Source organism: Orcinus orca, chromosome 2, assembly GCF_937001465.1.
Source record: "Orcinus orca chromosome 2, mOrcOrc1.1, whole genome shotgun sequence".
NCBI classification, from domain to species: domain Eukaryota; kingdom Metazoa; phylum Chordata; class Mammalia; order Artiodactyla; family Delphinidae; genus Orcinus; species Orcinus orca.
In genome coordinates this window covers 161,584,988-161,873,345 of record NC_064560.1, presented here as the reverse complement: position 1 = coordinate 161,873,345, position 288,358 = coordinate 161,584,988, and the positions used below count along the sequence as shown (strand labels likewise).

The 288,358-nt window shown below is 43.1% G+C and overlaps 1 protein-coding gene and 1 pseudogene across 2 annotated transcripts; one reads left to right on the top strand and one right to left on the bottom strand.

The window, feature by feature from the left end:
- Positions 1-57,497: 57,497 nt before the first annotated feature.
- PRKCH (protein kinase C eta) lies at positions 57,498-281,456 on the bottom strand. 2 transcript variants are annotated; one of them, XM_004262103.4, is made up of 14 exons: positions 279,734-281,233; positions 209,298-209,361; positions 160,298-160,448; positions 155,452-155,486; positions 151,997-152,085; positions 150,332-150,461; positions 147,723-147,850; positions 144,662-144,805; positions 144,307-144,480; positions 120,940-121,094; positions 79,712-79,850; positions 78,870-79,058; positions 60,201-60,344; positions 57,498-58,788 (listed from the first exon to the last, which is right to left on the bottom strand). In XM_004262103.4, the coding sequence occupies exons 1-14, from the start codon at positions 280,094-280,096 to the stop codon at positions 58,642-58,644; spliced, it is 2,052 nt and encodes a 683-aa protein (XP_004262151.1). In that variant the 5' UTR covers positions 280,097-281,233; the 3' UTR covers positions 57,498-58,641. The 2 variants fall into 2 exon arrangements, with proteins under 2 accessions (XP_004262151.1, XP_033277159.1); XM_033421268.2 differs by lacking the exons at positions 57,498-58,788; positions 60,201-60,344 and adding an exon at positions 66,010-67,702 and having other exon boundaries at positions 279,734-281,456.
- On the top strand, positions 111,328-112,368 carry LOC105747744 (60S ribosomal protein L12-like; annotated as a pseudogene).
- Positions 281,457-288,358: the final 6,902 nt, after the last annotated feature.

Genomic DNA, 288,358 nt, shown 5'->3' with positions numbered 1-288,358 from the left:
CCAGCGAACAAGCTTGAGCAAGCCTGCTAGATAGTGAATGACCACATGGCCAAGTCAACCCTGTCAGCCCTGTTGGAGTTAGCTGACAACCAGTTACTTCCTCAGGTGCAGAGCTCCTTAGCTGACCTGTAGCTGACCGTGGATGCATGAAAGAAACAAGTAAAGACTGGAAGAATGTACAGCTGATCCACCCTAAATTGCTGATTTGCAGAATCATGACTTAAGTAAACAGTTGCTGTTTTAATCCATTAAGTTTTGGGATGGTTTGTCCCATAGAAATAGTTAACCAACACACCATCCAAAATGTTCAGATGTTTGAAGAGTCTAAGGAGCTTCCAGTCAATCAACATGGCTCTACAAATTTATGCTTTGATACAATTTTGGTGCTTTAAACTCATAGTAATAAGAGAAGCAACAGAAAATAAAAACTGTAACGCTGGCTCATGGATGAACATCTCTGCAACCAGAAATCTACATTGCTCCCAGAATGAAAGCAGGGAGAGGTCGCTGGGAGCTTGGTGTCTGCAGAGTAAAGGGAGTTAAAGAGTTCCACCTGAAGCAGGGAATAAAAGCCAGTTTACTGCTTGAAGCCAGGAGCTGGTGGGGGTAGATAATGCCCTCACTTTTGCCAGCTCATGAAAGGAGGCTTATACATACTTGCTAAGTATTATCACTCAGGTATCTCCCCCCACCCCGCCTCCCCTACTGACTTTGCTAAAACCAATGGTCAGTTCTCAGTCCTCATTTTACTAAGCGGACTTTGGTAGGGGTGATCCCCTTAGACTGGTTTCACTCCTACTTCACTGGCCACTTCTCTGTTTCCTTTCTAAAGGTTTCCCTCTTCTTCCCAAACTCTTAATATTGGAGGATGTTTAGATTCAGTCCTTGGTCCTGTTCTCTGTCCATATTCACTCCTTTGTGATTTTATCAGGGCTCGTGGCTTTAAATGTCATCCAAATTCTGACCCCTTCCAGTTTAACTCTCTAGCTCAGATCTCTCTCCAAACTCCAGGCGCAGATATCTAACAGCCTACTTAATATCTCCATTTGGGTGTCTAACAGAAATCTCAAACTCAGATGAACTCCTGATTTTCCCTGCCCCAACATCTGCCCAACCCTCAATCTTCCCCATCTCAGGTGATAGTAACTCCATCCTTTGGTTCCTGAGGCCCCCAAACCTTGATACAACCATTTTCTCATCTCTCTCAACAAATGTACCAGGAAATAATTTTGGATTTACTTTCATCATTTAACTAGAATCTGATCATTTGGGATCATAGCTTTTGGAAAGCCTGAGCCTGGGGGAATGAGAGGACTTGGACCCAGTCTCATGAATGGAAAATGAGTAAAGCTACCTGCTGGCTCAGTGCCCAGATCTCATGTGTTCAAATCTCTCCAAAAGACGGGGGCCCCATCTGTTTCCAGGCCCAGGTGAGGCAACTGCAAAACTACTATTGGAAGGAGGTGGGAAAGAGAAAAAAAGTAAAACTCGCTTTAAATAAAATTTGGAAAGCTTGCAAACCAAAATTCTAAATCCCACCTCAAAAATCTAATGTTAATAGTCAGTCAACAAATTACTTACTCCAAATAAAATTATTTTATAGAATAGTCTGAAAAATATTTTTAAAATAAGCACTTTTCGAGTATTCAAAGCAATAAAATGGACTGGCTTCTTTTTTTAAAGAGCAAGATGAGAAACACAAGTAGGCAGAAATGAAATAAGATTATGTGAACATGAAAATAAACAATTTGAAATCTTGGAACTGAAAATTATAATAATTTGAATTAAAAATTCAAAGATAGGATAAACACTAGACTGAACACAATTACATAGATAATTAATGGAAGTGGAAAACAGCACTGAGGAATCTACCCCTACATATCCAAAGACAGAGATAAAAAAAATACAAAAAAGGACAAGGAACATAGTTTGAATAGCTCCAACCCGTGGTAAATAGGAGTTCTGAAGACGGCAATAAGGGAAGCAAGATTTGAAGAGATAGATAGTAGAGACTTTTCCATGACTGAAAATAGAGTAGAGTCCTCACACCAAAGGAGTGCTTTAAGATGGACAGCTAAAAAACGCATGCCTACCAGACAGATTGAAGTAAAGCTGCACAGCACTAACATTAAACAGAAGAGCTCAGAAATTTCCAGAGAGGAAATATATATTATCTTATCTAGAAAGAAGTGACAACTGCATTGACAGATTTCTTATCAACAAGAACAGAGTCAAAAACCCCACTAAAAGAAATATTAAAGGATGGTATTCACAAAGAAAAGTCAGCCCAAGTCATGAAATATAAGAAATCAGGGTAAAATAGAAATTGACTACATTTATCAGTAAGTTTAATTAATTATTGACCATAAGGGCACACATATTAAGCTTTTTTGGGGGGGGTATTTAAAAGGGGTAAAATTCAAGCTCTACACTGCAAAACTAAGATAGAAGGAAAGGAATACCATGCTCAGTCTATGAGGGCTATGCAATAGTAAAGAGAAGGATAGAAATTCTGAATAACTTTAGCCTTTGTTAGAAGAGTTTAGGGTTAACTATGTGTGTTTAAAAAATTAAAGGGAATCACCAAAATCAACAAATAAATTTGTATTTATTAAAATTTATTAAAATAAAATTTTAATTTATTAAAATTTAAAAGTATATGGAAACCTTATTAGTAGAGTAGAAGACAGAAAAGGAGAAATTTACAAAGCTAAAAAAATTATGGTAAGGAGAAAACCCAAAATAACAGGGCAGAAGTTCAAATATATTGCAATAAAATATGTATCTACTAACATGGTTATCACAGTAGATTTTTTTTAAAAATCCAGCTATATGCCTCCTATAGGAGACATAATTAAAACAACACTAAAAGAGAAAGTGTGACTATAAAGGAATTAAAAAGGTGTACCATGTAATAATAATAAAAAGAAACCTGGCACATTAACATTATATCAGACTAAATAGAATTTAAGACAAAAACACTACATAATCATAGAAGGGACAATCCACCAAAATGTAGCATTCGTGAACCTGCAGGTACCTAACAGCATATCTCTGAAAACTACAAAGCCTAAGTGAGAGAATTAGAAGCAGAAATCAACAAGTCAACAACCATAGTATAGATTACTGAGACCAAGTAAGGTGAAAACTTCGAAAGAATTTTAAAAGTTTGAACAACAAATCTACAAGACATGCAGGAAAAAGTCTTTATTCCCAACAGCATATATTTACATAATCTTACCTCCTATGAAAATCACAAAGGACGTCTCAACAAATGTAAAGGGATATGATAGAGGCCATGTTCTCTGACAATAGTGCAATTAAATTTGAAATCAACAATGAAAAGAAGTTTAAAACAATAATAACTATAACATCTGTTTGGAAACTAGTAAAGCAATCTTCTAAATAACTCACGGGTTAAAGAGGAATTCACAATTGAAATGATAAAATATTTAAGAAGTAAATGACAACAGAAGTACCTCACATCACAATGACAACAAAAGTACCTCGAGAGCTCATCCAAAAAAAAAAGTGCTGTTTTGGATATTTTGGGAATAACTGGAAAAATGCGAATAAGGTCTATAGATTAGATAATACTACCGTATTAAATTTCTTGATTTTGCTAATTATACTGCGTTGTGAATGAACGTCTTTGTTCTTAAGAAATATGCACTAAAATATTTAGGGATTCAGGCATATGAAACATTCTCAAATGCATCAGATGATGACGATAATGGTGATGGTGGTGGTGATATCCAGAGAGAAATAACAAAATGTTATCCCAGAAATGGTGAATCTGGGTGAAGCGCATACAAGAGTTTTTTTTTTAACACTATTTTTGTAATTTTTTTTAAGCTTGAAAATTATTTCAGTTAAACAAAGAAAAAAACCTGTAAGATGCAGTTAACGCCAAAGGAGACTTTATCTTTAAATCTAAATAGCTGTGTCTTTTAAGAGGGATAGTGATTTTCCAGACATGATTTCCCTTCTGAGGGTTCTCTGTTTCACTGATTGCATAAAACAAAAAACCTGTTGTGTGAGAAAACTGCGTGTTCTGCACATGAGCAAAGTAGACCACGATGCCTGTTGTATATGAAACAGCATCTCAGGGTTGGCGGCACCATTCGTCAGGAATTGCCTTGGGGATAAACATAGACTAGTGACTAAACAGTGATGTCACACAATTGTTTTAAATAAATAAGCCAGAAAGGCAACTTGTGCCACGTTCCAACTAGGTCATCAGATTTATTTAAGAAGTTTTGACCCTAGGATTTCTCTCAGCCTTTTATAATACTTTGTGTTCCTCTTTCCACATAATTCAAAACAGTGGAACCCAATCTCCTTTTAAATGTTTCCTGAGAAATCTGCCTCTTAACTTCAGAAGAGCGCTGAAGTGTCAACACTGCTGAGAGATTGTTTCCAGATGCTCAGCATTCGTAGAAAGGTCTTCTGAAGGAGGATAAGAGCAGGAATATGTGAAACACGTTGGGGCTCCCGAGGAGTAAGCATGAGGGTGGACAGAGGAGGAAGGAGAAGAGGGAAGAGAAGGTCAACGCGTGGTTTTGAGAGGAGGCTTAAGGATGGTTTGGGAAAGTCTACCAGCCCCTACATGTTCACAAGGTCTCTCTGTCGCCAGATAAAACTTTTTGGTGAACAAGGAGAAAGTTCTAGACTGAGGGCCTCGGGTACTCCCATGGTGGAGAGTACTTGGCAGAGATGAAAGAGGAGAATGCAGGTTCTAGATGCGTGGTGTCACTATTTACTCAGTCAGTAGATTATGGTGGATCTGATAGAGTAGGCCATCTGGATGGTTTGGGCACATTACTCGTTTTGCAGCAGATTCACTTTGGGGGCATTGTCTGGGACACTGCTCTCTCTGGTCCATTGGACTCATGGTCTTGGCTCTGCTTTATCTGACAAAGTCATAGCGACCTTTGGGTCAACGGCACTCACAGCATCTCGACAGCCAGAAGGAGACTAGCAAATGCTGCCACCTCTAACAGACAGCCCAGTTTAGGTTTTCTACGAATTCTCTATCTGTTCCTTTTATGTCAGACTCTGTCTGTTTTAATTAAAATTACTTCAGAAGGCAGAACATGGGACCAGTCCCAGAAGTGCACATTTTATGACTGGCGAGTGTCGAGGGTCAGGAGCAACTTGCAGATTTCTAAGCTGTGCCTAAGTATCATCGTGTCTTGGAAGATGACCACACTATGGGGGTTTCAGCCCTGGCTCCGATTTCACCTGACCACACGCCTATAGCAGCCGTTCACTACAGAAAACCTTTCCAGACTGGATGGGCTAAGCTGAGAATTCCTAATCTCCCAGACATACGTGTGAGGACCTTGTCTAAACACTGCTCCCTGACAATTATTATCTTTGAAGAAAAAAAGAAGAAAAATATGACTGGATGAAAATAAATATCTCATAGGAACAATCAGTGAGCTTTCTGGTGGAATTTTTCAGGGCCATAGAAAGTTAGTGCTAGAAGATGGCAGTGTTCAACATTTATAAAGATGCTCCAAATGCTAAAAAATAAGAATTATAATAATAGAGCCTGTCTCTACCCCTCCCCCCACCAAAGGGTTTCACTGAACACCAGTTGAAAACCTCCAGCTTAAGAAAATGAGGCCCAGGGCTTCCCTGGAGGCGCAATAGTTAAGAACCCGCCTGCCAATGCAGGGGACACGGGTTTGAACCCTGGTCCGGGATGCCGTGGAGCACCTAAGCCCGTGGAGCACCTAAGCACCTAAGCACCACTGCTGAGCCTGTGCTCTTGAGCCCGCAAGCCACAACTACTGAGCCCGCGTGCCTAGAGCCCATGCTCTGCAGCAAGAGAAGCCACCTCAATGAGAAGCCCGCGCGCCACAACAAAGAGTAGCCCCTGATCGCCACAACTAGAGAAAGCCCGCGCGCAGCAACGAAGACCCAATGCAGCCAAAAATAAATTAATTGGTAAAAAGAAAAGAAAATCAGCCCCAGAGAAATTGAAAGCCATACCCCAGGCAGGCCAGCTAATTGGTGACAGCACTGGGACCAGAGCCCTTTCACCCACAGAAGCATTTAGTCATTGCCTAGAAGTCAGTGCATCATGAAAAATAGATGGCAGAGACCAGTCTCTGCCCCCAGTAATTTTCAGTGTGAGATAGGCACTGTCAGAGTTAGCACACACACAAAAGTATTTTCTTCAAGCCCTCCAAATACGGGCAGGCAGGCTAAAGTCTTTGAGGCATTTATATTAATATGCAACAGACTATGCCTCCAGGAACTCATATGATTTCTCCTCCACCCCAGCGTGAGGCCCAGGCCATAAAGACAGTAGAGCAAGAAAGAAAACAAAGCAGAGATGCAGGGTATGTGCATCCTTGGGAACCCATGGATGAATCCCACAGCAGTGCCAGGTGTTTCCACTCTGGCCATGACTTAAATTAGCCATGCCATCACATAGTTTGGCAAGGATTTTGCTTCTTTGTTTTCGGTTTGTTTTTTTCCAGGGGGAATAGGGAGAAAGGATAAGAAAACACTACTTCACATAATAGCATGGTTATATTAATATACTATTTTAAAACTTGTCACAGTTCACCCACATACTACAAATTAAATGTTTCATAATAACTCTATGAGAGCATAAGAGCAGCATTCTCTTTATTCTACAAAGAAGGAAAGAGGAGAAGGAGGTCATGTGGTTTGCCCAAGGCCACTTCATCGGTTGGTGACAGATGGGATGACCAGTGACTGAGGGAGGAACACGCCTTTCTAGACTGGGTTCAGACTCTGCCCTTCAGTAAACATGTCACAGACACAAACCGAGGGACTGTTCTAATTTGGAGGAACGGAACAGAGAAGACATTCCAATGGTGCATGAATCAGAAAGAAAAAAAATAGAAAGATAATAGCAGACATCATAGAATTCCCTCTGACCTGTGTGTTCTTCAGAATTGTTTGTAGATGATTTATATCCAAATGTAGATTTGCATTTGGTGGATAAGGTCTGGCACCGGAGATGTTTATATCTTTCAGAACCTCTATTAGCTAGTTGAAACTACCTTTTCCTATGAAGAGTTTTAGATCAATTTAATTCACCCCTGAAGTAAGACTGAAGAAACTGTGAGGAAATGAAGGGTGGACTTTGAAAGGAAAGATCTGTAGCAGTGCCAAAGCAAGCCCCAGGAGTGAGGGACTAATCTGGCAGCTGTCAGGACAGATCAGCTCATGGAGTGAGAAGTGGGTTGATGGGAGGGAGCTCTGGCTGCAAGGACAAAGCTGGACATGTAGGTCCAATTTTTCAAGCTGCTTCTCTTCCGCCGGGAACCCCCCCAAAACCCCACATGCCTTGTCACCTCTTCTGATGGAGGTAGAATGCTACCTCTGGCCACAAGAGTCATCTCTAATTTCTGGGGCCTGAAACATCCAGGCTCACAAGTCCTGAAATACCACAGGTTTTTCAGCGGCTTGTCTGAGCTCTCCTGGAATTCCTTTAAAATGCAGAAGGATGAGTCACCCTGGGTTCATATCTGCATGGAAGGCTGGGGAAAGGCCCAGACACAGGGTGCCAACACCGCAAAATTTGTAAAGCAAATCTAGTGAATAAGCAACTACTTTTCAGATCCTCAAGACCTGTTGAGGATTAAGATGTCTTTCTGGCAACCCAGGGGGTGTTCATGTGCCTGTTCCAACTTTACCAGGAGCTTCAGGAAATGGTAAGGTGGGACAGCCAGCAAGAAAGCTAGCATCATTCACGAAGGATGGGCATGGTTTTCAAAAAAGGAATCACTTTCCCCTCAAAGAGAATTTCTGACCACCCTAGAAGGTGATCCTGGGAACTTCTGAATCTTAGAATAAACATGAACATCAAAGAACAAATGTCTGGGGAACACACATTCTTTCTTTCTCTTTCTAAGTGACCCATATTATATGCCCCCAACAATATTCCCAAGGAGCACATCTGCCTGGGGTGTAGGGAACTGGAAAGCTGTCCTTGGTGTGGCAGCTGACTAGTCCACTGACCTTGGGCTAATCATTTAATTTGGGATTGGGAATTCACAGTCAAAGCCATGATTACTGTGATCCAACAGAAGTGAGCCTGCCTGGGCATGGGAACCCAAGGGTTCTAATTTTAAGGATTTACTCCTTGGGAGTGGAGGCAAAAGGCTCATGGAAATAAAGCAGCCCATATTTGAATGCCTTAGCAGTGAGTTTTAGGAGGACTCCCACACCTTTCAACAAGCCCTCTAGGCTTTTCAGTGGGCCTGGGGAGGCATCACACACTTGGGCTCAGAGGCTAAGAAGCGGGACTTGGGCAGTTCATTAGACTCTTCATGGGAGAGTTGGAAGAGATGTGAGTGACGACGTTTTTGCTCACCATTGTCTCACCAGACCAATCTTCTGGAAACACAAATTTAATGTTCTCATCGCTGCTTAAAATGGGTTTCCATTGTTCTAAAATAAAAGCCAGACTCCTCAATACTCTATACACATCCCCACCTGTCCCAGTCCCTGTCTACCTCTCCTGATCCCTGCTTTCTTCATTCCCTTTGATCCAGACACAAGGACTTTATTTCAGTGCCTTCAATGCTCAGGCTCTAATCTCAAGCACTTCCTTACCCCTCTTTACTTTTTAATTTCTATTTTTCTTTCGGTGTTCCGCTCAAATGTCACTTCCTCTGAGAAGCCCTCCCTGAATCCTCCCCTCCCCACCCCCATTAGATCAGATGAAAGTGCTTGTATGTTCTCGCAGAGCATCCTATTCTTTCCCTTTAGGGCCTTTATCACAGTCGATAATTATATACTTACTTGTTTACTTATTGGATCGATTCCAGTCTCTCCCACTAGATTATAAGCAGTGTCTATTCACCACTGTATCTCTAATGCCTACACAACGCCTTGAACATAGCAGACACACAATACAGTGATCTCATTAGGATGAAGGTGATGTGAAGTAGAAGACAGTGACATTCCTATAGAAATGCAGAGCTCTGCTCTGATCCACACCTGCAGACCTTATTGGGCAATGGCCACCAGCACCCCAGCTAGCCAAACAAATACTTTTGGAGGAGTGTTAACACCTGTGAGTAAAACAAATCCATTCTTTTCATCAGTTTTGGCTGTTCAAGAACACGGGGAATTCGAGAAGAGTGGAAATCTCAAACTACCCTGCTCACTTTCCTGGATGGTAGACCTGGTTTGAACACATTCCACCAGCTGCCCCATCTCTGGGGATGGGGGCAACAGGGCAGAGTGAGGGAATCTGTGTGTAGGGACTCTGGCCCAACAGTGGGATCCAACACAAGCAGATACTTAAAAATATGCTGACAGTGGGGGTTATGTCTCTTCAATGCACTGGAGGCAAAACCCCTTGTTTTAAAAACAAAGCATTCATACACAGACAAGATTGTCCCTGAGTCAATAGTCCTGACCCTTTCTCAGTCTGCCGATGAGGCCCTGGGTGAGGCTTATCAGACGGATGGGCCGAGGCCCTGCCACTTAGAGGTTACCGTCTCCGTACACCCAACTGATGTTGGTCAAGCACAGACTGGGTATAGTAAGAGCTTGGGAGACAATAGGAGATGAAGAACATTGAAGGCTACTACTGACAGATCAGTGTACATAGACAAGAACAGAGTGTAATTCCAAGGTCACACAAAAACAAGGGGGTAGACTCTGCTCCCGGGCAGTGAATGTCCTCTACATCAGGGATGAGATCCCTGTGAGCTGAGATCATTCAGGAAGTCTTCCTGGAGAAGGTAAGTTTGAGGTTTCAAGAAAAACAAAATTGGATTGGCAGGGAGAACTGAGCTGTGAAAAGCTGGGTCCACAGTTACGAGGCTGCCTGGAGCTAAGAGTCTGTTCGAGCTGTGATTTGAGATGCCTCCCATCAACTGTTTTGGGAAAAATAAATCCCTTTGTAGCATCTATAATAAACTGCCCAACATCGATGTGATGAGGTGAAGTTTTGTTTTTCTTTTCAATTGGATGTTGGGATGTAAAGCAGTTCCTCTCTGATTCTCTCACTAACCCAGGATCCCAAGTAAGAGTCACTTTGTTCCACCAGCTGAATCAGCCTTCTCCCCTCCCCTAAATTTTATAACTAGGACTGTGCACTTTTGCTTACTGTTGGTTACCTCTCCTGTTGTCTGAATCATTCTCCATGGAAACATTTAAGTCCCGAATTTTAAGCAGCTGTGTCCACTTAGCTCCTGTTTACCTAAGCAAAAATGTAAGAATAAAAGGCACAGGGCATACCACAGCAGCCATTACTTTCCACAAGGAATCAGAAATTGGAAGTGAAGCTAAAACATCTTCAGCTATAATAGCATCTCTTTTAAGGTAAGCCATTTCCCCAGGGAGAGTTTGCTGCTCTGAGCAAAGGCAGGACAATAAAAGAACAAGGATGTCTTTCTAAGGCTGCAAACAGAGCGGCTGACACCTTGAAGTTGGTTTGCTTTTGACGGCTTTAAAAGCCAGGACAGCAAAGTGCCCACATTACATTTTCTATAAGCTGGCCAAACATCTCTCTCTCTTTTTTTTTTTTTTTTACTGCATAAGCCCCCTAATATGTGTAGAGAACAGGCAGGGAAGGATGTCCTGTGAGATCACGTTTCTGTTTCAGCAGGTGTCACTGAAGCCTGTCTTCCCCTGAGCAATTTTCTGCACTTCTCTTCCATTTTCCCCTGTCGGGCCCACTCTGGAAGTCACCGGTCTGTGTCCTCACCGCCCATAGTTTCTGCACCTTTCTTTTCAAAGGCAAATGAAAATAGTGTTAGATGGTACAATTGGGCAATTGCAGAGACTTACCCTCCTCCCATTTCCCCTGAAGTATTTGGTAGTTAGACCTTGGAACTGGTTCCAGCAGCAATGGGGTTAGAGCTACTGCCAAAGCTAAAGCCAAATTGGATTTTATTTAGGAGGTAGTCTCTTGTCATTTTCATCTCCAGATAGAAGACTTCTCTGTTTCCCCAGAAGATAAAATCATAGAATAGCAGTAACAAGGTGGGTGATTCTGCCAACAGGTGGGTGAGGTCTTTGGTTGAGGGAGGGGGTAGAGGTGGGTACTGGTTCTCCTTGTAAGCGTGGCCATCATCTCCTGCAAGCAGAGCTTGGAGGAATTTCATCCACCTGTTGTGGTTTTCCCAGGTGGGAGCAGCGGATGACTGGGACTCTAATAATGACCGCTATCAGCCGACTTTGGGTGGGGTCTCTCAAACTTTAACCCATATGCAAATCATCTCAAAATCTCTTTAAAACGCAGATCTCCTAGTGGGTCTGGGACAGAGCCTGCATTTCTACCAAGCTCCTGGTGACGTCGATGCCACTGGTGCCATGCACACTTTGAGTAGCAAGAGCTTAGGTTTTTATTTACTGCCTTCCTACCCCCTGCTGGGCTATGTTATTTTATCAAAACTATGCGGTAGGAGTGAAGGCCAATTATAGCCTCCTGAATCATCCATTGCTAGAGCTGTTTCTTGCAGTACATTCAAAAGGGCACTCCCAGGAGTTCCCCATTGTACAAGAAGCCCACTTGCACCAGATACTTCTGGGCAGGCAGGCCACCGTGCAAAGCTGCTTTGGTTCTTGTTGGTCACTACCAGGCAGCGGCTGGATGCTGCTGGAGCGGGAAGTTTTATGTGATAGTGGTTGATGGTGCTGACTCTGAAGGGGGTGGGGACTTCTTTGCTGCGGCAGCTTCAGCTCCCTCTAGCTGCACCCCCTCCCCAAGCTCACGGAAAGGATGAGTGGAAGCTGGGAGAGAAGCATCAGGCGAAGTTCTGCAGACCTGGGGGTGTTATTTTTCACTTTCTCTGCTTCAGGACATCCCACGCATTTTATAAATATTTATGGGACAGCTTCCCTCTTGAGAGCGCCCAAGTGTGGAGGGTCAGTGGGGAGGACGGTTGAAGAAGGAAAGGAGGGTGCTCGTGGTGCAGGAGGATGGGCAGGTGGGGGGAAACCCTGAGGGCTTGTTTCAGGCCAGTCTCCTCACCGGCAAGAGGAGGAGATGGACTAGACTGTTAAACCAGGGGTCTGTGATTTACGCCAGTAACTCCCTGCAGTTGTAAGCAATGTTTGATGGGTGTGTAAATTTTTCTAGGGCGAGAGCTCCTAGATTTCAACACTCTCTCAGGGTTCACAAAACGTCCATCAGCACCTTTGCAATCGGGATCATCTTCTAGTCCCTCCCAGAGTGGATATGTGGAGCGCTGGGCTTCTAGAAGCGGCGAATATCAAGTTCAGGCCACGGGATTAGAAGGGACAAGGCAGCCACTCAGAACCATTTTCAAGAGGCGGAAGGGGGTCAGCTATCAACAGCAGAGGGAAGGCTGAGCGGCAGCCAATTCAAGTGACTCCACTAAACCGAGCTGGGAGCTGAATCCGGACTAGAACCCAGGCTGACACATAGAACAGATCTGCACTGCGGAAAAGTCCCTTCAGTCAGCCCGTCGTTTCGGAAGGGCAAGACATTTGTGACCACAGCGCCAGGAGCCCAGCTGGTTATTTCTAGCTCGCTGAATGTCAAAAATCCAGGCCGCTTCTCACAGCAGCCTCCACTTGTCAGACCAAATCAAGGCATCAGAGCGTCAAGCAGGCGAATCAGCTGCCTCCAGCGCAGGCCTAGCGGCGCCCGCGCGCTGCCCCTGACCCTGTCCGCGCGCAGCCCCTCCCCGCGCCCCGCCCACCTGCAGCCCCGCGTCCCGCCTGTGCCGCCGCTGGGGTTTTCTCAGCGTGGAGCCTCTCGGCAGTCTGCGTTGGCCAAGTGTGCCCACAGGAGGTGGTCTCCCACGGCCTTTGACCTCAGCGTCGGACTGCACACTCTCCCTTCTCTCTGGTTGTATTTTTTATTTTTTGTCCCTCCCACCTGCACTTGCTTTTCTCCTCAACACAACTCCCATCTCCCAGTTGCTCTCTAGATCCAAATCAATGAGCTGGTTTGTGTCTGCAGAATCCAGTTTTACAGCAACACAGCAAACGCCAATCCTGAGTGTCGGCTGTCGGTTTCCCTTCTCAATTTCCTTTCATTGAAATATTAGCACAACTGCTGGCTAGGTTTTGGACACAGCAGGCTAACCTCGACCCTCAGGGAACCGGCAGTCTCCTGGGGGAAGAGAAGGTGATGTTTAAAACTGTGATATGAGAGTATATATAAGTCCATGCCATGGAAAGTAGATAGCTAGTGGGAAACAGCCACATAGCTGATCTCCCTAGATCAGCTCAGTGCTTTGGGACCACCTAGAGGGGTGGGATAGGGAGGGTGGGAGGGAGATGCAAGAGGGAGGAGATATGGGGATATATGTATATGTATAGCTGATTCACTTTGTTATACAGCAGAAACTAACACACCACTGTAAAGCAATTATACTCCAATAAAGATGTTAAAAAAATAAATAAAAATAAATAAAAAATAAAAAAAACAAGCCAACAAAAAACGCGGTCCCGATGGTCTCGGGACCGGGAATGAGCATCGCACGCAGAGAAAACAGGCAGAGTGTACGACTTGAGACTTGTAAGGGTGGCTGTATATGTAAAGAGGTGGGAGCCAGTACCGTGTGATGAGCGAGAGAGGAGCTAGGAAAGGACTCTGAGTCAGAGAAAAGAGTGTAGAATTTATCCTGACAATACAGGCCTTTGCAGGGTTTTTCGGTGGTTTCATTTTGCTTTGGAGGGTTTTAACCAGGGAGTCATCCATCAGATTTGCTTTCTTAAATGGGAGGGGAGGCAGAACTCCTCTAAGTCCCAGAATAGAGGCAGCAGCATCTTTAAAGATTGTAACATATTCCAGAGCAGGGGCCATGTTCTCCCACGTGGGGCTCAAATTACCCATTTTCTTCTGATTACGCCCACCACTGCCCTGTTGCTTTATTCCTATCCCTAGCCCCACTCTGACTGATTTGGCCTTCTGCATCCCACTGGCTCTTGCCTAGCCTTTAGGTAAGATGTTAGGTTGACTCTACTTCAAGCCACCACCATGTTTTCAGCATTCACTGATTCAATGAATATAAGTGGTGGCTCTGTGCCAGATGCTGTGCTAGTCACCGCGGGCATACAGAAGGGTAGATTCATATCTTTCTTGATCTCAAAGAGCTTAGAATTTGTCCAGTGGTTCCCAAATTTGCTCATGCATCAGAATCATTAAAATACAGCTGATTGAACATCACCTGGACTGACTAAATTGGAATCTTTGGGGGTAAGTGCCAGGGAGCCATATTCTGGAAACTCTCCCCCAGGTAATACTGCTAAGTAGTCAGAACCACTGATCCTTAGAGGAATGCGGAACTGGAATTTCTCTAGTGGCCATTCCTCTGCATGGCTGATGGGGAGAAAAAACCCGGAGTCTGGCTGTTGGCCACAAGACAGAAATCATCAGAGGAAGACAGGCAAAGCTCAGTCTAACTGGGCTGTAAGTCTGGGACCTGCTCACGTGACTTCAATGAAGCAGGAGGGACAGTGGGGATGGATGAATGGAAGGGTAGAGTAGAATGTATTGGGATGGTGGGCTGGGCTATGCCTGCCTAGAGTGGATAGTGCCTCCTTCTTGACCTAAATGGTATAAATCATCCATTAGAAAGCAGGAGACTAGCTCTCTGGCTTGTTGACTCCTTTTCAGGACCACCTTGATTATCATGGTCAAGAGCTAGGGATGATTGCACCCGGTAGTTTCCAATGGTGTCTGTGTTGAACAACTAATAGAAAAGAAACATCAAGTACATTGTACACAAACCCATAAATCTCCACCAGTTAAGTCTGAGTATTGGGGCAAGCTGAAGCAAAGGGAGGCTGTTAACTCACTGTTCCCAGAAATATCCCCCATATGCTTCTGGCTGCCCTCTGAGGGATTCCAGGAAGAGGTGATCCTGTCTGATCATGCCTGGAATCTCACACCCTGGAGGATGGATCTTCATGGGGTTTGAGAGGATTAAATTTCCAGTTCTACTTTTCACCTCTTGGTGAAGACTGTTCTGAGACATCTAATAGTTAAGTATTTATTTGTTGAGAGTTAATTATGGCCCAGGCACCGAGAAGCCTCAAACATGAAAATATGTACAACCCACTTGGGAAGATAGGACATAATTGTATATAAAAGTAAATATAAGGTTTAAATATTTCCAGACCACAGGAGAAGAACTGATTTTGTTGTTGTTTGAAGTTCTGTATCCCGACCACTAATCCACACAGGATGTATTTGAGAGCAATGTATTTTGGGTGATATACAGGCATGTAAGGCATAGTCTTTGCCCTCAGGAAGCTCACAGTCCAATAGGGAAGATAGGACATGTCAGTATAAACTGTAATAGAAAATAGTATAGGCTGGGACAAGTGAGTGATTCCGTGTCAGCTTTGGCATCAGTAGGGCCTGTTCTGAAATTTTTTTTTTGATACCTCTTTATTGGAGTATAACTGCTTCACAATACTGTATTAGTTTGTGTTGTACAACAAAGTGAATCAGCCATATGCATAAATACATCCCCATATCCCCTCCTTCTTGAGCCTCCCTCCCACCCTCACTATCCCACCCCTCTAGGTCATTGAAAAGCACGAGCTGATCTCCCTGTGCTATGCGGCTGCTTCCCACTAGCTATCTATTTTACATTTGGTAGTGTATATATGTCCATGCTACTCTCACTTTGCCCCAGCTTCCCCCCCACCCCCGTGTCCTCAAGTCCATTCTCTATGTCTACGTCTTTATTCCTGTCCTGCCACTAGGTTCATCAGTACCATTTTTTTTCAATGTGTATATCATTTTATTTTTTTAAATTTATTTTTACATTGTTGGAGATTTTATTTTAATCTGAAGACAAACTGAAGTCATATTTTCAGCATTTTAAAATCGGATTAAATAATAATAATTTTGTTATTCCATGTAGCTTCCATGCAAAATAGTGTATATGTCCCCATGTATGTATATATGTGTGTTTTTGTGTCTATATCTATATCTATATCTATGTATATATATATATCCTACTGGTTCTATTTCCCTGTAGAACTCTAACCAGTACAGATTTTGGTATCCTTATATCTTTTTGTTTGTTTGTTTGTTTGTTTTAACATCTTTATTGGAGTATAATTGCTTTACAATGGTGTGTTAGTTTCTGCTTTATAACAAAGTGAATCAGTTATACATATACATATGTTCCCATATCTCTTCCCTCTTGCGTCTCCCTCCCTCCCACCCTCCCTATCCCACCCCTCCAGGCGGTCACAAAGCACCAAGCTGATCTCCCTGTGCTATGCGGCTGCTGCCCACTAGCTATCTATTTTACATTTGGTAGTGTATATATGTCCATGCCACTCTCTCATTTTGTCCCAGCTTACCCTTCCCCCTCTCCATATCCTCAAGTCCATGCTCTTTAGGTTTGTGTAGGTTTGTGTCTTTATTTGGTTTGTGTAGGTTTGTGTCTTTATTCCCGTCTTACCCCTAGGTACTTCATGACCTTTTTTTTTTTTTCTTAGATTCCATATATATGTGTTAGCATATGGTATTTGTCCTTCTCTTTCTGACTTAATTCACTCTGTATGACAGACTCTAGGTCCATCCACCTCACTACAAATAACTCAATTTTGTTTCTTTTTATGGCTGAGTAATATTCCATTGTATATATGTGCCACATCTTCTTTATCCATTCATCTGTTGATGGACACTTAGGTTGCTTCCATGTCCTGCCTATTGTAAATAGAGCTGCAATGAACATTTTGGTACATGACTCTTTTTGAATTATTGTTTGCTCCGGGTATATGCCCAGTAGTGGGATTGCTGTGTCATATGGTAGTTCTATTTGTAGTTTTTTAAGGAACCTCCATCCTGTTCTCCATAGTGGCTGTATCAATTTACATTCCCACCAACAGTGCAAGAGTGTTCCCTTTTCTCCACACCCTCTCCAGCATTTATTGTTTCTAGATTTTTTGATGATGGCCATTCTGACTGGTGTGAGATGATGTCTCATTGTATTTTTTTTTTTTTTGTGGTACACGGGCCTCCCACTGTTGTGGCCTCTCCCGTTGTGGAGCACAGGCTCCGGACGCGCAGGCCCAGCGGCCATGGCTCATGGGCCTAGCTGCTCCGCGGCATGTGGGATCCTCCCGGACCGGGACATGAACCTGTGTCCCCTGCATCGGCAGGCGGACTCTCAACCACTGTGCCACCAGGGAAGCCCTCTCATTGTAGTTTTGATTTGCATTTCTCTAGTAATTAGTGATGTTGAGCATCTTTTCATGTGCTTCTTGGCCATCTGTATGTCTTCCTTGGTGAAATGTCTGTTTAGGTCTTCTGTCCATTTTTTAATTGGTTCGTTTGTGTTTTAGATATTGAGCTCCATGAGCTGTTTGTATATTTTGGAGATTAATCCTTTGTCTGTTGTTTCATTTGCAAATATTTTCTCTCATTCTTAGGGTTGTCTTTTTGTCTTGTTTATGGTTTCCTTTGCTGTGCAAAAGCTTTTAAGTTTAATTAAGTCCCATTTGTTTATTTTTGCTTTTATTTCCATTTCTGTAGGAGGTGGGTCAAAAAAGATCTTGCTGTGGTTTATGTCAGAGTGTTTTTCCTATGTTTTCCTCTAAAAGTTTTATAGTGTCTGGTCTTACATTTCAGTCTTTAATTCATTTGAGATTTATTTTTGTGTATGTTGTTAGGTAGTGTTCTAATTTCATTTTTTTACATATAGCTGTCCAGTTTTCCCAGCACCACTTATTGAAGAGGCTGTCTTTTCTCCATTGTATGTTTTTGCCTCCTTTGTTGTAAATTAGGTGCCCATATGTGCATGAGTTTATCTCTGGGTATTCAATCCTGTACGATTGATCTATATTTCTGTTTCTGTGCCAGTACCATACTGTCTTGATTACTGTAGCTTTGTAGTATAGTTTGAAGTCAGGGAGCCTGATTCCTCCAACTCTGTTTTTCTTTCTCAAGATTGCTTTGGCTGTTCGGGGTCTTTTGTGCTTCCATACAAATTGTAAAAAATTTTTTTCTAATTCTATGAAGAATGCCATTGATAGTTCGATAGGGATTGCATTGAATCTGTAGATTGCTTTGAGTAGTATAGTCATTTTCACAATATTGATTCTTCCAATCCAAGAACATGGTATATTTCTCCATCTGTTTATGTCATCTTTGATTTCTTTCATCAGTGTTTGTTTTATAGTTTTCTGAGTGCAAGTCTTTCACCTCCTTAGGCAGGTTTATTCCTAGGTATTTTATTCTTTTTGTTGCAATGGTAAGTGGGAGTGTTTCCTTAATTTCTCTTTCTGATTTTTTGTTGTTGGTGTATAGGAATGCCAGAGATTTCTGTGCATTAATTTTGTATCCTGCAACCTTACCAAATTCATTGATTAGTTCTACTAGTTTTCTGATGGCATTTTTAGAATTTTCTATGTATAGTATCATGTCATTGGCAGTGACAGTTTTACTTCTTTTCCGATTTGTATTCCTTTTATTTCTTTTTCTTCTCTGATTGCTGTGGCTAGGACTTCCAAAACTATGTTGAATAAGAGTGGTGAGAGTGGACATCCTTGTCTTGTTCCTGATCTTAGTGGAAATGCTTTCAGTTTTTCACCATTGAGAATGATGTTGGCTGTGGGTTTGTCATATATGGCCTTTATTATGTTGAGGTAGTTTCCCTCTATGCCCATTTTCTGGAGAGTTTTTATCATAAATGGGTGTTGAATTTTGTCAAAAGCTTTTTCTGCATCTATTGAGATGATCATATGGTTTTTATTCCTTCATTTGTTAATATGGTATATCACATTGATTGATTTGCATATATTGAAGAATCCTTGCATCCTGGGATAAATCCCACTTGATCGTGGTGTATGTTCCTTTTAATATGTTGTTGGATTCTGTTTGCTAGTATTTTGTTCAGGATTTTTGCATCTGTGTTCATCAGTGATATAGGTCTATAATTTTCTTTTTTTGTGGTAACTTTTTCTGGTTTTGGTATCAGGGTGATGGTGGCTTCATAGAATGAATTTGGGAGTGTACCTCCCTCTGCAATTTTTTGGAAGAGTTTGAGGACTGGTCTTACCTATTCTCTAAATGTTTGATAGAATTCGCCTGTGAAGCCATGTGGTCCTGGACTTTTGTTTGTTGGAAGATTTTTAATTACAGTTTCAATTTCATTACTTGTGATAGGTCTGTTTCTATTTTCTAATTCTTCCTGGTTCAGTCTTGGAAAATTGTACCTTTCCAAGAGTTTGTCCGTTTCTTCATGGTTGTCCATTTTATTGGCATAGAGTTGTTTGTAGTAGCCTCTTATAATCCTTTGTATTTCTGTGGTGTCAGTTGTTATTTCTCCTTTTTCATTTCTAATTTTATTGATTTGTGTCCTCTCCCTTTTTTTCTTGATGAGTCTGGCTAAGGGTTTATCAATTTTGTTTATCTTCTCAAAGAACCAGCTTTGCTACTGTTTTCTTTGTTTCTATTTCATTTATTTCTGCTCTGATCTTTATGATTTCTTTCCTTTGAAATATCTTTTTCCTACACCCTAGACATCTTTCAGAAGACAGTTCTGGTGACTTTGGGATTCATCTTAGAGTCTTATCTGTGTCAATAATGTGAACTTTTCATTACAGTTTGCACTTAGTTCTCTCAATTATTTCCCAGAGATACTTGTGATTTAAAATGACAGAAACCAAGAGGTTCAAGCCTAGAAAGGTGGGTGAAAAGTGATTTCCACCTGGAGAAAGTCATGGCATTTCTGTGCAGAGCCATGTGCCCTGATCCTTGCTTGAAAGCTGGAGGAGTTGACTCAGAAGAGGCAGGTGGGAGCAGAGGCCGCTTAATGTCTCCCTGGGAGGAGGTGAGGAGTCTGGCTCCTGGTTAAAAACCTGTGGGTGATTTGTGTGATTTCTCAGGCCTGACCATCAGCAATTACAAAGGCTTTGCCTGCAGGCCTGCAGGCAGCTTCCCGTGCTTTGGTGCATAGCCCGAGAGGTGCAGTTAAGGACCCAGGCCCCACTCGCTGGTCATGCGCTTCGCATATTTACATTCCTAGCTCAGAAGCGCCTTCATTCCTAGGTTTCTATGACTGAGGCCTTGGGCAGAGGTCCTCTTCAGGTGCTGTCTCTCCTGAGGCCTCCTTACGGTGGGGAGGAGGAGGAAACTGTGAAGACTCTTCTCCTCCTCTGACTCACTTCTTTTCCACACCTAGCCCTTCCCCTCCCCCCACCCAACTTTAGGATCCATAAAACTGCCTTTTTCTCAGGGGCTCCCTCAACAGAGAGATGACCCCCACATCTATGCTGGTCCACCCGACCTTGGGCCGGTGTTCAGTTCCATGAGGGAAAATGGAACAGGGAGATGTGTACTTTCTCCAGTTGTAGAACTTTCATTTATGCCATCACAGTGAGTGAGTAAAAGCTTGTTGCTTTAATTGGCTACATGGACCCCTGACAGCATAGCCCGCTCGCTCTTTCCCACCTGAGCTCCCAACACGGGGACCCCTCCAGCTCCCTCCCTTCTGGGAGCACACAGTCAAAGCATGGCCCCATTTCTGTTGGAGGCTATGATCTCTCCTACATGTGTTTCTATTTCATTTCTAGATTGGATTTCTCTGTCTCTCTCACAGTTAATTGACCAAGGACAAGACAAAACTCAGGATTGCCATGAGGGCTAGGCAGGGAGTCAGCAGAAAAGAGAAGAATAATGAAGCAGGCATTGGCCAGATCAGGACTTACAGACGTGAGAACAACCCAACCTCAGAGACTAACTTCTTCCTGTCTACACTTCTGAAGAGGAACCTAAAAGTCCAAGAGGTGAGTGACCTGGCCAGGGCCACCCAATCAGAACCCAGGTTCTGATTATTTCCAGGTTTCCTTCTTGATCTTCTTTCTGCTTCCTACTACAGGTTCTGGGCAAGACTGTGCCCCTGGTTCCCAGGACCACCACAACTGGGGAAGAAGAGACTAGAGCAGGGTTCTCAAATTAGAGTGCTTAGAATCCCCTGGAGGGCTGGTTAAAACACAGATTGCCAGCCCTTCCCCCAGGGTTTCTAATTCAGTAGGCCTGTGGTGGGGTCTGAGAATTTGCATTTCTAACAAGTGTCCGGGTGTAGCTGATGAGAACCACTGGACCAGCCTATATATGACCAAAAAGCAGCAGAGAAAGAAAGAATGGAAGCTGAGTAAAGGAAAGTAGGAAGAAGGAAAGGAGTAGGAGTGACATGGTTTATTAGGGCAAGAAATGAGGTCCACGGAATGGTTTTGGGAGGTTTGTTTTTCTCTTCCTCGTCCATCCTGACTTCAGGCTTATCTAGAAGTTTTCACAGTATCCTTTAAATCCCTCCCCTGACTGCTGAGGGAACCTGGCCCACAGGTGAGGTAACCTAAGCCTCCACTTAGATTATTAGATTTCCTAGAGCTGGAGCTAAAAAGCCCTGAGCTGGCTGCTCTCCCAACATGCCTCACGGCTTATTCCCTGTTCAGGTAGCTACAGGCTGCACAGCTACCTGCCTCCCCTGAAGCCCGAGGGCTCATGTCCCAAAGGCCATGAGAATGAAGAGTCTTGGAAGGTGGTTGCGGACAACTCAGTCACCTCTCTCTGGCTTCCGTGGTGCGCTCACATGAGCCCTGGCGGATCAAGGCTGCTGACTCTCAGAGAAAGGTAAGGAGGTGCATACATGGCAAGGAGATGGGTGGAGGGATTAAATAAACTCCACAGCCGCGTTGCCTCAGCTCATCTTTCAAGTTCTTCTGAATCATCAGGGAACATGGACTTGCTTTCTTAATCCTTGGATCTGAATGTGGGTCACTGAGGTCTCAACCTGTGTTTGAATGTAATAGCATGGAGAAGAGCCAGATATATACGCAGGAAAAAAGAATTAGCTCTCATGTGTGTGTGAAAACCCAGGAGCGACCCTCCTCTCCAAATCTGTTCACTGTTTGCCGAGCTCCACAGGGCTGTGGGAAAAATAAGGCACAAATGTTATGTCCAGTGGCCCAAAGCTGTGCCGGGGTAGCAGTAACCTCAGGAGGAGGCCAGAGATTGGCCAAGGCAAAGGCAGAGAGCAGGAACCCTCCACTTGGGGTAGAGGCACGAGAGGGCCCAGGGTGGTGACAGTGGGAGCTGTGCCCCCCCCACTTTTCCTAAGCCCTGTCCAGCTGCTTAGTGACCCACAGAGTTCCAACCAACAAGCTTCTGGGAGCTTCGCAGACCCTGGCTGGCTCTGTAGTTAAGAGACTGATAACACATTGAGGCAAAAGCACACCATGCCACTCAGAATGCAGAGACGTCTACGTAGCTTCTGTGTTGTGATGAACTCTAGAAGAGAGAATCAGAAACCTGGGATAGATTTTCTACAGCAAAAGCCTGAGAATGTTTTCAAAAGACTCAGGTAGGGGCTTCCCTGGTGGCGCAGTGGTTGAGAGTCCGCCTGCCGATGCAGGGGATGCGGGTTCGTGCCCCGGTTCGGGAAGATCCCACATGCCGCAGAGCGGCTGGCCCCGTGAGCCATGGCCGCTGAGCCTGCGCGTCCGGAGCCTGTGCTCCGCAACGCGAGAGGCCACAACAGTGAGAGGCCTGCGTACCGCAAAAAAAAAAAAAAAAAAAAAAAAAAAAAAGACTCAGGTAGGGTCTGGGGCTGTGAGTTTCCTCATGTCATCCCTATTCCTCCAGTTTTAGGAATGGGGAGCTGCCATGGAGACCCCCTTTCAGTCCCTTCCAGAAAAGCCCGTGTGTGCCTGGTGGGTGTTTCTCTTCCTGGAGAGGAGATGGGTGAGGCCCTGGATAAGCTTCCTGAAACCACAGGAAAAGAGGAGGCTGCTGATTCACCACCAGCAGCTTCCTGGAATTGCAGTGTCAGGCTGCAAATGAGCGATATTTTTCCAAGGTGATCCAGAGCTGTTACAACATTCCTGCTCTATCCCCATCAGACCTTCCTGTAAGTCAAACCAGAAAGCTACCCAAACCACACATTCATGAGCAGTCAAGGACATGAGATTCCAGACACACTGTTTCCAACATGCCTTAATATCCCTCTTGAGACCTGGTCTAATCAACCCCATGCCTCTGGACTTTCTTAGCGGGGCCATGCAGTTGTCTGGCTGGCCCTGGAGTCATGTGGAAGTCCCTGTGTGGTTCCAGGTCATCCAGGAAGTGCAGGACTGGCCTGATTCCCAAAATGGGACTGTCAGCTGAGTAAAGAGCAGGGCCTTGCACTGGCTCTTCCTAGCCTTTCACAAAGATCCATTCTCTGTCTGGTCCTGCCCAGCTCTCCAGCTTGTCTGAATAGAAAGCCGCCATGTCTCATGCTGGATCAGTCTTGGCCTTTCCTCAGAAGTAAGAACTGGTGTGGAAGTGCCCCTGCTTGACCCTGGTGTCTGTTCCTCCCATAAGAGAGATAGAAAAGAGAATCCGAGTCTCTCTCCTGCTTTTGGAAGGTCCTGGCTCCTATTTGGGATGAAATCCCTATGGGTGCAGCTGGGGAGGTGCAGAGAGGGGCGAGGAGAAATTCTGGGCTTCTCACATTCTGCCTCTGAGACAGATTGCAGTGGGAAACAAAAAAGAAAGCTCCTTAGTTCCACTTCACTTATCCCTTCCTCGGCAAGTGGAGAGCTAACGAGAGTGGAGGTGTCTGGGGAATAAGACAGATGGAGCCGAGAACTAGGCCCTGCTCTTAGGAGCAGTGACTGAACTCCACACCTCCTCTAGGATGAGCTGGAACCTGATTCTTCCTCCTCCCCTCCCCCTCCCCCTCCCCTCCCCCTCCCCCTCCCCTCCCCTCCCCCCCCTCCCCCCTCCCTCCTCCCTCCTCCCTCCTCCTCGACTGATGCTTATGGAGCCTTTAGATGGGGAAATGCTGACTGAGCTAAATGTCTCTGCATTTTTTAAAAAATAAATTTATTGACTGATTGATTTTTGGCTGCATTGGGTCTTCGTTGCTTCCCACGGGCTTTTCTCTAGTTGTGGCGAGCGGGGGCTACTCTTTGTTGCGGTGCGAGGGCTTCTCACTGCGGTGGCTTCTCTTGTTGCAGAGCACAGGCTCTAGGCGCGCAGGCTTCAGTAGTTGTGGCTTGAGGGCTCTAGAGCGCAGGCTCAGTAGTTGTGGCGCATGGGCTTAGTTGCTCCGCGGCATGTGGGATCTTCCCAGACCAGGGATCAAACCCGTGTCCCCTGCGTTGGCAGGCGAATTCTCTACCACTGCGCCACTAGGGAAGCCCCTAAAATCTCTGCTTTTAAACCTAATTCCTCCGTTATGCTAAATGTAACTATAATTTGTATGGAGAGGTAAGAGTTTAAGTCGTCCTTTTTAAAAATCCTTGTCACAGTCATATGAAGTGGGTATTGTTGCTGCTTAATCAATGAAGGGAGCGAGGTTCGGGAGAGTTTAACAACTGGCCCAGGGAGAATGCAGGGTCAAGTTTCACATCCATGTCTCCTGACTCAAAGTCCATATTCTTCAAGATCCATAGTATAGACTCAGCAGTTACTGTTGGCAGCCCCTTGGAGTCCAGGAGACAGCTCTGAGCCTCAGAAAGTCAGTCCCTAGAATCACACTCGGGGTCTGTCAAATGATAAAACGAAAACAGTCTAGTAACGTGTTTGATGTGCTTTGTTCAAGGGAGAAACATCCATAGATTGGAGGAGGACAGTGCCCCAAGCGCTCCTCTTGAGGGATTTTGGGCAAGAGGGAGTTCTTTAGTGCGTTAGAAGAGGCAACGCTGAAGCAAGGCATGGTTGGCTAGGAGGTCAGGGACTTCCTTATAAGGCTAATGGATCCTATTTTTCTAGGCTCAGGTGAGCTAGCTACAGCTGAGTTGGAGGATTCTGATTGGTGTAGTTAGGTTTCCTTGACAGGTGTTTCCCATAAGTGCTGGCTGACTTAGGTTTAGATTTGTGATGTGGGCTGGCCCCCGGGGGCAGCCTCCATTTGGGGGGGTCCTGATACATGAATTAACTTTATTAGGGCCCCAACATTCTGAGAAGATACAGACCAAGCAGAAAATTCTGCTGTGCCTGTGGCTCTGTCTCGGTGTCGGTCTGCAAGAAGCACATGTGGTTGTGATATTGTGATTTATAATAAGAAATATATATTTGGTCTTGGATCCTATTCCTGGCACAGAGCTCCTAAGACCCTTGGGATTTCCTATGATGAGAGTGATAAAGATGTCTTGTTATATTAATGAAGCGAATTTGGAAAGCACCTAAGGATGGGGTTGGTTGCCAGTAGAGCCATCATGTGATTAGAGGGCTGGAACTTCCAGTCCCACCCCTCCCTCTGCACCCCTCCCTCTGCACTGAGAGGAGAGGGGCTGGAGATTAAGTTCAATAACCGAAGGCAATGATGTAATCGACCATGCTTATGTAATAATGCCTCCATAAAAACCCAAAAGGACTGGGTTCAGAGAGCTTCCAGGTTGGTGAACACCCAGAGATTTGGGCAGATTAGTGTGCTCTGAGAAGCATGGAAGCTCCGTGCCCTTTCTCCATACCTTGCCCTAGTACCTCTTCCAGCTGGCTGTTCCTGAGTTACATTCTTTTGTAGTAAACTGGTAATCTAGTAAGTAGATGTTTCTCTGAGTTCTGTAAGCTGCGCTAGCAAATTAATTGAACCCCAGGAGGAGGTTATGGGAACCTCCTATAATCTATAAGTGGTTGGTCAGAAGCACAGGTGATAATCTGAGTTGTAGGACTTAACCTGAGGGATCTGCCACTATCTCCAGGTAGATGTCTGAATTGAGTTGAATTATAAGACACAGCTGGAGTCAGGGACTTGCTGGTTGTGGGGAACTTACCCTTCCCACCCCGCCTCACTGAATTGGTGACCAGAATCTTAGTGGTCCTCACAGGGCTCGCCCCAGTGCTGTAACACAGGACGAACAGAATGAACAGAGCAGCATGTCTTAACCTCTCAGGATAAGTTGCCAAAGCTTTCTTTTTTTCTTTTAAAGAAAACTTTTTTAAAATTAATTAATTAATTTATTTTTATTTTTGGCTGTGTTGGGTCTTCGTTTCTGTGCGAGGGCTTTCTCTAGTTGTGACAAGCGGGGGCCACTCTTCATCGCGGTGCACGGGCCTCTCACTATCGCGGCCTCTCTTGTTGTGGAGCACAGGCTCCAGACGCGCTGGCTCAGTAGCTGTGGCTGACGGGCCTAGTTGCTCCACGGCATGTGGGATCCTCCCAGACCAGGGCTCGAACCAGTGTCCCCTGCATTAGCAGGCAGATTCTCAACCACTGCGCCACGAGGGAAGCCCTTAAAGAAAACTTTTAATTTGAGAAGTATTGGGTAACTTAAAAGGTTATTGTCTATTGATCATTTTCCTATATACCATTGAGATATAATTGACATATGACATTGTATTAGTTTCAGGTGTACAACATAAAGAGTTGACACACGTGTGTATTGTAAAGTGATCACCACAATAAGTTAAGATCTGTCACCTCACATAGTTACAATTTTTCTCTTATGAGGAGAATTTTTATAATTTACTCCTGGCAACTTTTTTTTTTTTTTTTCGGTATGCGGGCCTCTCACTGTTGTGGCCTCACCCGCTGCGGAGCACAGGCTCCAGATGCGCAGGCTCAGCAGCCATGACTCAGGGGCCCAGCCGCTCCGCGGCATGTGGGATCTTCCCGGACCAGGGCACAAACCTGTGTCCCCTGCATCGGCAGGCGGACTCTCAACCACTGTGCCACCAGGGAAGCCCTACTCCTAGCAGCTTTTAAATATACAATACACTATGGTTTACTATAGTCACCATGCTGCATCCTCAGAATTTATTTATCTTATAACTGGAAGTTTGTACCTTTTCACTCTCTTCACCCATTTCACTGCCACTCCCCCATCTGTTCCCTGTATCTGTGAGTTGTTTTTTTTTAAGATTACACATATATTTGAGATCATACAGAATTTGTCTTTCTCTGGCTTATTTCACTTTGTATAACACCCTCTAGGTCCATCCATGTTGTTTCATATTGCAGAATTTCCTTCTTTTTATGACTGAATAATATTCCCTCCTCATATGTGTATGCCACATCTCCATTCATCCACCTAATAGTGGACTATTAGGTTAAATTCATGTCTTGGCTATTGTAATAATGCTGCAATGAATTGACATGGAATGTATATATTTTTCAAGTTAGTAACTTTGTTTCTTTTGGATAAATACCCAGAAGTGGAATTGCAGGATCACATACGGTAGTTCTGTTTTTAACTTTTTTAAGGAATCTCCATAATGTTTCCATAGTGGCTGCACCAATTTACATTCCCACCAACAGTGCACAAAGGTTCTCTTTTCTTCACATCCTTGCCAACACTTGTTTCCTCTTGTTTTTATAATAGCCATTCTAATGGATGTGAGGTGATATCTTACTGTGTTGTGTGTTTTTTTACCACTTATTTTAATTGAAGTATAGTTAATTTACAATGTGTTAGTTTCAGCTGTGCAGCAAAGTGATTCATTTACATAATGTATATATAAATGAATATATATACATATTCTTTTTGAGATTCTTTTCCACTATAGGCTATTATAAGATATTGAGTATAGTTCCCTGTGCTATATAGTAGGTCCTTGTTGTTGTACTGTGTATATGTTAATCCCAAACACCTAATTTATCTCCTGCCCTGCCCCGGGCTATCCCCTTTGTTAACCATAAGTTTGTTTTCTATGTCTGTGAGTATTTCTGTTTTGTAAAGTTCATTTGTATAATTTTTTTAGAGTCCACATATAAGTGATATCATATGATATTTGTCTTTCTCTGACTTACTTCACTCAATGTGGTAATCTCTAGGCCCATCAATGTTGCTGAATAGCATTATTTCATTCTTTTTTATGGCTGATTAATATTCTATTGTGTGTATATGTGTGTGTGTGTGTATATATATATATATATATATATATATACACATCACATCTTCTTTATTCATTTATCTGTCAATGGACATTTAGGTTGCTTCTACATCTTGGCTATTGTAAATAGTACTGCTATGAACATAGGAGTGCATATATCTTTTTGAATTATAGTTTTGTCCAGATATATATACCCAGGAGTGGGATTGCTGAATCATAAGGTAACTCTTATTAATATTTTAAGGAACCTCCATACATTTCTCCATAGTGGCTGCACCAATTTACATTCCTACCAATAGTGTAGGAGTGTTCCCTTTTCTCCACACCCTCTCTAGCATTTGTTATTTGTAGACTTTTAAATGATGGCCATTCTGAATGGTGTGAGGTGATACCTCATTGTAGTTTTGATTTGCATTTCTCTAATAATTAGCCATATTGAGCATCTTTTCATGTGTCTATTGGCCATCTATATGTCTTCTTTGGAGAAATGACTATTTAGGTCTTCTGCCCATTTTTTGATTGGGTTGTTTGGGTTTTTTTGATATTAAACAGTATGAGCTGTATATTTTGGAAATTAATCCATTGTCAGTAGCATCATTTGCAAATATTTTCTGCCATTCTGTAGGTTGTCTTTTTATTTGGTTTATGGTTTCCTTTGCTGTGCAAAAGCTTCTACGTTTAATTTAATTTTTGTTTTTAATTCCATTACTCTAGGAGACTGATCCAAAAAGATACTGCTGCGATTCATGTCAAAAGAGTGTTCTGCCTATGTTTTGCTCTAGGAGTTTTACAGTATCCGGTCTTATATTTAGGTCTTTAGTACATTTTGAGTTTATATTTGTATATGGTGTTAGAGAATGTTCTAATTTCCTTCTTTTACATGTAGCTGCACCACTTATTGAAGAGACTGTCTTTTCTCCACATCCTTGCCAACATTCTCTTGTCTTTTTGATAATAGCCATTGTAAGGGGTGTGAGGTGTATCTCACTGTGGTTTTGATTTGCATTTCCCTGATTAAGGCTATTGAGCAACTTTTTAATGTACTTGTTGGCCATTTGTATGTATTCTTTGGGAAAAAGTCTATTCAGATCCTCTGCCCATTTTTCAGTTAGACATTTTTCGTGTGCTATGGAGTGGTATGAGTTTTTATATTTTGGATATTAACTTCTTATCAGATATATGATTTGCAAATGTCTTCTCCCATTCTGTAGGTTGCCTTTTCACTTTGTTGATGATTTCCTTTGCTATTCAGAACTTTTAGTTTGATGTAGTCCCACTTGTTTGTTTTCACTTGTATTGCCTTTGTTTTTGGTTGTCAAATAAAAAGAAATTATTGCCAATACTTATGTAAAGGAGATTGCTACCTTCGTCTCCTTCTAGGAGTTCTGTGGTTTCAGGTTTTATGTTGAAGTCTTTAATCCATTTTGAATAGATTTTTGTGTATGGTGAAGATAGGGATCCAGTTTCATTCTTTTGCATGTGGCTGTCCAGGTTCCCAACACCATTTATTGCAGAGACAGACCTTTTTCCATTGTATGTTCTTGACTCCTTTATAGTAAATTAACTGACCATATATGCACTCTCTATTGTGGTCCATTGACCTGTGTGTCTGTTTTTGTGCCAATACTACACTTTAAAAAATATATATATTTATTGGAGTATAATTGTTTTACAATGCTGTGTTAGTTTCTGCTGTACAATAAACAAAGTGAATCAGCTATATGTATACATATATCCCCATATGTCCTCCCTCTTGAGCCTCCCTCACACCCTCACTATCCCACCCCTCTAGGTCATCACAAAGTATCAAGCTGATCTCCCTGTGTTATTCAGCAGCTTCCCACTAGCTATCTATTTTCCATTTGGTAGTGTATACATGTCAATGCTACTCTCTCACTTCATCCCAGCTTCCCCATCCCCCACCCCGTGTCCTCAAGTCCGTTCTGTATGTCTGCGTCTTTATTCCTGCCCTGCCACTAGGTTCATCAGTACCATTTTTTAAAATTCCATATATGTGAGTTAGCGTACAGTATTTGTTTTTCTCTTTCTGACTTCACTCTGTATGACAGACTCTAGGTCCATCCACCTCACTACAAATAACTCAATTTCGTTCCTTTTTATGGCTGCGTAAGAATTCCATTGTATATATGTGCCACATCTTCTTTATCCATTCATCTGTCAATGGACATTTAGGTTGTTTTCATGTCCTGGCTATTGTAAATAGTGCTGCAGTGAAAATTGTGGTACATGTATCTTTTTGAATTATGGTTTTCTCAGGGTATATGCCCAGTAGTGGGATTGCTGGGTCATATGGTAGTTCTATTTTTACTTGTTTAAGGAACCTCCATACTGTTCTCCACAGTGGCTGTATCAATTTACATTCCCACCAACAGTGCAAGAGGGTTCCCTTTTCTCCATACCCTCTCCAACATTTATTGTTTGTAGATTCTTGATGATGAACATTCTGCCTAGTGTGAGATGATACCTCACTGTAGTTTTGATTTGCATTCCTCTAATGATTAGTGATGTTGAGTGTCTTTTCATGCGTTTGTTGGCAATATCTATGTCTTCTTCAGAGAAATGTCTGTTTAGGTCTTCTGCCCATTTTTGGATTGGGTTGTTTGTTTTTTTGACATTGAGCTGTATGAGCTGCTTGTATTTTTTGGAGATTAATCCTTTGTCAGTTGCTTCGTTTGCAAATATTCTCTCCCATTCAGAGGGTTGTCTTTTCGTCTTGTTTATGGTTTCCTTTGCTGTGCAAAAGCTTTTAAGTTTCGTTAGGTCCCATTTGTTTATTTTATTTCCATTACTCTAGGAGGTGGGTCAAAAAAGTTCTTGCTGTGATTTATGTCATAGAGTGTTCTACCTATGTTTTCCTCTAAGAGTGTTATAGTGTCTGGCCTTACATTTAGGTATTTGATCCATTTTTAGTTTATTTTTGTGTATGGTGTTAGAAAGTATTCTAATTTCATTCTTTTACACGTAGCTGTCTTGTTTTCCCAGCACCACTTATTGAAGAGGTTTTCTTTTCTCCATTGTATATTCTTGCCTCCTTTGTCAAAGATAAGGTGACCATAGGTGTGTGGGTTCATCTCTGGGCTTTCTATCCTGTTCCACTGACCTATATTTCTGTTTTTCTGCCAGTACCATACTATCTTCACTCCTGTAGCTTTGTAGTATAGCCTGAAGCCAGGGAGCCTGATTCCTCCAACTCCATTTTTCTTTCTCAAGATTGCTTTGGCTATTCAGGGTCTTTTGTGTTTCCATACAAATTGTAAACTTTTTTGTTCTAGTTCTGTGAAAAATGCCATTGGTAATTTGATAGAGATTGCATTGAATCTGTGGATTGCTTTGGGTAGTATAGTCATTTTCACAATGTTGATTCTTCAATCCAAGAACATCTTATATCTTTCCATCTGTTTGTGTCATCTTTGATTTCCTTCATCAGTGTTGTATAGTTTGTGGAGCACAGGTCTTTTGCTTCCTTCAGTAGATTTATTTCTAGGTATTTTATTCTTCTTGTTGCAATGGTAAATGGGAGTGTTTCCTTAATTTCTCTTTCAGATTTTTCATCATTAGTGTATAGGAATGCAAGAGATTTCTGTGCATTAATTTTGTATCATGCTACTTTACCAAATTCATTGATTAGCTCTAGTAGTATTCTGGTGGCATCTTTAGGATTGTCTATGTATGGTATCATGTCATCTGCAAACAGTGACAGTTTTACTTCTTCTTTTCCAATTTGGATTCCTTTTATTTCTTTTTCTTCTCTGATTGCTGTGGCTAAAACTATGTTGAATAATAGTGGTGAGAGTGGGCACCCTTGTCTTGTTCCTGATCTTAGAGTAACTGCTTTCAGTTTTTCACCATTGAGAATGATGTTGGCTGTGGGTTTGTCATATATGGCTTTTATTATGTTGAGGTAGGTTCCCTCTATGACCACCTTCTGGAGAGTTTTTTATCATAAATGGATGTTGAATTTTGTCAAAAGTTCTTTCTGCATCTATTGACATTATCATATGGTTTTATCCTTTAGTTTGTTAATATGGTGTATCACATTGATTGATTTGCGTATATTGAAGAATCCTTGCATTCCTGGGATAAACCCCAGTTGCTCATGTGTATGATCCTTCTAATGTGCTGTTAGATTCTGTTTGCTAGTTTTTGTTGAGGATTTTTGCATCTACATTCATCAGTGATATTGGCCTGTAATTTTCTTTTTTTGTGATACCTTTGTCTGGCTTTGGTATCAGGGTGATGGTGGCCTCATAGAATGAGTTTGGGAGTGTTCCTGCATCTGCTATATTTTGGAAGAGTTTGAGAAGGATAGGTGTCAACTCTTGTTTAAATGTTTTATAGAATTCGCCTGTGAAGCCATCTGGCCCTGGGCTTTTGTTTGTTGGAAGATTTTTAATCACAGTCTCAATATTAGTGCTTGTGATTGGTCTGTTTATATTTTCTGTTTACTCCTGGTTCAGTCTAGGAAGATTATGCTTTTCTAAGAATTTGTCCATTTCTTTCAGGTTGTCCATTTTATTGGCATATGGTTGCTTCTAGTAATCTCTCATGATTCTTTGTATTTCTGCAGTGTCAGTTGTTACTTCTTTTTCATTTCTAATTCTATTGATTTGAGTCTTCTCCCTTTTTTTCTTGATGAGTCTGGCTAGTGGTTTATCAATTTTGTTTATCTTCTCAAAGAACCAGATTTTAATTTTATTGATCTTTGCTATTTGTTTCTTTTTCATTTTTTTCTGATCTGATCTTTATGATTTCTTTCCTTCTACTAACTTTGGGGTTTTTTTGTTCTTCTTTCTCTAATTGCTTGACGTGTAAGGTTAGGTTGTTTATTTGAGATTTTTCTTGTTTCTTGAGGTAGGATTGTATTGCTGTAAACTTCCCTCTCAGAACTGCTTTTGCTGCATCCCGTAAGTTTTGGGTCATCACATTTTCATTGTCATTTGTTTCTAGGTATTTTTTGATTTCGTCTTTGATTTCTTCAGTAATCTCTTTGTTGTTTAGTAGTGTATTGTTTAGCCTCCATGTGTTTGTATTTTTACAGCTTTTTCCCTGTAATTGATATCTAGTCTCATAGCATTGTGTTCGGAAAAGATGCTTGATACCATTTCAAGTTTCTTAAATTTACTGAGCTTTGATTTGTGACCTAAGATATGATCTATCCTGTAGAATGTTCCATGGGCACTTGAGAAGAAAGTGTATTCTGTTGTTTTTGGATGGAATGTCCTATAAATATCAATTAAGTCCACATTGTTTAATGTGTCATTTAAAGCTTGTGTTTCCTTATTTATTTTCATTTTGGTTGATCTGTCCATTGGTGAAAGTGGGGTGTTAAAGTCCCCTACTATGATTTTGTTACTGACAATTTCCCCTTTTATGGCTGTTAGCATTTGCCTTATATATTGAGGTGCTCCTATGTTGGTTGTATAAATATTTACAATTGTTATATCTTCTTCTTGGATTGAGCCCTTGATCATCATGTAGTGTCCTTCTTTGTCTCTTCTAATAGTCATTATTTTAAAGTCTATTTTATCTGATATGAGAATTGCTACTCCAGCTTTCTTTTGCTTTCCATTTGCATGGAATATCTTTTTCCATCCCCTCACTTTCAGTTTGTATGTGTCCCTAGGTCTGAAGTAGGTCTCTTGTAGACAACATATATATGGGTCTTGTTTTTGTATCCATTCAGCCAGTCTATGTCTTTTGGTTGGAGCATTTAATCCATTTACATTTAAGGTAATTATTGATATGTATGTTCCTATCACCATTTTCTTAATTGTTTGGGGTTTGTTTTTGTAGGTCTTTTCCTTTTCATGTGTTTCCTGCCTAGAGAAGTTCCTTTGGTATTTGTTGTCAAGCTGGTTTGGTGGTGCTGAATTCTCTTAACTTTTGCTTGTCTGTAAAGGTTTTAATTTCTCCATCAAATCTGAATGAAATCCTTGCTGGGTAGAGTAATCTTGGTTGTAGGTTTTTCCCTTTCCTCACTTTAAATATGTCCTGCCACTCCCTTCTGGCTTGCAGAGTTTCTGCTGAAAGATCAGCTCTTATCCTTATGGGGATTCCCTTGTATGTTATTTGGTGCTTTTCCTTTGATGCTTTTAGTATTTTTTCTTCCTTTTTAATTTTTGATAGTTTGATTAATATGTGTCTTGGCATGTTTCTCCTTGGATTTATCCTGTATGGGACTCTCTGCGCTTCCTGGACTTGACTATTTCCCTTCCCATGTTAGGGAAGTTTTCAAGTATAATCTCTTCAAATATTTTCTCAGACCCTTTCTTTTCTTCCTCTTCTTCTGGGACCCCTATACTTCAAATGTTAATGCATTTAATGTTGTCCCAGAGGTCTCTGAGACTGTCCTCAATTCTTTTCATTCTTTTTTCTTTATTCTTCTCTGTGGTAGTTATTTCCTCAATTTTATCTTCCAGGTCACTTATGCATTCTTCTACCTCAGTTACTCTGCTATTGATTCCTTCTAGAGAATTTTTACTTTCACTTGTTGTGTTGTTCATCATCATTTATTTGCTCTTTAGTTCTTTTAGGTCCTTGTTAAAACTTTCTTGTATTTTCTCCATTGTATTTCCAAAATTTTGGATCATCTTTACTCTGAATTCTTTTTCAGGTAGACTGCCTATTTCCTCTTCATTTGTTTGGTCTGGTGGGTTTTTACCTTGCCACTTCATCTGCTGTGTGTTTCTCTGTCTTCTCATTTTGCTTAACTTACTGTGTTTGGGGTCTCCATTTCACAGGCTGCAGGTTTGTAGTTCCTGTTGTTTTTGGTGTCTGCCCCCAGTGGGTAAGTTTGGTTCAGTGGCTTGTGTAGGCTTCCTGGTGACAGGGACTGGTGCCTGTGTTCTGGTGGGTGTGGCTTGATCTTGTCTTTCTGATGGGCAGGGCCACACCCAACAATGTGTTTTGGGGTGTCTGTGAACTTAGTATGATTTTAGGCGGCCTCTCTGCTAATGGGTGGGGTTATGTTCCTGTCTTGCTAGTTGTTTGGCACGGGGCGTTCAGCACTGGAGCTTGGCCGTTGGGTGGAGCTGGGTCTTAGCGTTTAGATGGAGATCTCTTGGAGAGCTCTCGCCAATTGATATTACGTGGTGCTGGGAGGTCTCTGGTGGTCCAGTGTCCTGAACTTGGCTCTCCCACCTCAGAGGGTCAGGCCTGACATCAGGCCAAAGCACTAAGACCCTCTCAGCCACATGGCTCAGAAGAAAAGGGAGGAAAAAAGAAAGAAGAAAAATAATAAAAAGAAAAAAATACTAAAATAAAAATACTAAAATAAAATTTTTTATTGTTAAAATTAAAAAAAATGTTTTTAATTATTAAAATAAATTGTTTTTAAGAAAGAAGAGAGCAACCACACCAATAAACAAATCCACCAATGATAACATACGCTAAAAACTATAATAAGATAAACATTAAAATCAGAAAAAAGTCAGTCATAGAGAGCAAACCCCAAGGCTACAGTTACTCCCAAAATTGAGGCAGTGGGCTGCCTCAATTTTGGGTTGATTCATTGTCTATTCAGGTATTCCACAGATGCAGGGTACCTCAAGTTGATTGTGGGGATTTAATCCACTGCTCCTGAGGCTGCCTGGAGAAATTTCCCCTTCTCTTTGTTCACACAGCTCCTGGGGTTCAGCTTTGGCTTTGGCCCACCTCTGCGTATAGGTTGCCCTCAGGCTTTTGTTCCAGCCCAGACAGGATGAGGTTAAAGCAGTGGCTGATTATGGGGCTCTGGCTCACTCATGTCGGTGGAGGGAGGGGTAAGGTAGTTATAATTGGAATGCAAGTCAAGCCTGCAGGGGCAGAGGCCGGTGTGGCATTGCAACAGCCTGAGGCATGCCGTGTGTTACCCCGGGGAAGTTGTCCCTGAATCACGGGAACCTGGCAGTGGCAGGCTGCACAGGCTCCTGGGTCAGGGGGGCGGTGTGGATCGTGACCTGTGCTTGCACACAGGATTCTTGGTGGCTGCAGCAGCAGCGTTAGTGTTTCATGCCCATCTCTGGGGTCTGTAGCTGTGGCTTGCACCCGTCTCTGGAGCTCGTTTAGGCGGTGCTCTGCCTTCTGTGGGCAGACAGGGTAGGGATCCCCTCTCTTCGCGCAATGTGTCTTGACTCTTAGGCAGTTCCACGCTTTTTCCCAGACTCCTTTCTGGCTAGCTGTGGCACAGTAGCCCCCTTTGGGCTGTGTTCACGCAGCCAACCCCAGTCCTCTCCCTGGGATCTGACCTCTGAAGCCCAAGCATCAGATCCCAGCCATCACCCACCCCAGCGGGTGAGCAGACTAGCCTCTCGGCTGGTGAGTGCTGGTCAGCACCAATCCTCTGTGCAGGAATCCCTCCGCTTTGCCCTCTGCACCCCTGTTGCTGTGCTCTCCTCCATGGCTCTGAAGCTTCCAGCCCGCCCCCTCCAGTCTCTGCCAGTGAAGGGGCTTCCTAGTGTGTGGAAACTTTTCCTCCTTCACAGCTCCCTCCCAGAGGTGCAGGTCCCGTCCTTATTCTTTAGTCTCTGTTTTTTTTTCCTTTTTCTTTTGCCCTGCCCAGGTATGTGGGGAGTTTCTTGCCTTTTGGGAAGTCTGAAGTCTTCTGCCAGTGTTCAGTAGGTGTTCTGTAGGAGTTGTTCCACATGTAGATGTATTTCTGATGTATTTGTGGGGAGGAAGGTGATCTCCACTTTTTACTCCTCTGCCATCTTGAAGGTCCCCCCTCTATTCTGTTGCTTTTGAATGGAATGTTCTATATATGTCTGTTAATTCCATCTGATCTAACATGTTACTTAAGGCCAGTGTTTCCATATTGATTCTCTGTCTGGATGAATTATCCATTGATGAAAGTGGGATATAGAAGTCCCCTACTACTATTGTATTGCTGTCTATTTCTTCCTTTAGGTCTGTTAATATTTGCTTTAGATGCTCCTATTTGGGTACATAAATCTTTACAAATGTTATAATCTCTTGTTGGATTAACCCCTTTATCATTATATAATGATCTTATTTACCTCTTATTACAGTCTTTGTCTTAAAGTCTATTTTGTTTATGTAAGTGTAGTTACCCCAGCTTTCTTTTGGTTTCCATTTGCATGGAATATCTTTTTCCACCCCATCACTTTCTGTCTGTGTGTATCCTTCAAAGTGAGTCTCTTATAGACAGCATATAGTTGGGACTTTTTTTTTTTTTTTAACATTATTAATCCATTAAGTCACTCTCTGTTTTGATTGGTGAATGTAATACATTTACATTTAAAGTAATTATTAATGGGCCTGGACTTATTGCCATTTTGTTGATTATTTTCTGGCTATTTTGTATTTCCTTTGTTCCTTTTTTTCTCTTACTCTCTTCCTTTGTGATTTGATGATTTTCTGTAGTGATATGCTTATATTCTTTTATCTTTCATGTATCTACTGTAGGTTTTTGCTTGTGGTAACCATGGAGCTCATATAAAATATCTTATATTTGTAACTGTCTATTTTATATTGATAAGTTCAAGTGCATTCTAAATCTCTACATTTTTACTCTCCCTCTCTATCCATTTTATGTTTTTGACATCACAATTTATTTTTATCTTGTGTATTCCTTAACATATTATTGTATAGTTGTTTTTGCTTGTTTTGTCTTTTAACTTTCATACTAGATTTACAAGTGATTAACCCACCAACATTACAACATTAGGGTATTCTGAATTTAACTATATGTTTACATTTACCAGCAAGATTTATACTTTCATATGTTTTCCTGCTACTAATTAATACACTTGGTTAGCTTAAAGAAGTCCGTTTAACATCTCTGTAAGGCTGGTGTATTGGTGATGAAACCCTTCAGCTTTTGCTCATCTGGGGAATTCTTTATCACTCCTTCAATTCTGATAGACAATTTTGCTGGGTAGAGTATTCTTAGTTAGTAGCTTCCCCCCCCCCACCCCCGCCCAGCACTTTGCAGACCAGAAGAGAGTGGCATCATATATTCGAAGTTTCTACTGAAACATCTCCTCATAGTCTTATGGGGGTTCCCTTGTACATAAGTTGTTCTCTCCTTGTCTCTAACTTTTGGCAATTTATTGTGTATCTTGGTGCATATCTCTTTGGGTTCATCTTATTTGGAACTCTCTGGGCTTTCTGGATACAGATGTCTGTTTCCTTCCCCAAGTTTCCTTCTGTTTTAGCCATTATTTCTTCAAATAAGTTTCCTGACACTTTCTCTCTCTCTTTTCCTTCTGGGATCTCTATAACGTGCCTACTGGTTCACTTGATATATGCAATCAGTCCCTTAAGCTTTCTTCACTCTTTCTTTCTTTCTTTTTAACTCCTCCGATTGGGTGAGTTCCACTGCCATGTCTTTGGATACACTGATTTTTTTTTTCTTTCATACAGTCTGCTATTGAACAGTTCTATTGAATTTTTTAGTTCAGTTATTTTATTCTTCAGCTCTGTAATTTTTGTTTGGTACTTTCTTATATTTTCCGTCTCTTTGTTGAAGTTCTCACTTTGTTCATGCATTGTTCTCCTGACCTTTGTGTGCACATTTATGACCATTATTTGGAACTCTTTAAAATTTTTTAATTTTATATTGGACTATAGTTGATTTACAATATTGTGTTAGTTTCAGGTGTACAGCAAAGTGATTCAGTTATACATTTACATATATCTATTCTTGTTCAAATTCTTTTCACATTTAGGTTATTACAGAATATTGAGCAGAGTTCCCCGTGCTATGCAGTGGGTCCTTGTTGGTTACCTATTTTAAATATAGTAATGTGTATATATCAATCCCAAACTCCCAACTTACCCCTTCCCCCCACCTTTCCTGTTTGGTAACCATACGTTTGTTTTCTAAGTCTGTGAGTCTGTTTCTGTTTTGTAAATAAGTTCATTTGTATCCTCTATCTTTTTTTAGATTCCACATATAAGCAATATCATATGATATTTGTCTTTCTGTGTCTGACTTACTTCACTTAGTACGATAATCTCCAGGTCCATTCATGGTGCTGCAAATGGCATTATTTCATTCTTTTTTATGGCTGAATGATATTCTATTGTATATATGTACCACATCTTCTTTATCCCTTTGTTGATGGACATTAAGGTTGCTTTCATGTCTTGGCAATTGTAAACAGTGCTGCAATGAACATTGGGGTACATGTATCCTTTTGAACCATGGTTTTCTCTGGATATATGCCCAGGACTGGGATTGTTGGATCATATGGTAGCTCTATTTTTAATATTTTAAGGAAGCTCCATACTGTTCTCCACAGTGGCTGTACCAGTTTACATTCCCACCAACAGCGTAGGAGGGTTCCCTTTTCTCCACACCCTCTCCAGCATTTATTGTTTGTAGACTTTCTGATGCTGTCCATTCTGACTGGTGTGAACTGATACCTCATCATAGTTTTGATTTGCATTTCTCTAATAATTAGCAGTGTTGAGCATATTTTCATGTGTGTCTTGGCCATCTGTATGTCTTCTTTGGAGAAATGTTTATTTAGGTCCTCTACCCATCTTTTGATTTGTTTGTTTGTTTTTTTTTTAAGTATTGAGCTCACGTGCTGTTTGTAAATTTTGGATTATTAATCCTTTGTCGATCACATTGTTTACAAATACTTTCTTCCATTCTGTGGGTTGTCTTTTCATTTTATTTATGGTTTCCTTTGCTCTGAAAAAGCTTTTGAGTTTAATTAGTTCCCATTTGTTTCTTTTTGTTTTTATTTCCATTACTGTAGGAGATGGCTTGAAAAAGATATTGCTGCAATTTATGTTAGAGTGTTCTGCCTATGTTTTCCTGTAAGAGATATATAGTATCCGATCTTATATTTATGTCTTTAATCCATTTTGAGTTTATTTTTGTGTATGGTGTGAGAGAATGTTCTAATTTCACTCTTTTACAGTAGCTGTCCAGTTTTCCCAGCACCAGTCATCAAAGAGACTGTCTTTTTTCCATTGTATAGTCTTGACTCCTTTGTCATAGGTTAACTGACCACAGGTGTGTGGGTTTATCTCTGGGATTTCTAGCCTGTTCCATTGATCTATATTTCTGGTTCTGTGCCAGTACAATACTGTTTTGATTACTGTAGCTTTGTAGTATAGTCTGAAGTCAGGGAGTCTGATTCCACCAGCTCTGTTTTTCTTTCTCAGGATTGCTTTGGCTATTCAGGGTCTTCTGTATCTCCATACAAATTAAAAAATTTTTTTTTTCTAGTTCTGTGAAAATTGCAGTTGGCAATTTGATAGGGATTGCATTGAATCTGTAGGTTGTCTTGGGTAGGATAGTCATTTTGACAGTGTTAATTATTCCAATCCAAGAACATGGTATATCTTTCCATCTGTGTCATCTTCAATTTCTTTCACCAGTGTTTTATAGTTTTTGGAGTACAGGTCTTTTGCCTCCTTAGATAGGTTTATCTCTAGGTATTTTAGTCTTTTTGTTTCAGTGGTGAATGGGATTGTTTCCTTAATTTCTCTTTCTGATCTTTTGTTGTTAGTGTATAGAAATGCAAGAGATTTCTGTGTATTAATTATGTATCCTGCAACTTTGACGAATTCATTGATGAGCTCTATTAGTTCTCTAGTAGCATCTTTAGGATTTTTTATGTATAGTATCATGCCATCTGCAAGCAGTGACAGTTTTATTTCTTTTTCTTCTCTGATTGCTGTGGCTAGGACTTCCAAAACTATGTTGAATGAAAGTGTTGAGAGTGGACATCCTTGTCTTCTTCCTGATCTTAGAGGAAATGCTTTCAGCTTTTCACCATTGAGTATGATGTTGGCTATAGATTTGTCATATATGGCCTTTATTATGTTGAAGTATGTTCCCTCTGTTCCCACTTTCTGGAGCATTTTCATCATAAATAGGTGTTGAATTTTGTCAAAAGCTTTTTCTGCATCTACTGAGATGATCTACTGAGATGATGGTTTTTATTCTTCAGTTTGTTAATGTGGTGTAGCACACTGACTGATTTGCATATACTGAAAAATCCTTGCATCCCTGGGATAAATCCCACTTGATCGTTGTGTATGACTCTTTTAATGCATTGTTGGATTCAGTTTGCTAGTATTTTGTTGAGAATTTTTGCATCTGTGTTCATCAGTGATATTGGCCTGTAATTTTCTTTTTTTGTAGTATCTTTGTCTGGTTTTGGTATCAGGGTGTTGGTGGCCTCACAGAATGAGGTTAGCAGTGTTTCTTTCTCTGCAATTTTTTGGAAGAGTTTCAGAAGGATAGGTGGTAACTCATCTCTAAATGTTTGATAGAATTCACCTGTGAAGCCATCTTGTCCTGAACTTTTGTTTGGGAGTTTTTTAATCAGTTTCAATTTCAGTACTTGTGATTCATCTATTCATATATTCTATTTCTTCCTGGTTCAGTTTTTGGAGATTTTATCTAAGAACTTGTCCATTTCTTCTAGGTTCCCATTTTATTGGAATATAGTTTCTAGTAACAGTCTCTTACGATTCTTTGTATTTCTGTGGTGTCTGTTGTAACTTCTCCTCTTTCATTTTTAATTTTATTGATTTGAGCCCTCTCCCTTTTTTTGTTAATGAGTCTGGCTTAAGGTTTATCAATTTTGTTTATCTTTTCAAAGAATCACCTTTTAGTTTCATTGACCTTTTCTATTGTTTTATTCATCCCTGTTGCATTTATTTCTGCTCTGATCTTTATGATTTCTTTCCTTCTACTAAATTTGGGTTTTGTTTGTTCTTCTTTCTCTAGTTGCTTTACATGTAAGGTTAGCTTGTTTGAGATTTTTCTTGTTTCCTGAGGTAAGATTCTATTGCTATAAACTTCCCTGTTAGAACTGCCTTTGCCATATCCCATAGGTTTTGGATTGTTGTGCTTTTGTTTTCATTTGTGTCTAGGTATTTTTTTATTTCCTCTTTGATTCCTTCAGTGACCCATTGGTTGTTCAGTACCATATTGTTTAGCCTCCACGCGTTTGTGTTTTTTATAGTTTTTTTCTTGTAGTTGATTTCTAATCTCATAGCATTGTGGTCGGAAAAGATGCCTGATATGATTTCAACTTTCTTAAATTTACCAAGGCTTGTTTTGTGGCCCAGCGTGTGATCAATCCTGGGGAATGTTCCATGTGCACTTGAGAAGAAAGTGTATTCTGCTGCTTTTGGATGGAATTGCTCTATAAACACAAATTACATCCACCTGATCTAATGTGTCATTTAAGGCCTGTGTTTCCCTATTGATTTTTTGTCTGGATGATCTGTCCATTGATGCAAGTGGGGTGTTAAAGTCCCCCAGTATTATTGTGTTACTGTCAATCTCTCCTTTCATGGATTTTAGCATTTGCCTTATTTATTGAGGTGCTCCTATGTTGAGTGCATATATATTTAAAATTGTTATATCTTCATCTTGGAGTTGTCCCTTGATCATTATGTACTGTCCTTCTTTGTCTCTTAAGAGTCTTTATTTTAAAGTCAATTTTGTCTGATACAAGTATTGCTACTCCAGCTTTCTTTTGAATTCCATTTGCATGGAATATCTTTTTCCATCCCCTCACTTTCAGTCTGTATGTGTCCTTAGATCTGAAGTGCATCCCTTGTAGACAGCATATATATGGGTCTTGTTTTCATATCCATTCAGCCAGTCTATGTCTTTTGGTTGGAGCATTTAATCCATTTACTTTTAAGGTATTTATTGATTTGTATGTTCTTATTGTCATTTTGTTAATTGTTTTGGATTTTTTCTTGTAAGTCTAGTCCCTTCCTCTTTTGTTCTCTTCTCTTGTGATTTGATGACTAACTTCACTCTTGTGTTTGGATTCTTTATTCTTTTTTTGTGTGTGTATCTGTTGAAGATTTTTGATTTGCAGTTACCATGAGGTTTTGATATAGCAGTCTATATATAAACAAGATTGTTTTAAGTTGATGGTCTTTTCATTTGAAATACATTTCCAATATCCTTCATTTGTGCTCTCCTTATGATTGCTAGTTTTGATATCATATTTGTGTGTGGATGATTTACTACCTTTATTGTATATTTGCCTTTACTGGTGATTTCTTCCATTTGTAATTTTCTTGTTTCTAGTTGTGGCCTTTTCTGCCTAGAGAAGTTCCTTTAGCATCTGTTGTAAAGTTGGTCTGGTGGTGCTGAATTCTCTTAGCTTTTGCTTATCTGTAAAGCTTTTGATTTCTCTGTCAAATCTGAATGAGAGTCTTGCCGGGTAGAGTATTCTTGATTGTAGGTTTTTCCCTTTCATCACTTTAAATATATCATGCCACTCCTTCTGGCCTGTAGAGTTTCTGCTGAAAAAATCAGCTGATAACCTTTTGGGAATTTCCTTGTATGTCATTTCTTGCTTATCCCATGTTGCTTTTAATATTTTCTCATTGTCTTTAATTTCTTCAATTTGATTACTATGTGTCTCAGCATGTTCCTCCTTGGGTTTATCCTGCCTGGGACTCTGCACTTCCTGAACTTGGGTCACTGCTTCCTTTCTCATATTAGGGAAGTTTTCAGCTATTATCTCTTCAAATATTTTCTCAGGTCCTTTCTCTCTCTTCTCCTTCTGGGATGCCTATAATGCAAATGTTGTTGCATTTAATATCGTCCCAGAGGTCTCTTAGACTGTCCTTATTTCTTTTCATTCTTTTTTCTTTATTCTGTTCCAATGCAGTGATTCCCACCATGAAATTTTTAGTTCAGTTATTGTATTCTTCAGTTCTGTAAATTCTGTTTGGTACTTTCTTATATTTTCTTATACTTTCTCTTTGTTGAAATTCTCACTTTGTTCATATGTTGTTCTCCTGACCTTAGTGTGCATCTTTATTACCATTATTTTTAACTCCTTATCAGGTAAATCACTTATCTCCATTTCATTAAGGTCTTTTTCTGGGTTTTTATCTTGTTCTTTTGTTTTGAGCATATTCCTGTGTTTTTCATTTCTCTTGACTCTCCGTGTTGGTTTCTGTGCATTAGATAAAAGAGCTAGCTCTCAGTCTGGAAGTGGCCTTGTGTAGGAGATGAAACTTACTGTTCAACCCTGCCCTGGCTCTTGGTTTTCTCTCAAACATTTGTGATTGTCCAAGCAGCCATCTTTAATCTTGGTGACTCCCAGTCGGTGAGGGGTGTGCCAAGACCTGTCAGTGTCACAAATGGGGGATCTCAGTGTAGGCTGATAGGAAACCAAACCCACAGGAAGCAGTATTTAAAATATGCCTCTTTCAGGGGGAACACTGGATATGGGCATTTCTGTCTGTTCCCTTTGTACTGAGCCCTGGGGGATAGCCAGTTAAGAACTGTTTATTTTTGGCTACCATCCCATTGAACCTCTTAACACAAGCCCCACTGGCCACCAGACTCTCAGGGATGTATCATTTGGGTGACAGCCACAAAACCCAGGGTACCAGATGTATGCACAAGCTTCGTTATCAGAGACACTGGTTACCTGGGGTGGGACAGAGGGAGACTGCAAAGATGGCACCCACTGGCCTCCCTGGTCACTGGAGAGGATAGCAGTTAGCCCCTAGAGATGTGTTAAGTTAGAAGCCCGACCTTCAGGCTGCAGCTTTTAAGATACGTAGATAGGCCTCTTTCATGGGAAGACTGGGCATTTCAGTCTGTTGCCTCTGTGCTGTGCCTTGGGTGGATAGCAGGTTAAGAACTGTTTTTCCATCTGTTACAGTGCTGTTGCACCCACAAATATAAGCTCTGCTGGCCACCGGAGTCAGGTTATCAAGGGTTTCATCCCCTTGGTGGCAGCTGGTAATGCTAGGGTGCCAGATGTAGGCACAAGCTCCTTTCTGTGAGATACCTGTGACCTGGAGTGAGACACAAGCAGAGTGTGAAGATGGCATCTGCCAGCCACCCCAGTCTCTGGAGATGACTGTATTTGACCCCTAGATGCCTTAGAAGCCTACCTCTCAGGCCATAGCTTTTAAGGTAAGCAAATAGGCCTCTTTCCCAGAAAACCTAGGCATTTAGTTCTGCTGCCTGGGGTCATAGTCATGATGAATCCATGGGAATAAGTTAAGAACTGTTTCTTAGTTTGTTATAGCCTTGTGGGTCTCATGGACACAAGCCCAATTGCCTTTCAGAGCTAGATATTTTGGGGGCTCATCTCTCAGGTGGAAGTCTTAAAAGTTGTTACACCAGATATGAAGACTAAACCCTTCACTCCTCAGAGAGAAGTTGAGCATTGTGAGTTCCCTCCTGGTTGTGTGTTACTGAGCTGGGGGTGGGGTTTATGGTGAGATTGTCTCAGCCTCTCCTATCTGTTTTGATGTGGGTTTTTTTTCTCATTTGCCCAATGTGTACAAGTTACTCAGCTAGTGTCTGGATTTCTTTCAGAGGAAGTTGTTCCATATGTAGCTATAGATTTGGTGTGTCTGTAGGAGGAGGGGAGTTCAGGAGCCTCTTATGATGCCATTTTGAACCAAAACTGCAAAAACTTTCTTAACCTTCTCCCTCCCACACCTTATTTTCTCAAATCTTAATCTAAGACTTCATTTCTGTTTTTCAAACAGTTGAGTGTCTTGACTCTAAGAAAAACCATTTCTTAATGCCTCTGGTTTTCCCCACTGAACTCTTTGCCCCTGAAAGGTCCAGTAGCTGGGAATGCAGACTGGGACCAATACTGCTGGTTACCTGATACACAGCCTCCTTTATCCCTTTCACACTCCTAGAACCCCGATTGTGTCCTCCATCCTTGCCCTCCAGGAGGAAATGAATCCCTCTCCAGGCCCAGTGGGCTAAGTCATAATTTGTCCAAGACTTAGCCTCTAAGCCACTGGTTTTATATTCTAAATGCACATTGAAACCATGTGGGGAGCTTTAAAAATCCCACCAATCCCACCTGGGACTCCTGGGCACACTCAGGAGCTGTAGTTCGGCTTCTATTACCCTTGTCAAGTATTGGTTTTAGGTATAATCATGTGTGATGGTAAACTGGCTGATGGGATATGAGGATGTAAGGCTGGGACACTTCTGGGACTGTTTTACACTTTAAAAAAAAGAAGTCATGATTCAGAGGTGTTCTTTTTCTGTCTCTGGAGGTTGTTGTCTGTATGTGCCCCGAGGTGAAGGAGCGTTGTTTAGTTTAGTAAGGGATATGTGGACATTATCACATTTGATCCTCATACTACCCAATGAGGTACATAATAGCTTGATTTTCATTATATACCCATTTTAGACAAGGAACATAAGGTTCACAGAAATTTTAGTACTTTCTCCCTAGTGACAACAAGTAGAGCAGAGCCAGAATGAACCAGATCATCCTGGTTCTGAAGACCATGATTTTGTTATTTCTTACCAGGGGGTGTGCTGGTAAGTGGTCAAAATAGTGCTGCAAAACAAAACAGAACGCTGATTTGTACCACTTACCAGTTTTCGTGGTGTAAATATTCCCACCAGGCCCAATTTTAAGCTGACATTGTGAGCTCACTCAACACTGACTTGGGAAGAGATGTGTTTGATTGGTTCCCGTGAGCCAGTACAAGCCAGCTCCAGCAGAGCACAAGAAGATGGGACAAGTGCTCAAAGGCAGCCTTTTTTTTTTTTTAATTGGGGTATCGTTGTTTTACAATGTTGTGTTAGTTTCTACTGTACAGCAAAATGAAGTAGAGTTCCCTGTACTATACAGCAGGTTCTCATTAGTTATCTGTTTTATACATATTAGTGTATATATGTTAATCCCAATCCCAATTCATCCCACCTCCCCTTTACCCCCTTGGTATCCATACGTTTGTTCTCTACATCTGGGTCTCTATTTCTGCCTTGCAAACTGGTTCATCTGTACCATTTTTTCTAGATTCCATAAATATGTGTTAATATATATTTGTTTTTCTCTTTCTGACATACTTCACTCTGTATGACAGTCTCTAGGTCCATCCACGTCTATACAAATGACCCAATTTCATTCCTCTTTATGGCTGAGTAATATTCCATTGTATATATGTACTACACCTTCTTTATCCATTAGTCTGTCGATGGACATTTAGGTTGTTTCCATGACCTGGCTATTGTAAATGGTGCTGCAATGAACATTGGGGGGCATGTGTCTTTTTGAATTATGGTTTTCTCAGGGTATATGCCCAGTAGTGGGATTGCTGGGTCATATGGTAATTCTATTTTTATTTTTTTAAGGAACCTCCATACTGTTCTCCACAGTGGCTGTATCAATTTACATTCCCCCCAAGAGTGCAAGAGTGTTCCCTATTCTCCACATCCTCTCCAGCATTTATTGTCTGTAGATTTTCTGATGATGCCCATCCTAACCGGTGTGAGGTAATACCTCATTGTAGTTTTGATTTGCATTTCTCTAATAATTAGTGATGTTGAACAGCTGTTCATGTGCCTCTTGGCCATCTGTATGTCTTCTTTGGAGAAATGTCTATTTAGGTCTTCCATCCATTTTTGATTGGGCTGTTCGTTTTTTTGATATTGAGCTGCATGAGCTGCTTGTAAATTTTGTGGATTAATCCTTTGTCCATTGATTCGTTTGCAAATATTTTCTCCCATTCTGAGGGTTGTCTTTTCATCTCGTTTATGGTTTCCTTTGCTGTGCAAAAGTTTTAAGTTTAATTAGGTGCCATATGTTTATTTTTGTTTTTATTTCCATTACTCTAGTAGGTGGGTCAAAAGAGATCTTGCTGTGATTTATGTCCAAGAGTGTTCTTCCTATGTTTTCCTCTAAGTGTTTTATAGTGTCCAGTCTTACATTTAGGTCTTTAATCCATTTTGAGCTTATTTTTGTGTATGGTGTGCAAGTGTTCTAATTTCATTCTTTTACACGTAGCTGTCCAGTTTTCCCAGCACCATTTATTGAAGAGACTGTCTTTTCTCCATTGTATATCCTTGCCTCCTTTGTCATAGATTAGTTGACCATAGGTGCATGGGTTTATCTCTGGGCTTTCTACCTTGTTCCATTGATCTATATTTCTGTTTTTGTGCCAGTACCATATTGTCTTGATTACTGTAGCTTTGTAGTACAGTCTGAAGTCAGGGAGTCCGATTCGTCCAGCTCCGTTTTTTTTCCTCAAAATTGCTTTGGCTATTTGGAGTATTTTTTGTCTCCATACAAATTTTAAGGTTTTTTTTCTAGTTCTGTAAAAAATGCCATTAGTAGTTTGATAGGGATTGCGTTGAATCTGTAGATTGTTTTGGGTAGTATAGTCATTTTCACAATATTGATTCTTCCAATCCAAGAACATGGTATGTCTCTCCAACTGTTTGTGTCATCTTTGATTTCTTTCATCAGTGTCTTATAGTTTTCTGAGCCCAGGTATTTTACCTCCTTAGGTAGGTTTATTCCTAGGTATTTTATTCTTTTTGTTGCAATGGTGAATGGGAGTGTTTCCTTAATTTCTCTTTCTGATCTTTCCTTGTTAGTGTATAGGAATGCAAGAGATTTCTATTGCAGGTTGTATCCTGCAACCTTACCAAATTCATTGATTAGCTCTATAGTTTTCTGGTGGCATCTTTAGGATTTTCTATGTACAGTATCATGTCATCTGCAAACAGTGACAGTTTTACTTCTTCTTTTCCAGTTTGGATTCCTTTTATTTCTTTTTCTTCTCTGATTGCTGTGGCTAGGACTTCCAAAACTATGTTGTATAGTAGTGGTGAGAGTGGACAGCTTGTCTTGTTCCTGATCTTAGAGGAAACGCTTTCAGTTTTTCACCATTGAGAATGATGTTTGCTGTGGGTTTGTCATATATGGCCTATATTATGTTGAGGTAGGTTCCCTCTATGCCCACTTTCTGGAGAGTTTTCATCATAAATAGATGTTGAATTTTGTCAAAAGCTTTTTCTGCATCCATTGAGATGATCATATGGTTTTAATTCAATTTGTTAATACAGTGTATCGCATTGATTGATTTGTGTATATTGAAGAATCCTTGCATCCCTGGGGTAATTCCCACTTGATTATGGTGTATGATCCTTTTAATGTGTTGTTGGATTCTGTTTGCTAGTATTTTGTTGAGGATTTTTGCATCTATATTCATCAGTGATACTGGTCTGTAATTTTCTTTTTTTTGTAGTATGGTTGTCTGGTTTTGGTATCAGGGTGATGGTGGCTTCATAGAATGAGTTTGGGAACATTCCTTCCTCTGAGATTGTTTGGAAGAGTTTGAGGAGGATGGGTGTTAGGTCTTCTGTAAATGTTTGATAGAATTCACCTGTGAAGCCATCTGGTCCTGGACTTTTGTTTGTTGGAAGATTTTTAATCACAGTTTCAATTTCATTACTTGTGATTGGTCTGTTCATATTTCCTGTTTCTTCCTGGTTCAGTCTTGGAAGGTTATACCTTTCTAAGAATTTGTCCATTTCTTCCAGGTTGTCCATTTTATTGGCATATAGTTGCTTGTAGCATTCTCTTATGATTCTTTGTATTTCTGTGGTGTCCATTGTAACTTCTTTTTCATTTCTAATTTTATTGGTTTGAGTCCTTTCCCTCCTTGATGAGTCTGGCTAAAGGTTTATCAGTTTTGTTTATCTTCTCAAAAAACCAGCTTTTAGTTTTATTCATCTTTGCTATTGTTTTATTTCTCTTTCATTTATTTCTGCTCTGATCTTTATGATTTCTTTCCTTCTACTAACTTTGGGTTTTCTTTGTTCTTCTTTCTCTAGTTCCTTTAGGTGTAAGGTTAGATTGTTTATTTGAGATTTTTCTTGTTTCTTGAGGTATGATTGTATTGCTATAAACTTTCCTCTTAGAATTGTTTTTGCTGCGTCCCATAGGTTTTGGGTCATTTTGTTTTCATTGTCATTTGTCCCGGTATTTTTTGATTTCCTCTTTGATTTCTTTAGTGATCTCTTGGTTGTTTAGCCTCCATGTGTTTGTGTTTTTTACAGTTTTATTTTCCTGTAATTGATATCTAGTCTCATAGTGTTGAGGTCGGAAAAGATGCTTGATACTATTTCAATTTTCTTAAATTTACTGAGGCTTGATTTGTGACCCAAGATGTGATCTATCCTGGAGAATGTTCTGTGTGCACTTGTCAAACCCAGCCTTTGGTGGTAAGATCCATATTTCTCCCTAGCCTTACTCTCAACACATATATCTCCAGAGCAGATCTCTGTGCTGGAGTTCTGCCTGGTTAGGGAGGATGTTTAGCTCTTCTTCCTAGAAAGCAGATAAGCATGATGAGGGACAAATCAATAGGGGTGAATTCAGAGGTTTCCTAATGCCCCTAGGATGCTAATGATGCAGACAGTAGTCCGAGAGGACTATTTATCACTCTGCTGCTTTATGATGGTGAGTCAAGAGAGCCTTTATCATTTGCTTTACCTCTTTGTCATCTGAGCTGCTGTGCAGTTTGTACACATTTCCTGAGCCCATCAGCAATGCTGAGCACAGGTGAAGGACTGTGTGGTATAGTGAAAGCAGCAGGGGCCAGGGCATGTGGCCAGTGGAGACATTATGGTGAGCCAGCCCCAGGCCTCCCCCGGTGGGCCCAGAGAAGCAGCGCAGTTACAGTGTGCTTGCTAAGCCCATTCAGTGTGTGTCATGATGGTCTCCCAGGGTTGAAAGGAGCCTCTCTGAGATGGTCCATTCTGACCTCCTGTCTACCATCTCACCAAAGATTGTAGAGTCCTTGAAGATGTCCAGTGATGGTGAACTCTTTCTTTCCCAAGGAAGCTGATTACACGTTTGAGTACCTTTGTGAAACAAAGTTCACTTTTATGCTAAAACAAATTCTTTAACCCTTGTTGCAGCCTGACATGATCCTAGTTTTAACCCTGGGGGCTCTAAATTACCAGACTCTCTCCATATAGCAAGCATTAGGATGGACTAGGTTATGCCACAGTGACAAACAATCACCACAGTCTTAGCAGTAATGAAAATATGAGTAATTATTGCTGATCTTGTAAAATGTCCATCAAGGGTTGGTCGAGGGCTTGGCTGGAGGGGAAAGAGAGTCCGTCCCAGCACTGAATGTTCAAGGTTACACACATTATACATCATTCTGCTCTTAACTTGTTGGCTAAAACTCTTCATGTGGTCTCACCTGTCCACAACGGGGCCAAAATGGGGCTCTTACTCAATGTCCAGGAGGCAGAGAGCTGGATACACTTGAAGAGCAGCCTTAATGATCACCACAGTAGTTGTTGTATACTTGAAGGTAGTTACCATGTCATCCCTCATTTTCTTCTTGGGCTCACGCCCAGTTTACCCTCTCATTGCTGTGTTACACACTTTTTCTCCCTTCATCACCCAGTTCACTCTTCTCTGAATATGATCGAGCTTTGTATCTCTGTACTGGTGTCTGCAACTGAGTGCAGTTTTCCGGGCATAGTCTAATCATGGCCAGCTCAGTGGGGCTCATCATCCCCCTCATCTGACAGTGGGAACTCTGGGGCCTCGGTTGCATTTTTATTTTTTGGGGTAGCCACAGCACCCTGTGGTTGTCTATTCACTGGACCATAAGCTCCAGTGGGGAGTGTGGGAACTGTGACTGTCTTGCTTGTCATAGTGTCCCATAACTTAGCAAAAGGTCTGATAAATCCTAATAAACATTCATTGGATGAATACATACATTGAATTTATTCTCTTTGCCTCTGCCTACTTTTTTGCCCCTGCTATCATCTCCATCTTGCCCTGATATAATCAGCTTTTTCAGACCCAAGTACAAGTTTCATTTATTTCTTAAATTTGTTCCAGGTAGAGCTGAGAAAGTGTATTATCTTTGTAGTCAAAAAGTGGGTGTTTGACCCCCAGCTCTGATGGTGTCATTCAAGAGCACATATTTCTGAAGCACCTATAATGGCTCAGGTGCCACAGGACCACAAGCTTGCCTTACTATTGAGTGGGTTCATTTGGGTAAACACTATCACATCTCTAGATTAGAGTGCAGGAATCTTTGGGTGTGTTTTTATTTTTGTTTTTTCGCTTTAGTGTTTTCCAGCCACAAAAGCATGCCAGGCATATGGTCCGTGCTTAATAAATATTAGCTTCATGAGTGAATGGATCTCTAAGCTTCACTTTGCTTTTATGTATCAGAATCTCCTGGGAGGGCATGTGTAGTTTGAAAACAAAGTAGCACTTTGTCTCATTATCAGATTGTTGTGGTTGGTCATGATGTTTGAAATCTAAAATAAGACTCACGGAAGATGTGAAATTTGTCTGTTACTCTCCAGGAAGCAAGGGTTACCCAAGGTTGCAGAACACTGTTTCAGATTGATACTAATCTATTAATCACCATACTTTGGGTACCATTGTTCATTGAATCCTGCTGGGCCACATGGAAGTAAGACTTTGTCATGTATGTTGTTGAAGCTCAGCTATGTGAAACTGATCTTACAAACCTGATCCACCAGTCTAGTAAACATCAAAGAAGAAAACAAGATTAGACTTTCAAGAGTTGTTTTTTATGAGCCCCGGTAAGGATCAATAACCCTTCTGGTGCTCATGCATTACTGCTTAAATAATTCTGCAATTTTGCCTGTACTTACCTAAATAATTGATATCATCTCTTCATACACCTTGGCCTACGATTCATTTTCTCAATAACTATTGTATCCTTGAAAATCATTTTCTTTGAGAAAATAGAAAGGGAGCTGAGTTGAGGAATAATTGCTTTCTCTTTCATTCTTAAGTGCTTGATTATCAGTTGCTAAAAGGGGGCTTATCCTTCTTGTGATCTTGGGCTGATCATGATTTTAGAGAGCCTTTTTCCTTTCCATGTATGGACAATCATGAGAAATATGAAGGCCAACCACGTATAACATGTGGATATGTGATTTTGGGGACAAGCGATCTGTGTGAGACTCAGGGGGATTCGGATGGAGAGAGCTAGCAGAGAGGGTGTGTGGGTGTGCCAGGGTGTGAAGTTTGCAGAGATGGACAGGGAGGAAATCTGAGTGATGGAGGTCTTGTGTGTGGTGAGAGTAGTGTGGAGTTGATGTCTACTGGTGGAGGCTGATGAACCATGTCCCTCTGTTCATCTCTACTCTTGAGAGCACAAGCCTGTTAGAACTTCAGAGATCATCCTGGTAATTCCTGACACTGTCAGATCAACTGACTACTAGACTAACCCTGGTTTCTAATTTGAAATGTTTCCAAAGAAGATTCCTCTTTCAACCTTTACAACCACTTGAATGTTGGACTGTACTCAGTGCCTGCACAATCTTCACTTTGTCTAGCCCAAATTCTCCCAGCTGTCGCCCGAGCCCTTAGAAGAATGAAACCTCTGTGAGGTAAGAACTGCCTTGGTGGCATGAGAAAGGCAGCTCTGGGTGGCCTTTGAGTGTTACATGAGGACAGGGGTGCTACGGCCCAGGTTCTAGTGAGAACACATAGGACTACGCGCTCTCTGGTTTTACCAGAAACCTTCATAGGTATCTTAATCCAGGAAGAACAGGCTCTGTACGCTACGGTTGGCTTCCAATCCTTAGGCATGCTAGGATGCAGTGGACATCTTGAGCACACGTGTTCTCTTTTCCGAACTGGTCCACAGGCGTGCTGAGGGTCCAGAGGGTACCCGGCAGGTATTGGTGTTGAGGTGTAGTTCTCGTGTTATTTGGTCAGAAGTCAGTTGAATGTACCTTCAGATTAAATCCAGCAGAACGAAAGAATTCCTGAAAGGCTTGAGAGAAGAGCCATTTTAGGGGAAAACCATGGGTACTTCTTAGTCTCTTTTTTTAGGGTGAGCAGCACAGTTTCAAGCTTAATGCTGACTCTGCATGTCAATCAGGGCAGCATGGACTCAAAACATCCTAGGAGAAGTTTTTAAAAGAGTCTCCTGAGAAATCTCAGCAGCCAACTAGTTAGCAAAGTACAAAGCCCTCCAACATGGAGCTGGCAGGCATCCCCATAGGTGAGATGGGCAGGATGGAGGACATGGGGGTCCCACTCTGCCCATTTTCTGGGGGGCATCACATGCAACCTTCCCTTGGTCCTCTGGAATAGCTCACAGTAATCATTGTTACCACTGACTGAGCATTTTCTATGTCCCACCCTGTAGTATGGGTTTCACGTAGAGTATCACATCTAAGCCCTGCAGTAATAGGATGGGCCAGGCAGGTGTCATTCTCACTCCCACTTCACAGATGAGCCCTGTGGTCACAGGTTCTTCTGAACTGATTTGCGGATTGGACCGAGCAGGCCAGAGTGCAGCGTGTGGGCCAGAAAATGGGAGGCTGGGGAACTGACCCCCTTTCTCCAAGCACACATGTGAAGAGGCAGAGTTAACACACAGACCTACGCTCTGCCCAGCTCACTCCTGTGACGGCTTACCTCCAAGAACCATGGGCGGCACAGGCAGGGCTGCACTCAGAGACTGTCTATGCCAGGGCAGTAGCTGACACGGGGGGTGGGGTGCGGTGGTGATGCTGGAGATGCAGAAACACAAGGGAAGACGGCTGCCATTTCCGGGCTCTAAAAGAGCCTATAACGTAGGCAAATCAGGATTTTATGTCATCTTGGTGGTTGGAAAACTGGCTGTATGACCGGCTGGGCTGTAAAAATCAAATGAGAGAGGGAGAGAGAGAGTACAGAACTGACTTATTACACCAGGGAATAAAGAGTGTGGAAGGGGAGGGGGAGGAGAGAAAGCACTGACAAGGGAGTGGAGGTGATGGGGAGAGGGGCAGCTGGGACAGGAAGAAGCCGACGGTGGCATTCAGCTTTGGTTCTAATTCAACACAGGAAGGAAGGGAGACGACAAATCCTCATTTATAGCCGCACTTGGACCCGTTCTGTCCAACCCACACCTCAGTTCAGAGCAACTATGACCACAGGGCTCATTTCCACTGCAAATGTCTCCAGCTGTATCTGAGTCTTATCCCCAGGTGACATAAAATGAGAAGTTGTAGGACACTGAGCCAGGGGCAGTCACAGTGGGCTGCCTAGTCATTGTAAGTCAACACAGCCAGGTTAAGCAATGAGGATGACCAAATCCGGGAATAAAGAGGACCTAAAGCTTTATGACGTTGGCCTGTGGTGTGGTCAAGGCCAGATCTGTGGCTGGAATATGTTTATGGCAATGTGAACCTAATTAAGATCAACAAATGATAAACGGGGCATTTTTATTTCACTCTTCTTTACTGCCAAGTTACATCAGCTCTGTAGCCGGAAACATGCAGCTGCCCGGGTAGGACTTGGGCTATATGCCTCTTTCCTGATGATGCCGTACTACCAGCAGGGTGGATCACAAGGGTGGGTTACCAAAACACAAAGAAGCTCCTCCGGGAGGGGAGAGGAAGCGAACGGAACCCCTCACCCTGCACCCTTACCCTCAAGGCTCAGAGGTCACCCCAGGGGTTCAGACAGGGTTTACAGCATCCAGTCTGGGTTTATGACCCAGACTACCAGACTGTTTCCTCTTCCTTGGGGCGGCCCAAGTCCTGATTACGTCATTCTGACCTGCCCCAGTTCCTTTAAGGGGGTGCATGAGCAGCTCCAGGCCCTTGACATGCAAATCACATGGTTTCACTGCTGGTAAATGGTTCTGCAGACCGGCTGAGTAATACCATCCTGCCCAGCAGGCAGCTTATCTAGTGCTTTCTGCTAAATCCAGTTTACACCCTTTTTTTTTTTTTTTTTTTTTTTTTTTGTGGTACGCGGGCCTCTCACTGTTGTGGTCTCTTCCGTCGCGGAGCACAGGCTCTGGACGCGCAGGCTCAGCGGCCATGGCTCATGGGCCCAGCCGCTCCACGGCATGTGGGATCTTCCCGGACCGGGGCACGAACCCGTGTCCCCTGCATCGGCAGGCGGACTCTCAACCACTGCGCCACCAGGGAAGCCCTACACCCTTTTTATTGTTCTCAATACCTTACAAAAGTGGGAAAAATAAAATTGGCCTTAATAGAGGAATTTCAACAAATTGGGCTAAAACTAGGGACTCAGGAGTTAAACCGCCTTGTCCCAATCCTGACCCTACTGCTTTACTTGTGTGACTTTAAACAGGTTACTTAATCTCTCTTAATACCTCAGTTTCCCCAGTTGTACAATGAAGATGAGAGTACCCACCCCTTGGGGCACTGAATGAGTAAATACATTGAAAGTGTTTGCATCAGGGCTTCATACATAGTAAATGTGCAATGAATGTTAGCCATTAGTAAGTGAAAACCCCTTCTGCAGTCAAAGGATAATCAACACGTCAGAGCAAATGCTTTACGGTTTATTCTTTCAAATACTCAAGGCTGCATGTCTAACTTAGGTTGGCGTGGAATAGTTTGGGAGGGTAGGGACAAACGGGTGTCGGGAAGAGGGAGTAGGGTGATAAGGCCTGAGCATTTCTCAAGATTCCTGTTGCAAGAGGCGAGATGGTCTTGAGGGAGGGACGTGTCAGTGTGACCTCGTCTTGACCTCCATGGTACCTGCTGAGCTCAGGGAACGGGGCAGCCCCAGCAGACTCAGCACCTGCTTATCAAATGGCTCGTGGCCAGCCCGCCTCAGGAAGTGTGGGCCTGTGGCCTTGTGATTCTCAGAAGGGATGTGAGGTTTAGAAGAACTGATGAAAGATGTGAAACAGAGCTCTAACCCTGGAGTCGGAGACTGAGCTTTAGGTCAATATCACGTACCTCCTCTCTCTCCTCACATATAGAAGAGCGATGGGGATGAAGGGCTGGAAATCCCATCATTGCAGGCTTTGGCTGTTGGATAATCTGTCTGATAGGTCTGGAGTGATCTTAGAAGAATGGACTGAACCTGAACTGGGGGACCCAGGTAGCAGGCTTGAGAATAGATTGTGACGAGGGAAGCTGCTGAGTCTGGAAGATATTTGGGTCCTCTGCAGGCCTGTGATAATGGATTTTGTAAATGAACTCAGGGGGCCTGCTTTATTCTTTGTGGTTCTTTACACTGTGGAGTAAACCATATCCAGTAGCTCATCAGCCCCACTGCTCTTCAGAGCTGCGAAGTCGCTACAAAGGCCAAAAAAAGTCCTCAAGTCAGAATGAGCCTCCCTTTCCAGAAGTCTGTTGGATCAGAACATCAAAGATTTAGACTCTAGACTGGATCCACTCTTTACCAAGTCTGAAACCTTTGGGTAATCAACTAACTCAGCTTCTCAGAGCCTCTCTTGTTCTCGTGTGTAAGATGTACCATGGTATTCACACCGGAAATAGTGGTAGAATGAGCTGCTCGCCTCACAGGGATACTGGGAAGATCTAGTAAAACTGCGTGGGGGAGAGTATCTATGCACTGCTAAGAGCTAAACATAAAGGGCGGCTCCTAGCTACTCTCTTCATTCGAGAGTCATTTTTCACGTTGGGATGCAACAAAGAATCCCCAACAGAGACCGTCACTTCTGCCCAGATACCCCTTGGCTGCTCTATAATTCCCAGTCCTGTGTGTAGTTAGAGGGAGGCCATGTTCTGGCCAATCTGGTGTGAGCAGAGGTGATGTGTGTCCCTTCTAGGAGATGTAGTTAAATAGTAAGCACCGCCTCCATCTCTCCCTTCCCTTGCTATGGCAATCTTGGAAGCTGCATTATCAGAGGGCACAGTTATGAGTTGGAAGAGGGCCGTTGAACTTGCTCTCACTGGATGAGAAATAAGCAATTACTATGTCTAGCTACTAGGAGTTTGAGGGTTACTCCGTGGCAGCAATACTTAGCAGTCATTACCCTGACTCAGGATGAAAGTTGTGGTTAGGAAGAGACAGGCCACATTCATTTAAGTGCCTTACACAATGTGATGCCAACCTTTGCTCTCAGGACATTGCTTTGAGTCAAGAGTTCTATCCATTCTGCTCAAAGCTTATTTTAATTACATATCTCCTCTCCTAGTGGGGATGGGACAAATCCTTCTAGACAAGAAAAATCCCTTTTGTTACAAAATGCATTTATTTCAGCCAGATAAAATTCTCCAACTGCATACATGGGTGCGTATTATAAGGTCCTTCTTTGATACATGTCCTGCTTACAAGAGCCATTTCTAATTATTAAAATGCATACCAAACAAACATCTTTGTCTCTTAAAATATAATTTAAATAAATTGCTAAGGTATAAGCCATAAGTCTGGTCATGGGTGCGAGTGGAGTGCGATTCTTCAGTGATGAGTCCAGAGCAATATTGGCACATTGCCCCCACGATGAGATTCCACAAGTCAGCGAGCACCTGAGCTCACCTGCAGATTAACCTGCCGATTATGTGGATGGTTGCTGTTGGGGCATCGAGCTGCCTTCTGTGAAAAACGTTATGTGCAAAGTATGATGTAGGCAACGTGGAGAGGCCTTTCACAGAACGCAAATGCCATTCACGTAACTTAAGGATGAAAGCTTGGTGAAAGCAAGTCTGTTGTTTACACTGCTGGGTATTGCGGCCCCGTCTCACTGGGCACTCAATAAATATCTATTAAAAGAATAAGCTGTAGCCGTTGCCTTGGTGCCCATCTGTTGTCAGGATGGGGTTTTAAGTTATGAGCTTTATGGACACACTTTTTTGTTCAGAGTAAATTGTTCTATTTGGAAGCCATCCCTTTCCTTCTCTTCAAGTTCTTCCTTAGCATTTACAGACTTCTTGCAGAAGTCTGCCAGTATTCGGGGCTCAGTGGCTTACAGAAGAGCCCGGCACTCCATACAAAGTCTAGGTTTGTCCCTTGAAGTAAAACGCCTGATTGGCTCAGAAGTTCTAGGATCTGATTTATTCTTCACACCTTTTCTCCTTTTGGCTCCTGTTAATCTCCCGAACCCCAAGTAGCTATGGAAACTCAGAGGCTGAGCAGTGTATTTCTTCATGAAATCTCATTTCAGTATCAACTGTTTCCAGGACCGTGGCTCCCTCAGGACTTGAAATACTGTAGTTGATCTCTTGACGTTCCGTCCTTCACAGAGTTCTCCACCTGCTCCCTGAAGGTAAGGTTCTTGTTCTAAGGCTGATGCTGAGGAGTTCCCCACAAAGGAAATTCCTGGAAAATCTCTATCCCCTTTTGATTCTCATGCCATCTCTCCCATTCCCCATAAGGCTATGGATGCAATTCTGGAGAGACAAAGGAAAAGTTTCTAAACTCATCCTGGTTAATCATAGGAAGATGTCCCTCATCAATTGGAGTTAAAGCTGGTTCTTCCTTTATGAAGTCGGGGTCAAAATTACTGACGTCTTCTCGGGATTTCTGTCAAAAAGGAAACAAGGGAAATTTCAGATTCTATGCACTTGAGGTTTAGTCATCTTCCACGGGACTTAGCCCATTTCAGTGAGTTCGGAGGCCTGCCCTGCAACTCTCTGGTAGTGTTATCCACAGTTATGACGATCGGCTAAACAGTGCTTTATACTACTTCTACTGCATTGTGTATTACTAGGGCATTTGGTAACCGCCAATTCACTAACCCCACAAAAATCTTGCTGAGCAGGCCAGCCTTAGGTTGGGAAACTAAAAAATTAATGTGCTCACCTGACCCAGCCAGCTGGTTCACCCTCCCCATTTCACTGAGGTACCACTTCTCAGCAGGCCTAATGGAGAGGCACATAAACCAACAGAGGTAGAGCAAAGTCACGCTTGCCCCACCTCCTGTCTTACAAAGGTCTAGATGCTTGAAGAGATTTTCTTGAAAGACTTCTTGGAAATGCTGAGTTTAGGGAACAAATGCCTCTCACTTTACTCAATAGTCAGATTCATTCTGCCCTGCTGGCAAAGCTTTCCCTCCTCCCAGAGGGGCTGGCAGGGGGATGTCCATTAAAGGAAGTGGCTTTGTCTCTGTGTTGCAACCTAGCAGGCTGTTACAGATGAAGCTAATGACGCTTGGAAATGTGTATTTTACATCTTCATAAACTAACGCTGGAGAGATCATTTTTACCATTGTGAGACCTCCTACTTCTCTTCCTTGAGTCAATGATAGTTTTCTCTCTGCCTTTGAGCACCCCTCGTCCCCCTAACTAACTCTTGAAGTACTGCCAGCCCAGCTTCTCTGCCTTCCCGTTGTGGTTCTCTTGACCCACCCATGAGAAGGAGCTTAGCTCTCAGACCGAGAGCTGGACCACCCTCAGGAACGCCACCCCACTCAGCTGCCTCACTTCCTAGTGAGGTGCTCCCAGTATTTCCTAGTCAAAGAGGACTCGGCCTGTTCTGCCCTGAGCCCTGTGCTGCAGTAGCTGTTACAGACCTGAGCTCTCCAAGCCAGGGAGCCAGGCTTAGGGCTTTGAGGAGCATTCCATGGCCTCTCTACTTTCTTGGGGGCTTGGGAAAGGCACCCTGACTAAGGAGCGTAAGGAAAGCAGCTAGGAACAATGTTGGGGAAACCTGGAAAGTTTCAAGGCCTCTTAGACCCCAGGAAATTTTAAATTAAGAGAGGATGGGGCCAGGGCAAGCAAGAGGTAAAAACTTTTGGAGAAGTAACCCTGGCACACACACAGAGACGTTGCCTCAGGGGCAAGGAGCCCAGCCTCCTCCTGGGTGAAGTACTTTGCAGAGCGGCAGGCTGAGCTTCCGGTCTGATCATTCCCCAGGGGACCACTGGGCTGCTCAGTGAAACACTGAGACGTTTTCAGAAAGAAGAAGGTCTACTAAGGTGGTCTTGGACAACTTACAATTCTGGGTCTGAAAGGCGGTTCTACTTGGCGATGGTTCAGCTGGGTCCAGTCGATTTCCTTAAAGAAAGGATGTCGCAAGATGGCATGCTCGCCACCCAGACTCGGGCTGCCCAAGCGCATAGTGGGGTTCTTGGTCATGAACTGAGAGGGAGAGAAAGAGAGTCAATCATTCAATCCTAGACAATAAGTATGTCACAAGACGGTAGGCATTCGCTCTGGCAGAAGAGCCGATGTGAGGCTTTCCGGCTGATCTGGCTTAACCGGCTGAATTTTCCCAGCGGCACAGCCACCATGAATCATCCCGTAAAGGCGCAATTTTCCTTTACACATGAGGCGCAAATTGCTCATGTGTATTTATGGCCTTCCCCACTTCCATTTCAGACGTGGCACCGAAAATAAAACCGAGGGGCCCGGTTTTCTGTCCTGTAAATACCATGTATATTTTTTTTCCTCTTTAAAGAAAAGAAACGCTTTATAAAATAGTGTGCTTTTCTCTAGCACTGCAGTTGTGGACAGCCGGCATCTTATGAATGGGGCTACTTTTCAGAACAGCTGTGCCATTCTTCTGAGAGACCCAACCAGCCGGCCAGGATTCCCACTCTCTGACAAGACCACAGAGAGAAGAATGAGAGTCATTTTTCTGAAGAGCTGTGTGAAGAAGCCGCAAGGGTGAAAAACTTAAAAGTTCTGTGTTCGGGCTCCAGGAAAAACAAAGTTGGCCGCTTTTATTATGCAACAAAGATATCACAGTTTTGAGTGAAAAGTTTTTTTCCTTTGAGATGCTCCCTTCTCTCCTGCCCCTCCATTTTGAAATGTCTCATGACTGGGACTCTTGCCACATAGTCCAAAATTTAAAAGCACTGCCATACATTCAAGGAATGTGTGTATATAAATCCTCTGCATTTATATCAATTGGGCACTTCCTCGCAGCTGAGCTCCTATCAAGATGTTTTGGGCTAACCCTCCTTTCCCAGAGTGGTCAATAAAGGCATTCTGATCGTATCCTGACCCAAGACCCGTATAGGATAATTCACTTTTCATGGCCAGAATGTCATTTTCAATTTTAAAGACACATAAGCTAATTTCCCATTATCAAAAGAAAATTGCCTTGGATAACAACTTTTTAAAAACTTTCAATCAAGTTATCTTTAAATGAATTTATAACAGTCCCCAAGAACCCCTTTCCAAGTCTGATTTATGAACACAAAAGTAATGGTGTGTTCATAGAAATGGCTTTGGAGTGGAATTTACACAGTATTTTGGAAAAAATCTTGAAGGTGCACACAAGAAAGGGTAGGGTTGGGAGGTGAGCAGCCCTGCCATGTCAGGTGTCCAAAGCTGCAAAACCTCGTGGATTGCTTCAGGTGAACGGGATCAGGTGGAGGGAGGAGGCTGCCGAAGTCCCCAAGCAAATCTGACAGGACAGACCTCATAAAATGCTAAAAAAGCTTCCAAGGGGAGCCAGTAAAAACTGAAGACACGGATGGGGTTTAATGGTTTCTCCTCTTTCCTAGAGACAAGGAATGAAAGGCCTGGTGGCGCTGAATTTGGACGTGGAGCTCGAAAGTAAAAGCAGCTTTCAGAGCTCCACAGCAGTTAGCACTCTGGGCACGCACGGTGATCAGCGTAGACTTAGGAAATATATCTCATAAACAACTCCGTTCTGAAAGAGCTAGGAGCTCATGCTGCGTGGGCTCTCCCCAGATAAGTCTGTGCAACTCAGAAAGGCAGGGGAAAATAAATATACAAAAGAAATGAGTAGATTCTCTCCTTAGGAAAGTCAATGGGATACAATCCCTGATGGAATAGCCATGTCTATTCTAAGAGCTAATTAACAAAAAACAAACAATGCTGCAAAAAACTCAAGCTACAAGGACAGCAGAACAGACCCAGATGGCTTGTGGGAAACTCCCAGGCCTGCCAACGGTGCGAGCAGAGGACACCTTGTGAATGTGTGAGTACAACTTGTTCTTCTGGGCAAGAGGAACAGTGTGGGGCTCTTGATGCCAGGGTGGCAGAAGCCCTGGTGTCTGAACAACTTTGCCCATTTTTCCCTGCCCCGGCACGCAAGCCAGCCTCCCAAGGGGCACCGTGGAAAAGCACTGCCCAAGGAACAGGAGACCAAATCGTGGCTGCTCTCCTCTATAAACTTCATCCCTGGGAATGGAGTCAGGCAGAATGGCCCTTTCACTAGCTTATGCTTAGAATTCTGATAAATCCTTTCAAATAACCAAGCAGTTTTGTTTTTGTTTTTTTTTGTGGTATGTGGGCCTCTCACCGTTGTGGCCTCTCCCGTTGCGGAGCACAGGCTCCGGACGCGCAGGCTCAGCGGCCATGGCTCACGGGCCCAGCCGCTCCGCGACATGTGGGATCTTCCCGGACCGGGACACGAACCCGCGTCCCCTGCATCGGCAGGCGGACTCTCAACCACTGCGCCACCAGGGAAGCCCAGCAGTATTAACTTTGGCTGTATCTAAAGGGCTCAAGATATTCATTCTCCACATAAAAAAATTCAATTTACAAAGGTTTGTAGGTGTCTATGCAAGGCAGTGCACTAGGCCTCATAGGGGGTGGGTACATGGATGACAAGGACAGTGTCTCCCCCCAAGAAGGAGCTGATCAAGAGAAGGGGCCGAGGCAAGCACACTTTATCTGTAACGCAGCTGGACGAAAGGAAGAGAGACACTGCCAAGTGCAGCGGGAGCTTCGGAGAGAGACTGGGAAAATCGCATTGGGGGCTGGTGGTGAGAGGGCAGGCGATGGCCTCCCAGAAGAGATGACAGTTGCTGACATGAGGCAGATACACAGAATTAACAGAGCCAGGAAGGAAGAGGGCAGTCGCGCCTGAGAACGCAGTTGGCACAGCGGTAGGCAACCACCGGCCACGTTGGTGAGGGAGCCTATAGGGTGGTAGGGCTGCCGTGAAAGGACGGCCGAGGAACCGTGGGGCAGCCAGTAGGACCCGACGAAAGCGTACGAAGAGGTGAATGACGAGAGCTGCCCTGTGACTCAGGGATGACTCTAGCCACGATGGGATGGAAAAATCCCTCATGGAGGGGTAAGAGATTTGTGGGTAGGGGGCTGACTAGTTAGGATGCTGAGACGACAGCCGAGAAGACACGACAAGTCTGGAAACTAGATTTTCTGGTTAGTGGAAAGGAAAAGAGGGGCGCAGGTCCTGGGGAGCTTGTGGAAGAAAAATGAGCACATTCCACACTGCCTGGAGCTGGGGGGAAGGGGCAGGAGGACAGCCAGGTCCCAGGGTCCTCTCCGGCTGTTGAGGGACGGAAAAGGATAACAAAAGAGAGACTGATTATTGTTGGGAGTATTAGTGTTAACAGAAGTATAGTAGTAGTAGCGGTAGTAACTTTGGTCAAAGGGATGAAAACAAAAAGGGTACCATTTCTCAAGGTCTTGCAGATCTGGGAGGTTGGTGAGCTCAGCTTTGCATCTGAGATGCGCAAACATCCCCCAGGAGCTGACTAGCCCTGTAAGCCTGGGGTGCAGGCCAGGGTGAGAGGTCTGACACCTAGGGCCATCACCGTTTGGTGAGAAAGAGCTGATGCTGGGAGGGCAGAGGTGGAGGGAGAGAGAATAGAACTGAGAGCAGCTCCAGGCCACAGACATTTTATTTGGCCCACATAGAGTGTTTCTAAAATAATTTTAACTACTTGTCAAACATTTAAAAAGTAGCAAATGTCACATCACACACATGAAAGTCAAGTTTTCCAAATTCCCTTGGAAGATGGAATATTCTGGAACATTGGACCTGCACTTCTTCTTGGTGAAAATGACCTGGAGTTGAGCAGTGGCTGCCTCATTAGCTGGGGCGGGTGACCCCCTGTTCCCACCACTCGCCTCGGCCTCATACCCGGCTGGCTCCCCTCATGCCTGAGCCCTGGCTCCAAGCCCTGGCATAGGGTGGAAAGAAGGCCGGGGTGGCAGCAGGAGCTCATGAGAAAGCCAGAGCAGGATGAAGACCACGGAACAGAAACCAGCACAGGGACCATTCCGGGCAGGAGGAGGGGTGATGGGTGGTGCTGAGGGCGTGGAAGGCTGGGCGGGGAGGGTTATAGCTCCTCTGTGACTAACCCCTCCCCCCTCCAAAGATGCAGAGGTGGGAAGTTCAGGGAACACTGACCATCAGTCCCAGGCCTGGAATCGTTCACAGTACATGTCGGTGGACGGGTATGGGGTTGGGGACAGGAGGGGGTGCACTGCCCGAGGCCAGGCCCAGGACTCGCCTTAAACACGGTGCTCCTGCTGCTGTGATGGCGACGGCACAATCCCCTTGCAGAAAACTTCCTCTGTTTGCTTATGCCCCTACTGGGACCCGAATGCCAAACAAGTTAACAACCGTGGCGTTTACAGCCATCACTCAGCTGTGTCTAAGGTCATACTGAAAGCTTGCCTCACCTCAACTGACCTTCTCCCCGACTGTGGTCCCAATGGGGAAGTCAGCCAAAGAGGAAAATAAAGTGACTCCATGGAAGATTCTGGACACATTTACTAAAGGAAGCAGAATGGCTGCTAGGGTCAATGAAAGCACGTTATAAGCCGCAAAGAGGGAGGAGGCCAGGGTGGAAAATCTGATTCCACCCCGAATGTAAGTCTCCAGCTAACTGGAGAGCAGGGGCAAGAATGTGTGGACTCGTTTCATATTCCCCTTCCTCCTGTGGCCCTCGTGAAAGTGGAATTTCTCTAGAGGATCCAGAAGGAATCAGAAGCACACCTGCCCAGAGAATGAGAAAGAACAGTTCCTTCAAGGCCGCAGAGAAGGCATGACCACAGGGGAAAGCAGTCATCCAGGCACCTTCCTGAAGAAACATAAGCAATGCAGGCCAGGTCTGTACAGGAATGTCCTGCCAAGCCTCCTGCCAGCCAGGGACGGATCATAAAGGATATAAGAGCTCCTCTGATATGGAGGGCCCAGAGGGGAACTGGTGAGGCCCTGCAGCTTCACTGCTGTGTCTGGATGCCAGTTCTCCCATTGATGAGCTGTGTGACTTTGGACAAATGTATTAACTTCCCTGGACCTCAGATTCCTCAACTATAAAATGGAGACTTTTCTGTATATCCTAATATGATAATGAGTAAATGAGATAATCAGTGTAAAATACCTGGCACAAGAGCAAGCCTTCAACCAAAGCTAGTGAGTTTCAGCAAGCATCTTGTTAAACCACTTGGAGGGCCATCCTGTCCGACCTAAAGACAGGGGCATGGACTGAAAAGCCTCTGAGAGATGAACATCTGAGGTGAGCCTTGGCCCCGAGGCTTATCTGGCTCTGTCTCTCTCTCTCTCATACTTTGCAGCCAGGAAAAGGGACCAAGGTCTGTTTCTACCTTCACAGCCCCAGACTCCAACGGGGGGTGGTAGTGATGGTCTCAGTGAAAAACAATTTTTCTGACAGCAAAGATTTCTAAAGACAATTGAAAGTAAGAATACAGATGATACGCAGGTTTTAACGTGCAGTTGTATCTGCTTTCACAACAGAAGGGAAGTGCTGAATGCAGGGTGAAGGGTGCAGTGGAACACCTTCCTATAATTCTGAGGTCAGCTATAGCACTTGTCATGTCTTGTGGGCTCTGCTACACCTGAGGCGGCTTTGGTTTTGAGTTTTCAGATGTTCCAGAGGATAGAGTTCAAACACACCCCATGTTAACAATGTGTCTAGAGATAACAGGGTCCAAATGTACTCTGAAACTCATTCAAACGTAGGCAATGACTACAAGTATATTTCCTTCCAAAATCTGATTTCATAGGAAGAGGACTAGTTATATAAATAGGGCCATTAATCCAATGAGATTTTCTTCCAGGAGAGAGAGAACACTGTATTTTCTACTTAACAGATGGATTTGGCTGTTGGGCAAACAAAAGGACCTTTTCCTTTCATTCAACTTCGGACCAAAGGGCAGAGAGTTAGCAGATAGTGCTGGTAAGCATGCCATAGGACATCCCCATCAGTATTCCAGGGAGATGCTCCTAGTCAGGAAGAAGGAATTTTATGACTCTACAGAGAGTCCTGAGGAGGGAGTGCAGAGAAGGAACACAGGACACAGAACAGAGTATGGTTCACGGCCATGAAGGCCACCCTGGGGTGGATAAAATGCATGCTTGTGTATGTTGCAGCCTCCTGTGTCTCTGTGTTTTGCCACTATCACAGGTAGAGTCTGACCTCGTTATGAAGACTAGTCAGCAACCTTCTCCTCTCATACCCCTTCCTGCCAGCTGCGGTGGTGGGCATACAGCTGGCAACCACCAGTGCCAGCCACATTTCTCCAAAGAAGACATAAAAATAGCCAAGAGGCACATGGAACGATACTCAACACTGCTAATTATTAGAGAAATGCAAATCAAAACTACAATGAGGTATCACCTCACACCAGTCAGAATGGCCACCATCAGAAAATCTACAAACAATAAATGCTGGAGAGGGTGTGGAGAAAAGGGAACCCTCTTGCACTGTTGGTGGGAATGTAAATTCATACAGCCACTATGGAGAACAGTATGGAGGTTCCTTAAAAAACTAAAAATAGAGCTACCATATGACCCAATTCCACTACTGGGCATCTACCCTGAGAAAACCATAATTTGAGAAGATACATGCACCCTAATGTTCGTTAAAGCACTGTTCACAATGGCCAGCTCATGGAAGCAACCTAAATACCCATCGACAGAGGAATGGATAAAGAAGATGGAATATTACTCAGCCATAAAAAAGAACAAAAGAATGCCATTAGTAGCAACATGGATGGACCTAGAGATTGTCATACTGAGTAAAGTAAGCCAGACAAAGATCATATGCTATTGCTTATATGTGGAATCTAAAAAAATGGTAGAAATGAACTTATCTACAAAACAGAAATCGACTCACAGATGTAAAAAACTAACTTCTGGTTACCAGGGGGGAAAGGGAGGGAGGGATAAATTGGGAGATTGGGATTGTCATATACACACTATTATATATAAAATAGATAACTAATAAGGACCTACTGTATAGCACAGGGAACTCTACTCAGTATTCTGTAATGACCTATATGGGAAAAGAATCTAAAAAAGAGTGGATATATGTATATGTATAACTGATGAACTTTGCTGTACACCTAAAACTAACACAACATTGTAAATCAACTATACTCCAATAAAAATTAAAAAAAAATAGGGAAACTGAGGAACAGACCCACCTGTTCCTGCCCCAGGCCACACAGTTTGGGAGCAGTAGAGCTGAGATTTGAAGCCAGGCCTATCTAACAGTAAAAGCCTTTGCCCTCAGTCACTATGCTAAACCTCCTTTTGAGGTTTACCAATCTTCTCATTTGGATTGTGGATGAAAGAGCAGTGACAGGTCAGGAGCAATCCTGGGATGATGCCCAGGTAAGAATGCACAGCACTGTGTGTGTTTACCTATGTTGTACTTCCTTTGCTGGCCCACAAGCTGTTCTTCTTTCTCTGACTCTATGGAGGGAGAAGGGATGGAGATGTACACCCAGAGCAGGTGCTAAGAGAAGGGAGAGAAAAGGAATAGGCTTGAACCCAAGGAATCCTTCATTCTGACCACCTGGTTTTATTTCCAACAACTGGGGTCTTTATATTGGAGAAGAAAAGACAGATGCCACTGTTGATAGTTTCAAATAATGGAAGTGCTGTTGGCCAGAAGAGACGGTTCTAAATGGGAGAAATAAGTATGGGGAGTGGAAGTTAAAGGAGTGTATGTAAGGATGTCATAAGGAAAATTAAAACAAAAATTTCTAATACTCAATGCCATTAAGTGAGAGAAGGCGCTTCCCCGGGAGGAGCGGGACTGTCTTATTGGAGACACTGAAAGAACCACCTGAATGACCCATCTGTCGTCAGGTGGGAGGGGAGAGCAATGTCCTCCAGGGTCTGTGCCTACATCAACAATCTACAGTCTTATCCTTTCTTCTCTATTTGGAATTAGAAAAATTTTGAAGACAACTGTACCTCCCTCAGCTGAAGATGCCATGTTTTCCTTGGGTCTGAAGTGGACTTGCTTTATAAAAATGAAATAAAACATGTTTAAGCTGATCTCCAGAGCTAGTTACTGAAGGAGTGGGCAGGTGAGTATGTAAGTATATTTGAACACACCAACGGATCAATGTCTTACCTGAGCCACATCAGAATATTCTGTGAGATATCTCCAGAGACAGTCTACAGTGCACTTCATTCCCTCCTAATGGAAACAAGTACAAAAATGCCCTGTCCTCTTTCTCTTTCTGCACTGGGGCAGGAATAGTGCTAAAATCTGTTGCAGGTGTGTTGCAGGCTATATTTTCCATCCTGTCTCTGATTAGAATCCAGCAGCCTTTACATGGGCATATACTTATTCCTTATCAATGCTCTGAACACTCTGCCTTGCCTGTGTTTTATACTCATTATAGCTTCCCCTGAAACCCAAGCCATCTCAGTAGCTTCACTAAGGTCATGTGATAACACTGGTTAAAAAAAGTTTAAGATCAGAGATGAGTCTCAGAGACAGAAGCCCAAGGTCGGGCCCTTGTGCCAATGCCAGTGTTGTTGGCCAAGAAGGTTTTATTCCTGGCAAACCAGACCCGAGCATCTCTGACTAATGGTGAGGGTTTCACTGCTCTCCAATAACTCCCAAGTGTGGAAGGAAAAGAAAGCTCACCTGATAGCTGTGATCCCCCGAAGTGCAGCTATTGAAAGGAAGCAAGTGCTAAAGAAGGATCCTCCAGAGGCGTACTACACAATGTCTTTATTTCCTCCCGATGAAACCCAGGCCAATACCCTTCTTTATCCTGGATACACATTATCTTGGGTGTCCAAACCAAACCTAAGCACCACCTGCTAAAAGTTAATGCTCTTTGATCACTGGAAGGGACAAATGAAAGAAAACAAAGTGCACTACTTAGAGTTTTTAAGTGTGTTCCTTAGAGTTTTTCCAACTTAAAACAAAAAGCTCTTCTGACCCGCAGGCATCAGTTAGCAAACCCCTACATAGAAGAGATTTCCATGCTCATTTTACAAAACCTGATATCTTTATGCTTCTATCTGAGATAGGAAGATTAAAGAGTCATGTGGTATTAATACTTCATTAAAAAAAAAAATCCTTCACGCTGCTAGCCACAGATAAAATGTAAGTTTCCTAAGAATAGAGGTCCTAAACAATCTAAAATGGGGGAAGGAAGTTGAGAATAGTAACTTTAATAAAATGATAAAGAATGCCAAAAATGAAGCCTCTAGGAAGATCAGTATTTTTCTGTTTTCTGCCAACACTAGCCTGGCCTATCTGTGAATAAATGGTCCATTTCTGAAGGTGTTAGTTTCAGTAAGAAGCCTGAAGCTCCATTTCCTCATATGGGAACTCCAGTCCCGGCAAAGGGCAGGGGCTGCCAGGCTTCATGTTAACTATCCTCTTTTTAAAGGACCTTTTAGTAACTTACTTTTGGATTTTCCCTGTAACGCTATTTGAAAAATTGGCTCTAACGATGGAGAGCTGGGTCCTCTGCATGACCCTGGTCCCAGTTTTCCCTCCACTTCCTCAGCCCCCTCCTGGCTGACCACCTTTGGCTGCTGCCTTGACCATTCCAATCTTTGCCAGGAGGGGAGTAGGAAATGCAGAGGATCAAGCCCAGTGCCGCTCTGGTCAATTGCCTGGTAACAGATGTGAGACACACTCAGGGCTAAAAGAGGATCCCAAATTACTTGTGGTTCCTTCTCTGTACACAGAGGCAGACGAGACTCCTGCAGGCAACGCACAGAGGATGAAATCTGATAGGCGTGATGACAGATAAGCCCACATGCAAACACACAGCTTAATTTCTGTAAAGCTTAGGAGCGAAAGCATGCTATAATCTCCTTCTGAGGCCAAGTTTACAATGCCTCCCGAACTGACAAAGGTGACTCAGGAGAAAGCACCAAACTCCTTTCAGCACTTATTTAACCTGGCCACCTGTGTGAGCCCGGAGAAAAGGGCGTTGACCTCACCCAAGTCAGCACTGGCGCCTTGTGATCTCTCACCGGAGATGATTTAGCACAAAGGAATGCTCACCTCAGAGACAGAGGGCATCACCTTCCTAAGCTCTGGGGACTCACGAGGACTCCCTCAAGTCTTTCTGGAGCTGAAGAGGCCAAAGCTCAGCGCAACTGCAGAACCTCTAAGCAAACCGTACATTTTCGTCTGTGTCATGATTATTCACATTTTGGGATAATTCAGTGCCAGTTTAGGAAACTCGGTAACATGGTGGCCAACAGAAAACGTGTATTTATACCAAAACCAAGTAAAAAAAAAATAACAATTAAAAAATCATCTTTAAGGTCAGCGATCTAGAAAGTCTAGGTCTGTTTTTCACACACGAGTGTGTATCTTTATGTATCTTTCCTGTGCTACCTTCTGTGGGTGTTGCCAGTTTTTACAACCTGTTCTCTGAGGGCGGAGGGGAGGATGGTCTTGCTTTTGGAACATGCACGTGTGAGCATTTAACACACACACCCCTTCACAGCGAAGATGAGACATGAGAGACAAAAGGGCAAGCAAGAAAAAGTCTTCCGCTGTACATTTTGGGGTGAATACTATGGTTATTTTCAGTTGTCAGGATCACTGGTTAATGACTTGGGAATTTTTTTCAAGTAGAAAACTGGGCTAAAAGCTGTGTGCCCCCCCTCCCCTCCTCCCGCGACTCTGTGCTCCGTGGGGAGTGTTCTCACACGCAAGTTCTCAGCTCTCTATCCAAGCTCATGTGAAATTTGGGAGGACTTTTGAGTTTTGGGTGTATGGCTACCCAATCTTGGGGGTGGGGGTAAAGATGATGATGGGAAGGGTGAGGGGAAGGAAAGTAATACTGGGTTAGGAGTTACACTGGGTAAGATGTTGGTGCCCATCCTGTTCAACCCCTCACTCTCCTTGAACGACAGACAAGAACACCCCTCACCCCGAATTCAGAGGACGCACTGACGTTATTATACCATACGAATCCCCCAGGTCTTGAACATCTATGACTCTCTAGTGTTATATAAATGGGCATCCAAACAGCTTCTACAGACAAGGAATGATAATAATACCTTCTACTTAAAAAGGTAAGAAGGCATTCAGAAACCATTTCCTTCTGAAGGGAAGAAACAAAAGGGCAAGTAAACTATCCAGCAGACACCAGTTCCAGGAACAGTGCTGACCTTACGTTCCAAAGAGAGGATCATCAGGAAATCTCAGGAAGCCAAGGAGAGATGACCCACCATGCTGATTTGGTGGTGAGAACGGATGTGCTGGCTCGGGGATCTTGGCTTTCCTGCCTCTCTGGTGGGGAAGGATCGCACACAGAGGCGAGGGCAGCAGCATGGGCAGAGCTCACCAATGGGTGCTTGCTCCTTCTCTGTTTATTTGTTAAAAATCTCTCTTTGGGGTGCACTCAGGTACTCAACTTGGGGGTTGGGGAGTGGGGAGAGGTAAATTAGGAGTTTGGGATTAACAGATACACACTACTGTATATAAAATAGAAAAATAGGGGCTTCCCTGGTGGCGCAGTGGTTGAGAATCTACCTGCTAATGCAGGGGACATGGGTTCGTGCCCTGGTCCGGGAAGATCCCACATGCCGTGGAGCGGCTGGACCCGTGAGCCACAACTACTGAGCCTGTGCGTCTGGAGCCTGTGCTCTGCAACAAGAGAGGCCATGATAGTAAGAGGCCTGCGCACCGCGATGAAGAACCGCGATGAAGAGTGGCTCCCGCTTGCCACAACTAGAGAAAGCCCTCGCACAGAAACGAAGACGCAGCACAGCAAAAATAAATAAATTAATTAATAAACTCCTACCCCCAACATCTTTAAAAATAAAAAATAGAAAAATAACAGGACCTACTGTATAGCACAAGGAATTATAGTCAATATCTTGTAATAACCTATAATGGAAAAGAATCTGAAAAAGAATATATATATATTATATATATATATAATATATATATGTGAATCACTTTGCTGTACACCTGAAACTAACATAACATTGTAAATCAACTACAATTTTAAAAAGGTATAAGAAAAAAATGCTTAATTGGAAAAAAAGGCTCCTGGGAAAACAGAAATACAACTCTCTCCAAAATAAAAAGCTAACACAGCCTCATGTACAATTAAGTGCTTAATAATCTTGATGATGTTGGTGGATTGTTCAAAGGGAGGATGAAGATAATGACACCTCTCAGCGTGCTGTAAAATTACTACTCATAACGTAACAATACTCATAACTACTCCTGTATTGTGCATACCACTTTGAAAATGCTTTCATGGGTGCTACCTCATTTGAAGTGGGTACTGCAGGTGTTAACATCATTGCATTACAGAGGTACAGACTGGAAAGCAGTGGCAGGAGTAGAATGAGGTCTCGCGATCCTCAGACCAGTGTGTGCTCCTTCCATTCTACTGTGTGAGGTTGGTTCACCTCTCAGCCTCAGCTTCACCTACCAACCAGGGAGTTAGACAAAGTGTGTTTTTTGTTTTGTTTTGTTTCCGGTACGCGGGCCTCTCACTGTTGTGGCCTCTCCCGTTGCAGAGCACAGGCTCCGGACGCGCAGGCTCAGCGGCCATGGCTCACGGGCCCAGCCGCTCCGCGGCATGTGGGATCTTCCTGGACCGGGACACGAACCCGTGTCCCCTGCATCGGCAGGCGGACTCTCAACCACTGCGCCACCAGGGAAGCCCTAGACAAAGTGTTTTTAAAGATCCTCCATCTCTGAAATTCTGTGTTTATGTTTCTAATAGTCACCAAGCTCCATGACAAATGATTACAATCCAAAACAGTACGCACGACTTCCTCACAGTTTTTGGGACTATGTAAGACACTACCCAGTGGAGTCAACATTAGGAACTTTTTTTTTTAGTTGAAATATCCTTGATTTACAATGTTATATCAGTTTCAGGTATACAACATAGTGATTCAAAATTTTTATAGATTATACTCCATTTATAGTTATTATAAAATATTGGCTATATTCCCCATGTTGTATAATATATTCTTGTAGCTTGCTTATTTTATACATAGTAGTTTATACCTCTTAATCCTCTACCCCTTTCTTGCCCCCTTCCCTCTCCCCACTGGTAACCACTAGTTTGTTCTCTATATCTGAGTCTGTTTCTTTTTTGTTATACTCACTAGTTTGTTTTATTTTTTAGATTCCACATATAGGTGATATCATACAGTATTTGTCTTTCTCTAACTTATTTCCCTAAGCATGATACCCTCTAGGTTCATAACATTAGGAACTCTTGAAGTCACTAAGCTCCCAGAACCACAGGTGGTCACAAAATCCTTGGAAAAGGCCTGAAGTCTGTATTTTTAAAGAAAGCAGTGTACCTTACCTTGATCTGGAATTACACAACAAAATGAAAGCTTGTTCAGGGTCCTTAAAAACATTTCAACTTACCTACCTCCTAATAGATACTTCCCCAAGCTCTCGGTTTTCTGGCCAAGGACCATTTGCTCCTGAACCTGGCTAGCACTACTCAAAAGTTATTGCAAGCATCGGTTTCTGGGGAAATCACACTGTAAAACCACCGGCCTATTTCACCACAAGTAAAACTAGCAGATGAGCTGCAGATTGAGATGTTTACACAACCTGAAGTCATTCCTTCCTGACCTCCTCTTCCACTGTCACCCTTTCAATACTGGTGTCCCCAGGCCTTGTCCTCCTTTTACTCTTCACCCTCTCCCCCAGGCCATGCCTTCTCCCCTGTTCTCACTACCATGCTACAGTGGTCACCTCCTACCTCTCTCCTGAGCTCCAGGCCTATGTGACCAACTGCAAGGAACAGACCACTTTCTGAATGTCTCCCCAACCCCTCAGAGGTCCCATTTCCTAAACTCATCTTTCCCAGCCCCTACCCTGCACCTAACACACCCACGGCGGAACTGGTGACTGGAGTTCTTTGAACACGCAGGCTGCCTCTCCCCTCCGAGGCTTTGCACAAGTTGTTTCCTCTGTCTAGAATACCCTTCTCCCCCTTGTCAACCCTACTGAACCCTTATTTGTTCCTCAGCACCCAGCCTACATGCCGCTTCCTCTGCCTTGTCCTTATGTCATTTCCCTGTCCCTGACCCCAGAGAGAGTTTTGATCATTCCTCCTCGGCAGCCAGCTAAGTATCCGTTTACGTGTCCTCATTCCTACGAGGCTGTGAGCAACAGAAGAGGCCGTGTCTTTTCAGCTTTGCTTCCCGGCACTTAGCGCAGGCCAAGCCAAGGGAAGGCATCTGACAAGTATTTGCCGAATGGAACTAGACAGGGATCCTAATTCCCTAAAGTATCAGTTTCTCCTTCTACCGTCACAGGCTCAACTCAGGTCAAAAGAGAAAGATTCAAATGCACAATCTTTAAATAACACTAACATGGTTATCACAAACGTTATATCTTACTTTACGGAAAGTTAAAGAGGTGGCAGATTCTTGCTCTGTGGGTATTAAGTACACAGGACCCTGGTAACTTCCTCCAGTGGCTCATGCTTCTAGGACAAGTGGAAATCACCTCAGGGAGTAATCTGGGCGCTAACACGTGGTGCTCTAAGGGTACAGGACACTTATTAATGAGACGTAGAAGAAAAATGGGGAAAGGCCAGGTGTAGCTAGCTTAGAACCCTGGACTGGGAGTCAGGAAAAGCTGGATTCTGACCCCAGGGTTTTTTCCTTACTGTGGTGTAATATACAGAACATAATATTTACTGTCTTAACCATTTTTAAGTGTACAGTTCAGTGGGATTAAGTCTATTCACATGGTTGTACAACCATCACCACCCTCCACCTACAGAACTTCTTTCATCTTCCCAAGCTGAAATTCTACGTCCCTTAAACCCTAGCTCTCCACCCACCCACGCCGCCAGCCCTCGGCACCACCATTCTGCTTCTGTCTCTATGAATGACTATTCTAGGAACCTCCTGTTAGTGGAATCATACATTTGTCCCTTTGTATTTGGCTTATTTCATTAAGCATAATTCATTCAAGGTTCATCCAGGTTATAACGTGCATCAGAATTTCCTTCCTTTGTAAGGCTGACTAACACATTTTGTTTATCCATTCATCTATTGATGGACACTTAGGTTGCTTCCACCTTTTAGATGTTGTGAATAGTGCTATGAACATCGATGTACAAATGTGTTCGAGCCCCTGCTTTCAATTCTTTGGGATATACAACCAGAAATGGAATTGCTAGGTCATATGGTACTTCTATGTTTAATTTTCTGAGGAACTGCCTGCTATATTACTTTCCGCAGTGCCTGCATCATTTTATATTCCCATGCGAGTTGCGCAAGGGTTCTAATTTATTTGTTTGTTTTAAGTAATGTGCTGAATGGTCTTTGGTGAGTCACAATTTCTCTGGACCTCAGTTTCCTCATCTATTAAATGAAGGAATTTTAATGGATAATCTCTTAGGTTTCTAGTAGCAATTAAAAAAAAACTGTAATGGTCTAATTGAATCAAGTTGCAATTACAGCCAGAAAGCAGTTTAAATCGTTTCCTAATACAATAAATAGAGTCATAATTTTTCAGAGAAAAGGGCAAAGGATCTAAAAATACACCCAGGGCTTCCCTGGTGGCACAGCGGTTAAGAGTCCGCTTGCCAATGCAGGGGACAGGGGTTCGAGCCCTGGTCTAGGAAGATCCCACATGCCACGGAACAACTAAGCTCATGTGCCACAACTACTGAGCCTGCGCTCTAGAGCCGGTGAGCCTCAACCACCGAAGCCCGCATGCCTAGAGCCCGTGCTCCGCAACAAGAGAAGCCACCGCAATGAGAAGCCCGTGCACCGCAACTAAGACTAGTCCCCGCTCGCCGCAACTAGAGAAAGCCCACGCGCAGCAACGAAGACTCAACGCAGCCAAAAAATAAATTAATTAATTAAAAAATAATAAAAATGCACCCAGCTCTCACTGATGACAGTGGTGGCTGCTTCCTGAGCACCTACTCTGTGCTCAGCACTGTTCCAACTGTCCTCCACGCATTATCTCAGAGCCTGAGGGTACAGATGTGGAAACCGAGGAGCGGCAAAACTGTGCCATCTTCCCGAGGTCCCACAGCCAGCAGGTGAAAGAGTCAATATCTGCCCTCGGACAGCGCTGCTCTGGAGGCAGGTTCCTCCCCACCACGCCCTGACCCTTCGCTCCTGGGTGCTTCGCCCCAAGTCTTCAGTGCTCTTCACTGTTTTCTGTCTTGTCTTTGATCACACTTCTGTTTAGCTGTCTCAGTCCTCTGCCAAGAACAGCTGAATTTCCTCAGCTACAGCATTGAAGCTTCTTATTTTTAGGTCTGGAGGCTGAAATGTACAAAACTGTCTCAGAAATCCTCTCGGTGACTGTTTTTCAGTAATTTTCTCTGACACCTTTTCCAGTGTTTTCCAGAAAATCACTTTTAAGGTACACTCCTTGAAGGAGGAAGAAACAGAATGCTTACTGTGTTCCTGCGTGGTTTACATATGCATTCACTGCATCTGGGCAGTAACCCTATGACATGGATTTTATTACCTCAATTTTGTAAGATTTTATGAGCAAGGACACGGAGATTCAGAGAGGTGTGTTAGCTCATCAAGGTCACTCAGCCAGAATGTAACAGAGCTGGGAGATAAGACCGCCACGGGGTGAAACCCAAGCTCCTTCCTAGGGGGGAGACTCCCGGCAGAACACAGAGAGCCACTTAGGAAAATCAGTGCTCGGCCAGTGACACACCATGACCCGCTACCACGACCCGCTGAGCTGCTAGCATTAGAAAGGGGCCAAAATAAAGGGAAGTGAAGAGGTTCACAGCTTCGCAGAAGGAAGTAGAGGGAACAACTCAGTCCACACTGAAGAGCAGGTTCTCTTTAGGCACCAGAGGCTCTGTTTTCTCCCAGAACAAAGATTGTGGAGGGAGGATATTCCTGGATAACATATATTCTAGTTACCAAAAATATTTCTATATACATCAAAGATATAGTTTAAAGTAATTGGGGGAGGGATAAATTAGGAGCTTGGGATTAACATACACACACTACTACATATAAAATAGATAAACAACAAGAACCTACTGGATGGCACAGGGAACTCTACTCAGTACCCTGTAATAACCTATATGGGAAAAGAATCTGAAAAAGAATGAATACATGTATATATATATAACTGAATTACTCTGCTGTACACCTGAAACTAATACAACATTTTAAATCAACTATACTCGAATAAAAGTAGAAAAAAAAAGTAATTGGATTTATCTGGTTAAGAAGAAACCATCTTAATAGTTCCATATGATCTTAACATTGCTTAGTGCCTGTTCTAGGTTTTACAGGGATTGAGTTAAAAGGGGTGAAATCTAGGTCCCAGATTTAGTCAGGAAGAATTCTCTTAAGAGGATTCTAAATGCCAGAAAGAGGTTGAGGACTCCTAAAAACTGGAAATAAAAAAATTGAGAGAAGCAGATGTGGGTTAATGTTCAACTCAAACGACGATGTGGTCTCTAAAGACCACCGTAGAGGATTCTCAGGGACAATCATCCCATCAGCCCCAGGACACAGTGATCTGTACACAAAGTGTCCTTAAAATGACACTAATTATATGACTGGAGATTTCTTTTTCTTTAAGATTTTTTATTTTTTGATGTGGACCATTTTTAAACCATTCAATAAGACTTTACTGAATTTGTTACAATGTTGTTTCTGTTTTATGCTTTGGGTTTTTGGCCATGAGGCATGTGGGATCTTAGCTCCCTGAGGAGGGATCAAACACATACCCCCTGCATTGGAAGGTGAAGTCTTAACCACTGGACCACCAGGGAAGTCCCTGTGACTGGCAATTTCTAAAGAGAGACAAGTCTTTCACCAGCATGGCTAATTAGTTTTTTTGTCTCAAATCACTGGAAAGGATATGATTTGAGCAAAGTAATTCTTATCCCACAGATACTATCCAGGAGAGAATGGATTGTTCTGAGTTTTCCCTATTTGAAGAGTATTCATCTTTATTCCTCCTATGCATTTAGTGGGAAATAATACCTGATTTTCTAATACAGAACTGACCCAAATGATATGTTATTCTCTCATTACATGTTACTTTCTTATTTTCAACATAAAGCATCAGATCCACTTTCTTCCACACTTGAAAATAAGGCTTCCAGCACAATGCCTTAAATGCACGAATGAAAGACTTTTTCAGTGTGATATTCTACACTGCACCTGAATCCTGGGCCTGGCACCTGACTTGCACAAGGATAACATGGAAGCAAATGAGATCTTGCACAACTTTGGAAAACCTCTCTTCTCCTCTCCCAGCACTACGGGAAAGGCCCCTTCCTCCTTCGATGTTGCCGACAGAAACACAATCCGTATCAAAACAACCGGGAGTGCTGTTCACATGACCCAACGGCCTTAGGTGTCCCGACTGGATGAAGCGGGAGCATCACTTCACCTACACTGAAGCCACAAGTGCTAGAAGTACTTGATATATGGCAAACAATGCTATCAACTGCTCATGCATCGGCTCCAAAATAACTATGGCGTAAGAGAAAAAAAACAGCCTGAGAAAACTCTGCTTCTTTGATTCTACAGATTAAAACACAGACTTCAGTTAGAGCTGGTAGCTTCCTGGCGGGTGGTATTCAAAAGCAAACAAACCAACCCGAAGCCCAAGAAGCACACTCGTCAAGCTGGTTTGCAGTAGTTCAAAAGCTGGCCGAGCGCACCCGACTTACAGATTTCAGGATCCCTGTGGCATCTTCATGCAGCCACGTCGGGTAGACCACTTCATCGTTCAGTATGGCTTCAAAGAGGTCATCTTCGTTCTCTGCTTCGAAGGGCGCGTGGCCACACAGCATCTCGTAGAGCAGCACGCCCATTGCCCACCAATCCACTGCGGGCCCGTAGAGCATCTCCTGGAGGATCTGTGCATAGGGGTAATGGGAGAAGAATTTTGTGCATCTGATGAACAAATGCATCATTAATGACTAAGGAAAATGATGGATTAGGAGATGAAGTAAAACCAGGGAGTTTCCTGCGTTGGCATACGTGTTTCATTCCGTCTCTAGAGGGTGGTCTGTTCTCCCTGGGGTCAATTCAGAGGCCTTGTCATCCAGGTGATCAAACATCTATGGCCTGCTTAGGCCAAAGTCATAGTATATGCAGATCCAAACCAGAAAGGGTTTTGGAACTCTATCTGTGGGCTCACTCACTCCTATGGGAAAGGTTCAAGAGCTTGTCTTTATTTCTGCTAAATGGGGCTGGGATCAAAGCAACTGAGTAGAGGCAAAGAAAAAAATTAAATAGCTGTGCCTGGAACGTACTTTGTCCTCATTCAGGGCTAAACCCTAAAGCAACTGCAAAGTTTACAAAACTTTTTGACTCACATTTGTATCGGGAGGAACCAAGGACATTTTCAGCCATCATTCACCCAATGAGCCACAAAGGAGTCTGGAGGCGTCAACTTTCAATGCCGCCCACCAGGCTGCAGCACATCAATGCAGCCTGTGTGGCTTTTCTGACGGGGCTGCTAGAGAGCCTGGATTTCCAAAGCTGCTCAAGGAGCAAGCACACTCACCTCTGGAGCAATGTAGTCGGGTGTGCCGCAGAAGGTGGCCGTGGTGACCCCGTTACAGATCCCCTCCTTGCACATTCCAAAGTCTGCCAGTTTACAGTGACCCTCGTGGTCCAAAAGTACGTTGTCCAGTTTCAGATCTCTGCAAGAAACAAAAAGCAGCATGTGGTGGGGCAGCCAGGCCCCACGCCATCCACCTGGCTGAGCTGGGTCACGGGATGGGAGATCACGCAGCTGGGAGAGCTTTCTGCACAGACCCTTCAAAGGGAACACACTTCCTTGTGTTATCTGGAGAACAAATTTGGATCTGCTCTTGACATTTGCCTCGTGGTCCCTAGACGATGGTTCCATCTGAATGGGCTAACCACATATCAAAACACAGGCTGCCCATTAGAAACTGAGAACGTGACTTCCAGGCTTCCCACTTACCTTAAGCCCATAAGACATCCACCCACCCGCCCCCTGTTCTCTGGCATCTATCTCTGTCCACTGGACTTCACTCGGTGAACATTCCGGAGCAAGTGGCCACTGTGTGGCACGGACTGTGATAGGCATGCAGAGTACAGACGATCCTTCTTCCTAAGGAACTCACAGTATAATGGGGAGACAAATATTTGCTAGACTGTAAGCTCCATGGAGGAGGGACCAGGTGGGTTTTGTTCACCATTGCGCCTAGCATAGTGCACTCAATAAATATTTGTTCAAAATGTATACATATAGATGTGTGTGTATAGAGATACACACACATGCATACACACACACACACACACACACACACACGGGGGAGGGAGGAGAGGAGAATGAGAAGGGGGTTGGGGAGGGAGACAGAACCAACTGTTGTATAATACAAGCGGCACAAAGGAAGTATGAACCGAGCGCTGTGAGAGAAACACAAGAAGGAACAATTCATTCCTTCTAGTGGGAGGGGAGAGGGACATTTCCACAGTAGAAACAGAAATTGAGCTGGGTCTTAAAACATGAGTCAGCATCTTCCAGACAGGGAAGGGGTGTGAGAAGGTCGCTGTGGGCAGGTGGTCAAGGCTATTACATGGAGCAGACGCAGAGGTGTGAGGTGCAGGTGGGCTCAGGAACCCCACGTGGTGTAGGAAGGATGGAGCGGGGGCTCGCATGGGAACACGGGGGCCATCAAAATGCCAGGGCTAGAAGGCAAAGTTAGGTCCAAACTGTGAAGTATCCTGAATGCCACACTAAGGAATTCTGATATTTAGATATTAGGCGAAAGTGACCCACTGAAGCTCTCTAATTAAGATTTCCAGCTGATGAGAAGAGATCAGCTGGAGGCAGCTGAAGCAGTCCAGGGAAGAGATGACCTGAACGAGGACAGTGACAGGTGGAATGAAAACTAGGGGGTCAGTCAGCAGTGCTTTGGTGAAAACACAGTTAGTATTAAGGCTCGATGACCATTTAGAGGGAGATGAGAAGCAGCAGCAAAATTGATGACCCCTGGGTTTCTGTCTTAGATTCAGTGGGTCAGTGGGGACGTGAATAACCAGGGAAAAGCAAAACAGGGTAAGAAGAGGGTTTGTTTAGGTGTACCCCAGATACAGATATTATGGTGAGCACACGACAAAAGGGCACTTACCGTCCCTCGCCCAACCCCTAGGAGCAGCATCCACTTAAGGGCAGTGCGTTCCCAGCAGCAGAACTGTCTGGTAAAAGGCCTCAGTGGAGGCAGGAACATGGGTTGGATGCTAATAAAACTGTCTGCAAGTGAAAGGCAGTGCCCCCCGAACACCCCCTCCCCAACACAGGCTTCTGGCGCCACCTCTGCCATCGCCATGCATATCCGGGCATCATTAAAGGCGGAGGTCTGGCACCATGGCAAACTGGGAGAGAGTCCTACACACCGACGCCATTGCCAGCCTCTAAGCTCAGCCTCGGGAGAGGTCCAGAGAAGCAGCTTTGCCTGTGGGGCGACACCTTTATGCTTTTGGTCTTTGAAGGAATGACGTGCTCAGAGGCAGCCACACGGACTTATCAGTAAGGAAAGGCTGCCCAGCCAGAAGGCGATGCTAGGTGCCTACCCTTCCCTGGAGGTTTGCAGTCGCCTGCCAGGTGGGAGGCTGCCATGGCCGCGGCCTCCTGGGGCTGTGCTGTTAGGAGTGCTGGCGGCCCCTCACTGGGCATCTTCACGTCCCCAGTGGGCTGTGTCGAGGCACTCATAGCTCTGTTCTCCCATCCCTGCTCTGACAATAAAGGTCTGTTGGGCTGCTTGGCCCAATGGGAAAGGCTGGTCTCTGTCCAGCCCAGAATCACGCTGTGGCTCAGAGGAAGCAGGTGATGACAGAACTGGCGAGACTGGTTTCCACACTGGGCCCTGTGAGTTGATCCAGCTGGACCATGCAGGTCTTACAGACAGTGGTCACTGGAAGACACCCAGGAATGAAAACCAAGTCCTGTTTTCCAGGAATCCCCGATAAGCGAGGTGAGAGCAGCAGAGCTTTCTCAGACCAGCCTCCTCTCTGTGCTTGCGCTCCAGGCGTCTCCCGGGTGTCAGGCAAAGATGTGCTGGGGACTTGTGCACCGCAGGAAAGCGAGGCTCCTCTGCCTCTAACCCAAACCCGGCCTCCGTCCTCCAATCAGGCTCCCGCCCCTTTCCCTGAGCAGAATCCCACTTCCCTCACAAGCAATGCTTTCAGTGGGCTGTGGTCTGTGGAAACCATACCCTCCTCCACTGACCCCTAGACACACACACCCAGCGTGAGCAAGATTTGTTTAGCCAGCGTGAAGGCGGAATCCCAAAAGCACAGGTTGGGGGTGAGGATGACACTGGTCACGGCCACTGCCAAGAGCACGGTCTCACGCAGTTGTTCTTCCAGAAGTGGTTTCAGACCCGAGGCCCTATTAGCGCCCGGTTGTCTGGCTCCTCTGGGGACTGATGCAAACATTATAATCTCTAACCTCGGCCAGCCACCTCTAGTCTGTGGCTTCAGGAGAGACCAAGGCCGTGGGGGACCCGAGCCTGGGGACTGGCTTTATCAGTACCATGTTCCAGCCCAGCGGTCCAGGCTCATGTGGTCCTGCTCCCAGAGCGCTCTGACTCTCTCACATTGCCAAACAGGGTGACTGCATTTCTGAACTCTCCTGAAGGGCTGATAAGGGCTGATATAATGCCTGATAAGGGCTTGGAAAGGATCTCCTTGGGTAGCAGAAACAAGTGCTAACAGAAACCCACAACGGTCTAAAGAGCTGGCCTGAGATGCTCAGGAGAGCTTGTCACTAACCACCCAGGTAAAGGGGTTTGGTTGTTTACTGCTCAGCAGCTGTCACAGGTAGCAGGAATTGTGCGGGGAGAGAAAAGTGCTTTGTCATCAGTTTTCTAAGCTGCCCGTCACAATGCCCTCTGCACACAGCAGTCGTGGAACACAGCCCCGACACTCAGGACACAGAACCAAGCAGTGCTGGGGATGAGCCTCAGCCTGGTCATAGGATGCCCCAGGACACAGAGGCAGGTTATATACCTCAGTCCTGAGTTTGCAGTCTCATTTTAGGCATTCTCAGTACCGGACCAGCCCTGAGGGAAATGCCATTGCTCGTTTCACACCAGATGCTACCTAATAGGACAAAACTCTCAAATTGGGATCCTAAGGGGGTTTGATTAAGAGCATAACATAATCCCAGGCTATCAGTTCTGCCCTCAGCCCAGATATCTCCAGCCTCCACTGTGGGGTCTGTTCTAATGTCCCCAGCTAGTCAACTCTGCCCCTGGAGCACGCAGTTCGGAGCCCTACAACAGCACACCTTTCACTGCACTCCAGAAGACTCTGTCTATGCACCTGTCTCCCCCCGTGGCTGGGGCTGAGCCTTATTCCTCCTTAGTCTCAGCTCGGGGCTGGCAGAAGATGCTGACCAAAGACATAAGCAGAAGAATGTCAGATGGATAACAGTGAATCGTGCTGGTCAGTTCAGAGCCTGTTTTATTTTTAGGGGAAGGAAGGAAGTTCCATAAACTTCACTGGGACTTTTGTTCCAAAGTAATTAAACCCATAAAAATCCATGCGCTTTACCCCTTAGAGAGAGATTCCAGGGGAAAAGAAGAGCCCTGAAATATAAGTTCAAATTCTTTGCTTTAGTGAAGCTGGAGGAAAGAAACTGCTTTAGGAGGGGCAATTATAAAGCAGAGAGGACCCAAGCATAATCCTTTCCCCTGGTTTACACGCAGACGGAAGAGGGTTTTCAAACAGATGCAAAGGTTACAGAACCATTTATGGCCACGGTCAGCTTCCGCTCTAAGGGTAAATAGATATCTTCACTTCAACAACAACAACAAAAAAAGCAAAAAAGTCACCCTCTGACTCCCGAATTGAATATGAAATATGCAGAGGTCCGTTTTTGGCTTTGGAGCTCCTCAGCCTCCTCTGCCCACATGTAACTCGGCAGCCAAAGTTAACAAGGCTACACAATGAAGACTACAAGTTCATACAGGGCAGAGGCTCAGATCCTAAACTGCTGAATACACAGTTACGGGCTCATCACGCATTAGCTTATTGAGCGCTTGTATTTAATAGCTATACCTTTGTTATGCAAGCACAGAAGGGTAGAAAGAGTTATTTTATCCTCCCTGATGGTCTGAAAGGTACATTGTTCTTGCTGGGTAATCAGGGTTACTTAAAATGCCCACAGTGGTTTCAGAGAGGATTCTCAAGTGGTTGAAGACAAAGGAAATTCAGAAATTGTATTTATTTTGTTTCCACCATGAGCTATTCTGAGAGTCATAAAACATAATGACAAGAGACTTACTGCTTAGATCACTAGAATCAGTTACTCTTCCAAAAGAAATAAAGGACAGTGAGTTGAGAGCTGGCTCCCTGAACAAGAATGCATCTAAGAGGCTATTCAGTAGCTATTTTTAATGTATTTACAAAAATTTTTATCTTGGAAAACTTCAAACTTATACAAAAGTATAGTGAATAACACAACGACTCCCGCAGTGATCTCACAGCAAAAGCCGCTATCGATGCCCAATCCTGTTTCAGCTGTGCATTTTCTCCCTTGTTGACCCACCTGTTCCAGATCTGGAAGCAAATCCAAAACATGAAATCATCTCATTTATCCATACTTTAATATCTAAATCTAAATGACAACAACTTTTTAATGAAGTACAACTTTGCTATTAGTTTTCCTAAAATATACAGTCAATATACTATTGTAAGTAAATTGCTTTTTGTCTGTTTGCTCATTTGGGGGTATGTGTGTGTCCAGAGAACCTGAAAAAACCTTCTGGGGATGATGATGATAATAATAATAACAACAATCAGTGTCATTAGCAGCTAACATACACTGAATGTTCACTAAATGCTAAGTGCTTTATCCATATTCTTATTTTACCTTCAAAACAACCCTATGAAGTAGGCTCTACACCAACATCATTTAGTGAGCCAGGGATAAAGTCAGGATTTGAACTCAGTTCTGCTCACCTCCCTCCGAGGCCTGGGCTCCAAACCCACTACAACAGGCACACTCTCTTCCATGCAGTACTATTGTGTCACTGGCTAATCCTCCTAGTAGACTGCTTCCTGAGAGGACTACATCAATTGAGAAACAAGAACCATCTGAAAATCAACAAATATCCTGACCCTGAATTATGCCCAAAGGCCATTTTTGTGCACATTATTAAATGCATGATCAAAATTCTGGAAAAATAATTTTTTTGCTTTGGTTCTTAGCTTGTGCATGGAGGAGCTGACTGGATTTCACACAATCCTTGAAGGTACAGGAGTAAGGGAATGCATAGCAAATCCCTCTCTAGTTGTCAAATATTGAGAAGGTAACTTGCTGCCCTCTTCTAAGGAAGAGAGGCTGGCATGTGGGCAAGAGTTAAGAGGTGGCATTTGCCAAGAGAGTGAATTTGGATTATGATCTTAGTTTCAAAACAAAACCATTTAGGGCTGGCTTGGGTTTTGAATATGTGGGTTTATATAAACTTGACATTTTTTCAAAGCAAGACAGACTGTATTAAATTGGTAAAAGAATTTTGAAAAGTCACTGAAATAACAAAAGCCTAAAATTTGGTTTTATCACAAGTTAGATATAGTAATGCCATTCATGTCACCTCAGAGAAGACATTCAGACATTCATCCACCCAACAAACCTTTGGGTGCCATCTGTGAGCCAGGCAATATGCAAGGGACTCAGAATATTGAAGGGGGCAGGAAATGGCAGGAGCCTGATATACCAGGGTCCAGGGAAGATTTCAGTCTTCAGCCCACGAGTTAAAAGAAACCACTGAAAGGTCTTACACAGGAGAAGGATAGCATTAATCTGATTTCACAACAAGCCTCCAGCCACAGGAAGGATAATAGGTCAGAGGGGATGAGAACAAACATGAAGAGACCAGCTGGGAAGCTAATGGAGTAGTCAGAAAAGAACTGACGTTGGCCTGGATCAGGGTGGGGCAGTAAGGTAAAGAGAACTCGATCGATGGAGAACTACTAGGGGAAAAAAAGCAATGGGATTTAGTAATGCAAGGATGTAGAAGGTAAAAGGAAAGAAGGTGTGAGCATGTTCTGGCTCAAAGAATTTATTTTGGACATACTGAGGTATTTTTTAGACATCTGAGTGGAGATGTTTAATGGGCAGCTGAATATACATGGCTAGAACTCACATGAAAGGCCAGGCAAAGGATAGAAATTTGCAAGTCATTAGCTGGGTGTGGATGAGTTCACCTGGGGAGGGAGAATGGAATAAAAAGGAGAGGGCTTGGTACTAAGCTTTGGGAAGTGTATCCTGAGGATAACATCCCTGGTCTTTTTCACACTGAGACCACAAACACTAGAGAGAAATGATAGTCAGAGTGGGTAGCATAGCTGAGTGCCGGGAAGCAGGGATCCAACTCTTTTGCTTCCAGTGGATCATATGTGGTCCTGTTAAGATTTAAAAGGATTAGAAAACATTACCCTTTTACATTCAAAACCATCTTATGGATTCTTTCTAGGTTAAACTGTCAACCTCTGCTACATGAAGTGATGATGTGGAGAGTGTAAACGTAAGTCTTATTTTACAAAGATGTTTGTTGCTGTATTGTGCATAACAGCAAATTTTGGAAGCAAGCTAATTTATTTATTAATAGGGGAACAGCTAAATCAATTATGGTATATCTATGACAGAATTTTATGAAAGCTATTAAAATCGTATGAAGGGCAAAAAATGCAGGGAAATATTTATGACAGAATTTTTGTCTTTTGAAAGTTATTTCTTTGGGGATTATACAAGTACTATTTTCATTACCTAAAATTTGGTCATTCCTGAAAAAATTATGGCGAAAATGACAGGTTCCTAGTCGTCCAATCTTTTCTTCTTAATGCTACACTACCATAAATAAGGAATTAACCTGCTTTTCTCACTTAATGAACTTTTGGACACATTTCTATATCCTGTAGATCTGCCTCATTCTTTGTAATGGTTACAAAAAATTCCATTATAAAGATGTTTCATAATTTAACTAGTCCCCTCTCTATGAACATTTAGATTGTTTCTAATTGTTTGCATCTTCAAACAATGGAGTAATGAACATTATTTGCACTCTTGTAGGAGGGTTAAATTTTTAGAAGTGGAAATGCTGTGTCAAAGGGTATGAATATTTAAAATTTAAATAGATGTTGAGCAACGGCCCTCCAAAAAGCTGGTACCAATTTATACTCCCACCAATAGTGTACGAGAGCATCCGTTTAGCTTCCTTATTCAGGTTAGATGTAATCATCCTTGTATCCTCGCCAATTTGCTAGAGGAAAATGATCTCATTGCTTTAACTTCATTTCCTGATAATTGAGATTAATCTTTAAAATATATATATGGTTAATGGCCATCTGTATTTCTTCTGTCTGTTGCCTATTCACAAGTTTTACCTATTTTAAAATTTGAGTTATTTTTTAGATTCTTTTTTAGAGGCTCCTTATACATTATGGATAGAAGTAATTTGTTATACGGGTTGCAAATATTATTGTTCAGCTTGTTTTTGTTTTGTTTATGGTAACTTTCATATTTTTATAGAGTCAAATCTATCAATCTTTTTATAGCTGCTGGGTTTCACAACTTATTTACAGACTGATACGATTCTAAATAAAAAAGCAGAACACGAAATTGTATTTTCAATATTCTCTTATGTTACAGTTGTTGGAGTGGGGGACAGAGGGAAGAAAGAAAGACAGGAGGGAAAAGGGAGAGGTGGGAAAAGCTAAAAGAAAACGATTACAAGTTTATTTCTAGGTTATATGTTTATGAATGATTTTTCCTTTTTTGTATTTTCTAAATTTTATAGGAATTACGTATTACTTTGATAGCCAGCAAAAAGTCATAAAATATGTATTTACATCTTTTGGCTTTAATCCTTTTCTTTGGTCTCTCTACTGTTTAAGGTTGTAATTCCCAAGGAAGATGTGGAGGGAAAGTGATCTACTGGTAGGAATGGAAAGGATTTATTCTGGAACCCAGGCTGTACGGGAACGTTGAAAAAAATCACCTTACTCGCTTAGGGAATGTGAACATTTGTGGACTCAGAATTCTGACCTGTTGTCATAAGCTCATTTTTTGAGCCACTGAAATTACCAATGCTTGTGGATAGCACTGGTATTTTCAATAGCCCTACGACACGTCCCTGTAGTCTTAACCAACTTAAGTACGAAAATGAGGCCCTGCTAAAAGAAGCAACGTTCCCAATTATTAAATGAGGTCCCCGTGCCATTTGTCCTCAAGAAGTGACAATCTATCTGGTGTTTGTGAGGCTGATCTATTGCAACATCAGCTTAAGAACAAATACACGAAGCATGAACATTCATCATTATGAAGGTAAATGCGAAGTAACTTAACTTTCCGGTAAATGAAAGTCGGTAAAACAATTTCCAACCCAGGAAGTGTTAGAGGCTCCTTTGTGGCTCTTTTCCCCCTACCTTTTCATATTTCTTCCCAACAGCTATTTGAGATGGGAAATGATCATAAAAATGACTCCGTGGCGAGTCTGGCTATTATACTCCCTTTAAAACGGGGCCAGGGACTCACGAACTAACCCCCCACAGGTCAGGTGCTGGGCTCTAACCAGTGCTGGTGTTTGGTGCACTTGATATGCAGGCCGCCTGTTTCCACCTTCACTCCTGTGTACACACAGGACCAACTTAACTTGAGCAAAGGGACTGAGAGATTGCCCCTTGCCTTGTCTTATGGTAGGAAAAATAAGTGCAAAGAAAACATTCGTTGACTCTCTGGACAAATGCAAGAGGCAATGAGTTTGGTTAATGTCCACACTGCAGGTCACACACCTCCTTAGGACCATCCAATGAATGAGCCATCAAACCGGCAGTTGAGCCTTCGATATATATCTTTTCCTTCCATACCCCCCCACTGCCAGGAGGGTTGAAATTCCCTGGCTGAAGCGGCACAAATTTATTTAGCACTCCTTACAGTACTCTTATTTTATAGTTGCCAAGAAAACCTCTCTCAGCAACACTTCTTGCCAAAACGCTTCCTACGTGATACCTGACAGCATTCGCTGAGAGAGCCGGAGGCAGGGTGGAGGGCTTCAGACAAAGACACCAGGGAGATGACAGCCCCTTGGTGGTCAGGGAACTCCTGGCCATTGGGCCTAGCTCCGACCACACAGAAAAGATGCCGGGCCCAACGGCATACCTGGACTTGATGGTCCAGGGGGCACAAAGTGATCAACACGCTGAATCCTGCTTTAACTCCGCAGGCCCCCAACTGCAGAGAGCCAAGTGCAGCTGCTCCATGGAAAACTACCTGCCAGGGCAGCGTGGCTTCCCAACCACAGAAATCCAACAAGGAAATGGAGGTTCTCAGCTAGCAAGACCGCAAATAGCATCAGTGAGTCACAGGGATACTGAGAGCCTGCAAGCTGGGGTCATGGTAGGCGGGGAGGAGACCCTCCCTGGCTGGCCGTCTGCAGGGCACGTGCATGAAGATGAAGGATGGAAAGATTTCCAATAAGGAGGAATCAGAGTGTGGCTCCCTCCTAAGCAGAAAGATTTTAATGACAATCAGGGCAGCTGTGGAGGAGGGGGGGCGATGGGCAGGGGCAGACGGATCCTACCAGGTTTATGTCGGACACACGGTGCCAATACCAACAAACGGGTTCACAGAGTGAAACTCTGTTAATGTTACCGGGCACACAGCACTAGGGAAATGCTAGCCGTGGTTTCTGGAGACGATGGAGACAGTGTAAGGGACAATGAGACATCTTAACTTGTCTAGCTGCGGCTGGTTCCCTCTAAGGAAACCCAAGGCTCTTCTGACTAATGAGACTAGATCCTGTCACTGGGGCTGGTTCCCTGAAGCCAGTCCACTGCGAAGAAACAGTAATGTCCCTCCTCTGCCAGGGTTACAGCTTGGGGCAAACAAGCAGCAGAAGCTGGTGCAGCCATTTGCTGAAGGAACATGCAGCCTTGCAGACCACGTGAAGAGGGACGTGGGTACTGCTGGGAGGGGGTGAGGAGGAATGTTTTATGACAGGAAGGAGCAGAGTTTATAGCCCCAACCCCCCCAAAAGCAGGCTGCTTTTGGCAAATGGCTAAACACAAATCTTTGCCAGCATTAGTAATACCTTATGCAATAGCAATTTCAGAGGGGAGGGGCTGGAAGAGCAGGGGAGGGGTGGGGAGGGAGGGAGCCCTCGGACGACCTGAACAGGAACTTTTGGCCACAATCAACAGGTCTCATCTGGTTACCTGCTCTCCCTATCCGAGCAGAAACCTGAGCTATCTAAACGGGAAGTCTGAAAAAACCCAAGGACATCTATTCAGAACCACTCCCAGGCCCTCAGAATTGAACGGGAAGCTCACATCTTAGTCCTGGATTACAGTCAGTACTGCTTTGTTTTCTAATTACGTTTTGCATAAAAAGTCTTGCTTTTCCCAATCAGATTACAAACTCCAAGGGTAGGCCTGGAATATTCCACAGCTCATTCCCAGACTACTGATCACAGGCTGGACTCAGGACAGCAACACACATCTGAGTTCCTTTCCAAGAAGGAACTTTACTGATTTCCTCCTAATGCTGCGCATGTCAGAGAAAATGTGCAAAGCATCACATTTTCCCCTAAGATATCTCCCTTTGGGAGAAGTCATTGCTACTTCCTGAACACCTACCTAGTCTGTTCCCGGTACTTGGTCTTGTAACCAAAGAGCCCAGGTTTTTCAAAACAGACATTTAAGTTGTTCGCTTTGAAATATGTGAGTACTTGTCTGTGGAGACACTGTCCAAAGACTTGTCAATTTTATGTAGTAGTATTCTTCTTAATAAAGGTAATCTGTTAAATGCGTAAGAGTCATCATAACTTCCTAAGATCTTAAAAGTCAACAGAATTCACAAATCAGGGGGAAAAGTATTTTTAGCTTATGCATCTTATTTTTACTTTAGAAAGTATCACCAAACTTGTAAGCAGAAGTAGAAGATGAACATACTTTTTGAGAGGAGACTAACATTCTTCTTGCCTAAATGCTGGACTAATCTTGATCCAGTAAATAAAGGCTATTTCAGTTTGGTCACTTTCCCCAGCTCCTCAGTTTCTCTGTTAAAACACTGTTAAGGTCACAAGGTGATCGACCTTAGTCTAAACAGTTACTAACCCCGGATTTCATTCCATAAATAATCCATGCCACAACATTATACATATTCCCATATGTATATTACAGAGGCAATTAAAGACCTTTTGCAAATATAAGGTTTCATGCAGCAATAATAGTGGGGCATATTTTACATTTCCTAGGGAACCATAGTCCATGCTGATGATCTGGTAACAAATCCAGAGTGATCAATTCTGAGGACAGAGCAAATCTGGACTTGTGGCCAAGAATGACGGATGGGCAAATACTCGATTATGCCCTTATGGAGCAATACAGCCCCCATTTGCCTCTTTCAATCTGCTTCCTTCCGCCTCCCCCGGGCAACCTTAAGGAGGTTATTCGACTGACTTTTGTCTGCCTGTTCCTAGGAAGTGGTGTAGTGTGAGGTTAAGGGACTCTGGAGCCAGGCATCCTGGGTTTGAGTCTTGGCTCAATTCTTTACTAGCTGTGTGATCTTGGGCCATTTACTTAATCACTCTGCATATATTTCCTTATCATGAAACACAGATAACGAGAGTTCCTGCCTCATGGGGAATTATGAGTGTTTCAAATATGAATTGCTTAAAACAGTGCCCACAATGCACTGAAGTGCTATAGAAGCATTAGTTATTATTTCCTCGTCAACAACAACAAAGAAACACATAACAGATAACAGCATGGCCGGTTACTTAAGATTTTTATGAGAATCAAAACCAACAGAGAAGATACACGGACTTTATAAATTCTAAGTAACTACGGTAAACTTTTGAGTTTGAGGCAGGGACGTCTATTAGGTTATTAAGTGACACATCTGGCTTATAAACGGCTCTGTGGGGAAGAGAGCAAGAAGCCAAAGCAGCGTGCCACGCAGTGCTCCAGCCTGACGCCAACAACGAGCAAAATGTCTCAAGAACTGGTGCAACCGCGTCATCCAACACCTTCGTCTCCTTTGCACGTCTTCGCTGAGACCACTTTCTGAAGCACTAAGATGTAGGAACAAAGATCTCTGTTCAGCATCAGCAGCCCTGCCCAGCACAACGAGAAAAGGTGGGCTTAAGCTGAACTGCCAGGCAGTTCACTACAGGTGATCCATTCTTTCAATCAGACTAAGCTGGAGGAGGAGAGGGAAGTCACTAAATCCTGTTGCTGGCTATCAATACCATCGCTGTGGCCGGGGACATTTATTTCCATTCTGAAGAACCGACATGGGATCCACATCTCACAATGCAATCAAATAAAACTCCACTGGTACACCCAGTCCTCCTTTTCTACTACCCTCTCCCTGCCTAATTATCTAGGACATAAACCCAGTTATGCAGATGGGTCTCATACATTCAACGATGTGATAAAACCCAGGTCCTGCAAGGCCACTTTTGGGAGATGTTGTTTCTAATTGTTCACTGTTTAAACAATATGGTGATAAATGAAGGTATCTTTTCAGTGTGTCTAAATCGATTAATATTTTTTATCACGTGTTTTCACAGATGAGCAGTCAACTCCGGGTACCATTTAAGAATTTCTATCAAGGCCACTGCACTGGTGTTCACCTTCCTTTACCACAGGAAGCCAACAACAGTCACAGGTATTCAAAGGAAGGGGCAGGCAGAGAGCACAAGTTCCAAAATCCTGCCTCGGGCTGCTATTTTATGATTCTCATTTTCCCAACTAAAATGTGATCTCCAAGGCGGTGCCTCCTCGTTTTCATTTTTCTATCTTTGTATTTTTGAGTTCCCTTTGGTGCCTAACACCATGCTTTGCACCTACTGAGCCCCTAATAAATGGCTGATATTTTTTTTAATAAACCTATCTATCTATTTATTTATTTTTGGCTGCGTTGGGTCTTCATTGCTGCGCAAGGGGTTTCTCTAGTTGCGGCGAGTGGGGGCTACACTTCGTTGCGGTGCCCGGTCTTCTCATTGCAGTGGCTTCTCTTGTTGCGGAGCACGGGCTCTAGGCGCGCGGGCTTCAGTAGTTGTGGCACGTGGGCTCAGTAGTTGTGGCTCACGGGCTTGGTTGCTCTGCGGCATGTGGGATCTTCCCAGACCAGGGATCCAACCCGTGTCCCCTGCATTGGCAGGCGGATTCTTAACCACTGCACCACCAGGGAAGTCCCAATGGCTGACATTCTGAAGAGCACGCTCCCTCTGCCATCTGGTGTTGGTTTGGTCCTGAGACCCCAGAGAAGCTGGATTAAGGGAGGATGTGGGGGACTCTTAGGAAGCTGGTTGATTCTGGTTTGTGCTGGAACCCTGGCACCCATCTGGGACCTCTGGAGCAGACATGAAGCTGCCATTGCCTACTGGGGTCCTGTCTTAGAGGTGACCTAGGACCAGTACAGTACCCCAGGAACCTTTGTGGCTCTGAACACACTTTCAAGTCCACCCCGCTCCAGACATGAATCCTTCCTGTCCCATCTAGAACCAAACCAATTCCATCCAAGAGAGAAAGGTAAACTGGCCCTGCTTGGTGACTGCCTGTTCATGTTGGGCTGATAGGTGAGAGCAACCCGTGTTCCTGTAAAAGGAGGATATTAAAAATTCTGTTGACTTCCTAAACAGGATGTATGTGAATTCAACTGACTACTACAGGACACAGTGAACCTGGGAGTGGATTCTGTCATTAAGACGGTGGCCATGAGCGGAGAGCACAGGCAGTCAGGCCGGCTGGCTGAGTGCTGCTGGGCAGTGGGCAGGCTGGCATCTTGGTGCACCAGAACCTTCTGAGGGACACACATCCTACCCTCTCCTCAGAGGCAGCACAGGGGGTCAGGTGGTCAAGCTGGAATGCAGGTACTATCTGGTGCACTGTCTAGTCAAGGGACAAGGACACTCATTCCAAGCAAGAAAGCAAGGTTTCTTGCCTCAGCTCTGCCACCTCTCTGGGCCTCAGTTTCCTCATCTGTAAAATGATAGGATGGGACTCAGTGACATCCCCTCTCTACTGCTCACATCCAGTCAATCACTAAGAACCGACAATTACGCCTCCTGATTACAGTTAGAATCGGATGCCTTCTCTGCACCACACTGCCATGGTCTCTATTCAGCCCATCTCTTCCCAGGTGGATCACTGCACTTCCTAACTGGTCTCGCTTCCCCTTTTCTCCTCCATTCTCCATGCTCTACCAGTTACTTTTCAGAACTACAGTTTTGATCTTGTCCCTTGAACGTCTGAAACTTTAAGAGGCTCCTGTCTGGTTGTAGCATCCGTAATGCTCCACCACTGGGCCTCTGCCTGCCCTGCCTACACTACTTCCTCCCTACACTGTCCTCGCCTGCTTTACATTCCCAGATGAGCACCGTGCTCTCTGGCGGACAAATGCTCTCTGCGCCTAGAGCAGCGCTACTCGAAGTGTGGTCCGCGGACTGGTACTCACCTGCAAACTGCTACTGGCCCACAAGGACGTAGAAAATGAATGAAGTAGCAATGAGGTAAATAGAAAACTTGAGAATCAGCATGTAGAAACTTTTATAACTCTTCAACAGTAATTTTACGTCTGTTGAATCTAATAAAAATTTGGGCTTCTATTTATGTCTTTTTAAAAGTTCATTTTTCTAGTAATTTACTTTTATTACATTTTATACAAGTATTGGTCCTAAATGGATTGGAAAGGAAGAAAAATCCACTGGTTTACCACTGCAGATAGTTTGAGGAGCTCTGGCTAGCATCTTTCTTCCTTCTTCTCTACTGGGCTTGTCTGACCACTTCAGTCTCACTGAAGCCTCTGTGCCTCAGAAACTTCCTGCGTCCCTTCCTTGGACAAGCATGATGTCTCTCCTCTGTGCTCCAGGGGAATTCGCTGCATACTTCTAATTACAGCATTGATTGCACTGACTGTAATTGTTGTTTTCCCTGCAGGTCTCTCCCATGCTTAATTCAGCTCTCTAACCTCAGAGCAAGGTGCCTGGGCTGAGTGGGCAACTAAGTGCTGATTAAACTGAACAAGCCCTAGTTTTTTACCCTAAACTCTGGTGACATGCCCTTTACCCATACACCCATTGAGTATAAAATTCTTCTGGCCAGTGTATCTCCCTCAAATACCTAGTTGGTGTTCTGTACGTAACGGGTGCTTAGGAAATGAGGAAGAACTAATGGGAGCGCTTTCTGCATCTGGTGGTGACTTCTTCGTGCCACGCAGCCAGTTGTACTCAATACTCTGGCTCTCAATCTAGTCCTAGAGTTAATACAAGAAAGCTGGGCTTGTAGGTTACAACAGCGCATGACTAATGTGTATGCCTGGTGATTAAGCATCCTCACAACAGTGTAGTGTTATAACCAGCCAAGACAAATTACCCCTGTACATTTTGCATAAAATTAAAAGGTTAGTCCGGGAAGAAAAGGAATAATAAGATTCCTGAAGTCCTTCATCATGTGGAAAAGCTCCTCTGATGTTTTTTGTAAAAGGCATCTCATGGAAAACTCCAAAACCAGAAGGGACAGAATATTACAGAAGAATCGACTTAAAATCTCAGAAAGTCCTTAAAGCCAAAACTAAAGAACACAATTCCCATCATACGGGACCACTTTCTTTCTGAAAGTTGATAAATCCAAAATTGTCACTGGGAGCCACTGGTTCCCTGCATTTTCCAGAGAAGGCGTCTGAGAACACATTTCCTGAACCTCAGCCTCTTGGGTTCTACTCCTAGATTTTCCCTTCGAAGCCATGGAAAAATTCTCTCCCCTCCTCTCTGCTTCAGAGACCTTGCTTTTAAAATGGTTATGTAATCGCCCGCGTTTTCAGGATGTAGTGTATGAAATTATCCCAAGACTCCATGAGGGCTTCTGAAGCCAGGGCCCCTAGGTTCACTTACGGTTAAGAACCAAACAAGCAAGCCCCAGAGACAGAACAAGTGATTTTTTTTTTTCCCTGTTGGAGAAGGGAGTCTTCCTCATTCAAATTAAAAATAAAGGATCAGCTGATGAAAGAAAAATCACCAACATTTAAGATCTGAAAAAAGTGATTATTTTGAAACAGAACATTCTGACTGACTGATGTAGGTAATGTACAAGCCATGGAGTTCCACCCACTCTGATGAACCCCAGTTTCACTCTGAGTGTTACGGCCATTCTGAACAATGTGTTATCTGCCTATAGGGCCTGGGTCCCGTTGACACAGAGGTGAACTCGGAATGTTTGGTCTGGGTTACGTGACACATTCCTGGCCAGGAAGGTGGTGCTCTCTCTCCTCCTGTAACTTTCCATCAATGCAAACGAGGTCACAGAGGCCGGGAGGCAGCAGCGACAGGTCTACACGGGACAGACTCATCAGCCGAGGCGGGGTTCCTGCTTTCTCTTCTGCAAAAAGCATTCACACCATCCTGCTGGCACACGTCGGGGAGGCCGCAGATGAGTCGAGACACCCTCCAAGCCATTGCTCTGGGGATGCCTTTTCTTCCTTGCATGGCTCAGGAGGCAAGACGCTTCCTCTGCCCTTCCAGGCCCTCAGAGGTCAGGACTCAGGGCCATCAGAGAGGTTCTGCCTGTTCTGGGCTGGGAGTGGCCCCAGCAGCTCCTGACGTCTGGCTGGAGCCGAATGTGACAGGGGTGAGTGGCCTGAGGGCGTGTCCTTTCCTAGGGACAGCGAACATGGCCCGCCCTCTTGGAGCCACCGGGGGACGCTCTGGAGTGGGCATTCCAGAGACATCTATTCACTCTGCATGTTGCTCACCTGCCCAGTATTGGCTCTCAGGGAGCAGAGCCACAGAATTGATCATTCTAGGTCCTAACCGGATGGAGACTGTTAACTCTCCCATTGGCTGGGGTGGGGAGAAACCCGTGGGATAGGTGAAAAGGGGAAACTCAGGGATACTATTTGCAGGGGCTCCACCTGAATCCTTAAACCGAAGTAAGATGGGAGTTCACTGAGTGGGACTACGTTGTCAGGTAAATTCCAAAGCAGCTAATAAACACAGTCTTCCTCACGTCTCTAACCACTCCTAAGTGTCTCCTTTCTGGGCCCCTCCTCCACCCTCCCTTGAAGGGTAGGCGGTTCCCTGAGGTTCTGTTCTTGGCCCTTGCCTGGGTTTATTTCCAGCACAGCTGCTAGACCATATGGCACCTTTGTGCAAATTAGAGAAACGCACCCTTTTCTCAAGACGCGTTACCACCATTGCCTAGGAAATTCACAGTCATCACACACATTATCACAGACTCTGACGGAGGGGCATTCCCTGGAGTTGCTCAGCACACGGTCTGGCCAGTTGTGCAGTGGAAGCCCATGGATTCAAATATCACCCTGGACAGATGGCTCCCATCTGAAACCTCTACCCTGACACCTCTCTCTGGAGATCCAGAGATGCCTGAGAAGTTAGCCATTAACTGATTTGGGGGCAAAGCTACCAGGGATGTGTCAACCCTTCAAATCCAAAAGGATGAAACTGGACATTACCCACTGCTGTCTTCACTCAGTTAAAAGTTATAAAGCGGAAACTAACACACCATTGCAGAGCAATTATACTCCAATAAAGATGTTAAAAAAAAAAAAAGCTTTAGAGTTCTCTGCGGGAAATCTCGGAGTCATCTTGAATGCCTACTCCTTGGTCTCCATATGCAATTCACCAGGGTCCTCTCAGCTTTCCCCCCACTCCATCTCCCATCCCTCCTCTCTCTCCATCACTGGCACTGGCTTGCTTCAAGCCATGACTAGGTCTTGCTTGACTTACTCCAAGGACTCCTACCTGAACTCCTGGCTTCTGGACTCGCTCCTCTGTACTCTATTTCACACAGCACACTTATTTCCTATTAGTCTCTTTTCTCCAAAGCTTCTGAGGGTTTCAACTGACAGGCCAATAAAACCCAAACCTCCTAGCCCACATCCAAAACCTTCCACGTTCTCACCCCAACTTACCTCAACTGCCACCCGCCCCCTGCTCTGGTCCCTCAATCACATTGAGTCCTCATGATTCCCCAGCACAGGACACTTCCTGCCCCCAGGCCTCTGCCCCTACTGTTTCAATTACCTGGAAAGTATTTCCGTATTTTGCTGCTAACTAAAAACCTATGGCTCAAGTGCCATCTCTTCTCCAAAGCCTCTGCATCAGAATTAACAGCTTCCTTTTCTGTGTTCTCATCGCATTCTGTTTTCGTTTCACTTTGACCATTTATGGTACCATGCCTTAAGCTGTCAACTTATGTATGTGTTTGGAGCCCCCAGTAGACTCAAGCCTTGAGGGCAAGGACCCTGTTTTATGTATCTTCTGGTTTTCAGAGCCAAACCCAGTACCAAGCAGATGTGCAGGACATACTGAATGAGTAACTGAATGAGTAACTGAATGGTGGAGACGGCTCCTTCATGGTCAGACAAAGGCCACGGAAAGACTTAACGATGGTCTACTCTGAGCCTGCATGTTGCAAACCCCAGCCCAACAAGGGAGAATGAGTGCACCACAGTATGTCAGGCGGGGTGAAGGGTACTTTCCAAACCCAAAGGTCCATTTAAGACAAACATGCATTGATGCCATAACTCACAACCTGCATCAAATGTGATTCCTGGAAACCAAAAGCTCTTGGCAGGGGGCTGAGGCTTGGCCCCTTGGAAGAGAGTTGGCAGGGTTTGGGGCTTCTTTCTGAAGTCCCCTTCTGCCTCTGCACAGCTCTCCAGACCCTGGACTGACGCAGCCCTACCGCCCATGTTAATAACACATTACAGGAATCTGGACATGACTCAGAATAATGCTCACCTTGGGAAGGTGAGAACGTGGATGGGAAAGAAGTACCGCCAAATGGGATGCTTACGAATCTAATTAGTAGCACCGTCTTGAGAGCAGAGCAAAAAAACTGACTATAAGTTCTGAGTGCAGTAATGCCCTCAAGCTCCACTCTTTGAGACACATTTACAGACACGAGAAATCCATCGAAGAAAGACCATTTACAACATAGGGTCTCACGTGCGAGACAAACCCAACCACCCGACCAGCATTTTTTCACCTTTATCCTATGTAATGCCAAACCTCCTCTTATCTGAGATTGGGTTCCCCCATCTTGGTGAAAGAAGTGACCAGGAGCACAAATCTACCAAGACAGAAACTGGGGAGGGGAAGACTGGCTTTGCTTTTCTGACACAGTGGAAAATGTGGGTGTCTGCACATACCACTGCCCTTATGTTCTGTCCTCATGCAGAAGCCTGATGAGCACAGAAAAAAAAAGGAAGAGCTTTCAAAGTCAGCTGATCATACGCTTTTCTGGCCATCTAGATTCCTGCTTCCTGGATAGATGTCACTAGGATGGCCTTAATAATATCATTAACCAAGCCATCCTCCATCACTGTGCCTAGAGAGGGGGAAAAAAACCACACCCTTATCAATACCTACAGAAGAACAAGACTCCAACCTCTGTATTACCTTGATGCTAAGATCTGTGCCCACTCCATCCCCTTTAATGCTTTTGCAACAGGGGAGTTTCTTGAAACTAATGACCAAAAAACTTGCCAGTTGCCAGTATCCTCATTTTCATCATATCAGATACCATCAGCATCTTGTGATCTTTGGTTACTTGGAATCAAGGATATACAGTAATTTTCAGTAGGCACTCCCCTTGTCAATAGCTGTGTTAAAGGCTGGGGGAACCAAAGGGAAGGAGCTACTAACAGGGAAATTACGACTTATGCATATTGATTCACCTTCAAAGAAAACAGAGTCTAGGTAATTCCATTTGAAGACACCAGTGCCTTAAAAGAGGCTTTGTGGAAGGCCACTGGCTGCAGGAACTTTCCTACTGCATTAAATGTCTGTTCAGGAGGAGTCACTGTGTGGCCAAAGGGAATAAGAGGCAGTCAGGTTCCTTCTTAGGGGTTGTCTTTTTTCTTTCTTTCTTGGTCTGAGAAAGAGCCCCATGGAGCCATAGGGCAGGTGACTGATAGCCTCTCCCATCCTTCATGAAAGTCTCGGTTAAGGATAGTGTCTGGTTTTCTACGAGACTCACTCTTGGCACTGAAGAGAAATTTTCTGGGAGAGTGGCAGGGGGTGGGTGATGGCTAAAGAAGAAGGGAAGATGAGCTTTCCAGAAGAGAGCCCACTCTCGTTCAGACTTGGCTTGGGAGGGTCATCATCGCCCACTCGAAGGAGCCTGCATTCCAGGGCTGGCATGTATGGTAACACCACGTACCCCCCCGACACCCCCCAGCTGGGGCTGGGAAACTTCCACAGCCCCTCTGATTGGAGGCCCGGGGCCACAGCGTGGTGGAGTTCCTCCTGCTGACTCACGGGAGCTCCACAGAAGTGTGTAGAAATTCCATGATGAAAGATGATCTTTGTGACATTTCTGCCAGTGCTGGGATATTCCATCAGATTTCCTAGAGCAGCGTCTGGCCACCATCCAAACTCTGGAGGGATGGCTCAGTGTTTCCAAAGTGAGGTGGAAAAGCTCCCTGTGGTTGTAACATTCTAATACATACTGCCCTCGTTTCCTCTGAGGACCCACAAGGGGACCTACTGCAATGGAAGACTGAACCAGGCCTGTGGGCACTGATGTGGAGCTAAAGGACATCTGGGAGTTTTGGAGGAAGTGAATGAGTGGCCAGGGCCCAATGTGGTCTGGCCTTGGGTTCCTTGTTTTTCTTTTTTAAACTGAACTTTAGTTGTACAGACACATGAGTTCTATTTGGTTAGAACTGTGGTACTGTAGTGTCCCCTTTGGTCCCTATTCTGAAGCTATTTGAGTCTGAGACCCCGTTCAGCAACAAAAGAAGTGGACAGAGAGGTAGCTGTCTGTCTCTCTCATCTCCCCTTTCTTTAGCTCTATCGAGTAAAACTAAACATGAAAAATGCACTTATTTCCTTCCATGTCATTTTCACGAGCAATTACTTTTACTTTTTTATATGCTTACACTAGAATACATGCTTCCTGTAGGCAGGGTCCTGGCCTATCTTGGTCACTATGATATCCTTAGACACAAAGTAGGTCTCAATGAATATCTGTTGCATGAATAAATGAATGACTTAACAGATGCATAAATAAATAGATGAATGTGGACCCATAAAGTTATGACTACTGACAAATTTCTCTCTCATGCAAATATATTAAAGTATCATGCAAAGGACATAACACATGGGACTCAGGGGAAAAGCAATTTTCTTCCATGTGTCTTTCAAATGAAGATAGTGACCAATGCTAAAAAGATACTTTTAAACGGTTAATAACTAAATTTCCAATTCATGGCCTGGGAGAGAATAGTCCCTGAAAAGAAAATGCTGGGGGACTTCCTTTCCTACAGAAGGGGGACCCTCTAAACTTCTAAAACATATCCCCTTTTCTTTGGTTCTGCCATCTCACAGAAAAAAAAAGAAAAAGTTGTAGAATGTGGACACCTCTTTGTAGGGTGACTGTGCAATGTATTGTCCAAAATGGGCCTCTGAGTAAAAGGGGGGCGCTATTCAGGGGGAATCACAGGAGCAGACTGGGGCTTCCCTGGGAAAACTAAGATACGGGGCTGACATACCTCTTCACCACGTAAGCTACCCACTCAGAGTTAAAGCAATTTCTTGAAATTCTTCTCTTGAAAGTGCTTGTTCTTTCCTGAATTCTTCTCATCTTAACTCTTTGCTGAGTTGTTATCTTGAGAACTCATTCTTAGGAAGTACAGTATCTTGAGCTTCTCTGGGAAGTTATCAGTTCTAGAGTTAACTCTTTACACACCAGGTGTGACCCAGGCCACCCTTCCCGGATCATGTATCAAGCGAGATACTATGAAAATGCTCTGCAGAGTAAGCCCTCGATGCTTCCTCTTTCTTTTCATGCAAACAGAACATAAAAATATACCATAGCTGCAGCAAACTGAACAAAGCCCAGCGGCCCCTCAGACAGGCTTCGGAGGGAACGTGCTTTTTAACATACTCACTTCCTTTGGTAGTGCCACAGCACAAAGATTACACTCAGCCTTCCCAGCCATAAAAGCTTCAGTTTTTCCCATTCTTGCTGCCAAAGCTGAAATGCCAAGAAATGCTGGGAACTGTGATTATACACACTTCATATTTTACACTCTGAAACTCCAAGGAATAAGCTGTGGAGAACAGAGTCTTATTTCTTAAATGGCAGCTGAACAGATAGGGCACTCAAGCTTTGCGGAGCGCGGCTGGGTATTTGCATGGGGAGAAACAAACAGAGACCTCACAGATTTTTCCCGTCTGTGTGGACCTTCCTGGCATGTGGGGCAGACGTTGGCTAGCTTTTCTCATTTCTTTCTTTTTTGCTATTTTTTAACTTTCTGAATGACTCATCCAGATTCTTACGGGAAAAAAAAAAAAAATCAATGCCACACATATAAGTCAGTCATAAGGAAACTCAGCAACTGTCTCTGACAGGTTTGAACCTGTCTCTTTACAGACAAGAAAACAAAATTTCAGTGTTCTTTAGGCCCAAACTGAACCCCCCTTTTTTTAGAGTAGCAATAAAGTGGCCAGCCTGACGGCATTTAGATCTCAGGTTTGCTTTGTCAAAATTTTCCTCCCAAGCTGTAAGTTAAGTCTTAAGTTAATTTCACCGCTACAGAGTATTTTTCTCAATTCCAGCATCCAGTGTAGGAATTAGAACAAACACACACTAACCAAAAAAACTGGTCTTCCTTCCTCCCTCCCTCCCTCCCTTCAAGAATTAACACAAGAGCCCTGGGTACCTCACTCAGGAAGGGCTCATGATGGCAAGAGCTGTTCTTCTAAAGGGTGAATTTCATGACTCACTTATCACCTGCTTTCCTCTATTGCCCCCTCCCATTTCTTTGTCAAAGGAGTGTTAAAATCCTCACTCAGGGCAAACTTGGGAGGGGCCGGCTTCTCATTGCTTGGATTAAACGAAGATTTAACACCCGCTCTTGCTTAATTCACAAGATCTGGAAGGCTTCCACATGTTTACAGAGCATAAGAGCTCACGTCTGATTTTTTTTCCTCCCTTTGCCAGTGCCTGCTCCAGTGCTTTGCAGAGAAAGGGGTTTGAGAAGCTGCTGGTAAATGACCACTGTGCACCAAAGCAAAGCGAGCACCACGCAGCCAGCGTGGACGTGAGTGCCGCTGCTCCTTAATCTCGTGATAAACATAACCACTGATGCAGCTGCACGACGTGTAGGGCTGGAAATAAATTTCTCTTTGTAGCTATATAACTGCAATAAACTTTTATAAGCCTGTTGCATGATCTCCACAGACCTGCACAGTTTCTCCAACAAGAGCAGAATTCTTTGCTGGTTTGAACCCTCACCCACAGACCCTGCTTGGAAAAGAGGAGTCTCAAAACTGCTAGTTTTTTTACAGGAGTTTAGAGCTGGTCTTTCAAAAGGCTTAGGAAATCTTCAAGTGTATCCTATAGCACCATTTGTTTTTCGATAGGAAACATAGAGCTTGTGTATATGTAAACCATTTCTGGCAGGACATACAAGAAATGGGTAACTGGTTGCCTTGAGAAAGAGAAATCAGGAAGCTGGACTTAGCTTTCACTGTAATCTTTTTAGAATAGCTCAATATTTCTTTTTTTAATCATATGTATGCATTAACTCATCTAATTAAGTTACATCGACACTGCTCTTTAGTCAATAACTAATACCCTGTTGATACCCATCTTCATATCATTTATCTCCCCCAATGTGTTCCTCTGGACAAGCTCAATAGCTAGAAATAAAACAGAAATGAAGAGAAGAAAGAAGAAATATTGCTATACCGTGTGCCAGAAATGGAGGGATACCAAATGAAAATGAACAAGGAAACCAAAGCTCTGGATGCCAAGCCCTGATAGAGCCGTGACAAATGAGAGAAAGAGCCTGAGGATCTTGGCTCTTCATCCTGCACCCCCTGGAGAACATCCCTTCCCTTGCTGACAATTCCCTTTCACTCCCTACTGACTGATTTCTCCTCTTCCTCTGCCCATCCCCCACTCCTTTTGCTTATTTCATTTAAAAATATTGGTTCTCAAAAATCACAAAGGTAACACATTCTCACTACAATCAGTGTGATACAATATGAAGATACCTATCGAAAAATTAAGAACTGTCCACCCCATCCCAAACTTGTTTTGTATCTGCTCTCCCACAACTTCTTCCATGCACATATCTATGTACAGTTGGGTTTTGCTACCTTTTTTATTTCTAAGCAAAAAATGGGACTTAAATGAGCATATGAACCATTTAACTTATTTTTCTCACTGATTTATCTATCAGGAAAAAACCACCCAGGTGAATAAATGTAAATCTAACTCATTCACTCTTTCAATAGTTGTATAATATTCTGCAGGGCATACTGTAATTTATTTAACCTTTCCTTATTAAATCTGTCCACCTCTTAAATGGGTTCACTATTCAAGTTTCTTCCCTGGGTCATTTTCTTCTTTATAACTGATAACATGTACGGAGGATTAACTGATACCAGATATGGGGATAAACAAGCAGCATGAATTGAATTCTCAAAATAACCTCATGGGATAAGCAGAACTGTCATCCCCATGTTACAGATTAGGAAACTGAGACTTAGAGGAATTAAAGAGTTTACCCAGTATCACAGAGCTAGTACACTGTGGAGGTAAGTTTCAAATCCAAGTTTGATTCCAAAGCCTTGCTCTTAACTGTAAGTCAATACTGCCTCATTTGCACACTGTTGCCACGCAGTCAACCTGGAGCCTATGGCCACTGTCTTCAGCGTTAGCCTGGTATTTACAACTTTGAGATGGGTCAGTTGACTAGGCGTTCCACAGGTACCTCTAACTCGAGGTGTTCAGGTCTTCATCTCCCCCATCCCCACACCTGTGCTCATCCTCTGCCTCATCTTTGCAAAAGGAAACTCTGAAGAGCCTATCTTTTTTTTTTTTTTTGCGGTACGCAGGCCTCTCACTGCTGTGGCCTCTCCCATTGCGGAGCACAGGCTCCGGACGTGCAGGCTCAGCGGCCATGGCTCACGGACCCAGCCGCTCCACGGCATGTGGGATCTTCCCAGACCGGGGCACGAACCCGTGTCCCCTGCATCGGCAGGCGGACTCTCAACCACTGCACCACCAGGGAAGCCCTGAAGAGCCTATTCTAAAGTCACATCAACAATCAACTTCCCACCATGCCTGCTGCCCCTATAATCAGTATCAACAAAATTCAGTTAAAGCCCAAGTCTTATTTAAGAAGAATAACGTGAGCTATTAACATCACAACTCACTGTAGTTAACCAATTACTAGTTATGACGCTGCTGATTTTACTAGAGTAGAAGAATGTAACACATCAAACAGATACTGAATCAAGAATGAAAAATTACATGGATGGCTTATGATTGCTCAGAAATCAGTGATCGCAAAAAGATAACCAGAATGAACAATATCACACTACTCATATTTCCTTCTTTGACAGGTAAACTACGTTGGAAGAACCAGATTGCCTCCAAATATCTCAAAGGCTTTCTTGTAGAAGATTTGTGTTTTTTCAGTTTCCTCCTTATAGGTGGTTCAGAACCAGTGAATGGAAGATACTGAGAGATACTGTTTGGGTCAATACAAAGGTGAAATTTCCAAGTCATTGATGCCTAAAAGTGGAGGGAACAAGTTCCTTTTTGTTTGGAGGTGTTTAAATATAGACAAAATGACCACTCAGCAGGCTATTAGGTATTCATGCTTTGAAAAAGAAGGGTATGTAACTGTGAACTCCCTTCTAGTCCCAAGGCTCAAAAATTGTGTCAGTGGGACATGGATCAGGGAAGTATCAAGAATGTAGGACAGAGATTCTATATGTGAAAAAGCAGGTTTGGAGGGATATTCTGAAGGCTGGAGGAGCAGTGCCAAGGGAGGAAAGAGAAATGAAAGGTCATACAGTCAAACTGCCACCTTCCCATTTTGAGCACCATGCACGCACTTTGGGAACCGGATCCCTCAGTGATGTCATTCTCCAAGGTGTGGGGCAGTTTGCCTGTCAGTTTCACTCACTTTTCTTTGCAGCTGAACCCAGAAATTCATCAGTGTCTGGGCATTTTTGCCAAATGGTAACAGGGTGCTTGCACCAAGTTATATTTCTTCTTAGGAAGTTTGCTGATAAGTAAAATTTGACGTTTGCAAGACAATGGAAAAAAATTCCACCTTCAGGCAGACTATTTATCAAAAGGCAAACAGTAATAATACCACGTTCCGCTTAGCTATTTCTCCTGCCAGGCTTAAGTACTGGGATCCAGGAGGAGGATTTGGTCTCAACACAACTGGAAAACATACCCTCCAAGACTAACATACACGGCTCAGTGAGCCAAAAGAATGACAATGCCCTCATCTAATCCGCAGCTCTTCTCTCGCGTCAATCCATGGTGTGTTCAACTCCAGCAGGTACTATTTTCCTCAGGGCTGAAATTATTTCCAGGTAGATTTTGTACTATCAAGTAGTTGCAAAGCACCTTGCTTCACATAATAGAAAATGTTGAAAATTGAATAAACGTATGAATGAACCACTGCGATGGACTGAATGGCTGCATACCTCCCAAATTCATATGTTGAAGCCCTGACCACCCCATATTTGGAGATGAGGCCTCTGGGAAGTAATTCAGGTTAGATAAGGTCATGAGGGTGGGTCCCCCATGATGGGATTTGTGCCTTTATAAGAAGAGACGTTAGAGAGCTTGCTTCTCGTCTCTTCTCCACCAGGCATGTGAAGATACAGCAGGAAGGTGGCTGTCTGCAAACCAGGAAGACAGGCCACACCAGACACCAAAATGGCCAGCATCTTGCTCTTGGACTTCCCAGATTCTACAAGTATAGACATAAATTTCTGTTGTTTAAGTCATCCAGTCTATGGTGATCATTATGGAAGCCTGAGTAGACTAGGATGATGACTCACAGACAAGGAGTGATCACAGCCTGAAGGCCAAGGCTTGACAGAACTTAACTGGTACAGCAGCAGCAAGGTACCTATTTTTGATATAATCACGTTGCAAAACTCGTATTGGGGTATATTCAATATCATATTTGAGACTCCCTTTTGAAAATAATATTTTTAATGATTAAAAAGACAGTTTGGGGCTTCCCTGGTGGCGCAGTGGTTGAGAGTCCGCCTGCCGATGCAGGGGACACGGGTTCGTGCCCGGGTCCGGGAGGATCCCACATGCCGCGGAGCGGCTGGGCCCGTGAGCCATGGCCGCTGGGCCTGCGCGTCCGGAGCCTGTGCTCCGCAGCGGGAGGGGCCGCAACGGTGAGAGGCCCGCGTACCGCAAAAAAAAAAAAAAAAAAAAAGACAGTTTGTTCAATGTAGAACATTTGAAAAGCATTAAAAGGGAAATAAAACCCACCTACATTCCCTCAGATACTCAGACAACCACTGTTGATGTGCTGATAAACATCCTGTTGAACTATTTTCTCTACAGAGAATAAAGCTGACAAGGAATGAGGTCTTCTGGGGGGCTTCTTCTGAACCATGACCATCACTGCACTCACAAAGTCACCTTAAAGAACCCCATCCTCTTATACTCACAAGGACATTACTGAGAAGTGGTTTTATTTTCAGGATCCTAATATGGATGTTCACATCCTATACTATCTATATAGAATCAACACTGGTTGCCTATAGGGGTGATTAGGGATTAACTGAAAGGAGCACAAGGAAACTTTCTGGGATGATGGAAACATTCTATCTGTTATTTAGAGAATTGATTACATATTGTGTACACTCATCAAAACCTATCAAACTGTACACTTAAGATCTACAGGGGTGGGGGTGGAGTGAAGTGGAAAGACAAAACAACCCACTGGGTAACACCAATACTCATCATTAAAACATGTGCTTTGATGCATTTTTCCAAAGAATGTTCAAAAGGTGAACATTACTGAGCATGTACTACATACCAGGCTCTGGGCTAAAGGCCTCACATGCACCACTCAGGTGTGCATTTCTAGGATCTGCATTTTATCAATGAAGAAACTGAGGCTTATAGCGGTTACGTAACTTGCTCAAAATTCCACAGCTCGGAAGTGGCAAGGCAGAACTGGAACCCAGGTCCCTCAAACCCCAGGAAAAAAAGTTATAATAACACGCATGCCTTTTGACTCAGCAGTAATACCTCCAGGAATCTGTTCCAAGAAAAGAATCAAAGACTGATCCAAACAGATGTGTACAAGGATATAATAAATTCACCATTATTAATAAATCAGCTTAAAGGTACTATAAATTAAGTAGGTCCATATGGTAGACCACTCTGTACCATGTAATATTAGGTTTAAAAGAGAATGTAAATGTCTTTCATGATAGGGGAAAATGGTCATGACAAATTAAGTGAAAAAAAAAATCAGGTTAAAAATGTATATATAGTATGACCTCAATTTTGTTTCTTTTTTTTTAAAAGTAAATACATTTTAAAACTCTAAGGAAATATATCGGAAGAAAATGATGATCTTTCAGTGGTAGGGTTATAGGTTATTTAATTTTAAATTTTCAACAGTTACTATATGTTACTTTTGTAATTAGAGAAGAATCAATTTTATTTTAAAAATAAAAAACACGGGGAAAATCATTGTTCTCACTAACGAATGTATACCCGTATACCCAAGACTGTATATACACATCTTTATGAGAAAAATATCTTTGTACAGCCCCTTAATAATTTTAGGGTATTGATGGTATTCGATAACTTACACATAACTGTAAAAAAAGTGAAATCACCAGGATTTCTAACATAGTCATATAGGTAAAATATACATGATAGCTTTAAGGAACTTACAAAACAATGTCTGGTTTGTAAAAATGATATTGAAGAAGCTTTTACCTTTCCTTTTAGCAGAAAGGCATAAAAAAATGGAACAGATTACTGTTGAAGTCCTCTGAACATAGCAGACAGACCTGATGTAAATCTGAGAGGAATGAGAATCACCTAAAGCAGAAAAGTACACAACTTAAGTTTTCTACAAATTCTATGGATCTAAGTCATCCAGTGTAGAAGGGTCATGGCAGAGACCATCACTGTTTCTCAAACCCAAGTACCGTACAGCTCCTTTTGAAAGAACATGTGAAGAAACACTGACAGACATGTCTTTTCCTATGAAATATCTTTCACTTGAGAATTACAATCACAAGGAAGAAATTTTTTCTTTATAGTGAGTGAAAGATGTATGTTATCATCAAAATGAAAATCCAAAATTTTTAAATCCATAAGAATTAAAACGATTATTTGAAAAATACTATTACGGATGCTCAAACATTCTTCTCAGTAGGTCAAATTCTCAAAAGGCATTCATTTATTAAAAAAACCAAAAAAACTACCTTGATTTCTCAGCAAATCATGGGTTTGGACCAGTATAATAGTGGTGATAGATACTGGGTTAAAGAGGCATGGTCCCTGCTCTCACGAGGCAGCCCATACGCAGAGAGGCATAGGCCAGGAAGGATGCTGAGGGAAAGGTATTACAGGACACCGTGCGAGCAGAGAGGGTGGGCACCCAACCCAGACAGAGATGGGGGGCAAGGGGGTCCAGGAGAATTTCCCATTAGAGGTGACAATCTAAGCAGAGACTGCAGGGATCAGCAGGCATTCCCTTGGCAGAGAGAGGGAGAAGCGTTCCAGGCAAAGGGAAATGCATGTTCCAAGGCCTGGAGGATGGAGGAACTGGCACCTTCCTGGATTCAAACCTGAGGTGGGATGATAGAGTTCTACCACAGGCTGCATGACCTTGAGAAAGTTAACTTCCCAGAGCCTCAAGTTTCCTTATCTGTAAAAGAAGGTTGACACCATTTCCTTGGAGAGATGTGATAAGAAGGCAAAATTAAATAGGTACAACTCCTTTACAGAGGTGTTTATCCTCATGGGATAAATGCTCAGCACACATGGCTATTATTCTGTGTGGCAGAATCAGGGAGAGAGCTCGGATCATCTCCTCCGCTCTGCCCCATATCTCTCTGTCCAGCCGTCCTTGACCTCGAAGAGCACATGCCCCTCCCACAGTGTCCCTGCTGTTCCTTCCACCCAGAATGCTTTTCCCCCCGTTATTCATAGAGAGCCTGTTTCCTCGCGTCCTTAGGTCTCTGCTCATCTGCTCAAAGAGCCCTTACAAGAGAAGCCTTTCTTAATCCTCTGTGTAAACAGTAAAACCATTCTCCTCAAACTTTATCTTCCCTGACATAGCTTTTTCTCCACGGAGTTTATCACCCCGACACTCAATATACTTACTTGTTGCTTGTCTGACTACCTGTGCTAGAATTTAAGCTCCTGGAGGGTAGCGTAGCTTTATTTCCAGAGCTTTGAACAATGCCTGGCCCACGATGTGTACTCAACACCTAAGTGTGAAAGGAATGAGTAAGTAACCCAAGCTAGAGGGCGAGGCCTTCCTTTATTCTTCTTTTAGTCTCTGAAGGTGTGACATAAAGCTTTGCATTAAGTAGGCATTTGTTTAACTGTACAACTGAATCACTTTTTACAAATGGCAGTGTTCATCTGGTACCTAAAGATCAACGATTATATTTTTAGAGCTTAGCAAATGAATCCAAGATTGTGTTTAATTATAATGAAGCAGTAGATTGCTGGATCAATTTGGTGGGGAATACAGCAAGACTGGTGGTCTGATTTCATTAGCCAGTGGAATCAATTAACACATATATCAATTAGTCCCAAATAACCACAGCCTTTGTTCATGCAAAGGTCAAACACGGATGATATATGCCAGGATCAGTATTCTGATCTAATAAGTGAAGTGCAGAAACAAAGTGTTTCAGGGCTGAAATTTCTTTCTGTCATTAATCTGGATCCTTGGAGAAACTGTACCAGGATATTTACTCCAGTGATGGTCCAAAAATGTTCTTGAATCGCCCCTCAAATGAACAAAAGAAAATTTTGCTTCAATACCAGAAAAAGTAAACTCAAAATGAGTTCGACTGTTTCCCCTATACATTAGAGAGGCAGCTGACATTTAAACAAGATGCAACAGTATAGTCTTCAAGTTTTACAATATGTCCCCAGTGCTCCAGGGCTTCCTAAGGCAACTATCTTAAGGACTTATGATAACTACATGGTAACTATATTAACTATACATGATATCAAAATATGGCTAAAATGCAAAGAAAATTATTTGGCTTGAAAGGAAAGCATAATCAGATTTAGTTTACTGTAAAAAGATTGGTCCCCTTTCAGCTTTTGGCTCAGAGGAGGCCAGGGCGCAACTTTCTTCATTCATCCTGAATCCCGGTTCATCTGACACCAGCTGCCTCCACCATGCTGCCTAAGTTCGACCCCAACGAGATCAAAGTCGTATACCTGAGGTGCATTGATGGGGAATTTGGTGCCACACCTGCTCTGGTCCCCAAGATCGGCCCCCTGGGTCTGTCTCCAGAAAAGGTTGGTAATGGGCTTCCCTGGTGGTGCAGTGGTTGAGAATCTGCCTGCTAATGCAGGGGACATGGGTTCGAGCCCGGGCCTGGGAGGATCCCACATGCCGCGGAGCAACTAAGCCCATGAGCCACAACTACTGAGCCTGCGCGTCTGGAGCCTGTGCTCCGCAACAAGAGAGGCCGCGACAGTGAGAGGCCTGCGCACCGCGATGAAGAGTGGCCCCCGCTTGCCACAACTAGAGAAAGCCCTCACACAGAAACGAAGATGCAACACAGCAAAAATAAATTAATTAATTAATAAACTCCTACCCCCAACATCAAAAAAAAAATGTTTGGCATTTAAAACAAACAACAACAACAACAAAAAAAGGTTGGTAATGACATCACCAAGGCAACTGGTGATTGGAAGGGTCTGAGGATTACAGTGAAACTGACCATTCAGAACAGACAGGCCCAGATTAAGATGGTACCTTCTGCCTCTGCCTCTGGTCATCAAAGCCCTCAAGGAATCACCAAGAGACAGAAAGAAGCAGAAAAACATCAAACAGAGTGGCAGCATCACTTTTGATGAGACTGTCAACATTGCATGACAGATGTGGCATCTATCTTTAGCTAGAGAACTCTTTGGAAGCATTAAAGAGATCCTGGGGACTGCCCATCTGTGGGCTGCAATGTTGACGGCTGCCCCCCTCACAACATCATAGATGACATCAACAGTGGTGTGGTGAAATTCCCAGCTACAAGAACTACAAAGAAAAATAATTTAATAAAGGATTATTTGACGATCCCCATGCCTCCAAAAAAGATTGGTCTTCAGAGGGTTGATTTTTACAAGCCACAACTCCAATTTCTGTGAAGAATTCTCTATTTTTGAGGACGCATCACGAGCAAAGTTTCAGCTCAAGCCTATGCTACAGAGAAAGTGCAAATCTGCTGATAGCATGTATGCAAAGAATAATCTCTATCGACGTGGCATGTTTCAAAGAGCTTTCGCATTTCCATTTCCACCTGACTGGAGCTTCATCAACACCCTACAGGAAAGCTATGTCAATGGTACCCCATTGGACAGAAGGGCAAACGGGCTCAGAGTTCAGCCACCCACCCACATCCTCAGGACCAGTATGAAGCAGGGCTGGGACTAGCACCTAGGTCCTTCTGAAAACCAGGCCCAGCATTCTTTCAGTTCAAAGAATATATGCTGCCTCTCAAACTTACTTTAAAATAAGTGATGCTTTTCTATTTTTTTTGTAGCATTATATTTTAAATGGAATTTTACTTTGGGGACACGTACTCTAAATGATGCAGTATATCAGTATTCTGTGTAACCACAGAGCCAAATTTAGGCGGCTTCCCAATGGGGCCTGATTCCCTAGGGTTCTGTCTTTAGCTCAGTGTTCCATTTAAGACACTGTTGTTGGATGATCTCATCCAGTCCTATGATCTGAACTAACAGCTATGTCCTGATGACTTCCAAATATTTAGTTCCGGCCCCCCTTCACTGGGCTTCAGACTCAAACCCATCTGCCCATTTAGCATTTCCACTGGAATGTATCTCAAGTACCTGACATCTTATGTTTCTAGTTCTCATCTTCATCTTCTGCTGAGATCTCTTCCAAGGCTCCTGGTCTCTCCTAGCTAACGGTACCATCCATCATCTATTCAAACTTCTAACTAAACACCTAGCAATGACCCCAGGTTTCTCATTCATGCCCTGGGTCCACCTAGTCACTAAGCCCTGTCTGTTCTACTTGCTGGTATCTCATAAATGGATGCCCTTCTCCTCAGCCCTACCGTCAATATCTTAGTTCAGAGCCTCCTTATCTTCTTACCCAGAGCACCGTAACAGCCACAAACTGAACCTTCCCCTGCTGCCCACATGCACATGTCCACACACTCCCCCCACCCCTGCCAAATACATGTAAAACATAAATCCACTCACTCATGTCATGCAACTTGCTGAAAATTCTTCAAAGACTCTCCTTTACCTGCTACATAAAGCCAAATTTCCTGGTATGAAATCTGTACGTGACAGTGCAGGTTTTCTATCAAATAACTATTCTCCTTCTTTTTCCTTAATAAGAGAAACTCAATTTTTAGTTAGAACATAGCCATGTAGTAATTTCCTAGCCTTCACTGAAGCTAGGTACAGCCATGTGACCAAGTTCTGGACAATTCCATGGTAAGTATTGTGTGGAAGTTCAGGAAGGATCCTTAAAGAGAGCTGACTCAGCTGGAAGGAGTGCCCTTTGCCCTTCTTACTGCCTGGAACTGGAATGCAGAGATGACTTCTGGAGCTGCAGCAACCATCTTAGACCATGAGGTGACCTTGGAGACGGCAGAATAGAAAAGATAGAAATCTGCGTCCCTGAGGACTCCATGGAGCTTTAATGGTAGAGCTGGACACCCTACCTCCAGATTCCTTACAGGGAAGAGAAATACATTTCTGTTTAGTTTAAGCCACTGTCATTTTATATTTCCTGTGACAGGCAATGGTACCAAATCCTAAGTGATACAGAATTCATACTTCTCAAGAATGTTAAGCCTTGCATAACTTCATTTCTGTCAACCCCTCTGGCCTTATTCTTCCACATACTTCAATCTTTAGGCTCTAGTACTACCAAAATTCTAGTCGTTTTCCACTCCACCCACAGATTCACCAGGGACTTTCACACTTCTCAGATTTTGTTCAAGTCTGCGCCCTACCTAAACACCCTACTTAATTTTATTCAGCTTTTAACTTTCCACACTCAGCTCAGGCATCACCTCCCATAGGAAGTTTGCCTAAATCTCCGTCTTAAGCTAAGTGGCCATGCTCTGTGCTCCCATAATGCCCTGGGCATACTCCAGTTTTAGAGCCCATTTGCTATTATTTACGGGCCATCTCTCCCACCCCACAGAAAGCACCTCAGAGGGCAGACAACACATCTACTCATTTTGTATCTATATCTCCTAACACAAGCGGGAGCTCAGTAATTATGTTCTGAGCTCAACTGCATTTTCCTCACTGAAATGGAGCGAACAATATCACATGCTTCCGAATGTCTTGCTTAGCCCTTCAGGCCAGCAGTACGTGGAAGACTGAAACAAAATTTTCTAATGGCAATATTTTTTTTCTGGAGGTGAAAAAACAAGCTGCAAGTGAGCCATCCTAAGAAAACATCCATTCAGAGAAGCAATTTATTGTTTGGATGTTTCAGACTTGAATTCTTTCATCTGTTAACCGGGAACTCGGCACTAAGTAATCTTGTAGGTCTCATCTGGTTCTGACACTTTATAATTCCATTTTTGAATACAAACACATAGATTTGGACACAAGAAACTCACTGTGAGTGAATGGCTCCTCCAGGGACTGACAACATGACTAGCCTTACCCAACTTTTAAATAAATTATTTATAAGGAGTGCCTAAAAAATCTCAAAGTCATCAGAGGACAGTGACCACATTAGGATATTGAAACGTCAGTTGTGGGAAGATATGCCTCCTAAATTCCAACCACACTGGACTTCTCCAAAAGCCCTTGAGCTTGCCATGCTCCCTCCTGACACTGGGCACTTGCATTTGCTATTCCTTCTGTCTTGAACGCTCTTTCCTTCAGTCTTTACTAGTTACCTCAGCTCATGAGTCACTTCCTTAGGAAAATCTTCCACCTTCCCTTGACCAGATTGAATCACCCTATGAGAGGTTCTCATTCATTGCAATGCATTCCTCTTCTTCACAGCACTGGTCACAGTTGTGATTTTCTATTAGTATGATTATGTGATTGATGTCTTTCTCCCTCACTAGACCATACTCTCCACAAGGGAGCACTTTTGTTTTTGCTTATCACTGTATCCATATCCTTGGCAGAGAGTCAATGCTCAATAAATTCTTGTCAAACGTCCCCAAAGGCTGTGCAAGGGAGGAGAATAGGGGCTGATGAGTTTCATTCGGGGGACATGTCAAGCTATTTTAGTAAGCTGGAAATCCTCAGAGCTCCCCATCACACCTTTGAAAAAAGATCTCAGGAGTTAGGGATTGAAGTCACTTTCTGGTGACGGACGAGCAGGCACTGAATGAGCCCATCATCTGGCAGAACATGCATAACAAGCTAAGAAGAGAGAAGGCAGGAATAGGACTAAAATATTTGGAGCTCCAGTAATCATCCTGAGTAAGAGCTCACAGCCAAAATCCGAAGTGAAAGTTACTAATGTATTGAAAATCCCACGGCTAGCACTTCCTGAAAAAACAAGGACTATATGAAGATAAAAACACGACAATGTGTGGCTGTCTTTGTAGCACACAGATCAAGAAAGAGTAGACCTACTTCTTGGAGCAGAAAGAATGATGTTATCACATGGCAAAGGGAAAACAGAGCTCCTAAATTTGACTTTCAACTTTATCTAAAAAGACCACCTTTCTCACTAGAGTGAGTAGAAGAAATACAAGTATAGAATTGAATTCCACTGTAGATAGGAGTCCAGAATTCCAGGCTCAAATGAAAGACATCTGGGGACTCTGAAACTCTGATAAATACTTAGGAGTAAGAAAGGTCCCCGGAAATGGGAATCAGACAGGTGTTGCCACAGTTTTCAAGAGGGGGAAGAGCTAGATATCAGAGAACAATGACTCAAGCATATGATACTCACCATGGACCCAACACACAAGTTGATCTGGAAACAGATGACTTGTGAATTCTTTTTTTTTTTTTTTAATTTTATTTTGATGTGGACCATTTTTAAAGTCTTTATTGAATTTGTTACAATATTGCTTCTGTTTTATGTTTTGGTTTTCTGGCTGTGAGGCATCTGGGATCTTTGCTCCCTGACCAGGGGTCAAACCCTCACCCCCTGCGTTGGAAAGCAAAGTCTTAACCACTGGACCACCAGGGAAGTCCTGACCTGTGAATTCTTAAACATGAAAGCAATACTCACAGAGGTGGCCTCTCTCAGCATGGCCTCTCTAAGTAAAATGGTACTCAGCTAACTTCAGATCACACAGGTATGTGGAGTCAGCAAGGAACCTGATGGTCCCTTATGGTATCTTTGAGAAACAAGAGTCAGATGATATAGAGGTTGGTGTATTCATGCAGATACAATGTCTCACAGCTGTGCTCAGAGACTAGCTTGATAGATCTCATCTGGCAGGGAGATTGCTAATCTTTCCAAATTCTGAATTTATGGGGGGAAAAAGTCAAATTAGGTAGTGACTGTTCTCTAATTTGAGGAGAAATCAAAAATGATTTTCTTTAAAAGTTAATGTACTGTATAAGTATATGAGTACAAAACAATATGTCAGGTCTGGCAGTCAGCCTCTGTGGCCAGTTCCACATCTGGACGATGGGAGGGCAAATTACCATTGATATCCATGCAGCCCGCATGATGAGAACTGCACAGGGCACAAAGCAGTCAGACGCATGAGTTGAAAAGTATATGTTGAAATGTGCTGTGTTCAAGTATAACCTGGGAAGGAGGAATCAAAACTTCAGCTGGGCTCTTCTATAAATTCTTCTTCACTCAACCTATTTTATTTTTTTTTTTAATTTTTAAATTTTATTTTATTTTTGCGGTACGCGGGCCTCTCACTGTTGTGGCCTCTCCCGTTGCGGAGCACAGGCTCCGGACGCGCAGGCTCAGCGGCCATGGCTCACGGGCCCAGCCGCTCCACGGCATGTGAGATCCTCCCGGACCGGGGCACGAACCCACGTCCCCTGCATCGGCAGGTGGACTCTCAACCACTGCGCCACCAGGGAAGCCCTCAACCTATTTTAGATACATTCCATGCTTTGTCAGAAACAGCAAATCCAACGTGTGCTGGCTGGCTTTGGGAGTTAGGTGTTGACACGTCAAATGATGTCTGAGTTCTCCCCTAACACAGTTTATGAAACACGATAGAGAACGGTGCCCATAATGCTGGCAGGCAGGTAAATGGGATGCGTGCCTCTTTGTTTTCCCCATTTCTGTAGGGCTTGACTCTGGAAAAAAGTCAGTGCCCATGTAAATTATTCATGAGCACTGTCTGGGATTCCAGTCAGCCAATAAGCCCCAGACAAAGGACTGAATAGTCTTTTTTTTCCCTTAGCAAAGTGACTGACTGCTTATTTCGCAGCCCTCTCTCTTCTTGGTCTGTGGGCCACAGCAAGGCTCCAGACCTTCCAACCAAAGGCAAAGGGGCAGACTCTTTTCTTGCTGTAACTCCCAAGAGCTGGGCTTCTGTTCCTCCATGGAACGCAAGTGAACACATCTGAGAATCAGGGTCAGAACACAAGCAGAAAAGCGCTTGAATGTAACTGGCCTGTCTCCTCTCAAACAAGGCACAGTCCGCTGAGAGAGAAAAGAAAGGCATAAGGCAACTACCTTCTAAAGTCCCATTTGATGATGACTTGCAAATGGTACCATCTTTGTAACTTGCTGCAAAAGAAACACCTCCCCCAGAAAAAAACAAAAACATAAAACAGCCAAACAACAACAGCTCTATTTGGAGAGATCAGAGGCATCATTCAGGCATCATTCATCTTTTTAGCTCTGATAAAGGCCATCCCAGGACATGTATGATAAACAAGGCTGTCCTGTGCTCCCACATTTCTCACTGTGCTCTCTGGATCAAATTCACACCCTCTGTGACCCAAATGTACCCTTTGCTCTCTGTGAATTACAAGGACTTGGTTTTCAAAGGCTTATCCTTAAGACTCTGCTCTCAGGCCAGTACCCTGAATGGCATTAAATTATCCCATGAAATAAATCCACAGGATAAAAATAGCATTGGAATCTATCCTAATTAAATGTGTTCCCTTCAAAGTCAACCATATCAGTTAGAGCCTGAACATGGAATTCAAGTCAAAGAGTGAATTAAATTCTCAGATTTGAACCGCAATATCAAGAACTGAAATAAAATTTCTCAAGATGTGGGCTGATAACTGCTTCACCAGAAACCACATCAGGCTACAACGTCCATCCTCTATATTTCAAGACAAATGAAACAGGGAGATGGAGAGGCAGTCTCCATCTGACATCCCACACAGGTCATCTAGTATGTGCCTCGCATCAAGGTAATACAGTGCTTATGAAAAGCCTGAGTATTCAAGAAAATGATTTAGGCCTTACTGCTTTTCCCCACTGCTAGTCTGAATGTTTGTGTCCTCCCTCCCCCACATTATGTTGAAATCCTAACCTCAAAGGGTGATGGTATTAGTAGGTAGGGCCTTTGAGGGGTGCTTAGGTAATGAGGGTGGGGCCCTGATGAATAGGGTTAGTGCCTTATAAAAGGGGTTCCAAAGAGATCCCTGGCCCCTTCCACCATGTGAGGTCACAGTGAGAAGGTACCAGCTAGGAGCCAGGAAGAGGGCCCTCACCAAACATGACCATGCTGGTTCTTTGATCTTGGACTTCTAGTCTCCAGAACTATGAGAAATAAGTTTCTGTGGTTTATAAGCCACCTAATCTGTGCTATTTTGTTACAGCAGCCTGAATGGACTAAGACACCCATTCTGCCTCATTTTCACAAATCAAAGTCGCCCTATCACCAAAAGGGGAGTAAGAAACCCACTCTTCAATGGGTTTACGTGTTTACTTTAAGGTTGTACTCTAAGCCTTCAAGTCTCTCCTGAGGAGACAGTATAGCCCAGTGGTTAAAAACATAATTTGAATTCTGGCTTCACTACCAGTTAATAGTCTGGTTATTAACTCATTTGAAGATTAGTAATTCATCTAAGTAACACAAGTAATATTATTGTTGTACAATACCATTGTTGGGAGGATTAAGGGAGAAATTCAGGTCAAGTACTAGGCCTGTAACAAGTACTCTGTTTAGCTCTTGTTGCCATTGTTAATCTTTTTAAATTTACAACACAAGTTCCTGTCCAATAGGGAAGTGATTACTCTTAAAAATTAAATGTGGGGGAGGCTCTCCCTGGGCTAAACAGAGCAGAGATGGGTAGGTAAAGCAAGGAGAGGAGAACAGATGTGGAACACACAGCCCAGAGTCCGACACCACCACCAGGAAGGACCTAGAACTCCCTCCAGCACCAGAGATCATGTCAGCAACCACCACCAATCATGCGCTGGGCGGAGGGCTGAGACAGGAGAAACGCCCTGCTGGAGCCGCCAGGAGAACATCAAGTCCTGGTTGAGAAAGCTCAAAGCACAGGCCATCCAAAGTGACCTGGGGCCGCCTCAGGACTTAGGAATGAGCGGAGATTCCTTAGGACCTTCAAGGGACGACCCCACTGCTGGCTATCCAGCCTGGCTCCCCGTGCTGTCCCCCCTCTTCTACTTCACAGCAGGGGCTGTGACAGAAGAGCTGTGTCTACTTGAGGTTTCATGTTCTACAGTGCGAATTCACTAGAAGACATTTCTGCGCAGTGCCTGCTCTACCTTCTTGTTTTCCCACTTCTTTCTGGTACCATCGACCAGTCCTACTGCATTCTTTACTGGTCTTACTTCTCTTTTCCTACTTTTTTCTCCCAGGGTACTTAGGAATATTCAGTTTTTAAAGCTCTCTCACACTTTAATAATGATGTTCATGCTGTCACGAGCTCACGAAAGGAAGAGCCTTTAGCAAGCTAATAAACAATCAGGAAATTCTTTCCTTCAACATTCATGTGCCTAACATGAGACAGAATTTTTCTCAAGGGAAAGAAACAATTGCTTCTCAAGAGGGGAAAAAAAAAGGAGTATGTGTGGCAACTAAGTCATAATGTGATGTAAAGAGCAGGAGGACATTGTCAACAGGGGAAAAAGGGGAAATTTAAGAATAAAAATGATCTAACACTCACTATTACATTTTCCACTTTACTCAGCTTTGTGCCTGACTAAAGTTTAATTTGATCTCCCCTGAGCTCTGAGATCTAACAACATCAACCAGATTTCAAGCCCATTTAACGTATGATATATTACGATCAAAAGACTGTGTGTCATGAAATGGAATCAAACAATATTTGGGAGGGGGCTTCAAGTGATAGGTATCATCAAGCAGGAGGACACTGCCATCAGCAGGTCACCTCTTGGCTCCTGGACTGGTAAGCCGCAAGCTCATTGGACTGTGATTCCTAATCACAGCAATTTAGGGCAGGAGGCATCCATGCTCTGCAGTTCAGGCATGGATTCTGAACATGGAACGAATCACTCTCAAGGTTAAAACAGAAAAAAGAGAGCAGCCACGTGTTCAGCCCTTTGCAGGGTTTGGCCTTAGAAAACTCCAGCTGAACAAGTTCATGAACAGTCTCTTCTGAGACTCTCAAGCCTATTTTACGAATACCACACGGGGGCAGGTTTTAGTTTGCAGGCATTGTTAATCGCTGTGTTATTCATTCATTCTAATGGACACACAAAGCTCTGTGAATTTAATTCCAAAACCATTTCAATTGTTCATCATGAGAAATGGAAGGACGGGTTGAACAGGGGAATGAACCAGGGATGAATTATGAGAGGGGTTACCAGCAACCAAAACTCACCTATAGATGATTCCTTTGTCGTGTAGGAACATAAGCGCCGAAATGATTTCTGCAGCATAGAAACGAGCTCGTGCCTCATCAAAACGACGTGACTTCTGAATATGAAACATCAAGTCGCCCCCGTTCACAAACTCCATCACAAAAAACAGACGATCCTGGGTACAAACACAAAAGAGACAAAAGAGGATCCAACGTGGTGTAGCCATTAGCCTAGAATTCAGTCAGCATCACATGACCTTGGGCTCCGGCGTGGGGAGAAGAGGTTGTTAAATGGAGGTACTCAATGGGACATCCTGACAGCGGGTCAGGGCAAAGCAGGAGGGTCTGGTGGATTAAATCCTTGGGATGGTGGGGATGGGGGCTAGGTGGTGCTAGTAACGTCTGGATCTCCTTTAAGTAACTCCACACAACCTTGAATTTCTGCATTAAGTAAAAAGTAGAGAAGGTTTTGGTTCTAGTTTTAGTTCTGCAGTTTAAACACTATGTAACCTTGAATTTAACTTTTTTTGGATGTTCAACATTAATAAGGTTGAGGATGATGATGCTATCTCTACCAGAATCGTTGAGTTTTATAAACTGGAAGAGAGAAGCACAAATCAAAAAGTGCATGCCTTTTTGTCTGGAACATGTAGGGTTAATCACAGCAAGTAAGGGACATCTGATAGGTCCTCACACCTGGGCGGAGAATAATCACAGAGAAAGGAAAACATTTTTGACAAATCAGCCAGACAACAGTCTAATGACAGCCTCAGAGTTGCCTCAATGTTAGAAATTCCATTTGGCCCCTCAGAAGGTTCCTGAATCAGAAAAGGCAACTTAAAGTCAAGTGAGATGCTGTCTCCATCTGGAAGGAACTCTAACCCAGCAGGTGAAATGGGCTCTTAGAAGTCACTGTTGCAGTCAATGTACTAAGTACTGTGCAAGTGTTATGAATAAAGCGCTATGGAAAGTAACACTGCTTAATGGAAGAAGTGTACAAGTCTCCATTAAAAAGTGATTCTCCAAGATGCACAGCATAAAACGCTTTGCTTCAGGAACCTCTGAGATCAATGGACTTCCTCATTCCCTCTCATTAGCATTTATGGAGTCCCAAGTTAGCCAGTGCTGAATTAGGTGACGGGGACCCAACAGAGAGTAAAAAAAGGCACAAAACAGACACAGTCTCTATCCATAGAGAGTCTAGTGTGGGAGATACACATTACTTTAAAAAAGCCACAAAGTCACATAAACAGGCAAATGTACAAATTCTGGTCAATGCTGTGAAGGAAAAGTGGAGGAAGCAATGATATTGTGTCATCCGCTTGGGGGGTCAGAGGAGGTCTCTCTGAGCAAGTGATGTGGGAGCTGAGACCTTCCAAATGAGTGCAATCAGGGCCAGTGGTCATCCTTTTGGAGGGTGGGAGGGTGGGAGGTCATTTTGTAAGGACACTGGTATCTTACCAATTCACAGAGGATGTGTATACGCACACAGAAGCCATCCTTATTTGTGGTTTCAGGTGCTGCCGGCTCTGTTTGGCATTGCCATGCATTCACAGCTGAATGGTGGACAGAGATTGTGTCTGCTGTTGTTCATCTCCTGATCCATCACTGGTTTAATCAGGCCCTTCCCAATCAGAAGACACTACAACTTATGACCTCCTATTCCCAATTTTAAGACAAACCTTAGTTAGAAGGAAAAAAAAAATCCTCTGGGTCTATGAAACGTCTCTTTCTGCTAATGAGAAGCAAGAATTTAAGAGTGAAGATGGAATGGCAAGACTCACGCACACAAAACCCCAAACCAAACGTCAATAAAACAACTCTTCAGGTTGACCAATATAAGCCAACAGAATACTAGATATATCAAGCCGTCTGACTAAGCCAATGGCCTTCACGTGAGTGTGACTGACCAGGGGGAGAGGCCGAGTTGGGTGGGACGAGCTTGGATGAGCAATGGGGTTCCCTATTTTCTGTACGGGGAGGGCTCGGGTGGAAGGAGCAGGTTAGCAGTGGGCGGGGCAGAGGGTAAGCATGTGATAGAGACGGGTCTAAGAGCTGCATCCGCATGAGAAATTGTTATGCCGACGCTGTGTGCATTTGGAGGGGCCTCAGGGGGCCCGGATGAATCCCCAGGCGGTAAAGCTGCCTCAATCCATCCCTCAGCAAGAAGGTCCATCTGATACATTTCTGTCATCTGGCCTGTTCACCTTTGCATGGCTGGGACTGGCAGTCACATGAATTCCAACAGCTTGAAATACCTGGTTGCTAGAACTGGGTCAGTAGGTAAGTGGCTACTCCTTAGGCTGCTGGAAGTCAGCGGGGGTTAGCAAGAACGTCTAAGACAGTAGGCATCGAGATGAGGGCATTCCAAGGGAAATTGCATCCATTCCTAGTTCCCTCCTAAAATAATTCTCATAATCTCAAGTCTGAAAAGCCAGACCCTGGGCTAAATTCCAGATCTGGGGAAGGACATAACTGCCTTCCCTCCCCAGTCATGCTTCTCTGTCTCGGCCCCACCACCTGCCCTGGCGGCAGATTTCTCAGCTAATGCACGGGTTCCTGGGAGGCGTGCACGCCTGGCACGCACAGCAAGAGGTCATAAGCTTTAGAACTGCGAAAATATGCGTTATTTTTCACCCAGAGTCTCATTTCTAACTTCCTGTCTGGCACCACCTAGAACAGAGGGTACGGCTCCCAGCCCTCAGGCTACACGCAACTCTTTAAGCAAGCAGGAAGGGAGAACGAGCCAGGAGATACCAGGACACTTTAATGAAAAGTAATAGTCCATCTTACCAAAGACCTACAATAATGTCACAAGGTAGAAAACTAATAGCATGTTTATCAGCTAGCAAAATGCGTTTGCTGTGAAGAGACCTTCTGTTTACATACAGTTCTGTTCACTCTATTTTAAAATGTCTACTGCCAAGGCAGTTCAAATTAGGTAGCAATTTCTCCACGATTTCTTTTGTAGAGGCGGAGATAAATGACAGAAACATCCAGCTTTTAGCAAAGATTCACTCATAGTGGGGGTGAGTGAGAAGCCATCCTCAGCAATGAACTTTCATTAAACATGTCCTCAGGTGGGGCTTCTAGAAAGTGTGCAATAAACAGTAGCGGCTGCTGGTGGTGGCTGTAATGGTGAAGATGTTTTCAGTTAGGAAAAAAAAAAGATCATACCCATGAATGTGCAGAATTATTTCAGTTACAGCCAAAGATGCAGATATGCACAGAAAAGACCAAAAAATACCTATGTATGACAAGTCAGCTTTCAGTTGTGAGATCTTGTATGTCATTTATCTCTTCTTTATACTTTTCAGTATCTCTGAAGGTTTCTTTTTAAAAAAAATTTTTTTATTAAAAAAACTTTTTTTGGCCACACGGTGCAGCTTGTAGGATCTTAGTTCCCCGACCAGAGACTGAACCCGGGCCCTCGGCAGTGAAAGCGTGGAGTCCTAACCATTGGACCGCCAGGACATTCCCTCTGAAGGTTTCTATGATGAGTGTGCATTATTCTTATAATTAGAAACAAAGCAAAGTCACCTATGGCTTCCTCCATATTTCCCTAATTTTCATCTGAAAGATGAGAGACTGGGAAAGTGCAATTTTGAGACTGTCTTAGAGCAGGTACTTAGGCAGCGGGAGGTGGGATTAGGAAAGCAGTTACTTAGGAAAGCAGTTACAGAAAGAGGGGTCTTCACATCCCTGGCTGCCCATTATTCAGGGCCCCTAATAACCACCCTCTCCCTTAATAGCCATTCTGATGCCTGATATAACCAGGCCATCAGGCTTGTTGGAATCACATCCAAAATGAGACTCAGCAGGCTCTGGTTTGGGTCCCAGGGCTCCACTGAGAGGAGAGGGTCTGAGTTCTGGTACACAGGCTTCATAGAGTCTACTGAGTCCTTCAAGGACTTTTTTTTTTTTTTTTTAATATTACTCTATTTATTTATTTTTGGCTGCACGCGGCCTCCTCATCGTGGTAGCTTCTCTTGTTGCCGGGCACGGGCTCTAGAGCGCAGGCTCAGTAGTTGTGGCGCACAGGTCTAGTTGCTCCACAACATGTGGGATCTTCCCGGACCAGGACTCGAACCCGTGACCTAACCACTGCACCACCAGGGAAGTCCCCTCAGAGACCTTTCATGCTTGCTTTAAGGGTCTCAACAAGGAGGAATACACGTTTACTGAGCACACAGTATGCCAGGCCCTGGGTGGGGGCCAAGTATCATAAAATGAACGAGAGCCCAGGCCTGCTCTCAGGAAGCTCTGGTAGCCGGAGCACATCAGCCCAGTGTGCTAAGCACAGTAGAGGGGCACAGGGGGCATCATGCAGAAACAGAGCAGGGACACCAGAGCAGCCTGGAGGCTGGGGTGGGGTTGGGAGAAAGCTTCGAAGAGGAGCCGATTCACCAGCCTTGAAGGATGAGGAAGCACGAGTCAGGATGGAGTGGGATGGAGGGGGCAGGAATCAAGGTGAATGAACAGCTGAAGCATCAGGTGTGAGGCACGGTGTCGGGAGTGCAAAGGGGGATGTTCCCCAGGTGCTGAGGCTGCTTTCAGGGTCAAGTGCTGGTACAAAAAGCCAAGGCTGGGCTTCCCTGGTGGCGCAGTGGTTGAGAGTCCGCCTGCCGATGCAGGGGGTTCGTGCCCCAGTCCGGGAAGATCCCACATGCCGCGGAGTGGCTGGGCCCGTGAGCCATGGCTGCTGAGCCAGTGCGTCCAGAGCCTGTGCTCCACAATGGGAGAGGCCACAACAGTGAGAGGCCCGTGTACCGCAAAAAGAAAAGAAAAAAAAAAAAAAAAAAGCCAACGCTAGTTAGGAAGCTTCCCTTCACCCTATCCGCAGGTCACCCACAGCTGAGAACGGGGCGTTAGTCCTATGAATACACACGGTCGCTCACTATCGGCCTCTGTCATAATTACAGGCCCAGTGTCTGGGCTAAAGCAGGTGGCAGCCATGCTTTTTAAGGGCTAGGCTTGAAAAAGACTGCAGTAGTGTTGGAGCCTGCCACAAATAATAAACATCGGCTACAAAAGCCAATGACTCCAGCTCCTACGGCATTTTACTCTTATGGCATGAACGCCATCAAGCTGGAAACCTTTCACATTGAACAAATGCCCTTTGCAAAGCAGCAAGGAAGCAACGAGGCAGAAGATCACCTCCTGCCTACAGCTCCACTATCTGTGCTGCTTAAGACCTAGTCTCACTGATGACTTGACAAACACTAAGTCCTGCTGAAGAAACCCAACTGGGAAGCAACCAGAGGAAGCATCTGCTGGGATCACCGCACGGTGGATTAAGGCTGCCATGAGTCATTTCTGGGGCAGGGAAGAGTTTCCAAATCCCACCTTGGGCAGTGAGGGCAGACGGTTGTTTCTGTATTTAAGCCTGTGTAGATAGCATTCCAGTTTTTCTAAAATCCAATTTCCTAGATGCTGAGCCTGGACACCTGCACGGCATTCCCCGAGGCCTCCGGCTCCTCGATGGGAAATCTTGCCCTGATCTGCACAGTAGAGAATCTAAGGTCCCCCAGGCTGGCTTAACCTCAGTTCTAAAGCCAAGTGGCCCAGCCCTTTGTCTGTCCCTTGCTCCTCTCTTTTGTTCCTGATTCAACCAACCACAAATGCAAGTCTTTAACATGGGGTGAGGAACACCTGGGGGAATAAAAGCAACTCAGAAATCCCTTTGTCCCACTCAGCCCAGCCCAGCGTGAGTTACAGGAGGCCAAGGAGCTGGTGCCTGGTTAATAATAGAATTCCTGTCATCACGTGCCTGGTTCCATTGACCGGCTGCAGCCCGGGCCAAGTCTGCCCTGGCTACTGTCAGTTCAGGGATGTTACTTCCCCAGGCCAAAGGGGATAAAAATATCTTCTGCCCTGAAAGTGGCTGTCAGTATAAGCAGTGTGCATTCCCTAAAGCCCCTCCTAAGGACTGTTTTTTAGGAGGTAAAACTGTTGGACAATTGCATGAGGAAACGTTAGAGAGAAAACACCAGTATAGATAGAAGTGCTATGGTACCTGTGGCAAGGTGACGTCGCCTAAGGAGGGTGAGTGCAGAGTGAGCACGGGCCAGGGATGAGACCCCTTAGGGTCCGTGTGCCAGACACCTTCAGAGGTGTCTGCTCAGCCCATTGAGCCCTTCCTTTCTCAGAGACCTGCCCTGGCACCGTCACATGGGTAAGTGCTGGACATCCTGCACACAGCAAGTTGGACCAAGTTGCTCCCCGCCTCCCGCCCCAGTCCCCTTCCCAGAAAATTGGAACTGAGACAGACAGGTGTTCATGTAGGCTGTGCTGTGTGCAAGAACTGAGGAAACATGAATTAGGGAGCTGAGGCTGCCGCCTCTGTGGTGTCAACACATGAGATGTCTCGGTATATCAGAGCAGTGGAAGCCTGGATGGACAGATGGGGGAGAAGAATGGGGCAAAGATAAGAAAGTGTGAATGGGCCGAGAAGGAAACTACCTGGGTCCCTCACACCCTTCCAGTTTCAGGTCCCCAGAGAGACGTGGCCATTGTGTGCCCTTGGGTTCCACGAGACACCACTGTACCTCTGATTCTTTATTTTCACTTCTCCCTTTTTGCATGACTCTAGTTAAGTGTTTTTCCATCATTTGCTACCAGGAGAATTGTAACTGAAACATTCACCGATTTTTAAGGGGCATGAGGTTTCCTGATTTATAAATCTAGGGTAATAACACCTCTAGCTACACGGATCGTGTGAGGATTAAACCGAAGCCGAGTGCCTGGCACAGGACCAGACCCAGAAAGGGATCTCAACAGATAGACTCTATTGTTATTACTGCATCACACAAAGAGGACCAGAGCTACATCTGGGAGACCTTGTGCCCAGCACTGAAGTCCCTGGTGTAGCCAAGAGAAAGCACGGTGTAGGGGTCAGGAGTCAGGAAGCCCGAGATGCCAAGGCAGCTCCTGCTGTGCGCTCTTTATTTTTTCGCTCTCAAAACTCTCATCGGCAAAATGGGGATAATCAGGTGATTGAACTCACAGGTGTTTGAGGATGAAATGATTTAAGCTTAGAATTTCAAACAGTTATGTGGTGGATGCGGAGATGGTGCCCCACTCATGGAGTACTCGGCCTGGCGAGTACACAGGAGCGAAACGGCAGCCGCAACCGCTACAGCAGCAGCTCCCCGACCCTCAGTTCAGGACAGGAATCTCGAGGGATCAGGGAGTCAGGAGGACCCCAGGGCAGCTGCTGGGTTGCAGGAGCTCTTCCTGATACTGCACAGTCATGGCCCTGACCTGATAAAGTGAACTTATCTTTCTTGGACGTGACTATTTAACAAGGGGTCACGAAACTAGATTTGATAAGCCAAGACACATTGACCAAATAAGTTTTCTCATTTTCCTAATATTAGATAATAATTCATATTCTATTTTAAGAGCTTTATAATAATCATAATCATTATTGCAAGGCAAATGTGCTCCCCTATGAACTGCAAACACTATGGTAAACGAGACTGTTTATAGTAGCTATTCTCCCCTTCTACAAAGTCGATTTTTTCTTATAAACAGACTGAGAAAGATGTTTCTGTTTAAACCAAGGATCCATGGTCACTGCCACTGACACATGTAAATCTCATTTAAAGATGTATTTACAGTGAGGATGCAGGTTACCTTCTGGAAATAAGACAAAGAATAGAAACAACATTTAAAGTTAATGACTAATTTAGTTACTGCTTTAAGGCAATGTTAAGCTGGGAGCCACATCAACACTTACTTACCCAAGTTCTAAGAATTGCTTTGGAATTACTTCTAAATGAGTAACACATCAACCCTGTATCAAAAGCTGTGGAGTGCTGTTGACCGGCTGTGGACAAGGAAAAGGAAATCTCCAGTAATAGACAATAGATTTCTCATAAGTGCCTCTGTTTTATAATTTTTCTCTGACAAAGTCATCTAGAGGGTGAATAGGGAGTTCAAACCAACAGGAAACCGTTACTGACGTCAAAGAGGTGACAGCAGAAAAGCACCCCTGTGAGGAAATCTGATTGCACCATGCCTGAACTGGAAACAACTTGAACTTAACCACATTAAGAATGATTACAAAGTCTTCAAGGAAGAAACAAGGAGAGGGAATCGAATGGCTTTTTGTTTGTTTGTTTTGTTTTTAATTTATCATTTTGTGCAGCCCAGAAGATATGCGAAGTTAATTCAATTACCCAGCAACTCTTCTGTCAAGCCCACAGGCGTGGTACATCCTATCTGAGCTCAGAAACTAGTCTTTGGGAAGGTGAAATATGTCTCCAATATAACAAGCCCTTAGGAGCTTGCATTTTAAACCTGGAGGGACACACAGTTCTTTCCAAAGACCAAGTGTTCTCCTGGCAAACTGGATATGTTACGGTCCTCTCTTATAATGAAACTCGACAAGGCTCATTGGCATATGTACCAGATGAGGGAAACGAGGCAATCGAACCTGCAGGTCAACATCCTGTGAAACATCTGGGCCAGGATGGTTTTTTTTAAGCATAAATAAGCAGCATACGATCAGGGATATAGCAAAGTTGGGGCACAAGTCCTCCCTTCCTGCTGGAGCCTCCTTTGGCGTCTCCGGTCCACACACATCGTGCCCAGTATCACAGGGCTGGCTGTGCTCACTTTGTGCACTTGGTCGTGTTTTCTCTGGAGGACACGAAACCTTTTAAGGCAGAGCCCAGATGCCAAATGATGTATCTCTAGTACCACCGCCCCCAGTGCCCGGACTATGGTAAGGTTTAATAAACCCTTGAGGAACTACCATAGCAGGAGACCATTTTTGTTTCCTGATAAAATTTAAACTAGATTAGAAAAGTTGGAACAAACCGCCAAGACTAGTTTTACCCGGCCAGTTTGGGGAAGTCAAGTGCAAAGAAGTGAAGTGTCTCGTCCACAGTTAAAACCGTTCGTGAAAGAGTTCAAGAGAGGCAGGTCTGCTTGACGCCACTCCACTTCCCTTTATTTATAAAGCTCTGGTTTTTCTGTTTATAAAAGTAATTACATGTTCTTCGTTCAAATGTAACTACAAAGTAAATACATGGAAAATTGAGAAAATAAAATCACCTGTAATCCTGACACCCAGAGAGAGAAGTCTAAATACAAGGAGAAACAAAACTATTTATGGCTTTTAGCATCTGAAGCACTGCAGCTTTTAGAGCACCTAAGATATTTACAAAGTAATTTTAACTACATTCGATTTTCCCCTTATGTCTGAATTATACTTAACACTTTATAGCATGTTTAAAGAACAGAAAAAGAGAAAACAAAAAAACATACCCTTCCTTTTTCACTTACATTACATAATATTTCCTGATGTACTTAGTCATCAAAACCATGATTTTTTTTAACAGTTGCGTACTATTCCCCATGCCATTTCTATGAAGTCCTACAATGAGCTGGATTTCTGCTTACGTTAATGAGAATAAGAGACATGGTATTAACATTCTAGTCACTGTCCTATGATAAAGATCATTTTTATTAGCCTGGAAAAACAGGCATCTCTGAAAGCAGATTAGTACGAACTGGACATGGTTTTTAAATTCTGAATGTAGATTCCCAAAGAAGATACCTTAGGTGATTATTCACTTAAAAAAAAAAAAAAAAAAAGGTTTGGTCACTTAAAGGTATGCAGGATAGGATTCCTTTAAATCATTATTTCACGTAGTACATTCTTTTTATAAAGATTTTGGTTTCAGCATCAAATAGGAACAAGTCTATTGAAGATATTTATGGATTTAGTTTGTACAGGGCTACAGAATAAAGAGTAAAAATTCCGTTATGCCATTTCACTTTAGATTCTTTCTCATGACAGAGGTTCCTAAACTTCGCAACTTGTTAAAGAAGATTTCATGTCTCCCTTTGATCTGTGGATCAACTAGACATTTCTTCCTCATGGGAGGAGATTCTGGGTTATAGCTTTCTGATTAAACATTTTGCCAATTAGGTAAGTATCAAATCTGGCCAAGAATATTCCATATCTGCCTCAAGATGATGCCTGGCAATCCGCTGGCTGAGAGTCTGTTCCTTCCTCTGCTCTATGGTGCTGCATGCTGGCTGAAGTTTCTTTCTGGAATGCGCCTTCCATGTGCTATTTTGAGTTTGAGACTTCCAGTGTAGCCACAACATCATTCTTCTCTGGCCCTCTGGCTGGGGAATGAGATCCCCTACAATCTCTTCCCAGATCCTTTTTGCAACGTGGGCAAAATATGGATCTCCACTGTCCACTGAGGAAGAAAGATGCAGACTTTCATGTAAAGGTAGGGAGACCCAAGTAAAAGAGACACAGCTCTAATAAGATGAGGGGCAAAGTGATCAGAAATAGATGAAAAAGTTTACCCAGGGGAGAGGACACTGTGTTACTTTCGTCGAGAAGCTTTAGCTGGTGAAATGAAGTGTGATGGGCCCTTCAAACCCCAAGGATGAGAATGGTGACTAAGGTGGCCACACAAACAACCACATCCCCAATCCAGTGGATAGCTTTGAATCCCTTGGTGAACGGACTTCATCTCGGCACTTGATGGCTCCTCCGAAGAAACCACTTCCTCCTGATTCTTCTTTTTTCCCCCTACCTTTAACCTCCCTTACTTAGAAATCCCTCTTCAGCCTTCCTCTCTTCTCCTTCTATAAACGCCTACTGACATATTTTAAATGACAGTTTCTACTATGCCAAGTGGATACTGACACTAAAATCCACTCCCCATCTGAACAGTGTTTCTGAGCAACATCTTACCGCTGGATTTTCTGCAAAACAAAAACACAACAAAAAAACCCAAAACATTTATTCCGTTCCCCCAGGCTCCCAGCTGGTCAGAACTCTCGCTACTCCTCTCACTCTTTTACTCTAAAAAGTCCTATCAATTCCACCTCCTATGTGTTTCCTTGACTCCATCCCTGTGGCTGCTGCCTTGGAGTAGGAAGGTTCAGCAGGCCAGTGGTTCAACAGCCTTACCAGGGCTGCCCCCCCAGTCTCCTCTCTCTGCAGACAGCCACCTGCAGCCCTCCCAAAATGCAAAGCTTAGGTTGCTCCCTGCCAGTTCCTTTCACCTCATGATTGAGTCTAAACTCTTCAGCAAAGGATGTCTTCTTTCCTCCCTGTATTTCCTCTCCTGCAATCCTGCTACATCAAGTTATTTGGGGGTTCCTGGGCACATCGTACAATTTCAAGCCTCTGTGTCTTTGCACTGCTATTACCTGTCTGGGAGGCCCATCCCCCTTCTGTCTCTGTAGGGCTCCTATTCATCCTTAAAACACAGCTCAGACAGCCCCTCCCATGGAAGGCCTTTCCAACCTCCCCAGGGACCAAGCTATGACTGTCTTCTATCACACAGTGATAAGACTTATCTGTGTTTAGGAAGACCCTTGCCTGAAAGCAACAAAAGGGCAGGTCCACATTTTGTTCTTCCTTATGCCTTCAGTCCCTGGCACATAACGTCCCTGGCTCAGGAAACATTCACTGAATTGAATTAAAAATGCAACGTAGACACAATATTACCATTCAACGTATTAACAGGTAATGTCTCTGGTGGCTAGGATCTACTTTTAATATGTAGAGACCACTCAGTTTTGCAGATAGCCTCTAAGGTATCTATCTTAAGCTGAAATGGCATTCCCATACATGGGAACAAAAGAAAGAAAACAGCAAGTCCGCTTTCCCCAAAGCGCACTTGTATTGCTACCAGCACATTTTTATACACTGGTTGGGAAATATTTCTTAAAGCTTTATCTCTGCTTGTAAATTCCAGTCATATGTACCACACACAGGATAAGAATCTGACTCACAGAGAGGCACCCCTTTAAGACCAGAGTGGTGACGATGATTTTCATAAAATGCCACTCATTCAGTGCTTTGTTGGTAAAGTGGACATATAATCATTAAATGCCAAAACACGAGAAGCTGCACTATTTGTATTGCTTGCTTTCTAACATAACCCATTTTAACTATATGCTCACTGAGCTTATCTTTTGTTCCTTAGATGCCCCAGGCTCTGACACTCAGCGTGCTGTTTTTTTTTTTATTTATTTTTTATTAGAGTATAATTGCTTTACAATGGTGTGTTAGTTTCTGCTTTATAACAAAGTGAATCAGTTATACATATACATATGTTCCCATATCTCTTCCCTCTTGCATCTCCCTCCCTCCCACCCTCCCTACCCCACCCCTCTAGGTGGTCACAAAGCACCGAGCTGATCTCCCTGTGCTATGTGGCTGCTTCCCACTAGCTATCTACCTTACGTTTGGTAGTGTATATATGTCCATGCCTCTCTCTCGCCCTGTCACAGCTCACTCTTCCCCCTCCCCATATCCTCAAGTCCATTCTCTAGTAGGTCTGCGTCTTTATTCCTGTCTTACCCCTAGGTTCTTCATGACATTTTTTTTTCTTAAATTCCATATATATGTGTTAGCATACGGTATTTGTCTTTCTCTTTCTGACTTACTTCACTCTGTATGACAGACTCTAGGTCCATCCACCTCATTACAAATAGCTCAATTTTGTTTCTTTTTATGGCTGAGTAATATTCCATTGTATATATGTGCAACATCTTCTTTAACAGGACAGCTGTTAGGAGTCCCCAAACAGGAGCTCTGTCTGTCTACAAACTCAGAAAAAAACAGAGATAATGCTTATGTCTTTACAAAGAAGATCTGTCACATTTTCTTTGGCCTCTGTGAAAAGGTTAGTGATCCAGCCTACTTGACTTCCCATATCTAGGCTGGACCACCAGACACTCGTGTAAGGCACTGGTTTTCAGCTGGAGAGATTCTTCCCCCAGGGAGCATCTGGTCATGTCTGGAGACTTTTTTGGTTGTCGTAACTAGGGAAGTGCCGCCGGCACCTGGTGAGCAGAGGCCGGGACGTTGCTAATCCTACAACGCACAGGGCAGCTCCCTCCCCTCCTGTGACAAAGGGTTATCCTGCCCTCAATATTAGTAGTGGGCAAATGATATCACATTGTACAAATACGTGATTTAAATTTTTTTAACTTATTTTTTTAAAACCTTTTTTACTGGAAAGGTTGAACATTCGCCAGTCATTCAATTCCTTAAACTATTGACCTGCTGGTGAAGGTCAAGGTCTTGGAGGTAAAGTTCTGAGCAATGTGGAGGGAACGTCCTGCTACGGATCTGCCCTGAAGCCAAAGTAAGGAGGGGCAAACCGAGTTTCTGAGCAGGCTCTCACTTCTGCAGGTTTCCAGAAGAGGAACCTGAACCAGTCTCTAAGTCCAGTTCTCTACCTTGTTGGTTGTGGCTCACTTATCTTGAACCGCCTTCCACCACTGGTGAGACACACGCTAGTGCAGAAGGTCTGGGCTTGTCGTGGGCACAGGCTAGTTCCCACTTCACAAGCAGACTATGGGTCAGTGCTCCCTGGGGGTGAGGAGAGGAAGGAAAAGGACAAAGGCACTTCCCACGCGGCCACCGCACAGGAGCAGGAAAACACGTATGGGTGGGAGGGGAGCAGTTTTGCAGGAAGGGCTCTCCTCTTTTGTTTTGGTTGGAAATTATACATTATATCATTTTAACGTTGAAAATATCATACACAATGAGAATGGAATTGAGACTCTGGGAGGAGTTCCAAGACTCGCTTTGTGAGACCTAAGCAATACATCATTACAGACCATCCTAAAGAAATGGGTAGGAGTGAGCTCCAAATACAGCCGGCTCTTTTGCTGTGCAAATATACTAAAAGCTGGACGCCTGCACTGAAAGGAAACAGGAACTCCCTGGGTGGTCCCAAAGGGGCTTGCCAGAGCCCGCCAGTGGAGCGGGAAGGTCTGCTGGTGAGACAGCCAAGGTGCTCTCTGACAGTGGAAGGCTGGACGAGGAACCTTGCACAAGTCAGTCTCGACGGCACTGATAGGGGGGTGGGGGCAGGGAATGAGACCAGTCTTTCCAGAGGGATGAAGAACACTGTGCCAGTTACAATGGTGAGCATGGGAAGTAAGCTTGCTCTTCCATGACGCCTCCTGCTTTGGGCCCCAAGCCCAGTGGTGCTACAGAACCCATCGCCGTCCCTGCCCCCAGGAATCTCCATCAGGTCTTCAATTCACTGCACCACACAGGCATCCACATGCAAATGCAACTTCAATACAAGCCCCGCAGACTCTCTTCTAAGCGGATGGCTGCTCTGAGCCTGTCCTAAATGGCAATCCCAGAACTGCTACCATGACCAGCCCACCGTGGAGGGTCAGCAGCTGACTCTATGTTACGAACAGGCTGCTCAGGCCCCCGAACTCCCCGGGAGGACACCGGTTCCGTGAGGGAAGGGGCCCCTCCTTGCTCCGTCCACTGCTGCATCCTCAGGGCTCACCCGAGCCTTCACCCTGAAGGAACTCTGTGCACATTTGCCAAATGAATGAACACCCTTGATCTTCACCTACTGGTGGACAAGCCTCTGTCACTACAAGTCGGCTAAGCTGATAGTGACTGACGGGGCTGATTCTGTCCTGAGGGGCCCCGGATTGTTCTGGGGCCTAGTGGAGATGGGCGCAGCTGGGTTCTAACCAGTGATGAAGCAATTATGGAAAATGCAAGTATTTCAAAACTAGGAGACATTATGGTCTGTGGTTTTCACCCAGACCAGTTGGGTTTCTAGACTGCACGATTCTGGGTTCAGGGTAAGGGGGACCCACTCCAGCCACCCACAGGTGTCGTGTCAGGCCCTGGCCTCAAGGTCCCAGTTGGTCCTGGCAGAGGCCAACCCAGCTTCCCAGAGAAACACCCGCAGGCCACCCTCAGGTGCTGCTGGTTAGACTGTTAGTTTGATAGTCATTCTGGTTGCCCTTCTGAGGAGAGACTGGCCCGTAGGTAAAATTTTCCCCCAGAGGCCAGTCCTCGTTTTCAGCTACCTTTCCTTTGGTAGCATGGAGTAAACACAGCCATTATACTGTCTATGCCATGCGTGTGAATCTCCTCTTCCCAGCTAGACTGAGGATTAAAAGCACTGCTTCTCCCCCTAGCCCTCCATCAGTGTGATCCCGGACTGGCTGACTTCTCACTCAACTATTTGGTAGAAAGCCCATCCCCTTCTCATGCCTGGAGCCACTCCTGGCACCTCAAGCCCAGTGCTTTAAAACAGGGCCCTGCTGAGGCGGGAGTATCTATAGTTTGGCAGGTTCCCAGGCACAATCAGGGAAAACCATAACCAAAACTCACTGCCACAAAGCCTCGCCAGTCATCGGGAAGCACAAGGGCCACGTCTGACCCTGGCCACTCTCAGATAAGTCGACGGAAGTGACACACAATTCGTGAACCGCCTTACAACCACGGAGCTGGGGAGTCCAGGCCATCTCTGGGTCATCGGTGTGGATGACAGCTAGTGACGAGGCCAGTTACAGCTGAACAACCTCAAAGGGAAACACATGGCAACCGTTTCAAGCCCTTTGGTCACACCAAGTGTTCTGGCAGTCCTCCCTGAGCAGAGACAGCCAAAGGAACAGCAAGGACTTCGCGTCCTCCTATTTCCCATTCATTTTCCCGGCCCTACTGAGTCACAGATAGTCGGGGAGCCGGGAAGCCTCCGAGGACAGAAGCAAAGGTCCTAAATCAGCCTCCCAGAAATGCAGAGCCCAGAGATGGCCTACGTGCATTCTCTTCCCAGCTGGAACACGATTAATAAGTTGGGAACATGCCCAACTGGGAAACACCATGTTCTGGTTCATTTTCTATTTTGATCTGAGCCAAAGGCAAACTATACCAAATGACCCATAAGCGGCCCATAAGCAGACCAAATGGTGTTTATGGCACTCACTGCTCAGGGAAAGGAGGAAACCCAGTTCCAAACAGGGACGAGGAAATGGCCTTTCCTTAGGTATTTTATAAAAGGCCACAAAACTGTATGTTGTGAAAAACTGCCTTCACTCCTGCCTGATGACACTCTCCTCAGCTGTACACACTGCAGAGAGAGGATACTTCTCTTTGTGCCATATTAGTAGATTATTAAAACTGGACGACCTGGTTAAGAATCCACAGACTGACTCCTGCTTGCTGTGTGATCTGGGGCAAGTTCTTTAACCTCTCTGGACCTCAGTTTCCAGATCTTTAAAATGAGGATAATAGTATCTCTACCCCCATGGACTGTTTTGAGTATTAAATATTTCATTCAACAGCTATTTATGGAAATACCGAATTGTACACTTGTCTAGACACTGGTAGTGAATACGAGCACCCAGAATATGCTAGGGTCTCGGTGAACAGTACCTGCTGCTGCTACTTCATCCTTCACCCACCCCTTCTGCAAAGCTGGCGCAGTGAGGCGCCAAGAATCGACCAGCTATGTGACGTGTTAACAGAGGGCTCTTCCCCTTGCCCGGGATGTCGCTGTGATTTAGAGCGTAGCGGGTAAAGCTGTACCAGGGGCCAAGTGGCCCAGCTGCCGCTGCCAGATGCTCCCTGCACACCGGGAAAGGGAATGAGAGCTGGAGGGGCTGCAGGGCGGTGGGGTGTGCAGGGCTGACTGCACCTCCCACCCCCACCGGAACGAAGTCCGTGGGGGGTCCCTATTGGGAGGCATTTCTGCCAACAGGTCTGTGACAGAAGGGCACAGGAGGTGCTTATCTGGAAAAAAAAAAAAAAATCCAAGGCAGGGGACCTTCCTCAAGACAAGGGGACTATTAGCTAAGTCAAGATGAGAACTCAGGGCTCTCCTGTTGAAGGCTACAGTGTAGCGACCTCCTGATGAGATTCTGAAAGATGCATTCCAGGGCCACACGACCATCCTGCTGCCTAACTCTTCTGTCTGTCTGTCTGTCTGTGCGTCTCTCTCTCACATGTACACCCCTTTGCTAATATTTAATATGACGATGGAGACAATAACCCAGAGAAAAGACTGTTTCCCTGCACCCATGCTGGCAGGCGATTTTCAGACATATTTTAAGTGTGATTTAAGTGCACCAAAATCAGTTTGCACCGGTTGTGTAAGCTGACAGCACTTAGGTCACAAGATTCCTAGCCGCCCTACCCTTCAAAGGCTGGATTTCTGCTTTGTTGACCGACACTGAGTGGCAGCTTCTTAGGGAAAGCAATGCCCCTGCCAGGAGCCCCAGGCGCACTGCTTCGCGGACGACCCCTGCAGGTGACACCCGAGGACACCCCGTCAGTAGGGAGGTGAGAGCACTGGGCTTCTGTCCCTGTAAAAGGAGGTTTTGTGTAATCTGTCCCCCGCCCCTCGCAGGGCAGCAGCTCACAAATGCAAACAAGTTCTCTCCCAAAAACCGGGCTCGTGGACCTGACGCGGCCGGGGTCGTGCCGACGAGAGGCAGCTCTTGGGCACCAAGCACAGTGTGTCTTATGTTTTCCAAATGGAAGCCTTTGCTCTAACAAACTGGGTCTCTGAACAAAGGCTAAAGCATCTGACCAGTGTTTACTCTGCCACTCCCCCTCCTGCTGCTGCTGCCTCTTTGTTCTTCCTGGTCTCAGCCCTCAGCACTCAGCCAGGGCTCCAGGAGAGCCAAGGAGAGCCCCTGGGAGCTGGGGGTGGGGAGACCCGGATCCTAGGCCATAAATGCCAGCAGGCTCGGCTGCCGGCACAACAGTCACTGATTAAGATGAAAGGCGTGTGAAGTGAATTGAACCTGAAAGAGCGGGGAAGGTGGCCTACACCAGGCCAGCAGCCCAGACCCTGGGCTCTGCTCCTTTCATAAGGCCTCACTCCTCCCACCCTCATCCACAAAGAAACAGAAACACATTGCAGAAACTGACAAATGAGCAAAGAAGAAAAAGATCATCCCTAATTCCACAACCTTCATTAACAGTCCCTGGTAGTTTACTGGCATCATCTCCTTTCAGGCTTTTTTTGGAGGAGGGGCCAGGTTGGCCACATTGCAGTCCTGGGTGAAACCTGATATAGATTCACGCCCCTAATCATAAATTCTGTACTATTTCCCGGCTTCCCATCTCCGAGTTCCACCATTTACTCTGTTAGATTTAGGGCAAGTAACTTAACTCCTCCTTTAGCACTCGGCAAAATAAGGATAATTAATTGTACCCATCTTCTACGGCTGATGTAAGAATTATATGCAATAAATATTACACGTTAGATGCTTCTGACAGTAACACACGATGATCTAACTACTTAATATTCAATTATTTTTCTACTGGCTGAAAATCTTCATCAAATAGTACATTGTTTAAGTAGACTCCTATTGCTGAAGGCTGAAGTTGTTTCCAAGATTTTCCTCTTATAAATAATGCACTGAAAGTTAAACATCTTTATGCATAACATTTATTTTATTCTTTACGTTGTTTTCTTTGGCTAGATTATCAGCAATAAAATCAACAGATCCAAGAGTATATGCATTCTTATAAGTCTGGATCCAGGTTATCAAATTATTCACAAACTATTAGGACTTACAGTGCTTTCAGAAATTTATGAGGACGCCAGTGGAATGAGATACATGCAAGTAACAAGCATTATATTGAAAAAATCGGGGCAGTAATTCATGGGCTCATAATTCTATGCAGCAAACGACAAATTATCTAATATTTGAAATTTGCTTATCTTTTTGTTCTGGCCAAGAACAAAAGGAGTTTCAAAATGCCTACTTTGTGGGTGTTTACTGTCACCTCCATGTGGGGGTCTGTGCTGGCCCCTGGGAAGGCACAGGACATCTTTCTGGTGTGGGGAAGGAGGCGGTCATCACAACACCGAGTTGCCGCGCGTGTAGCAACGGCGTGTCTGCATTCTCGCCTTTGGTCCTCACAGCAATCCTGCTTTCATCTCAACCATGAGACCTTGAAGGCTCAAAGGAATTTTAAGGTGGTTGCAAGCCATTCAGACAGAGGAAAACAGAGCTGGAAGAACTTAGGTCTCCCGTTTCCAAAGGCAGAGCTGTTTCCATATCAGCAGGTTGGAGGTGAGTCAGGGCAGACAGGAGGGGCTTTAAGCAGATGCTGAACCAACAACCTCAATGCTGTATAAGACACCAAGTGGACGGAGCCAGGCTGCAGAGTCAGCCTGACCCAGAGATAAACATTGTCTCCACCACTCCCAGCCTAAGGGGTCCTCAGCAAGTTGCTCCCTTTCTCCTGGGCCTCAGAGACACTCATCCTACAGGGCTGGACGGCAAGTGGACTGCCGTCTCTGCCAGCGTCTTCACAGTGAAGCGACACACTGCAGACTAGCATCTCACTTCAGAGGCCAGGGCCTGCCAAACACAGTTTTTAGCTAAAAGTACTTTTTAACTAAAAGTAGTCATTTACCTGCTTTAATTTCTCATGGTAACTAACATTTTCTGTTCTTTAGTTTTTCAGTAGCAAATGGGGATAGTGACTGAGGATTTCTGACAGATGGACAGATGCAGAGAGCAAATGCTATGCATATGTGGAGTCTGATACCTTGCAAATCCGAGAGAAGGCTTAAACTACAGCAAAATGGAAACTGTATATCTCTCTCTCAGCATGAGAAAAATGCACTTGGTTCTTTTAAGTTGGTTCTTACCACTTTATCATTTAGACTTAGGGCAAGGGAAAATTCCCATTATCCTTTGCTTTGGAGACATCTACTGTAACACACAAATTTTAACCCCAGAGTCAGCTCCTGTCTCTCTGGTGCAGAAATAAAAATCACCTTGCGGTAACGACTGCCACCTTGTGGCCATATATGAAACTGTCACTAGGAAAAATAGATGGCCCATGTTAAAATAAAGGCTTCACGGGCTGAACACTGTGGAAATAACATGTGGACACTAGTATTTGGCGATACTGTAGAGTTTATATTTTCCTGGAAAATTTTGCACTGTATATTCTATATTTGTTGGTCTCCCAATCTGGTCCAGGTTAAGTTCTTTTCTACTACAACACCCTGTAATTGTTGGTAAGACCTCAGACTGCTTCCATAGAATCACGGGGATTTCCTTCGGTAGGTAAAAGTCCCCTGGAGTTGGGTAGGTGACGCTTCTTTATTTGTTCATTAGAGTAACTTGAAGCAGCCACTGCACAACCATGTCCGTCAACTGTTAATATCATCTAACCCAATGTCATAGAAAACCATCTGCACTTTGGCGCAGCCCTGGAAAGACGACCTGAGCATAGCCCTGTCCGGCTCATGGAACGAGGAGAAGGTAAGCCTGAAGCTCAGGCGGGTGACCAGTACCACCCATCAGTCTTGCCTTCTTCACAAGGGTGTTCTCAAGCTCAGGGCTGTCACCCCACTCTTCTCTGGGAAAACAGCTGGATGAGGGCGGATGCAGGGCTTCAGGTGGACAGAGCACAGAGCATGGGAAATAGTGTTTTGGGGATACTCTGGGTAGCAGTGGAGAATGGGCAGAACCGGAGCTCTGAAGGAACCATGGACCCGGAGATGGGAAGCAAGAATCGGGCAAGGTGGTAGGGGCGGCATGGACTCCAGGGACTCCAGGGCTCCTGGAGCCACCGAGGACTCTGATGAGGGCGTGGCCTCAAAGAGCCTAGACCACGAGGGGCGGGAAGGAGTGCAGAGGAAACCGAAGCCCAAGAAGCTATTACTTGAACCCCAGCTCCTTCCAACATACTCAGACAGCATGGGAGTGCACGCTGTGCGTCCCCTTTCACACACCCTCCTGTCTCCCGGCTTGCAGTGTTCCCCGCTCCGTCCATTCCCTGAGCTGTACATGTGTCTTTGCCAACACAAGGGACCCTTAAACACACGTGAACGCTCAGCCTCACTCACCGTCAGAGAAATGCCGGTTAGAACTCCAAAGACACCTTTTTAAAAATCTCTCCAACCATCAAAATGATAAGTAGCATGCCATGACAGGAGGGTGGGGGAAATAAGCCTTCTCACACATGGTTTGGGAGTAGGAATTTAGAAATACAGCCAGCAATTGGTAAGAGCTTGGGCTCAGCAGTCAGACTGAAAACGTCTGCCACTTGGAAGCTAAATTTCTTCCTGCCTCAGTTTGTTCATCTGTAAAATGGGAGTGATGTTAACAGAACTTACTTCATGGGATTACTGTAAGGATTACTGAGATAATACACATAAAGCACTTAGAACAGTGCCTGGTATTCAAATGATAAAGTGTTAGCTATCTTTAACCACGATGGGGAGAGAGGGCCAACGAGATAAAATTATAAATGCATCTACTTCTGACAAAGCAATATCACTTCTAAGAGTGTATCATATAGAAGTCATAGCACAAGTACCTAAAGATAAAAGTACAAAGAGACTCACTGCAACTTTGAAATAAAAGTCTAAGTACAGCCTAAATATATAGCAATAGGAAACAAGTTAAATGAATTGCATCATGTTCTTAAAATGGAATAATAGTAGCCATTAAAAATGAGGCAGCCAGGTATATACAAATATAAGACAATCTCAAGATACATTATTACATTTTTTCAAAAAAATAAGGAGAATGGGGATGCAACTTACAATATGGTGACTACAGTTAATAACATAGTATTGCATATATGAAAGTTGCTAAGAAAGTAGCTCTTAAAGGTTCTCACCACAAGAAAAAAATTCTGTAACTGTGTGATGATGGATGTTAGCTAGACTAATTGTGGTGATCATTTTACCACATATACAAATATCAAATCATTATTTTGTACGCTCAAAACTAATATAATGTTACATGTCAATTATACCTCAATTTTTTTAAATGTGTAAATTTTGCGAGATGCATTACAGAGATTTACTTCCTTAATAAAACTGTTTTGGATTTTTTTTTTCCTTAAAAAAAGGATCCAGAATGGTGGACAAATACATACTATCATTTGTGCTTTTTAGAAAAATAAATATGGATGCATATATGTGGTGTGTGTGTATACTTTTGGGTGCAAAAAAACTCTCTGAAAGGCTGCACTTGAAACCAGTAATAATTGTTCCTTTCAAAGAGAGGGTATGGATACTTGGAGGATGCTTATACTACCCATTGCAAAAAAAAGAAAATAAAATGGTTTTCAATAGTTAAAAAATGCAATCTGATATGTCATTCCTCTGCTTAAATGTCTTTCATTTGTTCTTAGCACTAAAACCCTAGCTCCTTTAACAGCGCCTACAGCAGCCTGGGCTACTTCTGCAGCCTTAGTTCTCACCAGGCCCCTCCTCAACTTCACATTTTATGCTCGTGAGCTTTATTTACACCTCCTCTTCCCGTTTACTAGTAGATCCATGCCTGAGCTGTTTAAACTTTATTCCATATTCGCCTTCATTCTCTTTGCTTGACTAATTCTGACTGGCCCTTCTGGTTCCGGCATAGCTGTGACTTTCCCTAGAAATGCATCGCAGCATCACTGGACCAGGTGGGACGCCCCCATCCTGCTCCCATCACACCCTTTACATCCCTGATGGTAGCAGAGGCAAGGGACATGTCCTGAATTCTCTTTCAGAATGCCTTTGACAGCAAGAAGATTAAGAAATATCTGTGCCAGACCCTCTTGCTGCCTTCACAGGAGCCCTCTTCCCTCTCCACTGACAACAGGAGCCCAGTTCTGAGCCCAACGCTAAATGGGCTACAGAGTGTCCTGCCCCAGGGGACACGTCAAGGTTGATGTGAGCCAATCATGATAAAGCAGCTTATCTTGACTCGATATTTGCTCTTCCAGCCTCCTTTGCAGCTCAGGGTGAGCCTGTAACTCAGGTCTAGGAAAGATTTTTCTCTCCTTGATAAAAGGAGAGTGGTCCATGAAGCCCTTCTGCCTCTGTCCCCCGAGCTTCCTGCTTCGGATGCTGTCATATGAGGTGTGATGTTTAGGACTGTGGCAAATACCTTGAGACCCACGGGGAAGAGATGTCTGACGTCACTGAGCAACTAATCCAACCCTAACATCGCTACTGTCAGACTTCCCAAGAAAAAAGTCTGTACTGATGAACTAAACTCATCCTTCCTGTCTGTTGTATAAACCACTGTCAGTCACATGTTCTGTTAACTGCAGCCCAAAGCATTCTTAATTGCACATGATGGGATAGACAGAATCCCACAATCAGTCCACAGGATCAAGCAAAGGGTCCTTGACTGAGGCCGGGAGCAATGCCCTGGGACATTACAAGTCAAGGTGCCCCCTTCGGGCCTATCCTGGTCTGAACTCTTTTCCCCAGGTCAGAACCAGTTCAGCATTTAGCAACAGAGCTGAGGTTAAAGTCACCAAAATAAGCAGTCCCTGATGTTTACTGTATTCCTAGACTTCTGCAACCTTCACTCTGCTAGAGAAGACTTATGTATGAAGATGTTTTCAATCTTAGGACACACAACCCTCAAAGTGATCCCTCTCCAGGACAGCATGAAAGGAAGGAAGCAGTTAGCTCATTGGTTCTTGTCATCAGAAGTCACTGGATACTTCAAATGACGCTACCTTAGGAGTCCATCCCCCCCAAAGTTTCTAATACTCTACTTTATGAAATCTTCAACATCTGTGAGCTCAGCTTTTGAAGAAAGGAGGCCACTGAGGCAGTGAAGGTGGGTCATACTTACAGGGGTCTGAAAGCAGCAAAACAACTGAGTGAGGAAGGGGTGATTGCGGGCCAAAGACAGGATCCTCTTCTCTGTCATGGTGCACTCCACATCGTCATCTTGCAGGATCACGTCCTTCTTTAGCACCTTCACGGCATAGAGGTCTCCTGTTTCTTTTATTCTTGCAAGCATCACCTATGGCAAAGCAGGAGGAGGGAGCGTGAGAACTCATGCAGCTCTTAGGGTGTGGCCTCGTCTGGGGCAGAAGACAGATGGCACATGGGAAATGGGCATGTGTATACATACATGCACAGGCAAACAACATACATGGAGCAGGCATCCTTTAACCACCCAAGCACTTGGCGCCAAGACTCACTTTCCCAAAGCTGCCCTTCCCCAGTACTCGGATGAACTCAAAGTTGCTGATCCCAAGTCGGTTGGAAGAATTAAGCCCAATGCCATTTCCTTCTTTGATGCTCTCCTTTCCTTGTCGTCTTAGGGTTGATCTGGAAAGAAGATTCTGCAAAGGAGAGTAGGAATACATCGAGTCAGAAATCACAGTGGAGCATGAAGCATTTATGGATGAAGAAGACCTTACTTGCAGCTTCAACCCTCAATACAACACATGGGGAAAGATCAATACAGCTTGACATGTGATCAGGTTCTGCCACTCAGAACTGCTTCGGCACCAACTCCTGATCTGTGCTTACTGTATTTGGGTCAGAATCATTTAAAATATATCTAAGCCACCGAGTTTCAGTTTGTGCTCAAATGGGAGTATATAGAAAATGTCTCAGTCTGGTCCACCTGCTTTCTTGTGGTGGCTTTCTACAGGGTGGTCAAAGTTCCAAGAGCGCCACCTGGTGTCCATGTCCTGCAAATAGCAGCTTTCACAACTGCTCAGAGAATTGAGCACCACTCCACACCAAGAACGGATGAAGCAACACTTCTATACATAATATTTTAAATTATAAAAGAGAAACAAAAGTTACTGTAAATATATGAAGGGTAAGACTGACAATACCTATAATCTCATCAGCCCTCCTCAAAAAACAAAAAATAGAAACATACATATACACACGTCTATCTTTACACTTAATTTAAAAAAATACAATAAAATTGTTTCATAACACAAGTTTTAATTTAACATTTTCCAGGCATATTATCCATATCTCTAAATTTCCTTCAAGAACATGAGTTTCAAAAAGCTGTCCAATATTCCATTTCATGGATATATCACAACTGATTCACTAATTCCTGGTATTGGAAATATAGATGATCTCCCAGTTTTCACTAGTATAGATAACACACAGTGACCATACTTGCATGCAAATCTTCAAATCAGGGTGATTAGGAGTCTAAGCTCTCAAGCAGGCGGCCTGGGTTCAAATCACAGCTCTACAACCTAACCCTGTGACCGTGGACAAGTCACCTACCTCTCTGAGCCTCAGTTTCCTCTTCTAACAAAGGGGATGTTATAGTACCTGCAACATGGGTTGTTATGAGGAGCAAATGAATAACTGCACTTAAAGCACTTAGACCAGTGCCTGGCACGTTCCATAAACCTAAGCTGTGTTGTCATCTTCATCAACACGATCATCCTCACCAACATCGTCTATTTTCTTAAGATAACTTTCTGGAAAGGGAATTCTTTGGGCCAATGTGTTAATTTTGAAGACTTCTGATACATGGTCAACTTGCCCTCCAGAAAGGTTAACCACCAACACAATGAGAGCTCCCGGTTCACCACAGAGAACCAGAAGTAGGTGTGGCCTCTTTGGGGAGTTCTCTAGCCCCATCCCACTAGTACAAGACTCATCCCAGGGAGGGTGCTACCTAAAGACAAGGTGACATGCAGGTGTCTACCTTGGGGTATTTATAAGACAGGCTACCACCAGATAAGAGACCAAAAGTCTGACATCCTGGAGCATTTGACCTATTTAGCTAAAAAAAAAGCTTATCTAGAGTAACTCCTAAGCAATGTTTGTAATAAACAGCTGGGCAATATCCTGAAACTACAAGGATTTTTCTTACTCAACCCAGTGAAACAGTGATTGAAGATATAAAATGGATCACCTTTAAAATCCAATTATTTTAATAGTTTCTCCTCTAGATTTCTGATCATAAATTTTTCAAAGATGGAAAAATTTTACCAGCTTGAATCTCACTTCCTCCACTTAAATACTTCCCCTGCCAGAAAACTCTAAATCCAGTGTCTCAATCTTTTGTTTGTTTGTTTAACCCATTCTTCTCTTTTGATAGACTGAAGATGTCTCTCTTTAATGCTGTACTGTCAGCTAACAGGTAATTTGGGTTTTCTCACTATTAAGTATCAGAACATGAAAGATACTTGGTTCAAGTGACAAGTGGCGCTGCCCATTCCTAGAGGTTGTGCCACATGGCTCAGCTTATTTCCACGGTATTTCAGAAGCCCTGGGCCAGGCCGAAATCCCTAACCTACACTCTTCAGGCACAGCTGTCCCATGCACTGGAAATCCCCCTCACGGTATAGCATCCTGACTGTCTGTCCACAAGAACGACACACAGACTTGAAGGACTTTGCCAACGCCTTCCTGAAATCAAGAAATGCAATGTCAATCCAAGCCCCTGCTTTACCAGGCAGGGCCCTTCAGTGAAAAGGAAATGGGGTGGTTAGTGATGACACTGTTTGGATAACCAAGAACCTGACAGTGATTGCACTTCCCTTCCTAAGTGCCCAGAGAGATTTGACAGTTAAGTCTAGAATTTTCCTGAACCCGGCGTCAAGCTACACATTTCAGAACCCTCAGCCATAACCACGGCTCTTTCCCAATTCTCAGCAGACCACAGCCAGGAAGGCGGCAATAGGATGTGGGCCTGGGATGTGGCTGAAGCTCTAATGGACAACAGCAGGTGGGGGAGGGTCATCAGGGCGGTGGCAGGACACAGCGACTGACATGCTCCACCCACTCCCACCAAGAGGAAGGAACTCCTGTCTGTGGCTGGACTTGAGATAAATCCACGATCCATAAACAAATACTACACAACTGCTGGATTCCAGGCCTGTGGAGAACATCAGCTCTTTAAGTTCAACCCCTTCAGAGAGAAGGAAGCAAAGGCCCATAGTTACTGGTCAACTGCAGTGCCGGGGGCCCCGACAAGAGCAGAACCGAGGACCCTGGATTCCAGGCTTTTCACCAGACCACAATGACAGGAAGCTGTTTAAAAAAAAAAAAATCCCTTTTCTGCTTCTTGCTATATCTGCACGCTCATTATTTCTTGTTATATAATTGTATACAGAACCTTATTTGTGGAACAAAATGCTCTTTAAAAATGCAATAAATCTGTTTATTGTATTTGCTGAGACTAGGAACTTTGATTATGCCACCCACAATACTAGGGCTCGCCACATCTGAACAACTTCTAAATTACAAAATATGAAAATAGCAAAGTCTCACCGAGGTGGGAGAAATACTTCCGGGTTGGAGGCCCATTCCTGCCAGAGTCTTGGCCAGCTCTGCTGCATTCACTCCACAGTTTGGGGCCACGTTCGCCTGACATCGAATGTGTACATTCATTTTACATACTGGATGGAAGAGGAAAAGGGAATCCACGTTCAGAAAGGAGCCACGTCAACATGTGCTGTGAAAGAGAGCTGAGATAACCTGAAAGACCGTGACTGAGGAATTGCACAGGCTGAATAATGATATCTTCTCATCAAATTCAACTGACACTCACAACGATCCCTGAGTGTAAGTAAATCCCTGATTTTTTCTCTATTTCTGTTCTGTGCAGAAGCAGTAAGCCTGGCATACGGAAGAATAATACATTTCAAATTTCTTTTTGTTTTCACTGTGACTTGATGCAAGACATTCACTTAAATCATATTTTAAAAGTCATCACTGATTTCCCAGCATGATTCAATACAGAGATCAAAACATTCATCACGGCAACAGCTCACTCGATTAAATAACAAGGAAACGCGTCAACCGACTTTATGCCATTCCTTGTAACTCTCAATAAAAGGTAGCAGTCTAACAGCCACGTGTAGATGGCTGTTCAGACAGGATGGAACTGGTGTTTCTGAGAGAAATGCCTCTAAGTAAAGCTTTCTTTCTGAGCACTGTCTTTGGGTGGCCCTCACAGCACAGAATGTGGCATCCTGTGCAGCAGCTGTATTTCTCAGTGCTTGCAGCCTGTGGCTTCATGGGTGACAGAAAGCAACTTTTTTAAAGGTCAAGGCAAGCGGCAGTTGGAAGAGGAGAGTGAAGCAAGCTAAGCTCCTGGTGCACAGGAAGCTGACTTGGGGTGATGAAAGACCCGAGGTTTAATCAGCACAGAGTTCTGACATGGTTTCTTGACACGGGCCCTGCTGATCGGAGGCAGGGATAAAGCAGCGTAAGATGTGTTGAGGTGTGTCAGCCCATCTTTGGAAGCATACACAGAGCCAGGTTTCCTGGTGCCTGAAGTGATGCAATTGTAGGGTTGCCCTCTTTAAGAAAAAGAGCACTTCATCAAGTAGAGAACTTGGAAGGTACCTTGCAAGGGAGGAGCTCCAAGGCTTAAGCTTCATTAGATTCATAGGAAATCCACCTCTCTCAGCAAGGCTGGTACGGAGACATACAAGCCTGCCGTGGCCTTTCTAAAGCTCCACGTGACAATAAAAGCAAAAATGATAGGAGCTGGAACACTGCAGGCGTGCTATCCTCAGCACCACCAGGGACAAGTGCAATGCAGATGGATCCCACCCATGGCTCTGCCTGTCAGCAACAACCATACGGAAGCAGAAAGCGACTTTCACGCTAGAAATCCACACCTGGGTGACACCATCCAGCTAACGATCAAGCAGTGCCTGAAACAAAGCTACATGTGAGTTGGCTGCTGTTTTGGTTGAAAAAGAATTATTTCAGGTATCTATGAAGAAAGAATAATTAAATGGTGCTCTGAAGAAATACAAGAATTTGCCTTTCTTAAAGACAAGTGACTAGCCCCTTTTTGTTAATAGAAGCAGGTCTGGTTAAGTCCAGGCAGCCAGTGGAAGCTGTCCAGTTGTACTGACATGAACTCTGCCTCCCCTGGTGACACAGAATGTGTCTCAGGCTTCAGGCTGAAACTCACATGTATTTCAGCACAGGACAGTGCACCCCACGACAGCCAGATTGTTACAGCAACACTCAATGAGAGATGACTCCAGGCCAACAGCCCCTCAACTCCTAACAGGACAGGGACCAGCCCCCATATCCTTATCCTCTGCTGAGGCAAAAGCTCCAAACTCAGGCTCCACTGGACATTGTTGTTGAAGTGCACGCCCTCGCACGGCCACCTACGCTCTGATCTCTATCAAGCTCTTTGAGAAGACACAGGGCGGACTGAGTTATGCTTTTTTTTTTTTTTTTTTTGCGCGTTACGCAGGCCTCTCACTGTTGTAGCCTCTCCCGTTGCGGAGCACAGGCTCCGGACACGCAGGCTCAGCGGCCATGGCTCACGGGTCCAGCTGCTCCGCGGCATGTGGGATCCTCCCGGACCGGGGCACGAACCCGTGTCCCCTGCATCGGCAGGCGGACTCCCAACCACTGCGCCACCAGGGAAGCCCTGGGTTATGCTTTTATAACCCAATTCCTGTTTATTTTTGGTGAGGTGATCAAACCAACTCTCCTGCTAGCTCTTACTCACAACTCAACCTTCTCTGCTGGCCACCTCACCTCCTACCATCTTCCCTTTCTGACCAGATCCCATCTTTTCCTCTTTCAAATACCTATGGAAATACACAATGACTAGCCTGTACTCAGTACTAGATAGAGGATAGCCAACAGGTTAGTTAACCAGACAGGACATTTCATTTAGCAAGTGAGTAAACATTCCATGGTTAGGAAATCTGTGGCTCACATGTAGCTCTCTTTACGTGCCTGACAAGGGACACAGACACAGAGAGAGAGCCACTAAGATGCTCATTTACAAGGTATCTAAAACCATCCGTCCTAGGTCAGATTCTGAACTGCAGAATTCTGAAAGCTCGCAGCAAGGTGTTCTCACGAGGAAGTGGGTACCAAGCCCCCGAGAATCTCACTTTTACACTGAAGTCCTTGTCGCATTATCCCCCAGAGCAGGGAGCCACAGTGATCACAGAACGTTGGCACCTTGTAGTTGTGGACGCTGAACTTGTGTGGGATGTTGATTCCGAACCTCTGCTCAGCGATCTGTAGCAAGGAAACAGGAGGACGAGAGCTGAAATTCCACACCCACACCTTTTGTGAAAACTGTAACAGGAGCTCACCAAATGCAAAGTGTTACTATGACACCTGAGATGAGTATAGTATTACTGCTCAGCCACGACGAATTACCCAGGCCTCACCACGCAGACGAAACACATTTTCTAGCGAACAAGACTGGCTGGACAGAAATGTGTGGTATACATTAACCTGTCCACCATCTTGGGAGATTAATAGAAATTTAAATATTCATTTCACATTTTACATTCACTTGGCCGTGTTTCTCTCCTGGCCAATTCCTCACACCCATGTCTTTCTAGAACCTTTTAACTTCAGGATTCAACACGTCTTTTATAGGCAACATACACTTGCTATCACCACAAGTTCTTCCAGAAATTGCGTCATGAGGATGGGCTGACCCCCAGAGGACAGGGAACCACAGAAGGAATTTATTCCAAAGTGACATTCAACTGGTGATCTTATTCAGCCCTTCCAGCCTCTGCCTGTCTTTGTATTTTGATATCTGAGTGCAAAGATTCTGCTTTTATCTCACAGACATCACTTCTCAGGATCAGGTGAAATCTCACATACTGTTTCCAGCAAATAGTTAAATTAGGCATATGCTCTATAGTCTATATCACAGTTGGAAGCAATAACCACAGAGCCACACATAACAAGTCGTGGGGCAATATTACTCCTCTTGAAACGTTTCTGGCCTCTTTCTCATAAAAGAAAGTACACACGCCTCTGTGTGTACTCTCAGCCATCCTGGGCGTATACTGTAAAGAACCAACAAGTTCCAGAGTCAGACTCTTCAGTGCATCTGTAAATCCACTGCTAACTGTTGGTAATACTCCAACTGCCTTCTACCTCCAGAATTTAGAATGTATGCCCACCTCAGCTGGATGCAATGCTAATGGCAAGAGTGATGTTCAAGGCTTTATGTATAGATCTAGATCCTCCTTGAAATTCCTCGAGAGGCTGGAGGGGGCCAAAGGTCACTTTATTTAGGAAGTGCAATTTACAGTTAACAACATACTTACCATATCAATTCTATCTTGTAGTATGGATACTATTTTAGGTCTGAGGCCGAGAGAGAAGCTAGCTAGCAGAGGCTGGGTTCTACATTCAAATCCCAGTCATCTGATGCCAAACTCAGGGAAATCTCTCTGCAAATTAGTAGAACTGATCCCTAGAGCTTTTACCCAGCTGATCACTAATGGAGTCATTTCCAGGACAGGTCAAGCTATGCAAGTATAGAAATACAAATGCCATAATATAAAAAGGAGAGAAATTTCAATTCTGATACCACCATTGGCTTCAAGGAGTGTGGAAGGGAATTGGGAATGAGGGGGAGGAAGGAAAAGCAGAGGGAAGAAGGGAGAGAGAGAGAGAAAGAGAGACAGAGGCAGCGAGAGGGGGAGAGAGAACGAGCAAGAGAGACAGGGAGCGAGAGAGCGAGATAGAGAGAATGTGCTCGCATGAGCTCATGCAGGCACTTAATCAGCAAACTGCTATCTCACCTTTGAATCCACTTTGTTAATATTGTTTTGGCAGGTGCAGGCTGTAACAATTAGATGATGGCAGCGCTTGTGGACGACACAGGTGCACACTAGGAAATTAAATCCAGCATTATACATTTATTGGAGGCACCAGGCCATGGTGGCTTGATTTAGATGGTGGGCCCACATGATGGCAGCCAATGCTCCCGTTCTTCCTATATTCCTCACCACCACCCTAACTCAGGCCTTTGCTCACGCCTGAACTATTCATACTCAGGTCCGGAACTAATGTCATCCTTCCTGGCTTTCCTCCTTCCTGCCCCAACCTCCAGAGGAATCATCTCGCAGTATATGATTCTGGTCACCTCAGGCCCATAATCTAAAGCATTCAATCGTGCCTCACAGTCAGTCAAACTAGAGTTGAAATTTCCCAGATGGGTTTCAGGCTCTCCCAAGCCGACCCCAGGCTCACCTGTCACCTTTCTTCTCTGGGGGCTCTTTGTTCCACTAATAACTAGACTAGGTGCTCTTCCTGGAGCAAGTCTTCACTCTCCCCAACACACTGTCCATGTCCCTCTCAATCCCTGGGGTATCTTCCTTTCCTATCACTTCACTAAACCTTAAATGTATAACAAGACACAACTTTAAAAAATGTCTCTTTTATGAAAATATACTCCCCATGGCTCCCCTTCTAGACTGAAACTCTCTCCCTCCTCTAGTCTCCTACAACCTCTAGCTGGCCTCCCTCATTTCAGATCTTCCACATACAGCCTCTAATGTCCTCAGGATTCCCAGCCAGCATGATGACTTGAACAAAGTAGGCATTCATTAAGTATTTGCAGAATGACCCAATCAATTGCTTGAATAGTTAGAACTTTCTAAATAACATTTTTTTAATTTTCATTCAGACAACTGATAGAGTGCAGAGTCCAGTTTCCATTAAAGGATGAACATGTGCAATGAAGCAATATGAAAATACACATCATTTTTAAGATCTTTCAAGACATATGGAAGCTTCTAGGATTAAATACATAAAGAGAGATGACATGTCAGCAAGTAGCACTATAATCTAAAACAAATCTAGCTGTCATCAGATTGAATTCTCAGGAGAACCAAGTTGAAAGTGCCCAGAGAACTGGTCTTTTTATATGAGGGAATCCTTCACATAGAAAAATCTTATATTCCAAGGCATTTGTTTTTTTCACAGTCAGCTTGGCTACAGGTTTATCAATTTTATTGATCTTTTTGGAGGATTATTGATAGCATTTGGTTTTGTGGATTTTTTAAATTGTTTTCCTAATTTCAATTTCACTGTTTTGTACTCTATTTTTGTTATTTATTTTCTGCTGCTCAGTTTAGGCTTAAATTTCTCTCCTTTTTAAGATGGAAACTTGGATTATTGATTTTAGACCTTTATTCTTTTCTAATATATGCATTTAATACTCTAAATTTTCGTCTGAGCACTGCTTTCACTGCCTCCCACAAATTTTGATAAATTGTATTTTCATTTGATTTAAAATATTTTTTATTTCCTCTTGAGTCTTCTTTGACCCATGTGCTATTTAGAATATGTAGCTTAATCTTCAAATATTTGGAGGTGTTTGAGCTATCTTTTGGTTATTGATTTCTAGTTTAATTCCACTGTGGTCTGAGAAGATAATTTTTATGATTTCTATTCTTTTATATTTGTTATGGTTTGTTTCAATGTCCCAGAATGTGGTCTATGTTGGTAAATGTTCCTAGTAAGCTTGAGAAGAATGTGTGTTCTGCTGCTCTTAGATGGAGAATTCTATAAATGTCAATTTGATCAAGTTGTGATAGTGCTGTTTAGGTCAACTATATTCTTACTGATTTTCTGCCTGCTGGATCAGGCAGAAATGCTGATCAATCAGAATCAGAAACTGCTGAGATAGTAAATAAAATTAAATCCAACTATAATAGTGGATTTGTTTATATCTCCTTGCAGTTCTATCAGTTTTTGCCTTAAGTATTTTGATGCCCTGTTATTAGGCGCATATACGTTAAAGATTTTTATGTCTTCGTGGAAAACTGACTCCTTTTATCATTCCATAATGCCCTCCCTTATCCTTTATAAATTTCCTTGTTCTGAAGACTACTTTAATCTGTTTGCTTTTTTTAGCATGATTGGTATATCCTTCCAACTAGGCATGTGGTTTTATATCCCTTTGCAAGATGTGAACAAATTAGTGTCCTCATGTCTCCTGACCAGTGTTCTTTCCTGGTCCTTTAACAGGTGGCCCACTGAAAATCAGCTCTTCAAATATCCTGGCACTATGGGCCATGGTAGAAGAAATAAACTAAAAACACAACAGATACGTCACAAATCATGTATTTTTAAACTCAAAAATGTAATCTTGTTTACCAAGAGGTTCTCAAGTTATCTTTGTATGCATGAGATGGACAGAGCATACCCCTGTGCTGGAGAGGTCCAAGCCAAAAAGTGACATTGATTCTGACCTGTGAACTATGCTCTCAGTTGAGGCTGAAATTAATAGCAGAAGGTCAATTATTGTTGTCATATCAATTCAGTTTTTCCTAAATTTGAGAACTCAGAATTGTTCATACATATTAAAGTCAAAATTACATCCAAATGTATGTCTTATTCCATTCTTCTAAGGGAAATAATATTTTACTTCCCCTCCTTCAGAAGAGAAGGTGGGATTTCTTTATTTACCTAGTTTACCATAGGTTACCACTCTAGGATAGGTAGTACTATTTTACCAATGATCTGTAGGGTGTAAATTAAGATAATAGGTACCATATGGATAAACCATGAGATGACGCTCAAGTTAATGATGAGGGAGGCCCAAATAAAAGAAAAGTCCAATCCAGCCTGGCTAAACCTCCAGATTAAGGAGCCTTCTTTTCCTCTTTCCTTTTTTATTTCATTCCAATTCTTCTGGAACACTAATCGAGGTTATCTCAGAATTGTGAAAATCAAAATAAATTGAATGGATAATAACTTACAAGACCTTTAACAGCCTAACTTTGAACATTCTCACATTTAACTAAATTCAGAAAATCCAAAAAGCAACTTGGATAATAGCTTCTATTTCCAATTCAGGTAAAGAGAAATCAGCATTGTGCTACTTCTCACTCCTACGGACAAGGGGATTGTAAAACACCAAAAATTTATCTTCAAGACTCAAGGGTCCTGCTCACAAAATCGCATTACCTTTTAGTATGTTCATGATCCTGCAGAGACAAAACTTTAAACAACTACACGTATATAGGTATCCTGGATTCAGAAATAAAAACATCCCCTCTACTTTGTCTACAAAAAGACATGGCTAAAATTTAAACAAAACTAAAGGGTTGTAATTCTACGGGGGTCTCATTTGACCTACAGAGAGTTATTTATCAAAATATTAATGGAATGTATCCTGTTTCCTCTTGGTATAATCACTTTTTAACACAGGAACAAGATTAAACATAGTTTTAAAATGTTTTCTTACCTTGGCATTGATAACCCTGTTTCCCAAATACACCCCTGTTCAAGACAATAGAGAAAAAAGAAACCATTAGTCAAATATTTCAGCAACAATGTTCCTATAATTACAGTACTTAAGGAAAACAAATTTCATCCTCTGGTCCTTTATAAAAAACACAATTTCAGAGAAGCAGCAGAAATAATGTCCTTTTTAAGCCCTTTTTTGTTACCACAGGACAAGGAGGAAATTGATGAGTTAGAATGCTCCGAATAACAAACAGGTGAGTTTGGCAGTTCTCATTCTACCCATCGCTGCGGCAATCCCCCAAGTCCTCAGTGAAAATAAACCTCCTCTGTGTGTATGACTGAGCCTCTTCCTGAAGTTTCACTTTACTGCCTTACTGATCATTCTCTCTCACATACACATAAAGACATGCAGAGGGTGAAGTAAACAGATGCAGATATACATATGGATGTAAACAGGTGAGTCCACTCCAGCTGCCTGACCTGAGGCATCTTCCATCTTCCGTGTGCCCACATCACCCAGAGTCCACTGGGGAGCAGAAGTGCGGTCACAATATGCCCATCATACCCACAGCTTCCATCTCTGTCTCTCCCTAATACAGTCTCTGGGTGATGGTGATATGATTCTCATTCTTATTAACAAAAACCACATTTTACTAAGCCAGTAGGATATGCCAGGCCATGAGCCAAGCAGCTGACCTCTACCATCTCATTTAATCCTCATAAAAGCCACGTGAGGTAGCACATATAATAGGATGGCCTAGAGCACAGATCCTGAAGCTGGATGGCCTGGATGTGATTTGGGGCAAGTTGTTAACTACTTTGAGCCACTGTTTCTTAATATATAAAAAGGTATAATAATAACAGTACCTACTTTATAAGGTTATCATGAAGATAAAAAGTGTTGATAATGTAAAATACTTAGAACAGTGCCTGGCACTCTAGTGCATATAAAAGTTTACTATGTAAATAAAATAAAATTATTGTCTCTGTTTTGCAAATGAGGAGACATTGCTGGGTTATATAGCTTGTCTAGGTTCACACATCTAGTTGGTGATGAGATTGAATGACAGAGTCCATGTGCTTAATCATATATGTGTGTGTGTGTGTGTGTGTGTGTGTGTGTATGTGTGTGTGTGTGTATGTGTGTGTATATATATAAAACACATAACCACTATTTTAAGTGTGTGTGCATGTGTGTGTGTGTGTGTGTGTGTGTGCGTGTGCGTGTGTTTCACAAGGCCAGTTAGGTGGGAGTTAAAGTTTCCTTGGTAGAAAAAAAATTGGTGAAATTATCAAGTAAGTTTCCATTAAGAACGTTAGTTGAGATCACAGGTTGTCACCACAAATGCCTACAGGGGCAGACAGGTCACGTAAAGGAGGGAAGCCAAATGGTGTGACATGAAATAAAAGAGCAACAGACAATTACCCTTCTGGTCAGGCAAATCCAGGGAGAGGTGGGTCTAACTGGAACATGCAAAGAAGAAAAATGGGCTCGAAGTTGCCAGAGATGCTAATTTTTCCATCAAAAAATGGAATAGGAACGTCTTCCTAAAGACTACAGTTTTAGGCTTCATACATATCGACAGCCAGTTTAGGGCCTTTGGTTTAGACAAGACTCTACACTTTTTCTTTCTTTTATATTTTATTTATTTTTTTATTGTGTACAAATTTAATGTCTTATTTCTTTTTAAAATTTATTTTATTGAAGTATAGTTGATTTACAATGTTGCGTTAGTTTCTGGTGCATAGCAAAGTGATTCATTTTATATATATATATACATATCTATGTATACATATATGTTCTTTTTCAGATTCTTTTCCGTTATACGTTATTACAAGATATTGAATATAGTTGCCTGTGTTATACAGTAGGTCCTTGTTGTTCATCTGTTTTATATATAGTAGTATGTATCTGTTAACCCCAAACCCCTAATTTATACCTGCCCCCTCCTTCTGCCTTTGGTAAGCATAAATTTGTTTTCTATGTCTGTGAGTCTATTTCTGTTTTGTAAATAAGTTCCTTTGTACCATTCTTTTAGATTCCACATGGTATCATATGATATTTGTGAGGAGATGGAAAAAGGTATTCCACGCAAATGGAAATCAAAAGAAAGCTGGAGCAGCAATACTTGTATCAGATAAAATAGACTTTAAAATAAACACTGTTTCAAGAGACAAAGAAGGACACTACATAATGATCAAGGATCAATCCAAGAAGATATAACAATTGTAAATATATATGCACCCAACATAGGAGCACCTTAATACGTAAGGCAAATATTAACAGATGTAAAAGGAGATATCAACAGTAACACAATAATAGTGGGGGACTTTAACACCCCACTTACATCAATGGACAGATCATCCAGACAGAAAATCAATAAGGAAACACTGGCCTTACATGACACATTAGACCAAATGATATTTATTGATATTATCTATAGAGCATTTCACCCAAAAAGCAGCAGAATACACATTCTTTTCAAGTGCACATGGAACATTCTTGATAGATCACATGCTAGGCCACAAAAAAAGCCTCAGTAAATTTAAGAATAGTGAAATATCAACCATATATTTCAACCACATCACTATAATATTAGAAGTCAACTATAAGAAAAAAAAACCTGCAAAAAACACAAACAGATGGAGGCTAAACAGTATGCTACTAAACAACCAATGGGTCACTGAAGAGATCAAAGAGGAAATAAAAAAAATACCTAGAGACAAATGAAAATGAAAACGTGACAATCCAAAACCTATGGGACATGGGACTTTGCTGGTGGCACAGTGGTTGAGAATCCGCCTGCCAATGCAGGGGACACAGGTTCAATCCCTGCCAGGAAGATCCCACATGCCATGGAACAGCTAAGCCCGTGCGCCACAACTACTGAGCCTGCGCTCTAGAGCCCACGAGCCACAACTACTGAAGCCTGCGTGCCTAGAGCCCATGCTCCACAACAAGAGAAGCCACCACAATGAGAAGCCCGCGCACCGCAACGAAGAGTAGCACCCGCTAGCCGCAACTAAAAGAAAGCCCGTGCACAGCAACGAAGACCCAACACAGCCAAAAATAAATAAATATTAAAAAAAAAAACCACAACACCTATGGGACACAGCCAAAGCAGTTCTAAGAAAGAAGTTTATAGTGATACAAGCTTACCTCAGGAAACAAGAAAAATCTCAATAAACAACCTAAACTTACACCTAAAACAACTAGAGAAAGAAGAACAAACAAAACCCAAAGTTAGTAGAAGGAAGGAAATCATAAAGATCAGAACAGAAATAAGTGAAATAGAGACTTAAAAAGCAATAGAAAAGATAAATGAAACTAAAATCTGGTTCTTCAAAAAGATAAAAAAAAATTGATAAACCTTTAGCCAGACTCATCCAGGAAAAATAGAGAGAGGGCCCAAATCAATAAAATCAGAAATGAAAAACGAGAAGTTACCACAGACACCACAGAAATACAAACGATCATAAGAGATTACTATGAGCAACTATAATGCCAATAAAACGGACAACCTAGAAGAAATGGACAAATTCTTAGAAAGGTACAGTCTCCCAAGATGGAACCAGGAAGAAATAGAAAATATGAACAGACCAATTACCGGTACTGAAATTGAATCAGTAATTTAAAAGCTCTCAACAAACAAAAGTTCAGGATCAGATGGCTTCACAGGTGAATTCTACCAAACATTTAGACAAGAGTTAACACCTACCCTTCTGAAACTATTCCAAAAACTTGCAGAGGAAGGAAGACTTCTAAATTCATTCTGTGAGGCCACCATCACCCTGATACCAAAACTAGACAAAGATATCACAAAAAAAAGAAAATTACAGGCCAATATCACTGATGAACATAGATGCAAAAATCCTCAATAAAATCCGTTTACTAGCAAACGGATTCCAATAGTACTTTAAAAGGTTCATAGACAAGACCATATTCTTGATTAAAAAGGCCAGAAACACAAACTAAGCCTGCATTCTGACTGTTCAAAGGTATAAAATCCAAAGTAATCACAAAACCCCCCACAAAACACAAAGTAATTGATCAATACTCAGAAATGAATCTGAATCAAGTGTTTCTGCTTTAAACAAAATGACTAAAATTTGCAACAAAAACAAAGATCTCCTTTTATGCTGCAGATATGAAAGTGTGTTTCTTCCTCCTGAGAAGGGTGTGTATGTGTATGTTTTGTGCATGTGAGGGTATTTCTTCCTTCTCTCTGCAAATAAATATGTTTAATGTTGCCTCTGATTGAAGATAACTATTACTTAAATTTATTTTACATTATAGATTTGCCACTTGAGTAACATGTATAGTAAGATATTGCCCCAAATCATCTAGAATTTCTCAACTATTAATTATCTTGATTCTTAAATGCCAGGGATTATAGTATGTGATCACTGAAAGCTATTACCTTTGTCTACATACTATAAGGCTGAAGACTACTGTATGTTTAGTTTACTTGCAACAATTAATTCCATAAGTCATCATGTGATTCATGCCTTCTTAGAGAAATACTGTTGATATTTCTTTCCTCCTTAGGGATAGATCATTTATTAACTGATTAGCCTCTCTCTCTAATTAGTGCTTTTTAACCAGTTCATGATTCATTAGCACTTTTACCAACATGATTGGCAAAAGAAATAACATATAAAACTTAATCTGTAAATTGTGTAATTTTTTTGTTGGGGATTAAAATTGCTAGGTCAACATATTAGAGTAAGAGAAAAAAATCAGATTCTAAAACAATTCTTAATAATCATGCTTTCTCCTGAAATCACACACAACCAGAGGAAGTCTCAGCTCTTGGGAGGAGAGAAGACAGGGGACCTCTTACCAGATAAACTCCCTGCAGTGAGAGCAGTAGGTGGGCTGCCTCAGGTATGTGGCCATGAACTTATGTCCGTTGATCTGGTGGACTCGCCTTCGCATAGCCCTTTGGCGCTTCCTGGTAAAATGTTTGAAGATTCGGTCTCTCTGGAGAGTAGCTATATATTAAAAGAAGGGAAAAAAGAATAATGTGTAATGAACCTACCAGCACCTAATGTATGAGAAAGTTTGGTAGTTCAAATACTCCCCAAATTACTTTTTTCTTTCTTCAAGATGTAAAACACCCCAGAAAATCATCATGCTTTGTTAGACATACGTGAACCCTGGGATTCTCAACTGCCTAGTTATAATTGGCTATCTTGGGCCAGTCTCCCCCGGAACAGAGCGTGGGTTCCCCAGAGTTTCGATGCGCCAGTATGTGACAGCAGCATGGTCTCGCAGTCCCTGTCCAGCTGTCTGGGACCTCAGGTTCACCGATTGGCTGCAGTGACCGGCTGGCAAACAGGGCTCCTCATTACTCCCCTTTCATTCTGCTGTCCTCACAAACTTAGTGAGGGAACTGCCCCCAACACAGTGAGAGCCCTGCCCAAAAGCATCAGTTCCAGCACCACCTCTGTTAACTTGGAAGAGGCAGAAATTAACTGGGAACACACTCAGAGTTCCCTTTCTAATTTCATATTTTAAAAGTAGTGGCTCCTAATCTGAAGACTCTAAAAACTGTGCACCATTTAAAGATCATAAATGATATCTTCCACCTAACTGTTCTAGAACTTTTCCAATGTATGCAGAGACTTGTGATTACAAAATAAAGATTCCTTCTTCAATAATGCTTTTAAATGAATCACTGCTCCAAAGGAAACTAAAGGAATCATGCAAGAATAATCTGCTAATAAATTTTAAAACCTGGAAGAAATAGAAGATTTCCATGTAAATACATGGTCAAAATTAGTCACATAAACCAAAAAGTCTAATTTTTTAGAAGGAATTGATAAAGTTTTTAAAGGACTACCTCTAATACTGAAGGATTCATTTTATGTAGACTTTTCCCAGTAGCAATATACTCAAATAACCAGAAACTTCTATACTATCCAGAATTATCTTAAAAAGAAAAACTCACTATGACCAAGTGGGAATTTTCTCAGGAGCATAACAATGGGCATATTATTACAAAATCTATTATAGCTTATTCTATTAATAGGTGAAAGAATAAGTATGACAGTTTCAATAGATGTTTAAAAGGCACTTGATAAAATTTAACTTGTAATCCAATAAAAAATTCTTTCGAAAAGACTAAAAGATTGTCTCTTTAACATGACTAACACACATTTTCACAGGTCAGAAGTATCAAACTGAATGGTAAATGTTAACAAAATTCCTGTGACAGTTAAGAACGAATAAGACTAATTATCACCACTATTATTTAATGTTATTCTGAAAGTACTCACCAAAGTTGTTAGAAATGAAACAAAAGATCAAACTATTAGGAAAATGTGGCAAAGATACCATTATTTGAAGTTGTTTAATGTATGACTAGAAAACTCAGGAGAATTCAGCCTAATCTATTAAAAAAATGAGTTCAGTGTGATGGACAATAATAAATCATTAAAAGTCAAGGTATTTAGTATATCAAAAGAGCCAATTAGAATAAGTTAAAAAATCCCATTCATACAACCAAAAAAACCAAATTATCTAGGAAATAATTTATCAGAAGTGGAAGATTTATATGAAAAAAAGACTATAAAACCAACTGAAGGGTATGAAAAGATAAGTAAAAATGAAGTTCTTAAATTGGAACACTCAATACTACAAAGTTGTCAATTCTATCTAATGTCAAATTCAACGAAATTTCAATCAACATTCCCAAAGGATGTTTCTAAACTTGACAATTTTTTTCAAGGTTTATTTGGTACTATAAATATTTTAAAACTGTCCCAAAATTTCAATGAGGGAGGACCTGCTCTACATGTTAAAACATATTATAAAATTACGATAATTTAAACAGTGCTCTACCCCCTCAAGAAAAGTCCAAAACTAGAAATCAATTTGGCTGAAAGAGAATATGGTTCAAATCAGTGGGAAAAGATGGATTATTCAATAAGTGGTGTTTAGACAACTAGGTAGCCTTTTGGGAAATACCTTTACCTCACTCCTTACACCCAAATAATCTCAGATAAATGTTGAGGTGGAAATTATAGAAAGAAAGAAAACATGGGAAAAAAATACACTCCTAGTAATGGGATGAGGATAACAAATTTCTACAGCCATAAAAGATCCACAGATTTGCAATCTATGAAATTTAAAGTCCTACTTGTCAACAGACACAAAACAAAGTTAAAACAAACTGGGGAGAAAAGGATTTGCAACATGCGACAGTGTTACTATTTATAATATGTATAAATCATTAAGAAAAGAGGATAAACAATCTAGTAAAAAAGGGGCAGAGGAAGTGAACAGGGAATTCATAAAATTATAAATGCAAATAGACAATAAACATGCCAAGATGTCCAATGCTATCCAAGACACACATGTAAGAACTGCAAGGTAAATGACATTTTACCTCTTAAGTTGGCAAATACTTATAAAGGTAGTTAACATGCCTACTCTTACTACAGTGTAGGGAAATCTGCACCTCCAGCCTCTGCTGGTAGGAGCATAAACTGGTCTCTAGTCCTCGCCCCACCATCCTCTGGCTGTATTTACCCTGCTAAGCCTCAGTGTTCCCATCTATAAACCAGGTAGTGCCTTCCTCCTAGGTTTTTTCCAAGGACTGAATGAGATAACGCGTTAGAAACGTTTTGCCCAGAGCTAGGCACATGGTCACATTCAACACGTAGCTATTTCAAGAATGATTTCTTTCGGTGACCAATTTGACAAATACCTGTCGAAGTATTTATTCCAGTTTTATTGGGAAATAATTGACCTAACTTCACTGTGTAAGTTTAAGGTGTACAAGCATGATGGTCTGATTTACAAATACTGTGAAATGATTACCACAATAGGTTCAGCTAACATTCACCTTCTCATATAAATACAATAAAAAGAAAGAAGAAAAGGAAATATATATTTTCTCCTTGTGATGAGAACTCTTAGGATTTATTCTCGACTTTCCTATATACCATACATCAACGTTAGCTGTGGTTATCATGTTGTATACATTACATCCCTAGTACTTACTTATCTTATAACCAGAAGTTTATACCTTTTGACCACCTTCCTCCAATTCTTCCTCCCCCTACACCCGGCCTCTGGTAACCACAAATCTGATCGGTTTTTCTGTGAATTGGTTGTTTTGTTTTTCCTGTTTGTTTTTTAGATCATAAAGTATTTGTTTTTCTCTGACTTATTTCACTTAGCATAATGCCTTCAAGGTCCATCCATGTTGACGTAAATGGTAAGATATCCTCATTTTTTTATAGCTAATATTCCATTGTGTATCTATATCACAACTTCTTTATCCATTCATCCATCGATAGACACAGGTTGTTTCTATATCTTGGCTATTGTAAACAATGCTGCTATGAACACGGGGATGCGGATATCTTTTCGAGTTAGTGTTTTTGTGACCTTGTCCAAGTGTTATGTGCATTTCCTTTCATGCAACAATTCAACTTCTAGGATTTGTTTTCTATAAAAAAACACCAGAAAGCAGGAATATATGTTATATAGATATCAATCATTATATTCTTTTTAACAGTAAAAATTAGGGTCATTACAAGAAATCTCAAAGAATAAAATGTAGAAATAGTCCAAATAAACATTGCTAAGATACCAATTCTTCAGAGGCTCTAGCATGGTTAAATTGTACCTGCTTCAGGTTTTGTTTTGGGGTGTGTGTGTGTAACATCTTTGGCAAGCAGCCCAATTACTATCATTCTCAGGTTTCCCAGCTATCTAAAGAAGATGAAAATATACCTTTGTCCTCAGCGCTACGGGGATAGTGTCATAATCAATATTCCTGAGAGGTTCTTACAATTTTGGATAAGGGTCACATAAGAACAGAAGTCACTGTACTGTACTGCTCTCTTCCACAATACTTCTAGAAGCCGTTTAGTAACCACAAAATAAACAGATTTTAATGTTTGTTTGTTGACAGACGATGAAAGTTAGCCTAATGATAAGACCCTATACCTGATCTACATTATCACCAACCTAAGACCCAGCTCAGTACTGGCCAAAGTAAAACTTGTATTGAATTACTAAACACTTATCACATCTAAATGCAAATTAAATTCTCCCTGGGGGTCCAATTACCAATAATTTACTCATTTAATCCCTTAATACTATAAAGATTGGTTAAAAGGTCAGCTCACTTGCAGTTTTAATATTTCATGAATTGGGTCTTTTTTTTCCCCCCTCAACAGCTATTACCATTGCAGTAATGTGACCTATCAATTTTCCAGGTGATTTGTTATAGCTGGAAGGACATGGGAAGAAACTGCTTGTAGTTGTTCACCAAGTCGGTCATCCCCTAATGCCTTCGCTCCTGCCTTTCACCCCGCCCTGGAATGTTCTTCCTTCCTTTTTTTTTTGTTTTGTTTTGTTTTAAACTAGTCAACTTAGACTTTCCTGTGTGCCTCAGAGCCTAAGGCAAATCCTGAATCAGAGTGAAATGCTTCTCCCCTCCGTTTCCACAGCAACCTGGGAGCACACCTCCATCTTTTCCCTTATCCCAGGCAACTAGGGGTTATGTCTCTTTCACCTCCTATACCCAGGTGCCTCAGAAGACCTCATACATGGTCATTTTAACTAAACTTCACTCTTCCCTTTTCTCTATTCTTTTGCACATGTGCCTCTTTTTGTTTAGAAAGCAAACACACACTCACCCACACCTCAGAATTTGCAAGAAATTTAAGTCATGTAAGTAAACCGGGGCCCCCATGGCTTCATATGGCTTTCCCTATCACCATTCTTTTGCTGGCTGCCCTGACCAGGAAGAAAGAACTCTGGGACTTAACTGTGTTCCCCAGAGCACAGACTCAACCCCCATTTGACAATCAGAGCGCAGAGGGAGCTTCCTCATTGTTCACACGGCCTCCTGTTGACTTAGGACTGAGTTAGAAGGGCTAAAAAAGACGATGTAATCCTGTGTACCCTGGGCTTTGAGAAATCTTTCAGATCACGTGTTAGGTGAACACATCAAGCCATCCTAACATGCTCTGCAGCCAAAACTTGCATCACAACCTCTGTTTTGCTCCTGAGGTGCTCAATGCCTCTAAGTAAATAGGAAGCTGGCTCAGTGCCCCAGAGTGGAAACTCACATTCCAGTCTCAGGAGGTGGGCAGGTCTGGAGCCCTGATCTGTCTTATCCAGGAGTTGGTGTTGCCAAGCCCTCCCAACCACAGGGTGGAGAATAATTATGTCAAATGTAACGAAGCTTAACTAGTTTGAAATAAAATTATATTTCATAAAATCTGATTGTCAGCCCACACACTCTTTCAGAACTTGAGGAGGCACAAATGAGTAGGAGCCACCCCAGGGTAAGCTTCCATCGCAGAAAGCTGTGCTGGTCTGAAACTTGCGCTGCTGATGTGAGGCTCTGCCAGGGAGGAGTGGCTCTCCGAAGTCTCTGTCATACGGTCTAAACCTGATCTCAAAAATAGTAAATATTTCATCCTTTTTAGTCTTCTGCTCTCCCTACCTGAATTTAAGGCTTTATATAGCAGATATAGACATCTGTATTTGAAAGTACTTCTGAAACATTCTGATGTGAGTCAAAACAGCATAGTTCCAAGTTTCCAAATGACTGTAAGCATATTAAATCAGAAAGAGAAATCTACGGCACTTTTTAATTTTTAGAATTACTGATATAAAGCATATAAAAGAAATACCTCTGATGTAGTGTAGAATGCAATTTAAGTTGAATTTGCTCAGCAGCAAAAGCACTTAGTTTACTAAAATCTGGTCTTCAAGGGGGCGGTGCAGGGAGGTCGTGCAGCCTTTATATATGGCAGGCAGGAGAGTGTGGTGGGTGAGCGCTTCGAATCTGGAGCCCAGCTGTGAATCCTGCTTCTTCCCCTTATAAACTGGGTGACCTTGGGCAACTTGTTTTATCTCCTATGCCTCAGTTTCCTCATTTGTAGAACATGAAGGGCTAGAGAACTCTCCTCAAACGGCCATTTTGAGGACTTGCTGAGATAATAAGTGTAACATAATTAGAAAAATACCTAGCAGGTGGCAACTAAGTGCTACCTATTATACTTGTTGTTAAAACTCTTACTTCAGAGTTCAAGAAATAGAAGGGATTTTTAATCCAATCACCTAATTGCCTAGAAGAAGAATCAATACCTAGGAAACCATTACCTAGAAGTTCAACAACGTGCTCAAGGCTCATCTAGTAGCTAGCTAGCACCAGAACTACCCCCGGAATCCTCCACTCTTGATCTTATCCCAGGACCATACGGTTAACACCATCCTGCACTTTGTCCTTTATTAACATTATTAACATTGGGTCTCCTAGAATCTTCTAGAATCAACTGGGTCTCTCCCCTGGAAAGTAATAAATTTTCTGGTGAGGAAACAGAAACTAACAGGAAGGTTAAGTGAGGTCAGGCAGCCAATGATAGAAGTGGGGACGCCAGACCCTGTTTACTATGTTGAACTACTGAGCAATGCTATCAGATGTCTTTTTTCTTCTTCCTGAGACATTCATTTTCTCATGTGTGCACTTGGGAGGTGATGACTATGGGAAAAACAAACAGGAAAACCTTAGTGTTGACCAAAAGTTACTAGTCAAGAAAGAACCAGAGTGTGCTATGTTGTTAATATTTCTAAAATACAAAATATCCTTGAAAGGTAATGCAATAAGGTAGTGAGAGAATTTTGCTTAGTATTATCCAACATACTGAATAAGCAACCACGTGATCACAGAACTGTGTGATAAAGAATGATGCTTAAGAACTTAAACTTAGATGATTCCTGTCTGAGACAATAGTGATAATAACAGAACAATTAGCACACGTATTAAGCAAATACATAATTTAAATGAGTCTTTACAATAGGTACACACAACCAGTGGGTGACAGCATTTATTGGGTGTTGAGTGAAGAGAGAATCGCAGGAGTTGTGTACCTAGTCGTCTGATTAATTAAGGAAGACTTCATAAATGGGTTGAGATTAGCTGTTGTTTGGAAGAGGAAGGAGAACCTGGTGAACCAGGATAGGGAAAGGATTCCAGGAATTTATGCCAGCACCAGTCACAATGGCTGTGACAGTGTTGGTATTAAAAATGGCAAGCAAAAGCCCCCAAATGGCACTGAGCAGAACAGAATCTTCTGTTTTTTGAAAAGAGCTGAATCACATGACTCATAGGTATTTCTAAATTCAGACAGAATGATTCAACTCAACGTAGTATGAGACCTGACTCTACAGGAGCTATACACAGGTGTTTCTCAGGGACTTGGCTTCCTCTGAGGAAGCACAGTCTACAAAAGCATCTACCATCGCGCAAACTCATGGGGATGACTATCACTGGAAAGAGGAGGGAAAAACAATTTGTTACTAGATTGACCCTCTCGCAGAGGACTCATGGCTCATAGCATCATGAAAGCTGAGCCCATTCTCACCCAACCCCACCTAACCCTCCAGTCTCCTCTGTCAGCAGAAAGAGGAGCAGAACAGAGGTCATGGATGCGGCCATCAGAAATGGTACCCAAGTTCCATCAGGAGCCTTGGGAAAGGCCTCTCACCCCACTGTTATAAGAGCCCTGATCTCCCATCGTCCAATCACCTCCTTCTTAATTTCACCCCTTGTATCTACGGGTATTGTCCAAAGTACAAACTCTCTCCTCAGCCCTGAAGAAAGGGACCTTGGCTCCAATAACATCTGGTTCCTCTCACTCCACAATTTCTTCTTAGTCTCCCTCACCAGCTATTCTCTTCCACCCAACGTTTTAAATATGTGTGTGTCCCAAGGTTCTTTGTACACCATTCTTCTGGTCTTTAGGGGCACTCATCTCCTCCAAGACTTCAAAAGATCTCTTGACTTCCAACAATTGCCTATGTACTGAGGACTCGCAAATCTGCAGCTCTAGCTCTGGCTTCTAACTACTAAACTTGTTTCTAAGTAGCTTCTCAGTATCTCTTCAAGACATCCCCAAAGTACCTAAAACTTGACATTTGTAGGCTGAACCCTCTTCCCCAACCTCTTGAACCCATGTTTCTTCCTAGATAATAGTACCACTATGCTTGGAGTAATCCAGAAAAAGAAGAAAAAAAACCAAAAAACAGCGCAGAGATGTCTTCAGGTCCTCCTTCTCCATCCACAACAAACTGATCGTCAAGTTCTACTAAGCCTTCTATGATCTGACTGGGTCTCTCCCTCCCATGCTCATTGGGTATAGTTAGTTCATGCCTTTTTCCTCTCATCTGGACTGTGAAATAGTTTCCTAACTAGTCTCCCTGCACAAGTTTGCTCCCCTCTGAAATCCATCCTTCATCCAACCAGTTATGTGCAGGAAATACACATAATTCACAGTGTATGTGAATATCCTGCATGGAAATCAGGCTTACTGTAGTTGTCCTATTTGAACCATAGTAAGGTAGTAGGGGGTATATTTTCCCCAAAGGGTGGTGCTTCCACTGTCCAACATCTGAGAGAAAGTTGAGTCCTCAGACAGCAAAAAGACTTTCAAGTGGGCCTTAGTCAGGTGGGAGACTAGTCTTTCCCCCAGTCCTCAATTTCTGGGGTCTGGACCTGAGGTACCAGGAATGGGGCATCCACAAGGCTCTGCAGAGAAAGACAGAGGTAGGCTAGGAGTAAGCCCAGTAGTAATGGGCTTGGAGGACCAGGATTCCTTTCATTACGAACCCAGAAGATCTTAAACTCCTCCACTAAGTCTGTTTAGTAGATACCAATGTTGACTTCCCTAACCCCACACCCATAGTTCTCAGGAACCCATCAAATCTTCTCCTCCCTTTCATCCTGCCACCTGGGTTCCTTCAGGGATCTCTAAGAGTTGGCAGAACATCCTCAAGGGGCAAGGAAACTGGGATATTTATCCTCCAGCTCCCATCTGACATTGGTTAATGGCTGCTTCAAGGAAAGGGGACATTAATTCTCCAGCATTTCCAGCCCTTCTTTGTGGGCTGAGAGGAAATATGGGCGGGTCATTCATAGCATCTACCATAGAATGAATTCATACTTAGCCTGGTCCTGATTTCTTATTTATATTTTGCTGCCATATATATTTCCTAACAAGCTGCTGTGGAATGAGATGGAGTATAACTAGAAAATTCTTACAATAATAATCTTTGACTATCATTGTGCCTACTCTTTTCTGCACATATAATTTAATGACAGAAATTTCTTCTTGTTCCCTGTGACAAATGCAAGGATACTACAGTGACTCACTGTGAAAAATGGGAAGGATTTCTACTCTGTGATTCTACAAATATTTTATTTCCCCCACTGATTTCATCCGTAAATAGACTTCCAGCAGCCACTTCTTCATTCTTCAGTTTTTTAAAATGAAAATTAAACATTGCTCAGTGGGTCATTAACCATCAGCTTTCAGGATGAGCAGGAAATATGTTTCTGTTCCATCAAATTTGTATTGGATCCTTGGAGGTATGTCCCTATCATCACTCTGTCATCCCAACTATCTGGAAATTATCTCAAAATGGCATTATCCACAACTCCAAGCTTAAGTTAGATAAAGTATCTTGGTTTTATATGCTTAAAAATTGAAGCATTTTCCAGTTATCTGGCAATTTTTCTTTTACCTGGAGAGAAAATTTAACTGGAGAGAAAATGTCCCACTCATGGTATCTCCTGTCCCTTTGATAACCTTCTGAACTTAAGAGGATAATGAAACCATGATGTGGTTTCACTTATCAGAGCAGAGGCAGCATATAAAAATGTCTTCTTGCTCTTTCATTATAGTTGTTTATAAAGATAATATATGGTCACTAGAGAAAATGCAAATGATACAGAAAATAAAGAAAAATTTTTTCTTTTAAAAAGTCATCTTCACGGGGCTTCCCTGGTGGCGCAGTGGTTGAGAGTCCACCTGCCGATGCAGGGGACAGAGGTTCGTGCCCCGGTCCGGGAAGATCCCACATGCCGCGGAGTGGCTGGGCCCGTGAGCCATGGCCGCTGAGCCTGCGCGTCCAGAGCCTGTTGCTCCGCAACGGGAGAGGCCACAACGGTGAGAGGACCGCGTATCGCAAAAAAAAAAAAAGTCATCTTCAATCTTACTATACAAATAATCACTGAAAATTTTGGTGAACATGCCAAATATATACACTGTATAGACATGCAATCTTATGTAAGTGGTGTCATATTCTTTGTGCTACTTTGCCAACCACTTTCCAATTAAAACGTCTTTCCACATTTTTAAAAAATTTTTAAAAAAATTTTATTTATTTTTAAATTTTTGGTTGTGTTGGGTCTTTGCTGCTGCCCACGAGCTTTCTCTAGCTGCGGCGAGCGGGGGCTACTCTTCATTGTGGTGCACGGGCTTCTCACTGCGGTCTTCTCTTGTTGTGGAGGACGGGCTCTAGGCACGCGAGCTCAGTAGCTGTGGCTCGCAGGCTCTAGAGCGCAGGCTCAGTAGCTATGGTGCACGGGCTTAGCGGCTCCGCGGCATGCGGGATCTTCCCAGACCAGGGCTCAAACCCATGTCCCCTGCATTGGCAGGCGGATTCTTAGCCACTGCACCACCAGGGAAGCTCCCTTTCCATATATATGTATATATGTGTATATATATATATTTTTTTTGCTGTACGCGGGCCTCTCACCGTTGTGGCCTCTCCCGTTGCGGAGCACAGGCTCCGTACACGCAGGCTCTGCGGCCATGGCTCACGGGCCCAGCCGCTCTGTGGCATGTGGGATCCTCCCGGACCGGGGCACGAACCCGTGTCCCCTGCATCGGCAGGCGGACTCTCAACCACTGTGCCACCAGGGAAGCCCTTTCCATATATTTTTGAAGAGTATATATTTTTAGAGCAGTTTTAGGTTTACAATAAAATTGAGAGGAGGTACAGAGATTTCCCATATACCCCCTGTACCTGCCCTACACATGTGTAGCCTCCCCCATTATCAATATCATTCACAGGAATAGGTACATTTGTTGCTAAGGATAAACCTACATCGACACAACATAATCACCCAAAGTCCATAGTTTACCTTAGGCCTCACTCTTGGTGCTATATATTCTATGGGTTTGGACAAATGTATAATGACATATACTCATCATTATTACAATATACAGAGTAGTTTCGCTGCCCTAAAAATCCTCTGTGCTCGGCCTATTCATCTCCTTCTCTTCCTCTCACTTCTGGCAACCACTGATCTTTTTGACAGTCTCCAAAATTTGCCTTTTCCAGAATGTCATAGAGTTGGAATCACACAGTATGTAGTCTTCTCAGATTGGCTTCTTCCACTTACTAATATGCATTTAAGGTTCCTCCGTATCTTTTCATGGATTGATAGTGCATTTCTTTTTAGCACTGAACAATATTTCATTGTCTGGATACACCACAGTTTATCTTTTCAGCTACTCAGGGATATCTTGGTTGTTTCCAAGTTTTGGCAATTATGAATAAAGATGCTATAAACATTCATGTGCAGGTTTTTGTGTGGACATAAATTTTCCCTATCTTTTTAAAAGTTACTATTTCTGCTTTTATAGCAACTAATACTAAAGTTACCACTTAATCATATCTTATAAAATGAATATACAGCACAGCTGACTTAAAAGTAAGCTAATAGCATTAGCACATCCCCCCTATGAAAGTAGGGTTTCTCTATTTGAAATCCGTACTTTTTTTCTCAATCTCATTCTCTAACAGCTTAGAGACTGTCCTCTCCACCGCCAGCCTCCAAGCTCAGGTTAGTCTTCCTTCCTCGCAAAAAAGATTCTTACACAAACAACCTGTCCAACCAAAATCTTTTCCAGATAAACATGTGTTTCCTGCTGAGAACTAAAAGAATCCTGCCCTTTAGTGTGGCTGATTCCATTTCCCTTTCAATTTTTGTTTTTTTCCTTTCTCCTAGTAGACTTCTGAGGTCCCTTCTAAGCTCTTGAGTTCTGATTTCATGATTTTAGAAAAACTTTACAGGATATTAGCCATGAGGAGTATGATGTCTAATCATTTCCTTTTCCAGCTACATGGCTGGAATGAAAGCAATGCTGCTCCCTCATGTTGCTGATTCAACATGATTTTTAAAACCACTGCACCGTTGCTCATTGTAAACAGACTAATTCAAAACCTAACACTGAAGGTAAAACACCTTTATCACACAACTAAATGTGCTCCAACACTGATGCCAGGGCTTTGAATCTCAGCCAGCTTTATTTGATAGTTATTTTTAAAAAAGGAGAGAGAGAGAGAGACAGCTGCTTTAATCAAATGTTATTTATATCATATGGTCACTTCCTGTTAGAGGCTCACAACTTAGAAGCATACATCTGGCTATTAGGTTGGCTTTTTTTGTTGTTTGGGGTTTTTTTTGACAATTGCTTTATGCCTTAAATTAAACAGGGACAGATAAAATTTAAAGGCGACAAATTAAACTTTTAAAAATAATGCAAACCAAGGTTTGGTACTGACAGGGATTGAAACCACTGATAAAAGTAGAGTTTGGGATTAGCAATAAATTCCCATCTTAATGATCCAGTGTTGTTATTACTGTGCTACCAGAAAGAACATTCCACTAGTCAAAGACAAATGAATCCTCTTTTCTTAAAATCCATTCAAAGGATTCCTTCTTTATTACCATAAACAACCCACTCTATATCCTTGAATAAGAGTTCATACCTTTCTAGGAAAAGCAGAAATGTATACAAGAATACACTAAATAGCTGGATAAGGTGTGACAAATGCCTCCATCTTCTGAAGCATTTAGTACCAGCTCAACGTATCACATTAACAAAAGTCTGGATATTTTGGGTTTAATTCAGAGCTTTATTATAACCTAGTAAACATAGTCTAAATACACAACAATTCAACAAACTGCTAGGGTTCCGCTGGAAAATGAATAGCAAAAGACCTCTCAACCCTAAAGCTGTCATTCAATGCACAAACCACTTTGAGGGCAAGCAGGTATTCTGTCCCATTTTGGACACTAAAGGGCAGCTCATCTTTGTTTTAACCTTGGTCCCCATATAGGCTCTAAGGACACCCAACCTCTTCCTTCTCTATCATATGTGCATTCAATCCACAGATTTTGAATCTTTATTAAGTGCTGGACACTGCGATGGGAAGTAGGGGTACAATGGTGAACATGGTAGAGTAATGCCTTCAACAACTGAAAGCCTACATTGGAGACAGACTGTAAATGGCTATTACTGTGCATAGTACACATTTCCATGTGAGTGTGGAAGGGGAGGAGCCTTACCAGGACAGGCGTCAATCAGAGGTGGCTTCTTTTTAAGGACAATGAAGTTACGACTTTCAGAACAAGTGAAGGGGAGGTGGAGCAGGAAAAATGGGGAAGAATGTTGCAAGAAGAGGAAACAGTACGTACCCACGTCCAGAGTTGAGAGAATACAAGGTTCAAGAAAATCCTGATGTTCACCTTCCAACCTGATCACTTTAATACCTCGTAACTGCAGCACCATCATCAAATATTTACTAAATGTCTACTATTTACTAGGGCCCAGAACACCAAGAAGTAGGGCAAGATTACTCCAAGAAGGTTCTCGAATCGTTATGGTGGGATACAGGAAGAAACGACTGCACCTTCCATTTATTTATTTCTCACATTCCTCACTTCAATTCTATGATACTTTGTGTTTATAGCAATCATAGTACTATATATATATATACATACACACACACTATAAATGTATATATAATTATATATATAATTTAAGAAAATATACATATATGTGGGGTGCATGCTCAAAAATTGTTCACTGATGTCTACTTGATCAAAGAAGTTTGAAGGCCATTTATCCAGATGGGCTTACATTCCAATTGGAGACACAAGCTATAAAGAGATGAAAAGCACCCAGCAGAGAGGCTAAGTGCTATCTACAGGTGTTAAAAGGGTAAGGAGAAGAGGGCTGGGGTGGTCAGGAGAGGCTCCATGGCAGAGATGGCATTTCATTTAGGCCTTGACAGAACAGCAGAACTTAGACCAAGGCACCCTATAAAGGTTAGGGAGGATGATCTATCTGGGAAGACTGACATAAGCCCTGGTATATGGGCACTAGAGAACAATGAGAAAACCAACTTCCCTAATACAAAGGCTTCCCACACAGAAGCAGGACAGATGGTGGGGATTCTGAAGCAGAGACAATGGGGGCAGTCCAGGGGCATCTTCATTATCAGGCTAAGAAATTGTACTTTATTTTGCAGGCAGTAGGGACCCTGGAAAAATTGTGTGCCCAGAGGCAGGCTTTCTCTGGAAATGGAAAGCTGGGCTACATGGTCACTGAAGTTCCTTCTAACTCTTTAGAGTCTATGTTCCTAATGAAACTTGCTTTCAAGAATGAGGGGAAGAGAAAGATATTTCAGAAGACTGAGGTAGTTCACCACCAAACACCTTCACTAAATCAACTTTTAAAGGATGTACTTTAAGAAGGAGGATGTACTTTTAAAGGATGTACTTCAAGAAGGAGGATCCTCAAAGGAAGGTCTGAGCTACAGAAGAAAATGGTGAGTAAAACATTACAAACATGTTAGGTGAGTATAAACAATGATGGAATAAGCAAGTAATGTCTAGTTAATAGAGCTTCAAAAGAAAAGTAAAAAGACATCTAAAAATAGCAACCAATTAATTACACATCAGCCAGGGGTAAGGGGACTGGAGTTGAAGCATTTAAACATCCTTATTTGCTCAGTAGAAGGTTAAGGTAGTGGCCAACTTTAGATTTTGTTACATAGATGTATTAAAATTCCAAGTATGGCCAGTTTTAAAAAAAGAGGTTTATCTTCCAAACCATAAGAGCAGGGAAAATGGACTTGGTGGAGATGGTGGTGGGAAGAACCTCTATCGACTTAAAAAAAAAAAAAAAGAAATTTAACTACTTGTGGTTTATAAGACACAAACCTAAAACACGGATAGAAAAAAAAAAGAAAGTAAAAGAATCAAAGAAGATACAAGGCAAATACTAATCAGAAGAAACAGAGTAGCCACATTAATATCATATTAAATACATTGTAAGAGAAACAGTATATGTCGTGCTTCTCTGTGGGAAGCCTTTGTATTAGAGAAGTGACCATATAGTGATAAAAGGTTTGTCTCACCAGGAGGATATAAAATTTTATTTTATATATCTAATAGCACAGATTTACAAGAAAGTATTAAGCAGCATTAACTCATTATATACTATTGCTTACCGAGGAGCTGAGTAGTACAAGAGGGTTACATTCCCTTCTCTAGGTGTCCTCTCTGAGACCCTCTAATAGAGGAAAGAAAACACGCCAAATGTCAAGCTCAAATATATTCTTGATTCTTTCATTCCTTCAGTTGTTCAAAATCACACTATAGTTGGCATCTTCTTTCCATTCATGGAGATATACTTTCATTTCTCTTGGATAAATACCTAAGATAAGAATTGCTGGGCTTCCCTGGTGGCGCAGTGGTTGAGAGTCCGCCTGCCGATGCAGGGGACACGGGTTCGTGCCCCGGTCCGGGAGGATCCCGCATGCCGCAGAGCGGCTGGGCCCGTGAGCCATGGCCGCTGAGCCCGCGCGTCCGGAGCCTGTGCTCCGCAACGGGAGAGGCCACAGTGGTGAGAGGCCCGCGTACCGCAAAAAAAAAAAAAAAAAAAAAGAATTGCTGGGTCATAGAGTAGATATATGTTAGTTCTGAAAGACAGTGCCTGCCCATTTTTCAAAGTGGTTGTACCATTTTGCACTCCCACCAATCATTTGAAAAGTTCTAGTGCTCCACGGTCTTAAGCATTTAGTGTGGTTGGTGCTTTACATTTTAGTCATGCTAGTGAGTGGTATCTTATTGTGGTTTTAATTTGCATTTCCCTACTGCCTCAAAATGTTGAGCATGTTTTCATGTGCTTATTGGCCATCCATATTTCTTCTTTTGGGAAAATGTCTGTCCAAATCTTTCACCTATTTTTTTAAAATTGAGTTGTTTGTCTTCCATTTGTACTATGGCTTTCTGATACAGCTGTTTACTTTTGGGGAGAAGTTAGCAACTGTTTTTCCTGTTGAGAAAATTCTATTGCATGGAATTCACCTGAGAACTCTCTGCCCAAGATTGTGTCCAGATTGAAGGCAAAGAAGGCTTCGGAAAGGTTAGGGCTCATGTTTACTTTTTTATACATACATATTGGTGGGAAGGAGAGAAAATCTAGACTTATGTTTTAAAATTCCATGTATATAGTATTATCCTGACCAGCAAGCAAAGTAAAAAATCACTTTTGCCAAGTTTTTTATACCATCTCTAGCTGAGTAAAATAATCCAGTTAAATTTTAATATTTTTGAATTTTAATAAAATAATCTCAATTACATTGATTCTGCTTCATCACCATTTACAATTCCTAGCATACACACACAGATTTTTTTTTTTCTGGCCTCATTAAAATGAGTCTTGTTAATATCTTTATCAAGTTCTTTACTAACTGAAGTATATTTGATTTTAGCAACTGTCACTGCAACTAGGCAACTTCAGCAGAGTCCAAAGAACACAAATTCCAAGACTGCCCAAGGCTCTGAAAGCATCAGCAATGGGTGTGACTGTTCACCTTCTTTACGTGGAAGCAGCGTCCCGAGCTATTGTACAGACGTATTTTTAAAAAAATCCTCATATCCATCTTTGATCACAAAGATCAAAAACAGTGGATGAGAGCATGCCCTCTAACGGCAAAGCATTTATAAACCTCTACCATTTGCCCTTGAGAAACAGTGTGTTCACTCAGTTCTATTTGAGCTCTTGCCCAAAGCTTACCAATTGGTTCCTTAATGTGACATAGTAATTCTGATGAAAGAGGCCTAAAAAGAGTCTACTTTTTCTGTTTCTTACTTGTATTTAATGAGAAGATAGGAACCGGTTTCACTTGATCTGTAAGGAATGAAGCTTTTCATGTTTCCCTCTACTCTCCAGATGAACTGGAAACTGAATGTAAAACTGTAGGAGTGCTCTGTAACACTTAAGAGATAAGTCCCTCTTGCTTTAACGTTGCTTCCTTTAAGAACTTTTTTTAAACCTTTGGCCGTGAATGTGGAACAGGGGATAAGGGTGGGATGGGAACAGTGGCATTCAAAATTCTTTAAACCATCTATGTAAAAAAGGAAAAACTATCGTTACTCAAAGTTTGAGCCACCTGATTCCCTCACCTCCAAAAAAGGGGTATTTTATTTATTTTTGGCTCTGTTGGGTCTTCGTGGCTGCATGAGGGCTCTTCTCTAATTGCGGCGAGCGCGGGCTACTCTTCATCGAGGTGCGCAGACTTCTCATTGCGGTGGCTTCTCTTGTTGCAGAGCATGGGCTCTAGGCACGCGGGCTTCATTAGTTGTGGCTCTTGGGCTCAGTAGTTGTGGTTCACGGGCTTAGTTGCTCCGCGGCATGTGGGATCTTCCTGGACCAGGGATTGAACCCGTGTCCCCTGCATTGGCAGGTGGATTCTAAACCACTGCACTTCCAGGGAAGTCCCAAAAGTATTTTAAAGAGACAATTAGAGAAAAGTCTACCTAGTAAAAACTTTTTTTTTTTTAATTTTTAGGCAATGATTGGATCTCAGAAGCAAACCAATGGGGAATATTTTCTGTCATTGACAGACACAGAATTTTTCACGTTCCCAAAATAAGAGTCCCCACTAATGTAAACAAAACATTTTTGGTGTTTAAGAGCCAGGTGAAAGCTCAGTAATTCTCAGCATCTGGTGCTGACCGGTAACAAGGTGGGATTTCGAGGGGAGAGCCATGTTGCTGCTTTTGTGAGCACATATATTTCCCCATTACAAACTGACTCTAATCCACTTTGTAAACTGCGCTCCTGAAGCAGTAACTCATGAGAGATGAAAGAGTCGAATTTCCTCAAACAAAACTTTCCGCATTTTCTTGTAGCTGTGTGAGAAAATTCCTCTGTGAACACAAGGACAGGGTACTCCAGCTTCACGCTCTAATTGTAGATAAAAGACTCAAAACAGAAACATTTTAAAATAAGCTACAGCCCTTCACTTAAAACTGTATAAATAATTTTAACAATAGAAGACTTTCTTCTGCCAGTATTTGTGGCAAACTCTAAAGAAAACAAGAGCCTTCACGGGAGTCCTCTTATACTTCCTTGGGGCAAAACTACCATCTAAGACTATGAAGAAGTTATCCTGGATCAAAGGGTTATTAAGAAGTGACACCTCTGATGAAAACATTCTCAGTGAGGCTGTCTGCCCAGACTTGTGAAAGAGTGAAGAATCTGGCTTCAGCAATGACAGGGTCAGTGTGAACTGAAAACTTTATTCTAGATCACGTGTCTGGAGGCTGTAGCACTGTGTTTTGCATTAATGACTAAGGAAATCATAGTTCTGATCTTTTAAGTGTTTTCACTGAAGGCACTGGCAAACGCATGGCACCATAGGGAACGTGACAGCTTGGTGGTGTGAGCAGGGCACGGGCATGAGGAACAGGTGGGGACATGAGAACACTCCTCCCTAGGGAAAGCCAGACAAAACGGTCCCTGGGTGCATTCTGGTCTGCTTTCCACTCACCTGGAACTCAAGTGTGGCCACGGCTCTCCAAAAAAAGAAGTATATGGTTGTTCTCTTAGATTCAGAAATGCATGACTTTGTTAAGGTGCACAGAGTTGGAGACAAGGAAAACAGACCTTTAAACAGCTGAATTTGCCTGAAACTGCCAAGTACCCAGATCCCCAGCCTTTCCTTTAAGGCCCCCCCAAGGCTGGACCAATATCCCTTTCCAGAGTAACACCCGTGGCCCCTCTACACAGACCTGCTCCAAGCTGGCGTCCTTGCCACTCAGAGCCCTTCCTCCAGCCAGACTCTGCCCAGGTCACTCTCGTCAGCATGAATAGCTGTTCACTCTCCCCAAGCCATCCTCATCCAAGGGCTTCCTCATCCCAGGGTGTCTGGAGACCCCTCTAGCTACCTGCGCTCTCCTCTTCATTATCAGCGCATGGCTCTGATGCTCGTCCGTGCACAGCACCCCACCCGGCCTTCCCCATCTCACAAAGTCATTCAATTGCCTGTGCATTTTTCCCTTTTACCTCAAGCAGACCAAAGATTTCTTGGAGGCCAGAGCTAGGTTTTGTATCCTCACAGGATCTGTCATAATGAGGTTCTAACACCCATTAGTGGAATCCTTGCAGATTGTACCAACACACAACTGAAAATCATGAAATGCAAGTTAAAGATCCCTTGTTCCCATTTCTGGGTCTCTAGGATTCTGTGGTTCAATGGGACTGCCTGCTTCTCCGAGGCCATCACAATGTGGCAGCTGTGACATAGTGATCTGTAAAAGAGCCTGGCCTCACAGTCACCCGTGAGCTTTAATTTAGGCTCCCACGCTACTTATATATATAAATTTGGGCGACTTCTTCCATTAGACCAAACGTGTGTAGCATAGCAACTATGTACCAGGCACTCTGTTAAATATGGCTTTAAGTATCGGGTTGGCCAAAAACTTCATTCTGGTTTTTCCGATGGTAGAGGGTACGGAAAAACCCGAATGAACTTTTTGGCCAACCCAGTATGATTAAGACAAAGTGTGTGGGTGTCAGTGTGTGTGTGTACAGTGTGTACACACACACGTAAGACATAGGGCCTCATTAAACTCACACTCTGCTAGAATATTTCTGCTTATTAAGAAGTGGAGATTCCCAGACTCTATTCCAAACTAAATCAGAATATCTGGGGTAGGAACCCAGAATCTGTATTTTAAACTCAGAGAACCAGTGGTCTAGCAGGAAGGACCTGCAAATCAATAGAGAGTTAAAATACAAAAGCAATTGTTGCCTTATTTCTAGGTTGCGTGTCCAGGGTGCTTTGAGACAGAGGAGGGGGCCTGGAGAGAGCCCGGGAATCTGAAGCAACGCAGGGGGAGGTGTTGACTGCACTGAATCCAAAGCCCGAGCAGCACTGGATCAGGGGGAGAAGCAGAAGGAACGGGAAATACCCAAAAGAGTCTGTTTCAGCCATTCCCACCCAGCCAGCTCCTTCTGAAAAACCTTTCCGTGGCTGCCTCCAGGCCTCAGGGCAAAGTCCTCAAAGCAGCACACGTGCCGGTTTATCTGTCTGCACTAAACCCTTAACATTCATCCATCCCTGCCTGGCTCTGGGCTCCAGGCTAGCCCTCCTCTCTCCTGTCCTACTCTCCCACCCTACCTCCCTGTAAAACAACTTCCTTAAGGACTTGCCTCGTTGACCCTTATTCAAGTCAGGGTTTGACTGTCCTCCTTGTAGTGTTTCCAGCCCCAACACCAAAGCTCTTATCACGCAGACTCACATTTACCTGTTCAGACTGTGAACTAGGGGTATGTGGGGGTAGGGAGACGCATCCCTAGTGTTCGCATATCAATAGCCATGAATGAATAAATGGGTGAGTGAGTGAATGGATGGAGGAAGAAATGAATGAATGGATAAGTAAACAGAAGTATAAAACAGCTTGCCACATTCAGGTACCCACAAGTAGTATACTATAGCTGGAACTACAGTGAGTATGAAGGCCTAGTAGGAGATGAGATTTAGAAGGAAGATGAATACCAGACCTGGGCAGGAAGGAGGAACGTGAGCCTGCACAGATCCAGGAAGACACCGAGGGGTTTCAGCGTTATGAGATTCCTGAAATTCTCTCAAGATAAGGCCAAGAGAGAACCAAGGTCACAAGGGCTGATCTGTGATGATTAAAGAGGAGAATAGGGGCTTCCCTGGTGGCACAGTGGTTGAGAGTCTGCCTGCTGATGCAGCAGACACGGGTTTGTGCCCCGGTCCGATGCAGGGGACACGGGTTTGTGCCCCAGACTGGCTGGGCCCATGGGCCATGGCCGCTGAGCCTGCGCGTCCGGAGCCTGTGCTCCGCCACGGGAGAGGCCACAAGAGTGAGAGGCCACAAGAGTGAGAGGACCGCTACCGCAAAAAAAAAAAAAAAAAAAAGAGGAGAATACACATAAGAACAATGTATACATTATAAAGTTATGTATAAGTGTAAGAATATTTTCTGCAACTCCTAGCTCTGAAACCCATTCAATCCTATATGTTTAGTTTTCATATCTCAGCAGCACCTAAAACTGGTTGCATAATTAGATGATAAAAGATGACAAAAGTACAGAGGTCAGAAAATGCAGCCACTTGTTAGAGCACTTCGGGGAGGAGTCCTGGGAACTCTACTCCCCTTTCAAAACAAACCAGTTATATACCTGGGTCACTCATCAAACCATCCGCGAGATAACATCTACTATATACTCATATATCAGTGGTAACCTTTGCTGAGCCTCTGTTTTTAGCTCAGTGGTTACTTACAGCAATAATCCACACCAAAGATTTAAGTAAATAAAATGGATTTCAAACAAGGAGTAGAAACCTTTTAAGCAAGAAGTAGAAACCTTTTTTCTAGATGTTCTGGAGCTGGGGGGGTCTCAGATCCCTCACCCAATTCCAACCCAAGGCGCCCCCCGAGCTCCTCTCCTCCAGCCGATGGTGGCAGCAGTGGGAGAGGGCGGGGGGACGGAGAAGCATTACCACTGGCTCTTCACAGCCTCATCCAGGAATTCTAGGCAAACTGCTGCCAGACTCCTGCAGGATTTCTGGGAGTGGATTTCTAAGAAGGGTTAGAGACCCACAGATGGACATATAGGTAACATGAGTTTTATTCATTCCTTTGTCCCCATAGCTCACTGTAGGGGTCATGCCATCTTTGAGGAAAACAGAACTTTGCTTTAAGGGCCAAAGACCTTCAACAGCAGCCCAACAGATGGCTGGGACGAGGGGTGAGCCCTCGAGCAAGGCACAGGCTCTCCAGTGATCTAATGCTGGACTCCAGCTGTGGCATGGGGTTAGGGGGAGTTTGCTGGACAGACGGACTGAAGCTGAGCCCTCTAGGCAGACAATCCCCGCCCTCCCTGAGCCCATGTGTCCGCCCACTGGTGAGAATGACTCAGCGGTATTGTTTTTTACACTGACACCCACGTACCTGGGCTACAGAGGCTGCCTCTGGGATAGGCTTCCACACACTTTCCCCACCTGGGTCAGGGAGGAAAAGGTGGGAGCAGCACGTGCCAAACTCCCAGAGTCCTCCTCCCACCCCAACTGGTGCTCAGAGTGGCAGGGGACAGGAGGCAGAGCTGGGCTCCCTGAAAGTCACTCACACATGTACAAAAGCACGTGCTACTCCCTAAGTACGAAGCACAGAAGTACGAAAACCCATCCAATGATTTCAGAACAACGATCCAAACTGGGATCCAGTTAGCATCTGGCTGAAAGAGGCTGCTGGTACTGGCCCGCACTTCGATCCTACCTTGATCAGAACCACCTTGAGGAGAGCTGGTTCTGCTGAGTCTCACGGAAGCTGGGGGTCACACAGCAAGGGGGGGCTCTGGCACGGGGCTGAGAGCCACATGCCCCCAGCTGGCATCCCTGGTAAAAGAGGACAAAATGTGGTAGCCAAAGCCCAGTGCATACGCAGTTAGGTGGCTATCATCCAACCATCTCTCTTTCCTTATTCTACAGAGCCAAGTACACCTACAAAGTATACCTTCATACACATGTAACTGTTCAGTGTACATTCAAAATACTTGTACGTTTGTCTAATTCTAGATTTTTAAAATTTTAACCAGTTCCCCATGTTCCAGATCTTGAAAATGACAACCTATCCCTCTGGGACTGTGCACCTGTGTACCTCAGAGCCCCACACCAGTTCCTCAAATACCACCAGCAAGGGTCAGGAACCCTGGGCAGAGTTCAGAAGGAGTTTAATCCCCCTTCCAAAGCATTGGTTCCTTCTTTAAAAAAAAAAAAAAAATCAGTTTTATATACTGTAGTGCATTGGTTCTCAACTGGGTGTGATTTTGCCCCCTGGGGACATTTAGCAATGTCTGGAGATATTTTTGGCTATCACAACTGGAGCGAGGCTGGGGTTGCCACTGGCATCTGGAGTGTACAGGCCAGGGATGCTGCTAAACTTCCTATAACGCACAGAACAGCCCCCATGACAAAGAATTATCCCACCCAAAACGCCAATCATGCCAAGGTTGAGAAACCTTATGGTATTTGAATTCTGTAGATTTCATCTGGGGGGAAAAAGTATTTTGTTGCTTAAAAATAAGTTTGAAAACTTCTCCTCTTGGACACCTGCCCGGACCTGAACTATTCAACAACTATAAAGACTCTTTTGTATTGGGCTTCAAAGTCCTAAGATAGGACAGATTTTCCCATCAGACATTTGCTTTTAAATTCCCATAATAGGTCTTTTGGAGAATCTCTAGCTGCTAAAAGAGCTACGACCTTGTCTTTTTATCTTTAAACACAGGGTGGGAATCCAGGCCAGGTAGCCACCTACTAGGACTTAACACAAGACTCCTACCGAGCCAGTTGAGAATCTCAATAACTTCAACCAGAGAGGGGAAGATGAGATGAACACTGAGGGTCTGTCCTGCTGGGAAGCCACGGGTGTTGGCTTCATAGAGATCAACCCTCCATCAGTCAGGCAGAAAGCCAGAAGTTAAATATATTGCTTCTTTTAGGAAGGAAAAGGAACAATGGCCTCTTCATTTGAAACCACGATGGGAATTTACGAAGCGGCAGAGCTTAATTCTCAGGATGGAAAATGGCCCGGGCTTCAGGGTTAACGTCCTTGCTCTTGTGAGGCAGCCTTCAAGAGGTTTTCAATCTATGCCAGTGAATTCCCTATTTACTAATTCCAATGCAAAACCCAGGGACTAAGGGGCATCTTTTGATGCCAAGCAAAGGGATAATTCTGATTCTGGGGTCAGAGGAATAAGTACAGTTGCCCAAACTGTCACAACGGCTTCCGGCTACTCTGAGGGTCTCTGAGACATCTCTCAGTACATGAAACCGACACCCCTGGCTTAGGCTAATCCTAAGATTACAAGATACAAAGACAGAATCCACATAACCCATCACACGTGGCTCTCTTTCTGAGCCCAGCTTCACCTTCTGTCCCCACCCTCTCTCCTGAAGCCATCAGGCCTTCTTCCAGGAGGCACCCTGGCCCCTTGTGCAGCAACCATGACGTGTCACGCTGACTGTGTTTATTCCTCTCCAGACTGTAAGCTTTTTGAAAGCAGAGATGCTGTCCACATTCCCCTTTTTATCACTAGGACACAGGCTAGTGCCTGGCCCGGGACCAACTTAATATTTAATGAATGACTGAAGGAGCTTGACCTGTCAAACATGCAACATGCTTCAAAGTATGACCTCCCCAAACTGGACCGGCGGGCCAAACCCACCCTCACGCCGTACGTGCGGTTTGCAGGGTAAACGTAAGAGCAGAACTCGCTTTGGTAAACACAGCCAAGAAACAGGATAGACCTGTGCAGATGTTAGATCTTTCTCCAGGAACCATTCCATATGGAAAACAATTGTAGGGTGGATAAATTCAATAAACAGCTGCCCTTTGAGGTGGCAAAAGACACTCTCCCTTTTCAAGTGTAATCAGCGGGTCAGATGACCTTGCCTCTGCCCTCCCAGCAGAGAAGCAACCCCGGTGTGGCTTCCTCATCAGCTCTTAGAAGCATCCACGAAAAAGCCCTCCCACCCAAACCAGCTGCACACACGAACATACTTTCAACCTAGAGGCTTTCATGTAGACTCTCAAGTTTTGTAAGATAAAGATTCAATCACTCTATAGGCTGTTTTCTTTTCTTTTTTTTTTAAAGAAAACTGGCTACTGGGACCATTCCTAAGCTGTGGGTCTAGAAGGGCTGGGGTGGACTCCTTATAAAGGAAGATGAATCCACAATGCACCAAACACTGTCTCAGGCTAACATATATACAACTAGTGTTTACATACTTTTGTAAATGAAACAAAATCCAATTAGAGACTTTACTGAATTTAATTTTGCCATTAAATACATCATTGGTCCCAAAAGACACAGAGTCTAAGTAGCTACACTTATGTGGCGAGCTGGGAAATTTAGCAAAAGCCTTGCTAACCAACAGGGTTAGAAACCACTAAGCCAGCCATTTAAAGCTGCTACACTGCACGAACAGCCCTAGAAACAAGGCTCTTTCAGTTAAAATGATGGTAGACCAGGGAAGGTTACCAAAAAAGGAGACACTAATAGGGATTCTATTTGGTAAAGCAATCTGGGATGCAGACAGTGGGAGGAAGCCCTTTCAAAGAAGTTCACCTTAAGGAAAAGGTCTCACCTCTGGAGAGACTGAAGTTGCAGTCAGTGATCATACAGTCATCTAGAACTAGGTCCCCTTTAATTTTTTAAGTGTAGCAGGAGGTTGGGTGGGACTTTTCCTGTTGTCCTAAAATTTTCACTGAGGACGAAAGGTGCTAGGTACCCCAAATCTAAGTTCTGAGAGCACCCCCCCCCCCCGCAGCAGGGCTTCCTAGAGACAGAACCGGTAACCCCATCACCAGGTCTGCACACTCCCTCAAGGTCAGAACCAGTCTGAGAAAGGAAGGGGACTTCAGCATTAGAGGGGCTGAGAGTCTATTCCCTCCCCAACCTGAAGCAGAGGAAGGGAGGCTGGCTCCAAGACAATCACTCTTGGGGGAGAGGAGGGGAGGAAGAGAGGAGAAGAAGGGGGGAGAGGAAGGACAGAAGGGGATGTTGGATCTCAGGACAAGACTGCACCCTCCTCCCAAAAGGTACAAACTTCCAGTTATAAAATAAACAAGTCATGGGGATGTAACGTGCAACATGGTGACGACAGTTAGTAATACTGTATCGCATATTTAAAAGCTGCTAAGAGAGTAGACCTCAAAAGTTCTCATCACAAGAAAGAAATTTTTTTTTGTAACTATGTATGGTGATGGATGTTAACTAGACTTACCGTGGTGATCATTTCACAATATATACAAGTATCAAATCATTACATTTTACACCTGAAACTAATGTAATGTTATATATCAATTATACTTCAAAAGAAAAAGAGATTTCACCCTCCTCTTCACTCCAAGCAGCCGGGTCACAGTTGTGGGAGGTGAGTCAAGGAGGCCTCAACTGACTGTGAGATGGGAGCTTTTAAAATGAACAGGGGCTTCCCTGGTGGCACAGTGGTTGAGAGTCCGCCTGCCCATGCAGGGCACATGGGTTCGTGGCCCGGTCCGGGAAGATCCCACATGCCGCGGAGCGGCTGGGCCCGTGAGCCATGGCCGCTGAGCCTGCGTGTCCGGAGCCTGTGCTCCGCAATGGGAGAGGCCACAGCAGTGAGAGGCCCACGTACTACAAAAAAAATTTTTAAAAAAATAAATAAATAAAATGAACAGGATTCGGTCTAAAATATTAATGTGAGACTGTTTTAAAACTGAAGGTGAACAACCCAAGAGTCCACTGACAGACGAATGGATAAACAAAATGTGGCATTTACATACAGTGGAATATTATGCAGCCTTAAAAAGGAAGGGAATTCTGATACATGCTGCAACATGGATGAATCTCGAGGACATTATACTAAGTGAAATGAATCAGTCACAATAGGACAAATACTGTATGATTCCACTCATAAAAGATACCCAGAGTGGTCAAATTCATAGAAACAGGAAGAATGATGGTTGCCAGGGGCTGGGGAGAGGGGGAATGGGATTTATTACTTAATGGGTAGAGTTTTAGTTTCACAAGAGTTCTGTTCAGTTTCGAAAAAAGTTCTAGAGATGGACGGTGGTGATGGTTGCGCAGGCAAATGTAATAAATATCACTGAACTGTACAGTTACAATGGTTAAGACGGTAAATTTTTATGTTAAACGGATTTTACTACAATTAAAAATAACTTTAAAAATAGAAGGTATTGACAGATGTTAATTAGGTGCAAATCCTTTCATGATGCATATGTATCTCAGATCACTATGACGTATACTTTAAACACCTTGTAATTTTATTAGGCAACTGTACCTCAATAAAGCTGTCTGCATGCCCCGCCCCCAACATCTGTGAGGGTATAAAGTGAGGCAAAGAGAAGAAAAAAATCTGAAGGTAACAGGAAAGTGACGGAAGTGGCCCCATATGGTGTTAAGGAATCCACTAGCCAAAAGGAAAGAAGACTGCAATAGCATAGTCTAAAGTAAGTGTTGTTAAAATAATTCCTGCAAACATCCCCAGTAAGAATCCTCATTAAACTGATTCTACAGCCTCATCTTTCAATGGCTAATCTTCTTCCCTAGCTCTCCTTCTGGTTGGAAATGGAAGTCTGGATGAAACCTCTTCCAAAAACATCACTTCTACTGTGATTACTTAATGTCACAGCTGGAAGGGGATGGGGGCTCTGCAGATGCTTGTTAGAACGGGACATGGTAGGAGCCGCTTCTCTCTGCCTGACTTCATACCCTCACAGATGTCAGGGGCAGGGCGCACAGACTGAGGTACACAACAGAGCAGGAACTGCACACTGCTTTTGTTTTTAGTTGGAGAGACAAAATACTTAGGTGGGGGAAATATGTCGGTTCGAGCTTGGGTGTCTAGGAGAAGAGAAGTAGCAAGGACAGAAATGGAGTAGGCAGAGGGGGTTGAGAAGGGAGGAGAATGATGACTCGGGTCTGAGTCTAAGGTGTTTGAAAGATATCACTGAACTAAGGCTCATGGGAAGAACTGAGGCTGCAGGTAATAACTGACAGTCTCCCTGAAGATGAAAGACCCTATAAGGATCTTATAGGTGCTCACTTTTAAGATATAGGAGGAGGAATGGAAGCCCATGAAGGAAGAGGAAAGAAAAGAGATGGGAACGGGATCAGACACCTGGCAGAGGGGGGATGCTTTCTTCCACCATAGCTAACATTTCATACTCAACGGAACATGGGGATAGAAGATGCATGTTTGCTAACTGAAAGATTGAATGAACACCAAGGTGGGGGTTCCCAGCATGTGACTGGATATGGGAGGCTGACACTCAGGTGAGAGGGCTGGACTGCAGACACAGATGTCAGGGTGGAGAGCGACAGGCAGAGTGAAATCCCCGGACTAAAACAGATCCCCAGGGACGTGCGTGAGGACACCAGTGTGCTGAACACTGATGCCCGGAGAAGCAAACTGAAGGGGGATGGAGAGAAGTCCAAAGATACAGAGAAGGAAGAGTCAGGGAGATGTCAGCCGACTTCAGAGTCATGGAAGTCGAAAAGTGGAGGGCCCTGAGGTAGAGGGAGTGATGGGCATTGTCAAAGGCAACACAGATGTCCAGTAAGATGAGGCCTGAAAATTGCCACTGGATTTGGCAATACAGATGCCCCTGGTGACCTCATCAAGGGCTCCTTGAGCAGAATGATAATGAAGGAAGCCAGTGAGCTACAGTAGTGGCTGAGGGAGAAAACAGAAGGCAAAGAAGGGGAGAGAGTGTACACAGGCTATACTCTGAAGACATCTGGATGAAACAGAAGAAACACATTGGAAAGTACCCAAGGTGGTGCTGGATTTTTAGGATGAGAAGGCTTGGCCATGTTTACAGATTGAGGAAAGAAACCAAGAGAGAGGGAAGTGAAGAATTAGAGGTAGGGAAGCCAAATGCTTGAGGAAGCTCAGGTCTTTGGCAAAAACAAGCACAACTGTCCTCTGGGACAGAGACTAAGGAACAAAGATGGTGGGCACGCAGATAAAGTCGTGAGCAGGATGTAGCTGAGGGAGGTCACACCTGCTGCAATTTTCTTAACCACTTAGGAAGCAAGGCCACCTGCTTTGAGTGGAGGCACGGGGTAAATGGAGGTCTTGAAGAGGACGAAGGATGAAGGTTATCGTTGAAGGGAATGGGAGAAGGAGCTGAAGGCACTGAGCATCACCAACTCAGAACAGAGGGGAGATTTGTAGTGGTGATTTGAGGCTCCCAAAAGAAGAACAGGAAACAGAACCAAATACAGCAGGAAGGTCAGAGAGGAAGATTGCTGAGAAAGGCTGGTACATTTTGTAATCAGGAGGTGTCTGAACAAGAGAGAATCAGAGACTGGGGTGAAAGTAGGTGGTCAGGAGCAGATACAGAATATTTGTCAAGATAGTTGGCTATAACAGGGGGAGAGAAATAGGATGGTAGCTGAGGGTCAGGTGAAGAATTTTATTTTTTCCGTCAGCGTGACCAAAGGAGAAGCAACCAAAAGCACAAAGTGTAGTCAGACCAGATAAGTGAACAAGCAAGAATATGTTAAAGACGCCAGAGAGGATGAATCTTCCCAGGAAAAGGGTGTAGCCTCTGTGAGAAGAGTGGTTTCCCTGGCAACCGGCAGAAAGGAAGAAAGGAGGTGGCCACACTGAGAGACAGTGAGCACATAAAGATGGAAGTTATTGCTGGATTTTTTTTTTTTTTTTTTTTTTGCGGTACACGGGCCTCTCCCTGTTGTGGCCTCTCCCATTGCGGAGCACAGGCTCCGGACGCGCAGGCTCAGCGGCCATGGCTCACGGGCCCAGTCGCTGCTGGATTTTTTTTAGCAGAGTATTAGAATCAGAACTTGTGTGAAAGGGAAAAAAAAAAGAAAAAAAGAAAAAGCTTGCAAGTGTAAAGGTTTTGGAATTGCTGAAAAAAACCAAGAAGCACACTTGGATTTTTGCTGAGTGCCTGGGTGCTACACCAGGAATTCAGATGCATTCTTTGTCCCAGGAGCAGCACTGCAGAATGATTGCTCAGGTCTGGCACTGGCACAGCAGGCATGAAGGAAGGTTAAAGGTGCAGCGGACTCCTGGCATCACTGAGTTAGCATTGCAGTGGCGACCCCAGCGTCTGGGCTCAAGAGAACACTGAGTGGACCAGGATGGGCTTAGGGATCAGAGAAATCAGTAGGGCCCAGGTTTGGGTCATGTGGATTTGGTGGAAGTAACGTTAAGGATTAAATTACATAAGGCTTGATTGTAGGCACATCATGTTTGAGATCCGATTTGTGTGTGTGGGGGGGGTTAATCTTCCTTCTCTGTATTCAACTTTTTTGAACATATGAATACTTAGCATAACTGTTTTAATATCTGGTCTGCTAATCCTAACATCTGTGTTAGTTCTGGACCAGTTTCAATTGATTAATTGATTTTCCATTACAGGTCATATTTTCTTGCTTCTTTGCATGTCTGGTGATTTTTGATAGGATGCCAAGCATTGTGAATTTTACCTGTTGAGCACTGGAGAGTTTTGTCTTCCCATAAATATTCTTGAGCTTTGTTTGGGGGCACAGTTAAGTTACTTGGAAATAGTTTGATCCTATCAGATTTTTTTTTTTTTTTTTTTTTTTTTTTTTTGCGGTACGCGGGCCTCTCACTGCTGTGGCCTCTCCCGTTGCGGAGCACAGGCTCCGGACACGCAGGCTCAGCGGCCATGGCTCACGGGCCCAGCCGCTCCGCGGCATGTGGGATCTTCCCAGACCAGGACACGAACCCGCGTCCCCTGCATCGGCAGGCGGACTCTCAACCACTGCGCCACCAGGGAAGCCCTGATCCTATCAGATTTTGATTTTTAGATTTTTTAGGTGGGCCAGAACAGTGCTAAATCTAGGGCTAGTTATTCCTCACTAGGGAGGCAACGCCCTTCTGTGTACCCAACTCAATGTTCCATGCATCTTGAGATATTCCAGTCCAGCTGGTAGGAACAGGCACTATTCCTGGCCCTTCGTTAGTACCAGGCACAGTTCTCTCTAATGCTTTTGGATGACTCTTTCCCCTGCCTCAGGTATGTCCTTATACTGTTTAGTACTCAGTACTAAAGGGGTCACTTTGCATATTTCTGGGGTTCCTTCTCTGGGCAGCTGTCTCCTCTCGGGTATTCTATCCTATCTCTAGCTGCCTTAGTCTTTGTGGACCCTCAAATCCCCATCTCCTTAACTCACGGAGTCCACTGGGCTCCAACTGAGAGAGGGGATGGGGGAGAATCCAAGAATACGGTGGGGACTGCAGAAGGAGCAACTGAGCCGCGACAGTCCCCACTGTCACCGTCCACGAGCCAGAAATGGTGCTAGAAGCAGGAAGTAAACACCCAGATCTAGACTCTGTTCACCATCACAGGCAGCAGCACTTCCCCAAGACCCCCAGAGCAAAAGAGTCCTTAACATACCTTGATGATACCTGTCAGCCTTCCCAGAAGCAGGAGCCTACCTTCAGCCCTTTGGATACGTATTACCCTCCCTACAGGCACCACGGGGCAGCGTAAAGAAGCCAAGCCAAACCGCCACAAAAATTCCCAGTTTTCTAGCACGTGCTCCTCCTTCATGCGCAACTAAGTTGTAATTTTGCCTCCAAAATACACAAGATATATATATGTATATATATATATATATATATATATATATTTTTTTTTTTTTTTTTTTTTTTTTTTTTTTTTTTGCGGTACGCGGACCTCTCACTGTTGTGGTCTCTCCCGTTGCGGAGCACAGGCTCCAGACGCGCAGGCTCAGCGGCCATGGCTCACGGGCCCAGCCGCTCCGCGGCATGTGGGATCTTCCCGGACCGGGGCACGAACCTGTGTCCCCTGCATCGGCAGGCGGACTCTCAACCACTGTGCCACCAGGGAAGCCCCACACAAGAGATATTTTAATTAATAATTAAATACTGGATTTAAAATGGATTTTCACTTGAACATAACACCATCCTTAACTTAAGAAGGAACTAGGTAGTGCTTAAGCCCTCAACAAAACAAGCCAGTCCACAAACAAACCCTGCTTATGGACTCAAACAAGAGACACCATCTGGCAATACAAAGACAACCAAGCCTGTAAAATTAAAACCATAAAAGTCAACACACACTTTAACTGATAAATGAGGAACTAATTTAACAAAGTAAAGTAAATATTTGGAAAAAGACCAAAGGCTACGAAAACATCCACATGGAGTGAACCAACTGCAATGTGTGAATAAATAACAACTACAACAAAATAAAACAGCTAGGGCTGCTCCGAGTTGATGGACAGCACTTAGGTCATCAGGCTGGTGACCAAACCTAACAAAATCCGGGTATGGGGAAAAGGTAGAGGACAAGAGCCAACGCTGCCTGACAATTTACAATGTGCAACCTGTCACTTAAAATTCAATCCTCTAGGGATAAGAAATTAACAGCAAGCAGCACATGCAATCTGCTTTTAAAACACACCTTTCTGGGACCTAGAAATGTCTTACAAACATTAACTCATTCATCTTAAAATAGCTATGTGAAGAAGGTACTTATTGCACCCATATATCTGCACTGAAGGAACCAGCCAGCCATGGGAGCTGGTTTTCAATATGATCCCAAAGGACAATTCCTGGACCCACTGCTCCTTGGGTCATGCTAGACAGGGGAGTAGACCTTAATGCCTGTCCTGCTGTCCTACCACCATTCCTACCGAGAGACCATGGCAGTTACACACACACACACACACACACACCATCAGCCCTCACAAGGAGACACCGTGCAGCAGCAGCTGCAATCCAGGCATTAGCTAGATCCTCAAGGGGTGACTTGGGGAAAGATGTAACATTGGCTTTGGCAGGCAGATTTAGGAAGAGGGGCAACCTATGTTCCTTGGGGTCCAGCAAGCAGGAAACTGGCAAAGCAGTGCCCCCCTCACAGGGAGTGAATTATTCCTGTACCTTCTCTCACGTCCACGGCTTCATCAATGGCAGCTCCCATCAAAAGCACTTAGACACACAGACTGGAATGTACCTTGCACCCCTTCCAGAACATGAAATACATGATAGGTTCAAATGCTGTCTAGGATTTGAAACAATGACTGAGAAAGGAGGCTTATGTCATCGTATTTTCCCCAGTGCCTTTCAGATGATTCATCACAAAGTACATGGAAATAAACTGGGTACAGATTTCCTTCCCAAATGGGTGGGTACGTAATCTGCATCAGGCCATAATACAACACTGTGGGTGTGTGTGTGTGTATCTCACATAACCTTCACAACAAACAATCCTGGGGGTAGATACCACCAGCCCTGTACTTTTCATGTAAGGCAACTATTGCTCAAGGTCACACATGGCTGGGAAGTACAGGAAGCAGAACCAGGTCCATCTGATTGAAAGCTGATGCCCTTCTACCACTGACCCCGCATCTCCAGCACAGTAAGAGATTCCCAACAGCAGTTCCCAGGGGATTGTATCTGTGAGGTTCTGTTAAAGAAAGGATTAACACTAACACCAGAAATGAACATTTTGGGGCATTCAGGAAGCTGGAGACATCACTAAAAGTGATCTATTATCTAAAAGTCTGACTTATTTCCTGGATTAAAAAACAAACAAACAAACAAAAAAACAACAAAGAGAGATTTCTTTCCCTACCCTTCCCTGCAAAATTCCCCTGAACAGTGAGACTCTGCCTGACCCAAAACCGGAAGTGGGAGGGCCACTGGGGTCGGTTGGGATGCTGAATGGTGCAAGAGAGGAACTTTCACGATCTTCAGCGAAAGGAAAGTGTTTTCAGTTGACTCCAGCAAAGAAGTGATCCTTCCCTGTAAAAGAAAATTAAGAGTGCCCCACGGCTACTACACATGGCCAAGAAAAAACAGATTCAGGATTGCAAACTGAGAGGTAGAGCCATGGAGATGTGAAGTCAGAGGGAATTCAGATAACAGGCAGTGCTGGGAACAGGGATGCCCTGGAGAACCCTGCCCGGCCTGAAGAGTTCAAGTTGAAACACTTCAAAAGCACTGTATTGTGCCACAAACAAAACAAAACCCACCTCTGGGCCAATTTCAGCCCCTAAGCAGTTCATGGTTCCTGGTTAGAGTGAGAGAGAGACGACCAAACAGACATAGCCAGCATATGGTCAATATCCTACATACTAGAAAGAGGGCCCGTAAGACTGGACTTAGAGTGAACTTGGATCACTCACAGAGGCAAGACCAAGAACCTAGGAATTAGAGTATCTACTAAGGACATGCAACCCCTGAGACAGAGGCGTGGAGCAAGACATGACTGGACACAGGTACACCTGAGCAGGACTCAGTAAGTTTCTTCTGCATCCTGGCTGAGTGTCCCCACAGGGTCCTGAGGGGCCAGCAGGAGGTATCAGAGTCCTACTGAATCGTCACTTATTAATATGTTTAACAAAATCAATGGTTCCCTCTGAGAGTTAAGTTCAGTCTTTGTCAATGAATCCTTCCTAAAGTTCACTGCTGGAAAGACCCCTCCAGTTATTGTTAGGTACCCCTTTGGGTGGATTCTAAGTAACCATTCGATGAGATGGTGGTACCCAGATATGCAGTCCCTTTTACACAATGGTATCTGAACACTACTGACATATTCAAGAGTTACTACACCCTTCCTAAGAAATAAGTTATTTATTTCACTGAGACACCCATACTCATCATCTGAGTTTTCAGTTCCAAAATCCCCCATCATAGTGAGATTGATAAAGGTAAACTAAATGCTCAAAGCATAAAAATCGCCATCAAGGAACAGACTGACCACTTTTAAACTAGTCCCTTCTCTGACATTCCTACCTGCTTAAAACTATCCTATTCTTACCATGCGAATGGCTGCTGTTCTCATTTTCTGAGTATCAGCTATACTCCATAATACAACTTACACAATTAAAGTCAGGTGCAGGGTCAAAGTGAGACCTTGTAGCTGATGCAGGTCTTGAAATTGATTGACAAGCTGCTCCAATCACAGCTAAGGCCCTGACAAAGTAAATCCAGGTGTCAGGTCCACCACCAAGGAACAAGAGATCAACACTGATGGAGCGATGCCCAGCCTTTGGAAAACTTGATCACATCTTCAAATATTTTTGCAAAAATAACCCTCCTCATGATAGTGCTGAGAAAGTCAGCATAAAGTGAAAGATATCAAGCCTTCAAATCAGTCAGAAAAGTACACGCTGAGTTATTTGATCTGTTCTTGGTTCTAAAAATTAGCATACAGGTGCCGTTGTAACCCAAACACTGATAAATAAGAGACGAAAGAAACTTTCATAATTTTTGTCATCATTTTTAAAGACAGAGCACCAATCCAATCTTTAAAAACATTTATACTATTTTTTAAATCTTGGCTCCTATTGTAACTGGAATCACTTTAAATTGCCTTTTCCTGACCCCAGTTACTTGAAGAGAAGGGGAAACATCTAGAACCTGTCTCAAAGCCAACATTCCCACCCTGATTTTACTATGTTCAATCCTGACTTGAGTCTCAGCATTAGCACCGAGTGTAGACATTAGCAAGGCCCTTTGCCTCTGAGTCTCATTTTCTCCTCCTAAAAGTGAAAAAACTATAATCCGACCATTTGACATCAGAGCATTATAAAGGCTGTTTAAAAAAAATGAACTTGGAGTTCTGTCAACTCTTAAAAGACTATGCATCAAACTAATACACTCTGCTATGCAGTTTTTTCTACATATTTTTTTCAACCAGCAAACCTCCCAATCACCAGAATGTTCCAATAATCAAATTAGATATGATTTAAGGTACAACAGGGGCATCCAAACATGGCCAACTATTAGAACCAGCCTAAGTGCTTATTAGGAATCTGTTTCCCTGGCCTCTTCCCCAGAGATTCTGATTCAGTCTGGGGCCTGAAAATCTGTAGTTTTCAAAATTCTCAAGTGATTCCACTGATCTAGAATATAGATCCTCTCTTGACATTTCAAACTTTTTGAAGGCCCCATTTTCAGTACTTGGTAATTCCCAATCTAAGGACTCAGGTAATGAAAGTGTCCTCATTCACACGAAAAAAGTATCATCCAAACGCAGTAAGAATTAACCTTCCAAAAGGTATATACTAAGTCCCCTATGTACCCAGACTGACCTTCAACCTATTTACTTTTCCAGATGTTTAGTAGATGTGTCACTAACATTTATTAAAACCTAACAAATGATAGTTCCCACCATGTTCACAGACAGAAGACAAGCTGAACCTAAAGTTACTGTGTTTAAGATGGGCGAGGCTCACAAATAAGAGTAATTTCTTAACAACCTATAACTAGAATTGAATTATAGCTAATTATATTTAGCAGTGCATGGACTTGTTATATATCCCCAGATAGTACATTTGAACTTTTAATGCTTATTAAGCTGTGTAGTGGATCCTAATGTAGCTTAGAACAATAAGAAACCCTGATGGAATGCACAGAACTTGGGAAAGTCTCCATGATAAATTTAAAAGTTTCTGCTTTAGCAACTTACATTAAATCATTATAAGTGGCTGTAAATATGGTGCTCTTCAAGCCCCTAGCCAAAGGAGGAATATTATGTTCAATGAGCCAAATGGCAAGCCAGCATCAAACATAGGTGAACTTCAACTTCACTTAATTAACAAAGGTATGTTCCTGAAAAGGGAAGTGACATTAACAGGGTATACACTTGTGTCAAAATGATGCTGGTACCTCCCCTGGACCCCAAGGCTCAGCCACGATCCTCTCCCTACTGCTCTCACTCACCTACCACGCCCCTGCCTTAGGGCCTTTGTATTTCCTGTCCCCTCTTCCCCTACCACAACCTCATGGTCCCTCCCTTCCTTCAGATCTGCAGCTCAAATACCAACCTGATTTGAACAGAACTGCACACACACAGTCTTCATCTCTGTCCCCTTGCTCTACTCTATTTTCTCCATAGCACTTACCACTTGGCATACAATGTTAATTTGTCTAATTGTTTGCGTCTCCACCTACACACTTTTTGAGTTCTACTATAATAAACTCAGTGTCACTATTAAGCACTTGCCTACACACAGGCATGCATATATACATCACATAATGTTATACACAAATACTCTGTGTGTGTCCAGAGAGAGTTCCCTTGACCCACTGGATCCAAGCAGTGATAATTTGGAAGTATCGCTCAACCCGGTATATTCTGTAACCAAGTAAATTCACAGAGATAGCAACTGACTTTCTCCAAAACAATGTTAGAACTAAGTTGCACTTAGAAAATCGAAGGCAGTCTCTGACATACACAAAGAATGTGTCTTCAACCCTAGATCACTAAGGCCCCCCTCGCCCACTCTCAAGCTCATGCAGGAAGTCAGCTACTGCTGAACAGAAATTTCAGACACCAGGATGAAATCTTAATGCTGAAGACAAGTTTCAGGGGGGAAGGAAAGAAACAGGTCTTCCTGCCTCTTTACCTGCCCACTGACACAGGCATTACTGGGGAAAACCTAATAAAAGGGATGTCAATGTAACTGGCCTGGCAAACAGAACCTCTGCTGCCTTGTTCGTTTGAAACAAAAAGAGCAGAGAGCTCTGAGGTTGCTGGAAATGAGATTGAAGCATAATGAAACCAGACTCTGGAGCAATTAATTTTTCTATCAGATAATTAAATCATTTGTTTTTCCCAAATCTCAGATCCACTGAGAGAACACTGCATGAGTATAATTTCAACTAAAAAAATATGAAGCTTGAGAAAATGAAGATACCAGTCAGACTCTGTTTTGCAAGAACCTTGATTTTAGAGGAACATGCTGGTTAATAAGTGAGTGTCACATAAGGTGAATCCGCTGATGCTTCCGTCCATAGACTTCTGAGCTATTTTTGCAGTTCAGCTTTTAGTGCTTACAGCTCTGATCACTTGCTCAGAAGTATTGCGACTGCCTTGTTCCGCTCAAATCAAGCAAAGGTTTAGCATCAAGCTACCCATAACAGGCACCTCTAAAGTTAGAAACCACCATACGCTTTTGGGTTGTTTGGGCGTCATTTCCTGACCTCCCTATTTTTATGAGAAAAGGCTTATAACAAAAACCGGCTGAAAAAGTACATTGCACAGTCAAAATAATTAGAGAAAAAGGACTACAGTTTCAAAAAATGATCGAATTACTCTGTCGTGTTTATCAGCTAACTGTCACCTAACATCAGTCCCCAACAGAATGTACACAAATGTCTGTCAGTTCCTTCTCTTTAAATGCTCACTAAAATGAAAAGTTCTGGACTTCTGAAAGAAAGATAAAGGGGAAAAATAACCTAGAAATTCTAAAAATAATTTGGGCTCCGGACCCTTTTACAGTCTTAAAAATCAAGGACTCAGTTTTGGTTTCTGTGGGTTCTCTCTACCAATATTTGCCATATTAGAAATTAAAATTGAGACTTTAAAAAATATTTATTCATTTAAAACAAGTCCATTGCATGTTAACAAAAACAATATTTTTATGAAAGATAACTCTATTTTCTAAAGCAAAAAATGTTAAGTGAGAAGAGTGGCATTGTTTTACAATTTTGCAAATCTCTTTGATGTGTGACTTAGAGGCCAGCTGGATTCTTAGATCTGCTTCTGTTTCAATCTGCTGAAACATTGTTTTAGATGAAAAATGTGAACAAAATCCAGCCTCGCATGGAAATTAGTGGAAAAGAGAGTGTTTTAATAGTTTCAGGTACTTCTTTGATTCTACATCAAAACTTGACAAGTGGTAGCTTCTTAAAGGTTAGCTGCAATGTAGACTCTAAAAACAATCAATGAACTTTTTATACTGTTGTATTAAATCGATTAGTCTGTCTTCAGCTTTCAATGGATCCTTGACCCATGCATGGTTTTGTAACATTTTGTACTGGTCATTTTGAAAACATGGGTTTACTGAGTTATGCAGATCCTCTTCCAAATGTTGACCTATTTTACAATATTAAAAATCACAGTTGTTAACATCAACAACAAACTCATGTGAAAAGTCTTTTTTAAGTATTGCAAGCTGACAAGCTCATATGGTGGATATAAATTTTCCAAAATTCTACCTACGGCTTGCAGGATCCAATTTTATCACTGGCATCATACTCACAGTTGCTTGCCTTGAAGTAACAAGCTCATTTCACTCATTTTTAAGAAAATACCTGATAAAATCCCAAGTCTCCATAACTATAGTTTGTCCATCATTCTTTCAAGTAAATATGGTGCCCCATGGGGGAAAAAAAGCGGCTAGCTCAATCATACAAGTGTTCTTCCTGAGACACGGTAGTATTGCAGTATGTAGCAGAAGTGTCTTGTGCATATTTCCCATTTTGTCACACAGAATATTATAAAGATATATAGTCAAGGGATGAGCTTAAGAACACTAATCATGTTTAGTGCTTCATCAAAGATATTCTTAAGTGAAACTCTTCCTCCCTGCCGTTGCCACACAATTGCAGAGAGGAAGAATACACTGGCTACACTGACAACTGTACACTTTGGTGGCTTGAGTCATTCTAAGGCACCAGCAGTTTTACCCACCACTTCTTTTGCACCACTGGTGCAGACGTCAACACATTTAAAAAAAAGACAGAACATCTTAGTATTATAAGGAAAATAGTTTTGAACTACAGACCTCTTGAAAATGTCTCTGGAACCTCCAGAGATCTGCAGGACCACATTTTGAGAACCAAATGAAGAATTCTGAACAAAAACACCACTTAAAAGTTTATCATCAGTAGTCAATGCAAGTAAGAGAAGTAGTCAGGATGAAGCTAATGATGGTTGAGGTATAACTAGGCAAATATAGCTATCATATCCTAAGCTGAACTCGTTCATTTGACTTTGAATTTCTTCCGAGTTCTAGTTTAATGCCTGCATTAAGAGAAACTACGGATGATGACGGTAAAACTCAGCAAATCTTAAGCTCAGCCTTCTCAGAGCTCTCTGATCCATACCTTGTATTTGAGAAGGTGGAACCTTTCCTAGGTCAATGTCAATCTTTAGTTTTAAGAAGGAGGAATCCAAGGAAAGCCTTGCAAAAAAGACATTATCCCAAAAGATGACACAACTCTGAGGAGGGTGGGATTATACCACCTAAAGGACAGTCTTTTTTTCCCAAGGTAGAATCAAGATAAAACGTGGAAACACCTCCCAGATAGCTAGATGGCCTAGGAAGATCTTGCACCTCAGCATCCCAGTCTGAGCTTGTGTCTGGGCTCTGGCACTCATTATGCAGGAGACCACAGCAAATCAGTGTCCCTGAGCTTGCATACTGAGGATCACATCAGCCTCAGAAGTTTGTTGTGACGAGCAAATGAAATAACAAACAGGATAGCGGGAACATACAGAAGGCATCAGTTACGAGGGTACGAGGCTATCCTGCTACCAGAAGAAAATAAAACAAGGGCTGCTATTGCTACGTGCTCAATTACAAGCCTACCACAGCGTCTGGTCCTCAGAAGGAGTTCAATAAATGAGCCCGCTGTCATGGAAAGGAGGAGCAGGTCAACTATGACATGGGACGATTAGTCTCAATCCTCTAAAAAGATCATTTCTTCTTTTTCCAGTTCCCCATTCCCTCAATACCTTTCTTTCTCTCCTACCCTGTCTCCAACCTGGCAGTCATTTCCAGTGGGAGCCACATAACTGCTTGGACCAGCAAGAGAACGGAAGTAGTCACTCATCCCTCAGGATAAATGTACAGAAAGAATACATTAAAAAAAAAAAATCTAGGGGCTTCCCTGGTGGTGCAGTGGTTAAGAATCCGCCTGCCAATGCAGGGGACATGGGTTTGATCCCTGGTCTAGGAAGATCCCACATGCCGCGGAGCAACTAAGACTGTGTGCCACAACTACTGAGCCTGTACTCTAGAGCCTGTGAGCCACAACTACTGAGCCCTCATGCCTAGAGCCCGTGCTCCGCAACAAGAGAAGCCACCGCAATGAGAAGCCCGCACGCCGCAAGGAAGAGTAGCCCTCGCTCGCCGTGACTAGAGAAAGCCTGCGTGCAGCAACAAAGACCCAATGCAGCCAAAAATAAATAAAATTTAAAAATTAAAAATAAAATCTAAATTAAGAAAAAGTATATCAACAAGCTGTCACCAGGCTTGAAACATGAGAAAGGAATACTAAAAAACAACTGTCATCAGAGATAACATTTTCCCCTTTAAAAATGACACACATTGAGAGTGTCAGATACAGTGAGAAACTGGGGGTTGCAGCTTTCAAGCAGTTAACACGTTTCATCGGCCTTGGTACATGTGGCCATGATGATTTAGCAGAGAACATAATTATGTGTAAACCAGTGGTTTGACACAGGAAATTTGAGTGAAAATGGTTCAAAAAGATCATAATCTTACTCTACATTATAATGCACTGCCTTAGTAGAAAGAATAAGCAGATACCAAAATTCAAGCACTTTCTATATTCTTCCCAGGGGGAAATGTGTTATTAGTTCCAAGTAACATAATAAGAGCCTGAAAGAAGGGGGCGATTCAAAGTTTTAGCGAAGTTTTCTCAACAAGCTTCAAATCCACAAATGACAGGTGCTCTGTCAGGTGGCATTTTTGTTTGTCTTTTAAGAAGTTACTTTTTCCTCCTAAACTGGTGCAGAATACTTTCAAGTTTGTTTTGGGAACTCTGGGGAAGAAACATGTCCACAAAGAACTTTCATCTTACTATCTTCATAAAGATACTTCTACCATTAATTCTTTTGATTTACTTTATTCTTTTAGGAAACTATCTTAAAATTAAACTTTCTAAGGGCAAAATGTTATGTAATAGTTAATAGGAGATGATTCACTTGTCATTCATTATGAGTGAGAACTTTACAACAGAATGAAGGGAATTATCTTACTCATCTCTTCCTACCTGCAGTTTTTGACTCACAGCTTAGTATTTATTTAGAACCTTTAAAATATTTCTGAAATACTTTAGTCATTTAAATTTTTTAACTCACCTCTTTGTAATACATAAAAATTGGGAATTAAGGATAAAATATACACAGACAAAAAACACCAGCTTTAATTTATAAATGAGAATAGGTAGCATGTGTTCAAAGTTAAAGCATCATTTGGATGTTGCAGAGGCAACCAGATTCTGTTTTTTGTTTAGAAAATAGATTTTTTAAATGTGTAATTTTAATTTCTTATTAAAGAGAATCTCAAACACATGCAAAAGTAGACAGAAATTTATAATAAACCTGCATGTAACCATCACCCAGCTTCAACAGCCAGCTTGTGGCTAATCTAGTTTTATCTGTACCCTATCTCCCCTCCTCCCACCTCTGGAATATTCTGAACTAAATCTCAGCTATCATTTCATCAGTAAACATTTCAATATGTATCTCTAATAGATGCTCTATTTTATTTATTTATTTATTTATTTTTGCAGTACGCGGGCCTCTCACTGTTGTGGCCTCTCCCGTTGCGGAGCACAGGCTCCGGACGTGCAGGCTCAGTGGCCATGGCCCACGGGCCCAGCCGCTCCGCGGCATGTGGGATCCTCCCGGACCGGGGCATGAACCCATGTCCCCTGCATTGACAGGCGGACTCTCAACCACTGTGCCACCAGGGAAGCCCAAGACGCTCTATTTTAAACAACCAAAATGCCACAATCACTGCTAAATCAGGTTAATAATTCCTTAATATCATCATGTATACAGTTACTGTTCCCATTTTCCCAGCTGTGTCCTGGGAGTTATTGTTTTGCAATCTGTGTTTGACATGTTCTATATGTTGAAATTGGTTAATATGTTTCTCTTCTGTTATTTTGATTTTCCTTCCTTCTCTTTTTTTTCTTCCAATTTCTGGTCAAAGGAACCAAGTCTCTTGTCCTATCAAATATTTCCACAGTTTGGGTTTTGCTGATTGCATCTCCTGGTGTCATTTAAAATGTGCCCCTATCCACTGTATTTCGTCTACAATGGTGGTCAGATGTGGAAGACTGACCAGATTTGGGCTGGGTTTTTTGACAAGACTACCCCACAGATGGGGTGGTGTGCTCCCATGAGGAAACACACATTGTCTGGTACTTGCTCTGTGGGCCAATCACTGAAGTATGACGTACCCTGAATCCAGGCAAACTTCACTTATGCAAACTACATTATCATCTTCAAATCTTAGACTGTATTTCTTAATAGCATTACAATGCAGCAACATCTTTTTTGATTTGTTCTCACCTGAGGGCACATCACTACTTTAACTTAACTTCTTTGTGTTGCTTCTCTTCCAATTATAACAGTTATGAGGTTAGTTCGATGCATTTTCATCAGTACTTCATCTGTTTTTTTTTTCTTTTTTTTGCCACTCCACTCTTCCAGGTAAGAACTAGTCCAAAATAGTGACAATCGAACAGGGCCACAGTGACAGCATCTAGAGGTTGCATTAAAAATCCAGGTCTATTTCATCGCCTTAATAAATTTCAGCTTGGTTACGTGACCAATCCAGTTGTTAGCTCCAGAAAGGCTTAGCCAGAATGAAATAAAGAGGGACATGAGACAGCCCTTTCCAAAGAATAAATCACTTCAACTGTGCCTTGACAGCAGTGCTGAGGGGAATTTGGTATCTGATCAAGAGTGATAACACCTTTCTTTTTTTTTTTTTTTTTTTGCAGTACGCGGGCCTCTCACTGTTGTGGCCTCTCCCGTTGCAGAGCACAGGCTCCGGACACGCAGGCTCAGCGGCCATGGCTCACGGGCCCAGCCGCTCCACAGCATGTGGGATCTTCCCGGACCGGGGCACGAACCCGTGCCCCCTGCATCGGCAGGCAGACTCTCAACCACTGCGCCACCAGGGAAGCCCAACACCTTTCTTAAGAGGAACAATGGTGATGGGTTTTTGACCCCGTTGATAATGTTATGCCTTCAGCTCTGTGACAGACTTCCACGAAGCGTTTTCTTGCTCCATCTCCGTTTAATGAAGAGCCCTCACTGTAGGTTTTTAAGCAGGCTCATCTTCTTACCTCAGCATTAAACATAAACCTATACACAGCATACTTGATCATCAAATTGTGAAGCTACTACTGCTAACACCAATTCAAGTATGACTTTTCAAAAAGACTTTTATGTTCTGTCCTTTCTCCAGACTTCATTATCACCATTTTGATGCCAATTTCTACCACCTGGCGAAACAGTCCCTGGCATGCAGTAAGCGCTCAAATATTACTGAACGAGGATATTAACAAAATGGGTGTTCATTAAGTAAACCTTCAGCAGAGTGTGGGTGAGTTTGACAAATTATAATCTGTGATCCAGGTCCTTAATTACTGGTGTTCCACAGAGTTCTGCTCTTAGTCAACCTTGGCTTTCTCTCTAAATCTTCTTACCCTTCATCCTTGTGCCTGTCTCCCACTGGCACCCAGAGCTACATCTCAGGCCTCAATCTCTTGCCAAACGCGAGACTCCTATTGCTAGTTCTTCCTAAACATCTCCACTCGGGTTTCCCACAAGCTTCTCAAACTCCACCCATTCAAAGCTGAATTCATCACATTCCATTCCTATGCTTCTGCTCTGGTGAATGACGCCACACCCCTCTGAGCATCATCTGGGTCTCATCCCTATTCATCCCTGACACCCTATGAACTGCCAATTCCTGTTGGTTTCGAGATCTATATATTTCTCATAGCTGTCCCCTCCTCTCCATCCATCCTGCAGATTCCAACTGAACTTGGGCTCTAGTAACCTCTCCCTCAGACAGCTTTAATTGTCTCTTACTGGCTGTCTACACCCCTGTCTCCTCTTATGATCTGAACAGCCCCCAGCCCCAAGCCCCTTGTACCCACAGCTACCAAGTCAGATTTTGTTTCTCATTCCTTAAAACCCTTCACTGGCACCCCATCACGTCTACTAGCCTAGAAGTAGTGTGTGACCATGCAATTTATCCTCTAACCTGGGACCCTTCTGAGAGTGAAAGGTGACACTGTTAGTAGTTACAGTGGTATAGCAGACAAACTCAGACTGTCCCGGGCAAACCTACGCATGAGGCCCTCCCAAGTCTCTGCTACACCTCCCACTGCACTCCCTCACCTTCGGCACCCCTCTTGCTACTTTCAGTCTCTGAAACCCGTCACTGTTCTCTCACCCCTATGCCTGTGAACAAACTATCATCCCCTCTTGAACCATCTTCCCTGGCCTGCGACATTTCTATGGATCATTCCAACTTGCTTTAAACATCACCTCCCTTGTGAAACTTCTTCTAAAATCTCCTGGCTGATCCAATCACATATTCCTGCCAGCCAGCACCATGCCTTGGACTTATTCCTATGCTGGGACCTGGGCCCCTGCACTGCAAACATGGGCTGCATCTGCCTGCCTCCTATGAGCTCCTGCAAGTGTCCGTGTCTTGTTCATCTTTATCTCCCCAGCATCTGTGATGAGATCACAGGTCTGTACCCAGCAGGCATTTCTCATGTCATTTCTCAGTCATGTCTTATATTTAATAAAAACGTTTTTGCCTTAGCTACTAATTCAGCACAATTAATGAAAGATGAAAAGAGGAGACAGGGTGAAATAAGGAGTAGTCAGTAGCTCCTAATGCCAGTCCTGTACATCACAGACCACAGCTCCATTTAAGCAACTGCTTTTTAAAGGAGAGCTTTGGGATTATAACATCTTGGCTAATGGCAGAACCCCTATAGGAGGCCATGAAAGGGAAACAGCCATGGCAATAAGCCAACATCATATTAGAAACTGTCCACTAAATTCTCGAAGCTTCTAGTATAAAATAAAGGTGGTGTCGAAATAAAACACACCTGCTGAGTGTACTTGGGGTCCCAGGCAGGGGTGGAGAGAATGACAGGACTGCTGCTGCTGTGACAACAGGAACACAGAGATAAGAACCACTAGTGTACCTTCACAGAGCACTCTACAGTTTGCAAAGCATTTCCCTACGCATTCTACCACCTGACCTTCAAAATAACCCTGTGAGATAGATCAGATGCATGCCGAGGCTCAACCAACACTTCCTTTTTTTTTTAATTTAACTTTTACTTTATATTGGAGTATAGTTGATTTACAATGTTGTGTTAGTTTCTGCTGTACAGCAAAGTGATTCAGTCATACATATATCCATTCTTTTTCAGATTCTTTTCACATATAGGTTATTACAGAATATTGAGTAGAGTTCCCTGTGCAATACAGTAGGTCCTTTTTATCTATTTTATATGTAGTGGTGTGTATATGTTAATCCCAACCTCCTAATTTATGCCCCTCCCAACCTTTCCCCTTTGGTAACCATAAATTTGTTTTCTAAATCTGTGAATCTGTTTCTGTTTTGTAAATAAGTTCATTTGTATCATTTTTTCAGATTCCACATACAAGTGATATCATATGATATTTATCTTTCTCTAACTTACTTCACTTAGCCTGATAATCTCTAGGTCCATCCATGCTGCTGCATGTGGCATTATTTCATTCTTTCATCAACCAACATTTCTTGATCTTCGACGATCCCTCTGGGATCCCAGGCCAGTGCCCCCTTCACAGCCTGAGCCACACCAGGCAAGCCTGACCTCATCCTGCTTCTTTATGTAAAACCTTTCAGCATCCCAGATGGAAACTAGAGCTCCAAATGTTCTATCAGTCTACCTGTCGCTTTATGGCCAGGGATGGTCTAGGGTGGCTGACAGGTGAGAGGCCAAGCCAGGGACATTCTCACAGTGCCAGGTCCAGGTGCTGCCATAGCTGAGGCAGGTGTGTGTGGGCTGGGAGGCTCCATTCCCTCCTTGTGTAACACACACAGAGGCAGCCATCACATTGTCTGCATGTGACAAGGAAGCTGTGCCCTAAGGCAGCAGCAACGTGCGAGCTCAAGCTGAGCCCCGGCCTAGGAGCCAAACTGACAAGGCAAGGCTCCCACAGACAAAGAGAACAGACCTGAGCTTCTAAAATACAGCCCACACCGTGATGCCATAGATCCTGAAATTTCAACATTAAAAAAATCTATTTCTCATGGATAAAACAGCTCTTTCAGCATCTTTTAAACTACGCAGGCACACCTAAGAGGGGTAGAGTGCTAAGATAGCGATCACTATCATTTTAGTGTGAATTAGTCCATGAATTCACTGTCTTCCTTATTAGCAAGTGTTCCTGGAGAGAGGAGATCACTGGGCATCTTACTGGAGTAAGAGACAGTGGAAGGCAGAGAACAGGAAGGACTTAGAGGGGAGGTGGAATTACCAAAGATGAACTCGGCCTGCCTCAACATTTTACGCAGGGTCACCTCCGAAAGGAATATAATTGCAATGACCTGGTAAGAACTCACCCCAAATAACACTTGACATTCCTTTCTTCTTATCACTATAACTAATAAATTAATATTGCATTGGCCAAAAAGTTCCTCTGTAACACAGAAAACCCGAACAAACTTTTTGGCCAACCCAATACTATGAGAATACTGAGGAGTATTCCAGAGCCACTGTTCTGATGTTTCTAGTGTAAAATTAAGGAAGGTAAAAACTTAATAAAATTTAGTCCTAGAGAGCTGGTGTAACTCTAAAACAAAGATGTCATGTAACAACAATGGCACCATCAGACCTGGTCTAACAGGCATGGCCTTACTCCACTGGTCCCTTGTCACTCAGTGCAAAAACGTAGTTCAGCACATTCAGAATCTCACTCACTCCTCATTCACACCTCTATTCTCACTGCTGGGCTTGTCTATACCATGGCTGTACCCATGTTCCGTGTGCTGTAAGAATGTTCTATCAGCAATGTTCTGTAATATTACATTATATTTTATTTGACTGAGTTACGAGCAGACTCCTTTTTCCCACAAATCCTGTATGTTCAAGATACCAAACCAAACCAAAAGACCTGTGAGCAGGCAGAAGACCCTCAAACTGTAATCTGGACAGTTATTTCATGTTCAAGTATCCCAAGTTTCAGCTAATTTCAAAAGATAAGATGCGACAATTGAGACAACAACTTGAAAAATGTTAACATTAAGACAATTTGCCCACATGAATGAGAAGGGTTGGCTGAGACGAGAGAAAACCACTTCTCAAAAGTGTCCTCAATTTGCAAAATGCCAACACCAAACAGACAAACCATGAAGCCACACATTTACAGATCTTTGCAAGGATTTTAGTAACGGTGGAGTAGCTCGTAATGGACTAATCTTCCCACCAAAAACAATTAAGATATTTAGAAATACATTCTAAAACAATTAATTGGAAACACTGGAGGGCCACCAGAAAAGAGACAGAAATTAGAGGGAATTTGATATGCAACTTAAAACTACAAGATATCATTTCATAGCCACCAGCATGTCTAAAATTTAAGAGAATGACCATACCAAGGGTTGGGGAGGATACAGAGTAACTGGAACTCTCATACATTGCTGGTGGGAATATAAGAATACAACCACTTTGGAAAACCATTTGAAAGTTTCTTATAAAGTTAAACATGTATCTACTCTATTATCCAGCAATTCCACTGCTAGGTATTTACCCAAGAAAAATCAAAGTGTAATTTATGTACAAGGATGTTTATGGAAGCGTTCTTTATAATAACCCCAAACAGGGAAAACTCCAAAACGTCCATCAAGATGAGAATAAGCAAACAAAATTGTGCTACATTTATGTAATAGAATACCCAGCAGTAAGAAGGAACAGAATACTAATATACACAATGACATGAATGAGTCTCAGAGAAATTATGCTGAGCAAAAGAAATCAGACACAAAGGAGAACCTGCTATGTAGTTCCATTTATATGAACTTCCAGAAGAGACAAAATTAACCTATAGTGAAGAAACAAAGCAAAACACTGCATTCACTGCCTCTGGCAGCAGGGGATTAACTGGGAGAGGACACAGGGAACTTTCAGAGGGATGAAAATGTTCTATGTCTTGGATTGGAGCACTTGTTACACAGTTGTATGCATCTGTCAAAACCAAACTCTTCATTTCTGATCTATTCATTTCTCTGTACATAAATTTTACCTCGATTTTTTAAATATGGGGAATGGGAGATGGAGGTAGCGCAAGGGGAAGAGGAACAGAATACCTTAAAGGACAGAATGAGATAAAGATCATAAGGAAGAGAACACAATCCTTAAATTTTTAATACACTCCTAGGGCAAACTAAAAGGTTGGTCCAAAGCCAAAAATCTAAAATACAGTTTAATAGACATGAACCAAAAGAGGCAAGAACCTCTTGAACTAAGAACTAAGATGATGATGAATAAAAACAAAACCTCAGTGAGTATGTTAAACAAAACACAAGATTGCCAGAGTTAGCAAATATATTTAATCTGGCAACCCAAACCAACAGACCATTAGACAACAAAATACCAACCAACCTGGTTTATACAGTCAATTTTTAAAGCGTCTTTTACGAAATGCTCTTTTTATATGCTCCATGATATAAATTCCTACTGAGTATGAACTAAGAGTACACAAATACCTGAAACCACCCCAAATTCATTCTTACCTTCAGTGAAACTTCCTGTTAGGGTTATTACAACAAATACTTTCCCTTCTGGCTCCAGATCCACCTAGAAAGAGAGAAAAAAATTGTACGTTATATGCTAATTTTGAAGTATTTTTTTGTGGGCCTCAAATAATTCTTGACAGACAGGCCTCAATGCACAAATCACAGCCATAAATCAGATCTATGTTTTTCATTGAACAGTAGAGGGGCAGGAAACAAGTGACAGCACAAGAAACTGTAACGGATGAAAAGCAGATCTAAACGAAACCGTGCAATGTTTTCCCTCTCTCGAATGTTTTCCTCTTCCCTTTTGGCTCTCTGTGATATTGATGAGCAACCATACACGTGGTCACTATTTTTGAGACACCCCTAACTGATGTGCACCATTTGTAAGAACAATATTTTACTAAACCACGTGGCAAGAGTTTGAAGTAGAGAAATAATGGCAACATAAAGGCAATGAACCAATGTGCCATGGGCAACCGCGTACCTTTAGTTTGAGGAAGTAAAGAGTTTGAATAGAAGAGTGCTGTCTCTGTCTACACCATCTCCACCTGAGTGCAGTTCATCCTCAGGGAGCACCAGGGGAGGCAGTACGTGTGCTGTGCATTCACTACTCTCGACTGTTCATGGGAACATCAACGTTCCTTCAAGTTCTTATCTACGAGCTGAGAAAACAAGACAGACGTTCTGCCAACGAGGCAGCGGTACGTCTTCTCACTAGAGCCTGTCCTCTGCACACACTCCCGTCTCCCAAAGACCTTCACACAGCATGGCCCCAGGATGGGGCAGGACCCTCCGTATCTGCTCTGACCACACTGGCCCAGGTAGGCAGGCTCTGCCCTCTTCATGCTAACCTTGAACTACCCATGAACACCTCTAAGCCACGGATTCTGGGGTTCTTTGGGGCTCTGATACATAAATTTACAATTGTCCTTAAATAAAATCTTGTCAGGTTTAGCCTATCGCTTCAGCTCTGCCTTTGACCTTTTGTCTAAGAGAGGGAGGTTCAGAGAAGCTGAGTATAGATATGGATGGTCTTTTGGGTAGAATCACATGGTACAGTGTCCAATCTAGACCAGGACACGGACTCCAGTCTGACTGCCGCAGCAGCTCTGCACTCTGGGCAAGGGCCTTAACCATGCCCAGCTTCACTGCTCCCATCTCCAAGTCCATAACGTCATTATTCAGCATTTCCGACGTGGCTTCTGTCAGACAATCTCAAAGAGCCTTAACAGTACTATTTACTGTTTGTATTGTATCTATAGGTGACCAATACCGAAGAAAAGAAATGCACTGACCTTACCCTAGAGCTCACCACCACCTGTTTTTAAGTACTACACCCTGTTTATGCTTTTTCGAAATAAAAGATGCCTGTTTTATACTGACTGGGAGAGCTTCATCTATATAACAGCCAATTCTTATAAACCCTGCTGCCTTTTTCTGCATTCAGTCTGTTATCAGTGTGGTTACCACACCATAACTCACTCCAGTGGTCAAATCAGCTTCTTGCATCACGACTACTAACTTAACAATAGCCCCTTAACTATCTTAACACCACTTGTGAACCTTTATAGAACAGTTCTGAAAATAGAGCTCTCTGGAGAGATGACTAAACAGGATGTCAGTCTCTAATTGTCTCCACTCTCTGCCTCGACTTGTTTCAAGTCAAAAATATTTTATTTTTAAAAGCCACTCCCTCATCTTCAATATAAAAGCCTGGCAGAGCCACATACATGCACACACATTCGATCTCACAACATCAACTGCTGCTGGCACAGAAGGAGCTGCTGCCAGCCTCCCAACTGCCAGGCCACCTCCGAGATCCAGCCCGTAAACTCCCTCCAACACTGCCCGAGGGCCCACAAAACAAAGAAGGCTACGCCACCACATGGGCAGGAGCTGCTCTGACAGACAGCAGGAGACTCCAGCACTCAGAATCAGGAGCTCTCACAGTGCAACAGGTTCGAGCCTCATTTTTGACCCAAGTCACCATCACAGTGGAAAAGTCAGACTCAAACGCCATCTGTAAGCCTAGTCCATCTAAGACCTCTGACCTTAGAACAGGGTTTTACCAACTGCAGGTCGAGACTCACTAGTGAGACATGAAAACCAGGTAGTGGGTTGCACACAACAGGGATTTTCAACTAGAATAAAGTGGAACAGAAAATATGAACAAGCCAAACAGTAAGGAAAGGCACCACGCCATGAAAATTCTGTTTGCAGTTTTACACGCGTGAGAATGGTATACTGGGTTTTGGTGTAAAATGTCTTCCTTAGTGCATCACAGAGAAACAGTTTGAAAATGCGGCCCTCGAGGTTATCTGCTTCACCTATACAGTGCTGATGGTTTGGCATCTATACATGGTGGTGGCCGCTTAGACACCTCCAGTGACAGCCAACTCACTACCACCACAGCTGGCGTCTTTCATTCCTGTACCCCAGAGAAGATCCTTCTCTAACAGCAGCAATGCAGTGACCAATAGCTTCCATTCATTGACCCTAGTTTTGTCCCCTACTGCTGTAGTGCATACTTTAGCTCTGCAGATTCTGGGAAGAGCACTTCAGCTTGACTGGAGAACCACCCTGCCCTCACATTAGTCCATGGCTCAGTTGAGAGTCTACTGCTGGTTCCAGAGCGGACATGTGACCCAGGCTTGCCAAACTGAGCACTGAATTCCCTCGGCCAAGATGACGGGCCTGGAGCTGGCATATGCCCTACATCTGGCCATCTGAGTAATTGCTCCTCTCAACCCTCAATCACTGGTGCAGGTTTGGGCACAAAATCCAAGTAGGTCCAATCAGGAATCCTGGATCTACAAGGAAGAAGTACGATCTCACTCCTGCTGAACTGTAATCTGGAAGGACATACACTTGGGAGTGTCTGGCACCATTCTTACTACCACACTGGGCTGGAGAATGAAGTCAATAAAGAAGGGAGAGCTAAGAGACAGAAAGAGACCAGGTCTTGATGTCATTTAAAGCCGTAGATCAAGCCCTGCTTGATTCTTCTGGATTTTCAGTTATTTGAGCCCATAACTTCCTTTTGCTTTAGCCAGTTTGAGTAGGGTTTTCTATCACTTTCACCCCAAAAGGCTTATCCAAATTGGCAGCCAAAGAGAATAAGTCATATTTGTAAAGACAATCATCACCTCCCCTCTACACTTTCTAACGCCCAGGCCATCTCCCGCAATCTGTCCCCCTGCCTCTCTCTGGCACTGAAACAGCTCCTGTAACCCTTGTCACATCCCACGGTCAGATCCAAAGATGTGTCCATCTTCCCCTCAGCTGACCCATCTGCCAGTATCCGATGTTCTTGCCCACTTCCTCCTTCATGAATCTCTCTTTAAACCCTGCTGCTCCTGAGTCCTCTTTTCCTTCCATTGGAAGATTCAGGCTCATGATTTCAAAACCCACCTGACATTCTTTGGGCGTAGGAGTAGGAGAAAAAACAAACATATCAGAACCTCCGAGAGGGTGTAGTCACATTCATTTCCTAAGTCTCAAGCACACACTTTATTCTCAAACCTATATATGCACCTTTTCTGAAAGTCTCCATCTCAGTGTCTCACTAAGACAAGTCCCTTTAATTCAACATGTCCAGAGTCCAAAGTCTTATCATGTACCCCCAAATGACTCCCCCGTTTCCCCAGCAGCCCAGGCTCCTCACTATGTGCATATAATCCTACCAGATCCCACCAAGTCCACTTTCTGAGCCTCTCTTAAACCTTCCCCTTCCTCTCCACTCCTCCTGCCCTGCTTTACCTTGCCCCTTGCAGGGGCCTTCTAGCTGGTTTCCGTCTCCAGACTCATAATCTCCCAGCTGCTACCACTGACATTTCAAAAATGAAAATCTGACCATGTGACTTTCTAACTTAAAATCCTTCTATGTGTCCTCTCCCTTCTATAACAGCCAAACTCCTTAGCAGGGCACACAGCCCCACATGCTGTGTCCCTTACCATCCCAAACACACACAACCCATATCTCAGCATCTATAAATTATTTGTAGACTCTTCAGGGAGGCATATTATTTCATTTATAACCTTAGAGGTCAACAAAATGTATTATGGGTCAGACAGCATAATGGAGAATGTAGTCAAAATGATGAAAAATATATATTACCTGTCTGAAGCTTATTGCCTAGTGATTTGAGGCATGCAATCTTTATACCTAGAAAATCCTTCTCTTTTTAACCTGTCAAACTCTTATTTGTCTATCGAGAATCAACTCAAAACTCACTTTTTACAGGAAGACCTTCTGAGACCTCTTTTAGACAGGTGGGCAACTCCACACCATTATAGAGACCATTGCTGGAACCCCTTCGTTGTTGTAGCCACTATGCCCTGGTCCCTTAGGACCCTGACTTGCACATAAGAGGACTGAAATGGTTTTGTGAATGAGTAAATTAACAAACAAGCAAGGATACTCCAAGCAGCTTCATAGAGGACACGGTTTTCTCCTCCTTCACCATTCTGATTGGTTTCCTCCAGATATGCTCCAATTTCTCCACATTCCCATGAAAGAGTGAACATCAGCCCGCAGGTACATCAGACACTAACAGGGCAAAGCAACGTTATCACCAACTTTGATTTCAACAGTGACAGTGCCCTTTAGTGATGCAGCTACAGACTTCATGAACACTTTGAGAAGCCCCAGTGACCCAGCTTGAGTTTGCCATCAACTAAAACCTTTGCATCTTTTCTACATGCTGTAAGGCTCTGCTTCTCACATCCTGTGCAGTGCTTAGGCCCCAAATCCTAAGAGCTCCATATTTTTTCTGCAGAATTTCAGCTTGTTGCTCTGGGCTCCAAGGCTCACTAGATCCCAAATCCAGTCATTCAGTCACTCTCCTTGTCAGCTTTATGGCCTTCCAAATCAAGGCCTGGGTGACCCTGTCATCATCTAAGGCACTTACAGAATGTCCACCATGACAGGGCTGAGGCCAGAGTGCCATGGAGGTCCCACGTAGAAATGGATGTACTGTGCATTCTTTCTGTAACAGTCATTCAGGGAGAAGTGAATATGCTAGGCCCTCTTTCCTACAGACCACTTCTATTAGTGAGAAGGGCAACTCCTGGGCCCTTGTCAAAACTCAGAAAGCAATGGCCTTTAAAAGTGACATTCTGACACACAGATAAATCATCAAAACTCAGTGTAAACAAATGGTGCTGTAACTGGATGTCCATATACACAATAGTGAACTTCAACTCACACATTGTGTAACTTATACAAAAATTAACTCAAAATGGATCACAGACCTAAATGTAAAACCTAACACTTTAATACTTCAAGAAAAATACATCAGAGAAAATCTTTGGAACCTTGGATTAGGTAAATATTTCTTAGATATAAAACCAAAAGCACAGGGCTTCCCTGGTGGCGCAGTGGTTGGGAGTCCGCCTGCCGATGCAGGGGATGCGGGTTTGTGCCCCGGTCCGGGAGGATCCCACATGCTGCGGAGCAGCTGGGCCCATGAGCCATGGCCGCTGAGCCTGCGCGTCCGGAGCCTGTGCTCTGCAACGGGATAGGCCACAACAGTGAGAGGCCCGCGTACCGCAAAAAAAAAAAAAAAAAAAAAGCACAATCCGTGAAAAAAATGACAAATTGGACTTCATCTAAATTAAAATTTCTGCTCTTTGAAAGACACTGTCAAGAGAATGAAAGACAGGGCACAGATCAGGAGAAAATAGTGTAATTTTTTTCTCACTTGTATCCAAATAAAGACCTTGCAAAACTCTATAAGAAAACAACCCAACTTTTAAAAAATGGGCTTCATCACTTCATTTCACCAAAGAAGACATAATATAAAGATGGCAAATAAGTATATAAAAACAAGTTCAACCTCATTAATCATTAGAGAAATGCAGATTAAAACCACAATGCAATAACAATACATACCTATTATGAGGGCTAACACTAAAAAGTCTGACCATACTAAATGTAAGAATGTGGAGCAACTGGAATTCCCATATGTTGCTGATGCGACTATAAAATGGAACTATCACTTTGGAAACAGTTTGACATTTTCTTAAAATGTTACACATACACCTCCCATTTGATCCAGCCATTCAACTCTTAGGTATTTAACCAAGAATAAAGCAAGCATATGTTCAAAAATATGTATGCAAATGCTCAAGGCGCTTTTTAAAGAATATGATATAGCCATACAATGGAATAGTATTCAACAATAAAAAGAATAAACTATTGATGCATGCAACTACATGGAAAAATAGTAAATGAAAGAAGCCAAACACAAAAGAGAACATACTGCCTAGAAAAAGAGAGACAACATACAGTTTAACCTGACTGTAAACATATAGTTTCTATAGCAGCAGAAAACATCAGTGGTTGCCTGGGGATGGGTAAGGGAAATAAGACAGGTGGGAGAGAGGGATTAAAAAGGGGCAGGAGAGTACCAAGACAATTAAATGGAGAAAGAGTACTCTTTTCAACAAATGGTGCTGGGACAACTGGATTCCACATGCAAAAGAATAAAAGCAGACCCCTACCTCACACCATATATAAATATGAACTCAAAATGGATCACAGACCTAAAAGTAAGAGCTAAAACTATAAAACTCTTAGAAGAAAATAGAGGAATAAATTCTCCTGACTTTGGGTTAGGCAACGGTTCCTTAGATATGACATCAAAATTACAAGTGACAAAAAATGATAAATTGGACTGCATCAAAGTTTAAAACTTCTGTGGTATAAAAACAAACAAGTGTCTACCTCTCTCTGCCCAAATGCCCTTTCCAAAGTGCCACTCTCATCAACTTTCCTCCATCTAAGCCTCCAGAGGCTTCCTAGTGCCCTCAGAAGAAAACTCACTCTCCTTTACCTGGCTTTCCAGGGCACCGTGGGCTCCCCACTAACTAACCCAAACCTGTTTTTCAAATTTTCATTCTTTAAACCTACTCTTCTAGTCAGGTCCATCTCCTCACTATGTCACAGCCACACCTGTGCTCGTGCTGCTGTCTCTACTTAGAAAGCCTTTCTCTCTTCACCTATCCACTCATTCCAACATTGACTGAATGACTCCTAGGGTCAGGATCATTGCCAGGTGCTCAGGATTTCCCAGAGAAGCTCCCTGAGGCTGCACGTGGAAGAAGCAGCTGAGTGTACCTGGCAAAGATGATGTAACTACAGAAGCTGAAGGAAGAAACTTTTGCCAGGAAGATCTCACATGCACATTGATCCCTGCAGTCTCAAAATTCCTTTCTTGATTATTATCTTACTATTTATTGATACCCTTAACAATTAGATAAAATTTCATAGACTTACATCTCATCACTTGCAGTTAAGTCTGTAAGCTCCTTTCCAGTGGGATCTGACACTTTTTATTTTATTTTTTTTGCGGTACGCAGGCCTGTCACGGTTGTGGCCTCTCCCATTACGGAGCACAGGCTCCAGACATGCAGACTCAGTGGCCATGGCTCACGGGCCTAGCCGCACGGCGGCATGTGGGATCTTCCCGGACCGGGGCACGAACCCGTGTCCCCTGCATCGGCAGGCGGACTCTCAACCCCTGCGCCACCAGGGAAGCCCGGATCTGACATTTTTTTATTCCCCAAAGGGCCTAGCAGAGTTCCTTGAACCAAGTAAACACTCAAAAAATATCTGTTGATTTGGTCTAATGAGCTGAATTGGAAGGTCATCTGACCACCTCAATTTCATCACCTATAAAATGGGAATGATAGTATTTTATCCTGTAATAAACACTCTGACAGCACTTTGTAAAATATAAAAGCACTTCAAGATGGCTCCACAGCAAACCAGTAGCATATGGACTACACAGGCCCCCTCCTTAAGGATCATACTCTGCTCACTTGACGAGTCAACTGATCGCCAGCCCCCCTCCTCCACCACACACCCTGAGCCAGTGTTTCCTTTCCTTTGGCATCACTTTGCAGAAGTTGGGCAAGTCACCTATATCCCTGACTCGGTCTTCTTGCCCATGAAATGAGAGGATTGTTAAAAAAACCTTTCTAGCTCTAATATTCCATGATTCTAAACAGGCTTGGATAAAAGCCTGCAGACAGGACTCAACGGAAACACTCATTTAATTAACTGGTAATAATTTACAACCATTTCCCTTCACAGAAGGCATTAGAATTGATCACAGGCAGGAAACTTCTGGCTACTTAATTTTCATCTCAGCCTGGGATAAGCAAAAGGCCCTAGCATATTAAAAGAAACAAAAACAATCCTTTATTGGGCAAAGGTACAAGGTTCACCTAAACTCTATGGGCCTTGGGCCAGACATCTGTGATATTCAGATTCTTGGCTAGGTGGATCATTTCTATAACTTTTCTAGGTCTTACTCTAGGGATAAGTAATTAAAGAACTTAAAAACATGATAAAGCATTTCATAATTCTCTTCCAGCTAAAACCATGAGACTTGAAAATGAGAGTTCAAATTCTTAAAGGAAAAAAAATTTCTTTACGGAATTGTACCAATAACCAACAAGGAGACATGCAGCTATGTTCTTTAGTAACAGAAATAACAGTTACTGTGTCTTGAATTCATCAATGTGCAGGAGCCCTGCCAGGTAGGTGCCTGACCTACCTTATTTCTCACCTTCACTCCCTGCAAGGTATCACCACCACCATTACAGAGGGGAAAATGAAGGCTCCATGAGGTTACGGAATTCACCAGCAGAGAAGGCCAAGCCAAGATACAGACTCAGGGAAGACCCCGCCCCAGTTCCACACCAGCCTCCCTGTAGGCTGCTGTGCCTGCACCTGCCTGCAGGTTTGCCTGATGCCTTCTGTTCCACCCGAACCAGCCTGCCCAAGCCTTGGCATGTTAGGTCAATCGCATCACCCGTCTCCCTGGGAACTTGGGCTAGACTTGTGCCCTTGGCACCTGAGGGTGCTCCCGGCCAAATGCCGAGCCTCGGTGTTCCAGCCTTGCTTCCTCACTGCCAAGGCCAGGGGGAGTGGCATCAGCCTGATGGTGTCGCCTGATGGCTCTTCACAAGGGCATGTGGCAAGTCTGTGCTGGGGCTAGCAGAATGCAGCGGGCAGCTCAGGTTCCACTAGTCAGCTGCCTGGAGGACTTGAGTCAGGGTCATGTGCTGCAGACACACAGCGCATCGCTTCGCCATGGGAAGGAGTTTAAAGGAAAAGGGGGTGAATGAGGCAAACCCTATGTCCCTGCTGATTTTCTGTTTTTGCAACCAGACAAGGTTTAGGTGTTAAAAGCACACTAAAAAGCACCACAGATTAAAAACGATCAGAAAAAGAAGATGGCAAAAACTGAACAGAAAGGTGAGACTTATCAAATACGACTATAGTTTAAAGTGAAGGAAAATACTATCTTTAGTCAGTGGTTAAATCCTCATCTTTCTAAGTCTGGACCCTCCATGTGGTCGAAGAGGATGGTGGGGAAAGAGCCCTCGGCTGTGACCACAGCTCTGGTGGCAGGTCATCTGGCTTCTGCACCTAGACAATAAAGGTGGACAACTAGGCTTTTAAGCCCTTTTCATATCTAAGATTCTACGACTCCAAGCCACAAACAGGTTCTGAACTCCACAGAGGACGTAAAGACTACAGAAGAGTATGCCGCTCAAATGCATAAAGCCTCATGGTAACGCTTCCCCACCCCCAGCTAAACATACCCAATCACTGCAAATTTAAACTTAGAGTTATTTCAATTCAGAGCCCATTACCCCTATGTCCTAGTGTAAATAGTGTAACTCCTGGCAAAAGGGGAATTCTTTTGTATTAAAATTAGTTTTTCAAAGTGTCCCTGACCAAAATGAAAAACCAGGAATAAGTAGTCCAGATTGGACATCTCTGAGGACTACAATACTTTTTCTTTGCCAAGGAGAAGGCTAAGGATAGATAGAAATGGTCTATTGTACAAGTGCTGTGTGTGTGTCTCTCAATCTTTGACTCCAATATCCAAGGGATTGAAAATGTCAATTAGATGATGGGATGCCTTAGGCTCTTCAAAACACTCCACTACAATTCCTCCCTCTTTACCTCCTAAGGGAGTTCAATTCTGTGCTGGGAGGCCTACCTGACACCTCCTTTGTGAAGGAGAACAGAGGCTCTAAAGGGACCTGCCCAGCCCAGGAGATCCAGAGCTGCTGGTACTCCTGATGGACCAAAAAGGGTGGGCTGAGCTCTTCTGGAGTCAAATGCCCACCCTTGAAACCAGCAGGGGACTCTCAGAACAGCACCCTCCAGAGCTAAGAGGGTACTTTCTTTTTCCTCCAATAAGGTGTCTGCCCCGCAAGGACCTCATGCCAGAGCAGACCCTAAACTGAGAGAGGAACCATGGTAATTGTGTTCCCTACATCAAAGAACACTTTAAAAGGGCACATTCACCATGATCTCAATCCTTCTCTTTTCTGTTCCATAGACCCTTCCGGAAGAGAACATAACTCTGTCCTTGCCAGGATAAGGTATTAAATGAAAGGGACAGGTGGCCTTTGGACTGTGGCTGGAGGTGAGGATTGCCATCCTTGCCCACCCTCCTGCTCGGTGGCCTCACAGCCCCCTTCCTTCTTCACAGCTTCTGTGGGTTGCCTGGGGAGAGCTCTCGGCCCCCCCAGTGAGCCTCCCCCTGAGGTGAAGCTCCCACAAGGATGGAGACATATTAGGAGGTGAAGAGTCTAAGTTTTGCCACAGAAGATTTCAGGTTTTTTAAAAAAAAGATATAAACAAATCCAGAATTATTCTACATTGTAATGGAGGAAGAAAGCAAAACCAAAGCAAGGAGTAAGTCAAACTATACAGCATACTTAAGCATTTAAGAGGTTTGTTTGTTTGTTTGTTGTTGTTGTTTTACTATGGCATTCTTTTCAGCATTGACTTGAGGTCTTTTTGTTTCCCAAGCAGCATGAGGGATTAGTTCCCCAACCAGGGATCGAACCCACTCCCCCTGCAGTGGAAGAACAGAGTCTTAACCACTAGGCAGCCGGGGAAGTCTCTCAAGATGTTTTATAGATGTGTCTACTTAATTTCTCATTGCTCAGACTCTTGGTCACCTTTAGATAACTGTGAATCTGAAGGAACATTAGAAAATACATCAAGCCCAAGGTCTCTCCCAAGGGTTATCTTGTGAAACTTTCACTCCTTTTGGCCTTCCAGAGGGAAGGAAAGAGGAAAGCTTTGCCAAAATGGACATGGGTGCCCTACCTAGAAATACAGGTAGCAGTTTTCCAGGTGGGCCAGGGAAGGGGAGACAGAGTGGAAGTATGTGCAAATGCACAGAGGACTATTAGGGCTGTGTATGGTGGAATGCAGGCTGTGTAAATGAGATGGGTCAGAAACTAGGCTGGAGAGGAAAAGCTATCAGGTCAACAGTGGCCTCCTGGCACCCTGGAAGGCTAGCTCTTATCCCAGGGCAATGGGGAGCCGCTGAGGGGTTTCAATCTGCAAAGTTTCAGGATTATACCAATATGATAGAGCCCTACAGACAGGGTGTTGGGATTATAAGGGGAGAAAAGCTCATGGTGGGGATACATATTCAAAGGCTATTCTGTTGGTCTTAGCAAAGGTTGCAGGTGACCTGAGCTAAGCCAGCAGCAGAGCGGATGGAGAGGGGGAGGCAGACGGGGGAAGACAGGGGAGGGAGCAGCAGCTGTACTTTGTAATCAGAGGTGGGGTAGAAGGTAAAAGAGAAGTGGTCACAGAGAGTCACCAGGCCAATGACAATCTTGGTGGCATTAAATGAGACAGAGACTCTAAAGGGATAAGCTGATCTGGAGGAAAGATAGAAAGTTCAATGTGTGACCATTACCCATGTCATCTGAGCATCTACTGGGCCACACTGAACAGCTTCTTAAAGTTTAGATGGAGAACTAGGAACACCACAAAGATAGAAAATACAAACCCAGTACAGTCTCAGTGGAACAGGTAAGAGCAACATCAAAAGCACTATTCAGATCAAGAAAAGGAGCAATCAGATGACCTGATACTATACACAGAAAATCCTAAAGACGCCACCAGAAAAATACTAGAGTTCATCAATGAATTTGGTAAAGTTGCAGGATACAAAATTAATAAACAGAAGTCTGTTGCATTTCTACACACTAACGAAATACCAGAATGGGAAATTAAGGAAACGCTTCCATTTACCATCACATCAAAAACAATAAAATACCTAGAAATAAACCTACCTAAGGTGGCAAAAGACCTGTACTCTAAAAACTATAAGATGCTGATGAAAGAAACTGCAGACAACACAAACAGATGGAAAGATACCAATATTGTTAAAATGACCATACTACCCAAGGCAGTCTACAGATTCAATGCAATCCCTATCAAATTACCAATGGCATTTTTCACAGAAATGAAAATGGAAACACAAAAGACCCCAAATAGACAAAACAATCTTGTGGAAGAAGAACGGAGCCAGAGGAATCACACTCTCTGACTTCAGACTATACTATAAAGCCATAGTCATCAAACCAGGATGGTACTGGCAGAAAAAAAGACACACGGATCAATGGAACAGGATAAAACACCCAGAAATAAACCCATGCACTTATGGTCAATTAATCTATGACAAAGGCAAGAATATACAAAGGAGAAAAGACAGTCTCTTCAATAAATGGTGCTGGTAAAACTGGACAGCTACTTGTTAAAAAATGAAATTAGAACATTCTCTAATACCATACACAAAAATAAACTCAAAATGGACTAAAGACCTAAATGTAAGACCAGATACTCTAAAATTCCTAGAGGAAAACATAGGCAGAACACTCTTTGACATAAATCACAGCAATATTTCTTTGGATCGCCTCCTAGAGTAATGGAAATAAAAACAAAAATAAACAAATGGGACCTAATTAAACTTAAAAGCTTTTGCACAGCAAAGAAAACCATAAATAAAACAAAAAGACAACCTACAGAATGGGAGAAAATATTTGCAAATGATGCTACAATTAAGAGCTTAATTTCCAAAATACACAAACAGCTCAATATCAAAAAAAAGTAAACAACCCAATCAAAAAATGGGCAGAAGACCTAAATAGACATTTCTCCAAAGAAGACATACAGCTGACAACAAGCACATGAAAAGATGCTCAGCATTGCTAATTATTAGAGAAATGCAAATCAAAACTACAATGATGTATCACTTCACACTGGCCAAAATGGCCATCATCAAAATGTCTACAAATAATAAATACTGGAGAGGGTGTAGAGAAAAAGGAAACCTCCTGCACTGTTGGTGGGAATGTAAACTGGTGCAGGCACTATGGATGTTCTTTAAAAAACTAAAAACAGAGTTACCATATGATCCAGCAATACCACTCCTGGGCATATATCTGGAGAAAACAATAATTGGAAAAGATACATGCACCCCAATGTTCACAGCAGCACGTTAACAATAGCCAAGACATGGAAGCAATGTAAATGTCCACTGACAAATGAATGGATAAAGAAAATGTGGTGTGTGTATATGTATGCATACACACACACACACACACACACATAATGGAATATTATTTGGCCATAAAAAAGAATGAAATAATGCCATTTGTAGCAACATGGATGGACCTAGAGATTATCATACTAAGTGAAGTGAGTCAGACAAAGACGAATATCATATGTTATCACATATATGGAATCTAAAAAAAGATACAAATGAACTTCTTTACAAAACAGAAATGGACTCACATACACAGAAAACAAACTTATGGTTACCAAAGGGGAAAGGGGGGAGGAATAAATTAGGAGTTTGGGATTAACATATGCACATTACTATATATAAAACAGATAAACAACAAGGACCTACTATACAGCACAGGGAACTATATTCAATATCTTTTAATAACCTATAATAGAAAAGAATAAATATGTATATATATACATATATTTATATATTTATAACTGAATAACTTTGCTGTACACTTGAAACTAACACAACATTTTAAGTCAACTATACTTCAGTTAAAAAAAGAAATAGAGCAGAAGCAAGAAGAACTACAATCCTGCAGCCTGTGGAAGAAAAATCACATTCACAGAAAGATAGACAAGATGAAAAGGCAGAGGGCTATGTACCAGAGGAAGGAACAAGATAAAACCCCAGAAAAACAACTATATGAACTGGAGATAGGCAACCTTCCAGAAAAAGAATTCAGAATAATGATAGTGAAGATGATCCAGGACCTCGGAAAAAGAATGGAGGCAAAGATCGAGAAGATGCAAGAAATGTTTAACAAAGACCTAGAAGAAATAAAGAACAAACAGAGATGAACAATACAATAACTGAAATGAAAACTACACTAGAAGGAATCAATAGCAGAATAACTGAGGCAGAAGAATGGACAAGTGACCTGGAAGACAGAATGGTGGAATTCACTGCTGCAGAACAGAATAAAGAAAAAAGAATGAAAAGAAATGAAGACAGCCTAAGAGACCTCTGGGACAACATTAAACGCAAAAACATTTGCATTATATGGGTCTCAGAAAGAGAAGAGACAGAGAAAGGACCAGAGAAAATATTTGAAGAGATTATAGTCGAAAACTTCCTTAACATGGGAAAGGAAATAGCCACCCAAGTCCAGGAAGCGCAGCAAGTCCCATACAGGATAAATCCAAGGAGAAACACGCCGAGACACATAGTAATAAAATTGGCAAAAATTAAAGACAAAGAAAAATTATTGAAAGCAGCAAGGGAAAAACGACAAATAACATACAAGGGAACTCCCATAAGGTTAACAGCTGATTTCTCAGCAGAAACTCTACAAGCCAGAAGGAGTGGCATGATATACTTAAAGTGATGAAAGGGAAGAAACTACAACCAAGGTTACTCTACCTGGCAAGGATCTCATTCAGATTTGATGGAGAAATCAAAAGCTTTACAGACAAGCAAAAGCTAAGAGAATTCATCACCACCAAAGCAGCTCTACAACAAATGTTAAAGGAACTTCTCTAAGTGGGAAACACAAGAGAAGGAAAGGAACTACAAACCCAAAACAATTAAGAAAATAGTCATAGGAACCTACATATTGATAATTACCTTAAACATGAATGGATTAAATGCTCCAACCAAAAGACACAGACTTGCTGAATGGATACAAAAACAAGACCCATCTATATGCTGTCTACAAGAGACGCACTTCAGACCTAGGGACACATACAGACTGAAAGTGAGGGGATGGAAAAAGATATTCCATGCAAATGGAAATCAAAAGAAAGCTGGAGTAGCAATACTCATATCAGATAAAATAGACTTTAAAATAATGTTACAAGAGACAAGGAAGGACACTACATAATGATCAAGGGATCAATCCAAGAAGAAGATATAACAATTATAAATATATATGCACCCAACACAGGAGCACCTCAATACATAAGGCAACTGCTAACAGCTATAAAAGAGGAAATCGACAGTAACACAATAATAGTGGGGGACTTTAACACCTAACTTACACCAGTGGAAAGATCATTCACAATGAAAATAAATAAGGAAACAGAAGCTTTAAATGACAAAATAGACCAGATAGATTTAATTGATATTTATAGGACATTCCATCCAAAAACAGCAGATTACACTTTCTTCTCAAGTGCTCACAGAACATTCTCCAGGATAGATCACATCCTGGGTCACAAATCAACCCTCAGTAAATTATTAAAAATTGAAATCATCTCAAGCATCTTTTCTGACCACAATGCTATGAGATTAGAAATCAATTACAGGGGAAAAAACCGTAAAAAACACAAACACATGGAAGCTAAACAATACGTTACTAAATAACCAAGAGATCACTGAAGAAATCAAAGAGGAAATTAAAAAATACCTAGAGACAAATGACAAAGAAAACACGATGCTCCAAAACCTATGGGATGCAGCAAAAGCAGTTCTAAGACAGAAGTTTATAGTTATACAAGCCTACCTCAAGAAACAAGAAAAATCTCAAATAAACAATCTAACCTTACACCTAAAGGAACTAGAGAAAGAAGAACAAACAAAACCCAAAGTTAGCAGAAGGAAAGAAATCATAAAGATCAGAGCAGAAATAAATGAAATAGAAACAAAGAAAACAATAGCAAAGATGAATAAAACTAAAAGCTGATCCTTTGAGAAGATAAACAAAATTGATAAACCATTAGCCAGACTCATCAAGAAGAAGAGGGAGAGGACTCAAATCAGTAAAATTAGAAATGAAAAAGGAGAAGTTACAACAGACACTGCAGAAATACAAAGCATCCTAAGAGACTACTACAAGCAACTCTAGCCAATAAAATGGACAACCTCAAAGAAATGGACAAATTCTTAGAAAGGTATAACCTTCCAAGACTGAACCAGGAAGAAATAGAAAATATGAACAGACCAATCACAAGTAATGAAATTGAAACTGTGATTAAAAATCTTCCAACAAACAAAAGTCCAGGACCAGATGGCTTCACAGGTGAATTCTATCAAACATTTAGAGAACAGCTAACACCCATTCTTCTCAAACTCTTCCAAAAAATTACAGAGGAAGGAACACTCCCAAACTCATTCTATGAGGTCACCATCACCCTGATAATAAAACCAGACAAAGATACTACAAAAAAAGAAAACTACAGACCAACATCACTGATGAATATAGATGCAAAAATCCTCAACAAAATATGAGCAAACAGAATCCAACAACACATTAAAAGGATCATACACCACAATCAAGTGGGATTTATCCCAGGGATGCAAGGATTCTTCAATATATGCAAATCAATCAATGTGATACACTATATTAACAAATTGAAGAATAAAAACCATATGATCATCTCAATAGATGCAGAAAAAGCTTTTGACAAAATTCAACACCCATTTATGATAAAAACTCTCCAGAACGTGGGTATAGAGGGAACCTACCTCAACATAATAAAGGCCATATATGACAAACCCACAGCAAACATCATTCTCAATGGTGAAAAACTGAAAGCATTTCCTCTAAGATCAGGAACGAGACATGGATGTCCACTCTCACCACTATCATTCAACATAGTTTTGGAAGTCCTAGCCACGGCAATCAGAGAAGGAAAAGAAATAAAAGGAATACAAATTAGAAAAGAAGTAAAACTGTCACTGTTTGCAGATGACATGATACTATACATAGAGAATCCTAAAAATGCTACCAGAAAACTACTAAAGCTAATCAATGAATTTGGTAAAGTTGCAGGATACAAAATTAATGCACAGAAATCTCTTGCATTCCTACACGTTAATGATGAAAAATCTGAAAGAGAAATTATGGAAACACTCCCATTTACCAGTGCAACAAAAAGAATAAAATAATTAGGACTAAACCTATCTAGGGAGACAAAAGACCTGTATGCAGAAAACTATAAGACACTGATGAAAGAAATTAAAGATGATGCCAACAGATGGAGAGATACACCGTGTTCTCGGATTGGAAGAATCAATACTGTGAAAATGACTATACTACCCAAAGCAATCTACAGGTTCACTGCAATCCCTATCAAATTACCAATGGCATTTTTTTACAGAACTAGAACAAAAAAATCTTAAAATTTGTATGGAGACACAAAAGACCCTGAATAGCCAAAGCAATCTTGAGGGAAAAAAGCGGAGCTGGAGGAATCAGACTCCCTGACTTCAGACTGTACTACAAAGCTCCAGTCATCAAGACAATATGGTAGTGGCACAAAAACAGAAATATAGATCAATGGAACAGAATCAATGGAACAGAAAGCCCAGAGATAAACCCACACACCTATGGTCAGCTAATCTATGACAAACGAGGCAAGAATATGCAATGGAGAAAAGACAGTCTCTTCAATAAGTGGTGCTGGGAAAACTGGACAGCTACATGTAAAAGAATGAAATTAGAACACTCCCTAACACCATACACAAAAATAAATTCAAAATGGATTAGAGACCTAAATGAAAGACCGGACACCATAAAACATTTAGAGGAAAACATAGGAAGAACACTCTTTGACATAAGTCACAGCAAGATATTATTTGATCCACCTCCTAGCGTAATGGAAATAAAAACAAAAATAAACAAATGGGACCTAATGAAACTTCAAAGCTTTTGCACAGCAAAGGAAACCATAAACAAGATGAAAAGACAATCCTCAGAATGGGAGAAAATACTTGCAAATGAATCAACAGACAAAGGATTAATCTCCAAAATATTTAAACAGCTCATGCAGCTCAATATTAGAAAAACAAAGAATCCAATCAAAAAATGGGCAGAAGACCTAAATAGACATTTCTCCAAAGAAGACATACAGGTGGACACAAAGCAAACGAAAAGCTGCTCAACATCACTAATTATTAGAGAAATGCCAATCAAAACTACAATGAGGTACCACCACACACCAGTTAAAATGGGCATCATCAGAAAATCTACAAACAACAATTGCTGGGTGTGGAGAAAAGGGGAACCCTCTTGCACTGTTGGTGGGAATGTAAATTGATACAGCCACAATGGAGAACAGTATGGAGGTTCCTTAAAAAACTAAAAATAGAATTACCATATAATCCAGCAATCCCACTACTGGGCATATACCCAGAGAAAACCATAATTCAAAAAGACACATGTGGGCTTCCCTGGTAGCGCAGTGGTTGAGAGTCTGCCTGCCAATGCAGGGGACACGGGTTTGTGCCCCAGTCCGGGAAGATCCCACATGCCGCGGAGCGGCTGGGCCCATGAGCCATGACCGCTGAGCCTGTGCGTCCGGAGCCTGTGCTCCGCAACGGGAGAGGCCCGCGTACAGAAAAAACAAAAACAAAATAATAAAAAAAAAGACACATGCACCCCAATGTTCATTGCAGCACTATTTACAATAGCCAGCTCATGGAAGCAACCTAAATGCCCATCGACAGATGAATGGATAAAGAAGATGTGGTACGTATATACAATGGAATATTACTCAGCCATAAAAAGGAATGAAACTGGGTTGCTTGTTGAGACTTGGATGGATCTAGAGACTGTCATACACAGTGAAGTAAGTAAGAAAGAGAAAAACAAATATTGTATATTAACGCATATCTGTGGAACCTAGAAAAATGGTACAGATGAACTGGTTTGCAGGGCAGAAATTGAGACACAGATGTAGGGAACAAATGTATGGACACCAAGGGGGGAAAGCGGCGGGGTGGTGGTGGTGGTGGTGTGATGAATTGGGCGATTGGGATTGACATGTATACACTGATGTGTATAAAATTGATCACTAATAAGACCCTGCTCTATAAAAAAAAAATTAAATTAAATTTAAAAAAGAAGCAATCGCTGGGCTAGGGCAGAGCTTCACCTGAGTTGAGGCCCGAAGGCAAGTTTCAATAAGCAGGAAGAGACCCTGTGAGTCAGGAGCACATCATGAGCAGAGATAGATCCACTATCAGAACACAAACTAAACCAGCGTGAATGAAGAAGTGTCCATTCAGAGGAGCAAGAGAGAAGGTTAGAGGCAAAACTGAAGAAAGAGCTGCACTTAGAGAATTTTAACCTTATTAAAGATGAGACACTAGAGGTTTTTGATTATGTAAATTGATGGACAGTAACATGTAAAAGGGGCATTTTATCTACTAGACCAATGAATGAGGGAGAGTATGGTCTAGAAATATGAAAGGTTTCGTAAGGATGGAATCAGTGGAAATTAAAATCATATGAAAAGAAAAAGCAGTAGGAAAGTCAAAGGAATATTGAATCTGAGGCCCAGGTGACCTAGGATCAGAGGTCAGCAAACTATGGCCCACAGGCCAATTTCAGGCCACTGCCTGTTTTTGTTAAGTAATGCTTTACTGAAACACAGAGACACCCATTTTTATTTACATATTGTCTATGGCCGCTGTTATGCTACAAGGGCAGAGAGGAGTGGTTGTGACTAAGACCTTATGACCCACGAAGACAAAAATATTTACTGGCTGGCTCTGTACAGAAAAAGTCTGCCAACCTCTGTTGCCATTAATCAAGCAGGGAACTCAGGGGGAAGGAACATGTTTTAGAAGGAAGGAAATGAGTTCAAATTTGGACACAAAGGAACCCAAATAGAAACAACTGGCAAGAAGATAAAACTGAAGACAAACTGTGGAGTGAAGATCAGGCTGGAGCTCTCATTTAGGGATCTTTCTCAAAAGGTGATCACTAAGGGTCTGAAATTCTTCAAGAAAGAGCACAGGAAAGGGAGAAATAATAAGAACCAGAGATGCAATCCGAGGGGTGGGGGGAATCCGCCCAAGTGTGGTATCATGGGACATGGGAGGAAGCAGCTTCAGAAAAGAAGAGACAGGCTACAGAGGTGTAGGAAGATAAAGACTTTAATGGGATCCCCAGGCTTGGGAACCGGGAGGTAACAGCTGGCCTTCCTCCATGATACCCACCCGCTCCTTAGCAGCTCTGTTGGAATGGTCCTCCTCATACTTAGCCAAAGTCCATCCATATTGCTATACCCTCTACCTGCAAGTTTAATTCCCCCTCTAAAATTTACCCTGCCAAGAGAAGGGGGGTGGGGAAAAGGAGAGCAAACAGCACAGAAGCAAGAAGGAATATGTAGTTTAGTTAAATAGTTGAATTAAGCTGGAAGGTAAAGCTAGAAATGCAAGTTGTACCTTGGATGCCAAGTTAAGAGTTTAAATTTAAGAAAAATTAGACTAGCAATAGTAGAGGAGGCCAGGCTGGGAGACAAGGTAGAGGGGGTGACCGGACTGGGGGAAGAGGACACAGTTAAGAGTTTATTCCAACGGTACAGGTCGGTGGCTGGGGGGAGACAGGAAGGAAACATTATAGGAGCTCCGTACGGCTTGGGGGCTAAGGGCCAGGCAGGCTGAAAAACCAAGGGCTCCAGGATCTGGAAGCCTGGAAGACTTACCCTGGAAGAAGTAAGAGAATTTGGAAGGTCAGTTGGTTTAGGTTGACTCTAATTTTTAAATATATTGATTTTTTGAGGAGACATTGAGGTAGTAATGCTTGGCAAAAAGATAGATGGGGCCTGTAGCTTGAAACAAAGGGCTAGACAGAGTGGTAGGTGCCATCCATAGACTAAGGACAACTGAACTGCAAGACAGTGACCCCAAGGACAGAGGATGGAGTTCAAAGAGCAGAGTCGGGCTTCCCTGGCGGCGCAGTGGTTGAGAGTCCGCCCGCCGATGCAGGGGACACGGGTTCGTGCCCCGGTCTGGGAAGATCCCACATGCCGCGGAGCAGCTGGGCCCGTGAGCCATGGCCGCTGAGCCTGCGCGTCCGGAGCCTGTGCTCCGCAACGGGAGAGGCCACAACGGTGAGAGGCCCATGTACCCAAAAAAAAAAAAAGAGCAGAGTCAAGGGGGAAAGCCATGTTTAGAGAAAAGGAGAAAGCAGAGCCAGCAAAGGAGAAAGAAGAGGGTGCACAGGGTACAGGCACTCCATCTACCTTGGGTACCCTGAGCGATTTCACACACTTTTTTTCCATTTATCGTCACAGCCACCTTCCGAATAAGGCAAAGTAAAGTACAACTGTGCCCACTGTGCTGCACAGTCACCCAGGGGTAAATGACTTAATAAAATGGCAGGTTGAAATAAACTGGCAGGTTGAACTAGAGTTGGATTTTAGGTCCTCAAGTACCATTCCCACCACCCTGTGAAGGGAATCCTAATACATGTATGGCTCTCAATAAACTCGATTAATATTTACCACACAGGAAGTTTTCCTAAAGTTCACCTGTCCCATTCTCTCACTTCTTACTAAATTAACTTTGCCTACGCTTAGAAACTAGTTCACAACCACAGCTGAAAGCCAACTAGGGCTTCAGCCAGGGGACAGGCTGACAGCAGACCAGTTTCTGAACATCACTTAGAAGTAAAACCGGAACTGCTTTCAGATGTAACTGATTGGCAGGACTCTAGGCAGGATGTTCAACCAAAGGGTGAGCTGAGGCTACTGTAGGGCCTGGAAAAGAGCAGAGAGGCCTGAGACAGGATGTCCACCACCCACCTCCCACCTCCCATCTAAACCAGAGGTACTTCAACTAGGACTCTTTGGAGGCTTTTTGCTAAAATGAAAAACCCAACCCATATTCTTTTCTCAGTCATGTCACTTGACTTTAACCTAAACACGTCCCTGGGCCCTAGGCTCTGCCTTCTCCTAAAGCAGCAGACAAGGCCCCACCAGCCTTTGCTTTTTCATGAGTTGTTTTCTAATATTCATTCCTATTTCTTTCACCTAGCCATACTTTCAAGTTCTTAAAAATGCTTCATTAGCACAGGGGCTTTTTTGAGGACAGTAAAACTGTTCCGTATGACGCTGTAATGACAGATACAGGACACTAAGCATTCGCCAAAACCCGTAGAACTTTACAGCACAGTGAACCTGAATGGATGCAATTAAAAAAATAAAAAGCATTCAACGAGTCAAAAGATCCCTGGATGGAATGCAACTGCAACATGAGAATCAAGTGTACTCAAAACTATGTTAACCTCACTGAAGGGAGAGAGGGAAAAGGTGCTGACCTAGTAACTTGGGAAATGAGTGAGGACTCGAGACTAAAGCAAAAGGAACTTCACGTAAGCACTGAACTCTAGCTGGAAAAGCTGAGGGGTGGGCGTGGGGTGGAACCAGTAAACCCTTCTGAAGCCACTACACACATATATAAAGGGATGGCAGATGGTGGGAAGCAGTTCTCACTGTTGGAATCTGCAGACAAGCAAGGGAGAAAGGCTAGAACGATCCATGTAGTCGTGTATTGGAGTTGAAGACATCAGTGCAAACTCACGTCTGGCTTAACACAGATACATACATACATAGAGAGAAATACTTATATATATGTGTATATATAAGGCTTGGTATAAATACATCTCTCCTTGCTCTGTCAGCTGAGAGGACCTAGAAGCAGTGACACTCTAGTAGCAACAAGGACACCCAATGCCCAGAACGTGGTTTCTAATAACATTTTGCAATAAAAGGAACAGCACTCCTTGGGGAAATGGTTGATTCTACGGCTGGGGTGATAAATATACAAAATGAGCCTGGAGCGTCTGTAGTGCCAGGAAGAATAAGGAAGTGCTCAAACAAAACCCCAAAACAGGGCTTCCCTGGTGGCACAGTGGTTGAGAGTCCGCCTGCCGATGCAGGGGACACGGGTTCGTGCCTGGGTCTGGGAGGATCCCGCATGCCGCGGAGTGGCTGGGCCCGTGAGCCGTGGCCGCTGAGCCTGCACGTCCAGAGCCTGTGCTCCGCAACGGGAGAGGCCACAACAGTGAGAGGCCCGCGTACGGCAAAAAAAAAACAAAAAAAACCACCCCACAATGATGGGGATATGTCACCAAGGGACGCAGGAGCCTACTGAAAGAGCTTCCAAAGGCCGAAGCTGGCACAGTTTGAGCAACCGAATAATGGAGTGTTGGATTATAACCTAAGGTATGAAATAAATATCCACAGTTCCACACTGACCTAAATGAAGTGTTGAATAAATAAGTAAATGGTGTGGGGGGGGGAAATCTCGTGAGCAGAACATCTAATAATGTACGTATATACTTATCCCCCATCCACCAGCCCAGGAGGTGGAGGCTACCTCTCCAACCTTAAGTGTGGGCTGTGCATAGTGACTTCCTTCCAAAAAGTACAGGACGGAAAGGGGGGAAAGAGAAACCCCATGGGAAAAACGTGACAAACGTGAGCTCATCCACGCAATCAAGGTTTCCATCAACAGTTTTTTGCTCGTATGTGTGTATGGAATGTGTACTGATGTAATTGATGTGATATAATGACACGCAACGCTTTACTCTGGTCTTCCCCACCACAACCCCACCACATCTCAGTCTAACTACAAGGGAAACATCGGACAAACCCAAACTGAAGGATATCCTACAAAATATCTGACTAGGGCTCCTCAAGCTTTTAAGCTCACCAAAAACAAGGAAAATCTGAGAAACTGTGACAGTCTCAAGGAGCTTAGGGAGACATGACAACTAAATATAATGCAGTATCCTGGATGGGATCCCAACACAGAAAAGGGACATTAGGTAAAAATTAAGAAATGTGAAAAAACTATGGAGTTTAGTTAGTAGAAATGTATCATTACTGGTTCATCAGCTGGGATAAAAGTACGACGCTAATGTAAGATATTAAGAGAGGAAACTGGGTGTGAGGGGTGTGGGAAGTCTCTGTACTATCTTCACAATTTTGCTGTAAATCTGGAATTATTCTAAAATAAAACGTCTATTTAAGAAAAGTCCCTTTTAAATAAAGACTGCCTCCATGGAGACCTGAATCCAGGTGACCCTTAGAGAAATCTAAATCTGAATTAGTAACAATACTACAGGTGATAAATGTGAGTTTTTCACTAAATGGATGAAAAGCCAGCCAGAGGCAGCAGTGCAGAAGGAGCCCTGACCTTTTTAGATTGTGTACGTAGCTTTGCCGTATCAAAACTAAGTTGGCCCTGTTTCCCACTTTCCCCTTCTGGTGCGGGTTAGCCCATCCCAGGCAGAGCCAGTTTTCATACTGCAACCTTTAGTGCTGTACCACGCTCCTGGAGAAGGCCCTCAGTGAGAACCCAAGACTTTTCTTTTAAGAAGTACTCCCATTGATTCCCTTTTCCCAGATTGTTTTTAGACAAGCTGTTGGTGAAGCGTCTTCCATTAAACTCAAAGTAGAAGAAGAGAGAGCAAGAGAAAGAGACAAAGAGAGTCAGAGAGAGACAGAGACAGAGAGACAAAGGGGCAGGGGAAGGAGAGAAATCAGCTATAAACTGCTTCCAACCAGCATCTAACATGAGTGTTTTTTTTGGAGCTAAGGCTGTGTAATGCAAATGATGTCATGCCCATTACACTATCTGATTTCACAAAGAGTTGCAGAAAATCTGAACAGGAACTCCTCATCCTCCAAAAAAAAAAAAAAAAGGATAAAGACTTGGGAGGTTTTTAAGACACCCCCGCTTTTCATTTTTCTCCCCAGTACTAAAGGAGTAAAAGCGCAAGAACTTGTCCCAGGCCCCCTGAGCCAGACTCCCCTGATGTACTTAGTAAAACTGCAGGCCCAAGCCCAGGCCCAGTAAACCAGCACCCCATGTAACTAACCCCTCAGGTGACTGACTCTGATGCACACTAACGCTTGGCAACCCACTTTATTAGTTCTTCCTCCCCTGTTCTCACCGCTCCATCCCTTCTCTGCTCATCCTATAATCTAAGAAACTATATAGTTTGCTTTTATATAGTAAGGTTCTCAAGCAATATAAATTTCTGCTTGTATGTCATATTACCTATGCACCAGTTGTTTAAAAACAAGTCTATAATTTTTTACTGAGAACTTTGTTTCTCACCCTCTTATCCAAGTTTTTATTTTCAATCCACTTTGGTTAGTTGCTATTAATAATTTGACTTTTCTGGAGAAACTATTCCTATAGCTAATATATTAAAGAGTTAAAACATAAAAGCCAAATGCCCAAGAACGGTGACTGCAATCACATTTATCAATATGTACTATATTCCACAAAACAGTTTATCGGAAGTTACATAATAAAATTGCAAAATATAAACAGGTAAAAAAATCAGAATGGGGAAAATGAAATAGGAGGTCAAGGCTGGGGCTAAGTTTAAAAGTAAACAGTTTAACTTTTATTAAAGTTGATCTAAAAATTTCAGTCCGAATTTCTGAAGCAAAGCAAAAAGGGAACCAAGATCATAACCATGATTCACATTAACCACAATGAAACCACACCAATTTCTGAGGAGGAACAGAACTCCCGACGCCTTTAGGTCTAAAGAAATATCTAATGTAAGACCACATCCAAGTGTGGTCCCTAGACCAGCAGCATCAGTACCACCTGGGAATTTCTTAGAATGACAAATAGTTAAGCACCCCGCTCACCTTAACCTATCAATCAGGAACTCTGGGGCTGGGCCCAGCAATCTGTGTTTTAACAAGCCCTCCAGGGGATACTGATGCAGGCTAAAGTTTAAGAACCACTGTTTTAGTGCCTCTTCATATAGGATGTACTGAAAGTGGTTACAGACCTGCCCAGAAATATCCCAACAGTAACTCAATGGTGCATTTTGCACAGCAAATTCTAGCAGCATTCGTCTAAAGCTGATTTACAAAACCCAAACCATGTGGCCAAGTACACAGCCTGGGTGTCAAAAGGAAGCATAGGCTGAAGTATGTTTCCAGGGTCTGGCACATATTAGACTTCTACACATTTTTCTGAATAAATGAATAATGAATAAATGCATGCATGCATTGTTAAATATCCTTCAAACAATTCCCCATAAGTACCAATTGGATGCCTATATATATAATTTCGAAGGCCGCAAAAATGTCTAATGAATTTATTTGCAGGGGGCAAATCACCATTTATTTATAAGCAAACATCTTTCTATTCTAAATTTTTGTAAAAATTTCAAGAATGTTCAGACCTCCACAGCACACTCCCCTTGTTGGCTCCACTCAGGAGGTAATTGGTACCAGCCCTAGTTTTACAGATGGAAAATACCTACAAGAGAGTTACAGGAGTTGCCAAAGGGCACATCAGCATTAAGTCCTCTGACCTCTGGCCTAGTTGTTCCTCCTCTGTTACTTCATAAACATCCATCTGTCTGCTGAGCAGAGACTCCATAAAGTCAGCTCTGCCTCTAAGGGCTTTCCTTACAAATCGGTCTGGAGGAGTCTCCTCATCTCCAGCATCAGGCCAAGGACCATCAGCAGGAAGTCTTCCCGATCAGGACACACACCGGGCTCAAAGGCAAGATCACCTTGGAGGCACGGTTTCTCTTTTTTTTTTTTTTTTTTATAACAAAAGGCGAAATGTGGGCTCTGTCAGGAACCTCCAGCAGATGCTGGAACTAGAAGGCGCTGGCATGTCCACAGGAGGGTTAGGCTGGGTTAAAGCACTGCCCCTCAGGAGGCCAGGTTGGGTCATAGACCCCTCTGACTCTCTCCCCAGAAAACCCCAACTTTGCATCCTATCCCTGAGGCCCATGGAAACCTGAAGGCTCCTCCAAGGAGCCTGGGTTTAGAGCCTGTAGTCTATCTGAGTAACACATTATTTTGCAGTTGTTACAAGAAAGTCACAAGCAGGACATAAATCTCCCCTGGGCTCTCGTTCCTTGTAGAATGATTCCAGGTCACAGAATTTCCAACAGGGGTCAGAGTTAGCACCTATTCATCCAGTTAGTCATTCAGCAAGCATTTTTTGAGCACCTACTGTGTGCCAGGCACCAAGGTGGATGCTGAAAACAGGGAAATCGTGGGAGGAGAGCAGCACCAAGGGCAGCTCAGGTGTGCGGTGCCTCTTGCATGTAACCTCACCCACCATGACCTCACTCACTGTGACCTCAGTGGCAGTTACATCAGGGCTGATCTCTGATACACATGCATGTACACACATTGCAATACCAGAGTCGCACCGTCTCGTATTTGTTTTTCTGGGTGCGTGTCCTCTGAGGACGTTGAGTCAGACGTGGACATTTAGACTGGGGAAGGGGCAGATGTCACTTTGAGTACTAGCTGACTCTACCCCTTCCCTGTGGCTGTAAGGCATGCTTCCTTCAGCTTCCTGTCTCACCTCTATCCCCACTGTTCTTTGACATACCTTCCCAGCTCTAGGCCCCCAATCTGCCAAAGTAAGAGAAAGTCATGTTTAGGCCCTTGGGTTACCAGTTCCAGAAGCAGTGAAGGAGTGGAGCAATGGAATATGTAGGCAAGTGGATATATTCAGGAAAACAGAATTCCCTACTCAAAGTATTTATCTCAGAAATTTCCCTTTTTGTCCAGGTTACTACTGCTACCTTAGAGAAGGGAACACCACAGCAGCAATGAGCCACCTCCCTAGACAGAGAGGTACTCTCTGAATACTCAGTGAATTTTAGGCTAAATTTCCAAGGTCCCATGTTCATCACCATTACACTAAGAGCCCAGGAGCCCTGAATGCCTCAAAGTCTTTGGCAATTCGGGCAAGTATAAATGTTTGCATAAACATGGAACACAGAGATGTTGAAGGATCAATAAATGTATAAGAAGGGTCCACATTAGTTACAGTCTGGGTACAAGCTTCCTTGCCTGATGAATACCATTCATATCCCCAAAGCAATTAACAATAAAGTTGACATGACTAACATCCATGTCCATATATCGAGGAAACCCATGAATTCTGAGGCCATTGTCTCCAAAATGCCAGGGGTCAGGCTAGGTTCACCCAAAGTGGTCACCAGCCACCCTGCAACTTCCACTGACTTTTTTAAGGACGCCAGGTGAACAAGTGAATTACAAATTATCTTCCCCCTAAATTGGAATCTGGCTCCTCGCCTGTTTTGCTTACTACTTATTATCTTTGCTCAAGGAAATAAAGAAATAAAAAAGGATACATGGCCATGGAAACAATTTTCCCAAAGCAGTAATTTGTCTAGTAATTTTGCATAAAATGTCTTCCGAGTTTTATGAGTCTTTCCTTACTGGAAAAAAAAGGGGGGGGGCAAACAAGGCCAAATGTTAGCAATATGCTAATTCTTTCCATCTCAGTAAATGCAAACAACAGAAACGAAACCCTAGTAACCTAAAACTTCACGCACCTTCCAAAGGTTTGCCATTTGTACCTCCTACACATTATGGAAGGCCCAGGCCTCATTTGCAAACAACTTTGCAATCACTGTCTCACCTCCTGACAGTCTGGGAGCCATCATGCCCTTCTACCGATTGGGAAATGGAGGCAAAAGGTAAACAGAAGCTGTAGAACAAGGCTTCATAATTCCCAACGTTCAGTCCCTCTACTTAATCCTTTTCTTCTTTCCCTTCATTTTCCGTCATTAACACCCCTTCCTTTACCGTCACTGCCTGAAATGGCCTTTCTTCTGAACTCCTGCAGAACTGCTGCCCAAACCATGTATCTATCTGTCCACTAGTCACGTCATGCCTTGCTGTTTACTTCCTGCATAATTATCTAACTTTTCCTGTGTTTACGTCTTGTTTCTTCAACTACATTCAGATCTCTTCGGATTCAAGAAGCAAGTCTTATGCATCCTTTGTCCTCACACCACCCAGCACATGGTAGGAGATGAGAAACTACATGCTAATGTGATTTGCTTCTATTTTTTCTCATCTTAGAAGACATACCTGCAGTTTAAAAAATCAAATACAGAAATATATAAAGTTGAAAATGAACTTTTAGGTGGAATTGCATTGAAATGTGTATAATTCAGCATCAATCTACTGCCTTTCTTAGCACGAGAAAACACTTAAATTGACTTTAGAGCTTTCAGTTCTTTCTGTTACTCAGTGAAATATATGGGTTATATATTCCTTTCTATCATCTCTGCAGAAAGTAACAAACTAAAAATTGACTTTTAATGGATTACCCAGAACTACCAAACTAAACTGAATAGCAAACAATATCTTTGAAAAGTATAAAGTATTATCATAAATTATATTCATTGTCTAAGCATTCTTATCTTCCTCCTTAAAGAGACACAAACCCAGACTTTTTCCCTCACTTTAAATAAATGACGACAGAATCCCAACAGGTGCCTTCAGAGATGCTGAGGGGAGATGCCCCTGCATCTAGGAAGACTGCTCAAAACATTTAGGACACATACCTATCTACCGTGTTCTTAAACATCCAAATACAGTTTTTTATTCTACACATTCTCTTGTAATTCAGAGTGAATCCTACAAGTTTGTGCAACTGGAATCAAAGTCCCTTTTCTATAGTTTTCCTTGCAGGCCACCCTCCACTGCCAGGCCACCTCTGCCACCCACTCACATGACCACACACTGAAACTGCGCTGGGATCTACGCCACCCTACAGCCTCCTGGCTCCTCCCTCTACACCTGTTCTTTGACCACACAGAGCCCTCCAAGGCCATGAACTGTTCCCTCCCAACCTGTGAGGCCCCCTCCTGGTCGCATTTCCTTCCCATCTCTTGCTAGTACCTTCATGTCCTCACACCCTGTTTTTCTACCACCTCTGATTGGCAACACCCCACCCTGGACCAATCTCCTCATCTGCTGCCTCTGCTCCTGCACACAGGCTGGGGAGCCACATACACTGGGGCCACTGGACATTCAGAGTTTCTAACCTCAAGCCTCAGCATCTCTTCACCTTTCTTCCACTCTTCTTTGGTCAGCTCACCTCCCATTTTCTCCAGTGACTGGATTATTCCAAATAATCTCCATTCTCTTCAAACGCCCAAACCCACTCTACCTTGACGGCTACTTCATCAAATACTTAGGGTGGCCTGGGTTAGCTATCTCAACTCCAAACCTCTCAAAAGGCTCCCCCTCCCAGCTTCTATGACAAGCACAGATGCCGCCTGCAGAGCCCTTCTTCACAGTCTTTTCCAGGAATGTCTTCTTTCATCCATCCTTCCACTTCTGTCTGCTATTCCCTAGGACTTTGTCCTCCGTCCACTGCCTTCTTCGTTCTGTGCTCTCCTTGAGCATCAAACTACTCATATTTGTTCTAACTACCACCTCTATATGGATGACTCCTAGGTTCCTGTCCCTAGCCATCCATCCTCCCAGAGCTTCAGATGCACATTCAATTGGCTGGTAGACACTTTAAAATCAATACGTCATCTTGACCCCCACACCAATTCTTTCTCCTACATTCCCCAGATCCATAACACCACCAGAACTGGAGGAGTCATCCTGGTTTCCTCCATCTCATTCACTTCCCACAGCCAATTGATCAAAGTCATATAAACGTCACATCATGGGAACTCCTCACACCTATCTTCCCTCCAGCCCTAACTTCCTTTGCTTACTTGCATGGCTGATCCTCTCTCATCTGGCCGACCATGATAGCTTCCTGCCATTCAGCCTCAAGTCTCTGATCCACCAAGCTGCCATGGCAACCCATCCAAAAGGCAGATCTGACCATTTACACCCCTGGTTAAAATTCAATGGCTCCCCAGCTAGAGCATATCTCTAAGCCTTCACATAATAGACCTGGCTCTTCATGGTCTAGCCCCCAGCTACACCACTCCCCTTGCAGCCCTTGACCCTCACCCTATGCTTTTTTTTTTTTAAGAAGTGGGGGCCACTCTTCATCACGGTGCATGTGCCTCCCACTTTTGTGGCCTCCCTCGTTGCGGAGCACAGGCTCTAGACACGCAGGCTCAGTAACTGGCTCACGGGCCTAGTTGCTCCACGGCATGTGGGATCCTCCCAGGCCAGGGCTCGAACCCATGTCCCCTGCACGGGCAGGCAGATTCTCAACCACTGTGCCACCAGGGAAGCCCTCACTCTGTGCTTTATGCTCAATTGAAAGGCTTGTACTTACCAACATACACAGGATGTTTAGTGCGTTAACACTCATGCTATTCCCTTAGCCTACAAACAGTGGCCCTCTCTCCTCCCATTCATCATATGACTAAGTCCTACTCATCATTCAAGACTCCGTTCAGGTGACTTCTCCACAAAGACTCACATGGGGTAAGGAGCTGTTTTCTGTCATCTCCCAGCTCCCTGTCAGGGCACTCATCATCTGATACTGACGTTGCCTATGCTCACGTCCACATTCCCTTCTATACGATATGTATCTCCAAGGCTGGGACCCATCGTTCCACCTCTGGGAATTAGCCCAGTATCGGGTGCAATCCACAGGACACACATCTTCAGTAATGCTGGCCCAAGCAGCCCAGGCATTAAGGAAGAGGGAACTTCATTTCCTTCTGTGATGATTGCTGCATAGTGTTCATGGGAGGAACACTTGATTATTCCACCTCCTGTGTGTCAGAGTCACATGAATCCTGACTTTTGTAAGTCTGTGATAATGTTTGTGATCACTCAAAACTAGGTAGTTTGTCCTCAAAAAGTCTCTGGAGGATAAGGTGGATTTTTTATTTCTCTTAGGCTGGATTGAAATCAGTGAACAATGATATTCCTCAAAACAGCAAAAAGTTCAAATAATCAAGGGCTTTTTAAAAAAAATGAACTTCCTTTGAATTTCCTAGTTTTCTCATTTCCCTTGGCCTCTTTGTTTTCCTTTAAATAATACAGTGATTTGCCTTAAAAGGAATAGATCCTTTTGAGCACATTCAATTTTATTTTCTGATTAATTCCCTAATAGTAGGACAGATTCTGAGACTGTCTAATTTCACTGAGAGCCCCTTCTCCTTATAGTTTTATAACACTAAGTGAATACATGTGGTAAAACTCAAAGAAAATGACCAAACTTAATCATAAAAATGATCAAGAAATATGGCATGTTTATTAATTTTCAAAGGTCTTTCTGAAAATGAGTCAACTTGACTTAATTTTGTATTCCACACATGAAAATGTCCTTCTCTTGCCTGTGAAGTAAGCATTATTATTCCCATTTTACAGGTTATAAAATAAAGGCTTGGAAATTTAAATAACTTGTCCAAGTAGTGACCATGGGTTTCCATCCCCCATCTATCTGCTGCAAAGCCCACATTTGTAACACTAGGCTATACTGCCTCTTTTCAAAAGGGGACATAAAGGGTATAAAATTGAGCCCCACTGTGATGAAGGGAGACAGAGTTGAAAGTTTTAGAAAAACCATGAACAAAGTCCACAAATAATTAACTGCCGGAAATTCTAATGTTTCACTGGGAAGTAAAAGTTCATTGGTAAAATAAACTTGTAACGTTGGTCAGGAACCCACTTTGCCTATACTATAACCACTGTGATTATTATCTAGGACAAATACCCTTCGCCGTTCACTCTCTTACAAACTTTTCCACACTTACATGCCCTCTATTCTCTCCCTCAATAAGGAGGCACCCTAAGAAGACGAAGGTACAGGAAGGTCAAAGTAGAACTCGGTGCCCTTTACCCTCAAGCTCACATCCCTCCTCTCAAAAAATGTTAAGCGGAAGAATGTCCCTAAGCACTGTTTTAAACAGGGTGGGGAAACAACCTGCTAATATGAAATCACAGCTCTCTGTAATCCAAAAATTACCCCACCTGCTGCAGCCTCTGAACTGGGTGTCAGAAGCCATCCAGATGGGAGTCACCTATGGTCTCCTGGGGTCTTTAATCACAAATGACTCAGACCATACTTCCCTGTGCACGGCAGTCGTGCGTGAATCTGTGTGTGTGAGATGAACTGTACAGGTCTGTCACTTTTATTCCTTCTGAACGATCATCCCAATCCCTCCCATTCCTCTACAATACTGGCATCCAAGGTATTCAGTGTAAAAAGTTGCTGCTCCACAGTGAAATATTCTAGTGAGTTCCCTGGCACTACAAGATAGCTAGAGCTTCCTAGCATGGTTCCAGCTGAACTAAGCCTATGCTTACTTCTTAAATTCCTCAGGCCACCAGAATCCAAGTGGATAAGGCAACTATGGAAGAAAATGAAAGAAAGTAGATCTCGCTTTCATTTTGCTTTTAATTTTTAAGTGTTTTTATATTATACAACAATACAGATCATTTGTTTCCCTTTCATCCAACACACACACACACACACACACACACACACACTCTCTCTCTCTCTCACAGAGATGGCATTCTTTAAGAAATGTAAATATTTAGTTCCAGGATGTATTTCAGCCTGTGAGTTTTTCTGATAATATGAAGCAAAGAAAAATAATTCCATTTATTCAACCCACATTCTTCATTTTCCCCTTTGAGTTGTATAAGAAAACATTTCCAGACAGAAAATATAACATTCGGTGTCTGAATATCGTCGTCTCTGAAGATAAAGACAAGTTCAAATGATAAGGAGACATAATGCTATATATACTATATAAAATGACACAGCAATTATATGGTGTACCCAGTAACAATTCTTATTTCATAGCTCTGTAAAACTCCCTCTGTGGTTAGGTGGTTTTGAGATTATCCATCAAGACTTTCACATTCAAAAGCAGTGTGTCTAACAGAACTTTCTGCAATGAAGGAAATGTTTTATATCTGAGATGCCCAATATGGTAGCCACTAGTCATATGTGGCTACCGAGAACTTGAAGTGTGGCTCACATGATTGAAGATCTGAATTTTTAAATTTTAATTCAATTGAAACTTCAGCAGCCACATGTGGCTAGTGGCCACTGTATTGGGCAGCAGAGTTCTAAAATGTCCTAAGCTTTTCAGTGTTCAGCTGTCATCTTTTTAAAATAGAAAATTAGGAAACAATCAGCCGCTGAAGTAGGTCAGTCTATTTTCCATCTCTAAAGAAGTTCTGTCTCACAGTATACATGTTCTCTATCTCTGTATCGATGGAAAGTAGTTCCACCGTGGTGTAACACTACTCAGAAAACTTTACACCTGTGGTATCTTTCATCAGGGAAGTTCTCATGCAAATAGAAAGCGTTAATATTACCATAGGTTTTAAAATATTAACGTTTTCTCCGGAAAAAAATTAAGCCAATAACGTGACACATTTTATTCTTCACAGGAATAATTTTCAGGCTCTGACACTAGTGAGGTGACAGTCTCACTCCAGGGCTGTCATCTAGGACAAGGAACTCCAAGGAAGGTATATGAGCGTGTCTACTTCTGTTGTGGCTGCCCAGCCATGGCTTGAACTGCTGAAACCCAGTCCTGCCCCAGAACACTGTAGTCCACACAAACCAGAAAAACAAGGTCATCGGGAGGTTTGCTCGAATTCAGTCATTCATCTAACAAACATTTCAGAAGTCCCTACGACATGTCAAGCATCGAGCTAGGTACAAAAAATATAAAGTTGAATGATACATAGTGTCTGCCCTTCAGGATTTATGTTGGTAGGAAAGACCATAAATAGACCGTGATCCCACCTGGTAAGCGCATGATGAGTACAGAGAATAACAGGATTCTGCGGAAGATGATCTAACCTATCATCAGAGAGTCAGGCAGGGAAGGCTTCCCGGAGGAGGTGGCAACTGAGGGGAGTCCTCAGAAGAAGGAGGTAGTAAGGCAAAAGCAGGGAAGGGAGCATTCCAAGTAGTGTGGATAATAAAGGTGAGAAAGAGCCTAAACGGCATGGCATGCGCAGGGAACGGAGCAGGATATTTTTGCTCATGAATAGAGCTGGAGTCAGGGAGTGGGGAGAAATAAGCTAAAAGGCCACCAAGACCCATGAGACACCAGGGATACCATGTTAAGGAGCTTGGTCTTTGATTTACACGTAACGGGAGTCACCAGAGGGCTTCAACCAGGGGAGAGGTCCTGTTAAACAGAGAGAGGCCCCCTGGTAGCAGACTGGACTTGCAGGAACAAAAAGAAAGCAGGAGACTGTGGCCTCATCTTGGGGAGCAATAATGAGGACCTGCATGGAGGCAGTGGTAGTGAGAATCAAGAGAAGAGGAAACTCAGAAATTTCCAGGACTAGGAAATAAATGGTAATTAGAAATCAGCCACACTGGGAGACTGGTTGGATATAGGAGCTAAAGAAAGCAGGTATTAAGGATGACTCGATGGATGAGGGTAACTAAAAGAGAATACCACCAGTAGAAGCAAACATGTATTGCCCTCTTATTCTGAGCCAGGCACCATATGGATGTACTAGGGTCTACTTCCGAAGAACCTTCTGAGATAGGTACTATTTCTATCCCCATTTTAAAAAGGAAGACTCTGAGTTTTGGGAATTAAATGATACGTTCAAGATCAAATATCAAATTGAGTGTCAGAATCCAGATCTGTCTGATTCCAAAGCACCAACCTTCACCACCATGCAATATAGTCTCTGAAGATGGGAGAAAGGGGAGACTTCGGAGGAAAGGTGGTGCGTTCAGCCCCCACGCAATTAAGGAGCTTTTCAGATATACATGTGATGACCAGCAGATGCTGCACACCAGGCTGCAGTGTAAGGCAGAGAACTGGGGGGTCACGGCACATAGATGGTGATGAAAACTCAGTGAGTGGATGAAGCCCTGAAGCCAGAGTATGTGAGAAGAGACGAGCATTACTCCAGAACTGAACTTCAACAGCAAGGGCTGAGTAAAGGAGGGCAATTGCACAAAGGAGATAGAAGATAGAAAAGCAGCAGGAAAACCAGAGGCATGGACCATCCCTTCTGGAAGCCAAGGACTCTTAAGGAGAAGAGAGTGGATACGCTGCATCAGACACAACAAGGATGTCCAGAGCAACAAGGACTACAGCATGTCCACTGGATTTGACAAATATATATTAGTAAGTACAAGAAGTACAAACATAGGAAATGCTGAGAGCATTGCATAGCCAAAGGGAAAGAGAGCGTCAAGATGCAAAGGTTGAAAATTAGAGAGGAAGGCATAATGACTAATAGAGGATGGCCTAGGAGCAAGCAGGAGGGGATGGGAGAAACCTAGAGGGAAGCAGATGAGGTGACTACACATATGTTTGCAGGCACCAGGACAGGAAATCGGTGGAGATCATTCTAGGAAGTCCCAAGTTTCTTAACGAACTCAGATGCAGTCACTTGAATGAGGGGGTGGAGAGGCCTTCTGGAGAACCAACTGCTTGGAGTAAGTGTTCAGTAGAAGGGGGTTGAAATGGACAGCATCAACCTGCCCAGGTGCAAGTCTTCCCTGCATGACTTGGCGGCCCAGGTACGGGACCTCCACCTTCTCCCAGGTGGAGAAGGCAGTCCTGGCTTTGGCCTGGGCCTGGGTTGCTACCAGACAAGGATGGCAGAAGCACAGACAGACCATAGAATTGGGGGACTGACCAGTTTTCAGATGACCCACCACGGCCCTCCTCACCACTGGTTGCCTACTGAACTCCCCAGTGGGTTCTACCCAAAGTAACAAAGAACTAAAGATACCTTTATTTCCCCCCAAAGATGTCCCAAGGCAACACTTAATAAATTATCAAAGTATAGGTCTTTTGACTCTTACTATGTAAGCTTCTAAACTGAGACAAAAATCAACTGACACTCAAAACATGTCAGTGGCAAAGCCAGAAATAGCCTGTAAAGAGTCTTCTGGCTCTCAAATTTCACAGAATTTGACACAGAAGAATCTCAATTCTTAAAATGATGCTAGAATTATCATCAGCAAAGTCCCAAGGTCAGTGTGAGGGGAATAGCAGGGATCACAAGCAATCCAGATTCTGAAGCAACACAAGGATAAAACGTGTACAAATTTCCCTCCTTGACAAAAATGGTATAATACATTCCCTTAGACATAGACAATGAGGTACATGATTCCAACTCCTCCCCCCCACCCCAAACAACCACTGCACTAGAGCTAGCAGCCTACAAAATAATGGAAATGTCAGGTCACCCTCCTGCTCTGTGGCCCCGCCCCCTCCACTTCCTCTTTCACCCTGAATGAGTTGTCATCTTTCCATGAAAGAATGCCAAGCGTTCAGTCAGTCTGACTGGCAGTTCCTGCTCTTCAGGTTCTCTGGATACTTCAAAAGGGTGGTGATGTGTTACCAGAAAAACTACCCTCTTTGGCAGGCTGTTTTCAGGCTTCCACCCATGGTGAGTCACCTGCCAGTTTCTATTATGTATAAGGAGATTTATGATTAAATCATTTGAGTGTCATGAGCCTGAGGTTGCCTCTCTTGCAAGTGACACTTCTGAATTCAGACTGAATTATACAGGTGTTTTGGTGGACATCTTCCAGATTCCAGGTCAGCTAGAATGTGGAAGTAGCAACAAATAAAATCATGACAGAGCAATACTAACAACACTGGCCCTGAGTAGCAACATTCCAAGCAATGAATTCAGAAGCCACCCATGAAGCAAATGATAAGTCAAAGCAATAGTAGTCAAGAGATTTCAATCTTGAACACGAGACTACCAAATCTTCCTTTAAAATTATTTAGTGTATGTTTTTAGTAAAAAGGTAAGAATATAAATTTTGGTCCAATTACTTAAATACTTATTTGATAATCATCTTTTAAAAAAAATTCTCCATTTGACCCAAGGGATACATTAAAATGTATGTAAGAAAATGAATTTTCTGGTACAACCACTATGGGGAACAGTATGGAGGCTCCTTAAAAAAATAAAAATAGAGCTACCATATGATCCAGCAATCCCATTCCTGGGCATATATCCAGAGAAAACCATAATTTGAAATGATACATGCACCTAAATGTTCATAGCAGCACTATTTACAATAGCTAAGACATGGAAGCAACCTAAATGTCCATTGACAGAGGAATGTATAAAGAAGATGTGGTACATATATAGGATGGAATATTACTCAGCCATGAAAAAGTATGAAATAATGCCATTTGTAACAACATGGACAGACCTAGAGATTATCATACTAAGTGAAATCAGACAGAGAAGACAAATATCATATGATATCACTTATATGTGGAATCTAAAAAGATGATACAAATAAACTTATTTACAAAACAGAAACAGACTCACAGATGTAGAAAACAAACTTATGGTTAACAAAGGGGAAAGCTGGGAGGGAGGGATAAATCAGGAGCTTGGGATTAACATACACACACTACTATATATAAAGTAGATAACCAACAAGGACCTACCGTATAGCACGGAGAACTCTACTCAGTATTCTGTAATAACCTATATGGGAAAAGAATCTGAAAAGGAATGGATATATGTACATGTATAACTGAACCACTTTGCTGTACACCTAAAACTAACATAACATTGTAAATCTACTATACCCCAATATAAAATAAAAATTAAATTTAAAAAAATGAATTTTCCAATGTATCCTATCCAAAGTTTTATTACCAACACTGTTCCACATGAATTTGTATTAGATACTATCGGAGATCAAATCATCCCTTCCCTCAAGGAACTAACAGTTTTTAAAAGGGCATAAAGACCAAAACAAGAATAGCCATCAGATAACACCAGTGAAAGAGGCCCTGAAAAAGCTTTTAAATATGAGGAAAACAAAGATGTCAAAATAAGTCCAAAAGGTGAATGTTATTGGTATACAATGCAATGACAAAGAAGGATTTGTACAGAAAAGCAATAGGCTTAGCAGAAAAGAACTTAAGATGAACCCACTCCTAGTGCAGAGTATGGGTAAAATCAGGTAAGACATTGTATAACATGCTGGCACTGAGTTCTCCTCCAGGGACTTTGTTGCAAAGGGGAAAAAGGTTATTTTCATAAAGCACTTATATATCACTGAAATTATCAACCCAATCCATTGGTCACCTCTAATGTTCTAAGTTTCTCAAAGCAGGGAACACATTCAAACATTTAATTCATTTATTCAAGCACTCATTTATTAGAGATATTTGAGTGCCTAGTAAAGTACCAAGAGGAACAAATCAGACATGGGACCTGTTCTCAGAGTTCATAGTCTATTGAGGAAGGCAGAAATAAAACAAATAATCCCAGAATGACCGTGTAGTTATAACCATGATTAAATGAGAAGAAAAAGTACAGAAAAACCTAAACTACTTTGGGGGACTCATATAAGGCCTCCTGGTGAAGTGGAATTCAAATGGAGAATTAACCAGGTGATGGGGAGAGAGTTCCAGGAAATGGACACAGCTCATGCAAAGGTTCTAAAAATTCATCTTTGTATCTCCAAAGCCTCAACACACAGAAGGTGCTCAATAAATGCTTATGGAATAAACTTCAAGTTCTTATTACATTCAGAAAATCTTTCATAAGAAAACAATCCCTAGATACACGAGGGGAAATAAAAAGGAAGACCTACTGGCACAGAGAGGTGTTATTTGTAAAAAAAAAAAAAAAAAAAAAAAAAATTAGAAATAGCAATAAGTCAGCAAATTATGTAAAGCAGTGACTGAAATATTATGCAGCAACATACAAAGAGTAATTATACAATTAAGTGGGAAAAGGTAACAAATGAGTGATGAGTATATTTTGATTAGAAATATGAAAAAATGTGAAAACTAAGAATAATATAGGTCCTTATGTATGAACTGACAAAATTAAACAATCAACTATCAGCCATCCCATTTATGTTCCATACATAAAACTGCAAGTGCAAGTTCCTTCAATTTTGGAGGAATTCTTCCAGTCCATTTTCAGACAAAGCCCATTCCCACCAACTCCATTCATTCCGGGCCGCCAAAGAATTGCAATGTTACTTCAATAACATCTTTTATTTCTGTAAGGCCTTATATTTCCATAAAGTGTTTTCCCATACATTATATTTTGGCTATCATTATTTGCTTCTTCCATGTGATTTTTATTATTTAATAGGTCACTATAATGTGCTCTACAAACCAGGAAGGAGGAGGTGTCTCCTGACCTCCCACATGGGACTCCAAAGGACTTATTTTTTTACCACTGACTTTTTAATTACTATTACATATTCTTTTTATATTTCTTCTAATATTATTATCTAGAAAAAATATAAGTATATGTAAACTATAGTCGCACTTCAAAAATTTGAAAAATTGAGGAAGAACATCATTCAAACCTTAATGTCCTAACAAACAGTGCAATGGATTTGTTAAATGTATCTCTAGCTATTTTTTATACATATCTTTAATCATTTTTTCTGATTATAAAATTAGACACGCTCACTAGAAAAATATATAATTTGGAAAATAAAAGTCCTCTGTAACTCCACTCCACTTCTCTACCCAAGAAAACCACTGCTAAGAGTTTGATACATAATCTTCCAGATTTTTTCCCCCTTTGTCTATACAGGTCCATAATCCCTTACCTGCAATCCTGATATTCAAAAGGCTCCAAAACATGAAAAACTTTTATAATGTTTGTTGTCAAAAATCTGACCTCAACAAATATAAGGCAATTTGCCATCTTCATTTATCCCACTTAGTGTGAATATTCATGTTTCACTGCAGAAGCATTAATGCTTTTTTTTTTGCGGTACATGGGCCTCTCACTGTTGTGGCCTCTCCCGTTGCGGAGCACAGGCTCCGGACGTGCAGGCTCAGTGGCCATGGCTCACGGGCCCAGCCGCTCCGCGGCATGTGGGATCTTCCCGGAATGGGGCACGAACCCGTGTCCCCTGCATCGGCAGGCGGACTCTCAATCACTGCGCCACCAGGGAAGCCCAAGCATTAATGCTTTTGATTACAGGGTGCCATCCAGCCCCTAGGGGAAATATTATTTAACAGAGGACACACGGCCCCGTGTAAAACTGAAAAATCCTGAATTCAGGAACACATCTGGCCCCAACAGTTCAAATAAAAGATGTCGACTTACACTAATGTAGATATTGCAGAATTCAGAGCCAGAAAAGCCCATAGAGATAACGGTCTGATTCCTCTGTTGAAACATAATCTCGGTGGAGACAGCCGTGATGGTTTCCTTGAGTTCACACCGCTATTTAGCAACCAAGCTGGGACAGTCACCCCAGGGTCCTTCCTACCACAGTCAGGGCTGCTGCTCTAAGACTCTGCACTTCACAGTTGACTGTGAAAAGTGTGAAAGCAGCCTTCTCTGCGAGGGAGCACCAATTGTTCCCAGGGTTAGCCCAAGGCGTCAGCGTAAAAGTCTCTTCACCTGCCCTGGTGAGTAGCAGCCATCCAAACTTAACAGCATGCATTTTTATAGTTTTACAGCTAAACAGAAAGAGATATGGGAAGCCACCTCTTCGTTAAATTCATTACTAAGAATTCAAGTTGAAAGCTCAAACTGGTGTCACTTTTTCCTCAATACAAACCACAGCGTGCCAAGAGCATGTCATTTTCTTTACTAATCTTGATTTGTCTTTTGGGCCCCAGAGAGCTACACCTGTACCAGAGAAGAGGGCGCCGACACTATTCTACCAACTGGAAAACCACCAACACTGTGTGGGCCTCCCCCAGAATCTCCCCACCTCTCACTGTGCCTCCAGACACCGCATAGTTCCCTCGCATATGTCCCTCCCAGCAAGCAAGTATGCTTTCGTTTATGTAGAGCAAATCTTAAATGTATACATGCACCCAAATCCTGAAATTCAGGAGACAGAAAGGCAGAGCAGGAGAAAAGACAGACTAAAGCTACCGAATGCCAGCCTGCCTTTCCCTGTCCTCTTCCCCAACAGGCCCCCAACCATGACCACACGCAGTTCCCACTCCGCACGCCCACATGCCCAAAGCAGGAAGAGCAGTGTGGCAGAATGCAACCCTGCAGGACCTTAGCTGGAAGCGCCACCTGTGAGAATGAAGATTTAGAAACACATTCTTCCAGAATCCTGGGGCCCTTCAAAGGAACCCTCATCCCATAAAGACAAGGGAAATAAAGGCCAGTGATGCAGCCCTCACTCAACACTCAAGGTTGCAACTCAACATTGCAACTCGATGTGGCGACAGCCCAATCATTTATTTTGGGGAATCAGTAGCTACCTTAAAGTTTTCTAATAGGGTATAATTTCGTGCAGCTTCTGCAATGTTTTAAATGAGCACTGCTTAAGCTGTGTAAATTGACTGCAAGATTAGAAACATGTGTAGCGTACTTCTCACCCTGGGATCCTAGCACGCAAAGCAAAGCGGTGCTTCATCAAAGGTGTGGGGTGAAGAAAAGGCAGCACCAGAGCCTACTTATTTCCTCGGCTGAGGCTGCATGAGGCAGACTGGGCTCTTCCAGGGAGAGTCGAAAAAATAACCTACAATCCCTCAACAGGTATGTTTGCCACACCTGACACTAAAGGACTGGTCTTTGAGCACCGTAAGATCGAAGTCAGCAAGGGTGTTTTGGAATAACCTGAAGGTCTAAGCTAACAGACACAGTCGATACCTCTGCCTCCACAAAGGAGAACTGACTGTATTCCCTTCCCTCCCTCCCCAGGTTGCTGGGGCAAGTGTAGTTATAAAGCGCTTTGAGCTCCCCGGTACAGACAGACACGGGGGATAGGAGACATTCTGATAGTGTCTAAGAGGCATGGGACTCTGATGAAGAGGTGAGGACAGAGACTCTGCTGCAGTTTCTAGGCTCAGTTTCGGAAACGATTCCGAGGGGCAATGAGATGTTCTTACTCTCCAGAGGAGTATGGAGCCAGCAGCCAAGGCATAAACACTAACCAGATAAAAGTAATCTTTATTTTGTGTACAAGTCCATAGATCTAAATATCTGTCAATTCTCTTCTGTTTTTATATTGTTTGTATACAACACCAACTAGGCAAATGCATGTGCTGGTGTTCTTCTAGGGCCCAGTAGCCGACAAGTAGCCTTTGGACAGGTTACTGTCTCAACCTCAGCCCTGACTGGAGAGGGAGGGGGATGGCGGTACGGGGCGGTGGGGGTGGGGGGGAGTGCGGGGGATGGGGGGAGAAAAAGAATACAAAAAGGGTGACCGTGAAAGCAAGAGACATCATAACAATACAAATGTTGGTTATCTTCCCAGCTCTACATTCCTACAACGCATAGACCTTTTGGGGGTCATTTATAACATATTATATTGTCATAGCTCTCTGTATGGTTACCTTATTCATCTTTGCATGCCAAGCACAGTCCTGGCATCTCATTGACACTTGCTAAATACCGTACAGTATTTCTAACACCACCATGAACATAAGGATGAACATACAGACAGCAACCAGAATTTCTAAAGTGACAAGCACTACTCCCCATTCCCCACCAGAAGAGTCAACAAGGTTTCAGCTGGCACTCTGTGCCCTCTGTGGCAACAGCTGTGCCCTCCAGCACTGGAGAACTGGGTTTGAACCCAGACTCTTCCGATGCCTTTTACTATGTGTCTCTAGGAAAGTTACTTAACCTCTTGTAGCCTCCATTTCCACATCTACAAAATGGGCATAATATCTACTTCAACAGAACTGATGAGAGATTAAATAAGGTAACAAATATTGGGCTGGCAAAAAAGTTAGTTTGGGTTTTTCCATAACATCTTGTGGAAAAACCTGAACAAACTTTTTGGCCAACACAATATTAAGGACTGGTACATAGTAGATGATCAATAACCATGACAGTAGAGGGAGGAGCAATATGAGATAGCAGGAAGGTCACTGGATGTAGAGTCAGAAGACCTGTCATCAAGCCCCAGCTACACCCCTTAAGTTACAGGCCGTGTAACCTCCTATGTCCCCTCAGCTGAAATGGAAAATGATGATATACCTGCCTTAGAGAATGACTGTGAGGGTCAAAGTAGGAAACGCATATGAAAAGAAACAGGGAAAACACTGTGAAACCTGTAAAGGGCTAAGCAAACCACTGCCACTTACAAGTCTCAAGGGCAGACTTGTAAGAGTATAAACTGTTACCCACCATCATTTTAGCAAATTCTCAGAATGATTCCATTTAATGCTTCCAAAGGCTGCCTCTGCGCCACTCTGTCAGTCTACTGGTGGGTTGGACAACCAGTACTAACTGGTCACCTACTGTGTGCCAAGCGTGTGTTGGGAGCAGAGGATGCTGATGGACCCTGCCTCATGAAGCTTACAACCTAGGAGGAGATAACTAATCAACTGTCAATAACTGTGTGCAAAGTGCTACAGGGCAGAAGTGCCAACTGCTAGGGAAGTATAAAGTGGGGGTGGGAGACTAACCGAGCCTGGAGGATTCATAGGAAAAATGATATTAATCAAGGGCTAATTGGCTTTTGGTGACTGTGACAGGGGAGAAAGAAGAGAAAAAGCTCAGCCACGCAAGTTATGTACTAAGGCTGGTATACAAGGCAGCTCGGCAGAGCTTACTAAAATTAAGAACACCAGTAACAAACGCCCTTTCTCTTGTATTGGCCCCAGTAAAAACTAGAGAAGCTTCCCTCCGTCTTAACACAATCAAAGTCGAAAAGTGGCTGACCAAGCCTGCACGCCAGAGGCAGAGTTTTGTTTCCCTCCGTCTGTCAGCAAACCTTGTCCTACCTCCTGCCTCTCCAGAGGTCACACATGGTTCAAAAGGCCTCATGTGTCGATCCACCCAGCCTTTCCTTCTATTGATTCAAAATCCACTCTCTGGCCACGCACCTCTGGAGCATTCTAACGCAGGGTGAGCCCAGACAACTCGCGCTGAACAAAGGAGCAGGCGGTCCTCTCCATGGCACCCTGCTCTCACTGTGACACCCTCCCCCGAAAACACCGCACTGTACTGTCTGCCATTTAGGAAGATGTGAAAATAGACCAGTGCAGACAAAACTGGAAGGCTGGCCAGTAAATAAACTGGTCTAAGATCGTATCAGAAAGAGGAATGGAAAGGAACCGGGGAGTTCCTCTGTGGGTTTCGACAGCTTTCTCGGCACCTGGATGAACCAGCTTTGGAAAGCTTAGTGAGATGCTCTCCTCCCCAAGCCTGTTAACTCCCCTCTTCATCCCACTGCCCCAGCCAAGCTCAGTAAAGTGCATTTCATTCCATTCCCTGAAGAACCCGGGTCCTCTCTTCCTTTCTATTTGGGCAAAGATGGTTGCATCCTCCCTCACCCTGAGGACACTTCACTGACTGAGTGAAGTTAACACACGTGGCGTAAAATGTTTTAATATCTAACACGACAGATCTGCCAATATAAATTACTAAGGAGATTCATTACTAGTTATATTAGGCTCCTGGTGTGTAAAACAGAAGCATTATTAACCAAATTCTGATGAAAATGGACTGAGCACTTCTCTTCAAGGGACATACATTAGGTGTCTTTCCTCCCATGACCCCTAGTTAACATTGACCACCACTCAGGGGTAATTAAATCTAAGCTGAGAGTACAAACCTCCACAAAATTGGGATTTGGGAATAAATTACAAATGTTCCAACTGCATTAGGGCCAGAGACACCACTGTTAAGCCCAGCAGGCAAGAGGTATAAGGTGGCTGCCAACCACCTGCATGTGGGCACCAAGGCCTGGGCCAGCGAGCAGGTGATAGTGGAGGAGCACATGGAAGGACCTGTGCTAACACTTTCCATACAGTCTTGGAGATCATCAGAAAATTACCATTGGTATAAGGACATCGCTTTACACTGCAACACTCCATCCCCATGACTCCAAGGAAAACAGTGAAATAAAAAGCAATTGCATTTTTTTAAGTAACTAAATTTCCTCCAAACTTGGCACAAACCAAACCACCTTAAATAAGCAGCATTGTGACAGCTTCTCCTGGATTTTCTCCCAAATACCTTCAAAGTTTTTGGAATACCTATCATTGGTTCCTCTCCCTACCAGTCCCCACCTCGTACCATCAACTTCAAAGGAACTCAAAGAAACAATGCAATCATTAGTGAACAGACTGTAAAGCAAGGGACAGCAAACAAGTCCAAGTAAATATATGGCACAATTCCTAAGCCACCTCTAAACTTAAAAATGACGGGAGAACTTCATTAGCTAATCATGGAATGAAGAGGTGAATGAGGAAAACCGTAATGCTTAGGAAAAGGAACTCATTTAAATGTTCATTCCTATAATGGCTGCCTGGTTGAAGTCTCGGACAGAATGGTTCACAAAACACAGGCAGAAAGATGTGAAATGTTTGCTCATGCTTGCTTTGCTCATGAAGTTTTATTCCTTTAGAATTCTGCATTAAGGTCATGTTAGACACAAAATAAAATCTGTGATCCCTAGAAGTATTTAGGTGTCTGTTTCCCCTATGAGGTAAGCTCCCTGAGGGCAGAGAATCTATCCTTTTATTTCTGCATGATCCATGTCTAACAGAACCCCAGACACATAATAATTGCTTGAAGAAAGTGTTGAACCTATTGGCAAAGTAAGAGTTAATCTTAAAATATTTCAAAAGAGGAAAAAAAGGCCATTGGCATAGGCTACAGCCATAAGCACTGGGAAATTCCCGACTACCTCCAGTGACTGCTTGTAGACTGCAGCCAACACTGTCTGCACCATGCTTGTGCTGGTAAGTTCCATCATGTCTTTACCTAGTAATTCACTGTTCTATTAAGAGAGCATAAAATTAAAGGTAGAAGAAATGTATAGTGCAGCAAGCACAGGGTTTGAGGGGAGGTAAATTCCAGAGAAAGCCCATCAAATTTGTGCTATGTGATCATCTGACACTTCACTCACCCCACTGCTAAGACAGGCACCAAGCTGAGGACCTGTCATCTGCTACAGAAGCATATGCAGTGCATGGGGCATGTTCTCCCCATCCAGGCCCTATGAACTCTTAAGCTCTTGATAATGCCACAATATCAGAATTAAGAGACATATACCTTTAAAAGGTAAATACACAGGAGTTCATCTACAGGTCTTACATCTTGCTTCTAATCATCACCTGAAGCAGGTGAAATGCCACCTAGTGACTCTATACAGGGGTTCACACTCTAGTTCCATCACTTACCTGGGCAAGTATCTTAACGTCTCTGGGCCTCAGTGGCCTCATAAGGAATGGTTCATAGGAAAATCTATATATCTCAGCAGTATTCTGAGGATTGGATAAGTCAATGTGTGTGAAGCACTCAGCCTGACACCTAATTAACCTTTATTGAGTACCTACTATTACTATGCATGACCCCACCCTCACCCGACTCCATTTATCACTTCTCTGCTCCCTCTGGACGCTGCACAGCAGAACTCTAAGATAGAGGAAACAAGCTGAGACTCATGGTGGAGGACCATTTATCCTCTTCAATATGCACCTCCATCAAATTACTATTTGAGGCTCTGTCAATCTGGTCTCCAGACACAAATACTAAAAGTTTTGGTCTACGGATGGGGAAAGGATACAAATGACCTACTACTCCTATGTAGTGGTCAATGTTAACTAGAGGCCGTGGGAGGTAAGACACCTAACGTAGGCCCCTCTCTTTTAATGAGAGGTCTTAGTCTGGAATAATTAAATATTAAATGGAGACTCTTAGAAAAGACTTGGTAGCACCCTACTCATGGTAGCCTCAAAGGGACTACAGATGACAGAAGACTCTAGAGAGAGACTGTCCTCCATAAATGGGCTCCCTAGAGAAGGGTTTGAGAAAGGAGGGTATCTATATGTGAGTATCTTAGGATCTGCTACCCTAAAAATAGGGGAAAGAGGACAACGATTTGTGAGGAAATATACTAGAAAAGGGAACTGCGGGAGGGTGAGTGTGCAGCCTAGTATTGTGACAGGAACAGAAAGAGCCCTTTGCAGGCCTGAGAAGGTCATTCTCTCAAAGTGGAAACCAAAAAACTATCATGTGAAGTAGGAGACTTGGTAAGCAATTCGAGCCTGGCTTCAATCACTCAACTGGGAGTTCAAGGTGGTCACTGGAACTTAAAAAAAAAGAGAAAAGAAAACTTTGGTCCTAGATGAACTCTAAGATCCCTTTAGCTTGAAGGAGCTAGCAGTCTGAACCTGGTGAAAACAGGAGGTCACATAGCCCAACCATGGGAGGAGCTTTCAGAGTCACACCCAAGCAAAGACCAGCAGGGCCAGTACTTTCATCAGAGCAGACCAGCAGGTGTCCACTCCACCTAGCTCATCCACAAGCAAACCTGCTGATTATAGGCCCTGATGCTGCTCCGGCTGTACCTACAGCTGTTTGACTGCCCCCGAGCTGGCTCTGCAGCCTGAAAAGAACAGATCTGGTCTTTTCCATGGGCTCTTCTTCTCTCAAGTAAGTTACTTCCAAACATTAAGCACTTCATTTAACAAATCACCAAAAAAAAAAAAAAAAAAAAAAGATTAAATTGGTCACTCATTCCAGTTGGCAGTGTGCCACACCTGTCACACAGCAGCTTATTTTCCTGAGAACCCCTGGCACACAACGGACCCGCCTGCCTCTGCGTGCATCACAAGACACTTCTGCTCTGATGTGGCTGGGAAATGCCAGGCACCGTCTCACTCAACTCCTGACCCACTTCCCACTGGCCCAGCAGAGCTAAGTCTCTCATATTTATTTCCTTTTCTTCTTACACCTCCAGTGTCATGAAGCTGCAACCCTGGCAGTGGATGTGGATAACATCAGAATTCTCAGAGCCGGGGGAGCTTTCAGAGATCACCCGGTTCCATCAACAGCGTGAACCAACGCTACAGTTCTTCTTTCTCAAGCCCACAAGAAGCCATGTCCCTCAAATGACAACCTTCATGATGTTCCTAAGATAAACGGGCATCATTTCAGGACGAGGAGAGATTACTAAAGGCAGGAAGTCACCATCCAAAAGAGCCACTATTACAAAACACAGGCCTGGTGTAGCATAAAGAGGATGTGATTCTGGGGGTAGAAGACTGACACTTAAGACTGTAAGACCTAAGAATCACCTAAGAACTCACCTAAGAATCCTGGACCCGAGAGAAAGCCAAGGGGTAAGGCTGTGCTTGTCCACAGAAGACGGAATCTGGAAAAAACCTGTTCTAAATAATCCAGACCAACTTCCTGGTGCCAAAGATAATTCCACCCATCTCAGCCTAACAAAGTTATGAACAAGATTCTTTTTAAACATCTCCAGACTCATATAATTTTTTAACCAATGTTTACACTTTCACAGTGTGCCATGTGCTGTTACATAATGAACATTACTCAAAATACTGCTTGATTACAAAAAAAAAAAAGGCCAGGTCTTACTCTTGCACATTAGATAGATGTTCTGTGTTTAAGATAAAAGTCTAAAGAAATCTGTCCCTCTGCCTTTGTATTGTCGAGTCCTTGTTCTAACACAGCTCCAGAATGAATGAAAATTTAAGACCTTTTCCTTATAGAGCCTAGTCCTTTCATAGTTTTAGAAGAGGAGTCAACCAGTCTGAACACAGGTGCCTTCTCTATCTAGCCTAGTGTCTTCTTTTTCAATGAGCTGGTCACTATTTCTCTGAAGAGCCACTCTTTTGGAAGATCTCTCGCTTGGGTTATAGTCATTTGAGATTCAGTAATTTCTTAATCAGAGTTACAGTGAACCTTCCTCCAGACAGTACACTAGCCTCCAAGCCATTCCTTTGACTTACCAACGCAAATAACTACTCGATCACAGTGGCAACTGCTCTGCTATCAACACCAACCAGGCATAACGTGAAGTCCAGTTAACAGCCAACTATTCCAGGCCACCCTGTAAGCACTCAGAAAAAAAGGAAAGCAAGTGACTCAATCAGAACAATATCTGTTGATCCACTGAGAAACTGAAAGGGACAAAACTGCCTTAGCCAGAGGTAAGTCTTAACTTGGGTCACTTAACGGTGATGTCCTTGGTTGTCTTAACAGTGATGTACACACTTCTCGGACCTTAAACAGCAACTTCTACGTGGTGTTGTCAAATGTTAGCGGCTAGCGGTACACACTAAATGGCCTTTCTGCATGCTAGTCTTCAACGGATCATTTAGGACATCTAATGATCCGTTCTTATGTGGTAATCAGTAAAGCTGGTTTTAAGACTCCACGGTGGACCAGAACGCACTGGAAAATTTGCAGTGAGGGATGGAAAGATCTGTGACATTTTCAGCGAGGGCTAAAACACCTCCGCCCTGTGGGTTCTGCCGTACAGCCACAACAATGACACTGGCAAAGGGCAGAGTTCCTGTGGAAACACTTACGGTGCGATTCTTCTGGTGGAAAAACAAAGGCTTCACACCAATAGTAGGCAGTGACGAAGCCCAGTGGAACGGGGGTCTGGGGCAGATAATTCCGGGCCCAAACCAGATAATCATTAACTTCACATATGTGGAGATAAAAATCTGTAATTAACTACAGGACAAAGCCCACAGATACGACATATTCTGGTATTTTGAGATCTTTGAGCAGCTGCTCATTGACGAACTCATAATCCAGGGCATGTCTCCCAGGTTTTTCTGCAGTTGGGAAAGGACAAAGCACCATCATTTACATTTACAGAAGTTAGAGTGATCCTATTATATGCTAATAAATGAGTTAGCTCCACCTCCATCACCCTTCTGCTTGAATTTAATTATTCGTTTAGCCTTTAAAAGGGCACTCCCTTCAACTGCAAATGAGTTTGGCACTGGTGTTCAGAACAGAGTTGGACATCTAGCCTACACACTGCCCCCGCCACGAGCCAGCCCAGTTCCACGACACAGGCAGGCCACCATGCTTCGACCTCACAGGCCCATCCCACACCGGCCTCAACTGTCACACTGACTTGTCTCACCTCCAGGGTAAAGAGGAGAACCCTTTCTCACCCCTCACTCAAGGTGTCCAATTCAACCATTTATTCAGCACCTACCAGGGCCAGGCACTGGGAATCAACAGGGGCCAAGACAGTCCCCTTTCCCTCATGAAGCAAGTTCCTGCCAATGGTCTGAACCAGACAGAGTTTGCTTTTGATTTTTTAATTTTTTAAATGAACTTAGCACTTAAAAATTTTTTTAATTTTTTTTTTTTAATTTATTTTTTTTTTATTTTATTTATTTTTTTAATTTTTTTTTTTAATTTATTTTTTAATTGAAGTATACTTGATTAACAATGTGTTAGTTTCAGGTGTACAGCAAAGTGATTCAGATATATATACATATTACATATATATTCTATGTATATTACATATATATTATATTTTTTTTTTCAGATTCTTTTCCCATATAGATTATTACAAAATATTGAGTATGGTTCCCTGTGCTATATAGCAGGTCCATGTTGTTTATCTATTTTCTATATAGTAGACACAGTTTGCTTTTAAAAGGCACTGAAAAAAAAAATGATTAAAAAAAAAAGGCACTGAAGTGTTGTTAGCCCTGTGTAAAATGACCCACATGGGTAAAATTCTATGGAAAAAATACAAATCCCTAAGGGAGACAAGGCACAGGAGTTTGTGCCACCTTAAATCTGGTGAATACTGACTTTCCCTGAAGACTGAACTTGGATACCTCCTCCTCCACGAAGTCCTCCCTGAAGCAGGCTCACAATCCCCTATGTCCTGCACACACTTCTATTCCAAAGGTACCCTCTGATGAAATAGTGGGCTCGTGCCGTCTCCCTCACTACAGGTGAGCTCCTTGAGCTGTGCACCCGTAGCACCTGATGCGCCTCTGGCTGTAGCAGGTGCTCTGGGAATGCCCTGTGTGTTGTTATGTGCATGTGCGTGCCCAGGCCTGTTTGTGAGTGTGTGTGTCACATGGCAAGTGACATATTTTTGCTATGTAACCTTCATCCCTCCTATCTTCTCCAGTGTTATGCAACAAGTCCTCTGCACAAATTACAAAGGAATACCTGCTCTCCTCCCCCAGTATGTACTGAAAACAAAGTGAATTAGACATGAGTAGCAGCAAGAAAACCTAATTATCTCATTTGTACCTAGATCATGAGCTAGGAGACAAGGAGAGGTGGCAAAAGGACTGGGGGAGGGAGACAAGGGCCAGACTACTGGGAATCTTCCCAAGGAGCCTGAACTTTATAGGAGATGGGAAGCCTTTAAAAGATTTCTAGCAGGAGAGAGGCTAAGGTCGAGTTTTTAGACAGCTGATCCGGGTAGCTCTGTGGAGGATGGATTTGAGGGAGTAGATTCATGGCGACCCGTTCCAAGGCTATTGGAATGATCTATCTACGTGATAAGGGCCTGAACAAGTGTGGTGCTGATGGAAAAGAGAAACTGACTCAAGAATATTTAGCAAGCCAAGTCAGCAGGACTTGGCAGTTGGTGAAAATGGGAAAAGAGGTGAAAGGAGAGAGAAAACTCCACAATGATGCATAGGTACCTGAACAATGGTGAGATGAGTTCTGACTGGGAAAGTGGGTGGAGGAGCAGGTAGGGATAAAGGTGGGGTATTTAGTTGTGGACACCGTTGACTTGGAAATGCCTGAAGGATGCCCAAGTAGGTCTTTCCAGCAAGCATATTAGACACAAGGCCTTGGACCTGTTCTTGGACATTCTAAGCCACAGTCTCCTCGGGTAGGAAACGCAGGAACCATGGCACTGCTCATCTCTCACGACTGTTGTATAGACCGAAGGAGACAGAGTATAAACCCCTTTGCCCTGAGCCTACCCCAATCCTAGAAGCTGTAATCAAGCCCAGGGACAAAGATGGGAGACAGAGCTTTGGAAATTCTTGGCATATGTGCAATATGGTTAAGACCATGAGAGCAGATTAGACCATCTGGAGTGAGAAAGACAACAATATAAGGACAAAACTCCAAGAAACACCAATATTAAAGGAGATTAAGGGATAATGAAAGGGGTACAGTAAGAAACAAACAAAATTCCCAGAAGGTGCTGGAGAAACACAGAAGCAGGGAAGCAAAGAGAAGGTAGCAGTCAACAAGACAAGTAAGTACCATGATTACACGGCCATTCCTGGGCTTTGCAGGAACGGTATTCACACAGTGATGCAGGCAGAAGTCAGCCTGCATTGGGAAGAAGAATGAATGGGCTAGGGAGGACAGATGCAGACAGCTCTTTGGGGAGGTGGCCGAGATGGGAAGGGGAGACACTGAGCCTCACCTCAAAGGGAAACTAGGGCTTCCCTGGTGGCGCAGTGGTTAAGAATCCGCCTGCCAATGCAGGGGACGTAGGTGCGAGCCCTGGACTGGGAAGATCCCACATGCCGCAGAGCAACTAAGCCCGTGTGCCACAACTTCTGAGCCTGTGCTCTAGAGCCCGCGAGCCACAACTACTGAGCCCACATGCCAGAACTACTGAAGCCCACGCACCTAGAGACCCTGCTCCGCAACAAGAAGCCACTGCAATGAGAAGCCCACACACTGCAACGAAGAGTAGACCCCCGTCACCGCAACTAGAGAAAGCCCACGCGCAGCAACAAAGACCCAATGCAGCCAAAAATAAATAAATAAAATAAATAAATTTATTTAAAAAATAAAGGGAAACAAGCAACGCAAAGAGAGGCCTGGGTGGTTTGTTCTATGGGGTTTGGGGATGCTGAGTGCTTAAGAGATCTGGGTCATTTCTAACGGAAAGGTGTCGGGAGGAAGGGAGAGGATGAAGGTACAGGAGATGAAACACCTGACCCAGGGTGGATACAGAGGGAGCCCAAACAGCAGGTATAGGACTGGGCCTCTGCCCAAAACTGCCTGCAGGAGATGCCACAGGCGGGAGCAGGAAGTTCACACCTGTGCACTTCAGTTTTCTTAGAACATTAGGGCCCTTGACTACAGAGAAGAATCTGGGTGCTAGGAAACAAACTTAAATTCTCCCTGATTATAACTCTGACTCTAACCTGAGCTCTTCCAACCAATGACCCAAGCAGGAGACAAGTAAGGAGCAAGGGTCCTGAGAAGAGTAAGGAGAGGGGGAGTTGGGGGGGAGGGGCTTGGGGAGAGTGCTGAGAATTCATTATTTTTCTTCCAATTCTCTCAGTCAGTCTCTTCTTTTTAATGTAAGCTTCACTGAAGCCAAACTGTCACTAGGTAATTTGACTTCAAAATACTAATGGAAATGATATTAATGGAAAGACTCATTTAATATCTTGACAGGAACAATTTTTCAGAATCATTATTTTTCCTGTTTTAAAACAAAATTCTACATGCAGAAGCCCAACAGGACCAAATTACAGCAGGAGGAGTAGACGATGGGCCATCAGATATTCCGTTCAGAGAGAAAAATGCACACTGGATTCCTAATGAGGCAACTTCAGGGGTCACTCATTTATTTTGCTGTAACAGAATTTTTTTTTTTTTTTTTAAAAGTAAGCTTAAATGGCAACTATTCCTTCAAGGTCACAGTTAAACCATGATCTAGTTTACGCCCCTTGCTGGTGTCCTGTTCTTACCAAGGGCAGGCTGCCATTAATATGGTCCTTACATCTGGTATACCAGAAGATGGTTTGAGTCAGTTTTTCCTCCTTTGAAAACCATCTTTTATCACCCAAACAAAAGTTAACATTTTATTTGGGGAACCTGGGATTCAGCTAGTCTTTTCACACACCTTTTACACTTATTAAAATAATCAAGGGAATAAAAATCACACTGGCATATTCATTCTCTCTAAACGACTCCTGAGGCTGCTCTTAACCTCACACACACCAAGTATGAATGTCTATATCTGAAATAGGAATTTTTTTAAAGAGAAGATCTCTTAGCAAAAGTGAATGACAGTGTTTGAATCCTGAGGAAGACTCAAGACAGGAGAACAAGGAGGGGTTTCTTCATTCTACAAATGTTTCCTGAATCTCTACCACGTGCAGGGCACTTTGCCAGGGACCAGGGAGCCGCTGAGGGTCTCTAGTGCTCACACAGAGAGTGGTAAAACTGGGATGAAAGGAGGTCAGCGGACGAAGTCAGGGCAACACCCATGAACAAATGCTCATTCGCCCCCAGATATCTGCAACAGCAGCGCCCCAGCAAATCAATATGACCACAACCCAGGTACAGGAAGTACATGACAAGAAGGCAGGGAGGCCCAGCAGGGAGACTCAAAAACAATGTATTCTCCGCAGAGCCAAAGAGCTAACCAAGGCTTCTGAACAGCCAAAACCAAGGCCGCGCTGAACATTACTATAAACACTGTTGGCCCTTACTATGGAGCAGATGAAACTTTTGTTCTGAAAAATTAAATATTTTCATATCAGAAAACCTCTAACTTAAAATCACCTGTGAAAGATCTAGGACCCCCCCCCCAAACAAGTATCAAGTCGACAGATAAAACTAGAGGGAATCGATATAGGGGGAAATCGTCATATTTTCTTTAAACCAAATCAAAATTATTGGCATCTTTGATTCACCCAGAAATCCACAAGTTCAAACTATGCACTTTTAAAATTGTAGTTTTCCTCCTTGAAAGGATGAAAGAACAATTCACATCCAATGCATTACATGTTCAAACTTAAATCAAGGAAACATCTTTTAATGCCTATTTAAAGAGGCTATTTACCATCTTTCTCAACTGCAGCAATAAACATGCTCACTTCAGCTTTTGAAAGGGGGCTCCATCAGACTTTTGCAACTAAAATGTTGCAACTTTACTTCTTTCTGATTACTCACCCTAACTCAGAACCTTCTCTCTATCCAATATCGGATAAGCAAACCAACAGACTCAAACTCAAGGTTTTCCATAAACTAACTTGGGCCAACATTGCAACTATAGTAATTCCAGCTTCATTTCCCCAGATTCCTTGCAAGATCTTTCAGAATGGACATTTGTGCAGCATTTACCCCTAACCCAGGATAAGGAAACCATCTCCTCTTCCACCAGTAACCATCCGCTGATTTACACTCCAGAATCTTAAATAAAAAGCAAACACGGCAAGAAGGCTGGACTCAAAAATCCCTTCTAAAATTCTAAATATTCTAAAGTCTAAATTCCTTAAAATTAAAAACTCCAAAATTCTAGGTAAATAAATATCAGACTGTTTTCAGAGTTAATTTCAGAAAAGGCTGGGCTCATGACTTCATATGTAAGTACTGGGGTAGAGTGGTGATGGTGGTGGTAGTAATTGTGACATTGATGATTCTTCTGTAGTGGTATGTGTTATGCACCGTGCTAGATGGTTTACATAAGTCTTCACTATATTGTCACATAACCCTGTGAGGTAGGTACTACATTATGATGAAAAAGCTGGGGCTAGCAGAGGTTAAATGACCTCTACAATACGAGGCAAAACAAATAGCTGAACCCCAATCTGGATGACACCCAACCATCACACTATGATGCACTGCTAATTACGGTAGTTGTCCAATAAATATTCCTCAAAGCCGGTATTTGTGTGCTATGACTCTGTCATTGTAGATTCTGCATCTTAATATGCACAATCTTAATATGCATCTTATATGGCTTAGGCAAATGCTAATGTGTCTTTTTACATTGAACACAGACCAAATGGATATTGAAGGGACAGTCAGAAATTCCGGAGATCAGGGAGATGCCAAAATAGGCATGATCTAAAATTATTCAAAATAGACACAATTATCCAGAATTAATTCACAAAATTATAGTCAATAAGGTAAATGAGCTTTCAGTAGTCAACAAGAATCAACTGTATCCACTTATTCATAATTTTTGAGGTTTTATTTCCTTTATCATTACTGGCACCATGATTATTAATTCTCATCCATACATTTATACTGATAGTTTCCTAAAAAAATAAAATAAAAACACCTGGGACCCTATCAATTGTATCACTGCAGTACAATTATCCTATCCCTCTAAGTATTAAAATTTTCCATTAATACTTATGACTCCATAGAAAATAAATATATCATTCAAAAATTCAAGAATCTTGAATAAACTTTAGTGTCTTCGTTTCCTTTCCCCTACTCTTTTTTTTTTTTGGAAAATATGGCACTGAAAGAGGTAGAGAGCAAGCAGACGCTATTCCCAGGAAATGTTTACATCGTCACCTTCATTGTCTAAAGTGCAACCATCCGAACGTCTTTCCTTGGCCAATATTATTTTCAGAAGACCCCTGTCAAAATATCAATTTCCTTGGGAGATTAAAAGCAGCCAAAGCTACCGTTTCTTGAGGGCCTATTTTGTGCTGAGCATGTTTAATGTATTAAATCTAATCTTCACACCAATCCTAAGAGTTATCTAACTTTAGCACCATTTTCCAGAAGGGGCAATAGAGCTGAAGGGACTGGTTCATCGTGGCAGACCTGGGGTTAACATACTGCACTTGCTAATATGAAGTCTATCCTCTTTCTAATACCTTCTGCCTGTTCCTCCACACGTCAAGCCTGTTGCCAGGGCTTTGGGGCTTTGCCTTAGCTGTCCGCTCTGCCTGGGATGCTCTCTCTAATCTTCACATGACTGGTTGCTTCTTGCCACTTGGGTCTCAGCCAAAATGTCACCTTCTCTTGAGTCCTCTATCCATTCTAGGTAAAGCAGTCACCTTGTCACACTCCATCACATCACCCTGTTTTAATTCTCCACTTAGCACCTAACCACGATTTGTTATTTTTTTGTGTTTTGTTTGTTTGCTTATTATCTGTCTCTTCATGAGAGAGTAGAAGCCCCATGAGAGCCGAAATTCTGGATGTTGTGTTCTCTGCCCCATCTGTAACACCTAGAATGGAGTCAGGCACACAGTAGGTGCTCAATAAAGATCTATGAATGATTGAATGGCTTTCCTGCTGCCTCCATCACACACTAAAGTGGCATCAGGAAAGAATCTTGAAGTCCAGAGAGCTAAATTCAAGTTTCACCTTCAACTAGCTAGGGGGCTGCGCTCTGGGTGCCCTCCATTCAGCTCAATTACTACCACCATCAGGTTGTTTTCCAAGGTCTCAGCAAGGTGAGCTGGAACTCAGGACAGAATCAGAAAATCTTATTGGGTCAGAGGGACCCAGGCCTTAAGAGACCAGGGGTCACAGGGCAAGAGGAACAGGCAAGCATCACTGATTTCATCATTTTGTCTTGGACTAACACAGCGGTTCACCGTAAGGCCCAGTACAGCTCAAGAAGAGGGTAAAAGTTTTAAGTATACAGATAAATCCTATCTCTTTTTACAGGGGAAAACTTTATATTAACAAAAGACATCAAGCCAAGGTCACTCAAACTGTCCTAGTTTTTTTTTTTTTTAACTTTTCATCTATTGCAAACCTCAAAGAAACCCCTTCAACAGTAGAGAGTTCTGAAAATACCTATATAACACAACCAAATAGGTCCTAAAATGGGTCATTATCTAGTATATTTCACCAGGAGCCAGCCACTTTACATCTTTTTTCTCTAAAATTTACAGCTTCTCTTTTCTACTAGTTAACTGTCTCCTATAATTAGCTGAAGTGAAAATGTCCTCTAATTGCAGGGGAAAATATCAGTACAATGCCCTAGGAATTAGGAATTAATAAAAACCTTATTTTTTGACACTTTTCATTGGAATTTCTTAAGCTGAGGCCATGTGTCCACAGTCAGGCTTCAGGGGACCACTAACCTGATGACGCTTTTCCCAGCATGCTGGCGATATACACATACGTGCATTTTTCTAGAAACAGGGTCCATAGCTTTTAACATCACTAAAAGGGTCCAGGGTTCAAAAACAGTTTCAGAAGCACTGCTTCTGCTAAAAATTTGTTCTGAACTCTTCTGTACTGTGATGGAACAAGAGTAATAAAAAATAAAGCACTTAAGAGGTCCACGGCTCACAAATTAATAAATGCATTTTGTTTAGGAAATTCTGCTAATATGGCTCTTTCAAAAATAATTTCAGAGCCTAGAACAAAACTGAGTATCAGCAGAACAATGTCCAGAAGACATTTCAGAAGGGAGCAGAATTTGTATCGTCCAATGGAACCATGACCAGAACCACATAACTCTGATACTGGAAGGGGCCACAGAACACTGGCTGCCCAGATGCCAGCATCACACATCACAGGCAAGAACACCAAAGCCCAGTGTGAGGACAGAGGCCCATCAAATGTAAGTGCTACGAGAGAGAAGCAGAAATAGCGACAAGCAAGTACAAGAGATATACATGACTTGCAAATAAAAATTCAGCTTTGTGGTTTTGGTTTAAGCAATTGGAGAACAGGCACTAGGTCTAGAGTATGCTCACACTGGCCCCATGTGACTTATTTCATTAAAGTAATTACAAGGAGCTCATGTTGGCCATGGTTCTATCCTTTAGCAAATTTCTTAATTTTTTTTATCACAGCACAAACTAAACACCTTTGGTTAACTTTTAAGCATTTCTTTCCCTGTAAGGTCAAAGTTGTGCAAGGGTGAAACTTATGAAAAAATCAAAGGAACTTTCCAGAAGGCAACACATAATAAAAGCACAGTTTAGTCTTTCTACTAAAACATCCTATGTGCTCTGACAATCACTGTTCTAATTTACAGGTGCTACAGAAACACACTAACGTAACTCTTGATAAATCTCTCTGGATAGTACCACAGTTCTCAACAAAAATTTCCCATCTCATAAAATTCTTCAGTATAGCACTTAAACACTACAATAGCCAATACGCTTGGGCCCATTCCTCCATCTAATTAAAATGTCTGTCCTGGGCTTCCCTGGTGGCGCAGTGGTTGAGCGTCCGCCTGCCTATGCAGGAGACACAGGTTCGTGCCCTGGTCCGGGAGGATCCCACATGCCACAGAGCGGCTGGGCCCGTGAGCCATGGCCGCTGAGCCTGCGCGTCTGGAGCCTGTGCTCCGCAACGGGAGAGACTGCAACAGTGAGAGGCCCGCGTACCGCAAAAAAAAAAAAAAAAAAAAAAAAAAAAGTCTAAGTCTGTCCTACAAGTGATTTATAGTATTTTTCATCATCTAGGGTGGATAGATAGACTGGTGGCTACAGACATTTCATGACAACAAAGCATTAATTACCATGCTAGTGAGAATGGCTTCTAGCAAAAGCTCAAATGGTGGGATTCTCAGTCGCTCTCTGATACGAGAAAACAGGGACATAACTTACTATCCCATAGAACAAGGAGCCCATTAGTGTAAATCAAGAAATATAGGCTTCCCTGGTGGCGCAGTAGTTAAGAATCCATCTGCCAATGCAGGGGACACGGGTTCCAGCCCTGGTCGAGGAGAATCACACACGCCACGGAGCAACTAAGCCTGTGCACCACAACTACTGAGCCTGCGCTCTAGAGCCACGAGCCACAACTACTGAAGCCCGTGCGCCTAGAGCCTGTGCTCCGCAACAAGAGAAGCCACCGCAACGAGAAGCCCGCGCACCGCAACGAAGAGTAGCCCCTGCTCGCCACAACTAGAGAAAGCCCGTGAGCAGCAATGAAGACCCAACGCAGCCAAAAATAAATAAATGAATAAATAAATTTTTTTAAAAAAGAAATGTAACTGCATGGCTTGAAATGAGGACCCACTGTAATTCCTTAAGGCTGATTCTAAACCAAGGAAATAACATCAACATCACTACCAATGCTGAAAGCCATTTAGACATGAGTTAAATCCTCTCCAAGCCGGAGCAATTTAGATTTGGACCAACTGAATTCTTAGGAGTTACTAACTTTGAGAAGATATAAGTCATTTTGACTGCTTAAAACCAAACCAGTTACTCCTAAAGCAAAGAACTGATGTAACTGCCTAACAAATGGAGGCAGAAGCTTTAGAGATGGAAGGGTCCTTAGAGAGATTCTAGTGCAGCCCCCTCTTGATAGAAACTAGGGAGCCGAGACCCTGATACACAGAGGCTTGCCTGCAGTCACAGCTGACAGATGGCAAAGCCACACCTTGAACCCAGCTCTCCTGACTCTCACAGAACAGTACCTATATATTGCTGGAAGCTGTACAATGAAATACAAAGAGTTTCTTTAATTGGGTAGTTAATACTATACTAATTTACAGTTAAAGTTCCCATAAACTTCCCATATATTTACTAATAAGCCAGCTTCCACTAAAATTTTAGAACACAAATATATATAAATATCTAACTTAATGTATTTACAAATTAATACATATCTAAATAAATTGAAATAAGTACATCTTCATATCTATGTAGATGTTAAGTGTGTCTGTCTGTCACACATCACATGAGCTAAGGCAACAGTAAAGCTTTGGCTGGAGCTTTGGTTTCCACATTCTGAAAACAAAGGACTGAGCTATAGTAGGTTCAAAAATTTCTCAGGACCAAGCAGGTAATGAGTCAAGGGGACTGAGTATTAGGGGGTGGTGGGGTCTGCAGCAAACTAGAGCACCACAGAACTAAATGCCCTCAGACTGAATGTTAAACATCACTGCCAAATGAATACATCTGTAGCCCGTCCACGGGCCTAAGAGCTGTCAGGCTTTTTGTTGCTGTTCTGAACTAGACTCTCCTGCTTCAACATCACTGATTCTTTTCTGATCTGTAAAAAGCTTGGGGCATTTGATGGTTCAAAAAGGGTGCTACTGTTTTCTGTCTTCGGGAGTTAAATGTTCTTTTGGGTCATCTGTTCATAGATATTGAAACTTAGTTCCCTCCAAACTTTCGGACGATGGAAAGATTTCTGTGGGTCAGGAACGTTTAACTTTCAAAAGGGATCTGTGATGTCTCTCTGGGAAAGCATTATTAGGTCAGACGTTCCTTATCTTCTTTTGAGGGATGATTTTTCACGGTCCTTTAACTGAAGCAGGCCTGTGGCCATGCTATCTATGCTGGAGCCTTAAAAATCAACTGTTTTTCCTCCAGGAAAATGTTTCTGGTCTCCCCAAAGCAGGCACTCACCAGCATCTTAGTCCTTACTTCTATTCTGTCATTTCCTGGTTGTTGTCCCCCCTACCTCCCCAATCTCTCTCCCCCTTGGAACTACGAGGCCTGTGAAGAAAAGGGCCATGTCTGTCTTGCCCACTTGCCTCTCCAGGGTACAGCACAGTGCCTGGTACATAGGACACGCTCAGTGGTGCATGAAAGCTCACCTAAGGCTTGGCATTTCATAGAGAAACATGTAATAGTCTGTTAGAGTAGCTACCCCAGGAGCAGAGGGGATGAATCTCAGTCAATCACCCACACTTTTAAACCCTGAACTCCTCTGACCAATATCATACACTTCCATGAGAGCCCAATCCATTCATATATCCATCTTTTCAGGATACAGGGGGAGTGGGCAGTGGAGATCTTAGGATGCTGAGGGAACATGAAGGAGGAGGGGGAGAACCAAACCCAGACTTGGAATGTCAGGGAAAGTTTCCTGGGTAAAGTGAGGTCTATGGTGAGACCTGAAGCACAAGTAGGAATTAGCATGGTCGCTCTTGAGGAACTGAAAGCTGCTCATTGTGGCTGGAGCATGGAGTGTGGGCTGGGGTGAGGTAAGCAATAAGGCTGAAGAGGAAATTGGGGTCCAGATCATGCAGAACATTCTATAGCATTTTGAAGAGTTGTGTTTTATCTAAGGGCAGTGGGGAACCACTGAAGGGTTTTAAGTAAAGGAATGACTATCAGCTCAGCAACTGAGAAAGATCATTTTGGATACAGCAATGATGAAGGTGGAAAGAAGGTGGTCAGGAAATGACTTTCAGGCCTCATTTTTATCATATTCTAATAAAATGGAGCCAGCAGCCAACACAAATGGAGTCCCAGATGTAGCAACTGTTTTACAAAATAGAAGGAAGACCACAGAAAATCCAAGGCACTTCTCTGATTCTACATAAATGCTACCCCTCTCATTAAAAATACTGCACTTCTACTATCACAGCTAGTCATCATTCTAAACATTTGCTAGATACCAAAACTGCACTAAGAGTTATGTAAGATAAAATGATTCACTCTGCCCACCAACCTCATTAGCTCTCCAGGGTTGCACAACCGAATTTAACATGTCGGGCTCACAAACTACCAGTGAACAAAGTTATACCATATTAACAGGTTTAGAAATCACAGTCTTGTAAAATAAGCAAAAGCAAAGAATTCTCCAAACAGTTTTCCATCCATTATCATATTCAAAGGACACAAGAATCTGGTCCAGTCTTTCAAGTGCAAGTTGGTATGTAATTAATTGATTTTTTTTTTACAAGGGACACTGTGATCATTGTAATAACTGGTCAATCCCGAATTACTTTCATTTTGTTTTTAGACAGATGAATAGGGACTTCCCTGGTGGAGCAGTGGTTAAGAATCCGCCTGCCAGTGCAGGGAACACAGGTTCGAGCCCTGGTCCGGGAAGATCCCACATGCCACGGAGCAACTAAGCCCATGCGCCACAACTACTGAGCCTGTGCTCTAGAGCCCACGAGCCACAACTACTGAGCCCACTTGCCACAGCTACTGAAGCCCACACGCCTAGAGCCTGTGCTCCACAACAAGAGAAGCCACGGCAATGAGAAGCCTGAGTAGCCCCCGCTCGCCACAACTAGAGAAAGCCCGCAGGTAGCAACAAAGACCCAGTGCAGCCAAAAATAAATAAATTTTTTTAAAAAGATGAATAAAATGTTTAAGTCAAGATCCTTCCAAAGTGCTTATACTTTACTTGCTCCAAAATCACATTTCAACAGAGATTTAGTGCCTACTATATACCAGACACTGCTCAAGATGCTGGACTCAGAACAGTGAATAAGAGAGGTGGGGTCCCTGCTCTCAAGGTGTTTATACCCTAAAGGAGGAAGGTAAAATAAGAAAATAAATTAACAAAATGATCTCAGAGAGGGATGAGTGCAATGAAGGGTGACAGATAATAATGTGGTCTGGAAGGTGTTCTCTGAGGGGGGAACATCTGAGCCACAACTTAACCATGATGAGAAACAGCCAGCCCCACTGCAGCAAAATTCTTACCATGAAACTGAAGACACAATATACCCAACACAATTCACGTACACTGGGATAAACCTCCCTAGAGATGCTAAAATATGTTTCTTCCCTAAACGCTCCTCACCAAACTGGCTCCGAAAAAAATCATTGTGAGAACAAATAACTGTACCACAAAGTACAAAAGAGAATGAACCGCTAGATAATGAATCTAGAAGATTCAATCTGGTGCTATAAATTCATGTACCTGGATCCAGGAATCAAGAGCAAAGATAATCAACGATTGCCAAGTGGTAACCTGGAGGCTTCCCCTGACAAGACTACTAAACAGGTAACCAAGACTACTAAATAGGTAACCTCACTGAGTTGAGAGAAAGCAGCCCTCCACTGCTGCAGGGAACAGAATGTCTTCAGGAGGGTTGAACCAGGAAAACAGCCTGGGATACTGCCAAGCAGGTCCTTCCTTCCTGAGGGGATGCCAAGGCCTTTCCATGACGCAGCCTCCAGCCCCTCCTGCCTCCTGCCATGTCCCTATGCTCTGCACTAAGTATTAAGTGCTGGTCCCCATTTGGAAAGTCAGCGAATACAGAGCAAATCTGTGAAAGGAGAAGATAAGGTTTTAACTTAGACAAACTTTCGGGTTTTAGAAGTTCAAGAAATTATGCAAAACAAACCGGTTCTAGAAGAAACAGAAAAAAAGCTGACAGTGATAATTTAGAAAATGAGACTGTGTCCAAAAGTCAGAAACTGTATTTAATGAGTTTGGTGTTTTTTAATGCTCCTACTCTGATAATATTTTTTGCACTAAAGAGGCAACGTGGTTTTCAAGAGTCAGCCTTGGCTCAAATCTAATTCAGGCACTTATTTACCTAACATCTTCTTTGGTAAAATAAGGATTATAAATCCTCAACGTTTTTTCTCTACAGCTTTTTTTGAGTATAACTGTCACGCAACAACGTGCACACACTTAACAGTGAACTATCTGATGTGCTTAGACGTTAAGTATATAACTGTGAAACCATCAGCACAATCAAAATAATGAATATATTCATCTCGCTCAGAAGTTTCCTTGTGCCTCCTCTGTAATCCATCCCTCCATCACCTTCATTCTCCTGTTCCCAGGCAACCACTGATCTGCTTCCTGTCACTACAAACTAGTTTACATTTTCCATAATTTTGCATAAATGAAATCATATAGTATGTACTCTTTTGTGTCTGGCTTCTTTCAGTATGTAAATTACATATTTTAAGATTCATCCATACTGTTACGTGTACCAATAGTTCATCACTTTTTATTACTGGGTAGTATGCCATTGAATAGATACAGAATTTGTTTAAATATTCACCTGTTGGGGACTTCCCTGGTGGCGCAGCGGTTAAGAATCCGCCTGCCAGTGCAGGGAACACTGCACTCCTGCCAATGCAGGAGACACGGGTTCGACCCCTGGTCCGGGAAGATCCCACATGCCACGGAGCAACCAAGCCCGTGCGCCACAACTACTGAGTCTGCGCTCTAGAGTCCCTGAGCCACAACTACTGAAGCCCGCGTGCCTAGAGCCTGTGCCCCGCAACAAGAGAAGCTACCTCAATGAGAAGCAAGCACACCTCAACGAAGAGTAGCCCCTGCTCGCCGCAACTAGAGAAAGCCCGCACACAGCAACGAAGACCCAACGCAAGCAAAAATAAATAAATAAAATAAATAAATTTAAATATTCACCTGTTGACTGACATTTTCCAGTTTGGGGGCTATTACAAATAAAGCAGCTGTGAATGTTCATGTACAAGTCTCTGTAAAATGGTTTCATTTCTCTTGGTAAGTACTTAAGGGTAGCTAGGTCCCATGGTAAGTATATGTCTAACACTTTAAGAAACTGTTAAAGTGTTTTCTAACGTGACTATTATTTTATATACTGCACAGTAGTATATGAGAGTTCCAGTTGCTCCACTTCCTCACCAACTCTTGGTATGATCAGTCTCTTTAATTTTAGCCTTTCCCATGGGTTTTGGTTTTAATTTACATTTCCTTGACTAATCTATTAATGTGCTATTTTCCATGAAGGGTGCCTATTCAAATCTTTGTCCCATTTTTAAATTGAATATTTTTCTCATTGCATTTTAAGAGTTTTTAATATATTCCCGTTAAAAGTCTCTTGTCTGATTTACATGTTGCAAATAATTTCTCCCAGTCAGTGGCTTGTGTTTTTTTTTTCTTAAGTATCTTCTGAAAAGCAATAGTTAATTTTAATAGTCTGATTTGATTTTTTTTTATAGTACTTGCTTTTTTGTGTCCTGTCTAAAAAATGTTTGCTTAACCCAAGGGCACTAAGATCTTTCTTCTATGTTTTCTTATAAAAATTTTATAGCTAAAATCCTTTTTTTAGGTCCATGATCCATTTTAAGTTAATTTTTGTGTATGACATGAGGTAAAGGTCAACGCTCAAGTTTCTGCACATAACTATTCAATTGTTCACGCACCTCTTGTTGAAAGAAATTATCATTTCCCCATTGAATTGCCTTGACATCTTTGTCAAAAAAGAGAGTCAATTTATCATATATGTGTGAACCTATTTCTAGACTCTCTTCTACTCCGCTGATCTATATGACTCTCTTTACTCCAATACCACATTATCTTAATTATGGTAATGTTATAGTTATCTTGAAATCAGATAGTTTAGGTCCTCCAACTCATCCTTTTTCAAAATTATTCTTAGATGAGTCTGGGTCCTTCACATGTTCATATAAACTTTAGAATCAGTCTGTTAATTTCTACAACAAAGCTTGATGGTATTTTAACTAGGATTGCATTAAATCTATTGAACAAGTTGGGAAGAACTGTTAAGAATTGAGGTCTTAACAATATTGAATCTTCCCATTTATGAACACAGTATCTCTCTCCATTTATTTAGATCTTTAACTTATTTCAGTGATGGTTTGTCATTTTCAGTGAACAAGCCTTGCATGTTTTATCAGATTTATCCAATTTCATATTTTGATGCTCTTTTAAATGGTATTTTTCTATTTCAGTTTTCGATTGTCCACTGATAATATATAGAAACAACTGATTTTTGTAGATTGGTTTGGATCCTGCAACCTAGCTAAACCTAGCTTGTTGGTTCTAGAAGCCCTTTTGTAGGTATCTTAGAATTTTCTACAGTTTTACTTCTTCCTTTGCATGTACTTTATTTTTTTAATTGCCTATTGCACTGACTGGGACCTCCAATACACTGTTGAACAGAAGTGGTAAGAGTAGCTATCCTTGTCACTCCTGATCTTAGCAGAATATCATTCTGTTTTTCACCATTAACATGTTACCTGTAGGTTTTTCACAATTGTCCTTCACCACGTTGAAAAAGTTCTCTTCTATTACTAATTTGTTGAGAGTTTTTATCATGAATGCGTATTGAATTTTGTCAAATACTCTTTATCTATTGAGATGATCATATGAATCTCCTTTTTTATTCTGTTAATATGAAGAGTTGCACTGATTGACTATAAATGTTTAATCAACCTTGCAGTCCTGGTTATAACCCCATTTGATCATTTGCTATATTGCTGGGTTTGATTTGCTAAAATTTAAGAGTTTTTATATCTATATTCACGAGGGGCACTGGTCTGTAGTTTTATTTATTTGTAATATTTTCATCAAGTTTTGGTATAAAGGTAATGTTGGCCTCATGAAATGAGCCGGGATGTGTTTCCTTCTCTTCTGTTTTCTGAAATAGTTTGTGTAGTTGGCAATATTTCTTCCTTAAATGTATGATAGAACTCACCAGTAAAGCCTTCTGGGACCTTGAGTTTGCACTGTGGAAGGTTTTTAACTACAAACTCAATTGCCTTAATAGACATAATGCTATTCAAGTTATTTGAATGAGTTTGGGTCATTTGTATCTTTCAAAGAATTTGTTCATTTCATCTAATTGTGGAATTTCCTGGCATAAAGTTATTCATAATATATATTTTTAAATGTCCATAGGATCTATAGTGATGTTCTCTCATTCCTAACGTTGGTAATTTGTGTGTTTTTATTCTTGATCATTTGAGGTTTATCAATTTTATTATGTTCTTTTTTTCCCAAAGAACAGCTTTTTGTTTCATTGATTTTTCTCTGCTGTTTCCATTTTCTGCTTCAACTAACCTCTGCTATCTTTACATTTCCTTCTCTTTGCTTACTTAGGATTCAATTTGCTCTTCTTTTCTAGTTTCAGGTGGAAACTCAGGTCTTTGAGATCTTTTCTAATTTAAGTTTTTAATGCTGTGAATTTCCGTTTAAGAATTTCTTTAGTTGTTACATTATATCCCACTACCTCCTTGGATATAATGTAAATTAAATGAAATAGTATAGTTAGGAAAGAAACAGTTGATTGCCTAATCCATGGCAGGCACTGTGCTTGATACTAGGAATATACTGCACAGAAGAGATCTAACCCTTTCTCTCATCAAGCTTAGAAGGTAATACAGACGAAATTGGTTCAAAATCAACGCCAATGATTATCTTCTTAATACTCAGAAAGCATGTTAAGCAAAAAAGCATAACAACTTTGTTTTAGTCTAATAATAAAGGTGTCTTCTGTTTTTGTCTCTTCTCATGATCTAGCAAAAACTAAGCTTATAGTATTTTTTAGAGTTTAGCAATTTGTAATTTCAATTGCAACAAATAAATTTACTGTAGAGTAAATTACTCCATTTGTAACTTCCTGAATAAACTACACATTTCAATTTAATATGCTAAAGATAAATAAGTACTTCTGTCATTCTAAATTTCAAAACCACCTTTAGACCTATAAAGGATCATTTAGAAAACAAGCATTCCATATATTTCCAAATATTTTCTTAAAATTATTTTCTTAACAAAAAATTTTAAAAGAAAGGAAACACACTACCCATTCTACCCTATCATCACAGTTTCAAAATACCCAGAACTTTTAAAAACTGCCTCCTAATTGAATGAGTGTCTGACAAATCACCAGTTCCAAGGTCATTTAAAGGCTGATCTATCCTACCAAACACTCGTATTCTCCGGAACACCACATTAAACATCTAAATGTAATGAATTCAGACAATTATAGATATAGAAATTTAATTTACATTTAAATCTATTCAGCCAGTGGGACAATAGGCAGCTCTAAATACCCCCACCTTGTCAGGTAACCTGAATCTTTCTACACTTAAGCTTCTCCAGCCCTTATCTTGCGGTCTTCATTTAGGCTACAGGTTCTCAAACCTCACTGCACATTGCAATCACGTGGAGAGCTGAAAAGTACTGATGCTGGGGTCCACAGCCATAATAGATTCCTGTCTAGAGTCTTTAAAAGTGGGGATTTTGAAAAGCTCCCCAGGTGATTCAAATGTGCAGACTAGGGGTAAAATGAACCAGTCTAGGATCTTTTGGGGAAAACAGGCTTCTAATGGCCATTGGTCAGTCTGCACCACCATATTTCAGAACCTAGTTCTTTTAGAGCTTTGCCCAACCTAACTCCTAATCAGACACTAATTTAATAATTCCATTCAGATTCCTAGACTCACCTCTATTTCCTGTCCAGAAAGTCACAGGATAAAAAGTCAATCTCTACTTTGGCCATTCCTCTCTAATCCACTTCTAAATTCCACCAAGTAAATTCAGCTGAAGGGAACGTAACTCAATATAATTTGATGATATGGTTAAACAGTCGTTATGGTTTTTTCTCCTATTTAAGAGACTACTCCACAAGCTGCTGTAAGTTTACAAAGTATATGATAAAATAATCAATTCCTCAAAGTGTAAAATAAATATCTAAATGAATCTTATTATCCATCTGATTCCCTCACTTGTTAATTTCAAACAGGTTTTCAATACTGAGTCACCATTCTGGGCTCAAAACTGACATTCTCCAGAATTTAAATCATTAAACTCCCGAGACTCTTCAAAGGGCTTACTCCATTTTGCCAGGCCAGACCACTTCATTATAATTATCATTTCATCACATAAGAGTGGGAAGGATAACACCTGCATCACAAAAACAGTATGAAGATTAAGAAGCATTTTAGCACTGTGTAGAGTGCTCTAGACATTTTAATTTATTTGCAGAACTATGTGAAAAAGCACAGGCAAGTAGGAAGTTGCGGGTTAACTACTTGTCAATATACAGAAGCACCAGCAGGTGAGGAGAGGGGAGGGGGGCGGTTCACAAACTGCTGAAGAGCCCTCTAAACTCTCAGTACCAATAACAACAAAAACACATACTGCAGGACTCACACCTCTCAGGCTGAAACTGAACTGAAGTTACAAACACACGTAAACCTCATCTCCTTAGAAAACTGCTAAACGAAACTTGGCCAACTGAAGACCCAGGCACTCCAATCCCTGCCAATGCAGGTTATGTACCTCTGGGATGTAATGGATGTGCATGCTGAAACACGTGTGCACATCTGAGCTGCTGAACCAACACGTATCCATAAACATTATGAATAATACCTGCGAGAATGTATCACCTTCTCCTAAAAACCGCTTAAAGAACTTGACCCAAATCAAGTCACTTTCCTATCTATCACAACTTCTTTGCCTTTCCTGCGTATTACCCTCAAGCTGAGAGTTGGGGCGCCTTACCCAAAGTGTGGGCGGAGGGGGGTGACCGCCCCTACCCCGACTTCCCGTTAGCCCAAGCTGCCATCCCGAAAGGGGACCGTGTCGAGGATAGCTTTCTAGAGACACACCTGTGCCCTAGCGCACCACCAGTGCCGTGGCCACCTGGGCGAGAACCAAAGCGAGGGCCGCAGTGGAGGGAATTCCCTGCGCTTGGGAAGATGGGAAAGCGCGCCCCGGGCAAGTTTTGTAAAATGAAGGGGGGAGAAGGTGCTGAGTGGACACAAAGGGGAGGGTTCAAGGTACTCACCCAGCCCTCAAAGGTGTCCGAGGCGCCGGCCGTGCGCAGCAGCTCCTGGAACTGCAGGGTGCAGTTGGCCACAAAGTGGTCGTAGCCCAGGGGCGTCTCGTGGAAGACAGCCAGCTCGAGGTGGCCACCGTCGGTGACGTTGGCGCAGAATTCCTCGTTGTACGTTGGTTTGTTGGTCTTCTGCTTGGTGCTCGTCTGGCCCACGCGTACCTGGTCCACGCTCACCGTCAGGTAGGGGTCCAGCAGCTGATAGCCCTTCTTGAAGAGCGAGTGGCGCAGGGACCAGCGGGTGGGCTGCAGCCCCACGGCCTCGCCAATGCGGACCCTCAAGTAGCCATTGAACTTCATGGTGCCGGACGACATGCCGGGGCCGCTGTCCCAATCCAGGGACCGCGCGGTCTCGCAGCGGGAGAGCGGGGAGACCTCGTTCAGGCCAGCCCTCGCGGCGGCCGCAGGAGTGGAGGCAGCTCCCGGGAAAAGCAAATCGCAAGCCCCCCTCGAACAGCCATTCTGCGTCCCCCGCCGGACCTTCCCTCCCCTCCTTCCCTCCCTCTCTCCCTCCCTCGCGAGGTGGAAAGGAGGGGAGCCGGGCGCCAAGCCCTCAGAGGGCCGGGGTCGCCCGACCGTCCCTCTCGAGCGCGCGGCGCCTCCCGGGGGCTCGCGCGGGACTCGCCCCTTCTCCAGGGCCGGGAAGCACCTCTCCCCGGAGAGCCGGAGCGACCCGTCCGGTTAGCTCGAGCCTCAAGCGTCTCTTGCCCCCGCCTCCTCCCGCTTCTGCTCCTGCCCCCGCCTCCGCGGGCTCACGCTCTCCCCCACTCGGTGAGCTTCAAACCAGGAAGCAGCTGCCGCCCCATCCCGGGCAGGAGCCTCGCGCCGCCGGGCTCCAAGTTCACGGCAACCCTGCGCGGGGCTGGCGCGCCCTCCGAAGCCCGGGGGCGCGGCGCGCGGCCGGCGCCCGACCCTGCGTTCGGTCAGTAGCGGGGCGCAAGCGGCCTGGGGAGCGCGGCGCAGGCCGGTTCGCACCGCTCTGCTCGCGCTCCCTGCAGCGGGGTCTGGCGGGGAGCTCTGGGCTGGAAGCTACCCCAGGTGCAGGCCAAAAAGGGAAGGGCTTGCGGCCCAGCCTGAGCGAACACCTGAGGCGTGGGAGACAGACCCGGGAAGCGCCGGAAGGCGGGAAAGAGGAGGAGCAGGGAACCCACGCGGCCGGGAGTCGCCCGCGACCCCCAGTCCCCCCTAGGAGGTGGGATGGCGACCCAACGTGGCCATCTGGGAGAGGCCCTGGCCGGAGGCGGGTGCGTGACGGGAGATTCCTTTACCTAATCTTTACAGGGATGGCTCATCCCGAGTTCAGCTTAGGCCCATCCTGTTTGTGTACCTTTCCTGCGGAGAGTAATTACACGGTTGTTGTGTGTGTGCGTGTGTGTGTGTGTTTTTAATAGAGCAGTAGTGATGATGGAAATCCTGTCCGCCTCCTTCCTCGGAGAGGTGTGTCTTGTTGCACAAAGAGCAGGAAAGTTCAGTTCTGAAGACAGACATGGCCGGGACGTACGTAATACATCTCTTCCTCTGCGGGGTGATTCCCGGTCCACCCGGCCCCGCATGACAAGAACAGTAGATGTTCACACACACAGTCCCTGGCACATGTGCTCGATCGCCTCTTCTAGGAACACTCGGGGCTGTTGCTCTCTTTATGAGTCAGAGGGGGCAGCCTTCAGTTTTTTCTCCACTCGGGGCTCCTGCAGTTTTTGTCCCCTGGGAGCTCCTTACTCCCTGAGGGCCAGGTCAACCAATTTGTCTCCCATAAAGCCTAGGCCATTCTTAAGATACTTCATTACATTCTCTCTGGCGACTCAGCCTCCTGCTAGCGGGTCAGTCTTTCTAGCCCCCCTACCCACAGTGCCCTATTGGGGGCTTTCTAACCTAGGTTCTCAACATTTCACTGAGGCACACTATGGAATGAAAACAAATAAGAACAATGGGTCGGTGGGGGAGGGCCTGTCTTAGAAAACAGCAAAATGTCCTTAGAAGAACGGCAAGGATGCAGCACATCGTCCTAATGACACCTTAGCTTTAGATGGGACTTGTAAAGCAAGCTCTCAAACATCCAAGGAGTTCCTGCGTGGCCCTGGTGCTCCAGGAGAAAAGGTCAAGGGGACCATTTTTGTCAACTTGGTCATCCTCTCCTCCAAAGAGTGGGACTCTAGCTTTAAGAACCACTAAAGGATTTGCTGCTGTTGGGCTATGATACTAAAAGAAGACTGTCCCAGATCGTGGCCAGCTATACAGCTGCCCTACGGTTGTGCGATGAGAGACACAAGAGACTCCATTTTTGCCCTATCAGTCAGTGCCAGGCATAGGTGAGCAGTGGTGACAGAGCAGTGAGCAGGATAGCCATGGTGCCTGCTCTCCTGGGGCTCACAGTCCCACAAGGGAGGAAAAACAACGAAGGGAGGGTGCAGTGGAGGAACAGGCCAAGGTGCCATGGGATAATGTAACCTGCGGGTCAGGGGTAGTCAGAGAAGGGTCACCTAAAAACATTGACAGCAGAAGGATCTGTTTATTCAGGGTTCCTGAGAAAAGGGACAGTTTGACCTGTTTGGGGAACAGGGAGGATTCCATGTGGCTGGAGGGGCAAGTGACTGAAATGAGCCTGAAAAGGTGGGTCAGGGTCCGAGACTGACCAGAAGTGGTAGGTTTTTGGACATTAGCTGTGAACAGCTGGAAACCTCTTGAAGGCTGTTCAGCAGGGCCAGGACAGGATGAGATTGGGGTTTGAAAATCCTCTCTGGGGCTGTGTGAAGAATGGACTGGAAGGGGCAAGCACAGGTGTGGGGAGACCAGAGAGGAGGCTGCTGCTGAACTCCAGACGGGAGAAGACGGTGACCGGGACTCAGGTGGTGTGACGGCGATGAGGATAAGGAGGTGGGATTGACAGGTCTCGGGGATGGATGGAACGGAGGGAATGAGGAAGAGGAAAGTATCAAGGGGGAACTTGCAGGAAATCAGCCTGAGCAACTGCGTGGATTACAGAGCCATTAGTAATTAGGAAACACTAGGAGAGGAGCCACAGGTTTGTGGGAGGGTTCGGAGGGGGTGGAGTTCAATTCAAAACATGTCAGGTTTGATACACCTTGGATACGTTTAGGTGTAAATCCAAAGTGGGCAATCGGGGCTATGTGGTTGCGAAGGTCAGAGGTGGAGTCTGAAGTAAAGGCATAAATGTAGGCGCCGTTAGTATAGAGATCGCAATCAAAGCTGGAATAGTGGATGAGATCTCTGTTCCAGGAAAAGATAGGAAGAGAACATAGCTTGAGAAAAGAAGGGGCTTATGATGCGGCCTTCCAGAAACCCCAACATCTATAGGTGGAGGGGCAGGCAAGGGAGTTGAGAAGTGGCAGGCGGGAGTGAGAGAAAACGCAGGAGGATGTGGTGTTAAGTTATTGTGGAAACTAACCCCAAAGTTCTCCAGCAGGAAGGAAAGGTCAGCTAGGTCAGAGGATGCTAAGGGATTAAATAAACAAGACTGAAGAAGCCCTGTGGAGTTGGCAATGGACAGGTCCTGAGTAATCTTTGAGCTGATTCAATAGAAGGGTAGACATGAAAGCCTATTTGGAGTAGGTTGAGGTGAAAAATAAGAAGTGGAGAGAGTGAGCTTAGACACTCTTTCAAGACGTTTGGCTGGAGTGAGGAGGAGAGAGAGAGCTGAAGATCAGGACGCAATCACCAGACGGAGGGCTTTTTAGTAAGGGGAACAATGCAGGAAAGGAGAGAGTTCGTACCGTTCTGAGACTGCAGGAGGGAATGCCATCTGAGGCACATGTGAAAAAATGGGCCTTAGTTTAAGAAACATCTATGCCTGTGGCTCTTAGCCTGCTGTCTAAAATTGTCTGCCTATAGCCAGGGAAGACAGTCTACAGCAGCCCCAGCTTCCTGGATTTCTAGTTTAACAGCCCCAGCAGAACGAGGATTTCCTCTACTAGTATCCTTAAATCAATCTTGAGGAAGACTCTGTCTCCAGCCTATGTCATGCGTCATTAGGTGGCTCCTGGGGTACCCTAGACAGGTAGAAGACAGCACATAGCACGAAGTCCCTGTAGGGGAGGACTAGCTGCCCATACAGACCTCGCCTACATGACAGCTGTTATCCAGAGCTGGTCATGACGTTTAAGGAAGGCAGGGGAGCAAGAAGTTCCCTCTCTCTACACATCCCACCCTGCTTACTAGTGGCTTGTACATAATACAGTGTAGCAACTTGCATATCTGTATTGACTACTTTGAAATATGTATTACAGGTTCTTTTATAGACTAGAGGTTTGTTTCTTTTTTTCTTCCCTTATCACTATTACTTGTTTCTTGTCTTAGTCACATTATAACTTTGGACTTCTCTATATACAATTCCTAGTACATTGTCTAAATGCTTTTTGATTGATTGCTTGATTGACTAAATCACTGCCACTTTTCTAATTTCTTAAGGAACATTTCACACAACCCCCATTCCACTTTAAAATAGAATTAGAGAATTTAGAGAATAATGCAGCCAGGTCAAAAACTACCCCATGTTACGATAATATGACACAGCCTTTGGAGGGCAGTTTGATACCATACATCAAAATCTTCAAAGTAAGGAGTCACTTATTTGCCTGAAGAGGTCCAGTAATAGTGAAATGGCTGAGTGAATTATAAAATAACAACTCAATGGAATATCACATCGTTATTAGAATGACATATGATAACATAGAAAAAAGATAGTAAATAGCATTTTAAAAATCTAACATAAGAAATATAAATATGCTATGAAGTACATAAAATATGCATACCAAAGGATTAAGATTGGAGTTTAACACAGATAAACGAACACAGTTCTTAGAATGCCGGACTTACAAATGAATACTAAATGTACTTATCTACAAGGGCTCTGAAGATTACATAATTCAATATAAAATATGTGATACATGGGCAATCACAAGGTACATTTCAGCTGTTACCTCAGCTGCCACATTGCCATTGATTAAGTATCCACCAGCATTGTAACAAGGCACTTGACAAACATTTCATTTGAGTCTCATGACAACCGTAGAAGTAAGTGTTATTATCTCTATTTTACACATAGGAAAAGTGAGGGCCAGAATGGTTAAGTGAATTGGGTCACATAGTTAATACATGAAAGAGCTAAGATTTGGTCCATTTTTCAAAACATGCACACCTAACCCCCATCCCAGGTGGTTTTAATGCATAGTAGGAATGAAAACTATTATACACACTGAGTACAAAGAGGAAGAAGATGGAGATTCTCAGCAGTCAGGAGAGAGTGCCACACAGAACAGGGGTTATAGCAGTGCCGTCCCTTATGCGTTTCTGAATATGCAAAGGCACGTATGTATAATGGTATATGTATAAAGGTACATAGAAAGTGGCAAAGGTGGGCCTCAATGTCCTTATACATGTTCCAGAAAGAACAGAGAAAGGTAAGCTATTTCACAGATGTTGTACCGTTTCTCAGAATGCAAGGAAGACACGAGTGTCACATTGAAAAGGACACGTTGTATTAGGCAGAATGAATGAAAGAAGACCCAAACCTAGACACATCACTGTGAGGCTTCTGAAACCAGATAAAAGGAGAATCTTCAATGACTTGGAGGAAGAAACAGAGGCAAAGTCGGGAGGTAGGGTGGGGTGGGAGGAGTCTGGGATGAGATCAGAGTAACAGGTCTTCAGAGAGCCAAAGGGTCCTGACACAACAGTCTGTGAGTCAGTGGATGAACAGCTCATAATGAGAGAGGGAACGAGGGAAAAGAAGGCAGAGGTGCAAAGTCCTAGAGAGCCGATGGGGTAGACCGGCTGAGCTCCCCACCCGTCCTCAAAAGAAGGGCCTTCCAGGGACTGAGATCAGAACAGAGGAGCAAACATAAAAGTAATACCCTCATAAAAAGCAGTCAAGTTGCCTAGACATAGCCTGGTGATCAGGAGCAATGACTCCATAAGTCATTTCTGCCATTGTTTTCTAACAGGAAACTCCAGTGAAGTTAAATATTTTCTGAGTATGAACAGAACAAACACAAATCTCTCCCATGGCTGATTTACTTTTTTACATAACTCACCTACTTGAACCTACCCATGTTAGAAGATTTTCATTTTAAAGCCCTTGCATCACCTAAGTGCCTTTCTTATTAGTACTATGGAATCCTGGAAAACGTTACAAACATTCTGTTAAGAGACAGTCCTCAGTCTGGGGCTTCTCTGGTGGCACAGTGGTTGAGAGTCTGCCTGCCGATGCAGGGGACACGGGTTTGTGCCCCGGTCCGGGAAGATCCCACATGCCGCGGAGCGGCTGGGCCCGTGAGCCATGGCCGCTGAGCCTGCGCGTCCGGAGCCTGTGCTCCGCAACGGGAGAGGCCACAACAGTGAGAGGCCCGCGTACCGCAAAAAAAAAAAAAAAGTCCTCGGTCTGAATTAAAGTTTGGTAGATTTTTTAAAAAGACATACCTCATATACCATAAGAGATAAATAGTTTAGGGGAGCCAAGACGAATCTGCATTTAGTGACCTCCAACATTTCTTCGTCTCCACTTCTATAATCACAACTTACGGAAGCATGTCACCAAATGAGGCAAAAATATCTTTTGAAACTAAAATAATTCAAAATTCCTTAATTCTGAATGCAGAACTTACTGTAACTCTTCATTTTAGTATGTTTCGAAATATCTTAATATTTCTAAAAAACACTAGTGATAGAAGCAAGCAACTATGGTTTAAAATAATAATAATTTTCTCTAATCCTATTATTAATGTAGTTAATGGTCCAGTTGTTCCGTTAACTTTTATCATTTGGCTCTAGTCCATTAACAAGCTAAGTGGTTATGAAGTAGCAACCAAGTTATTAGATTTTAAGGGTTGTGTAAGAAACCTGTGAGAGGAAAATGATTATTTTGTCCTAATGGCATCTTTCTTTCGCCCTTTGCTGGATTTTCTCTATGTCTCATTGATGGCATTCTTGGGTTTACTCAGTGGCCATCTAATCCGTAATTCCATTCTGGTCGTTGGGCATCAAACTCAGACTTTTCAAAGTCCTCTGGAATTGCCTTTAGGTCATTTGTAACACCCTCCACGTGTTCTTTCAGCCTTGGAATTGAATAGTAGATAGTGATAAATTTAGTACATAAAATGGCTTTTGTCAATTCAAGTAATCTTAATAGGAAGATCACCTGGGCCTTCCTGCCTATGCTTTTTCTTAGTTGTACAAAGGGAGAGGGGAGGAGCTTCACTTTAAATAGAATATTTAGCCAGAATGTGGCAGTTACTATTTACTATAGTAACCATTACAGATGTTCACAATATACTGTCAGTGAAAAAAGCAGGCTATCAAACTGTAATTCAGCAGGATCCTGTTTGGTGTAAAGTGTGCATGTGTATGTTGCGTGTGTGTGTGTATGTGTAAATTTGGAAGGGTAGACCCCTAAGTGTGAACAATGGCTATCACAGGTCATAGATTACAGAGCAGAGTCTGGCTAGCGTAGAGGTTGAAAACAGGGACTCTGGAGCCAGATTGTCTCCACCCAAATCCTATCCCCTATAGCTGTGTGATGTGTGACTTTAGGCTCTACCTCTCCTTACTATGCCTTAGTTTTTCATCCATAAAGTGGGTTGATGTGTGTTCTATAGAGCTTTTTGTAAAGCCCTTGAAACAGTGCCAGGCACATAGTAAGCAACTTTATAAATGTTTATTATTGTGGGTGGCTTTTTCTTCTTTTCATTTGTCTGTATTTTGTGATTTTTCTATTTTTTTCTGGAATGAAGATTTCAGCAATTTAAGTTTATTTAGCTAATATTAAAAAACTGCACACCAAATCACAGATAGGTGGACTTTAACCCTTTCAAATTGTAATCATTTCCTGTCATCTTTCTGGTGAAACTTGAACGTCTTCTCGTTCTTGGAAATGGAAAAAGCAGTTTGTCCCCTCTTCCCAAGAGCTTATAGTTAGTTCATAATAAGGAGGTATAAAAAAAGCTTTTCCGTCCTTGAAATCTTGGTAATGAAGTATGAAATTTTCACGTCAACCCCAATCATCTTTCTCAGGCAAGGAGAAAAATTTAACTTTCTACAAAAACCAATACATATTTCCATATTAAAATCCCCCAAATCCCTTCCCGTCTTCCCTTCATAGAACTCTGACTCAAGGCATTTGTTTAGAATACAGAAAGTTAGCAATCGTAGATACTAGAAGAGCAAAGTAGGTATACTTTGTAGTAAAGCAATGTACTGTTTGTTTTCTAATAATTTAATGCAGTCCCACGATACAGGCAACATAATTTTAGCTCTAGAAGCCAACAAGTGACAGAAGGGCAATTCAGACTTTCTGGCCATGATTTTGGGGACGGAGTAGGGAGTTGGATGGCCAAGGAATTGGCATTTTTGACGAAGTTTGGCAGGCTTAGCTGATTCTTTTATACTTAATTTCAAGAAGCCCAGGCATGACAGACAATAGCATTCAAAGATTTAGGTTTGCATCCTCTAAAATCACTAGATGACCTTAAAGAAGTCACATGATTGCACAGAATTAAGTGAAAAACCAACTTTAATAAAACACGTGGCAAAGTCCTATAGTATTATTTAAATGTTATCAGTTCT

Coding starts and splice junctions, on each gene's coding strand:
- PRKCH (XM_004262103.4), bottom strand. CDS start 280,096: ATGTCGTCCGGCACCATGAAGTTCAATGGCTACTTGAGGGTCCGCATT. Junction 155,487..160,297: donor CACTGCAGGGAGTTTATCTG/GTAAGAGGTCCC, acceptor TGTCTTGAACAG/GGGTGTATTTGGGAAACAGG. Junction 152,086..155,451: donor ACAGGGTTATCAATGCCAAG/GTAAGAAAACAT, acceptor TTAATTTCCTAG/TGTGCACCTGTGTCGTCCAC.